General features: G+C 42.5%; 3 protein-coding genes and 1 pseudogene across 8 annotated transcripts; 1 reads left to right on the forward strand and 3 right to left on the reverse strand.

Moving 5' to 3' along the window:
• Positions 1-79,650: 79,650 nt before the first annotated feature.
• CASP3 (caspase 3) lies at positions 79,651-101,533 on the reverse strand. Of its 2 annotated transcripts, none has more exons than XM_043454364.1 (7): positions 101,403-101,533; positions 89,703-89,771; positions 88,147-88,268; positions 84,231-84,359; positions 83,745-83,920; positions 83,280-83,400; positions 79,651-81,987 (listed from the first exon to the last, which is right to left on the reverse strand). In XM_043454364.1, exons 2-7 carry the CDS (start codon positions 89,753-89,755, stop codon positions 81,764-81,766), a joined length of 825 nt encoding a protein of 274 aa, XP_043310299.1. In that variant the 5' UTR covers positions 89,756-89,771; positions 101,403-101,533; the 3' UTR covers positions 79,651-81,763. The 2 variants fall into 2 exon arrangements, with proteins under 2 accessions (XP_043310299.1, XP_043310298.1); XM_043454363.1 differs by having other exon boundaries at positions 88,147-88,271.
• Positions 101,534-101,700: 167 nt separating this feature from the next.
• PRIMPOL (primase and DNA directed polymerase) lies at positions 101,701-154,542 on the forward strand. Of its 5 annotated transcripts, none has more exons than XM_043454238.1 (13): positions 101,701-102,035; positions 107,704-107,942; positions 109,211-109,308; positions 110,502-110,631; positions 119,507-119,654; positions 125,922-126,209; positions 140,302-140,464; positions 142,819-142,904; positions 144,637-144,726; positions 144,804-144,912; positions 149,426-149,508; positions 149,589-149,635; positions 154,135-154,542. In XM_043454238.1, exons 2-13 carry the CDS (start codon positions 107,763-107,765, stop codon positions 154,378-154,380), a joined length of 1,668 nt encoding a protein of 555 aa, XP_043310173.1. In that variant the 5' UTR covers positions 101,701-102,035; positions 107,704-107,762; the 3' UTR covers positions 154,381-154,542. The 5 variants fall into 5 exon arrangements, with proteins under 5 accessions (XP_043310173.1, XP_043310175.1, XP_043310176.1 ...); XM_043454240.1 differs by having other exon boundaries at positions 144,640-144,726; XM_043454241.1 differs by having other exon boundaries at positions 110,505-110,631.
• LOC122432535 lies at positions 130,407-130,878 on the reverse strand (annotated as a pseudogene).
• Positions 153,203-197,342, reverse strand: CENPU (centromere protein U). The gene is made up of 13 exons (XM_043454243.1): positions 197,248-197,342; positions 194,085-194,133; positions 191,226-191,343; positions 173,003-173,108; positions 167,071-167,131; positions 166,365-166,598; positions 163,340-163,406; positions 162,134-162,242; positions 160,174-160,252; positions 159,929-159,976; positions 158,750-158,811; positions 156,606-156,762; positions 153,203-155,118 (listed from the first exon to the last, which is right to left on the reverse strand). Exons 1-13 carry the CDS (start codon positions 197,277-197,279, stop codon positions 155,005-155,007), a joined length of 1,236 nt encoding a protein of 411 aa, XP_043310178.1. The 5' UTR covers positions 197,280-197,342; the 3' UTR covers positions 153,203-155,004.
• Between the last annotated feature and the right edge of the window lie 12,019 nt (positions 197,343-209,361).

Here is a 209,361-nt window from a genome sequence, read left to right on the forward strand (position 1 = left end):
TTGGCCACCTGATGCAAAGAACTGACTCATTTGAAAAGACTCTGATGCTGGGAAAGATTGAAGGTGGGAGGTGAAGGGGACAACAGATGATGAGATGGTCGGATGGCATCACCAACTTGATGGCCATGAGTTTGAATAAACTCGGGAAGTTGGTGATGGACAGGGAAGACCGGCTTACTGCAGTTCATGGGGTCACAAAGAGTCGGACACAACTGAGTGACTGAACAGAACTGAATGATGACAATAGAAAATAGAGCAATGCAGACTTATTTGTTATGACAAAATCAGGAAGAACTTGAATGTCTGTTGGTAACTGAATGAGTAAACTAAGGTTGATCTATTCAGTGGGATAATAGGCACCAATAAAAAAAAGAAAAAATTAAGAATATCTGTTTTTATGGATGGGGGCCATGATGTATTTTAAAGAATGAAGATCATGATGCAATGAAATGTTCATAGTTTGATATCCTTTTTGCAAAGACAACAGTGCTAGTATTAGTTGCTCAGTTGTGTTTGACTCTGCCACCCCTTGAATTGTAGCCCACCCGGTTCCTCTGTCCATGTGATTTTCCAGGCAAGAATATTGGAATGGATTGCCTTTCCTTTCTCCAGGAGATCTTCCCAACCCAGGTATCGAACCCATGTCTCTTGCATTGTAGGAGGATTCTTTACTGTCTGAGTCACCAGGGAAGCCCAAATGACATCAGTGGACCCCTGCACAAAACAGTTTGAATTTAAAAGGATAAAGATGTAGATATAAAGCTGTTAATGTTGGTCACCTTAAGGACAAGTGGGCTATTCATTTTTTAAATTTATTTTTGTATTGAGGAAAAAGAAGATAATTTTAAAACAAAATGAAAATTTGGAAATTCATAGCAGATTAAAGAGAAAGAATAAAATCCCTTTGAGGGGCTTCCCTGGCAGTCCAAGGTTAAGATTCCACCTTCTAATGCAGCTGAAAACTACAATCCCACATGCTTTTTTATTATTACTATAAGGTAAAATAAAACGTAAAAATCTATTTTAAAAATTATATTGACTTCTGATTTCTGTTTCGTTTGGTATTATGTGTGTGTATGTGAGAGAGAGAGAGAGAGAAACTGCCCTTGATAATTAATTATAAATAGATGTCCACTAGTCTACGTCACTTCAGGGCCCTTCTGGCAAGAGTGCTTTGACCCAGAGCCACCCCACAGAACCACAAGGGAGAGACATAAGCAGGCTGACTTTTCCCTTCCCTAAGGCATCCTGCCCTCCCTGTGGGAAAGGCCTGAGGGCCTCAGATCCCTTCTGTGTATCTCCACAACCTAAAAGGAGAGCAGGAGTTTCCTAAAGTGTAAAACTATGGGACTAAAGGCTGTGGCTCTCATGCCAGCCTGACCCTGCTCTTGTTAAGGCTTCTCTGGTCACCCTGAGGGATTCTCCTACGTCATCGTACAGAACCAAGATGGCTTCCCCCGGGGCAGGCCGGATGCGCCCGCCAGAGGGACGCCCGCAGCTTCTGGAGTCTGGTCCACTGATTACCCTTTGACAAAGTGTGTGTTCCTGCTCCAGACAGTGCTTGTGCCTCCATGACATCAGTTCAGTGGCCTCAGGAAAAGTAGGGACCTTAGTCCTGTTTTCTCTGTACCTCCCTGAAAGGTGATTCGCCTAGTGATAGGCGTCCATTGCGTCAGAATGACGCGTTCGTCAGTCAAGCACAAAAGGAAACGGTTCCCCGTGGCAAACAAGGAAGCACAGCAAGAAAATCCAGAGGAAGAGCTCGGGCTTCCACTGATGGTGGAATCTGAGCTGTTCCTTAAAGAACAGGTTCACAATGAGTAATTAAAAATAAATTCATCTGTGAGTGTGTCATACTTAGTCCTCAGCCTTAAAATTTCTTGCCAGGAGCTTTCAGGTTTTAAAATGTCCCCTGATCCCACACAGAACACCTGTCTAGCAAACTCATCTGGTCCTACAGTCCCAGCCAATTCGGTGTTTAAGCCAGAGGGATTTTGTTGAACTATACATCAAATGTATTTCTAGGGTTAAAAAAACTAGTTTTTTTCAATTAAAAATTGGATATGGGAGTTGGGGGTGGGGGTGGGGGTAGAAACACTCCTACACCCAACATGTGGAAGAAATATGTGCATTTAATAAGATCTCTGAGGCAGCTCTTTGGCCTCTAAAACTATAGGCTGAGAACTATTTCCCTGCGATACTTTGATTCCATGGGAATGAAAGGGAAGACAGTCACCAGATCAGTGCCTGCAGACAAGAATTCCTTGAAAGCTCTGAGGTTCCGGCGGCATGTGTCACTGGGCGGGCAGATGGAATACTGTGGACCTGCCCTTGGCCATATTCAGGATGTATAGAAAAGTCTGTGCTCAGTCGCTTTAGTTGTATCTGACTCTTGGCGACCCCACGGACTGTAGCCCACCAGGCTCCTCCATCCCTGTGATTCTCCAGGCAAGTATAGTGGAGTGGGTTGCCAGGCCCTCCTTCAGGGGATCTTCCTGACCCAGGAATTGAACCTGCATCTCTTATGTTTCTTACATTGGCAGGTGAGTTCTTTGCGACTAGTGTCATCTGGGAAGCCCCGTATAGAGGAGTAGCCTCAAGTTGTTAAGTCAGCATCCCACTCACAAGTCACTTTAATTACATGGCTTTGATCATTCCATGATACCAGACAGCTGGTGAAAACTAAAGAAGGAAAAAAATCTAATGTCCAGATGTTTTTAGCTTGTGGTCATGTAGCAAAACACCTGTGCACCAAACTAGTATTTTATCCAGATGTTTGATGACCTTTAACTCTTTTCTGCATAGTTTATTTCTTTCTATTAGCCAGTAGATTAAAATTTAATTTATCTCCAAGTTTAGGCTTTAATGAAACAAAAATAAAGGAATTATAAGAATCTACCGCATGTGGCGAGTCCTGTTTTCTGCTACAAAAATATGGGAGACTCTGGTTTCACAAGGACAGAGTAAAGATATACCCACCTAATCGCTTTCTCTCAAAACTGACCAAGAAATATCAAGGAGAACAGGTAACAGAAATTCATACCCATCCTTCAGAAACTGGAGATGTCTGTGCTCTTGGTATATGGAGATAGGATTTTGAAAGAGGAACATCAAAGAGTCAGAGAGAAGGAAAGTCAAACCTCAGTGTCTGCAAAGGGTGTGGGAGGAATGTCTATGAGAAGTGAGCTAATTTTCCATACAGAACCCAGAAAAGCACAGGAATGGGAAAATCTGGGCAGGGGCCAGCAGAATTAAATTGAGCCTGCCCCCCACCCCACCCCAGTTCTCCACCCTCATCCAGTTCCCAAGCAGTTTATTGGCCTCTCTTCTCTTTCCAGACACTCAGGTAAACATAAAAAGAGAGAAAGTGAAAGTCGCTCAGTCGTGTCTGACTCTTTGCAACCCCATGGACTATACAGTCTATGGAATTCTCCAGGCCAGAATACTGGAGTGGGTAGTCTTCCTTCTCGAGGGGATCTTCCCAACCCAGGGACCGAACTCAGGTCTCCCACATTGCAGGTGGATTCCTTACCAGCTGAGCAACATAACTCTCATCCCTTAAGTGCAGGACGCATGAAATGAATTCCTTCCAAAGAGGACAGTATGGAAATAGAGGCAAAGGTAACTCTATAGCAGAGAAACCTGACGAACTACCTCACCCAACTGATCAAAGTTAACGTCATCAGTGATAAACCGTGTTGATAGCTTCAATGATATAATGACAATGACTCAGTGGCCTTTGTCTCAAAAACCCGTAACTCCAATGCGGTAGGCAGAATAATGGCCCCCCAAATGTCCACATTCTAAACCCTAGAATGTATTGTGGTGGTTTAGTTGCTAAGTTGTGTCTTACTCTTGCAACCCCATGGACTGTAGCCTGCTAGACTCTGTTCATGGGCTTCTCTAGGCAAGAACCCTTATGGGAAAAGAGACTTTGCAGATGAGATTAAGGATAGGGACCTTGAGATGCAGAGATTATCCTGGATTATCTGGGGGAACCCAATCTAATCCCAAGAGTTCTTAAAAGTGGAGACCTTTTACTGCTCTGTCGCCAGAGATGAGAAGTGACGATGGTAGCAGGGTCAGAGGCAGAAGTGTCGGAGAGAGTCGCTCGGTTGGTTGCTCCAGGAAGGGACCGCTGGCCAAGGGACTGTATTGATAGACGGCTTCTAGAGACTGGAAAAGGCAAGGACACAGTATCCCCCAGAATTTCCAGAAAGGAATACAGCCCAGGTGACACTTTGATTTTGTCCCAGTGAGACTCACGTCACACTTCTGACCTACAGAACTCTAAGTAAGAAATTTGTGTTGTGTGGTTTAAGCCACTAAGTTTGTAGTAATTTGTTACGGCAACAATAAAAAAAACTAATACATTCCATCTAACCCTGATGAAAACATCACCCCAACCCAAACTGAGGGACATTGTGCAAAGCTCAAAATTCTCAAAGTCATCCAAAACAAATAGTACAGAAATTGTCACAACCTAGGGACGCCTAAGGAGGCGGGATAACTACATGTAAGGTGGCATCCTAGATGAGAAAAAGGACATTGATAAAAACTAAGGAAATCTGAATAAAGTATCGACTTTAGTTAATAGTATCATAATGCTATTATGTTGGTTCACTAGCTCTAATAAATGTATCACGATAACATTAAATGTTAGCAATAGGGGAAATTGGGTAAGACTATATAGACACTCTGTGCTATCTTTGTAATTTTTCTGTAAATCAAGACTCTTCTCAAACAAAAGTTTATTTAAAAAAATTCGCTGGATAGGAATAGCAGTAGATTAGGCACAAAAGGCCAGGGAATAAGAAATGATTCCAATACAATCTATCCATAGTGAAGCACAGAGATTTTAAAAAAAAAAGATTAAAAGAAAATATAAACAAAGACAAACAGAAGTCTTGAAAACTGACTTGAAGCCACCAGAAACTGGAAGAGACAAGGAAGGATTCTCCCCAGCAGTTTTCCAGGCCAGAAGCTATGGTCACATGTATGCTTTGCTGCATATATAATATTAATAACTATGATCAACCACCTCTACCTTTATAAGTACATAAAGTCAAATGGGTTTAAAATCACTAACTCAACAACTATCTGCTTCACATGCAGACTCTGGATTGGTTAGAGTTTTATCATCCTTCATCTCAACCTCATGGTCTTATGTTGTCCCGTATGAAGTTCAGGGTGATTCATCTCCTTTCCTTTTTTTTTTTTTTTCATCTCCTTTTCTAAGTTGATAATTTTCCAATACCAGGCAAATTCCTGACTTTAGTGTTTTGTACTTTTCTATGCTAATACAATGCCAGGTGAGATCCAGAGATTGGGAGAACACAGAATGGCACATAAAGGTTAGTTGTTAATTCTAGCAAAATGATCAAGCAAGTTTTTTTTCTCTCTGCACCTAAGGATAATTTTTTAAAACCTTTTTGATATATTTTTTTCTAGTTTTATTGAGAAACAGTTGATATACATCACTGTGTAACTTTAAGGCCACCAGGATAATGGTTTGATTTACACGTTAATACTTTTAATGAGGACAATTAAATTGAAACTAAATGTGTTTTCAGAGCATCAGTAAGGCTGGTGATCTTCATAAACTTTAATCGGTAGAAAAATTTTACTGTTTCATGTGGCTCAACAAATATATGAACACACTTACACGTATATCAGAGTCATAAACAAAATTTGAGCGTGAGTCCACTCACTTTTTTTAGGTTTTTTTTTTCTTTTTTTTGTTTTTGATGTGGACCATTTTTCAAGTCTTTATTGAAGGTTTGTTGCAGTATTGCTTCTGTCTTATGTTTTGGTTTGTTGGTCGTGAAGTATATGCGATATTAGCTCTCCAACCAAGGATCAAGCTCACACCCCCTGCACTGGAAGGCGAAATTCTACCTGCTGGACTATCAGGGAAGTCCCATTCATCCACTTTTAATGATAATATCTGACCTGTTTTTAGTAGAATGAAAGTGATGAGAGAGTGATGGGAGATTTGGACCATTAACATTTATTATTTACATATAATAATATTAATATATTATAATATTAATTAATATTAATAATAATGTTATTAACATTTAACATTATTAAAACATACCACAGAAATATAGTCACACTCCTGCCTAACATGCCTCAGGCACTCCCCAGAACAATTAGAATAAAATCCACTCACTTCCATGGCCTACAAAATGCCTGCATGGGGTCTGGCCCACACCCACCTCTCTCTCTCACCCCATCTGGGATCACTCTCTCTCCCATTTGCTATGCTTTAGCTCAGGGGTCAGCAAACGATGGGCTCCCCCAATGATTCAGCAGGTAAAGAACTCACCTGTCAATGGAGGAGATGCAGGTTCGATTCCTGGATTGGGAAGATTCCCTGGAGAAGGAAATGGCAATCCACTGCAGTATTCTTGCCTGGGTAATCCCATAGACAAAGGAGCCTGGTGGGCTACAGTCCATGGGGTCACAAAGAGTTAGACACAACTGAGCAAACAACAGCCCACAGGCAAAAGCCAGGGAACCTGTTTTTGTACAGCCCCTGAGCTGAGAATGGCTTTTATTAGTACATTTTTTGTTATTCAGTTATTCAGTTGTGTCCGACTCTTTGCAACCCCATGGTCTGCAGCACGTCAGGCTTCCCTGTCCTTCACCTTCTCCCAGAGCTAGCTCAAACTCATGTCCTTTGAATCAGTGAGGCCATCCAACTGTCACATCCTGTGTTGTCCCCTCCTTCTCTTGCCTTCAATCTTTCCCAGCATCAGGGTCTTTTCCAGTGAGTCAGCTCTTCTCAGCAAGTGGCCAAAGTGTTGGAGCTTCAGTTTCAACATCAATCCTTCTAATGAATATTTAGGATTGATTTCCTATGGGACTGGTTTGATCTCCTTGCAGTCCAAGGGACTCTCAAGTGTCTTCTCCAAAACCACAGTTCAAAAGCACCCATTTTATTATCAAGTGTGAAACAGATCGCCAGTCCGGGTTGGATGCATGAGACAAGAGCTCAGGGCTGGTACACTGGGATGACCCAGAGGGATGGGATGGGGAGGGAGGTGGGAGGGGGGTTCAGGATGGGGAACGAATGTAAATCCATGACTGATTCATGTCAATGTATGGCAAAAACCACTACAATATTGTAATTAGCCTCCAACTAATAAAAAAAAAATGGAAAAAAAAAAGCATCCATTTTTTAGCATTCAACCTTCTTTATGGTCCAAGTCTCACATCCATACAGGACTACTGAAAAAATCATAGCTTTGACTAGACGGACCTTTGTTGGCAAAGTAATGTCTCAGCTTTTTAATATGCTGTCTAGGTTTTCATAGCTTTTCTTCCATGGACCAAGCATATTTTAATTTCGTGGCTGCAGATACCATCTGAGGTGATTTTGGAGCCCAAGAAAATAAAGTATGTCACTGTTTCCACTGTTTCCCCATCTATTTGCTGTGAAGTGATGGGACCGGATGCCATGATCTTAGTTTTCCGAAAGTTGAGTTATAAGCCAGCTTTTTTAAATGGTTGCAAAAAAAGTCAAAAGAAGAACACTATATTGCAACATATGAAAATGACAGGTAATTCAGTTCTCTGTGTCTATAAATGAGGCTTTATTGGAACACAGCCACCCTCATCTGTATGGGTTTCCCTGGTGGCTCAGATGGTAAAGAATCTGCCCACAATGTGGGAGACCTGGGTTCCATCCCTGCATCAGGAAGGTCCTCTGGAGGAGGAAATGGCTACCTACTCCAGTATTCTTGCCTGGGAAATCCCATGGACAGAGGAGTCTGGCAGACATCTCTTCCTATACGAGCATCCCTGGAGAGAGACTGGGTTGAAGGTTCCTTCTTTCCCATCTGGCAGCAGTGATTAATTGAAAAGTTTTCTGGAGACCAGGCTTGGTGCTCAAGGATGTGGCGATTCCTCCTGCAGTCAGTGTGAAGGATGCTCCCCACCTATACACCAAGAGCCTAGGGAGCAGGGGGAAGGGACTATGAGCTCCATCTCCCAGACTCCAGGCAACAGAGGCGGCTTCAGAGACCCTCCTTGGGGTCATTCATGCCATGGCTCCGTCAGATCACAGCCGGCGAAGCAGCAAGCACCGTCCAGAATTTCTGGCGTAGCTTGTGAACACAGGAAAGGGGGTGAGGTGTTCCTTCACTGCATCGCACTGGTCCGCGGGAGCAGTCCACCACTCTCTGGGTGAAAGGGATGGGAAGGAGGAGTCAAAGTGCACCACTCTGCAACCAGAAGGCCTGCACTCTCCACAACAGCTGCAGGACCACGGACAGTCACTCGCCCACTCAGAGCCAGGATCCGCTTCTAGGAACTGTTATTACCAACTTGTCTACCTTATCTACCTTGTAAACTATGACTTACAGGAATAGAAAGCCTTCAGTCATTGTCTCTTAAGGCCATGAAGCTGAGAACACCAAAGTCTACCTAATACACACTCCTGTGACAGCCCCACTTAGTTAAATTGGTACATCCTTTTTTTTTCTTTTTTAAATTGGATCATCCTTAGGTGTATTATTTTTGTTCTTAAAATATGAAAAGAGAAGATGCGTGTGAGACTTTAAGGGATGCTGGCTTAAAATGCAAATACATCGTGTGAGATGCAGGGGGAAGTCTGTCGGAGGCAGTGATGAGAAAGTTGGAGATTCTGAAAAAGAAGGAACAGATCACGGCCGGCCAGGGAGAGAAATGCCTCAATACTTGCGCTCATGTTTAAGTGGCAGTTTTCGTTTGGAAGCAAAATGTTTCTCAAGGCAATTCAGCAAGTGGGGCTTGGTTAGGAATGGTTTGGTGTAACTGAGAGCACTGAACTCCAAGGGGAGCATTCCGACCGAGGCTGTGGCGGGATTTTGAACCGAAATTTAGAGGGAAATGCAGTGAGTCCACCAAGAGTGAGGACAATGCTGGGCTCCGAGCTGTTTTAACATAAACCTGTGTCTGTTAAGACCCTGACGCCGGGAAAGATTGAAGGCAGGAGGAGAAGGGGACGACAGAGGATGAGATGGTTGGATGGCATCACCAACTCAATGGACATGAGCTTGAGTAAGCTCCAGGACTTGGTGAGGGACAGGGAGGCCTGGTGTGCTGCAGTCCATGGGGTTGCAAAGTGTTGGACGTGACTGAACGACTGAACTGAACTGAACTGAACTGATGTCTGTTAATGCTGGTTTTGAGAGCCCTGGCCCTGAAGTTGGGAGATGGGGGCGCAAGAGGATATTCTGACACTTTCCAGCTATGAGAAGCTACTCTCTGGGGGAGGGGGCGGTGTTTTCACTGTAAAATTGGGATTCTACCATTTAGGGCTATTGTGAGGAGCAGAAACCCTGCATGTAAAGCGACTTCTGTGGTGGCCTGTTCAGAGGGCATCTGTCAGTGCTGTGTTAACCCGCCAGGTCGGTCACTGTGTAGACTTCTAAAATCACATCATGATCTTCACTAGGCTGCGAAGCTACCCGCGTGAAAGCTTAGCTGATATGTTGTTCAGTCGCTCAGTCGTGTCTAACTCTCTGTGACCCCATGGACTGCAGCATGCCGGGCTTCCCTGTCCTTCACTGTCTCCTGCTCAAACTCATGTCTATTGAGTTGGTGATGCTATCCACTCTGTCGCCCCCTTCTCCTCCTGCCCTTGATCTTTCCCAGCATCAGGGTCTTTTCCAATGAGTTGGCTCTTCACATCAGGTGGTCAAAGTATTGGAGCTTCAGCTTCAGCATTAGTCCTTCCAATGAATATTCAGAGTTGATTTCCTTTAGGATTGACTGGTTTGATCTTACTGTCCAAGGGACTCTCAACAGTCTTCTCCAGCACCACAGTCAGAAAGCATCAATTCTTCAGTGCTCAGCCTTCTTTCTGGTCCAACTCTGATATGAAAATCTGACAGATTCTACCTGGGGTACCTGGAGCCACTTCACCCTGAGAGAACCACAAGAATAGAATCATCTGCTGCCACAGATGCCAAGGGAACAGGGATGGTCCTCGCTTGGCTGAGGACTGGAGTGAGTCTGGGGTCTGACTCAGATAATTCGTGCAAGGCCAGAGCCACAGGAATTGTTCAGAATGGGACACGGGGCCCAGGGAAAGAACTCTGGCTGAACGGAGAGATTAGGCTGGAAAGATAAGAGCGGGAAGCAGAAAGTGGGTATGTGCCAGGAAGGTCTGAGCAGGTGGTACACACAGCTAGCTGGCTGACACTCTGGCACTGGGGTGTGGCAGGGGCACTTTCCTCCGCTATCCTGCAGAACACGTTGACCTTGCACATGGGTAACCTTTCTCACCCATCCCCAACCCACTCAGACCAGCTGTCAGCTTCCTTGGATGGATGCTTGCCCAGCTGCCTGTCACACCCCAGTGGCATCCAGAGCTCTGCTCCTTTCCTCACCTGCAACAAACAAGAAGACAAAGAAGAGAGCAGAGGCGGGCCGGGGTGAAAGGCCACTCGCCCTGGCCGGCAGTTAGAGGTGAGCCACCAGGCTCCAGGCCCCCAGCATCTGGAGGATTCCTTGGGTACAGGTGGAAGAGGCAATTCCACGTAGCAAAGGCCAACCCTCTTGTCCACTTACAAAGCCATCTCTCAGCATCCATTTATAGCAATTCACCAAGCACCTTCAAATTTTAAGGCTTGGAGGTGGAGAGAGAGCAGGACAGGTGCTGATGAGAAACGGCCCCGAGTTCTAGTCTGTACTGCTTTCCTGCATCTCTCATGCATCTTCCTGGCCTGACCATTGGCACCAGTTGGCAGGTAGGATTGCTGTGCAATTGTTCAATATGACCAGCCAAGCTATATGAGACAAAAGACAGTTTAGGATTATTGATTTTAAAATGTATGAAACAAAAAAAAAAAATAAAATAAAATATATGAAACAATGGAGTGGGTGAAAGATGAATACTGAGTATTTTTCAAGACTGTATAATATTTTATATACAAATAGACTTTGTGGCTTTCCAAGAAGAAAATAGAGCATGTAGTATTTCTATTGTACTGCAGAAAACGCTACAGGCTGGATTGAGCGCCACTCTGAATTTACAGGTCCAAGTCCTAAACCTCAGTTGCTCGGAATGTGACTGAATTTGGAGACAGGACTTTTAAAGAGGTAATTAATTTAGAATAATCAGGGTGGGCCCTAATCTAATGACTGGCATCTTTATAAGAGGAGATTAGGACACAAGACACCAACAGGTGCACCCACTAAGAGATGATCATCTGAAGACATAGCAAGGAAGCAGCTGCCTGCAAGCCAGAGAAGCCTCAGAAGAAACCATCCCTGCCAAAAGGCTGATCTCAGACTTCCAGCCTCAGGAAATAGTCGTGGTAAATTAGAAGCAATGACAAATTAAGCAATACTGTAGAAGCCAAAAGAACAGAATGTGGCCTTCCTTTAAAGAAGGACACCAAACCAAAGAAGCACATTCTCTCCTATCTGCAGCCCTTGTACAATAAACCATCATTATATAAAGAGAGACAGAAGGAGGCTGTGACCTGTCTCTCTAGTTTGGGGTGAGATAGGTTCCAAGAAGAGAGGATAACTTAGTCTATTTCATTCATTGCTTTATTTAGTTTTATTCCTTGTAGCACCCTGGTTTGAGAGGGCTTGCAACACAGTGTTCCAGCCAGTGTATTTGGCCAAATAGGTGACAGGAGGGGCCGGAACAGGTGAATGCCTCATCCTTGGGGTGACCAAGTGCAGTATTTTCCCCAGCATGCAATACACAAACATGACTTTCCATCATTTTCATTCTCTATATGTTTCCAGTGAGATGGAGAAGGTTGGGAGGTTGGGTTGTAGCTGAAATGGTTCTTGATCTATGAGGCCTTCATGTAGATAACAAAAGTCTGTGTGTAATCTCACCTGATTCCAACTAGTTATGGAGAAGGGAAATCCTCTTTGATCTATCTCACTGTTCCCTTGGGATACTCCCTGTCCTCACCAACCTCTGTTCTGCTCCCAAATTTACACAGAAGAGAAGTCAAGTAGGAGAAGCGTTACTGGGTAAATGTTCAATCGTCACTGATCAGTTTAGTGACCTTGGACAAATTACAAAGATCATATACTGAACTCCCTTGAATGTATAGATGAGGAAACCTTCACTATGACTCAATAGTTTGAAATATCAAAGAAATGGTTGGTGGTAACACCAAGACAAGAACCCTTATTCTCTCTAGTTCAGGTATTCAGCTGCCATTGCCCCTGAACCAGAAAACTGTCGTCATGCTGCAAGGAAATTATTCACTGATACAAAACAAACAAAAAAATCACCATGTGCGCTGTCACCATGGCAGATCAGCAGAGCTGTGATCCAACAAGACTGGCTTCCTCCAAATGGGATGGTCAAAATGGACAAAGGGCCTTGATGCTCATTGTGTTCAAGGATCAGTGTTCTGTTTTGCTGATGCAGAAGTCCCAGAATTGGTTGTATCCAGGACAGACTCACATCAACTATCCCTGAAGACCTGAGATCTAAAGCAGAATGCTAGTTTATTACCTTATAAGGGAGGATAGATCTATCTACTTACCCCAATCTCTGCAGCTCCTTCTAATTTTCCAGGTCCCTTAGAGGCTGTGTGATGATCATGAAATTAGAGTGCGGGGATTCCCAGGCCCCAGAACACCTGATGAAGCAGCCTGTCAGTGACCAAGTGCAGGATTGTGACCAAGAGGATTTCAGTGCCTGCCAGATCATTCTTCCCTCTACATCCTGCCCGCCCCCCCACCCACTGCTGAATCCCTGCCATCCAACTCTTTGCTTGAGAGGGTGGTGTTCAGCCTTGCCCCTCCTGTTAGCAGTCATCCTTCCCTAGATAAAGCAAGCACAATTGATTCCTATTCCTCCAGGTTAATAACACCTATTATGTCCAGCCTCAGGTAAGTTGGTACAGATGTCCTGCTATAATGGCATTGATTAGCCTAGGGCATCTCTATCTCCTTAGTCAATAATTTACTGATTTCACTCATTATCTTTTGGTACTTCCTCATTTAGTCCTGAAGTTGTGAGTGTCTTATTGTTACTCCATGTACTGACCACAATATCTGCTAAAAGCAAAGCCTATTTGAAGGAGGAAACAGACACAACAGGCTCCATCTTGAAAGCAGGACTCCATCTTGGGCCAGATGTGGACTTTGAGCTCTATGCCCAGTATCTACAGAAACGACATACCAACTGGAAAACCAGATCCCCTGGATGAAAGAGCCCCAGGGCTCATACCTAGACTGTCCGTCACCTAAAAGAATACCCTAATTATCTGTGTAACCAAATAGAATCATAAATTCTATTATGCTTATTGGGGTATGACCACAGGCCTAATGATAATTGTCCACTGTTAACTACCTAGGCTTATGGCATACGAATCACTGGTTAACTTTGACTGTATCTTTCTTTTTCTTTGTTCAGACTAGTTTCAGAGAATTTGGGGAGGTGGGTTTGAGCACATACACTTAGGGTATATAAGGTTTTCACAAAAACTGGTCGGGGTCCTTGGCTAAGAGGAGACTGCCTTGGGCCCGCTGGTGTAATAAACTGCACTCCACTATCTGCATTGTCCTTCTGAGTTTGTTTGTTTCCCGGAACGCGTGGCTACAACATACTGTCCAGCTTAGGGCGCCAACCAAAGAATTCTCATGGACCATCTTTGGAGAAATCATGAAGCGAAGCACATTCTGTGGTTGTTTAGTTGCTCAGTCGTGTCCAACTCTTTTGCGACCCCACAAACTGTAGCCCGAGGGCTCCTCTGTCCATGGGATTCCCCAGGCAAGAATACTGGAGCGGGTCTCCATTTCCTTCTCCAGGAGGTCTTCCCCACCCAGGAATTGAACCCGAGCTTCCTGCAATGGCAGGCAGCTTCTTTACCGCTGAGCCGTCAGGGAGGCCTGTAGCACATATTACAGCCTCTTGTTTCCTATTTTCACCCTTCGGCACTTGGGGCTGATTTTGTTGCCCTGAACCACACTCTGGCATAACTTCTCTAGTAATTCTTAGCCCTCTTTTGTCCATATTCCCTTTCTCTTCTAACCTCCCAGCAACCTTTCATCCCCATACTTAATCCCAGGCACTCACACGCAAGTACTGGTTGTACTGTGCTAACACACACCCTCAGCGCCTTCTGGAAAGCAGCAGAGATTAAATCCTTATTTCTGGTGCAGAGTACCACTGCCAGTTCTCAGCCCTGAGACCTCTTGGAGCCTCAGTTTCCTCACCTGCAAAATGATGATGGTCACTTTGGTCACCTGCTTTCTGCACAAGATTGCTGAGAAATTCAGAGAAGATAATGCAGGCCAGAACAGTCTGTAAAAGGCTCGGCAAGCCACCCAAAGGTAGAGAAAACAGTGCGGATAATTTGCCAAAAAAAAAAAATAGGTATTCATTTAAATGTGGCTTTGTTCCTTTGTTGCATCTAATTAAATCAAAGGAAATGTCAGGTTTAATTCTTAAAGACCAAGATTATGTTTTTGCCCAGGCAAGAGAAATGTGCCTTGGGGATACACTTAATTTGGTTTTTCTATGCTTTAGGATTAAAACCCTATCTGGAATTCTCATGCCTTTTTATCCTTCTATGCATTTTGATGCTAATGTAGGAAAGTTCAGCAGAGATGAATATTCTAAATATTTATTACCTTATTTAATGAGTATCTTCATTAATACTTAGGGTTCATCATGTGACTGGGCTTTTCAAAAGCAAGAGTAGGCGGATGGGAAGCCAAGCCTTGTGCTTGCTTGCAGAAAAAAAAAAATGGAGACACAAATAAGTAAATTTAATTAGGGATTGCACATGACGCGATTGAGCGATGCAGGCAAATTTACCCTGCCTTCCAGCGGGAGGGTTTTGTCCTGCTGGGTAACATTTCAAAGGCCCTGGTTCATGGGAACCATGTCTCCTTTCTGCCTAGACGCTCTTGCAAGCTGCTGTCAGGTGTAGAGATTTCATTTCAAATACCGAATGTTCTCCAGCTCCTGTAATAACCTGCAGCTGTTTGACCACTCGGTGCAAGAGGCTGAACGTTGTACATTGCCCCGGAGCTGCCTCAGACCAAAGCACAATATTTTCCGCTTCCAAGAATCAGTGAAGGGCCACCTATTAGTGGAATTTAAAATATTTTTCCAATTAAGTTCCAGACCTACCGAGTCAGTTTTGAATGCGAGAAGAAAGGGCCAGCAAGTGAACGGAGTTGCTCTAAAAAAGCTGTTTCTTGAGATGACGGGAGTTCGATGTTTGCAGAGCCCTCCACCCTCTTTCTGAATAAGGAAACACCTGCATGAAGCGGGGGTGCAAAGCCCTCCCTCCCTCCAGGCACAATGAGAGAGAAAATGCTGTGGATTTTTCAGTGCTGTTATCCAACGGTCAAAAAGTGAGTGTCTAACTAATAAGCAGTGGAGATAGTGGGTAGATAAGCCATGTTTGTTGAATGAATGAATGAATGAGTGAACATACTTTTATGAATGAGTCAACATACTTGTTGAATGAATGAATGAATGAGTGAACACTGTACTTTTAAAAACATTTTAACTTTGCAAAACTCCATTAGTCTGAGTTCAAGTTGTTGTTTTTTTTCCCTTAAAATTCTAAAAATACACACTTGGGAGGTTGTCACACCCCTCCAGGAAGGGCACCCAGAGACGGGTGAAGGGAGATGGGGCATATCTGTGATGGGCCGGGTCAGCTGACCCAAACCTGGCTTGGCGCTTAATGGAATCAGAGACATTCCGGCAGCATCGCATGTCCTTCTCTATCTGTACGTTTTAGGAGCAGACAGTGGGCCCTGGTTTGCATGCGTGTGGGTGTGAACTGAGTCGCTTCAGTCGTGTCTGACTCTTTGTGACCCTGTGGACCATAGCCTCTTTCCATGGGATTCTCCAGGCAAGAATCCTGGAGTTGGGTTGCCACACCCTCCTCCAGGGGATCTTCCCCACCCAGGGATCAAACCCAAGTCTCTTACATCTCCTGCATCAGGAGGCAAGTCCTTTACCACTTATTGCTTGGCTATTACTTTTTTTCTTTCTATCTTCTTTTTTTTTCCTTTTTAGATTGTTCAGGATTGACCATACTAGACTTGGTCATATTCCAAATACTTGTGTGAAGTGTGTGTATAACACTAAATGCAAGACTAAATGGTATTTAAGTTGTGTTCCAGAAGGATATGTGGGTGATGATTATAGACTCTAGAATTAGGAAAAGAAATAATGGGTATGATTTTCATTGTCTTCTGTTATCTAGTCAACCCCTCTGCCTTGCTTTTCTTTCTGTCATAAAAATAGAATGGAAGCAAAATGTCAAGGTCTTGTTTTTGCCACTGAATTGTCATGTGTATCCATTTAAATTTTTTCCTCCCCAGAACCAAGAGGTCCTTGACTGAGGGGACCTTTGGGGCCTTGGATACAAGGTTACACAGGAGGGTTTGCACAGAGTTACTGCAGCTGACCCCTTCTCTCTCCTTGTCCCAAACCTGAGGACCTTACTCTGAAGATACCCTGAGATTGGTCGTGTTGCGATGTCCACAGGAAATGAGTTATGGGCCTGATAAAACCAACCTTGCTGAGACTTCTCATGTGAGAGCTGGGTAGTATTTATCTGTGCTCTCTTTGTGCTGAGCAGCTTAGGGACACAGTGGAATTGGAGTCTGCAGAGTTAGACACCAGGATCCCAAGAGCAAATGTCTTATGTCAGAGCTGTGGCTCAGAGGCGTCAGTAGTGTCTTTATCTTGTGCGTTTGCCCAAGAACTGAAGGGCCTTTCACAATATGTCTGTGTTCAGTCACTTAGTCGTGTCAGACTCTTTGCAACCCCATGACTGTAGCCCGCCAGGCTCCTCTGTCCATGGGACTTCCCAGGCAAGAATACTGGAGTGGCTTGCCATTTCCATCTTCAGGGGAATCTTCCCAACCCCGGGATGGAACCTGAATCTCCTGGGTTTCCTGCATTGCAGGTGTGTTGTTCACCCACTGAGCCATCGGGGAAGCCTCTGAGCCATTGGGCAACTGTGAAGGGAATGACAATTTGGGATCCTTGTGAGATATACTAGGAATATACAGGAATGGAAGAGGGCGATGGAGAGGCGAAAGGGAACATTCCCGCATTTACTCTTCTGCATTGAACCCAGTCTCACAGCCTCACCAGTCACGGGCCACGGCCTCCTGCATCAAAGCCGTGACACCCAGGAGTCTCCCAGGACCGCTCCTGATTAATGGTTATGCTGAATGGTTGACCCAGCCTGGAACTTTCGCCTTTCCTTCTCTCTACACCTCTGACATCCCTGAGCTTCTTTCCAATGAGATTACTAGCTTGAGGAACATGCCCATGAAACCAAACCACACTGCTATGCCTCTTTTTTTTTTCAGCATCTTTTTATTACAGACTTTTCCCTCCCAACACGTTGAAGGGTGCCGGTGCTGAATGTACATGCAAAGTTGTTGGGACTGAGAAACATGATAAACCGTTAATGGATGTCCTCGTTTTAAATCTACAGTATCAGTAGATCTTTCTACTTAATTATGCCAAGAAAAAAAAAAGAGTGAAATTCTGTGTATTCTAGCCTCTGTCACCCTGGCAGTGCCTCGCTTACGTCACTGCTGGGAGCTTGGATCGATGGCCAGTTCTCAAAGACTGTCCCTGAGCAGAACCAAGATGCTAAAGAATAGCTTTCACATGTGGAGTTTCCTCTGCAGGACCTCAGGCTCATTCGTGCTCCAGCCCACGGGGGGAGTCACTTGCGAAAAGGCTGAGTGCCCGCAGCTGGCGGGGCTGAGCTGTTTCTGAAACTCGGAGCAGCTATGACTCACCCCTCCCACAGTCCGTTAACTTCTCTCTCCTCTTACGAGACCAGCTACCCTTCTCGCTCTGACTCCTACTTATTTTCAAATTTGCTCAATAACCGTGACATTCAAACCCAACCTGCTCCATGTACAGGGTGCTGAGAAAACATACACAGGGAGCCGAGGGTCTACAGAAAAATACAGTGACCAGAAAGGCAGGGCTCTCCTCTGCAACTCTGGGTAGTGAGAAAGAGGTGCTAAGAGGAGACTCCAGCACATTTTAGGACATGTGCCATCCTGCCCAGTCGAGTTAAAGGAATGTAGTCATCCTGACTGGTGATTTCAGGAAGTCACACCAGATGCCGAATTGAATTCACCAGTTCCTGTGTGATTAGGAACATGATACTTCAGTGCCCAAACCGGACTGAACTGGTGACAATATAGCTAAAATGGTTTCCTACCATAAAGCAGTGATGCTCAAAGCTATTCTCCCCGTGCTGCTTTCAGGTTCTGTTGCCAAAGTCACAAAAGGAAAGTTTTTAAAACAGGAAAAAAAATTTTTCAGAGAAGGTTCAGGTCTTTCTTCTGTGGCTCCAACTGCCAATACAATTAAAAAAAAAAAAAAAAAAAGCAATGAACTGTAGCTGGATTTAAGAGAAACTTTGAAGAAAGGGTAAAAAAAAAAAAAAAAAACAACGCCATCAGTTTGGTGCAAAGCCACTGAAACCATGTAGCAAGTAGCACCAACCCCTCCCATCCTTCCATCAGGCACCATGAATTTAAAATGTTCTTCAGTTGTACAGCCATTTCTGAGTTTGCCTCCTAAGCTCATCTGTGTTCACAGTCCATGGAATCCGAAAGCCTCAGAAACTTGGCAAAGCGGAAATATTCAACAGATTCACTTAGCAAATATTTGTTGCGTGTTAACCATGTTTCAGCACTGAGACATAGGGAATTACCATAACAATAATTGGCTTGGATATCAGCCCAGTAAAATTAACCACCGGACTATCAATGGGGACCCCAGAGAAATGTATTCAGTGTATTCAAATGTATTAAAAATATAAGTGATTTTCTACATAGTAATATTTTTTTTTCATATTTCTTTGCTTTAAAAGTTAGATCAACATGGGCTGTAACCTTTTACTTTGAGTTCTGACAATCTGTACACAACTCTCAGTGGAAGGCTCATCAGGGTGTCTATCCGGGTCGCTCAGTGGTAAAGAACCCGTCTGCCAATGCAGGAGACACAAAAGACATGGGTTCGATCCCTGGTTGGGATCCCTGGAGGAGGAAACGGCAACCCACTCCAGTATTCTTGCCTGGAGAACCCCATGGACAAAGGAGCCTGGCAGGCTACAGTCCATGGGGTCACAAAGAGTTGGACACAACTGAGCATGCACACATGCCCTGGTTTAAACTTCATCCCTTCTGTCTCCTGTCTCCTGATTGGTTTCTCCACCTTCAACGTCTTTTTTTAGCCATAGCATGTGGCATTCAAGCTCTTAGTTCCCTGACCAGCGGTCCAATCTGAACACCCTGCATTGGGAGCATGGAATATTAGCCAAGGCACCACCGGGAAGTCCTTTTAATCTTTTTTTCCCTCATTTCTTTTTTTACCTTTATTATATTCTTAAAGTCAAGTTTATAAAGGTATAGTATATAAAAACAAAACTCACTCCCTTAAGTACAGTTTGATGAGTTTTGACAAATGTATATGGTTGTGTAACCACCACCATAATCAAAATACAATAGATTTCCATCACCCCAAAAAGTTCTCAACCTTTTATAGCCAATCCCCTTTCCAGGTTTGGCAATTACTAACAATTTTTCTCTCTATAGTTTTGCCTTTTAAAGAATACTATGAAAATAAGATAATATATAATCTTTGTATCTGGCCACTTTCACTTAACATAAACCTTTTGATTTCATCCGTGTTGTGGTTATCAATAGCTCAGTCCTTTTTAATGGCTGAGTGGTATTCCTCTGTGTGGATATATAGTGACACATTGTTTTATGCATTCATCAGTTGGAGGACATTTTAGTTGTTTCCATTTTGATGATGCTATGAATAAAGCTCTAGAAACATTCAGAGATGGGTCTCTGTGTGAATACTTCTTCCTTCCTCCTGTGTTAAATAAAAGCATAGGAATGAAGTTATGGGTCATATAGACAATGTATGTGGGTGTTTGGCTTTATAAAAATCTCTCAAACTGTATTTCAAAGTGGCTGTATAATTTTGTATATCAACCCGCAGGGAATAAAAGTTCCAATTGTTCTGCATCTTTATCCACACTTAGTGTTGCCAGTCTTATAAATTATCTAGGATATCTTTGCCTAAGCTAAGGTCATAAAAACTATGTATAAAATTGATACTATTCCTTTCTTAAATGGTTGGTAAAATCCAAATCATCTGGTCTGGAATTTCTTTGTGGAGAGGTTTTTAACTACAAATCCAATTTCTTTCATTCAGTTTCTTTAGTAGAAAGCTGTTCAGGTTATCTGTTTCTTCTTGAGTGGGCTTTAGTGGTTTGCGTTTTTCAAGAGATGTCTATATCGAAACTATCAAGCTTACTGGCATAAAGTTGACCATGATATATCCTCATTATCATTTTAATATTTGTAGTGATGGCCCTCTTTCATTTGAAAAATTGCTCATTTGTGACTTTGTTGTACTTTTTTTGCCAATCTGGCTAGAGGTTTATCAATTTTATGGATCTTTTCAAGAAACAGCTTCTTGTTTTTACTTTATTTTCACCTGTTTTCTAGTATATTAATTTCTGTTTTTATTTTTATTATTTCTTTCCTTCTGCTTGCTTTGGGTTTAATTTGTTCTTGTTTTTTTAACTTTTTTAAGGTGAAAGTCTAGGTTAACAGTTCGAAAGCTTTCTTCCTTTCTAATATAAGCATTTAATGCTATAAATTTCTATATAAGCCCTGCTTTAGCTGTAACCTAGAAATTTAATATGTGTGTCAATCAATTTTATTCAAATGATATTTTTAAATTTTCTTTGTAATTTCTTGTTTAACCATGGGTTATTTAGAAGGGTAATGATTAATATTCAATATTTGAAGGTTTTTTTCCTAGAAATATTTCTGTTATGACTTATGGTTTAATATCATGTGATCAGAAAACTTACTTTGCATGAACTACATTTCTCCTCAAAGCCACATTCTAAGTGAAAAACATCTCTATGTATTGCTATGGAGTGGTCTCCAGAATACAGTGTGAATAAAGCAAGGTGGTGATATATCTCACATATGCTTTTAAATAGAAGGAAAGACTACCCACTCCAGTATTCTGGCCTGGAGAATTCTATGGACTGTATAGTCCATGGGGTCGCAAAGAGTTGGACATGACTGAGTGACTTTCACTTTTAAACCACAAATAAATAAGCAAAATGATTCCCTATGGAATGGATTGAAGGAACCAGGTGGAGATGAAGGGTAGAAACTAGAGTTCCCTGAAAACACTTTGTCTTGTAGATTTTCTTGGGAAGCATGATTATAAAGCAAAATTGAATAAAAGAGAAAAAGAAAAATACTCTTAAAAACAAAAGGCTCCCAAAACTATACAGATGGGCAAAATTCCTAAGCAAATACAGTGCTTTGTATTTGCTTACAAAAGTAAGCAAATGCTTCATGTGGACCTTCTTAAAAGAAGTATTGTGGCTAAAGTTGGCAAACTAGTTTTTCTCTGGGAGCAAATCATTCCTCTGCTAAAACCTTCCAAGAACCCTACTGCTTACCCAAATGAGCACAATACACATTCACCCCCTCAGTGCTATCTGAGATGAATTTTTCTTTTTCTTTTCTTTTTTTTTTTTTGAGATGATTTTTAAGTGATCCATGGATAGATGTTTTCTAAAATTTTAATTGTAACTGATTCATTGTAAAGTGTATTATTAGAAAAATAAAACTAGTATAACAAAACTGGTTTGGGGGATATTATTGCTTAGGGCAAGATTAAGTAAAAAAGAGGTGATTTTAATATTTTTTTTAATAAATAATAAGACAGAGGGCATGGATATGGCAAAATGTTAAAAAAAAAAAAAGAGTGGGGAAAATACGTTTGGCAATGGTGGCTGACAAGATGGGGTTCAAGTTTTCCACATGGCACCCAGGGTACTTTCCTCTCCAACCTCATTTCTTGCCACTTCTTGCCCAGCATAGTATGCCTCAGCAACAAACACCAAATATCACTGATTTTCCACTCTCCAAAAGGTGTCTTGCCTTCCTAAGCCCACCTTTTTCTACTCACCTACTCTCTGAACTCCAAATTATCCTTTAAGGCAGCTCTCAGGCAGACCATACATCTTGATTTCCACCCTCACTGCGCTTATCTACAGTATCTGGGAACGGTCTCCGTGTGTTTGTAACCCACAGGACTTTGAGCTCTCAGGGCAAGGACTGTCTTATTTATCTTTGTATCCCCAGTGGCAACACAATGATTATTAGCTCACAAATGTCTTGCGTAAAACCTAGAGTGGGCATGGAATATGCTTAGTCATAAAACAGTAGTGCTTTTATTGAAATCTCTTCTCTGTGCAAGGCACAGCAATGGTCAATTGGAATCAAAGAACATGAATAAACTGTGCAGGGAGCTTACAGTGATCTCATTTAACCTTCAGAATGATTTTATGGGTTAGGAATTATTCTCTATCTTAACAGATGAGAAATCTGAAGCTAAGCAGCAGCAATATAGCATAATGGCTAGATGACTGATTTCCGCCATTCAAAAGCCTGCGTTCAAATCCATTTAATAGACCTGAGTGGATTACTCAACTTCTCTAAATCTTGATTTCCTCTCCTATGAAATAGAATACTGATAACAATACCTATCTCTTAGGGTTATTTTCAGGATTAAAGGAGATAAGGTTGATAAGGCCACTTCAACAGTGCCTGGCCCACAGTATCTATTAAACCTGTATATATATATATAAATCACATTTATGAAACAGTATGTCACAATAAGTATAATATAATAAACACAAAGTCTGCCTCGAAAATAGAAGACATAAGTAAATTTTACCCAAAAATAGTCAAAAAGCAACTTAAAACTTCACACATGTTTTGAAAGTACCATAGAAGATTTCCTTTATAATACACAATGAAATGTCTATGAATATCCTCCTTATCGAGCATATAACTTCCCAAAACACTACGGATCACAGCATTCAACCTCCTCCAATCTTTCTCTTTCCGTGTCTCAACCCCGTCCCCGCAAAGGAAAACAAAACTTTCTTTTCAAACACACCCCGTGCTGGTTCTTTCACTTTTTGCCCATCTCATTTCATCTGCCGAACCCGTTATCTCCTTTCCCCAAGTAACTTTTAACCTTTCCATTGTAAATCAGTTTTGTTGTGAACTTAAAACTGGCCTAAAAAAAATTAAAGCTCTATATTTTTAAGAAATCTTCAGAGCCTTCTCAGTGTATATGCTGCATCACAACTCTTTAGCATGGTCTGGGCAAAACCGACTAAATTATTCATTAGAGTAGTAACCTCCTGAAGGAGGAAATGGCAACCCACTCTGATTTTCTTAGGCTTTCCAGGTGGCTCAAATGGGGAAGTGTCTGCCTGCAATGTAGGAGACCCAGGTTCCATCCCTGGGTTGGGAAGATACCCTTGGAGAAGGAAATGTCAACCCACTCCAGTACTCTTGCCTGGAAAATTCCATGGACAGAAGAGCCTGATAGGCTCCAGTCCATGGGGTCGCAAAGAGTCGGACATGTCTGACGGATTTTTCTTTCACTTTCCAATTTTCTTGCCTCGAGAATCCCATGGACAGAGGAGCCTGGCGGGCTACAGTCAATGAGGTTGCAAAGAGTCAGACATAACCAAATCAACTGAGCAGGCACACCTAACCTCTGCCCCACCCCACCAGCCCTTAACTTTACTCCAATCTTTGGAGTAAGGTCAATACCAAGATGGCAAAGACAGACATCCTTGTTGGGCAGGACCTTATAAATACGTATCCTTTTCTTTCCCTGTCTCATTAAGTTAGCCTCCCCCAATCCCATACTTAGTAATGGTGGATGTAGCAGTTCTCTTTGACACAAAAACCCCACGGTCTTCGCAAACTCTGTGAGGATAAAAGATGAAATGATTCAAAGCAGAACTGTCTCAAACTATAGTGATGGGGAACAGATCAGTGGCTGTGGGAAGTGAGCATGACTACGCAGATACAGCCCCGGGAACATTCTATGGTGGTAGAATTGTTCTGTATTCTCCCTGTGCTGCTGGTTACATGAATCTACATGTGTTAAAATTCATACAAAGTCTATCTACCTGTATGATGACTTTTTTTTTTTAAACCAAAGCTGTTTCAACACTTACAAATTTTCTCCTATGCAATGTGGATACAATTGAAATAATAGCCAGGACATGGAAGCAACCTAGATGCCCATCAGCAGACGAATGGATAACGAAGCTGTGGTACATATACACCATGGAATATTACTCAGCCATTAAAAACAATTCATTTGAATCAGTTCTAATGAGATGGATGAAACTGGATCTCATTATACAGAGTGAAGTAAGCCAGAAAGATAAAGACCAATACAGTATACTAACGCATATATATGGAATTTTAAAAGATGGTAATGATAACCCTATATGCAAAACAGAAAAAGAAACACAGATGTACAGAACAGACTTTTAGACTCTGTGGGAGAAGGCAAGGGTGAGATGTTCTGAGAGAATAACATTGAAACAAGCATACTATCAAGGATGAAACAGATCACCAGCCCAGGTTGGATGCATGAGACGGGTGCTCAGGGCTGGTGCACTGGGAAGACCCAGAGGGATGGGATGGAGAGGGAGGCGGGAGTGGGGATCGGGAAGGGGAACACATGTAAATCCATGGCTGATTCATGTCAATGTACGGCAAAAACCACTACAATACTGTAAAGTTATTAGCCTCCAACTAATAAAAATAAATGGGGGGAAAAAAAAAAAGAAATTGAGTCCAAAATTAAACAATATAAAGTGTAAGCTGCCTTTCCTCCTCTAACAGGGCTGTACCCAAGGGTCAGCCCTTGGTAAAGCTGTCACTTTTCTTTGTAAAGAAAGCTGAGCACCAAAGAATTGATGCTTTTGAACTGTGTTGATGGAGAAGACTCTTGAGAGTCCCTTGGACTGCAAGGAGATCCAACCAGTCCATCCTAAAGGAGATCAGTCCTGGGTGTTCATTGGAAGGATTGATGTTGAAGCTGAAACTCCAATATTTTGGCCTCCTGATGCGAAGAGCTGACTCACTGGAAAAGACCCTGATGCTGGGAAAGATTGGGGGCAGGAGGAGTAGGGGATGACTGAGGATAAGATGGTTGGATGGCATCACTGACTCAATGGCCATGAGTTTGAGCAAGCTCCAGGAGATGGTGATGGACAGGGAGGCTTGGAGTGCTGCAGTCCACGGGGTCTCAAAGAGTTGGACACGACTTAGCGACTGAACAACAGCAACACATTTCCTTGACATAAGGTTTTGCTCTCAGCTGATGGCCAGAACAGAAAGGATCAAATAAACCCATCTCACCGCATGGAGGTGTTAATAACCAAGAATGATTGAATGGACTACAAATACCATTATTCATCTTGGGCAAAGAAGTTTTCACATCATTCAACTCATTTCTTGTAGTATGAGAGGCCTGCCCATTTCTGACTTTAAAACATACATGAACCATCTCAGAAAGAGGTCATTCCTTAAAAGTCTGCAGGATAGTGGGCTGTGTGCTGCGGGCACGGGAGCACAGGGACAGACTCTCTGTACTTTCTGCTCAGTTTGGCTGTGACCCTTCTAGGGTCAGTTGCTCAGTCGTGTCTGACTCTCTGTGACCCCATAGGCTGTAGCCCGCCAGGCTTCTCTGTCCACGGATTCTCCAGACGAGAATGCTGGAGCAGGTTGCCATTCCCTTCTCCAGCCTTTCTGCGACCCTATAACTGCTCGGAAAAAACAAAGCTGACTTTTTTTTTTTTTTTAAGTCCTCCAGGGGACTTCCCTGGTGGTCCACTGGTTGGGATTTCCTTCCAGTGCAGGGAGTATGGGTTCGATCCCTGGTCGAGGAGCTGAGATCCCATATGTCTTGTGGCCAAAAAACCAAAACATAAAATAAAAGTAATATTGTAAAAAATTCAATAAAGACTTTAAAAATGGTTCACATCAAAAAAAATCTTTAGCATAAAAAATAGAAAACATTTAAAAAGTCTTCCAAGCCTTCTCAGTATGTACTCTACAATTCTTCAAAACTGACTGTATTACTCATTAATAATGATAGTAACTAATACTGTATATATAATATTTATATATTATATTTAATAATTAATTAGTATTATAAACATGTTGAATAATACCTTTTATATTTTAAGTAGTATAATATTGAAGTTTAAGTTTTATAAATAATGATAGAATAATACACAAGAGTAGCAGCTAGTATTTTTCACCTCTTCTCATGTGACAAGCACTATTCATAGTGTTCCCTGTGTGCTGCTGTTGTTTGGTCACTAACTCGTGTCCAACTCTTTGCGACCCCAGGAACTGTAGCCCGCCAGGCTCCTCTGCCCTCGCAAGAATACAGGAGTGGGTTGCCATTTCCTCCTCCAGAGGATCTTCCTGACCCAGGGATTGAACCCACATCTACTGCATTGGCAAGCAGGTTCTTTATCACTGAACCACCCAGCAAGCAATGTGTTACCTTGTTTAATTCTCTAACAGTCCTAGCAGGTAGATATTATCTCAGTTTTACAGGTGAGGAAATGGAGGCAAATGAGATTAAAGCAACTTCCTGTGATAGACACGGAGATGTTGCACCCAGAGGCCCGGTCACGTTGCCCACCTTCAGGGAGCAGAGAGGTCAGCCTTCTGCCGTTAGCTCCTTCAGGGTCAGCCACAGGCGCGGAGCATGCCTGGCCCGAGAGCTTGCCCTTCCAAGACATCACGTACCAAACTTTAGCACAAGGTCGCTGTAAAAAGGCCTGGCCATTTCAGCCCAATGCCCAACATTGACAGTGGAGGTTGGTTGAGGCTATGTCAGACCTGCAGCTCACTTCCGTCCTTTCCTCCAGCCAGCCCTGCTTCTGCCCTGCCTTCATAAGTCCTGGTCCTTCATAAACATCCTACACCCCAATCTCCGTCTCCGCGTGGGCTTCCAGAGGACGCAACCTCCAGCACTCAGCCGGGGTCATGAAGCTGCTAAGTGGTGATGCCACTTGGCAGTCTGATGCTCCAAAGCACTATGAGATGCTGCTCCCAGATATAAAAACAAATGCAGAACACTCTGAGAGCAATTGAACAAGGGCTGAAACTATTACTTAGAAAATCTGAAACTCTGTCTTTAATTTTTTGCTAGGTCACTTGTGACCCTATATTGAGATAACATTTACATACCATAAAAATTCACCCTTCTCAAGTATACATGTGAATTGCTTTTACTTTATTTTCAAAGCCATGCGACCATCGCCACTATCTAATTCGAGAACATTTCATCACCCCAAAAAGAAACCCTGTACCCTTGAGCAGTCACTCCCCATTTGTCTTCAGTTCTGGTCTTCCTGAACAATAATTAAATTATTCATCTCTTCATGCCACTGATGAGAATTTTCTACCATCATGCAAGGTACAAACTTTCCTAATTTCACTCTCTTTCAAAGTACCAAATTCCTAAACATGTTCAAATTCTTGTTTGGTAATCTCACTCTTGGGAATTTATTATTTAAAAAAAATTACAAAAAGATGGGGGGAAATCAGTTTACATAGTTTATAAAACTGAAAAATTGGGAATAAGATGTGTTCATCATGGGATTTTGTTAATTAAATCATGGCTTATTAACAAAATGGAATATTATGCATCTGCTACAGACTAAATAGCAACAAGAAAAATGCCTGGTATAACATTAACCATAAAAGCAGAATATATATATATAAAATTGCATCTACAGCTATGTGAAATATGTACACATGGATACAGATCTAAAGGAAGTGGACAAAAATGAAAACAGTTGCTGAGACAGGATGTGAAATTATTTTCATTCTCCTGAGTTCCTTTATTGTTGTCCAAAGGTGGTGGTTGCAGTGAATAAGACTTGGAGGAAAATATGCATGTAATCTACTCTCACCAGTGAGACTTTGAATTCAGAAGGGGAGGTAAGCACTGCATACAATTCTTGTTAAGAGCAAAGGTTTTGGAGTCACGGGGACTTGGATTTTAATTCTGGCTCTGATGCTTCTGAGATGTGACTTTGGACAAGAACCTAACCTCTGTAAGACTCATTTTCCACGACTATTAACAGGGGCTCATGGCACATCGACCCAACAGGTCTGCTCTGAAGATGCAGTGAGACAGTCACTTCGTGTCTGTTCAGTCGCTACACTCCTGTCCAACTCTCTGTAGCCCGCCAGGCTCCTCTGCCCATGGGATTCTCCAGCCAAGAATACAGGAGAGAGTTGCCATGCCCTCCTCCAGGGGATCTTCCTGACCCAGGGATTGAACCCACATCTCCATGTCTCCTGCACTGCAGGCAGATCTTTTACTGCTGAGATGCTGGGTGCCACTTAACAAATGGTAGCTGCTGCTGCTTTTGCTGCATAGGTAATGGGGGCAAGAGCGATGGCCATGGTACTGACAAGAGACAGGAGTCAGAGAACAGAGATTTTTGCTTATGAAAATATTCCTAACACTGGGAAACTTGAATGGCAATGTCATTTTATACTGAACACACACGCAGAGGACTCCCCATTATTTCTATCAAACTCATTTCTCCAACTCAGACCGGGGGAGTGTTGCTTCAAAGGAGAGTTGGGGTTGCTGGCATCACCTTTTTTCAGCAGGAGACCCAGAAACCTGTACCAACAAGATGCTCAGTGGTGTCCTGGTTGAAAATTTTACCAAAGAAAATCAAGTTCTACTGAATTGGTATGACTCATTTTATTAATGAATACAGCGCCTGCTGACTATTCCCATTGTTGTGATTGGGGATATCGTCTCCATTACTAACAAAGAGCCAGTGTGGCGGATGAAGCAAGCCCCACCCTTGTCTTTGTCTTTCCTCCACGCTGTGGATGAGCTGTCCTCTTCTTCCAGGCCCAGGCCTCCCTCGCACACAGGATGCCAGCCCAGACTTTCCTGCCCACTTAAGGGCTCTGGCAGGTCCTCTTACTCTTGCATCTGTTTGTCCTCTCTGCTCATCTAAACATGCTGTGGCATATCCCAGCTTCATAAAAGACCAAAATCCTTGCTAGATCCCACATCCTCTTCTGAGTTCACTGGATCTCTCGCCTGCCCTTTACCCCACAACTCCCAGAAAGAGAACAGCAGGATGTTGCAAATTATTGAAGCGATAACCAGCACAGGCTTCCCAGGTGGCTCAGGAGTAAAGAATCTTCCCACCAACGCAGGAGACGCAGGTTCAATCCCTGGGCGGGGAAGATCCGTTGGAGTAGGAAATGGCAACCCACTCCAGGAATCTTGCCTGGAAATTCCATGGACAGAGGAGCTTGGTGGGCGGCAGTCTGTGGGGCTGCAGAGAGTTGGACACGACTGAGTGGCTGAGTACATACTGTAACTCACACACAGTAAACTCTACATATTTCATATGTACAATTTAATGATGTACAGTGGGCATATGATGTACCCACGAAACTCTCACTGCACTGAAAATAATAAACATATCACCCTCAAAATTTGCCACATGCCTCTTTAAGATCCCTTCCCTTCCACCCCTGACTCCCCAGGCAACCAGTGATTTGCTGTCACTCTGTGTTCATTGGCCACAATTTTTATAAATGAAATCATTCAATAGATACTCTTTTCTGTCTTTCTTCTTTCACATACAATATTTGTGAGATTCATCCATGTTGCAGCATGTATAAGGGTTTCTATCCTTTTTATTGCTGAATATCATTTATTTGTACCCCAGTTTGTTTATCCATTTACCTGTTGATGGACACTAGGATTATTTCCAATCTGGGGCTATTACAAGTAAAGCTGCCATAAAGAATGATGTACAAGTCTTTGTATAGAGATACGCTTTCATTTATCCTGGGTAAATACCTAGAATGGAATGTCTGGTTCAAAACAAATGCAAAATCGTTTCCAGGGTGTTTCTACAATTTCACATTCCCACCAGCAACAGAGCAGAGTCCCACATCCTAATCAACACTTGGGATGTAGTCAGATTTTATTTTATTTTTTTTACCATTCCAACAGTTGTGGTTTCTTACTGTGGTTTTAATTTGCATTTTCCTACTGACTAATGAAATTGAGCATCTTTTCATGTGCTTATTTGCCATCCAGAAACATTTTTTGGTGAAGCTCAGTTCAGTCGCTCAGTCGTGTCTGACTCTTTTTTTTTTTTTTTTTGTGAAGCATCTATTCAAATCTTTGCCCATGTTTTAAAATTGTTTCCTTATTGTTGAGTTTTGAGAGTTTGGGGTTTTTAAAAAAATATCCTGGTTGTATATTCTTTATTGGATGCAATTTACAAATATTTTAACCCAGTCTTTTCATTCTCTTGACAGCGTGGGTTTTTTTGGAAAGGATTTCTTAGAAAGTTTGTTTTAAAAAATACTTTTACCTTTTCTTTTTTTTTCATGTGGAAGGTGGTTCTGAGGTGCCTACACTTGGATTTTTTTTGTAAACTTTTAATTTTGTATTGGGGTATAGCCAATTAACAAACAATATTGTGACAGTTTCAGATGAACAGTGAATGGACCCAGCCATATCTACTCATGTATCCATTCTCCCCAAACTCCCTTCCCATCCAGGTGACCATACAACGCTGAACAGAGTTCTATGTGCTATACAGTAGTTCTTGTCAGCTATCCACTTAAAACACAGCAGGGTGTTCATGTCCATCCCAAACTCCCCAACTATCCCTTCTCCCTTAACAGTGTCTTTTAAAAAGCAGAAATTTTAATTTTGATAAGGACAACTTATCAATTTTTATGCATAGTTCTTTTGGTGTTGTAGCTAAGAAATCTGTGCCGAATTCAACGTCATAGATGTTTCATCCTATGTTTTCTTCTAGTAGATTCATAGTTTTAGGTTTCATATTTGTCTATAATCCATTGGAGTTGATTTTGTATATTGTGTGAGATATTTAGATTAGTGAAGGACAGGGAAGCTTGGCGTCCATGGGGTTACAAAGAGTCATATACAACTGAGCGACTGAACAATATTTAGATTGAAGTCCTTTTTCTTTCTTCATTTTTTTGTATCTAATCATTGTAGCACTATTGGCTAGATAGACCACCCTTTATTCACAGAATTCCCTTTGCACCTTTGTTGAAAATCAATTGTCCATATGTATTTAGAAATACTTCTGGTATCTTCATTCTGCTCTATTATCAATTTGTCTATGTCCATGACAGGGACTTCTCTGACTGTCCAGTGGTTAAGACCTTTGGACCATCGCCTTCCAATGCAGGGGTTACAGGTTCAGTCCCTGGTCAGGAACTTAGTAAGATCCCATGTGCCTTGTGGCCAAAAAACCAAAACATAAAACAGAAGCAGCATTGTATCAATCCTTCTTAATTTGACATTGAATTAAAGTGACATTTAATTACCCTTAACTTGAAAATAATAAATGTGAAAGCACTCTTTTGATTCTTTATTATAAACATGTCTAAAACAAAATACACAGGAACTCCATTTCAATCAATGTTTTTTCATTTGGGAAACAGCACAGAACAGTGATCCCTTTTTGTCCCACCCCTAACACTTAGACAAGAAATTATTTTATAATCTTGAAGGAAGGTCAAGGTGACCCCTGTTCCCCACCAAAGTCCAGCCATCCTAAACTGGATGATACTCAAAAATAAATGTTACTCCAAATTCCATAGTCTTCCCTATATGAAGAAATGACCTGGGGTTAAAAAAAGAACTGCTGAAAGAATCTATCATTCTTAAACACTCTCGTTTATTTCTAACAAGGGAGCAAAGCAGAAATCAAGAAACAAAACATAACTCAGAATGCTGCAGCCAACTGTCTATTTTTTCACAATCTGCCCACTCCTTAAACAAACATGAAACGTTATAACTAGCTGTAGTCAGATACTACGGGAAGCAAAAAGACCAGAAGAAAAACCTCAAACATCCGGCCTTCATCTGTCTTCTGCATGAAATCTACTTGGCTTCGTGACTATAAATGTTTCCCTCTTAAGAAGTGAAAATCAGACATGATGTCATAGAATGACCAGGTCCACACTATATTTTTCAAAATTAGTATTTTTCTGATGAACACACGACCCACATATTGGAAAAACTATTATGTTTTATCAGAGGGGACCAAAACCAGAAATTCTATTTGTTTTAATATCAATAGATAATCAACAAGATGTGTATTGGTTTAAATGTGTGTATTTCCTTGTATCTTTTTTAAAAAATGCCTGTTAGCTGTATGTGGTAATAGTTACAGTGGTGTTGGGTCAGGGTAGATATAAAGCTTTTTCGGAATCTAGCATTTCTTTTGTTGCCCAAAGCAACAACCTCAGGGGAAATAAAAGAACCCTGGTGAGAACACATCACAGTAAAAATGTACATTTTTCTCTCAAGTGTTGGTAGGAAGCAAATGAATGGGGCCTCTGACCTGGAACCAATTAGCCCTGAAGTTAAAATGGCAGCTTGGGGCAAAATGAAGGGTTTGGTGTCAATTAATCTGTTTTCTGGACTACATACACTGCAAAATGTTCATCCTGTTTTAAAAAATAATTAAAGGACCCTGAACTAAAATGTACTATGCCTCTAACTCTCTGCAGGACCCAAACTTGTGTATTAATGTCACTTCAGACTTTAGCATCCCAAGCTCACAGGCCCTTAAGTCTTAAACTTTTAGTCTACTTTAATGATTCTTACAAAGGTCCTCACTCTGATACTGAATGATAATGATGATATTAACAATGGCTGTCTCTTACATGCTCACTGTGGCAGGTCCTAAGCTAAACCTATGTTAAGTTCCTCATTATTGGAACAACCCTGTGTGTGTGCTCAGCATCTCATATATGTATATGCATTATACATATATGTATATGTACTATATATGTACAGTATACACCCATATATGCACATATGGTAGCATTCACACACACACACACACACACACACACGTAAGGTATACTAAGAGATTTCTTTTAAATAATTGACTTCTGTAATTGTGGGGGCTTGGCAAGTCTGAAATCTATAAGGTGGGTTGGAAACTTGGGTGGGAACTGATGTTTCAGTCTTGAGGCAGAACTTCTATTTCAGCAAAAACTCAGTTTTGCTTTTAAGGCCTTTCAAGTGATTGGATGAGTCTCCCCCTCCTACCCCCACCCATTATGGAGGGTTGTCTCCCACACAACTTGTAGATGTTAACCACAGCTCCAAAACAGCTTCCCAGCAACACCTAGATGAGTCTTGCTCATCTAAATAACTGGGTGCTATAGTTCAGCCAAGTTGACGCATAAAATTGACCATCATATCCTGGAAAATCTTTGCTCAATATTGTGTTTTCATAACGTTGAAAATCGCAGCCCTCCACACAGATAGCCTTAGGTTGCCTATCTTCCTTTTTTCTTATGTTTCCCTTAGCACCTATTATCTTTAACCCATCACCCTATATCTTCTTATGTTTACTGTCTTTCTGTCCCTTGTAGAATGTAAGCTCCACAGCGCAGGGACGTGTGTGTGTTTTTCACTGATGTATCCTCAGGATCCCCACGAGTACCTGAAACACAGTGGGCCCTTGAGAAATCTTTGTGAGTGACTAAAGCGAGTATGAAGGTGGGCACTCAGTAAATACTTGCGGAATAAATGGAGGGTCTCATCCTGAAGTATTCTTGAACAGATTTTTGAAGGGTGGAAGGACAGTGGATTGTAGGGGAGAAAAAGGAAGAACTTCAGAGTTCACATCCATGAGATGGAAGAAGTAGTGAAGAAGCAGCATACACAGATCCAGGTGTGCCTTCCCCTGTTACTTTACTGTGTGACTTTGGACAGATTATCTCATGCCTCTGGGCCTCAGAGTTTTCATCTGTAAACTGAGAATAACAATACTTAATACACAGGGTTGTTCTGATCTCCCCAGGCATCTCAGAGGTAAAGAATCCACCTGGCAATGCAGGAGAAGCAAGAGATGCAGGTTCGATCCCTAGGTCAGGAAGATCCCCTGGAGAAGGAAATGGCAACCCACTCCAGTATTCTTGCCTGGAGAAACCCATAGACAGAGGAGCCTAGAGGGCTACAGTCAATGGGGTCACAAAGCGTCAGACACAACTGAGTGCATGCACACCATAAACACACACACACACACACACACACACACACACACACACATCCACATGGGGTCACAAAGCGTCAGACACAACTGAGTGCATGCACACCATAAACACACACACACATACATACACACACATCCTACTGGCTGTTTCTCTGGAGAACCCTGACTGATATATGGGGTAAGAGTGTTCCAGGCAGAGGGAAGGCAAGAACAAAGGCCTCATATGTTGGACACCATGGCAGATAGCATGCAGACCACTGTGAACAACACAGATGTGGCTCCTACTTTCCCCAAGCTTAGCAACAAGTCATAGATACTGCCAACTGACCCATCTATCTTGTCCCGGATTCTCAGCTCTTCCCAGACTTATTTGCTTTACCCTTCAGCCTTGACCCCGTGGTCCCCAGTTTCAACTCTTAACTAGCATTCCTAGTTGCCCTGGCCTTTCATTACACTTGCCACATAACTATCATTACCAACTCACTTTGGGGTAATTATGGAGTTTAAGAACTATGTTCAAATACTTTAACTTGCCTTCACAGAAACTGTCATATGGAGAGAAAAGGAAAAATCATCTTTATTTCACAGATGAGGAGACTGAGATTCAAAGAGGTAAACTAACCTGGATGAAATTACAGTTAATAAATACCAGAGCTGGGAATCCAGCTTTCTCAAGAACACATTTTTAAAAAAAGCAATTTATGGTTACCTGTAATTGTTCACCTCCCACCCACCATTCATTCTTCAACCCATTTCTCTCTGATATTCCCCACTCTTGAACTGGAATGCTTCTGTTTCCAGCGGGGGGTTGGGAGGGGGGAGGCTGTAGTTTCCCACGCATTACATTTATGGTCATATTACATTTATTAATTATACATATTAAAACTGTTAACCAAGTGATTCCTTAAGAGACTTCCTATTCGCCTTTAAATACAGGCATTCCTCCACGCTTCTGTTTTCGGAGCACAGTAACAATCAGGAGTTGAAATATTACAAAAATAGAAATCCCAGGCCCAACCAAAACAAACTACAAAACTATAGGAAAAATCTTTCAAGAAGCGCGCGTGGATTACTAGGGTAAAAATATCTGACTTGAAGTCTCCTCTGGAGTCTAATTTCCCGCGAAAATATAAAGATTGAAAAAAACAATCCACCACTCCAATAAAACCCAGGATTGTCAGCCTCTCCCACGCCCTGGGAGAGATGTCGGACAGCTTCAAGGAAGAGCTGATGGCGAGGACCAGCGCAGGCCGCGACCACCTGTGCAGGTGCCTGAAAGACCCTTCTCCCAGTTGAGAAGAGTCAAGCCCGTGCACACCACAAACCTAGGCAGCCGCGCACCAGTACACTTTGCTGTAGATTAGCAAAGGTTTTGTGTGATCGAAAAAAATAAGCGGCGCCCAACAGCTTCCCACGCAACCCACAAACTCCACCCATCTTTAACTTTTCTTGGACTCGCGGAGCCACTGTTGCTGAGGACACGCCCCGGCAGGAAGTAGAGCGGCGAGAGCGGCAGCACGCTGCATCCTGGGAGTTGTAGTCCACGCTCAGACCGCGCAGGCGCACGAATAGAGGCGGGGGCGCCCAGGAGCAGAGCCCCACGGGAACTGTAGTTTCTCTTGTGTTAACACAGACCGAGAGTGTCAGAAGGTCAGACGCACGCAGTTCTGAGAGTTCTCGGTTCAGTTAGCGGTGATGTTTTCAACGAATGTCTGAAGGACAGGGCAACTTAGTTTGGGAACTGTGGGTGCCGTCTTCTGTTCGACAGTAGATCTGAGATGGGTTGAGATATCCCTCAAGTGGACTGTGTGAGGCGAAGGACAAACCACGAAATCTGCAAACGGGATTATGGAGCTGTGAGAAAACACTGTATAATTAAAGACTACAGTTATTTAGTCCCAAAGACTCAGAGAAAGAAGGGACTTCAATATCATTCACCTCATGAATCAGAAGAACATTTTTGAGAAATTCTGGCCGCTTTGAAAAGAATACCAAAGAATTTTATTTACGACATGCAGGTTAATGAAAGTATGGCCCTATCTTGCTAAGTCACTTCAGTCGTGTCCGACCCTGTGCGACCCCATAGACGGCAGCCTACCAGGCTCCCCCGTCCCTGGGATTCTCAAGGCAAGAATACTGGAGTGGGTTGCCATTTCCTTCTCCAGTGTGTGAAAGTGAAAGTGAAGTCTCTCAGTCATGTCCGACTCGTAGCGACCCGATGGACTGCAGCCTACCAGGCTCCTCCATCCATGGGTTTTTCCAGGCAAGAGTACTGGAGTGGGGTGCCATTGCCTTCTCTGATGGCCCTACCTGGAAGAATGTTAAGTTCATTTTTTTGGACGAGGGTTTTTTGTTTGTTTGTTTGTTTGTTCTTTTAAACTTCTGTATATTTTCTGAATTGTTTACAAGGGATCAATATTCCCTTTTGATATAAAATATGAAGAAAAATATATAGAGCAATTTTACCTCCTAGAATCTACCTTGGAGTTTTGTCTTTCTTACTTTAGGTTCTTCTTTCCTTCCTTCCTTTCTTCCTCTTTTGCTCCTACCCTCCCTCTTTCTTTTCTTCATTCTGAAAGAAAAAATTTACTGAGGATAGAGGGAGATTGTACAAATAGAGATGTCCTTTATGTAGTCCTCTATTCTCCAGGGAAATACACACACATTTTGAAGAGTTTTTATGTATATGTCTGTGTATATATCTACATACATGTGTGTGTATATTGTATGTTTTTCAGATAATGGTATCATACATAGTGTATGAATCATTATGTAATTTGCATTTCTCCCTACTCTGCATCCTATTTTTTTAGATTTATCATAAAATAATACATACAGTTCTAATTCATTTTTTTACTTCAATAAGAACATATACTCATATGCTTATTTTTGCTTAATAAAGCCATGCCACTTAAAGAAAGATTTTTTTGGCTGCCCCTCTCAGCATGCAGGTTCCTAGTTCCCTGACCAGAATTGAACCCATGTCACCTGCAGTGCAAGGGCAGAGTCTTAACCACTTTACCACCAGGGTAGTCCCTGAGCAATATCATATTTTCAAGTGTATGTTTAACTTTATAAGAAATTGACTATTAATATGGATCAATAAGCCAGCTCCCAAACGTACAAAACAATATCAATGAAAGTTATCAGCCTTTTTTAACCCTTTTGTGAACTTTCCATTAGTGTTGTTGTAGGACATTTGGGAGATGGCTTACTGATCCTTCTTAAAAGAGAAGTTTATTCCTTCTTTTGCCGTCCTACATGTGTTTGTGTTTCCTAGTATTTCCTCCTTGGGTTTCTTCTCTTGCTACTCTTTGTTCTCCTCTTGGACAGTCTCAACCACTCCCTTGGATTTTGCTAACCACTGATGAACCTTATTTAATAGCTCCAACCCTGATTTTCTTATATGTGTACCCACCTACTTACAAAATACCTATCTTCACATTTCTACAGCCTTGCCCAATTTATCCAACATACCTAGCTAACAATATGACCATCACCCCTGCATTCCTCTCTGTGACTGACCTCAGTCCTGAAAAGCAGTCATCCAAGCCAATCATCCAGGAAATGTCCTCAGCTTCTCTCCTTCACAATTCACATTAAGTTCTATAAATTCCACTGATTAAATAGGCCTTGCTCTTCTCCCTCCTTTTCATTTTTCCACTGTTATTACCTTCGCTCAGAACCTTGCCTATAATACTGCATGCATGCATGCATGCTAAGTCTCTTCAGTCGTGTCCAACTCTTTGTGATCCTATGGACTGTAGCCTATCAGGATCCTCTGTCCATGGGCTTCTCCAGGCAAGAATACTGGAATAGGTTGCCATGCCCTCCTTCAGGGGATCTTCCCAACCCAGCGACAGAATCTGCATCTCTTGTGTCTCCTGCACTGGCAGGCAGGTTCTTTATCATTAGCGCCACTAACCCATTTATTGACTTCTCTGATTTGTACTACCTCAAATCCTTACCCACGTGTGTCCCTGCCTCTCCACTTACCTCTTCCACTCATCCCTACAGCATTCACTTTGTCCCAGTTGCACTAAGCTATTAGCAGTTCTTCGGACAAATTATGTGGTACATCACATGACATTTCATGTCACAGTATGTGCTGGCTAAGGGATAAGATTTTAAATCATAGAATTTGGATCAGTTCAGTTCAGTCGCTCAGTCATGTCCAACTCTTTGGCTCCTCTGTCCATATGATTCTCCAGGCAAGAATACTGGAGTGGGTTGCCATTCCCTTCTCCAAGGGATCTTCCCAACCCAGAAATCGAACCCGGGTCTCCTGCATTGCTGGCAGATTCTTTATTGTCTGAGCCACCAGGGAAGTCCTTAATCCAATAGTACCGGTGTCCTTATAAGGAGAGGAGAAGAGGCACAGAGACAGAGACACCCAGGAAGAATGCCAGCGACCACAGAGTTTAAGGTTGGAGAGATGCCTCTACAAGCCAAAGAATGCCAAGGGTTGACAGCCACCACTGGAAGCTGTGAAGAGGCAGAGAAGAATTCTGCCCAGAATCTCAGGGCACAGAGCCCAAGATGACACCTTGATTTCAGACTTCTGGCCTCAGAGCTGTAAGAGAATACAGTATGCTTAAATCGCTGATAATATCTTTATTGTATTAATTAGTTGCATTTTTATACCAGTTAAGAAAATAATTCATACTAAATAGTAAATAACTAAGAAACACATAATAATAGTTAACTCTGAATTATGGTACTTTGTGTAACTTTTTTAAAGCAGCCCTAGGGACCAGATACACTTGCTATGAATACTTCTCTCATGGCCAGCTGATGTGACTTTGCTGAATTCAGAGTTGGAAGGGCTGTACACACCAGTTCTCATGAGCTAGTATAAGCTGTACCATTGAACTGCTGACTTTGGGCTCATCTAAGACAGACTTTATTTTCTTGGGCTGCAAAATCGCCTCAGATGGTGACTGCAGCCAAGAAATTAAAAGACGCTTGTTCCTTGGAAGAAAGGCTGTGACAAACCTAGACAGCTTATAAAAAAGCAGAGAAATTACTCTGTCAATAAAGGTCTGTCTAGTCAAAGCTATGGTTTTTCCTGTAGTCATGTCCGGATGTGAGATTTGGACCATAAAGAAGGTTGAACACTGAAGAATTGATGCTTTTGAACTGTGGTGTTGGAGAAGACTCTTGAGAGTCCCTTGGACTGCAAGGAGATCCAGTCAGTCCATCCTAAAGGAGATCAGTCCTGAATATTCATTGGAAGGACTGGTGCTGAAGCTGAAGCTACAATACTTTTGGCCACCTGATGCAAAGAGCTGACCCACTGGAAAAGACCCTGATGCTGGAAAAGATTGGGGGCAGGAGGAGAAAGGGATGACAGAGGATGAGATGGCTGGATGGCATCACCGACTCAATGGACATGAGTTTGAGCAAGCTCTGGGAGATAGGGAGCCCTGGCATGCTGCAGTCCATGGGATTGCAAAGAGTCAGACACGACTGAACAACAGCAACAATAGCCGTAAGAAAGTTCAAAGTGTGTTCAGGGAAGAATTTGACATGGGTTCAAGCAAGAACTTTCAGTATAGAAGTATCATCTCTGGACATTGTCTTGTGTTGTATGCACTTTATCTTTTAAAATCTCCATGTTGAGTTGAAGACGTTCATTAACCTATTTCACTTCCAGGCAAGCAAGCAAGGACGTGAATGTGAAAGTACCTGATAATCATTCAAATCTCAGTGACAACATGAGAAAATATATGTCAAGTTACTCGGTTGAATCTAATTCCTGTGTTCATTTTTTTTTCTTTTGGGGTTTTTTGGGGGTGGATGGGGGTGCATAATTAATTTTCTTTCATTTGTTATTCTGACTGTTTTGGTTAAGAGAGTTTTTAAATTGCTCAGCACTAATAGATCCTGGATCAAGAGACCAACACACCTACAGGAGTGTCAGAAATTTGTCACAAAAATGTACTCATCAACTTCTCAGTGAGTTTGATAGTCAAGAAGATGACATTCGCTCAGTGACAGCATGTGTGACAGAACTAAATGACTGAGAAGAAGATGAAAACCACTTTACAGTAATTTCTGACATTGCCATCAACATTAAAAATGCTGAGATTTACAGAAACTCCTCCCAAGGTGGAGGTCCAGAGGAGGAACTGTGTGAGCCTGAGCGGAAGAACCAATGATTAGCACTCAAGATGCAAAACAGAGCAACTTTGACTTCACAAAGGACCACATTCCTGGATGCCATTTCCTCGTGTGGATTCCTGGTTGCCGCAAGATGATAAGCAAATACCAGAGAAGCCTTCCACTTCGTGTGTGACTGAGCCCCTCCTTGTAGAACATATTAGATGTACTTTGATGTTTTCTAAGAAAATACCAATCTCCAACTAGCACAGGTTCCTGGGAAAGAAGGAAAAAGAGGCAGAGAGAAGGAAGGAAGAAGAGGTAGGAAGGAGGGGAGAGAAAGGAAGAAAGGAAGGAACAGAGGAAGGAAGAAAAAAAAGATGGCTTGGCTTATGGAAAAAGATTCCTCCAGAGAGCTTGAAATAGGAATTACCGAAGAAAGCAACTTTCTGGCATGACAGAGCCCATTGGTGGCCGTTGGAAAGAATATAAATTTGAAATCTATGTCCGTTGAGTCTTAGATATCCTCCTTTACCCACTGTATTTCAAATAACTTTCAGAATAAAATCTTCTTTTAGCATAAGAAAAAAGATCTCACTACCACCTTGCCATATTTGTCGTTCACGACTGACTCTTTGCAACCCCACGGACGGCAGCATGCCAGGATCCCCTGTCCCTCTCTGTCTCTTGGAGTTTGCCCAAGTTCGGGCGTATCTATATACCCTTGCCATGTACGGAATCATGCAAACCTTTATAATCAGGTGTTTTTACAGAACAGTCTGACGAGGGAACTAGAAGCCTGAGTATTTAGGACTCACTAGTTTTAAGGTTTTAACCATGTTGTACTTCAGTTTTCTCCTTTATAAAATGATAGGGTTGTACTATGTAAGTTAAGTCGCTTAGTCGTGTCCAACATTTTGTGACCCCGTGGACTGTAGCCCACCAGGTTCCTCCATCCATGGGATTCTCCAGGCAAGAATACTAGAGTGGGTTGCCATTTCCTTCTCCAGGTGCTATGTAAGTAATTCTCAATTATCTTATATAGAATTCCTTCCCAACCTGTCCTGGTACTTGATGCTCCCAGGTCAAAAGAAATACCTAAACACTTCTCTTTATCAAGTAGTGAGGTCTAAACAACTTAGTAGTAGTTTGTGTGGTATCCAACAGATGTCTCTGGCCCTCAGAAACTTAAAATAACCCACGGTGCCTCTGCAGGTTTGCTCGTCACCCCAAAGTGCTTCAGCACACAATTTAAGAATCATAGTTCTAATCAAAGAAACTTAGTTCTACTCTGATAGAAATTTAAAGGTCTTTTTTTTTTTTTTAGAGAAAAAATGCTTGTATCATAGTTACTTACACAAGTTTTATACACATGACCATTACAGTGGCAATTACTGAAGGTATATTTTAATGTCAAAGTTTTAAAACACAGATAATTTTGTTAGTAAGATGAAACATAAAATTGTTGCTGGGAGTATAGTTTACGGTCTCATCATAAAGCACAAGATAAATTCTGGTAATACTCTTAGAACTATAGATCTAATACATAAAAATTATTTCATTAGAAATGAAATGATTAGGACTTCTCTGGTTGTCCAGCAGCTAAGACTCCGTGCTCCCATTGCAGGGGGCCTGGGTTTGATCCCTGGTCGGGGTCTTAGTCCCGCATGCCGTAGCTAAGACCAAGTGCAGCCAAATAAATAAATATGTCTTTTCAAAAGAAATTAAATGATAGTAATACTATTGACAGTTACTTTTACAGCTACATTATAAATTCAAAGATAAAAATATGAATCCATCAGGGAACATATAACAATTATTGAACCTTATTGTTGAGAAACTGGTAGCTGCATTTTATTGAATAGCATCTCAGTTCTTGGGATAAAGTTTTAAACAGCAACTGGAAGAACAGCTTTATGTTTAAAAATGTTTTATTTTTAGAGTTGTCATGGTGTAAAAGTTATTCTCACAAATCGAAGTTGCTGGAAAGAGCCCAAGTTTTGTGAAAGTTTTTCATGAAGTGTTTCATGTTGTCCCTGCTTTAACCCCAAACAACTGCACACTCTTCATAAGCTGTTGAATATTGGTTCAGCTGATAAATTAAGAAAATCCCCCCTCTTTGAAATCCTAAGCCACAGAATATGTGTTATACTGCTAATAAGAAGGATTAGACAGATATGGGCCACCCAAAGTTTCTCCTATTCCTGGATCATCTGCAATGAGAAAATATCAATTTAATTGTGTTTCTTTCTTATCCAGGTCAAGAGTTAGCACCAATATGAAGATACCGAACTGCATAGAGACGAAATCTAGAGCAGCAGGAGACAGTACCTGAAAACACAGGTTCTGAGGAAACTAGGGAGGGGCAGAACTATAGTTTGGAGGAGGAAATGGCAACCCACTCCAGTGTTCTTGCCTGGAGAATCCCAGAGACAGAGGAGCCTGGTGGGCTGCTGTCTGTGCGGTTGCACAGAGTTGGACACGACTAGCAGCGACTTAGCAGCAGCAGCAGCAGCAGAACTACAGTTAATAGCTGTCAGGGGTGGTTTGCAGGACGTAGGATGTGACTAGGGGAAGAGGTGGCTAGAGGAAGAGAATTAGAAGAAATGATGCTCATCCAAGGTTATTTTGATTAACTAGCCAGAAGGCCACCAATGGATACTCAGTAAAATGATCGAAGGAGAAATAGCACACTTGGCACATAGATTTAGGAATTGAGGGAGAATTAATTTTAGCTTTATTTTTTAAATAGTTTTGATTAATTTTTATTTTATTTTAATTAATTAAAAAACAGTTTTATTTTAGAAGAGCTTTTAGTTTTTTAATTGTGGGTATATATATATATATATATATATATATATATATATAACTAAATATACCATTTTAAACATTCTGAGGCACATAAGTGATTTTTTTGCCAAAGTCACACTGTTAAAAACAAATTAGGCAGTTTGATATATTTTTAGAAGAACGTGGAGAATGAAGAAACCAACAGAGAAAGAAATTGTTTGTGGAAATTAGGTCTCCTGACTTTCAGATCAGATTCAGCTAAAAATACTCTTACTTCTATACATGCCTTGTCTTCACATCACAGGTTTGATACAGCTGGAGTTGCATACCCTAATTGCTGTTCCATGCTGTATGCAGGTGTATGATTGACTCATCTTTGAAAATCTTATTTACTTTTTGAAGTCAATTGGTTTCCCTGAAACATCGTGTTGCTGCCTAATAGTCAATAGTTCAGCATCATTTTTTTTTTTTGCTTCAAGAAATAGCAGAGAAAATGACATTAGCATTTTAAGGTGGGTTTTATTTCTCTATATGTAAATATATATATCGTTCAATCAAAAAATGTATTAGTATTCAGGTGAAGATTATAGAGATCTTGTGGAACATCTGCTTTGTCTTGATTAGTTTTAAAATCAGATGCAGCAATTCCATTGCAATTCAACTTGTTTCTATTTTATTATATCATACTAGGGTAATTTTTTAATATTTAATTTTAAATTTTACTTATTTGTTTTTTGGTTGCACTGGGTCTTTATTGCTGTTATTGCAGTCTCTCTGGTTGCGTCGAACAGGGGCTACTCTTTGTGGCAGTACTCGGATTTCTCTCTGCATTGGCTTCCCCAGTTGCAGCGTGCAGGCTCCAGGGTGCGCAGCTTCAGTAATTGCAGTATGTGGGCTTCCGTCGTTTCAGCTCACAGGCTTAGTTGCTCTGCAGCATGTGGAATCTTCCTAGCCCAGGGATCAAACTCATGTCCCCTGTATTGGCAGGTAGATTCCTATCCACTGCGCCACCAGGAAAGTCCCATACTAGGTTAATCTTGAAGACTCCTAATAGCTTTCATTGAGTTTACACCAGAATATCACACATCTCTAGATTGAGTAGCATAAAGTCCCCTATTCAAATCAATGCAAGCTCTTGTAATGTAATGACACCTCCAAATGCTAAAAGCGGACCTTAGGTATTAAGTTGAGGTAGAGAGACTATTACTCCTATTTATTATTTCAGGGCAGAATAATCCCAGTTTCACTGATCACAAAGTAAAATGGAGACTGTGGTGAAGAGGGACTTGAGGGTCACACAGACTGGCTTATAATTCCCACCTTTACACAAAGAAACTGCATGACATTGTGTGGATTGTGAACTCCCCCAGAGTTTGAATTTTCTCACCAGCAAAAGAGAGGTTAACGTCTACACATTATGATTGATGTGGGATAAAAGAGAACTAACATGAACGCCATGGGCAGTACCTGGTCCTTCGAGCTGGTGACATTCAACAAGGGTTAGTCCCCTTCCCAGCTTTTCTCTGCTTGCACTACGAATTTGAAAATATACAGCTATAAAAAGTTGTCTTGGAAGAGACTGAATTGGAAATTTTGTTTGGAATAATGAGATTGCAAGGGTGTCAGTTTTGTGGCATAAGGATTTGTTGGCAGACGTTTGGAGCTTTCTGCCTGCAAGGTGTTTGTAGAGCTCTTATAGCTTTAAGAGAACAGTCTGTTACTGTCAGTGAGGTTAAGCCTCTTTTCAAATGTTCAGAAGCCTTTTCCTTTCCTGCAAAGGATTCTGGAGAACCTTACTTTAGACCTAAATCAGACTGGCCAGGTTCCAGAAATTCTGATAACTGCTACGCCAGAGGGACAAGCCCTGTGGGGAGTTTGGGTCCCTGGGTCAGAACCACAGACCTGTGTTCCCCACCCCCGCACCCCGCCTAGCAGTCCCACTTTTGAACTTTGTCTGGTATGTGTTCTCATGTACCAGTGCAAGGATGTTTGTCACAGACCCATGGAGGCATTGCTTGTGATTGTAAACGGGTGGAAACAACCTAAATAGTAGCAATAGTGCATGGCGTGCTGGCTAAGTTGCTCAGTCCAACTCTTTGTGACCCCATGGATTGTAGCCTGGAAGGCTCTACCTGTTGATGGGATTGTCCAGGCAAGAAACAAGTGGGTTGCCATGCCCTCCTCCAGGGGATCTTCCCGACCTAGAGATCAAACCCTCATTTCTTACATCTCCTGTATTTGCAGGTGGGTTCTTTACCACAAGTGCCACCTGGGAAGCCGTGCTAGCAATAGTAATATTAATTAAATGTTGGCACATCCCTAGTATAAAAAAGAGAGAGAGAGAACAGTCTGGATGCCATCTTCTTCCTCTAGCACAGAACTTCCTTCCCTTTTGTGGACAGTATTTTGCACAGCCCTAAAATAATGCCATTCTTTTCCAATTGTCTGGACTCATCTAACAGTTACAAAACAGTATTTCACCAGCAGAGGCTACTACAGTTTATATAAAGGTTATAAACTGAAACTTCCTCTTAGATTATGCAATGGTTTCTTTTTGGTGGTGGGGGAAGGGAGGAAATATTTCAGTTTAAATTTTTATAAAATAAATGGAAGATGATGGCTACTTGATGCACATGTCTATCAAATTGTGTTACATTTACATGCATATCCGGGTCCTCTTTTAGAGTGTAAGTTACTTGAGGGCTGAGACTGTGTCATAAGTCTCCTATATCCTTTGTGCCTTGCTGAGTAGAGTACACAGTCAGTGCTCAACAAGCATTTTTTAAAAATGCACTAAGAATAAATCTTGGTAGACAGAAAAATATATGAGTATAATTTATTGACATGGCCAGGCCCACAAAATTCAATTTCCTGTGAAAATCTTCCCCATCTTTCAAGGCCCAACCCAGGAGCAAAGGATCTTCTTCCTAGACAATCCGCTAAACTTTCCAAAACTCCAAGAGGTCATTTTCCTCACATTTGCCTACTCATAGCATTTTATATTCTTATTTTTGAACATCTGCAATCTTCTGCCTCATGTTATAATCTATTTGATGACTTAGGTATAAATTATTATTAAGTCCTACCTGTCCATAATTGCATCATCCTCAAATTTCTCAGAGTCCTCATCAAATGTGTGTCGAATTCACCCCTTATTCAACAGTTAACCTCTGTTATAGCCTCTGAAATACTAAAGCTTCAAAAAAAGTTTTAAAGTAGCTTCAAAACCCTTTTGGAACTAGGTATGTTCATAGCAACATGAAAATAGGAAAATACTGAAAGCTTCATATAGTAGAAGGATACTACCTGGATTTATATCTGGGCTCCATCATTTATTTGCTGCTGGATGGTGGTCAAGTTTCTTAGCCTCTCTGTGCCTCAGTTCCTTCATCCGCAAAATGAGGAGGATAATAGTACCTAACGTGGTTGGAGACAGTATAGGCAGAGGTCTCTGAAGAGATCTTGTCACATAGTGAGCACTCGGTCACTATCATGTACTGTTTGATCGTCACCATCATCATCATTGACTCAGAGAGAGTCCTACTTTATATGCAGCTTCTCAAAAGAATACCAGGCTTTGGCAACATGAGAGGAAATGACACTGATGTGATTTGTTAAAAAAAAAAAAGTCTATTGTGGTAAGAACACTTAACATGAGATGTACCCTCTTAACAGATTTTTAGATTCACAGTACAGTACTGTCATCTGTAGCATAATAATGTGCAGCAGATTTCTAGAACTTACATCATCTTGTATAATTGAAAATATGCCTGTCAATTAGCCTTTCCTCATTTCCCCATTCCTGTAGCCCTTGGCAACATTCTAAAGAATCTTTGCTTCTCTGAGTCTGACTGTTCAACGTATCTCATATAAGTAAATCATGCACTATTTGTCCTTTTGTAACTAGCTTATTTCACTTAGCATAATGTCTTCACGTTTCTTCCATGTTGTCACACGTTGTGGTATTTCCTTCTTTTTAGAGGCAGAATACGGTAATAGTCCGTCATATGAATATTTTTCTTTATCCATTCATCTGTTGATAGGTATGGTAAGTATTGAGGTTGTTTCTGCATCTTGACCATTGGGAATGGTGCTGCAAGGAACATAGGACTGTCAGTGTTTGGTCAAGATCCTGTTTTCAGTGTTTTCGATACATACTCAGAAGTGGGACTGCTGACTCACACGGTGTTTCTATTTTTAATTTTTTGAGGAACTTCCATACTGTTTTCTGTAGTGGCTGCACATTTTGCATTCCCTCCAACTTTGAGCAAGGGTTCCAACTTCTCCACATCTTCACCAACATTTGCTGTCTCTTCTGTTTCGAACTGTAGCCATCTGAAGAAGTGTGAGGTGGTATCTCGTTGGGGTTTTGACTGGATTATCCTGATGATCAGTGTTGTTAAACAGCTTTTCCTATACCTGTTGGTTACATGTATCTCCTTTTTGGAGAAATGTCTTTTCTAGTCTTGCCCATTTTTTTAACCAGATTATTTGTTTGTTTATTTGTTTTTGCTACTGTGTTGTATGTGTTCCTTACCCAGTTTTGGAAATTAATCCCTTCTCTGATATATGGATTGCAAATATTTTCTCCCACTTCGTAGGTTGCCTTTTCATTCGGTTTTTATTTTCTGTGCTTGGCAGAACCTTTTAGTTTGATGTAGCCCATTTATTTCTTTTTGCTTTTCGCTTTTGTTAACTATGCTTCTGGAGTGATATCCAAGAAATCACCTCCAAGACCAACGTCCCGAAGATGTTCCCCTATGTTTTCTTCTAGGAGCTTGACAGTTTCAGGTCTTACATTTAATTAATCCACTTTGAGTTGATTTTTGAATATGGTGTAACATATGAATCTAGTTTCTGATATAAACTTTTTAACTTTAATTTCTTTAATTTTGTTTATTTATTTATGGCTGCACAGGGCCTCTGTTGCTGCGTGCTGGCTTTTCCTTAGTTGTAGCGAGTGAGGACTGCTCTCTAGTGGCAGTGCAAGGGCTCCTCATTGCGATGGCTTCTCTTGTGGAGCACGGGGTCCAGGCACGCGGGCTCAGAAGGTGTGGCTCACCAGCTTGGTAGCCTCACAGCATGTAGGATCTTTCTAGAGCAGGGACTGAACCTGTATCCCCTGCATTGGTAGGTGGATTCTTAACCACTAGACCACCAGGGAAGTCCTATTTCTGTTTTATTGTATCATACTCAGTTCAGTTCAGTTCAGTCACTCGGTCGTGTACGACTCTTTGCGACCCCATGGACTGCAGCACGCCAGGCCTCCCTGTCCATCACCAACTCCCAGAGCTCACTCAAACACATGTCCTTGAGTCGGTGATGCCATCCAATCATCTCACCTTCTGTTGTCCCCTTCTCCTCCCACCTTCAATTTTTCCCATCATCAGAGTCTTTTCAAGTGAGTCAGTTCTTTGTATCAGGTGGCCAAAGTATTGGAGTTTCAGCTTCAGCATCAGTCCTTCCAATGAATATTCAGGACTGATTTCCTTTAGGATGGACTGGTTGGATCTCCTTGCTGTCCAAGGGACTCCCAGGAGTCTTCTCCAACACCACAGTTCAAAAGCATCAATTCTACCGTACTCAGCTTTCTTTATAGTCCAACTCTCACATCCATACATTACTACTGGAAAAACCAAAGCTTTGACTAGATGGACCTTTGTTGGTGAGGTATTGTTTCTGCTTTTTAATATGCTGTCTAGGGTGGTCATAACTTTTCTTCCAAGGAGCAAGTGTCTTTTAATTTCATGGCTTTAGTCACCATCTGCAGTGATTTTGGAGCCCCCCCAAAAATAAAGTCTGTCACTGTTTCCATTGTTTCCCCATCTATTTGCCATGAAGTGATGAGACCAGAGACCATGATCTTAGTTTTCTGAATGTTGAATTTTAAGCCAACTTTTTCACTCTCCTCTTTCACTTTCATCAAGAGGCTCTTTAGTTCTTCTTCACTTTCTGCCATAAGAGTGGTGTCATCTGAATATCTGCTTATATCATACTAGGTTAATCTTAAAGATCTCTAATAACTTTCATTCAATTTAGACCAAAATATCACAAATCTCTAGACTGAGTAGTATAATGCCCCCGATTCAGATAAGAGCTTTCTAGTTACGGTGTGAGGGCTTCTCACTGAAGTGGCTTCTCTTGTTGCAGAGCGTGTGCCCTAGAGATCAGGCCCAGTAGTTGTGGGGCAGGGCCTTAGTTTCCCCATGACATGTGGAATCTTCCTGGAGCGGGGCTGGAACCCGTGTCCCCTGCATTGGCAGGTGGATTCCTAACCACGGACCACCAGGGAAGTCCTGAATTTTTACACTGATAAATCGGTTGTTTATTTCGCCATTCAGTTTCTGTTGTCCCCTCTTCAAACTCACAGTCCATCTCTTTTACTTCTTCTAAAATGTTTTCTCTTCTTGCAAGTTGCATCTTTGCCTGGGACAGGGCCCGTCTTTCTCTCTGCTTTGCTTCCCACATCCCTAACTGACCCAGATACGCATCACTCCTGGTGCTTCCCTGCCCCGCCTGCCGCCAGCACTGAATCAACAAGCACAGTCTCTCCTGTCATATTCTGAGATTCAACCCTCAGGTGATAATTCTCTCATGTTTAGTCATTCACATCCTTTGGTTCACAGAGATGTTCAGTCTAGTGCCTTCAAATTGCTAACCTAAATAATATCCCTAGATTTTTAAAGATAATATTAAGTTTATTTTAGTAACAACCATGAGTCATTACAGAAGCTAATGAACTTGGGAATTCTATATAAAGTCATCCAAGCATATAAAGCCTATTTTTTTCAAGGTTCCTGTTTCTTAGTTCAAGGCCACAAAAAATTGGAATGTGATGGAGCTTGACTCCCACATTTGCCATATGTCTAAATAACTGTGAGTTATAAATCAAGCCAACAAACTGTTAAATAAAACATGCTCTATTCTTCTACCTTGACAGATACTGCAGAAGGATGACCTCTAGAGGTCAAGGTTGAATTTCAAATTCTCAGACTCCTTGGTGTTCTGTATGTGGTGGCCAAGGGAAGGCTGGCCCCCCAGCCCTGGGCCACACCCCTCCCCTCTCCCCCAAGCCCTGTTCTCACATGAGGGGGTTTGCATCCCTGTGTGGATGCCCTAAGCCCCAGTCAAGCTCTATCCGCACATTCTTGCCTGCCTCAGACAGCAGCGCCTTGGATACTGTTTGGGTAAGCAGCCTGCCTTTGAAGATAGCAGAGGCCATGCAGACTCACAGCCGTTCAAGGAGGGTCCTCAGGACACAATGTGTGGTCTAGAACAGAGGGTGAAAGCTCTGGATGGGAAGGGGTGCAATTGGGGGATGGCCAGAGGAGTACCTTCTAAAGCACAAAGTCCAGGCAGGGGCCTCCTTGCCCGAGTCAAACAAAGGCTCAACCAACGGGGTCTCGTGAGCTCTCAGACCTTTCCTTTCAGTCCCAGCCCCAGGGGACTGTTTCATGGAAGCACAGACTTTCCTTGTACGCCAGCATCTTACCTCAAGCTCAAGTTCAAGCCAAACTTCCTGCCCCAAGGTCAACTCCAACACACACAAATGCAGCCCAGAAATACCAGGCACTTCACAGCCCAAGAGGAAACCTCAGTGAATCCAAGTCAGGAGCAGATGGGCAAACCTCAAGCTGCCCAGATTTTTTTTTTTTTTTTCAGGTGGACAGTTCTAAACAGGTTTCCATGAGCTTCTTTTGAGATCCCAGTGAAAACAAGCCCACCGCTCCCAGCAGCAACCTCAGCAGCCCACCCTGTTTACGCTTTTCTACCTCCCCTCCTCACTCTCCTGCCTCCTGGAATCACCACCCAAGTAAACCATCCACACTCCTCAGCCTCTGCCTTGAGGGGTACTTAAAGGAATTGTCAAAGCTATGGTTTTTCCAGTAGTCATGTGCGGATGTGAGAGCTGGACCATAAAGAAGGCTGAGCGCCAAAGAATTGATGCTTTCAAACTGTGATGCTGGAGAAGACTCTTGAGAGTCCCTTGGAAAGCAAGGGGATCAAACTAGTCAATCCTAAAGGAAATCAACCCTGAATATTCATCGGAGGGACTAATGATGAAGCTGAAGCTCCAATAATTTGGCCAACTGATGCAAAGAACTGACTCATTTGAAAAGACCCTGATGCTGGGAAAGATTGAAGGCAGGAGGAGAAAGGGATGACAGAGGATGAGATGGTTGGATGGCATCACCGACTCAGTGGACATGAGTTTGGGCCATCTCCAGGAGATAGGGAAGAACAGGGAGGCCTGGAGTGCTGCAGTCCATGGGGTCACAAAGAGTCAGACACGACTTAGCGACTGAACAACAACAACAAAGGAATAAAGAGACAAAGACAGGAAACAGAAGGACCAGCCCCTTCCAAGTACAACTGTAGCATCAGCACAGTCTCGCTGATGACCTTCATCAACAATCGTGTGAGAACATTTCCTAAGTGTACAGTGTTCTCGACAAATTTATGTTACAGCCTAAATACGTATTCAAGAGATCTTTTGTTTGGTTTTGTTTTTCTTGCAGGGGGCAATCCCTTTACTCTTTCCTGTATTTCAATGTCTAAATTCCTCATGCGATGCCTCACTTTCAAGCTTAAAATTTCCCCGAGTTGACTATGGCCCGTTGGGAGGCAGAATGGAGGGAATGGCATGTGGAAAATGAACAAGGAGGGAAGCAGACCCGAGGCCAAAAGCTGTGACTAATTTTGACATCAGAGATGATAATGAACATGACAAAGTGCAAACAGCCCTTTTCACAGCTGACCATCAAACCGAGGGTGGCCGACTCCAGATTTTCCTGGACAATTCCGTTTCAGATTTTTGACATGGGATTTATAAACACATTCCTCTTGTCAGGCCATTTGTCCAGATTTAAGCTTCAGAGAATACTGTCCCAGACCATTCACAGCGATGGCCAGGCCAAGGTCTGCTTTCTGTTGCCTGGGCACCTTGCCTGATTCTCAGGCTTGGCCTCCTCTGGGACACATAATACCCAGGTCCTGGGTACCCCTGGGATAAGGTTCCTTGACAAGGCCAATCAAGACCTCTTCTTACACAGCCTGGCCCTGGTAGGGGCGCCCCGCTGCAGAAAGCGCCCTGCGGCTGGGTGACTACCAGCCTCTATTATTGTTGTTTAGTCACTAAATCACGACAGATTCTTTGTGACCCCATGGACTGCAGTCCGCCAGGCTCCTCGCCTCTAGAACTACCTCTCCCTAGCACCAGCTCTTACTGGCAGCTCTGGTTGGAGAACCCTGTGCCCAGGCTTTGGCCCCTCTGGGAGGCAGCCTGGCTGCCTTCAAAGAGCTTGGCTCTTCGAGCTTCCTTTTTGTTGTTGTCTTGTTTTTTCTTTGAGGTTTCTCATGTTTAATTTCTAGGTAATTTTTTTTAATTGGATCAGAAAGAAGATTAAAACGGGAAAGGCAAATTAAAAAAAAAAATGCAAGAAGGGACTTCCCTGGTGGTCCAGTGGTTAAGATTCTACCTCCTAATGTAGGTGGCATGGGTTCCATTCCTGGTCAGGGAGCTAGGATGCAGCAAGCCAGGCTGCACAGCCAATAAAAGGAAAAATTTTTTTAAGAAAAAGAAAATAGGGTCACCATGCAATGAGAGGCCTAATTAGGGTCCTGGAGCTCTTCTTCCTCACAGCCTGATTCTGCCCTGAGGCTTCAGCCATTCTTGACCTAAAAGTGAACCTACTCATCTACTATTTACTCCCATATTTAAAAACCAAAAACAGGGTGGGCGGCAGAGAGATGATCAACTTGGGAAACCGATCATCTTAGGGCTGGAAGGGACCTTAGACTAATCCCTCACCTAAAACAGGAGATTCTGTCATTGGATTATAGTCTAAGGTAATATGTTGGAGATTTCTGTAGATATGGAAAAAAGAATCCTAAAACCTGAAGTGGTGGCACATTGCTATTTAATAATGTTTTCTGGGGATTCTCTGGTGGCTCAAAAGAATCTGCCTGCCAACGCAGACATGGGTTCGAATCATGATCTGGGAAGATCCCACATGCCACGGAGCAACCAGGCGCGTGTGCCACAATTATTGAGCCTGTGTTCTAAAGCCGGGAAACGCAATTCATGAGCCCATGTGCTGTAACGACTGAAGCCTGCGTACCCTAGAGCCCCCGCGTACCCTAGAACCCCTGCGTACCCTAGCTCTGCAACAAGAGAAGCCAGGGCCACGAAAAGCCCGTGCACTTCTAGAGGAAATGTGCGTGCAGCAAGGAAAACCCAGCATAGTCGAAAATAAAGAAATAAATTCGTATAAAAATTAATATATTCTACAAGCAAGGGGCTATTTTGTATTATAGATGGTGTGGACGGATCCTGCACGGTGCAAGGGGACAGAGGTGATTTCATTATCAATGCTGCCTCCAAGTGGTGGAGGCAAGAAAGCACACCCAGAATGCGGCACAGCCATTAGCGACTCCAGGGAGCAGACGTTTACATACATGAGGATAGACAATTCCCCATCGTTATAAACAGTGCTACAATAATCTAGGTTTTATCCTCCTCCTCAGAAATTAGAACAGCATCCATATAATTATGAGAAACACCTTTTATGTACAAGCCCTGGAAAAAATCACATTTTAACCTCCACCAAAAGGCCACGGAAAGACGTTTTAAATATTCTAAGTATTATTCAGCAAACATTTATTGAAATGAGCCATGGGCCAGGCACTGTTCTAGGCTCTTGGGATAGAAAGATGAATCATACAGAACTCTTGGCTAAAGGAACTCACAGTTTTTGCCCTGGAATGAACAATCAACAAACCACTGCCCAGTGTGATGTGGACTATAACAGACAGTATAATGATATTTTTCATATTTTCCTTCTAAGCAACAGCGATTCAACAAAATGGAAATGGAGGAGTATAAGGACTCTCTCTTCCCTCCTAATATTTAGAACAAACCTTCCACGGCTGCCTCTCCAGGCTCCTCTTCGAAAATGCAGACAGCTAAGAACAGTGTCCTTAAATCAGTTGCCTCTTGCTTGGGGTTAGCCTGAGGTCACAAGATGCAACTTTCAGCAGATAATTTCCCCCATCTTTCATAAACTTTTAAATGTAGTCTGTGAAAAACTTTGAGGACATAACAAACAACAACTGCCCCCCCCCCCCAAAAAAACCTACTTGCCTACTAGTCACATTTTTAAAAACACCTATTATGTTTCTCTGAATGCAGAGTTCCAAAGAATAGCAGGGAGAGATAAGCAAGCCTGCTTAAGTGAACAATGAAAAGCAATAGAGGGAAACCATAGAATGGGAAAGGCGAGAGATCTTTTCAAGAAAATTAGAGATACCAAGGGAACATTTCATGCAAAGATGGGCACAATAGAGGACAGAAACGGTATGGACCTAACAGAAGAGGATATTAAGAAGAGGTGGTAAGAACACACGGAAGAACTGTACAAAAAAGGTTTTAATGACCTGGATAACCACAATGCTGTGATTACTCACCTAGAGCCAGACATCCTGGAGTGTGAAGTCAAGTGGGCCTTAGGAAGCATTACTACAAATGAACAAAGATAGTAGAGGTGATGGAATTCCAACTGAGCTATTTCAAATCCTAAAAGATGATGCTGTGAAAGTGCTGCACTCAATGTGCCAGCAAATTTGGAAAACTCAGTAGTGGCCACAGGACTTGAAAAAGTCAGTTTTCATTCCAATCCTAAAGAAGGGTAATGCCAACAATTGTTCAAACTACCACACAATTGTACTCATTTCACATGCTAGCAAGGTAATGATCAAAATCCAAGCTAGGCTTCAACAGTATGTGAACCGAGAACTTCCAGATGTACAAGCTAGATTTAGAAAAGGCAGAGGAAGCAGAGATCAAATTGCTAACATCCATTGGATCATAGACAAAGCAAGAGAGTTCCAAAAAAACATCTATTTCTGCTTTATTGACGATTACGCTAAAGCCTTTGACTATGTGGATCATAACAAACTATGGAAAATTCTTCAAGAGATGGGAATACCAGATCACCTTACCTGCCTCCTGAGAAACCCATATGTAGGTCAAAAAGCAACAGTTAGAACCAGACATGGAACAACAGACTGGTTCCAAATTGGGAAAGGAGTATATCAAGGCTGTATACTGTCACTCTGCTTATATAACTTACATGCAGAGTACATCATGCGAAATGCCAGGCTGGATGAAGCATAAGCTGGAATGAAGATTTCCAGGAGAAATATCAATAACCTCGGATATGCAGATGACACCACCCTAATGGCAGAAAGTGAAGAAGAACTAAAGAGCCTCTTGATGAAAGTGAAAGAGGAGAGTGAAAAAGTTGGCTTAAAACTCAACATTCAAAACACTAAGATCATGGCATCCGATCCCATCACTTCATGGCAAATAGATGGAGAAACAATGGAAACAGTGACAGACTTTATTTTCTTGGGCTCCAAAATCACTGTGGACAGTGACTGCAGCCATGAAATTAAAAGACGCTTGCTCCTTGGAAGAAAAGCTATGACAAACCTAGACAGCATATTACAAAGCAGAGAGATTACTTTGCCAACAAAGGTCCGTCTAGTCAGAGCTATGGCTTTTCCAGTAGTCATGTATGGATGTGAGAGCTGGACCATAAAGAAGGCTGAGTGCTGAAGAATTGATGCCTTAAACTGTGGTGTTGGAGAAGACTCTTGAGAGTCCCTTGGACTGCAAGGAGCTCAAATGAGTCAACCCTAAAGGAAATCAACCCTGAATGTTCATTCTAAGGACTGATGCTAAAGCTGAGGCTCCAATATTTTGGCCATCTGATGCAAAGAACTGACTCACTGGAAAAGACCCTGATGCTGGGAAAGATTAAAGGGGGGAGGAGAAGGGGGTGGCAGAGGATGAGATGGTTGGATGGCATCATCAAGTCAATGGACATGAGTTTGAGCCAACTCTGGGAGATGGTGAAGGACGGGGAAGCCTGGCGTGCTACAGTCCATGGGGTCACAAAGAGTTGGATACAACTGAGTGACCGAACAACAACTTTACCTTTTTCTCTTTATTGTGTTTCCAATATCAGTGTAGAAGCAACAAATTGTCTCTTTACAGTAACAGTAGATTGACAGCATCAAACATCAGAGATATCAGAGAAGAGAAATTAACTTGCTAAATATAAGGTTGTCAGAACAAAACAGTGGAAACAGAAAAGTTAAAATAGGCCAGATTACAAATTGAATAGAGGACTTCCCTGGTGATCCAGTGCTTAAGACTCCATGCTTCCAACACAGGGGCGCAGGTTCAATCCCTGGTAGGGAAATTAGGATCCCACATGCTGCATGGTGTGAGCAAAAAATAAAAGAATAATAATTTTTAAAATAAATAAGATTAAAACATTTTTTTAAACATTGAGAAAAACCAAATTAAATAGAAAATAGCTGGAAATATGGTAACGAAGCAAACAGGAAAAACTTAGCAAGCAGTATTCAGCAAAGAAAAGAAAATACAGTGACCATGACTGGAGCTTTGGGTGTCTTTGTCATGCAAAATGGAATATGCAAAAGAGGCAATATGCATTGATCCAAATGTATTGACAAATTTCAGTAAAAAGCAAATTGAAATATATTTATCCTTAGTAGATGAAAGGAATAATGCTTCAGATTGGACCAGCTTTGGTTTAAAAAGTGGAAGCACTTTTGAGCCATTTAAGAAGAAAGAATCAGGCCAAAATTTAGGATTCATTTAATGTAATTAGCATTTAATGAATAATTTAGGGGGAAATCTAACCTAAACAAGTGATAGCCAGGGAAAAACAAACACATTCTAAAATATCAAAAGCTAACCATGTCTTGGTGTCGGTATTTCTGAGAAAGGACCAAAAATGACAGTTTATAGTCTTAAAGAAGATTGAATGAAGTTGGATCACAGAGTCTACCTCCCCTCAATACCTAATGAAATAAAGTATCCCAAAAGAAACAGCATAATTTTCTTGGCATAACCAACATGGAAAAGAATATAATTACTGCCAGGCTATAAACTTCAGAAGAGGATGATGATCGATGAAACAGAAAGAAAACTTTGACAAGGCTCTGCCAGGCATCAAACCGACTCTCACCCGCCGAATGAGTCCAGAGCCACTGGACAAAACAGGTGCACAGTCCAGGACCACGAGACCATAAGGACTTCTGAGACTGCTCACTGTTGTCTCAAAGTGAAAAATGAAAACTAACAAAAATTTCATTGCTGTATTATTAAAATTCCTTCAAATATTTTGTAGGAAAATTATATGTAAAGTGAAATATGTGATCATGTTACCATATTTAATGCAGTAAAGAACAAGAGTGTCACCAAAATTGAAGACCTGACATAATCTCTAAGAGACCCTCCCTATTAATATTTTCCATATTGAGGAGAAAGGGACTGAGGCAATAGCTTTATATTGTCGTGGAGTGAAAAAAAATAATTGCTCTAAAGGTCAGCTTTGAATTCACTTTTATTTCAGTTTTTTTTTCTGTTAAATTCAAGCAAAATATAACAACTCAAAAAGTTGTTTTTTAATCTTGCTGAATAGGCTCAATAGGAGAGTGGAAATGATAGAAGATAAACACTTAAGAACAGGGACTAGAAATTACTCAGTCTGAAAGACAGAGAAAATAGATTGAAAAAAAAAAATGAACAGAGCTTCAAAGACCTGTGGAACAACAACAAAAGTTACACTGCTTGAGTCATTGGAGTCCCAGAAGGAGAGAATGGGGAACTGAAAAAAAACATTTGAAGAAATAGTGACTGAAAGACGGAAACCTACCAATTCACGGAACTGGATGAAGCTCAAATCAAAGGAATCCACACCAAGACAATCTCATAATCAAACATTTGAAAGCTAAAAGCAAAGAAAAAAATCTAAAAGCAATCAGAGAAAAATCACACATTATCTACAGGGGAACACCAATTCAAATAACAGCAGATTACTCATCAGAAACCATGGAGCTTGGCAGGAAATGTCGCAACCTTTCTCAACGGCTAAAAGGAAGGAAGAGGCTATGTGAATTCTGTGTCCAGAGAAACTATCCTTGGGAAAGAAAAAGAAATAAAGATGTCCTCAAATGAAAGAAAACTAAAACAATGTGTCCCTAGCACACCGACCCTCAAAGAATGGTGAAAGGGAGTTGTCTAGGTGGAAAATGATAACAGAAGAAGGCTTGGGACTTCAGAAAGAAAAAAACAAACAATGGAATGGGAGAAAATAAAGGTAAATATAATAAGCTGTCCTCATGAGTTCCTGAAATCATATTTGACACTTGAAGCAAAAATTATAACAACATTTTTTAGTGCTCAATATATGTAGAAGAAATACTTGAAACAATTATATTTTAAAAGTAGGGGTAAAAAAAAGATATAAATGGAAGTAAGTTTTCAATACTGCACTTGTAGTTGAACATGGATATCAATAGATTGTGATGTCATGTTTGTATATTGTAATACCTAGAGCAACCATAAAGAAACCTATACAAAGGAATATACTCAAAAAAGGACAAGTTAAACAAGATAAACCTTAAAAAAAAGCAAAAAACTGCCCAACCACAAGAAAGCAAGAAAAGAGAAACAGGAAACAAACAAAAAATAAAGTTTTAAATGGCAGACTTCAGCCTAAGCATTTCAAGAATTGGCTTAAAAATAAGATCTATACACACTAATTAAAGGATAGAGATTAGCCGAATAGTTTTTTTTTTTTTTAAGAAAAGAAAGTGTGATCTAACCAGATGCTGTCCGCAAGAAACTCACTTCAAACCCAACCACATGGGTAGTTTGAAAGTAGAGAGATAAGTATATGTCATGTTAATAATAATTGTAAAAGCAAGAGTGATTCTATATTGTTAATAGAAAAAAATAAAAGAGATGAAGGACAATACATAATGATTTTTAAAAATCCACCAAGAAGACATAGACACTAAATGTGCATGTACCAAACAATGGAGTTTTAAAATTCAACTAAATGTAAAACTTTTAATCAAAATTAGCACTGGTGATACCACTTATTCAGAATTATTTTAGTCTATCCACTCTTCCATCATCTATTTTTCGATCTTCCTATTTATCTGTATATGGGCCCAGAGGGTGAACGGCATGGTATTTTCCTGTGTTAATGATGGTTAACATTGTGTTCTTCCACTGGCTTGGAAAGGGAAAGGACAAATGCTGTGAAGTGTTACCCATAACATTTGAGGGGGTCCGTTTTTTCACCGAGATAACCACAATGGTGTGGTCACTCACCTTTTGCTGCTCAACTGTCACGCAGCATCTCAGGTGAGAAGGGCCTCTTGTATGGGGATTTTCCCATAGTTCCTTGTGGTGCGTGAGTGCAGACCCTGAATTGAGAAGCATGTAAGTACTTTGTGTATCAACATGACAGTTAAAGGGACAGATTGTTGCCGTGTGTTTAGTTATTGGAGATAAGACGATAGTGACAGTAATGAGGTCAAGACACGTTATCTGGGAGAGTGAGACTTGGTCTTTGAGAGCGGATCCCCTCTACCTCTCTGCCATGACTCATTGACCAAAAAAGTTTAGGTGGAGCAATGCAGCAAGTAACAGACACCCTGATGTGTGATCACTATCGTGTGCTGCTGACACTCATGATGTCACTAGACCTGTCTTCCGGTTCACAACAGATGGACTGAAAAAAAGAAAAAAAAAAAAAAGTCTCTTTGAAGATTTTCTGGAGTCTCCCCATTGTATTAGGATGAAATTACTCAGAATTCAGGAAGCTTGGAACGTGGGTTGTATTTTACTCTTTGGCAGATGTAGATTGGAGTAAGGGTCTGTCCATTGTCCTTGTAGTCTCAGGTCACCCTTGGGAAAACATCATGGTGCCACTCCTGATTTTTTTTTTTTTTTTTGCCACTCCTGATTTTATACCTGATGGGCGGTGGGAGGCTCATCTGTGTCCAGGGAGGAAAGGCGACTTTAATAGCTAGAGTTATCAAATGAATGACACTGACATCTGCTTCTTGTGGGTGGGTTAAGATAGAGGAACTTAGGACTTGACAGCCATGTTCTTTAGTCGGGCTTAATAAAACCCCTTCCAGTGACCTTTAGGCAATGTGAAAACTGATGAACACAAAAGTGAAACCGGTGCTGTTTCACGATCATCCAGATCAAATGGCAGAGCTCACCTTCTTGTGAATGAAATATCACACCTCAGAGCTATTGTTATAATCCAAGACAATACCATTCACCTCGTCCATTCTGCCACCTGTTGTCTATTCTGTCTACGCTCGTGCCTAGAAAGGCCCAAAGTGCTACGGATTAATATGTCATATGGGGAGAGTGCCTGTCTTTTTTAAGCTATAGATTTTATGCTTATAAGAAATAAGGGCAGGGCCAGTTTTAACACAGATCATGGCAAGTTTAATTTTCAAAGTGTACTTTTGAGATTTTACTATTCCTGTTGGGTAATCGAGGCATTGTTGGTATTACAGGGCTTTACAAACTGTTTACACCATCCTGTAAAAAACCCACTCACTCTTTTTTTTAAAATTTATTTGTGGTCTTTTTTGTGGCACACAGGATCTTTAGTCTTCTGGCGTTGAACAGGGAATGAACCTGGGCCCCTTGCATTGGGAGCGCGGAGTCTTAGCCACTGACCCACCAGGAAAAGTCCCCCTGCTCACTCTTAATGGACAAGGTGTTTCAAATGTTGAAATAAAGTATTTTAAAATTTGCTGACAAATATTTGTATGTGAGCTGCTTCTCTCCACTTTGAAAAGATACCAGAGTGTATATCTATAAGGACAATACTTAATTTGAGTATATATTTATAAGGATAACATTTTGTTTGAGTGGACTGTCTGAATAATTACAAGTGTCCTTCCAGGAGAAGGATGAACTGCCTACTTTGTCTGTAAGGTTTTTTTATTACTGTGAGCTTAAAAAATTGGGCAGTTCTGACATTCCTGTAGAGCTCCATTGGCAAAACTGTGGAGCTTGTTACTCACCTCTCATTATTCACAGAATCCCTTCTTTGTTCCTTTGTGCCAAGCTGTGAGTTAAATTAGTGGGAAACGGGAGTACTTTTTTGGCAATACCACATGGCCATTGAGGGGGTGCCAAAGATATTTTGGGTGCATAGTCACCCTAACAGACTGCTAAGTATTACCGCACCGCGCCCCCCCCACCGCCCTGAATTTAGGGTTGTCAGAGAAAAGTGGTCATTTTTTAAAATTCAGGTCTAATCTGAGAACGGGGAATAGCAATGACTTGTGTTAGTGACCTAGCAATGCAATAGTCAATAGAAGGACCATTTGGACAACTTAGTACAAGGGAGGTGCCCTTATGGTTTCATAACCACCATTAGCTATGAATTACCCCAAAGCATAGCCAGTGCCATTGAAAATGTTAACAGGTTTGGGGGGCTTTTTTAAAAGAGGAAACTGTATTCACTTGAAGAGTTTCTGCTGCGTGGGTGCCTGCTGGGGGAGGTTTTTCCTGTAGTGTTGGCTTGAGTGGGCCGGTTATTTCTGTTTTCTGTCTTCCTAGGCTGCCCCTTTCTTTGGAAGCTCTTTTATCTGTTTTATTTTTTTCATTTGTACCATTGGCCTGGCTGTGTTGCCAGCTTCTCTGTTATTCAATCCAGGATGCATGAAACAATAAGAAAACTCACTGCCACATCATTCTCTGGGTTCTGAGGTTGCTCCCCCGTCTTCCTCCTTTTCTCCCCTTTCAGAGTTTTCTACATTTGCTTTATAATATCTAGACTTTCTAGCAGGAGGGGTAGGAGGAGTACATTGACTCTGCCTTAGTCTCTGCAGTATTTTTATATCAATCAAATAAGAATTCCATTGGAATTGAGACACAGAGCATACATTTCAGAGGTCTCTAGGGATGCACAGAGTGAACTTCATCAGAGCTTTCTCCAGTAGAAACCCTGTATCTGAGTCATTTTTTAAAAATCAACTTTTGGGAATTTCCTGGTGGTCCAGTGATTAGGAGTCTGCACTTTCACTGCCGAGGGCCTGGGTTCGATATCTGGTCAGGGAACTAAGATCCTATAAGCTGCATGGCATGGCAAAAAAAAAAAAAAAACTTGTTAGGTTTACTATTCATATAATAATGACTGTTTTACATAGACTTAAATGGACTCATTTTAAGACTGCACTTTGACGCATTTTGACAAATATATACACCTACTCAGCCATTACCACCATCAAGCTGGCAAATATTCTGTACTTTCTAAAACCTTCCTTCTGCCCCTTTGCAGGTTTTCTGTCCTAATCTCTGCCCCAGGGAGGTACAAAGATTTTCTCACTGAGGGCTTGGTTTTTGCCTGTTCTCGTCCTTGTTTAAATGGAATCTTATAGTACACGTTTTCTGGTCTGGTTTCTTGCATTCACGAAGATGCTTCTAAGACTCATCCACATTGTATGTACTGGGAGTCTTACTTTTTATTGGTGAAGAGTATTGCTCAATCTCTGTATCCATTCACCTCTTGATGCATATTTGTGTTGTTTCCATTTTAGGCCCTTATGAATAAAGGTGCTGTGAACACTCACGTACGTCTTTTGGTGGACGTGTGTTTCTATTTCTCTTGAATAAACACCTAGCAGTGGAATGAGTGGCTCATATAGTAAGAGTGTATTTAACATTATGAAAGTGCTAAACTGATTTCACAAGTGGCTGCTCAAGTTTGCATTACCAACAGTGGTGCATGAGAATCTGATTACTTCACATCCTTGGGCTCTGGCCCTGGTCCCTGCCACCTGCACTGATGAGGATCCCTCCAAAGCTAGTTTGGTTTCAGTGTGACGCTCAGCCTTTGGCACTGCTTACTAAAACTAGTCCATGCCCCCACCATCTCAGCTCTTTATACTCCCTTCACTGGAGCTAGGACAGACTCTGGGGTCTTCCCTTGCACAGATCCAGAACCACTCTTCCCATTTGACTTTGAAAGTCTGGAGTTTTTACTCCAAGAAGTCTTTCTCATACCCAAATCCACATGTTTTTCAGCACAAAGGAGTCCTTCTTTAAGGGAAAACTATTACTTCCAGGTGTCCTTAAGAAGTTTAGCCTGAAAGGGATGTAAAAATCATTTGGGGCTTCCCTGTTGGCTCAGGGATAAAGAATCTGCCTGCCAGTGCAGCAGATACGGGTTCAACCCCTGACCCAGGAAGATCCCACGTGCAGTGGAGCAGCTAAGCCCATGTGCCGTAACTATTGAGCCTGCGCTCTAGAGCCTGGGAGCTGCAACTACGGAGCGCATGGGCCGCAACTACTGAAGCCCGCGTGCCCTAGAGCCTGTCCTCTGCAGCAAGAGAAGCCACTGCAATGAGAAGCCCATGCTCCACAACCAGAGAAAGCCTGCATGCAGCAATGAAGACCCAGCGCAGCCGAAAATAATCAATGAATAACATTTAAAAAAAAATCATTTGGAGGTGTACTAGAGACCAGTAGACCAATCAAGTTTCAGTTATCTGGATAGGAGGTAATGAGCAGGATCAATTTGTGCTATTTCCATCCTAGTAGACCTTGAAAGGAGAAGGCAATGGAAACCCACTCCAGTACTCTTGCCTGGAAAATCTCATGGACAGAGGAGCCTGGTAGGCTGCGACCCATGGGGTCGCGAAGAGTCGGACATGACTGGGAGACTTCACTTTCACTTTTCACTTTCATGCATTGGAGATGGAAATGGCAACCCACTCCAGTGTTCTTGCCTGGAGAATGCCGGGGACGGCAGAGACTGGTGGGCTGCCGTCTATGGGGTCGCACAGAGTCGGACATGACTGAAGCAGCAGCAGCAGCAGACCTTTAAAGATCAACAAGCTACTTACTTTCAAAATGTGGCTTGCCCCATGGAGCCTATTAATATTAATACAAAATTGTTATTTCACTGCAAATTTGGGGGAAAAAAGGTTTTATGCAAAAGAAATAGTCCTCCATTAATTCCATTAATTCAATTTCAATCAATTTGAAAATAATTTTTATCATCTCTTGGACTCTTGGGGTGTCTAAGGTGGTTTCAATTCTTATTAGTGGGAGTCATCAGGACATTAAATTTTATTTGGAAAATGCCTTAACCTACCCTACACTGGCTGGTAGTTTTTCCATTTTCTGGTGTTCACCGGCAGGAATCTTATTCAATTGGTGGCTTAGATGATAAAGCACCTGCCCGCAATGTGGGAGACCCAGGTTCGATCCCTGGGTTGGGAAGATCCTCTGGAGAAGGAAATGACAACCCACTCCAGTACTCTTGCCTGGAAAATTCCATGGACAGAGGAGCCCGGTAGGCTCCAGTCCATGGGGTTGAAAAGAGTCAGACACAACTGAGCGACTTCACTTAAACGACTTCACTTCCTTTGACATCCAAGGCAACCAGTCTGTGGACATTTTGGTCAAACATCACTGCATGAGGCCCAGAGCAGGGGACCAGGTGAATTTAATCCTGTCTGAGCATTAGTTTCCCCATGTTTAGCTTGAGAGTATTTTAAAAAGTACATCTCATGACCTGAATTCCTGTGGATGTACATTACAACCTCAAGATGTCTGCAGAACAGAATGGAAGGTGTCTGAGATGGTACTAGATGTTTCCTCCAGGGCAAAATATTTCCCAAAAGGACAATATTATTACTGGGTGTGGTATCTGGAATTTTTTTGTTTTTTGCTGTGATTCTGTAGAATACAGCAATTTCACAAGAAGAGAAATCACCTGGTAAACTTCCAAGTGAATCAAAGCTGATTCACAAGGGGTCTATCAAGTGTTACTTACCTCTGGGCTCAGCCTCGGCCCTGACTTGGAGCTGGGCATGACCAAGCAGGCACAGAGGGTAGAAGTCCTGCCCCCTGGGGTCCATGCGCTGTATGATTCTCACCCTTTGAGTGTGGGCAAGACCTTGGAATGTGGTGGGATTTCACTCTTGTCAGGCTAGGTCACATGGCAGAAGGGAAGGGATCTCGCAGATGCATTAATAACTAAGGCCTCTAACTGGTTGCCTGTGCATTAATCAAAAAGGGAGATGATCCTGGCTGAGCCCCACCTGAGCAAGTGTGAACACCTCGAAAGGGGGCCTGGGCCTTCTCTGGAAGGAGGAGATACTTGAACTGAGATATCTTCCTCCTGGCCTGGAAGGAAACAGCATGTCATAAACTGCCTGTAAAGAGGCTCTCGTGGCAGGGACCGCAGGGTGGCTTGTAGTTGTCCGAGGGTGGTGTCCCGCTGACATTCAGCCAGAAAACAGACATAAGGAACTGAGTTCTGCCCATAACTTTCATGAGGCTAGCTTTGCCCACTAGCATCTTGATTTCGGCCTGGTTGGCCCCTGATCTGAGGACCTTGCGCCACTGTGCCTGTACTCCAGGCCACAGAAACAGTGTGAGAATAAACATGGGCTGTTTTAAGATGCTCTGGTGCTGGTTTAGTCACCAAGTCATGTCCAACTCTTGCGATCCTATGGACTGTAGCCCTCCAGGCTCTTCTGTCCATGGGATTTCCTAGGCAAGAATACTGGAATGCGTTACCATTTCCTTCTCCAGGGGATCTCCCTCACCTGGAGATCAAACATGTATCTCTCATGTCTCCTGAATTGCCAGGTGGGTTCTTTACCACCAGGGCCACCTGGGAAGTTGGCGTGCATAGGTAAGATGCCGGTGTGCATAGGTAAGATGCTGGTGTGCGTAGGTAAGATGTTGGTGTGTGGTAAGATGCTGGTATGTGATAAGAAGCTGAGTGTGTGGTAAGATGCTGAGTGTGTGGTAAGATGCTGAGTGTGTGGTAAGATGCTGAGTGTGTGGTAAATAGTTTCACATCAGTAGAAAATGACTTCAGCAAGTACCAGACATTATTCACATGCCCCTAGCTTTCTGCAAAGCTGCTTTCACCTTGAAGTCACAGTACTGGCACAGACCTTGCCTATATGCAGTAGGGCAGTGATCCAACCTATTGTGAGCTCTAGGAATCTGAGGGAAGCCATGGAGGGTCCCATAGGAAATAAATGAGCCTTGATTAAGACAGCACTGATTGCTTATGGAGTCCGAAGCTGTGTCCCGGAGAAGGCAATGGCACCCCACTCCAGTACTCTTGCCTGGAAAATCCCATGGATGCAGGAGCCTGGTAGGCTGTGGTCCACGGGGTCGCGAAGAGTCGGACACGACTGAGCAACTTCACTTTCACTTTTCACTTTCACTTTTCACTTTCACACACTGGAGAAGGAAATGGCAACCCACTCCAGTGTTCTTGCCTGGAGAATCCCAGGGACGGGGGAGCCTGGTGGGCTGCCGTCTATGGGGTCGCACAGAGTCGGACACGACTGAAGTGACTTAGCAGCAAGCTGTGTCCTTTCTTAAAAATTATTATTTATTTTGCTGCGTCGGGTCTTAGTTGCAGAACTCAGGATCTTTCCTTATGGGCTCTCTAGTGTGGTGGCAGACTCAGCCGTGAGAGTGCATGGGCTTAGTTGCTCTGCAGCATGTGAGATCCTAGTTCCTTGACCAGGAATTTAACCCTCTTCCCCTGCATTGCAAGGTGAATTCTCAACCACTGGACCATCGGGGAAGTCCCCTAAATTGTGTGCTTCATGTGTATACTCTCTAATCTTCCCAACCACACTGCAAGGATGCTGTGTGGTTATAATTATTTTCTGACTGAGAAAACTGAGGTTCGCAGAGGTGAACGAAGGTGCCCAAGGCCATGTAGTTAATGAGCAGAGATATCGAGCTCCGCGGCTGGACCTTGCCGACCCCAAAGCCGGTGACCTTTTGCTTTCCCAATGCTGCTTCCTGCTTCTCACCTCCACTTTGTCTCTGAGTCCCTAAGAGCCACAGCGTCACTCGGCTCCCCGAGTGCCCCACTCCGTGGCACGCTCACGCACTTACTCCTTGCTTGGAGCCCAGACTCCCCTTGTGGGTTTTCTTGCTCACATCTGTTTGCTGCCGCCCACATGCAACACCATGGCCTGATGCTCCTAACCTCAGTCCCTCAGCTCGGGCAGCTATCTGTGTCCTAAAGTAACAGAAAGAAGAATGCAGCTGGATAGAAACTCAAAAGGGAAAGTAAAAAATAGAAAATTACGGTGTTTTAAATGTATTGCCAAGAGACTTCGAAAAACCAGGGTACACAATCCCAGGGTAGGGATCTGCCCATTTTCAACCAAATTTGACTCTCCAACTCTGTAGGGATCCCCCTCTATTCTGAGACTTGTTAACCCTCCTTTAAGTTGGCTTCCTTTTAAAAAAAATTTTTTTTTAAATTTGTTTTTGACTGTGCTGGGTCTTTGTTGCTGTGTGGACTTTTCTCTAGTTGTGGTCAGCGGGGGCTACTCTCTAGTTGCCGTGTGCAGGCTTCTCATTTTAGTGGATTCTCGTTGCAGAGCACAGGCTGTAGGGCGCGTGGGTTTCAGGAGTAGCAGCATGAGGGTTCAGTAGTTGTGGCTCCAGACCTCTAGAGCACAAGCTCAATAGTTGAGGCACATAGGCTTAGTTGCTCCATGGTATGTGGGATCTTCCTGGATCAGGGACTGAACCTGTGTCTACTGCAGTGGCAGGCAGAATCTTTGCCCCTGAGTATGGTGGCTTCTTCAAGTGATGCGCTGAAGTATAGTTGTGGGTCCTTTGGAGGGCAGGTTCTGGAAAAGTGAGCCTCTGATATACTTGTTCAGATCATTCATAAGGATCTGAGATCTTGTATTCATCTGCTCTTTCCTCCAGCTAACTTCCCCCCCACTCAGCCAATAAGAGATTCTTTCCTATCTTCCACTCTTTGACCAAATCCACATACACGTGCTCATTTGGTATCTTGGGAGAAACGGAACATTTCCTGCCATATCAGTAAATAAAGGATGTCACAGTCATCAGCAATTTCAGCCACCATGGATGGTGGGCCGGTGAGCCCTGAGGAACTCAGGAAGGAAAGAATACCCACCATCTAACGGCTATCAGACTGCAGCCACTCCCTACGGTGAGCCCTGAAGAAACTCAGGTGTGAAAACACAGGATACCATCCCCAGGTACATACCAGAGGAATGATTTCAGTGAGCCCAGACTCCTATATCTTCTCATACATAGAAAACTACTAAACTCCTTAACTTGAGATATCTGGTTTTCTTTAATTAACAACAATCTTTTGATGTTCAGACTACCTGCCTTTTGTTACAAAACTCTGTAACCTGGCTCCCCTCCTTGCCTCCGTGGAACAGTTCTCTAAGGGTCACTTGAGGTGCTATCTCCCAGGCTTTGGAGTCTTAAAAATTCCCACTGAATAAAACGTAACTCTCAACGTCTAGGTTGTGAATATTTAAGTCCACACTCACAAGGGCAAAGCTCTAAGTGTCAGGTGCCAGGTGTTTCCTCAACCTGTTTTACAGATGCAGACTCTCTGCTAGACGTCAGTGCATGCTTTGACGTGTGTTTTTAACTTGGTGTCCTTTGGAGAAGTAAGTTGTTGGGGGGGACAGTAGAAAGAACAAAACTTGGGAGGCAGTAATCCAAAATTCATGTTCAGGCGCTACCAACCACAGGCTGTGTGACCTTAGGCCAGCTGTTTAACATCTTTCCATTACGAAATTTCAACCTCAGTTACAAAATTGAGATGATAATACTATTTTGTAAGATTTTCATGAGAATTGAGGGAGATAAAGTTCGAAAAGAGCTTGGCATAGAGATTCTGCCTAAGAGTAGCTACTAAGCACTTGTGACAAAACCCTCATCCTCACTTCCTTTAACCCTGTCACCACCTCCTACTCCCCCACGTTGAGGTTTTTAGACACAGGTCTTTGTGGCCCCAAGGAGACGTGTCACATTAAGTCCTTGTGTCTTGCTGCTTCACAGCTGAAGGCCAGGTGTAACACAGAAAGACAAGGTAATCTGCCTCTTCCCTCTCTGCCCTTCCCCACCACCGGGTCAGTGTCCTCCAAGCTGGGGAAGAGGGGAAAGAGTCGGGATGAGACACTGCTGAGGGCCTCTGGGAAGGAGCCCTGCTCTCCAGCCACTTGGATTTGGGGTTCGGCAAATTAGAACAGACTGGTGCCCCACTTTCTGGTTGGATCCCTGAAGGAGAAGTCACACCCCCCAGCACCCTACCCATCATGGTCGCTGTAGAAAAGGCTTAAGCAGGTGGGCTGGGGCAGCCTCCTGGATACTCTGCTTGCCCCCACAAGGCTCTGGAAACAGTGTGATAATCTTCCTCTGTGGTGTGAGATGCAATGGACTTTGAGGGGTGATGGGTAGAAGCAGAAAGGTGGTGGTGGTTTAGTTGCTAAGTCGTGTCCAACTCTTGCAACCCCATGGACTTTAGCCTGCCAGGTTCCTCTGTCTATGGGATTTCCCAAGCAAGAATACTGGAGTGGGTTGCCATCTCCTCCTCCAGGGGATCTTCACAACCCAGGGATCAAATCCATCTCTTGCAGGTGGTTCCTGCATGAGACAGGCAGATTTTTTTTACTGACTGAGCCACCAGGCAAGGCCAGCATTAGAATATGCCCCGCTAAAAACATACCTCTTTGGCACAGGATTATTTTGAGAAACTACAGACAGAGAAGAAGCTCTGAAAACAAAGGAGAAATTACTCTTTTGCAAGAGAAATGTACATTTGCCAAGGAAATTCCCACTTGTACCGTTGTCTCCCTCTCTGGACCAAGAAGAAAAGGATAAGCCTAGGTCACAAGGGACCCACCTTCCATGGAGGAGACAGCCTGAAATCCATAGAACAAAGCTTACCCTGTCTACCTCCCTCTTCCTGGTAACCGCCCCCATAACCAGCCTCCCCTCACTTGTCTTTAGCTGAAGAGGTTATTTAAGCCAGTCGTTTAGGCCACAACTGGGGAGTTACTCAGTTTTGCTGGGTGTCTCCCATGTACACGTATATTCATAAACTTCTCTGTTTTTTTTTTTTTCTCTTTTGAATCTGTCTTTTATTTACAGGGCCCTCAGCCAAGAACTCAAAAGGGTAGAGGGAAAAATGTTTTTCCTCCGTTTCAAGGATGGGTGTGACTGGAACGGGAGGAGGCAGAATGACCGCAGAGCAAATGATAAGAGGAGAAACCCCCGTGGGAATGCAGACACCATGATGGGTGCCCGAGAAGCGGAGGGGAGGGGAGGGGAGGGGGCCAGCCCAATGGGAATGACATGCATCTCAGCAGGACCCGCGGGGCACCTGTGACAAGGGAAGACCAAACATCCCCAGCCCCCTCCTCCCTCCATGACGGGGCGCTTCACGAACTCCCAGGCAGGGAGGGAGCCCCAAGTTGGCTGGGTTAACTCTGAATGGGTTGGGTTTGTCCCAAACACTAGCAAGCAGAATGGGGGTTCAAGTAACCTGACTGATGAACAGAGTGATAAAAATAGTTCATGTATTGGGACCCTTAAAAGGGAGGGCACCCCAGCGAGCCCACCCATGTCACAGATCTAAAGCTACATCAGCTGGTACCCACCACAAACACCCGTCCAGGAAAACTGACACACCACTCACGATCCTCCGGCTCAGCTTTAGCTAGTACACCTTACCCTGGAAAGCAGGACCTGCAAGTCTTAGAAGGAAATCCCCAGCCCCCTACCCAGTCACGCTCTGGTTCCACGTTGCCATTTCTAACTCTATAAAACTCCCTCTTGTCCAAAATCTCTCAGGAAGAGGGTTTCACAGATGGCAAGGTGCTGTGCTCCTTGAATAAGGGACAGCAAACTCATTACTAAATCATTTTTGTTTTGTTATCTAATGAGAAAGTTACGAAGGGGAACAGAATATGACACTCCAAAATATGCCACTCTGACGTGTGGGTTGTTTTGGCCTGAAGGCAATGAAGGCATCGCAGACCCTGAAAGCTCTATGAGTCTCCGTTAACTGCCTAAAAGAATTTAGATAAAGTACTTTTGCAGGAAGAGTTATTACCAGAGGTAACTTTTCTTTGAGATGGTAATCTAGGGTTCTACTGGGGTCATAGTCCAACGTGCGTTTCTTTTTAAAATTAATACATTTTCATTTTTGGCTATGCTGGGGCTTTGTCACTGCACACGAGCTTTCTCTAGCTGTAGTGAGAAGGGGCTACTCTCCAGCTGTGGTGCGCACAGGCTTGTCATTGTGGTGACGTCTCTTGTTGCGGGACACAGGCTTGGAGTGCTTGTGGCACATGGGCTCAGGAGTGTGGCTTCCAGGTTCCAAAGCATGAGCTCAGTAGTTGTGGCTGCAAACTTACTTGCGCTGTGGCATGTGGGATCCTTCTGGACCAGGGATCCAACCTGTGTCCTCCTCATTGGCAAGCAGATTCGCAACCATTGGGCCATCAGGGAAGCCCCCAAAGATAGCTTTTATATCAGAAAGACTTATCTGCAAAGCAAGGCAAACATTTGTTTACCAAACATTTTTTTTTTCTTCTCGTCTGCCTGTGATTTGTCCTCCTCCCTTGTGAAGCCCCAGACCCCCTACTCCCTTCTCCTTAGCTCAGGAAGGTAAATAAGTCTCACTGACAATAGAAGGGACACAAACTTGAGCACTGTAAGGAATGATAAGTCAAGAAAGTAGTCCTACTAACATTTCCAATGACAGCAACATGATGGATATGCGGAGTAACCTGCCATGGTTCTCTATAGCTTTAATCTGTCAGACAACTTTTCTGTCGTTATCTTTTTTAAAAAATGCATTGGATTTTAAAAAAATATTTAGTTTTATTTATTTATTTATATGGCTACATCATGTGTTAGTTGCGGCATGTGGATCCCGGAGCAGGGATTGAACCCGGGGCCCCTGCATTGGGAGCGCTGAGTCCCAGCCACTGGACCACCAGGGAAGTCTCCATCATTGTTAAATGTTCTCATGTCACTCCTACTGGAAGGAATATATTTTTGACCTCATTTTAGAGCAAGAGAAACTGGAGTTCAGACTGGGGAAGAGACAGCTAGTAAGCGGATTCCAGAGCTAGTGCAACCCAAACAGTATGAAACCAACCAACAGAGGAAGTGCACCCGTGGGAGGTGAAGTGGGGATGGGGGAATTCTGAGTTGAAATGAACTGTGACTGTATTTAGTGAAAAACATTTCTTAGTCTTGGTTTACCTGTAAGTTTCACACGCTGAAAAAATGAGTTGCCCAACAACCATAGGACCTTCAAAGACAGTGCAGATGTCAACTCAGTATTTCCCAGAATTTACTTGATGTGATTCGAAATTATGCTCCTCTCCAGCTAAGCAAGCTGATAGCAATGCAGTGGTTTGAAGGGACTTTTACATTGAGGGTTGAATACAGAGTAGATGCCCTTAAAACTCATAGATAAACTTTCACAGTAAGCTGCCGTCAGTGACTTGATGACTTTTGAGAAGAAATTTGTAAAGAGAATTTGTAACATTTTTAGCAGTTAACTTTAAGGATGTGAATGTATTACAGCAGCTCTAAGTCTAGCTTTTTAAAAATTATTTACTTATTTTCATCTTTTTTTGGCCCCACAGCATGGCATGTGGGATCTTAGTTAGCTGACCAGAGATCAAACCTGTGCTCCTTGCATTAACATAAGACTGCAAGACCAGTCTTAACCACTGGTCAGCCAGGGAAGTCCCTAGCTTATCTTTTTTATGTTCTCCTTGGATCAGCCAAAGCACTCTTTTGGTTAAACTATTTCAGTCTTTTAATTCTGCTCTATGCTTGAGGGCATGTGAGAGGATGGGAGAGAACAGGGATAAATCCACTTCTGATTTTGTATGGTTTTGTACTTGTATGAGAAATTCAAATGAAATATAAAGAACATGTGATTGCTTTGAACATCAGAGAGATATACCCAGAAGATTCATATTAAATCTCTCACATGAAAATTTTTGGGAAAAAAAAATTGTTTAGAAGGTACCAAATTGATCAATAGGGATAAAGTACTGAAACTAAAATACACAGATGGAATCTGTCCTCCATGGACAGGCTTAATATTTAAATAATTTAATTTTGTATCAGCCTGGGTTGGGTCAACAGATGATGATAAATCAGACCTAAAGTTGATACACACAAGCCAGACAAATCTGGTTTGCTTCTCACTGAGAGATCCCAACTGGTAGCTGGGACAGAGAGCCATGAAGGGTGGAAGGGGAGCAGGAGATGGAGAGGACAGGGTGGGGTGTGGATGCAGAAGATTTTGGTACCCAGACTGCCTCTATCACTCACCCCCCTAGGAATCCAACTCGTTCTCACAGATTTACAAATAATTGAAACTCTCAACAGACACCACTTGCAAATTTGATTGCTCAGTCTCTTCCCTCTGAATTTGCATCACCAACCGGAGCTCTGGAGGGAAAAATTCAAAACAGAGACCCAGCAGCATTGTCTAGAAAGAGGGAACTACTATTTCTGCCTGGTACTTTTGACAATATTATATTCCGATTAAAAAATGGAAGCAGAAATATGTATTTTAAAGTTTTGAGCAGAATTTTCAGCTATTTTTCTAAGCTGTAAAAATGAGCAGGCACCTTGAAAAATGTGAGAGTATGTCCCTTCTTATTTTGGGGGTCGAGGAGGAAATGGGAGTTAAAATGTTCTTTTATGCACAATGTTGATAACAGGTGGTCATTCTAAAAGTGTTATTTGGCAAAAACAAAAGATGGGTGTTTTAAAAATTCCCTAAAATGAAAGGTTTTGTAAACACAACTACATTTTATCACATTGTCTTATTACTGTACTCCAACACATGGAATGGGCTTCCCTGGAGGGAAAGATGGCAAAGAATCCGCCTGCAGTGCAGGAGACGTGGGTTCAATCCCTGGGTTGGGAAGATCCCCTGGAAAAGGGAATGGCTATCCCAGTATTCTTGCCTGGGGAATCCCATGGACAGAGGAGCCTGGTGGGCTACAGTCCACGGGGTCGGCAAAAAGTTGGACACGACTGATTGACTAACACACACACACACACACACACACACACACACACACACACACACACACACACACACGGAGTCTCGTTTCAGCACATCATTGCCCGCAGGGAGGAGGGCACATCCAACATTCTCAGCCCTTAGATCCACAACCTCATTTCCAAAATGGTCCTTCATTCTACTTCACTGTTCAACCCAACCAGTCACACCTTTTCCATGATCAAATTTGCCTCACCTCCCATCCATACTCTGACTACAATCAGCAGTCCTTTCTTTTTCCTAATATATCTATATTTTATTGAAGTATAGTTGACTTACAACGTTTTAGGTGCACAGCAAGGCGATTCGGTTACACATTTGTACATATATTATTTTTCAGATTATTTTCCATTATAGGTTATTACAAGATATTGACTGTAGTTCCCTGCGCTATACAGTAAACCTTTGTTGCTTGTTGCATATCTTAAAAAAAAAAAACTGTTGAAGGTAGCATTTGGCTTCTTTCTTTTTAAAAATGATTCGTTTTGGTTGCGCTAGGTCTTTGTTGCTGTGCACAGGCTTTCTCGAGTTGCAGCAAGCTGGGGTTACTCTCTAGTTGCAGTACCCCGGCCTCTCATTGCGGTGGCTTCTCTTGTCGAGGAGCGCAGGCTCTAGGGGCACAGGGGTCAGTAGTTGTAGCATGCAGGCTTAGCAGTCGTGGAGCACAGGCTTAGCTGGTCCACAGCACGGGGGATCTTCCCGGACCAGGGATCGAACATATGTACCCCGCACTGCCAGATGGATTCCACTGGACCACCAGGGAAGCCCTATTAGCCATCCTTTAGTCTTATTTTTTTTCACTATTGTATGATGAGGGTTCTTCAAATTCACCAAGACCACCAGGCCATGGACCACTTGGCTTACTCCCTAAAATTACCCCTTTCCTGTGTTCACTGTCCTGTCTATCCAGCCCAGCTTCCATGGTCCGTCAGCTGAGTAACTCATCTTGCAGTCTCTGAAATCTGTGACTTCTCTTTTTTCGCCAGGCCGCATGGCACGTGGGATCTTTGTTCCCTGACTAGGGATCAAACCCATGCCCCTTGCAGTTGAACCTTGGAGTCTTAACCACCATGGAAGTCCCACTCCTCTTTTTTAAAAATTTTGGGCCAATTTCCAAAGTTGGCTGAAGCCAGCTAATGCCAATACTAAAGCAGCTGAATGTTCCCAGATAAAACCCCACAATGGGGCAAGTTGGTACCACTGTGATTTCAACTGGGCCCTAAATGCTGCCCAGAAATCTCACTAAACTTCTCTGGTTTATCCATTCTCCAGCTCTTGACAATGATGGTTTCAAACCTTCCTTATTCTTCTAACCCTTTGAAGAGCTAATTTTGAGCAGAGTCCTTGCTTCTACTTCTTAAAAAATATAAGAGAACTTCCTGCCACAAAACTTACAAGCCTAGTTTTATTCACACCCAGCTTTTCATATTTCCTCCTGTTAAAAAAAAAAAAAAGGCTTCTCTGCATCCCCACAATTATGTTGATTTAAATTGTTGATTTAACCCTCTCTCATTTCTTAGGAATCCTACACTGTCAGTTACTTCTCCCTCCAGTATTTTCAATCTTTATCCTGACTTGATTCTTGCCATAAGCATTTAAATATGTTCAGTCTCTTGCACACATTTCAACTCACTTCCTATTCCCCACCCTGCCCTTCTTGCAAAGCCAATTTCTCAAGTTTTCTATACTTCTAATTTCCATTTCCTCACTTGGCACTTCCCTGTCGATCCTCTCCAAGCTGGCTTCTGCCTCAATATTTGCCCAGACTCCCCTTTGTCAGGGCTTCCCTGGTGGCTCAGATGGTAAAGAATCTGCCTGCAACGCTGGACACCCGGCTTTGATCCCTGGATCAGGAAGATCCCCTGGAGAAGAAAATGGCAACCCACTCCAGTACTCTTGCCTGGAGAATTCCATGGACAGAGGAGCCTGGCAGGCTATAGTCCATGGGGTCACAGAGTCAGACACGACTGAGCAACTAACACGCACACACCCTTTGTCAGGATCACTTATAACCCTGTCACAAATCCAATGCATATTTCAAATGCTCCTTTTCTTGCCATTTTCAGTGTCCCAGCTGGCCACTGCCAAGCAGCTTCTTCGCCTGGCCTTCTCACCCTCTACTCCCCTGTTTTCCCACCTTGAGCTCTGGCAGTCCTTTTCAGTGTCCTTTCCTAGGTCCCTGGATGTTGGAGTCTCTTACCTTTGCACGTGTACTCTCTCCCTAGGTGGGATCTGAGAAGTAACATCCTCAAGGTCGTGCACTGCGCCACCTCCCCGCACCAACCTCATCTGTTCTTCTGCTTATTCTCTGCATCCACAACAGGCTCCTCAATGCTCCTTAAACCTGCCAGGCAGAAGAGAGTCTGGGGACTTCCCTGGTGGTCCAGTGGTTAAGAATCTGCTTCCCAGTGTGGGGATTTCGATTCCTGGTCAGGGAACTAAGATCCCACTGAGGAACAAAGATTCCACATGCCACAGGGCAACTAAGACCTAACAACAGTCACATTAACTTTTAAAAAAAATGAGTCTTTGGAAATATTTCAGTAAAATCAGTGAATCAGCTTTCAATACTTTGGCCAAACGGTCTTCCCTCTTGGGGAACTGTATATGAGGGTGTTTAGGTCCCCAAGCTGACATTTAACTCACTTAAAACCAAAACATAAGAGGTAGATCAGACACTGGACTCTTTAGCTCAAACGTGCTACTTAAAGCTTTTGTACCAACTTTAAATTTGGAAAAACATTTTCTGGGGAGGGAGGTGCTTGCTTTTTCTGAACATCTCTAAACATATCAGTTCCTCAGTTCTTTTCATTAACAATGTGGCAGATGGTAGATGTTCTGGGCATAAAAATCCTTTGATAGATATTTGTTGGTCTGCCTCATCATGTGATAGTTTATTATAATCATATTGCAAAGGGTAAGGATGGAAGACCTAGAAAGTAAGTTAAAAAATACACAGGAATTGTCTAGATTCCTCTTGGAGCTATAAAAAACCGAGGCTGAGACTTCAGGCTCAAGTTCTAATATTGTGTGTTATGATTTCTCAATGCATATGTACAGACGCTGAGTCAAAGAAGAAAATAAACAAGTTGTACAAAATCCTGGAACATGGCTATTGCACAGTTATGATGCCCTCTCCGCCCCTACCCCCCGCACTGATTCACATTCTCATTCCTGAAATAGTTTTGTGCCATTCCCACCTCTTCTTGGTTTATTCCATTTTTTGAAGCCAGGAACTATATTGACATGTTGAAAACTTTAAGAATTGATACTTTTGAACTGTGATGCTGGAGTAGACTCTTGAGAGTCCCTTGGACAGCAAGGAGATCAAGCCAGTCAATCCTAAAGGAAATCAACCTTGAATATTCATTGGCAAGATTGATGCTGAAGCTGAAAGTCCGATATTTTTGGCCACCTGATGTGAAGAGCTGATTCAATGGAAAAGGCTCTGATGCTGAGAAAGATTGAAGGCAGGAGAAGGGGGTGACAGAGGATGAGATGGTTGGATGGCATCACTGACTCGATGGACATGAGTTTGGGCAAACTCTGGGAGATAGTGAAGGAGAGGGAAGCCTGGCGTGCTGCAGTCCATGGGGTAGCAAAGAGTCAGACATGACTTAATGACTGAACAATAAAAATGTCAAAATGATATAGAAAAGGAAACACATGAGAAACCTCACTTCCGCCCCTGCCCCCATCCACCATTTTCATTTGTATTAGTTTCCTTTATCCTTCTGGTGCTACTTTATGCATAGGCTTTTTAAGAACTTTTAAAATTTTATATTGGAGTATGACCAGTTAAAAATGTTGTGATAGTTTCAAGTGGACAGCAAAGGAACTCAGCCATTCATATACATGTATCCATATTCTCCTCCAAAATCCCCTTCCACCCAGGCGGCCACGTAACAGAGCGGATTCCCTGTGCTAGACAGTAGGTCCTTGTTGGCTATCCATTTTAAGTACAGCAGTGTGCACGTGTCTACCAGAAACTACCTCTCTCTTTCCCCCACCCTCCCCTTCAGGCAACTGTAAGTTGGTTCTCTAAGTCTGTTTTTATTTGTAAATATGTTCATTTGTATCATTTCTTTTTAGATTCTGCATATTCGGGATGTCATTCACTATTTCTGTTTCCCTTACTTCGCTCAGCATGATAATCTCTAGGTCCATCCATATTGCTGCAAATGGCATTTTCACTCTTTTTAATGGCCGAGTAATATTCCATTGTGTGTGTGTGTGTGTGTGTGTGTGTGTGTGTGTGTACATACATACATCTTCTTTATCCTTTCCTCAGTTTATGCATATTCTTATACCCTCCCACCCCTATTCCTTTTTTATACAAACTACATCTTACTGTCTATAGTGTTCTGTGTTTCATTCTTTCCCACCTCCTCATACATGCTGATCCTTGCCTATCCGTTTGAGGATTCTCCTCATTCTGTTTTACAGCAAATTGTGTTCCACTGTGTGGATTTATCTTTTTTACAGTTGGGTTGCTGCCATTTCGTACCATTAAAACAATGCTGCGATGAATTGTGTATATACGTTTACACGTGGACAGGTTAGTTTGAATTTCAAGACCTGCGCTTGCTACTTCAAGAGTAAGTGATTGGACAGCTATTGCTGGATTCTCCCCCACACATTTTGCACTCTTACTGGTGGGAGAATACATTTCCCCACAGCTCAGCCAACATAGTGTTATCAAACTTGAGGATTTTTGTCAGTCTCAAGGTGACGGATGATACCTTAGTTTAATTTGCATTTCTCTTATTAAGATGATTAATCTCTTCCTCTGAGGTGTAAAGGGTATTTGGTCTTTTTCTGTGAACTGTCTGTTCATGGCCCTTGGTTCATTTTTCTATCCGGTTCTTGGTCTTTTTTAGTCTTTTTTATTGAGCAGAGATTAGAATGGGCTCAGGGTTTCCCGGTGGCTCAGTGGTAAAGCTTCAGCCTGCCAATTCAGCAGATGTGGGTTTGATCCCTGGATCGGTGGGGAAGATTCCCTGGAGAAGGAAATGGCAATGCACTCCAGTATTCTTGCCTAGGAAATCCCATGGACCGAGGAGCCTGGAGGGCTACTGCCCATGGGGTTGCAAAACAGTTGGACGTGACTTAGTGACTAAACAACAACAAAGAATGGGCTCGACTGTCAATGGACTACAAAACTACAGATTTAAAAGAGTCTTTCTTAAAAAAGTAATTTGTGTCTATGCCCAGGTCTCAGTTGTAGCACACAGGACCTAGTTCCCCAACCAGGGACTGAACCTCCGTCTTCTGCACTCCTAGCACAGTCTTAGCCACTGGATCACCAAGGAAGTTCCTGCAACAGCCTTAAAGGAGTCATTCCTGCTGCCCTCCACTCCTTGGAAACAGGAATCCCTTAATTCCCAATTAGGAGAATTTTAGTTTTCTGACTTAAAAGTAATGTACCTTTACTACAGAAATATTAGAAGAAATGCAAACCACTCATGTTTGCACTTATATTCCTTTGTTAAGGATGTAAACTAAAAAGGGAAATTCTTCCCCTCTCATAACACCTCTCCCAGAGCTGACCATCGGGGAACATCAATGGTTTATTTTATACCCTCCTCCCCTATTAGCCCTGTTAACAATTTATGGGTGGAAAATGATTCATTTCAGCGATAGCCTTTATACTCTGCTACTCCCCATTCAAAGCAAGGAAACAAACAAAAACATGGTCATATTTAGGGGCTGTGGTTTGTGAGAACTTAGTATCCTTCCTGGCATCATGTAATTTTAGAAAACAGGGCTTTCTGAGAGGGGCCTAGAGGGAACAGGAAGGCTCCTTACCCTATTTGGTAAGTTACCACCATCTCAAAGTATTTGATTAAACAGTCCTGTTGCATCGTCATTGGTCCTCCCAAATCAAGCTCTTGGTTAAAAATATTTTAACTTCAATTAGCAGCACATCAGAAACAATAACAGAAACTTGAACACATTGGTCATTTTAAATTAAAATTTGTATTTGGAAATAGAAATGCATAATAACACACTTTTTAAAAAATTGTCACATAGGAACATATCTTCCAATCCCACAGCATGCTTCATTTACTCAGAAAAAGTTACAGACACAATCAAAACAAAGAGCTTTCATTTATAAATGTGAGTGCCTTTGTTTAGCACAAGAAGGCTCACGGGAAACGTCAGACTGAAAACCAGTGGGTTAGTGATGCAAAAGGTTCTGAGCAAGGAGGCTCAGAACCTCCCTGGTCTGCGTCCCATCTCGGGCCTTCAATTTCCCTGGGCGCCAAAGGAGAATAGACTGGATGACTGCTAAAGTCCTGGGTGCCCTGGTCCTTTCATTTCAGAGAAAAGTATACAATCACAACTGTACCATTCTCCCTTGATTGTAAACATCAACAGAATAAAAGTTAACATGCTCAGAAATTTTACTGCCAAGAGTGCTATGATTTTTTTTCCCATCTTCTGCAAAGGATGGATGAGGGTCCAGACCATCAGGCCACATTTACTGCTTATACTGGAAAATGAGGGAATGCTAATGAAATTGCTTTTACGGGCTGACATTCAGGGATGGCAGAAAAGGACGTTCTGGAATGAATTCAGGACTTGTTCTTCAGGAGTATGGTAGCTCCTGGACAAAGTTCAGTGGCCAGGTGCACACTTGGGCACATCCATGCCCACACACAGCAAAGGTGACTGAGACCTTGTTAACCATGAAGGGGAAAGAGAAATCTTAGAGTTCTCCCCAAACACTCAAAGCCTCTTGTAAACCATACTCAGGTACTTAAGCATTAATTTACACAATTCCTGATAAGCTGAAAACTGCAGATCTTCTCCCCGTCAGTGTCAAGTAAGAAGTGGACTGATATTCAGAGGTAGTGATGTCAAGTCTATTTTATAAAATGGGCTATCTGCAGAAAGGCAGATAAGAATTCGCTTTAACATCCAATTAAAAGCCATCATTTGAAATAAAAATTAGAGGGCTAGGATTTTTATGATGACCCTAACCATCTTTGGAAAATTTCCAGTTCAGAAGTTTAATCTGATTCACTTTCTTGGAGCTTCCACACACACCCACAGCTGTGAAGAATCTAGCTCGCATTCTTTTTCCTGAAGCTGTAATCTATGGCTCTGACCTCACCACACAGAAGCTGCGCAGTGTCCCTGGTCAGGCTCAAGCCATCTTCTAATTATGGAGTGCCCAACTGACTGGCTGACTCTTTCTTTCTTATACCTCACTGTTTATTCTTTAAGTTGTGTTTTAGTATGTATGTCCCTATAGAATTTCTTCAATTCACGCTCTTACCAGTGTGATCGAAGTCTGAGGTTTTGACAGAAGAGATTTTAGATATTCTGCAGGTATGTGAGGCCCAGCAGCTGGTCGAAGAGTTGCATTTCAGCACCTTATAGTCCTCAATCTGTCTCCCTTTATGATTCCTCCATTTACCCTCAAGGGTCAACTTAGTTTTCTCATACCTTCCCAAGTAAAACATTTAGTTCTTTTTCAATGCTAAAACATGATTTTTTTTTAAACAACAAAGACATGCTCAGCATAAACATCACAAAACCATGAGCTCAAATAGGTGATGTAAAAATACCATTGTCTTAAGATCAAGGTCTTCAAGGCTTAGACGACACGTATGTACCACCAAGTTCTAGTATACATCGTTCCACATCATCATTGCTGTTGTCTGACAAAAACCATCACATGTTCTCTGATACAGTGGCATACCCACATCACTGAAATACACTACTGCAGTGTTTAACTTTTTCCATCATTGCTTGAAAATGTGTAGCATAGCATCGGCGCTAAACCTTGCTAATTAAGAGAAGTGCTAATTTACAGTCATTTTCTTCTCATAATGATTTCCACGATCCATTTTTATTTCATCTTCATTAAACTCAGTCTCAACTACCCAATTGTGTTTGAGGTAGCTGCACAGTAGTTTTATTGCTAGGAAGTCAGCATGTTTCAAAGTTATCACCTGGGTCATTAGGTTAGATTTGGAAGTGAGAGGAAAATATAGTACCAGTTACACCGTTTGCTCACCTGGCATACAAATCAAAAACAAAAATCATCTGTGTCTTTAATGATTAGAAATACAGATCTTTTGTGAGCATAGACACAATACAAGGAATCTGTTTCTTTGCATGAAAAGCAGAATCAGTGGAGAAGGACTCATATTCTATCGCTACCTTTCGGTTAACCCGAGTAAGAATGTGCATGAGCTCGCGTTCGTGAGAGTACTTTTTCAGCATCTCACAAAGAGCCTGGATGAACCAGGATCCGTACTTTGAGTTTCGCCAGGAAAAGTAACCTATAGGGCAAAATAGAACAGATAGTTGATGTCAGCTGATTTAATCAATTGTGACATATTCATGAAGGTAAAAACAACATAAACATGCATAGGTATTATTAGCCATAAAAAGAAAAATATACCATAACTTTGGTTCCAGGGGAAAACAAAACAAAAACCAAGTAGGTGTTTTTTATATAGCTCTGCTTTTGACAAGGAAAACAATTGCAGGCTAACTGCACCACTGAGTGAGAATTCTACTTCCTGGGCTTCCCTTCCAATAGGGAAGAACTGGTTTATAGGCAGAAAATGCAAAAGCAAAGAAATAAAAAAGGATCATTATAAGTAGCATGGTGTTGCAGTGAGATGATTGGCTTATCCAAGAAACAACCTGCTTATGTATGCACACACATTTGAGGGTCTTAAATTTGTCTACAAGGGCATCAGAATGGTGTATAACAGACACAGTATAGCATATTCAGAAGTCCAAAAAGGGGAAAGAGTGTATTTATTGTTCTTTTCCCAGATAAACTAGTGGATTCATTGCTGTGTTTTTGGCTACGCTGAGTGGCTTGGGGGACCTAATTCCTGGACTGGGGAATGGAACCGGGGCCCACAGTAGTGAAAGCATCAAGTCTTAACCACTGGACTACCGAGAAGTCCCTGGATCCATTGCTTTTAATCTGAACTGGAAAGATGCCTGGAGGTTAAAATAAATCCTATCGACTATATTTAAAAATGTAATACTGTTTAAAAATACGTTGGCCCTGTATTTCCAAACTTTCCAAACACACCTGAGTTAGTTGTACGAGTAAACAAGTACATGATCACTATATATTAATTTTTATGATGACAAGTGCACACACGCATAACGCGTAATACAACCATAGACAAAGCGGAGATTGATAACCTAGTCATAAATCGTTTCTAACCTTCTTTTCTCTCATTCCACTTCTACCCACTCATATGCTATTCATGTTTATACTTTCAGTTTCCTACCTCCCAAAGAATTCCTGGAAAACACACCTCTCTCCTGTTTCAGGAAGTGGGCGGAGTTCTGACTTGGCCTGAATTATCATATGGTTTCCACATGTTGTCAAGTTCATGAATGACGCTGTGTAAGGGCGCTTTCTTACATGGGCGCACTTTCTAGTCAAACTGGGCTAAAGACAACTTTTGGAGACTTCTCTGTGGTTAGGGTACCCTAAAATCAGACACGGTGGCTTTTTACGGATACCAAAATCCCTACAGCCTTTGGAACACACTCTTCATTGTTTGAAATCTACATATTTCAGTATTTGTACGTTTCTTACCAGGTGCTGTAGAATATGCATACAAGAAGTCTGCCTCAACCGGGATTTTCTGACAGGCCATGTCATCCTCAGCACCACTGTCTGTCTCGATGCCGCAGTCCAGCTCTGTGCCTCGGCAGGCCTGGAGGTTAGAAAATAAACACCTATTTAAAAATCAGAAAAAAAGAAAAGAAACATTTATTGGGAAAAAAAAATGTGTGTACATGCATAAATGTGTAACTTATTCCTAAGAAATGCAAAGGCTCTGTAAAAACTGATGTTAATTATTCAGAATCATTTTGCTAGAAGTCTAAAAATTAAAGTTTATGTTATGTCTCCTAAGTGGTGGTTTAAATAAATAAAAAAGTATTAATAGTTTAGTAGCTTCAAGGAAAAAAAATTTTAAAAATCCTTTGGATAATCCACAATGGAGTAAATTAATCCCTAATGAAGCCTCAATAACCAAATCACTCAGTTATTTATTACCTGAATAATGAAAAGTTTGGGCTTTCCAGTCAGACTTCTGCAATAGTCCCCTCTGAAGAAACTTGCTAATTTTTTCAGAGTGACGGGTCCATTTGTTCCAAAAATGATTCCTTCTTCACCATGGCTTAGAAGTACGCAAATAAAACTGCTCCTTCTGCTATGGTCTTCTTTAGAAACTGGAAAAACATTTACAGACAAAAAAACCAATACAATTTTATTCAACAATTTCATATATACTGTATGGGAGTAAGATGAAGAAATTTGAGAACCGAACTAAGAGATTGTGCAAACCCAGCTTGGGGCAGAGCAACACACCTCAGACTACTCTAGGGAGTTGGTATGAATAACTTGTTTTACTTTCATAAAATGTATAGAGTAGGACTGTGTAGTTTAGTTTCACAATTCTCATGCTTTACTTTCATATAGGTTAGAGCTAGACTGTATATACATTGGACAATGAAGGTCATTCTTTTCATTATTTCTTACCGTTGCTCATTAATTCCAACATTTCTTTACTTGTAAGATCATTTTTAATCCTGACTTCATATTTCAAGTTCATGAAGGTTTCCATGATGTTTGCTGCATCCACGTCTGTACCAGATCGACATTCCATGCCTTGAACAGAAAGTTACTTTTAATTGCATGAAAAAAAAAAGATAAACTGCTTTGAAATAAACTATTCAGGAATCCACACAATCCACAAGAAACTCTTCCTTTCAAATGCTAAGCAAATTCAATATTCTGACAGAGGTGACACAAAGTTTCTTTTATTTCTTCGTATACAAGACACTTCACTATATAATCTGTTATCTGTGTTACAGTCACAAAGATGTTTTTCATAGCTGCTTAGATAGTGAAAAACAAATGACTTAAATGCCTAAAAAGAGAGGTTTGGTTCAATAAATTACAATTCAATTATAATATGAGATACTATGTTGCCACTGAAATTTTATAGACAAAATTTTGCCATAGGAAAATGGTCACTGTTATAAAAAAAAAAAGTAGAAAATAAAAGGATCCTACTTTTAAGAAAAAAATTATACACACACACATAAATATACACAAACACAGACACGTCACCATACATAGACATATATATCAACACATACCTCACACACTCAGAGGAACTATTTCTTTGATTCTTAAGTTTTCAACAATTCTAAGATAAATCAGTAGTTTCATCATATCTTTTCAGGGGAAACAAAAAAAAACCCCAACAAACCACTAGGCCACATTAACACTGTTCAAAAGCCTCTAAGCCTTCCGACCACCATGAAACCATGATCACGACCGGCTTCATTTGCAGAGATGTGGGACCCACAGCACAGAAGAGTCCAGGAGAACTCGAACAAGGCACTGTAGCTGCTGTGTGGCCTGTACCCCGTAGTCCTGGGCTTTCCTCACCCCTTTAGAGCGCCTTCCACATGCATGTATGGACAGACTGAACAATGCCCTCAGATTTAAAAATCTAAAGTGTTAGGCATAGCAGGGAGAAGGCACCCAGAATTGAGTAAACTTAACACATATGAATAAAAAAAAAAAACTAGATGTATCCAGCTCCAAATTATTGTTGATTGTCTCTGAGTGGTGTGATTATGAATGATTTAAATTTTTTTCTTTTGCTAATCTGTAATTTCTGAAACTTATCGCCATATATTATTTTTACAAAATTAGAAGTAAGTTCATCAAGGTTTTGACATTGGAAAAGGCAGGGAACACCATTCACTCGTGTGACAAAGCCATTAAATTCTGGCCCTGGTTTGTGAGCTACTTAGTAGTTGAACAGAAAACACCAGGCTGTCTCAGAGATGGTTTTGAGAACCCGACCTTCAAATTTCAAAGCAGAAAAGGAGCTCACTGTAAAGGTAAAGTCAGACTATGGGCCAAAGTAGTTCGGGGAGAGAGGAGAACAACATGCCCCACCCCCTTTAAAGATAAGTAAGTACTCCGGCTGTTGTTGTTTAGTTGCGTTGTGATCCCATGGACTGTGGCCGGCCAGGCTCCTTTGTCCATGGGCTTCTCCAGGCAAGAATACTGGAGTGGGTTGCCATTTCCGTCTCCAGGGCATCTTTCTGACACAGGGATCAAACCCATGTCTCCTGCATCTCAGGTGGGTTCACTACTACTGAGCTGCCTGGGAAACTTGGGCTGTAATGTACCCACGATAAACATAACTAACAATGCTGTGTGTTATACATGAAAACTGTTAAGAGAGTAAATCCTAAAAGATCTTATCACAAAGAAAAAAACTTTTTTCTATTTCTTTAATTTTATATCTATATGAGATGATGGCTGTTCACTGAGCTTATTATGGTCATCATTTCATGATGCATGGAAGTCCAGTCATGCCACACACCTTAAATTTATGCAGTGCTGTGTGTCAACTATATCTCAATAAAACTGGAAGAAAAAAACAAAACCCCAATAAGTTCAACAATGGAGAATTCTGTGGGAAGAGGCCATTATAATTAGCAACGTGAGGCAGAGTACCTAAGGTTGAAGGTGGTCTCTCAACTTAGAGCCAAAAGCAATAAAAACGGGCCGGTTTTAGACACTCATTTTCAACTACGCTTTCCTTATTCCTTATAATGAATCTAACACCCAATCCTGCTTACTTTTCCAGTGTAATTTCACTTCTTTCCCTTTTCACCAGCATTATGATAGATAGCCTCTTAAAGTGAATCAGGAGATTCTAATTTAATTAAAATTCTAATATGATTAATATGCCAATTCAGAGTTAATCACGGTACCAATTTAAAAGTGAAAAAATGAAGGAACAGCCAAAGTGTTGATTCATATGGCAAATTATGCAAGTCAAGTGAACACAATATTTCGGGAATGGGACATTGTATAATCATTACAATAGCAGATATGAAAATTATACAACAACACAAAAAATGCTTACATTACATTAAATGGAATATGCAGGAATATTGCTTACATGTTATGGGTAAATTTAACTTTGAAAGGAACTGTTAAGGAAAACTTACAAGTAATACGGTAGGATGTTAATTAGCATTTTTAGGATCATGAGGGATTTTATTTTTCATATACTCTTAAAAAAAAAGGAAAAACCTCTGAAATATACTATTAGATTCAAGCCAGACATGCACAGGGACGGAGACGTGGATCTGGGGATCAGGCTATTGTGACCCTAAGAGCAATTTCTATAGAGCGGTCGAGGTAGTGGAAACATGAGGCCAAGTTTAGAACACGCGTTTTCAAGACTTAGGGAAGGAGACAAAAATCAGATCAAAGCTTAAGGGGCAGCAGGCTTATAAAAAATAAGGTCTCTTTAAGGTGGGCAGTCTGTCTTCTTTCCAGGGGAAGAAGACAAAGCCAACAGAACACATGAAGGCCCAGGAGGTGAAGGGGTGCATTCCCAGCTCCGGCTGGAGGTCGGGCGCGCCAAGGCCGAGAGGTCCAGCTACTAAACCATCTGTGGGGCTCTGTGCAAGGACTCTTCACCTTTCGGTAACTAATGGCAGTTACTTTTCAGGGTTGCTAGAAGAATTAAAGAAGATTTCTGTGAGGTGCCTCACACAGTTCCTGGAGAGGAAAAATACTTCTCCTTACTATTTGGTGAGATCCTTCCGTTAACATGAAAGAAGGAGCAGGAAGATAAAGAAGCAAGGGTTCCACAGAAGTCAGGCCTGGGACTTCCCTGGTGGTCTGCTATTGCTACTGCTAGGTTGCTGAAGTTGTGTCCGACTCTGTGCAACCCCATAGCCGGCAGCCCACCAGGCTCCTCCGTCCCTGGGATTCTCCAGGCAAGAATCCTGGAGTGGGTTGCCATTTCCTTCTCCAATGAATGCATGCATGCTAAGCATGGACACGCTTCAGTCGTGTCCAACTCTATGTGACCCTATGGACAGCAGCCCTCCAGGCTCCTCTGTCCACGGAATTCTCTAGGCTAGAATACTGGAGTGGATTGCCATTTCCTTCACCTGCCCTGGTGGTCTAAGAATCTGCACGAGGGTTCAATCCCTGGTTGGAAAGATCCCACATATCATGGGGCAGCTAAGCCCTGTGGGCCATAACTACTGAAGCCCGCATGCTCTACAACTAGAGAGTAGCCCCTGCGAGTTGCAATTAGAGAAAGCCCTAACGTAGCAATGAAGACACAGTACAGCCAAAAAGAAAAATAAATTAAAAAAAAAGAGAGAAGTCAGGGCAGAAGAGGTTAACATACAGAAAGAAGAGGGAGAGATTTTGATCATACAAAGATTTAAGAGTTCATGTTGAATTGAAGGACTGGTAGGATCCTGGCTCTGTTTTTACTTCATGGCTATTCTATGTCATTAGTTTATTAATTAATAACATGAATTCTGCTTTTTTATACTATACCAAATGTAAATGGTACAAATACTTGTAAAGGCTTAAAAACTATCACGATACATACCAGTATTTTTGTGGAAGTTCTTATTATTAATTATTATACATACACCCCTTTCAGGATAATCCATTTTGTATCTCTCTTCCAAGGATATTCCAGAGTCCATCGATTTGCTTCCATGTAAGATTCTTCTGTTTGGAAATCAGACAACAGTTTACGAAGAGAGACGTGACCAATGCTGCTATTCACATGAACACAAACTTCTCTAACACATAAGAACAGTTAACATTTGTTGAATATAATTTGCCGGGTTGTGTGCAACAGGCTTCTCCTCCCTAAAATTTCATAAAACCCCACTTCACAGATAAGGAAGTGATTACTAAGAGGCTAACAGTTATGCAGACCCCGTGTAAGACAGAAGACTGAAAGCATCTGTTGAACTACAGGGTTCATGCTTTTAATTTCTACATTGTTTTCCTTTACATTTTATTAAAAATTCACTAAGTACATTTTATACTTAGCCACCTCATCCAGCTGCTGAAAGTGGCCCAGGACAGTATGTAAATTAAATGGGGGTGGCTAGTTTTCAATAAAACTTGATCGAAACAGTCTACAAGCCTGACCGCCTGACCTGGCCAGGAAACAATAACCAAACACTAATACCTATTGTTCATGTACCCATACACTCACCCTAGGAGTATTTCAATTTTTATGCAATTTTTATGCAATTTAAAAAAAAATTGTTGGAAAAAGACTAAAGTAGTAAATTACGCTCTGTATGATAGGAAAAGGTAAGGAAAATGTGTCAATAACTTTAAAAGGGTTTTTTAAAAAGGCAAAAGAAAAACACCAAAAAACCCTCTAAAATGAGATTGCATTTCAATAGTTTAATTTCTAGGCAAATTCCTTTGCTAAACAAATACTGCAAAAATCTTTATTAGTAATCTGGTAATAGCTCTGCTATAAACAGTAATGTTTAGTACTAAAATTAATTTATAATTCCCTAGGTGGTCCAGAACAATAATACTGTACCTCAGAAAGAAACTTTTAGAATTAAATGTACCACAAGAGATCCCAAAGGGATAATAACAGACATGGATTAAATTAAGAGTGTTTATCTTTTCCCTTTCTCCATCTATTGGTTATTGAAGTATTAATAAGCAAAATATTCCAAAAAGGAAGACTGGGAAGGAAACAAAAAAGGGAGAAAGATAATCTATAACCAGGCAATTATTCCCCAGACTGAGAACTCGCATTTTACCTTAGCCTTAAAACTCATAAACAGGAGGCCAAAAAACCCCCAAAACAAAACCTCTTATCCTGCGGAGATTCGAGAAGGTACAGCTGCCTCTCCAGGGTCGTCCTGCTACTAGGGCGGGGTCTCCAACCACAGGTCAGGCCCCCTCCAACCTCCCCATATTCTATCCAAGTGTTATTTTAAGGAGAATCAGAGAGGATAAGTTAACATGCGTAGAGTCACACAGCTGTCACATGAGGTAAGAAGTCATCTGGGCCTCTCTGGTTTGAAAGCCCCAATTCTTTCTGCTTCCTCAGAGTTTGCTGTATCATACTACACACACCCACCCTCCTCTGCTGGTATGAGATTCCTTCTAAATACTCACGTCTCTGAAGTTTTGGTGGATTTTGAATCCACTGAATTTTCAGTGTTCTCCATGGATATTTTTTATTTACTAGAATATAAAGAAAATAGATGTTAATCAAAATCAGTCATTCTAAGATCACGGCATTATATTAATTATGCCAATGATTATTTCTCTAAATAAATGTGCTCTATGGACATTTTCACATTAGCGGTACCATCACTGCCCCAGCTTTACCTCTGCTGTGCAAGGATTTTTTGAGTCAAACCTGAGAACAACAATCTTTTATAAAGGTGCACACAACGTAGCCCTTTTCTCTCTTTCCTTTTTAACTGAGTTATGAAATGCACGCAGAGCACAGATAAGTGTGCAGCCTGACACAGTTTTACATTTGGCTGCTCCCCTAGATCAAAATACAGATCGCAGCTTGTTTCCACTGCAACAGATCCCGTCATTAGTTAAGAACTGCCTTCCAGCTCAACAGAGTTAAAAGAAAACCTGAAAACTTCCCATTGCAATGGTATACCTCACATAACACAATTTTATGATGCTTAGATTCCCAAGAGATTCAGTGCCACAAGTTCCAAACCTCCACAAAACCTTTACTCTTCAACTAGACATGAGAACCCCACTTCGACTGGCTTGAGGAAACCTGGAAATAAAAACTACAGTTCCTACATCCATTCTTCCATCAGGTAATTCTGCTTACTTTCCACAGTGAATGAGTCCTTCTAGTCAAAGCAGCTACCACTTATTGACCATTTATTACACCGCAGGTGCTGTGCTAGGCATCTTATCTTTTATCTTCCCAACAACCCGAAAAGTCAGGAAACCCAGCCCCTAGTGATGCAATGACTTCGTCTGCAGCCACAGAGCTAATGATGGTGGTCTTCTTCCCTCTCCCGCATGCTGCCTTGGAAGAAGCCAGTCTCTCACTATTTATCTGGAGTTCTGCCAGGTCTCTGGTTTTCCAAAAGCAAAAGGTACTTCCTACGACCATCAATCTGCCTCCCTAAATAAAGCATATAGGAAAACAGGGACAATAACCTTTCTCCAGCCTCTAGAAGCCCTGCCTATCTCAAAATTCCAATCTAAACAGAACTTTTAACCTTACTCTTATGCTAAAATCAAATCTTAAAAGAATACATACCCCATCAACAAGACTCCCTCCTAGGGAGGGAGCTTAGGACTAGAGTTGAACAGTGCATATAGGTAATTAAGAGTCTGGAACTCAAGGAGAGAGCAGGGCTGGAGACATACTGGGGCACCCTGACAACGAAAGGGTTACTAGAGGAAGCAGGGCCAGCCAGAGACTCAAGAGTGGACAAGAGATGGGAGGACATCAGGTAACTGGGGTGTACCAAAGTATGTAGAAGTCTTTCAATGAGCATTTCATCATTACAAATCTTGCTAAAAGTTCAGTTCAGATGAGGGACAGAAGACCATTAGCTTAGGCAAGAAAGTTATGGGGACAGTAGAGATTGTCAAGAAAAATTGTCCGAGACTTAGAAATGGGCAAAAGAAATTATTGGATATTATTTTCGGGTTCAGTTCAATTCAGTTCAGCCACTCAGTCGTGTCTGACTCTTTGCAACCCCATGAACTGCAGCACGCCAGGCCTCCCTGTCCATCACCAACTCCCGGAATCTACCCAAACCCATGTCCATTGAGTTGGGGATGCCATCCAACCATCTCATCCTCTGTCGTCCCCTTCTCCTGCCCTCAATCCTTCCCAGCATCAGGGTGGTGCTGGGCATAATCGTCAGAGAAAGCTCAGGGATTATCTGATTTTATAGTTTTTTTTCCTTTAAGATTTTAAATTTTTTTTAATTTGAATATAAGTGATTTACAGTGTTGTGCTAGTTTCAGGTATAGAGCAAAGAGAATCAATTATACATATACACATATCCATTCTTTTTTAGATTCTTTTCCTATATAGGTTATCACAGAATATTGAATAGAGTTCCCTGTGCTATATAATAGGTCCTTATTAGTTATCTATTTTATATATAGTAGTGTGTATATATGGAGAAGGCAATGGCGGCCCACTCCAGTACTCTTGCCTGGAGAATTCCATGGACTGAGGAGCCTGGTAGGCTACAGTCCCATGGGGTCGCAAAGAGTTGGACACGACTCAGTGACTTCAACAATAGTGTGTATATGGGGTTTCCCCAATGGCTCAGCGGGTAAAGAAGCTGCCTGCAATGCAGCAGACACAAGAGATGTGGGTTTGATCCCTGGGTCAGGAATATCTCCTGGAGGAAGAGGAAATGGCAACCCAGTCCAGCATTCTGCCTGAAAAATCCCATGGACAAAGGAGCCTGGTGGGCTACCTTCCAAAGGGTTGCAAAGAGTCGGACATGACTGAGAGGCTAACCACAGAGTATGTCAATCCCTATCTCCTCATTTATCCTTCCCGCCCCCGCCCTTTACCCCTGGTAATCATAAGTTTCGTTTTCTATGTTTGTAACTCCGCCTCTGTTTTGTAGATAAGTTCATTTGTACAGGGTGTCCTCTTTTGACTGACCTCCTGACTAGGCTATTTTACAACTTGTAGGAAGTTAAGCCACAAGAAAGGGAAGCCATGCAAATGACTCTTACTGACAGCAGTGAAAATAAATTTTGTCTTGAAATGATGTAATTAATTTTCAACTTGCAGAAAAGATGACCCTCTCAAATAAGACTTTATTGTCCTATAGGATATTAACCAGTTTCCCTTCTACTAGCAAATGCATTTCATTATATCCAACCATTTACATTTATGTTTGTTGTTCAAAGTCTCCTTTGAACTGGTCTTATCCTACTAGTTCTATTATCAGTTAATTGAACAAGATATTTGACATGTATTTTATATTTACACAGCATCCAAGTTTTATACCTTTTGAAAATTACACTTTAAAAGGATCAATGTTGCTGCAGTGGGTTGAGGAGACAATGGGAAAAGAAAAAATGAATAAACACAACATGAGTAAGTCAACATAGTTTTACTATGAAGGGGCAAGAGACGGGGGAATGATAGCTGAAGTGGGACCAGGAGTAGAGGACACTTCTTGTTTGGCTTGGTTTTAAAGACGAGCCATCTAAGGCATGATTTTATGCTGATGAGAATCATCCATAGAAAGTGAGAAATTAATAAGGCACGAGGAGAAAAAGATCAAAGTTCTTGAAGGAATGAGAGTCTGTGAATCTAGTTCACATATGGAGAGAGAAGTATTGGCCTCAGGTAAGAACAAGAACACCTGTGACAAACCTAGACAGCATATTAAAAATCAGAGACATCACTTTGCCCACAAACGTCCGTCTAGTCAAAGCTATTTCCAGTAGTCATGTACGGGTGTGAGAGTTGGACCATAACGAACGCTGAGCGCCAAAGAATTGATGCTTTTGAACTCCGGTGCTGGAGAAGACTTTTGAGAGTCCCTTGGACTGCAAGGAGATCCAACCAGTCCATCCTAAAGGAAATCAGTCCGGAATATTCATTGGAAGGACTGATGTTGAAGCTGAAGCTCCAATCCTTTAGCCACCTGATACAAAGAGCTGACTCATTGGAAAAGGCCCTGATGCTGGGAAAGATTGAGGGCAGGAGGAGAAGCAGATGACAAAGGATGAGATGGTTGGATGGCATCACCAACTCAACGGACTTGAGTTTGGGCAAACTCTGGGAGAGAGTGAAGGACAGGGATGCCTGGTGTACTGCAGTCCATGGGGTCACAAAGAACTGGACATGACGTGGCGACTAAACAATAAGAACAAGTGAGGGCTCATCCACTGTCATGCAAGGAAGACAAACTATGTGGCACAAAGTATGAAGGTTGGTAAACTGAATGCAAGGAGGATGAGGCACTTCTCGTGCGATCACATCCATTTGCTCTTTATTTAGAAAACTTTGCGACAAAAACCCCCAAATTTGTCTATCTATCCCTTCATGTGTACTTATCCATGCATTTTACCAAGTAATACAAAAACTAACCATGCATACATCTAGCACAGGTGTATGAGACAGGTGTTCCCAGACTCGAGTGGAAGGGACACAAATTGGTATTACCTCCTAAGGACATGTTGGCAACATGTCCCCCCATGTCTCAACAGAAGCCTTAAAGTCTGCTCTAGGAAACTTACACTGCTAAGAATGCAGCCTAAGGATGCAAAGATTTCCAGCTCAACACAGTTTAAAACAAAACCTCTCGCTGGCCCTACTTCCTCTAGTAACCCTAATCTAGAGACTAGGGAGAAGAGAGAAGGGGAAGGATATGCACTACTCATCAAAATATTGAGAATTTGGACAGAGAAATAGTGAAGCCACGATGTAGCCAATACACTGATTATATAGCATCTTTACCTTTTAACCTGTTTATTAACAGTAACTATCTCTGGGTGATGGGATTACTGGCAACTTAATTACCCTTCAATATTTTTGTATTTTTTCTACATCTGCATTTTTAAAAAGTTAGGAAATAGTAACAAAGATTATTTTATAAAATAATATCTTTCAACAGTGGTGGACTGTACCAACCAGTACTGTGCTAGCCAATTTCAACTTTCAGCCCTGTTTCAAAAGCAATAATAGGGGTAGGTTACTAGTATGAAAATCCCATGGACAGAGAAGCCTGGGAGGCTACAGTCCAAAAGGGTCACAAAGGGTTGAACACGCCTGAGTAGCTGAACATGCACAAACATGCACTCTTCTGAAAGCAACAACATTTCCTTGACTGCTGTAGACCACGTCCCAGCCTGTCTTTCTCTTTTTCTTCCATATGTACAATAAATGTGTATTATTAGGTACAGAGAAATCTCAGACTTCCTCGAACCAGAAATATGGAGGCCAACTTGCCTCAGTGCACCTCAAAATAATTATCTACTCATGGTTGAAAAATAAAGTTTTGGTTAATCTGATTAATTGAGAGAACAGTACAGGGTAGTTAACAATTGTGGAAATGTAGGCAGATACATAACAAATAGTTTATTGATATTATATTGTAATCCATGAGAAAACAGTATCATCTATATTTCAAGACTTTCCAGCCAGTCTGTGGAAAATCCAGAGTGAAAACACAGTGGAATGGGAAAACAAGACTTAATAAAGATCATTTTCTGAAGGGGAACCCAGAGCTCCTGCCAGTGTCTTTCTGGCTCCAGAGTTTTGCCTCAAACTGGCCGTTTGAGTAAGTTCGCCAAATGTGGGGAATACTGTATTTCAGGAACCCCTAAATGCTGCTACGTTCCATCAATGATCAAGGCCTTAAGTTCTTTTTACCAAATACTTCTGCAAAAAGCGCAGTGATTATTGGACTGAAACACTAACTTCTAACAGTTTTTTATTTCTTGCCATCAACAGAGCTCTGGGATAAAGCAATTCTATCCTTGTGACTGATAATAGGAGGTTTAGATTTACATAGCAGCCAGCTTTCCAGAGTTTTAAAATACAGTTGTCTCTTGAACAACTGGGGTTTGAACGGGACAGGTCCACTTACATGTGGATTTTTTAAAATAGCAAATCTACAGCATTACACCATCCAAGGTTGGCTGAAATTCACGGACATGGAACTGTGGATATGAAGTGCCTGCTATAAATTATACATTCAGATTTTCAACTGTGGGGAGGGTCCCCTCTGTTGTTCAACAGTCAACTGTGTTTGGCTTCTTGGTTCACACCATGGTTAAGATTTCATCTAAATATAAGGTGACTTTCAAGTAATAACTTCCTTTTCATACATTTAATCAACTTTCTTTAACCAAATCATTCTTAAAAGTTAAAAAAGTTTCAGCTAGATTAGCCTTAATATAAGTAACTGAAGTTAATAATTTCCAAAATTAGACGTCAGAGACAATTTTGTTTCAATAAGGTATTTGATGGCTGAAAGAAAAAAAAAAGCACCTGAATTCTTTTAGAATAGGATTTTTCTATTTGATAAGGATTTCTCAGGAACAAATACTATAAGGTATTATTTTGTTCCTTTATTATTCATAGACGATTGAAAATTTATATAATGGTAAGTAAAATCCTCACTGCATCAGACATTTGCTTTCTGCCTGTCACCATCTGCTTTTCCCACATGAAAACATCTAATCCACACTCTTGGGAGCAGAGCTTTGGTTTCTGCGGAAACAAAAGGGTTAAACTCAGCATGACCTCATCTCCATTAGCGAATGCCTGGCTGAATATAAGTTATTCTAGGTGTGGTGATCTCATCTCAGAAGGATAAAAAACATTGTCCCCCAAGGGGGGAAAATGGCCTGTATGATGACAAGGAGTTTCAGTTCTTAGAACACTGTCATTTGACAAAACATAAATAGGAAAAATATAGAATAGGGGCTTAAAAATACATTGTAGCACAGCAATGGACTTGACACTAATTGCCTCTTACTGTACTGAGTATATAAATCTTCCCATCAATTCAGGGTGCTCATGATAAATTTCTGAACACATTTTAGGTCCCAGGGAAGTTCTAAGATAGACCAGTTGCTATCAGGTGGCAGCCTGGGACCTGACTCTTTTTTTTTTTGGACCTGACTCTTATAATCAAGTCTCTGAATTCCTAGATCCATTTAACACTTGCCAACGAAGCTATAAGAGCCAGATGATTCAAAAAGTTAAAGGTACTTCCAACGATGCTTTGAGGCATAGTGATTTCCGTTTTTTATAGTTCAGCTGACTGAGGCTTACAACAGATAAGTAACTTAGGACTCTGTCCTAACTAGGATCTGTCAGCTTCCCTCACTTCTACATGACTGAGTACCACCTAGGAGGAGTAATGCTATCACTAATTTCAAGGAAGGAAACAAATGCATAACCTAGAAATACTGAGACAGAAAGCATAAATAACATGATAGAAACTGACTACAGGGACAATGAAATGCTATAAAGTATACTTTCTCTAATTCATGAAGAAAACAGAAATGCTGGTTATGGTGTTTTGGGGGCCACTGGGTAATTTACTTCTAAAAGTAAAATTACAAAATATGAATAACTTTCATGTTAAGCATCGAGCAGTTTTTTCTATATCTCTGCTTGTCTCTAAAGGAAAGGTGAAGCCTTTTCGCTATGATTTCTGGGGAGATTATTCAGTCCTTCTTCAGTATCTGTGGAGGATTCACTCCAGGATACCCACCTTCCCTTCATTCCCCACCCCACCCTTGCCGCCCCATACCAAAATCTACATATGCTCACGTCCCTTCAAGTACAATGGTGCAGGAGAGCTGCCGCTCCATATATGGTTACAGATCCTGCAGACAAGACAGGTGGCTGGTACTTTGGCCAAGGAACTTGAAAAACATCGGGATTACATTTATTAGCAATTAGAGAGGGCAAATGCTGAAGGACTGATGCTGAAGCTCCAATGCTTTGGCCACCTGATGCGAAGAGCTGACTCACTGGAAAGACCCTGATGCTGGGAAAGACTGAAGGCAGGAGGAGAGGGGACAACAGAGGATGAGATGGCTGGATGGCATCACAAACTCAATGGACATGAGTTTGACTAAACTCCGGGAGTTGGTGATGGACTGGGAGGCCTAGCGTGCTGCAGTCCATGAGGCCGCAAAGAGTCGGACAGGACTGAGCGACTGAATCGAACTGAGAGAGGACAAAAATCTCAAAAGCACTTATGTTTCTAGATTTGGTAAGTGAAAGAGAAACCAGATTTTCTTTTTTTCACAATAGTTTGGATAAGTGGAGATTTCCGCTGTGACATCCTAGAGCTTTTACAGAAATAATTTCCTAACTGGTCCCTGCATTTCTTTGGGAAGAATCACCAAACTGGATATTTTCCTTTGGGCTGGTGAAGAGCTTTTACTGAAATAATTTCCTAACTGGTCCCTGCATTTCTTTGGGAAGAATCACCAAACTGGATACTGTCCTTTGGCCTGGTGAAGTCAGATTGTTAATATTTATTTTGTGATAAAGGAGGAAAGTCACACATGGCAAGTAAAGTTAAATAGAGAAGAAACGAAGTTCCGTGGTACCACACAAACACAGCCATCCCTTCCTTTTCTCTGGAAAGGCCCATACCACCAGGAAGACAGACAGGAGGGCTCCCCACTGCTCGAAGCCACAAGCCAGAACGGACACATGCTTACTGAGTGCCAAGGGCCTGCATCCCCTCACCTGATGCCCCATCCTAAGATGGTATCCCTGAAAGGGCAGAAGAAGAAATGGGAAGTCCTTGCCGACCTGAGTATTATGAAATAAACCTAGAATGAAGGCTCTGGGATGCCTTCTATAAAAATTACAGATAAACTTTAAGACCTCCTCCCTCCCACTGAGAATCACTCCTCTGTAGAAACAATTCAGTTTTACAACCACCTGCCAGAGAAGGTCTGAAACTGCGAAAGCCAGGGTCAGTGTGTTGATTCACTTGTGCCAGGACAACTGACTGAACACCAACTGTGTGGAGGGGTCATAAACCCTGAGTGTTTGAAGCAATGGAGAATAAGATCTATCCCTGTGTGTGACCTGCCCCAAAGCTCACTATATTCAAAAGTGGCTCAACAAGACAGGTGCCGATGTACAGCACAAAAGAGAGAACTTTATCGTGTGTGCGTGCTCAGCTGTGTCTGACGCTCTGCGCCTCCATGGACTGTAGCCAGTCAGGCTCCTCTGTCCATGGGATTGTCCAGGCAAGAATACTGCAGTGGGCTGCCATTTCCTCCTCCAGGGGATCTTCCCGACTCAGGGAACTAACCTGTATCTCCCGCATTGGGAGGTGGATCCTTTACCACTGAGCCACCAGGGGAACTATATCTTACTCTACTCTAATGCAGATACTCTGAAAGCAATTTGAAGAACAAAATAGGTGGAGAATTAATAACATTACATAGAGATTTACAAAGCATTGTCACAGACATTATCTCATTTTATCCTCATAATAACCCTGCAAGGTATGTATATTAACTGCTGCCTGATTTATGGATGAACTAGGAAAGTGTTGCCTTTGGGAAGTGGCCTCAGGTTCTATGACAGCCAAGTACCTATCCCCCTCCCTTTTATTTGGATTTGTTACAAGTGTACACAACAGTATCTAACAGTCTAAGTACTCTACAGCTTTCAGATCCAAACACCAGTGCTTCCATCTCGGAGGCAGAGCCTAAAGAACTCACACTAGACACCAGAACTGACCTAATGCCATTCACAGAAAGACCGGTTTTTAGCATCAGAAGGGGCTGAAGCAGTAGGAAGTTGTGTTAAATTAGGTGTGAAAGCAAAACAGTGAAGAAGCATTGTAATTACCTCTATCAGATGTCAATCTCTTAAAATCAATTATAATTGCCTCTATCAGATTAGTCTCTTAAAATACAAGGAGGCTAGGCTTCTGTTCTCAGGATTGCGAAAGCAAATCTAGATGTTTCTTTTCTTTCTTACTGGGAATAGGTTTTATTGCTACACTCCAACTAACTGTTCATTCCTTCATTCATTAAAACACATTCTAACTTTCAAAAGCCTTCATTGCAAAAGAGCAAAGCAAAATCAAAGCTCAAACAGCAGGTTGGGGTAGGGATGGTTTAAGCTTTTACATTTCATTCTTAGAGATCACGTAACTCTAACATATTCAAAGTGGCAGAGTGCATTTTGACACAGGCAGGTCTATGCAGCTTGCTTGGCACTATCCTGCATACACACACAGTTAGAGAAACTCCTGTATTTCACCTCTACCATTCCTTTCTAGTATGCATCATTTAATTATAATTTGCTAAGTAACCTTAGAATACATTTATTTTTTTTTTCTAGATAGGGCGTAATTATATATATATATATAAAAAAAGCATAATATTGTAGTATTGGCATTCATTTGTACCAGGCCCTGAATATCAAGAAAGACAAGGAACAAGATAACAAGCCAGAGTTCCGCGTGGAATTTGCTCAGGAGCTAATAGAGGAGAATGTAAAAAGCAACTGCAAAGGATATGACTTTTTCCTCTTAGGACCAGGCAGATGCAAAAGGAATACAGAATACTTAACCTTGAAATGTTGAATCAGAACATAAGCATCAATAGGAGTTTCTCAAGAAAAGGTGTGGTGATGGGAAGACAGAGGGAATGCAAGACAGTTCGAGGAAGAAAATAGTTGCTGTTGAGATCAGCATGGCTGTGCAGAATGTGAGTGGACCAAGGAGCTAACCTGTGCTTGACTTTGTTAACTGTTAAGGGACTGGATTTATCCTTCGGGCAAAGGAACAGCTTTCTGGATTTTTATTTTGTAAGATTCCTCAGCGACTGGAGAGGGGCAGAGGACATGGACATAATGGAGGCCAATGAGGAGGCTCCTATAGCCAGGTGAGCACTTAGGGTGGCTTGCATCTGAGATGGAGAGAAAAGGCCAGATCCAGTGGATTTTAGGAGGTCTAAGAGGTTTGGCCGCTAACTGGAGAAGCCAGGAGAGTTAGCTGAGAAGGTTGGTTCCTAGTTTTTTGGCGTGGGAGTCACATAGTGAGAACTGGGCAAGAGGCTGCTGCCTTGGGAAGTAAGGTTTGACAGCAGACCCACTGGAAACAAGAGTGACTAAGGAACTCTTTTTCAACTTTGGCTAAGGGGATTTCACATGGGCTTCCTTCCTTAAGTGATTCAGACGTTTAAAGAGCCTGCGATGCAGGAGACCTGGGAATTTCACAGCCTAAGGGATTTGGGCCAGGAAAAATAGTCATCAGCATGAGCTAGAAGGATTCATGTAAGCCTTCAGGTCTGAAAATGAAGAGGAGTTTAATACTTGAAACTGGGACTTCCCAGGTGGCTAAGTGGTAGAGAATCCGCCTGCCAATGCAGGAGAGGCAGGTTCCATCCCTGGGTCGGGAAGATCTCTTGGAGGAGGAAATGGCAACCCACTCCAGTGTTCTTGCCTGGAGAATCCCCTAGATCAAGGAGCTTGGAGGGCTATACAGTCCATGGGGTCGCAAAGAGTCGGACGCACTTGAAATCACCTCTTTGAAAAGCAGAGTCAACCATCTCAACCTGAAAAAAAAATCTAGACAAAGGCAGCAGAGACCAAACCCTCACCTGAAACCTAACTTATCCTAACCTGAGGATAAGTCCCGAGGGCCAAAGACTCGGAAACAGCGCCAGCCAGGCTCCTGCCCTCAGGTCATCTCGTCTCCGCTCTCATCTTCCTCACCCCCTTTCCTATTCAAATTTCAGCCTGCGATTTCCTCTGCCTCCCGCTCCCGGGTCCCACCTCCTACCACTCGGCCTCGGCGCTCCCGCCTGGCCTCCCCGCGCCTCTCCTCCCCCAGCTCATCCACCCGGGTCAAGCCTCCTGCTACCAGGCTTCAGCGTCCCGACCGGGTCTCCCGACCCTCCCCCCACCTCCCATTCTCGGCAAGGCCACCAGTCCCCCGGGCTCGGCGTCTGCGGCCAGGTCTCCGCTCCCCAGCCTCCCGCTGTCCGGCCGGTCTCCCGCCATCCCCCGACCCAGCCTCTAGATCCTCGGCTCAATCCTCTCGGTCCCCCGGGGCTCGGCTCCTGCATCCGGATCACTGTCCCCCGGCCCGGCCTCCAGTCCCCCGCCCCGGCCCGGAGTCTCTGCATCTGCGGGCTTCAGCGCTAGTTCCCGCCCTCGCCGTCGTGGCAAAACAAAGGATCCGTCGCCGGATCGTGCCCGTATCCTCTGTCTCTTCCTCGGGGTAGCTGCAGGCCGGTGCAGATCCCCAGGGCAGGCGCTGGGCTTGGGGGCGGGGGGTGGTGGTGGAGGGAACCAGCCCAGGACTGACGGCGCGACACCTGGAGGATATCACTCACCGTTCAACCACCTCGCTACAGCTCTGCTGGACTCCACTCCTGGTCTGCTTCCGCCGCAGCCGCGCTCAGAAACGAGCCTCAGAGTAGACCCCGCCCTCGGCCCCGCCCGTCGCCCGCCCCTTGCCCGCCCCTCTGTTTTGAGGGCTCCGTTTAGCGTCGACACGTCCATCAGACCCCGACTCGCCCCTCCCCGCGCCCCGCCCGCCCGCGAACCCCGCTCCCCTACAGGCCCTGCCCCGCCCACCCTAGAACCCCGCCCTTCAAGGGCCCGCCCCGCACTGGAACCCCGCCCCTCACAGGCCCCCGCCCCGCCCGAAAACTCCGCCCCCTCACGGGTCGGGCGAGACCCCAGTCCCCGGACGCTGCGTAAGCGGTTCTCGACCGCCCCTCGGCTGTGGTTGCGGTTCTGCTCTAGAACGCCTCCTCCTTAGAGGCCCGCGCGCTCCCCCACTTCCTGCTCCGGCCCAGTTCCCGCGCTCGGTTCGAAGATTCCGTCCCGCCCCGGAGGCAGAGCTGGTGTCCAGCCAGCCGCCGAGGAGCCACGGGTGCCGCCCCCCGCGAGGGTTTTGGAGGTAAACGGAGGCCGGACCCGGGGCCGGAGAGCAAGACGTTCCCAGCGGGCCTTCCGGGACGGTAAACCGCCTCTTCCCGCCGATTCTCACTGCCCCTTCCCCCACTAGCCCGCCAGGCTCTTCTGTCCACTGGATTATCCAGGCAGGAATACTGGAGCGGGTTGCCATGCCTTCCTCGAGGGGATCTTACCCCCCAGGGATGGAACCCAGGTTTGAGAGAAGACCAGTGTTTGGCAGTCCCTTTGTTGCTGCATAAAACTGAGGACTAGGACCTCCTCCCAACCTGAACAGTGGTTCGCATGCAGTTATTTGTAAGAAATAACTAGTGGAGTAGGTTTTTTAAACCAGTCCCATCACCCCATAGTGAGGCTCAGACCCCTTCCTGTGCTAAACTCTCTTACCAAAATGATGCTCCAGTTAAAGCAGTAGCGGGTTTTCTGTCTTTTGTGTAAATTACACTAATTTACTTTAGAGAAACTTTAGAGGAAAACAGTTGGCAGTGTCATCTCAGTTTTGAAATTTCTTTTTATAAAGGTGTCTCCCAGGTGTCAGAACTTGATCTGGGCCTCCAAGGGGAAGACTTTGGGGGAAGGTGGGCGGCACTCCAGGTGAGGGAAATGAGCAGGAGTGGGCCAGATCTTGCAGGCAGTGGTCATTATGGTTCATTTGGTGAGAAGGCTGAACAATAAGAAATCAAATGGGCAGTGGTTTAGGGCCAGATTTTGAAGAGTTTGGACTTACTGAGGTAAACTTGAGTATGCGTTAAGTGAAGCTCTGAATCATTGAGTGTCTCTAGGAAGAGTTATGTAAATTAAAAAATTTTTTTTATTGGAGTACAGTTGAGTTACAGTGATAATTTGTTTCAGGTGTACAACAAGAGTGATTCAGTTACGCGTATATTCATTCTTTTCCAGATTTTTTTTTCTCATGTAAGTTGTCACAGAGTATTGAATAGAGTTCCCTATGCTTCTCAGTAGGTCTTTGTTGGTCATCCGTCATCTATATAGTAATGTGTATGTGTGTTAATCCCAAGCTCCTGATTTATTCCTCCTATTCCCGTCACATTTCCCCTTTGTAACCGTAAGCTTGTTTGCAATATCTGTTTTCTAAATAAGTTCATTTGTATCATATTTTTAAAAACTTAGATTCCACATATGAGTGATATGGTAGGATATTTGTCTTTGTATGACTTCATTTAGTTTGATAATCTCTAGATCCATCCCTGTTGCTGTAAATGGCATTATTTCATTCTTTTTTATGGCTGAATGATATTTCATTGTATATGTGTACCGCATGTCTTTATCCATTCCTCTGTTGATGGACATTTAGGTTACTTCCATGTCTTCGCTACTGAAAATGGTTTTAAGGGTGATTCAGTTCAGTTCAGTTGCTCAGTCGTGTCCGACTCTTTGCGACCCCATGAACCACAGTACACCAGGCCTCCCTGTCCATCACCAACTCCCGGAATTTACTCAGGCTCATGTCCATTGAGTTGGTGATGCCATCCAGCCATCTCATCCTCTGTTGTCCCCTCTCCTCCTGCCTTCAGTCTTTCCCAGCATCAGGGTCTTTTCAAATGAGTCAGCTCTTCGAATCAGGTGGCCAAAGTATTGGAGTAAGGGTGATTAGTCTGGCAGAATTAGGCTGTTTGGTTGGGAAATCCTGTGAGCAGCGTAGAAAGGTGAAAAGAATCAGAAAAAAGCAGTGTACCACGGAATGTTTTCTTCTTTTACAGGAGACTTTTGGGAAATTTAAATTTGAGTTACTTTGTTCAAGCATAGGCAAAGTGATTGAAGTCGGGGGCGGGGGTAGGAAAAACTCAGTATATTTAATTACGTAAAGAGTGTATTCACCTGGGAAATAAACTGAATTACTGTAAATGAAGTTTTAGTCACATACTTCATTATGAATACTTTAGCAGTGGGAGAATTAGTATAAATGTATTACAAGAGGCCCTGAAAGGAATGATATTAAGAAAACATTGCCAAATACTAGAACATTACTAAATATTAGAAGTGCAACATACATGTCAGAAAACACAAAATACTGTTGAAACTATTCTCAGAACAGAGGGAGAAGTTGGAGTTGGGGAATAAAAATTGACTTGTGATTAGACAAAAAGGAAGCTAGGAGAACTGGGCTGGAGAGAACCTTGGGAGGCAGGCTTCAGTGTGTGTGTGTGTGAGTGTGTGTGTGTCTGTCTGTCTGTGCGTGCTCAGTCAAGTCTGACTCTTTGAGGTCACATGGGCTAGCCCACCAGGCTCCTCTGTCCATGGATTTTCCAGGCAAGAATACTGGAATGCGTTGTCATGCCCTTATCCAGTGTATCTTTCCAGCCCAGAGATCCAACCCTCATCTCCTGCAATGCAGGCAGATTCTTTACCACTAGCATGGAAGCCAGGAATCATGAAGCATGTGCCGACTGTCCAGCTGCCCCAGGGACTGGGTGGTAAAGTGTCAGTAGATGAGCAAGTCTAGCCGTAAACCCAGGGAAACCAAGGCTGCTTAGGTTGGCTTTCTGGGTCATCTCTGCAGCCCCGTTCTCACTGCCTTCTCTCACTAGAGTTACTCTCAAACACTCAGCCAGCCTTTTTTCTAGCCTGACCACCTTTAGTTATAAAATCGGTATAAAAAATGGTTAAACAATCTTTCCTGTGCAAATCTAGGAAATAAAAGCGCTCTTAAGCCTGCTATTTTAAAATGCAACAAATATTTTTCTCTGGGGCTTGGGAATTGTTACAAAAATAGTTATGGTCCCTGTGTGAAAAGGGGTTTTCATGTTTAACTATATACATACAATAATAATAGCTTCCCCACCAGGAGTTGAAAGCACTTCTAACGTGGTGATATGTTCTCCCAGGATGTAGGGATAAGGAATATGACAGCCCAAAACCAGAATGCCAGATGCTTTCCTGTTCACTTCCTCCGCTTTTGTCGTTCACCCCTGCTGCTTGAATAGTCTAAGCTCCAGCTGTCTTTCGACCCAGCTGTTAAAATTTTAAAACCGTGCAAAGAACATAACGTATTTTGAACTTCTCTCTCTCTTTCGCTTTTTTTTCTGTTGACATGCATGGTTTCCTCAGTCTAGTAAGTGTTAAATTGGTTTTATATTGTGACTGTGACTTTTATATATACTTCTGTGGTCACACTAATATTTTTACAAAACCAGAAAAAATTTTTCCTGATACTGTAAGTGTGAACCTCCACATGGTTATTTCTAGCCAGTTATTTGTTTTATATTAGTCAATTCACATCTGATTGGATTCTGTAGTTTATTTTCTTCATTAAGTAATTGGTGGACTTTATTAAAGGTTAGTTTCATAAAGTCAGGGCTTCCCTGGTGGCTCAGAGGTTAAAGCATCTGCCTCCAGTGCAGGCAACCTGGGTTCGATCCCTGGGTCGGGAAGATCCCCTGGAGAAGGAAATGGCAACTCACTCCAGTATTCTTGCCTGGAGAATCCCATGGACGGAGGAGCTTGGTAGGCTACAGTCCATGGGGTCGTAAAGAGTCGGACACGGCTGAGCCACTTCACTTCACTTCACTTCACTTCACTTCACTTCACTTCATAAAGTCAGTTCTCATCTAGGAGACTAGTTGTCTCCTAACTGTCTAAATGGAGGAGACTTATCCATGTGTGAAGCAGATTAAATTAATACTCAGAATCTATCTAGCAATAAGGAGCAGTAGCACTTATATTGAAAACACAGTTGTATTAAAAGTTGCCCCATCTCTTCAGTGAAATTGTATTCTTTTCCTAGGCATATCTGTTATAAAATTTATGTTGATAGAATTTTATTTCTGTTTCTTGGTTTATAATTTTCATGTGGATTGAATCTAACTCTGAGAGAATGAAATTTCTTAGTCTGTTATGAGTCAAATTTGAAGTCTATGGATAATATGCCTTTTTTTCCCCTGACAGTGTCATAATATTCCTACCCTCTCTTAATCTTCTAGGGTGATTCTGTTTTTCCTTCCAGAAAATATGTCATTTGCTCATGAATTTATGTCATTGTAAAGTTTTCTGCTAGCATTCAAGAGTATGTTTATCAACATAAAGTTCTAGATATGCGTTGCTAAAGGAACATGGGGATTTTGCCTTCAAATGCTTTAGTATATGTTACTCTGTCACTTAAGAGAAACTAATGTGTCTGTTTTCTGCATACATAAATTACAACATAGTTGAAACTAGTGAAGAAGGAAACTACTAGTTATTTCTATTTCTTTGTAAAAACTAGGCCAAAGCTTGCTGGCTTTAAAAACAATTTTTTGGGCAGTTCTTTGGATCTCTCACCTAAACTCACTCAGGCTTACTCGAGCATTGAGTTCAGGTGATGATTTAAGATGGCTTAACTCCCATATCTGATAGTGGTGCTGGCTAATGACTGGGGTACCTTGGTCCCAGGGTCCCAGGGAGAAACTGTGAGGCTTGAGCTATAGCGTGAGGTTCTCAGAGCAGGACTCCAGGCTCGCCAAATCCCATGCGTAAGCACTTACTAAACTTCTACTTGCTTCACATTTGTCGGTGTGACCTTGGCCAAAATCAGTCACGTGGCCAAGGCCAGCGTCTATACGGGCGTGGGCTTAGGTAGCAGCTCTTGATAGGAGGGATGCCAGAGAATGTGTCCCTGTTTTTTCTCTACGCTGGCAGCGTTTCCCCTCTTCTAAAATCCTGTCCTTTTTCCTTTGTGAGTAAACCATAATCCATCCCAAATTGGGAAAGTATTGCCTGACCCCCTTACCTTGGTATGGCTAACATGGAAGCCTTGAATTCAAAGAAAAACATATGTCATTAATAAATGGGTTACAATGCAATCATTTCGATTTACTAATCACAAAAATAGAGTTATTAAATTAACAGAGATGAAGATTGATTTGGGGCTTCCCTGGTGGCTCAGATGCTAAAGAATCTGCCTGCAATGCAGGAGACTGGGGTTCGAGCCCTGGGTCAGGAATATCCCCTGGAGAAGGAGCCTACCAACCTCAGTATTCTTGCCTGGAGAATTCCATGAACAGAGGAGCCTGGTGGGCTAAAGTCCATGGGGTCTTTTTAAAAATCATGCTTATGATTACCATACATCCCAAACCAAAACTAACCAATATTGTAATTTCTTATTCATACACTGGGTTATCCTCCCAGCTATAGGTGTTTGAGGAGAAAAGCAGTGGGCACAAAAGGAAAAGGGAGCTAAGAATTGTACAGTGGTGCCTTAGAAATGAATTCTGCACTCGGAAATAATAGCACAGGAATGCCACCCACCATGTGGGCCAGGTAGATAGCACTTGATGTAACAAAATGGTTATAGTAAAAACCATACTGATGCAAAACAAACAAACAAACACATATTTACATGATGTAATTTGCAAAACATTTTCATGTTGCATGTGTCCTCAACATAACCACCTAAAGATCATGTTGCGTCCCCTTTTTGCAGCTGATTACAATTTAGAGAACTTCAGGTCTCCTGCATTGCAGGCGGATTCTTTACCATCTGAGCCAGCAGGGAAGCTGGCGAACTTCATTAACGGTTCAAAACTGTAGCACTGTCAGATGAAAGAGCCAGGATCTAAAGATTTCTGATACCCACTCCTGTCCTTGTTTTACATTAAAACTTCATGTAAAACACGCTGTGGAAGCAGATAGAGAAATAAGCAGAAATGAATTTTGAAGTTTTACAAGACAAAATATATTCTAAACGCGGAAATTGACGTCCTTGTTTGTTTGTTTTAGTTGTAATTGATAGAAGTCGTACATGGGACAGGATTTAGTCTTCCCACACTCCTGATCCAATGAAGAGAAAATGGGAAGCAACGCTGAAGCAGATTGAAGAACGAGCGTCCCAATATGAGAGGAGACCGTTGACCTCAGCGTACAGACCGAGGTTGTCCAAGCCGGAAGAACCACCTTCCATTTGGAAACTGTTTCATCGGCAGACTCAGGCTTTTAATTTTGTTAAAAGCTGTAAAGAGGTAATTTTACTCATCTTTTTCTTTAGGGCTACTATAACTTAAGATTTCCAAAAAGACTCTGTTGGCTGTCTTCATTTCAGGCCACATATTTTACCAGAAGAATTTAATTGCAGTCTTTTTATACTATTTAGGAAAAATATCCCTATGAGTCATTAACCATTTACTTTATATTAATAATGAAAAAGGGTGACATATCCGGTGCCAAATAGTTTAAAAAATTTGTAATGACATAGAAATGAAGCTATGCTTAGAGGAAAAATGACTATTCGTGGACTGAAAAATAATAGTATGAGTTTAAGAGTAAAACTAAAATAATACCCACAGAAATATCAGCAAGGAGAGTGAGTGGTGTGTGGGGTTTTAAGGATGAAATTAGGGATCAGAGATTTGAATTTGAACAATGGCAAATGAAAATGTCTCAAATGTCATAGCTTAGCATTGATAAGCCCTAGAACTTAAATCATCCTACCAAAGCACCCATGTTTTTTTTTCTTTCTTCTGTCCCCTTTGTGTTTTGGAGTAGTAGAGTGGATTTGTCATAATTTCCAACACATTAGGAAAGGGGGAGGAAGAAATGCTTGCTACATGCTGGCCTTACAAAGGGAGTGGTACTCAGAAATAAACAAGCAGCTGTGTATTGCACATCGATTGTTTGTTTGTTGGGCCCTGTTGGGAATATAAAGAAGTATAATGAAAAGATGAATGTATCCAGCATAAATGAAATATATTGTGATTCCACTCATTAATGATATATAAAAATATGCTAAAAGTTTTTAAGGAGGAGGACCTTCTTTCCCTAGTAACTTGTTAAAGTTAAGCATTTTAAAACTTCCTTAAGCTTTTGAGATTAACATATAAATATATTTTTTAAGTGGTTCCCTTATGTTTTTGTATGTTCTAGGGAATTTATTAATTTTAGCCCAAATTATAATAGTGTTCAGGTAGTTTTAAAAATTACATAAATTAGTAAGTAAAATTACAATAGGAAGTCAAACAAATGATTACGAAATATTTATTTTTTTTCTTTTTAGTCTGGATGTTCTGTTTGCGCCTTAAACATGTATTACCTGAGTGACTAAATATAAGTAAAAACAAATAATTAGATTTTGACTGGCATTGATTTAGTGATTCATTTTCTTGTTTTTAATAATAGAAATGTTCCAGTTTTTGAAAATTTGAATGGTAAAATTCTATATGAACACTTAATAGCTATAGTTGATTTTGAATTTGCATTTTTACTAACATTTGATATTTTTGATTTTATAAAGGAAGTTCATGTGTTTGCTTTGGAATGCAGAGTGGGTGATGGACAGCGTATTTACCTCGTAACAACCTATGCTCAACTTTGGTTTTACTATAAATCCCGGTAAGTAGCTTTTAAAAGAGAGCACGTTGAAGTTACATTTCCTTCATCTGGAAATGCTTGTGAAGTTAAATCAGGCTGCCTGGCCTCTCATAGTTCTCAATCACCAGTTAATTACCCCTTTACTATTGGAATTAATTCTGAAGTTTCCTTGTGATAAGGAACACTGAATCTCACCAGGTGCTAGGAGAGAGAATTTGTGTGTGTGTGGAAATGCCTGTACTACGTGATGACACAACTCCCCCATCACTTTTTTTGTTCAAATTAGTATAAATGTTTTATTTGCATACAATGTCACCAAGTAGTTTATCAATCAATTCAGCATCTGTTCTTAGTAACCCATATTAAAGGCATACATCTTTTTTCAGATTACTCAAATGACACCTTTATTTTTAGCTAATTTTCATTTATGGATGCCTTTCAATTTTCTATCACCTGGACAGAGCCATGATTTCTGTCAGTTTTTTCCATTTCTGGCATCTGTTGTAGAGATCTCTGCAAATAGATAAATCTGTATATATGTCTTCCCCTGGCTAACTTCACACCTTTTTCTCCCCTGAGCATTCTTAACATTTAAGGCCAGAGGCAGGGCCAGACTCTGAGAGGAGAGTGGGCCCGTTATTTTTATTGCTGCTTCTGTTTTACCTTTCCCTTCTTAAAGTCATACCCCTCTTGGTACCACTGAGAATGAAATTGCAAATGTGAGCATTGAAAGCTCCTTGAAGCCAGATGATTCAGAATGTGTGTAAGCAGTTTTTAAAATATTCTTAATGAAAATATGAAAGTTAAAAATTTTCATTAAAAATTTCATGGACTCCCAAGTATATGTGATTCCAGGATCCCAGTTTGAGAAAGTTCTGTTCTCCAACAAAATTTGCTTCATGGTAATATCAAAAGCAAATATAAAAGTGATGTCTGATATCAAAATCATCTGTGAATAAATAACAGTATGAAGTTAAACTGTATTTTTGTTAAGTAATGTTACAGAATGTGATTATTATATCTTGTTTGATGGAGACTCTTGATACTGTGATCCATAAACTTGGGGTCAGCAGTTCATTTTATCTTGTCTTCACTATGTCATAGTTATATGTCATTAAATCACAGTTAATATGCTATCTTGAGATACAAGAGCAGCTTCTATGCTTTAAAAAGAATGAGATATAAGCCTAACCATCTTGAATTATTCAATTCAGAAGAAATCTCTTACACTGCTATGAAGTCATTCCTGAAAATGCTGTGTGCAAGCTTTATTTTGATTTGGAATTTAACAAACTTGCCAATCCAGGAGCTGATGGGAAAAAGATGGTTGCATTACTCATTGAGGTAAATTTCAGACTCAGGTTTTTCTCCGTATATCTACTTGTATATCTTTCCCTCATTCAGTCATTAAAAGAATTAAACGAATCCAGACCATGTAACATATAGGTTCAATGTTTCTCCTCCTTTTTCTTGTTACTCGTACTTTTGACTTTCATTTCTTAATAGCACTCCTCAAAGTAAACGTCTGAAAAGGAGGAAGTTTCAGTTTATGTCTGTATATTTCATAATATTACTGTATCCAATTAAAAACAACTGAGAGAAGTGGCAGTTTGGGAATTTTCTGTTTCTTATATATTCTTTTACATTACAGTTGATTCTGAGTATTAAGTAATTTTTACAGTAAAAATTGAGTTCTGAAATAAACTTCAAGAAAATTCAGATGAAAATAGTATGAGAATTTTTGAGCTGACAGAAATTTTGGAAACTCTTCTTACATCATCATAAGTGAAGAAGCCAAAGGCTAGAGAGACTTAATTCCAGTTCCAGGTCCAACAACTAGTTACTGGCAAAACCTAGTCTCAGTTCAGTTCAGTTCAGTCGCTCAGTCGTGTCTGACTCTGCGACCCCATGAATCGCAGCACGCCAGGCCTCCCTGTCCATCACCAACTCCTGGAGTTTACTCAAACCCATGTCTCTCAAGTTGGTGATGCCATCCAGCCATCTCATCTTCATCTGTCGTCCCCTTCTTCTCCTGCCCCCAATCCCTCCCAGCATCAGGGTCTTTTCCAATGACTCAACTCTTCGCATGAGGTGGCCAAAGTACTGGAGTTTCAGCTTCAGCATCAGTCCTTCCAATGAACACCCAGGACTGATCTCCTTTAGGATGGACTGGTTGGATCTCCAAGGGACTCTCAAGAGTCTCCTCCAACACCACAGTTCAAAAGCATCAATTTTTCGGCTCTCAGCTTTCTTCACAGTCCAACTCTCATATCCATGCATGACCACTGGAAAAACCATAGCCTTGACCAGATGGACCTTTGTTGGCAAAGTAATGTCTCTGCTTTTTAATATGCTATCTAGGTTGGTCATAACTTTCCTTCCAAGGAGTAAGTGTCTTTTAATTTCATGGCTGCAATCACCATCTGCAGTGATTTTGGAGCCCAAAAATAAAAGTCTGACACTGTTTCCACTGTCTCCCCCATCTATTTCCCATGAAGTGATGGGACCAGATGCCATGATCTTAGTTTTCTGAATGTTGAGCTTTAAGCCAGCTTTTTCACTGTCCTTTCACTTTCATCAAGAGGCTTTTTAGTTCCTCTTCACTTTCTGCCATAAGGGTGGTGTCATCTGTATATCTGAGGTTATTGATATTTCTCTGGAAATCTTGATTCCAGCTTGTGCTTCTTCCAGCCCAGCGTTTCTCATGATGTACTCTGCATATAAGTTAAATAAGCAGGGTGACAATATACAGCCTTGACGTACTCCTTTTCCTATTTGGAACCAGCCTGTTGTTCCATGTCCAGTTCTAACTGTTGCTTCCTGACCTGCATACAGGTTTCTCAAGAGGCAGGTCAGGTGGTCTGGTGTTCTCATCTCTTTCAGAATTTTCCAGTTTATTGTGATCCACACAGTCAAAGGCTTTGGCATAGTCAGTAAAGCAGAAATAGATGTTTTTCTGGAACTCTCTTGTTTTTCAATGATCCAGCAGATGTTGGCAATTTGATCTCTGGTTCCTCTGCCTTTTCTAAAACCAGCTTGAACATCTGGAATTTCATGGTTCATGTATTGCTCAAGCCTGGCTTGGAGAATTTTGAGCATTACTTTACTAGCGTGTGAGATGAGTGCAATTGTGCGGTAGTTTGAGCATTCTTTGGGATTGCCTTTCTTAGGGATTGGAATGAAAACTGACCTTTTCCAGTCCTGTGGCCACTGCTGAGTTTTCTAAATTTGCTGGCATATTGAGCGCAGCACTTTCACTGCATCATCTTTTAGGATTTGAAATAGCTCAACTGGAATTCCATCACCTCCACTAGTTTTGTTCATAGTGATGCTTCCGAAGGCCCATTTGACATCACATTCTAGGATGTCTGCCTCTAGGTGAGTGATCATACCATTGTGATTATCTGGGTTGTGAAGATCTTTTTTGTACAGTTCCTCTGTGTATTCTTGCCACCTCTTCTTAATATCTTCTGCTTCTGTTAGGTCCATACCATTTCTTTCCTTTATCAAACCCATCTTTGCATGAAATGTTCCTTTGGTATCTCTAATTTTCTTGAAGAGATCTCTAGTCTTTCCCATTCTGTTGTTTTCCTCTATTTCTTTGCATTGATCACTGAGGAAGGCTTTCTTATCTCTCCTTGCTATTCTTTGGAACTCTGCGTTCAAATGGGAATATCTTTCCTTTTCTCCTTTGCTTTCACTTCTCTTCACAGCTATTTGTAAGGCCTCCTCAGATGACCATTTTTGCCTTTTTGCATTTCTTTTCCATAGGGATGGTCTTGATCCCTGTCTCCTGTACAGTGTCACAAATCTCCATCCATAGTTCATCAGGCACTGTATCAGATCTAGTCCCTTAAATCTATTTCTCACTTCCACTATATAGACATAAGGGATTTGATTTAGGTCATACCTGAATGGTCTAGTGGTTTTCCCTACTTTCTTCGATTTAAGTCAATTTGGTAGTAAGGAGTTCATGATGGCCATGAAAAGATACCCCTTATCCAAGGTAAGGAGCAGCGGCTACACTTTGCTGGAGCAGCCGTGAAGAGATACCCCATGTCCAAGGTAAGAGAAACCCAAGTAAGATGGTAGGTGTTGCGAGAGGGCATCAGAGGGCAGACACACTAAAACCATAATCACAGAAAACTAGCCAATCTGATCACACGCACCACAGCCTTGTCTAACTCAATGAAACTAAGCCATGCCATGTGGGGCCACCTAAGACGGTTGGGTCATGGTGGAGAGGTCTGACAGAATGTGGTCCTCTGGAGAAGGGAATGGCAAACCACTTCAGTATTCTTGCCTTGAGAACCCCATGAACAGTATGAGAAGGCAAAATGATAGGATACTGAAAGAGGAACTTCCCAGGTTGGTAGGTGCCCAATATGCTACTGGAGATCAGTGGAGAAATAATTCCAGAAAGAAGGAAGGGTTGGAGCCAAAGCAAAAAAACTTGGTCTAGAAACATAATTATCATTTATTTTTAACAAAGAAAAAGTATAGTTCTAGTGTTTATTTTTGATTTAGCAATGTCAACTAGGAAGTTAGTAATAAGAAGAATGTGGGCTTGTGCAACTAAGCCCTATTAGGTTCATTTATAAAATCTTTTAAGATTGTACTGGTTAAGGTGTACTGTATTAACTGTTATTTGGCCTCAGAGTAGGTATTAACATTAACTATTTTTTGTTTTAGATGTTAACTGTAGATGACTCATCATGTTAGAAATACATCCAAATTAAAATGTTTTTGATTAAGAATATCTGCTGATTATGATCGATGTCTACATGTTTTATTATGTTTATTTGAAAAAGATATGAAAATCCTGTTAAAAAAAAATCATGTTAGCTTTCTCCTGGCTTTGAAGCAAAAAAAGTACACATAAGTTCCCCTAGCCCTCCCAACAAACAGCAAAAAAGTTATGTTTTTCTTGAGGTAGCTATTGGACTCTTAAAAATAAATTTAAATGTTTTATTTCATTATAATTGTTATGTTTAATTTTTAACCTTAATTACATTTTAAATAATTGATAAACACTGACTCTCTTCTGATGTATGATACACACTTCTACTACCTAAGGAAGGATTTATTAAATCGTCTCTGGCGAACAAGGAATTAAGATACAAAAGAAATACTTCATTGTATTAGAAACTAGAAACATATCCTTAAAGGAATCAATACTAGTGCAAATCCTATTTTTAATAATGATTAATAAATATTGGTATGGCAAAGATCATGTAGGTATTTAACTTTTTTTCCTTCTCATTCTTTATAATCTTACACAAATTAGTCTTAAACCACTAATCTTTTACATTAGCAAAAGTTGGAAAAAGTAGAGATCTGAATTTAAAATTATACAGCATTTTTATATAACACATTTATCATGTTGGTAGAAAAATTATTAGGATTATTTTACTTATATGATCTTTTAAATGATTATATTGAAATTAATTTCATTTATTGGTTACTTTGTAACAAGCTTACAATCCAATAAGTACTTTTCCTTTAGAGTCTCTGTGAGGAGGTATAAGTTAGATTAACTGTTACAATAGATTGTTAATAAATAACTGGCTAGTCATAACTAGTGATAATATGTAATGCCCTTTGATTCAGTAACTTAACTGACAGTTTCAGTAAGCAATTTCTGCCAAAGGGAGTGAATTCTGGTGCTTAAAGTGTTTTATAAAACTGTTGATAGGTAACATCGCTCAAATAATCATTTATTTTTAACGTCTGGATTTTACAATTTAAATGTTGAAATAAAAACTTTTAAAGTTGAGTTATAGTTAAGTTACAGCATTATGTTAGTTTCAGGTGTACAATATAGTGATTTAAAACTTTTATAGATTATAAATTTTATTTAAAATTTAACTTGGAAAAGAGAACTTAAGGGAATTATGAGTATTTTTATTACCTCAGAATTATTTTCTGTAGAGCTCGACTTTATTAATTTATCTAAATCCTTTCAGTGTTTACTGTTGTCAATGTGGCTCGGCATTGAGAATACAATGGTTAGCCCAAAGAGGTGTGATTTCCGCTTTCGTAGAGTTCATCGTGTAATGGAGGATAATAAGTTAGGATAGATGTACTGCCATAATAAAGACCTAAAACTAAAATGGCATAAACGAGATAGAAAGTTATTTCCCTCTCATGTAACTCCTGGATGTGACTCCCTTGTATTAGAGATGAGGCTTGTTGCTTTGCTGTTCCTAAGATGCCTTTATTTATATTGTCCAAGAGGGCTCACCACCCCTTTGTCTGCATTTTAGTCCATAGAACAGGGGAAAGGGTGAGCATGCCCCTCAGCTTTCAGATTGTAATGTAGAAGCGGAATATTTTCCTTCAGCTCACATCCTGTTGGCCAGAACTTGGTCATGTGGCCCCCACATTACTGCAAGGGAGTCTGGGAAACGTGGTCCTTTTTCTGGATGATATTGTATCTATCCATAATCAGGGTTCTGTGACTACAGAAGCAGGAGAGAACGGATAGTGAGAAATATTCTCTGTAATATAGAGGAAACTTATCAAAAATTTCACACAAATTAACATAAAATAGCAGCTGCGTAAGTGCTACAACTCGAGGTAGAGTATATGGGGGAATCTGATGTAGATAAGGAAATTGAGGCGGCCTTCTCAAAAAATTTACTGAAGGAGAGTAGGACCAGAGAGCCTGGTGGGAGATGGCATGCTGTAATAATAGCAAAATAACATTAATAAACACAGTTTATTGCTTAACTATTAGGTATCTAGGGCTTCCCTCAGAGCTCACTTGGTAAAGAATCTGCCTGCAGTGCGGGAGACCTGGGTTCCATTCCTGGGTCGGGAAGATCCCCTGGAGAAGGAAATGGCAACCCACTCCAGTATTGCCTGGAGAATCCCATGGACGGAAGAGCCTGGCCGGCTCTGGTGACCACAGGGTCTCAAAAGTCAGACACGACTTAGCAACTAAAGCACCACCACCCTTAGGTGTCTGATCCCAAGATAACCCTGCATGGTGGTTCTTAGCATGTCCGTTTTGCAGAAGAGAAGACAGGCTTCATAAGCGACCCATCCTATGACCGCACAGCCACGCTTTTACGCAGTTATATGTACCAAGCGCTGGGCCAACGCTTTACTCTCATTCTTCTCTTTGCTTCTTACAGCAACCCGAAAAGTTGGGTTCTGTCATTATCCCATTTTGCAGCTGAGGAATGTTAGGTTTGGACTTGACTAAAGTGACAGATCTGTTAAGTGGCAAAGCTAGAACTCAAACAGGTCTTTCTGATTTCTTATTTATTTATTTATTGAAGGATAATTGCTTTACAGAATTTTGTTGTTTTCTGTCAAACCTCAACATGAATCAGCCACAGGTATCCATATATCCCTCCCTTCTGAACCTCCCTCCCCCTCCCTCCCCACCCCACCCCTCTGGGTTGACACAGAGCCCCTGTGTGAGTTTCCTGAGCCATAGAGCAAATTCCCGTTGGCTGTCTATTTTACACATGGTAATGTAAGTTTCCATGTTACTCTTTCCATACATCTCACCCTCTCCTCCCCTCTCCCCATGTCCATAAGTCTATTCTCTATGTCTGTTTCTCCATTGCTGCCCTGTAAATAAATTCTTCAGTACCATTTTTCTAGATTCTGTATGTGTGCATTAGAATATGATATTTATCTTTCTCTTTCTGACTTACTTCACTCTGTAGAATAGGTTCTAGGTTCATCCACCTCATTAGAACTGACTCAAAGGCATTCCTACTTATGGCTGAGTAATATTCCATTGTGTATATGTACCACCACTTCTTTATCCATTCATCTGTCAATGGACATCTACGTTGCTTCCATGTTCTAGCTATTATAAATAGTGCTTTAATGAACAATGGGATACATGTGTCTCTTTCAGTTTTGGTTTTCCTCAGGGTATAAGCCTAGGAGTGGGGTTGCTGGGTCATATGGTGGTTTTATTCCTAGTTTTTTAAGGAATCTCCCTACCGTCTTTCGTAGTGTATGTATTAATTTCCATTCCCACCAATAGTGCAAGACCTTTCCCTTTTCTCCACACCCTCTCCAGCATTTATTGTTTGTAGACTCTTTGATGAGGGCCATTCTGACTGGTGTGAGGCAATATCCCGTAGTTTTGAGTTGCATTTCTCTAATAATGAGTGATGTTGAGCATCTTTTCATGTGTTTGTCAGTCATCTGTATGTCTTCTTCTTTTTTTTTTTTTTTGTATGTCTTTTTTTTTTGACAAAGGTCTGTTTAGGTCTTTCCCCCACTTTTTGATTGGGTTGTTCGTTTTTCTGGCATTGAGTTATATGAGCTGCTTATGTATTTTGGAAATTAATCCTTTGTCAGTTGTTTCATTTGCTATTATTTTCTCCCATTCTGAGGGTTGTCTTTTCACTTTGCTTATAGTTTCCTATGCTGTGCAAAAGCTTTTCAGTTTAATCAGGTCCCATTTGTTTACTTCTGTTTTTATTTCCATTTACTCTAAGAGGTGGGTCATAGAGGATCTTGCTTTGATTTGTGTCATCAAGTGTTCTGCCTATGTTTTCCTCTAAGAGTTTTTATAGTTTCTGGTCTTACATTTAAGTCTTTAATAGAGTTTATCTTTGTGTATGGTGTTACGAAGTGTTCTAATTTCATTCTTTTACATGTAGTTGTCCAGTTTTCCCAACACCATTTATTGAAGAGGCTGTCTTTGCCCCATTGTATTTTCTTGCCTCCTTTGTCAAAAATAAGGTAAAAAATAAGGTACCCATAGGGTTTTAAACCCATGGGTTTATTTCTGGGCTTTCTATCTTGTTCCGTTGGTCTGTATTTCTGTTTTTGTGCCAGTGCCATACTGTCTTGATGACTGTAGCTTTGTAGTGTAATCTGAACTCAGGAAGGTTGATTCTTCCAACTCCATTCTTCTTTCTCAAGACTGCTTTGGCTATTAGGGGTCTTTTGTGTTTCCGTATGAATTGTGAAATTTTTTGTTCTAGATCTGTGAAAAATGTCATTGGTAATTTGATGGGGATCACATTGAATCTGTAGACTGTGTTTGGTAATATAGTCATTTTCACAATATTGATTCTTCCTACCCAGGAACATGGAATATCTCTCCATCTGTTAATGTCATCTTTGATTTCTTTCATTAGTGTTTTATAATGTTCTGTGTACAGTTCTTTTGTCTCCTTAGTTAAGTTTATTCCTATTTAATTCTTTTTGTTGCAATGGTGAACAACCATTGCAAGCTTCCTATAGGGTGAGATTTGTGCTGAGTTTGTTTGTTTTTCCTCTGATGGGCAAGGCTGAGTGAGGCGGTAATCCTGTCTGCTGATGATTGGGTTTGTATTTTTGTTGTTTGTTGTTTAGATGAGATGTCCCGCACAGGGTGGTACTGGGGGTTGGGTCTTGTATTCGAGGGGCTTCCTTTGTGCGGTCTCACTGTTTGATACTCCCTGGGGTTAGTGCTCTGGTAGTCTAGGGTCTTGGAGTCAGTGCTCCCCACTCCAAAGGCTCAGGGCCTGATCTCTGCCTCAGGAGGATCCCCCGCTGCCCTCTGCTCCCATGGCCAGGGTGGGTGCTCCCGCAGTCCTTCCCCCTGCTGACCTGTTCTCCACGGCTCTTCGGCCGTTTCTTCGGGACCGCTCCTGGGCTCTGGGCCTCGCCTCCCTCACCTCATTCCCGGGGTCGCTGGGCTTCCTTCCCAGCATCACATGGAAACGCTACGTGTTCAGCTCATTTGCTGTTTCCTGTTTCCTGACATTGTTTCTGGTCTTTCTGATTGCTAGTCGTGTCCTCCTGACCCCGTGCTTACTTTCCTGTGATGCATAACTGTCTTTATCATCATTATCTAGCCCCAGAGGCCTTATTCTTGAGGTAGGTTTGGGCTCAGTGTACACGAGGAACTTTCTGAAAACTAAAATTATAAACAACAGAATTAGTGACTTTTTAACTCATAGATAATATTTAAAGAGCTGCTTAAAAGTATTTTTATTGTGAGTTTAGAGATTAACATATAAGGTAAATTATTTGAATCTTGAGAGGCCTTCAATCCTGAGAGCCTATGAATTTTTTAACATAAATGTGTAGTAATTTAAATATACATATTTCAATAAAGTAATTCAACAAATTGTTATGTAATCTGATATCAAAATAGGTTAGACTTATTTGTACTAAGATTTGAATTTTACTTATGAAAAAATTTTAAAACAAATTAAAAATAATGTTTAATTAATTTTCCTTGCATTCTCAGCATGTTTGTAAAGCACTTCAAGAGTTTTATAGGGTTAACTGTTCAGCTGAAGATGTTCTCAACTTGGATTCTAGCACCGAGGAAAAGTTTAGCCACCATTTAATATTTCAACTCCGTGATGTGGCATTTAAAGATAATATTCATGTTGGTAAGTGAGCTGTTTTTTTTTTTTAAGTTGCAGTTATATTGAAAGCTTATATTTTCCTTTCTTCTTAAAGTTTTATATTTGTCACATTTAATGGTCATAAATCATGATTTTTCATGTTTTCAGGATTTGCCTCTAGTTCTAGACTGACTTCTGTGCCCGACACAGTTTCGATGCATTCGTGTACTCAGGATATCCTTGGCAGTGATGCCTCTTGCTTTGGATACTGGGATGGTCATGCATGCCATGGGCCTGGTTTCTATTCCAAGAAGAGTCATTTCAGAAGTTTTCTGGGTAATGCAGGAGAGACCCAGTTCAGGTCTTACCTGTGATGCCTCAGAGTGGGATTTCTGACCTTTGCTTTAGCGTTTTAGCATTGCTTTATCCTTTAATACATGAGGATTGGGCTTGAGTTCCAGGCCACACTCATGAAGCCTTGTTTGTTGTTCCAGGTCAGATGGTAGGGTGGGGAGAAGTCTAGATGTGTAACCCTGAAAATATAACATGAGGATTAATTCCAGGACTAGACATTTAGCGGGGTACAGGCCCAGATATAAGTGAAATCATTGCAAAGGAGAACAAATAGGCAGAAAGGAAACACTGAAAACCAAGGTCTGAATAAAGGTCAAACTCCTGAGTGTATGTCTTAGCAGAGGTAGGGCAAGCAGGTGATTGACTGAAGTTCAGGTAACAGGTAATCCATTCAGAACAAGTATCTGACAATTTCAAGGGTACCATGGGCAAAAGCGTGAACAGAGCTATTAATGGACTGGCATGAAGTCAAGGTCTAATTGCTGGAGTAGCGTAACACAAGGTCAAGTGGCCTAGTGTGCTGTGAACCAAGGACTCATTATCTTCCCATTTTCTGTTTGCTTAGTTGGTTATTTCTTCTCTCTTTAATCCCTAGTTGTTGTTCAGTTGATCAGTCATGTCTGATTCTTTGAGATCATATGGACTCCAGCACACCAGGCTTCCCTGTCCCCCACTATCTCCTGGAGTTTGCTCAAACTCATATTCATTGAGCCAATGCGGCCATCCAACCATCTCATCTGCTGTTGCCCCCTTCTCTGCTGCCTTCAATCTTTCCCAGCATCAGGGTCTTTTCCAGTGAGTTAGCTCTTCACATCAGGTGGCCGGAACATTGGAGCTTCAGCATCAGTCCTTCCAGTGAATATTCAGGGTTGATTTCCTTTACGACAGACTAGTTTGATCTTGTTGTCCAAGGAACTCTTAAGAGTCTTTTCCAGCACCACAGTTTGAAAGCATCAGTTCTTTGGCACTCAGCCTTCTTTATGGTCCGACTCTCACATCTGTATATGACCACTGGAAAAACGGTAGCTTTGACTGTATGGACCTTTGTCACCACAGTGAGGCCTCTGCTTTTTAATACACTGTCTAGATGTGTCAGAGCTTTTCTTCCAAGGTGTCGGAGCTTTTGTCCCAAGGAGCAAGTGTCTCTTAATTTCATGGCTGCAGTCACCGTCTGCAGTGATTTTGGAGCCCAAGAAAATAAAGTCTGTCACTGTTTCCACTTTTTCCTCTTCTGTTTGCCATGAAGTGATGGGACTGGATGCCATGATCTTAGTTTTCTGAATGCTGAGTTTTAAGCCAGCTTTTTCACTCTCCTCTTTCACTTTCATCAAGAGGCTCTTTAGTTCCTCTTTGCTTTCTGCCATAAGGGTGGTGTCATCTGCATATCTGAGGTTATTGATATTTCTCCTGGCAATCATGATTCCAGCTTGACCTTCATCCAGTTCAGCATTTTGCGTAACGTACTTTGCATGTAGGTTAAATAAGCAGGGTGACAGTATACAGCCTTGATATACTCCTTTTCCAGTTTTGAATCAGTTCATTGTTCCATGCCTGGTTCTAACTGTTGCTTCTTTTCCTGCATACAGGTTTCTCAGGAGGCAGGTAAGGTGGTCTGGCATTCCCATCTCTTTAAGAGTTTTCCACAGTCTGCTGTGATCCACATAGTCAAAGGCTTTGGCACAGTCTGAAGCAGAAATAGATATTTTGCGGGAATTCTCTTGCTTTTTCGATGATCCAGTGGATGTTGGCAGTTTGTTCTCTGGTTCCTCTGCCTTTTCTAAATCCAGCTTGATCATCTGGAAGTTCTCAGTTCACATACTGTTGAAGCCTAGTTTGAAGGATTTAGAGCATTACCTTGCATGTGACGAGTGCAGTTGTGCGGTAGTTTGAACATTCTTTGACATTGCACTTCTTTGGGATTGGAATGAAAACTGACCTTTTCAAGTCCTGTGACCACTGCTGAATTTTCCACAATTGCTGGCATATTGAGTGAAGCACTTTCACAGCATTATATTTTAGGATTTGAAATATCTCAGCTGAAATTCCATCACCTCCACTAGCTTTGTTTGTAGTGATGCTTCCTAAGGCCCACTTGACTTTACATTCCAGGATGTCTGGCTCTAGGTGAGTGATCTGGGTCATGAAGACCTTTTTGTACAGTTCTTCTGTGTATTCTTGCCACCTCTTCTTAGTCTTCTGCTTCTGTCAGGTCCATACTATTTCTGTCCTTTATTGTGCCCATCTTTGCATGAAATATTCCCTTAGTATCTCTGATTTTCTTTAAGAGATCTCTAGTCTTTCCCATTGTATTGTTTTCATCTTTTATCACTGAGGAAGGCTTTCTTATCTGTCCTTGCTGTTCTTTGGAACTCTGCATTCAGATGGGTATATCTTTCATTTTCTCCTTTGCCTTTCACTTCTCTTCTTTTCTCAGCTATTTGTAAGGCCTCCTCAGATAATCATTTTGCCTTTTTGCATTTCTTTTTCTTTGGGATGGTTTTGGTCACCACCTCTTGTGCAGTGTTAGGTACCTCCGTCCATAGTTCTTCAGGCACTCTGTCTGTCTGATCTAATCCCTTGAATCTATTTGTCACTTCCATTGTACAATCATAAGGGATTTGATTTAGGTCATACCTGAATGGTCTAATGGTTTTTTCCTACTTTCTTCAATTTAAGTCTGAATTTGGCAATAAGGAGTTCATGATCTGAGCCACAGTCAGCTCCCAGTCTTGTTTTTTCTGACTATATAGAGCTTCTCTATCTTTGGCTGCAAAGAATATAATCAGTCTGATTTTGGTGTTGACCATCTGGTGATGTCCATGTGTAGAGTCTTCTCTTGTGTTGTTGGAAGAGGGTGTTTGCTATGGCCAGTGCGTTCTCTTGGCATAACTCTATTAGCCTTTGCCCTGCTTCAGTTTGTACTCTAGATTCAATACTTATTAATATCCAAGCTTTCATCCCTTGGATATTAGTAATTATCCAATCTGTCCTTGTCCTTCTTTTCATTCTGTCTGTAACCTTCATGATCATCCGGTATCGTGGCCTCAGTTCCCACCTGTGTGTTGATGACTCTCAAATCTTTATCTGCTGCCAAGATTGGTCTCACATTAGACATCCCCACACACACTTCAAACTCAGCATGTCTTTAACCACACTCCTCGTCTTTTCCTCCAGACTTGCTCCTTCTCCTGTGACACGTGTATCTGGGCGGTGTGAGCGTCCACCCGGTTACCTCGGTAGAAATGCTGTCACTCACTCACTCTAGTCAGATAGCGAGAGTGATCTGATGATACCACCTGTGTGCCTCGGACTGTTCCAGGATCATTCCTTGCCTTCCGGGAAAAGTGCAGAGGTCCTAGTTCACGCGATGAGGCCCACGGGGTGCTGGCCTCGCCTCTGACGCTTGGCGGCTCTTGCTCCTTCCTTCAGTCGGCTTCCCCCAGGCCACATTTTCCCTGGTCCTTTGCACTTTTTGTCGCCGCTCTCTGGCCAGTTCGCTTGGTCTGCTGAGATTCAGTGTAGGTCTTGTCATCTGAGATGCCGGGTCTGTTCTCTCTCAAACCCGAAGACTTTGGTTTGTGTGTCGTCTGGGTTGCAGAGCGCACGCAGTACCTGTTAGGTCAGAGCATCCACCGCCTTTCAGGGCAGTTTCTTGTTTTTGTTTTGTTTTCTCTGTTCTAGTTAATGTTTCTTTAGGGCGTGGATTGATTCTTATTCACTCATGTATTTCCAGATCTTATCAGGTAATAATGGCTTTGTCCATAACATTAATAAGATAACAATCGCAGCAGCAGTCATAAACAGAAGCAGTGATTTAACATTTGCTGAATGAATGGCTGCATGTTAGGTGGGCTCTAGTCAGGGTGTGGAGACAGAGCCCTCAGCGGGATATTTCTTTGGTTCCTATTAACTCCTCACAATCTGGTCTGTGATTCCTAGCCCCAAAGCTAAAGATTGAGATTTGTTGCTGGGAAAGAAGGGGAGAAGGGAACTTGGACAGGTAATTAGCAGTCTCTGCTACAGCGATTTTTCTCAAGACAGCTGACGAGCAAGCTGGGCTTGAAATCTGATTCCATCATGCCGACTAAAATAAGAAAGGCTTTACTGTCAGAGCAACATAAGCAAACGTACAGAGAGACGAGTCTGTGGCTCACGTGGGGAGCAGTGGGGTCTAGAGTTGCGAGAGTGGGAGACAGCCCCCGGTGATTGAGTGGGGTGCCATGGGGGGCTCTGGTGCCCAGCATCGTGAGCGGTCAGAGCCAGAGGTGCCGCGACTGTGAAATAACCCAGTTCTCCCCTGTGGTTCCTCTCTCTTGCTGTGTCTCGGTGACGTTGCTATTCCTGTTGTCAGCCTTTCAGAAAGAGGAATCAGGCTAGGTGTACGCACACAGACCGTGAGCAGGATGCCCAGATTTGCTCTGCTTGAAGCCCACCGCTGCCAGCCTGCCACGGAACCTGACACTCTATGACTGATACGTTCTTCTGGGTCATTCCCAGCCGGCGGTCACTGTGTGAATGATGAGGGGAGGGAGATGCGCCGGGGAAGGGCAGCAGAGGGCAGAGCTGTTTCTGGTGGGCGTTAAGGTGGCCCCTCCGCGGTCCCAGCCTGGCCCCGTTGGCTCCCTGCCGCAGGTCAGAGGCCGCCCGACCTGCTCAGCACGACCTTCACAGCCAGTCTGCAGCCACGCCTTCCGAGTGTCAAGTGATACCCAGGAAAATTGACTTTATCACTTTATTGCTTTACTGTCCTTTGATATATCACGATTATAGCTGCTTCAGTAACCACGCGTTCTTTGTGTCAAGTAGGTGTAATTTTTTGTACATTTCCAGGAAAATTGACTTTACCAATTTTTTGCTTTATTGCCCTCTGATATATCATGATTTTTTTTTTTAACTCAGTATCTGTTTCCCTCATCCCAGAGATAATCTTGTCTGATATGATTGCAAACATCAAATGGTTTTGCTTTCATTTGGATGCTTAGTGTTATACAAGATAGTGAATTTGTTCCTTTGATTAAGGAAGTAATTGAGTCTAATTTGGAGGAAGAATTTTGAACTTAGAGCATGTGTATCTTGTAATTTTAGAGTTCAAGCTGTCTGGTAAATAAGTAACAAACCCAGACTGTACTAGCTTTAAAGATTGAAATTTAGTTTTTCATATAGTAGTGCATCTGTCCACTGTTGTTACAGCCTAACCAAATTATTTACTTGATTTTTGCGGTATAAACAATACATGAAAGTTTAAAGAGGCTCTGAACTGTCATATCATCTTTTCTAGGTACAGATATCACTACTGATACTTAGAGCTCTTAGAATAAACCTTGACATACAGTAAATGTATTTACTTGCTTTAGTTCTGGATTTTAGTTATTGGGCCACAGCCCAGCTCATGGCCACATAGAAGGGAGGAAGATCATGAACCTTAAACTGATGGCTGTGAATGTCAGGGTTCTTGGGGATGTCAGGGCAGGTAAAGGAGAGAATCAAGTTCTGAGAAATTTGCTGACATCCTGACTTCAGGAGACTATGGCAGAGCTTGGTAGAACACTGTTCACATATATAAGCCTTGCTTTATTTTATTTTATTAATAAATAAAATTCTTTAGTCATTGATTTGAATGTAAACTCAATTCAGTTTGTATTCATCCAAGTGCGTTTTGGTGACAGAGCATTAGACCCAGGCCCACACTAGCAACAGTGACAGATCTCATGTTAACCTTCCCTTCTGAGGTTTGATCATAAGTTACACAAGCTCCCTTGTGAAAGGGAAGTTAACGATTACACAAGAGGAAGGGCACGTAGGAGAGGTGTGTTACAATTTGTAATAACTACTCAGCCTTAAAACCAGAAATCAAAAATTGAAGCCCTACTGCGTAAAATTGCCACATGTGGCTCTGGGCCTAGATCTTGTTACGGTTTGCACAAAAGAATTTGATTAACCTTTTTATTTTTCCTTTAGGTAATTTTGTGCGAAAAATCTTGCAGCCTGCTTTTCACTTAATTGCCAGTGAAGATGATGATATGACCCCAGAGACGACGGGCCGTGAATTTACCCGTTTTTCTGAAACACCAAGTGAACAAGGAACTTGCTTTAGTGAAATGTCCACAGATCACAATGTAGGGGAGGGCTGGACATCGAATTCAGAGAAACTGGGGAGGCTGGGGTCGGCTCAGCAAAGCAGCCCTGCTCTTTCGTTTTTAATAGTGAAGAATGACATGGGAGAAAAGCGTCTTTTCGTGGATCTAGGTAGGTGGAACTGACCGCTTTCTGTTCCTGGAGCTGCGTGCTTCTGTGAGGCACCACGCCGTGCCCGCTTGTCACTCACCTAGGATGCTCACCCCAGCACTGCCCCTCGGTGAGAGCGGGGTCACGAGCAGAGTGGGATCTGTGAGCCCAGGTGCTGGAAATCTCGGAGGTTTCTGGGCTGAGATCTCAGAGAGGGCCTGGGGGGCCCACAGACAGGCTGGCCGGGGCTCTGGAGGAGGGTGGTTGTGGCCAGTTCCTGCTCTGAAGTGCTCACAGGGTCCAGGACAGCACACAGTTGGGTCAGCAGTCCCCAGCACTGCTGACAGGCTTAATTAGATGAAATAACCTATAAACAGATACAATGTAACAGTGACACTGGTGGGCAGAGTGAGGCTGGCATGTTCTCACTGAAGAGCTTTGCGGGGGGCTGCGATCACCAGGCTTCTTCAGCTGTGCTCCGATCTGCCCTGCCGGCTTCTGCTTGCTGAATCCGAGGGTGTGTGTAAGAAACACTGGCCTGAGACCTCAGCCTCGTTAGGTAGCACGCAGGCCAGTCAGCACCCCTAATTCAGCTGAGCTCCCATTTGGCAACCTAAACCCGACTTGGTATTGAGCTCTAGCTTGTGATTTGAAAAGCTGTTAAGAGCAGCATTTTTTCATTGATGGTTAGAGCAATTCACAGAGCTTCTGTGTCTACAGCTTGAAGAAAAGAGAGTTTAAACTATAAGCAAGGTTACCAGGCCAGCCAGGCTGAGAGTAGGGAAGTGTATGGCCTGTCTTCCCAGCACCCCTGAAGACCTAAGAGTTTGGAAGTATAATAGCCATACCTCGTTTTATTACACTTCGCAGATACTGCATTTTTTTTTTTACAAATTAATTTTTACAAATTAACTAATATCACAGTTTTTCCAGCAGCATTTGCTCGCTTTGTGTCTTTGTTTCACATTTGGTAATTCTTGCAATATTTCAGACTTTTTCATTGTTATTATATTTGTTTTGATGACCTATGATTACTGGTCTTTGATGTTAACTACTATGACTTGAAGGCTCAGATGATAGTTAGAATTTTTTAGTAATAACGTATTTCATAATTAAGGTATTTATATTTTTGAAGACAGTACTGTTTGTACCTTTAGTGAACTGCAATGTAATGTAAACATAACTTTAATATGCACTGGGAAATGAAAAATTTCGTGTGACTCTGTTCTGGTATCTGCTTTTATTGTGGTGGTCTGGAACTGATCCCCCTGTAGCTCTGAAGTGTGTGTGTGGTTTTCAGAGCCCAGGTCTTTCGCCTCCATGGTTAGATTTATTCTTAGATATTTTATTCTTTTTGATGCAATTGTAAATGGGATTGTTTTCAATTTCTCTTTTGACGTTTGTTATTAGTGTATAGAAACACCACAGATTTCTGAACATCAATTTTATTTTCTGCAGCTTTATTGTATTCATTTATTCTAACAGATTTTTTCTGGAGTCTTTAGAGTTTTCAGACGGTCCCCGACTTATTGATGGCTTCACTTAGGTTTTTTTCTCTACTTCCTGATTTCACGATGATGTAAAAGTGGTACATTCAGTGGTAACCATACTTTGAATTTTGAGTTTTGACCATTTCCTGGCCTGGTGATATGGGGTGTGTATCACGCTCACTAGTACGATGCTGGGTGATGACCGTGAGCTGCGGCTCTGCAAGGACGGGAAACTGACGCACTTAGACCCGGTCTGCATCCGGACAGCACGTCTGCGTTTCGCTGTCAGTATGCTAGTCAGCAAATTACCTGGGATATTCAACACTTCATTGCAAAATAGGCTTTGTGTTAGATGGCTTTACCCAGCGGTAGGCTAATGTAAGCGTTCTGAGCACGTTTAATGTAGGCTAAGCTAAGCTGGGATGTTTAGTAGGTTATTTAAACGGGGTGAGGACATTTACCTTCAGCAGTTGACTTCCTGGAAGTCAGCTGTGTTTGGCATTTACTTCTCCAGTACCTGCCCCAGGATGCTTCCTGAGGGCAGCTGTCATTAACCCAAACCCAGGTCCTGTGAAATGAGGTCCTTTGAGCACCATGTAGTAGTTACAGAAAATGGAAACAGTGATAGACATTAATTTTTCTTGGGCTCCAAAATCACTGCAGATGGTGACTGCAGCCATGAAATGATGCTTGCTCCTTGGAAGAAAAGCTATGAAAAACCTAGACAGTGTATTAAAAAGCAGAGACATTATTTTGCCAAAAAGGTCCATATAGTCAAAGCTACAGTTTTTCCAGTGGTCATGTATGGATATGAGAGTTGGACTATAAAGAAAGCTGAGCACTGCAGAATTGATGCTTTTGAACTGTGGTTTTGGAGGACTCTTGAGAGTCCCTTGGACTGCAAGGAGATCCAAGCAGTCCATCCTAAAGGAGATCAGTCCTGGGTGTTCATTGGAAGGACTGATGCTGAGGCTGAAACTCCAATACTTTGGCCACCTGATGCGAAGAGCTGACTCATTAGAAAAGACCCTGATGCTGGGAAAAATTGAAGGCAGGAGGAGAAGGGGATGACAAAGGATGAGATGGTTGGATGGCATCACCGACTCAATGGATCTGAGTTTGAGCAAGCTCTGGGAGTTGGTGATGGACAGGGAGGCCTGCCATGCTGCAGTCCACGGGGTCGCAAAGAGTTGGACACGACTGAGCGACTGAACAGCAACAACACACAAAATGTGCAGAGGCTGCAGCACTTTTTCTTGGCCACCTTTGTTTCCTGCAGCAACCAGAGCTGTAGAGAGAGTTGGCTTCCTGGGTGCTGAATTAGAATGGACTGTGCCTGAGCAAACACGAAAGGGTTTGAGTCTGCCCCCTCTTCCCCCCTAAAGCGTCACACAGACACCCCATCCAGACCAGTCTGTCCGGGCTCCACAGTACACTGCTGCGGGTGCTGAGATGCCGGGAGGCGCCACTCTCAGGAAGGAGGCTTGAGCTGGGATCCCCAGCACAGGAGAGGTGCAGGCCAGCTGAATTTTGCCTTGAAATTCCTTGAGGCCTTGATGCCGCACCGGCCTCTTGTCCCAGCCAGACCTGGCAGGCCGTCGACCTTCCCAAGCGGTTCAACCCGGGGGACGGAGCCCGGCTGTGTTGACCCCACCTTCGCTGAGCAGTGGGACCCAAGCCTGCTCAGTCTCCAGGGCTGGGACAGCACCCCTAGTCTGGGAGGTCGGAGAGGATCAAGCAGGCTCTGCTCCTCTTTCCCATCTTGCTGATGCTGTCTTGTAGTTGATTTGCTCTGCTGTGATGGCTGTCAGCGTCTGGCCCCTGATTCAGGTATCATGTTATCTGTGGTCTAGCTCTAATGTTTTCTCAAACTTCTTGCCCTAGAAATTCGAGCAGAGTGGTGAGCATAGGTCCTTATGAATTACTTATCTCAGAGACACTTTTCTGTGAATACCGAGCAGGAAGAGAGGAGATAAGTTTTGTGGATTATCTTGTGGAGATACAGAATCCCTGTGTATGTCCAGGGAAGGAACGAAGAGGGTAATCGTGTGGATTATTTGCTACACATACGGACTTCTTATCGATTTACATACTGGCCTCCTCATTGGCTCCAGCCCTTCACTTTGGTTTCTTTGTTTTTCGGCACTGTTTGACTTTGCTTTTTCAGACTTTGTTGAAATTGTCAGTTTGCTGACTTGTATGTCTGTTTTTTCTTTACCTGGAGAATTCCTCACACACCACGTTCTGCCTCTGCGTGACTGGCTGTCCTTACTGTGTGATCCCATCCCTGCGGCCACCAGCGTCAGAACTCTGTAACTTCAGTGGCAGTTTTACAGGAATGAGAAATAGCCTGCCGTGTCTCAGTAGGCACGTCCTGTTTAAGCTCTGGTCTCCTGTTGGAGGTTGCTGGTTCTGTGTCCCGTTGATGGGAATTTCTGCTGCAGTGTCCTTGGGATGCACGCGCCTTTTGCTCTGTGGTTTTCTCAGGATACGGGCCCTGGTGTGGGAAAGTCCGATTCGAGGCTTAGCCTGTCTTATCAGTTTTATTTCAGTCATTTGAGGCCTCTCCATTATACTGGCTACTGCCAGTGTGTATTTCCACCAACAGCTTAGGGGCATTCTTTTCTTCTCCAGGCAGCTTTCTCTGGCAATACTGATTGTTTTTAGAGTTGGAAAGGTGGCCATTGTGATGAGTGGGATGTGAATTCCCGTTGACTTTTTTTTTTTTTTAACAGTTTTTAATGAGAGCTATAGACAAGATGATTTCATTCCTCATCTTTTCAATTGTTTCTTCCCTATATTTGCCCTTTTCCTTTCCTACTGGGCGAGATTTGGCTTTGTGTTCAAGGATCTTTTTGCAGTCTTTGTCCAGTTGTAGTCTGGTGATAACCACCTTGCTGGGGTGGATGCCCACGTGGACAGTCGTGCCATTAGCCTCCTCCCGCTGCACTCGTTCAACAGAAATGACGTATTTCTCCCTGCAAACCTGGGCTACTTTGCCAATTTGTTGTCTTTTGTAGTGCCCTTGTACAACCTCAGCTTCATCATCCTTTCGGATGGGCGTGGATGGAACCTTGTACTTCTGTCTTAGCTCTTTAGAAAGAGGAGAAGACATAATTTTCCTGTGAATATGGGAAGGTGCAATGAAACGCCTTTTTTGGTTCTTGCTTCGGTGAGAAGTCAAAGGGATTGAACTTCATTTTGGCCGATAGCGCTTCAGCGATGGCCACGGAAGGGATCTGCGGGCTGCCATTGGCCTTTTGATTGACATTCCTGCAGCAGTGAGAGATGCCTAGCCTCTTACCTGAGGCGGAAGTTTCTGGTTGTTTTTCCTTTTTGTTTTTTTTTAAAAGAGGGTGAGGACAATTTACTGTTGTCAGCTGGCTTCCTGGATGTCGGCTGTGTTTGAAATTTACTTCTCCAAAGGCAGAGCAACCAGAGATCAAATTTCCAACATCCTTAGGATCATCAAAAAAGCAAGTGAGTTCCAGAAAAACATCGGCTTCTTTATTGACTACACCATAGCCTTTGACTGTGTGGGTCACAACAAACTGTGGAAAATTCTGAAAGAGATGGGAATACCAGACCACCTGACCTGCCTCCTGAGAAACCTGTATGCAGGTCAGGAAGCAACAGTTAGAACTGGACATGGAACAACAGACTGGTTCCAAATAGGAAAAGGAGTACGTCAAGGCTGTATATTGTCACCCTGCTTATTTAAGTTATATGCAGAGTACATGATGAGAAACGCTGGGCTGGAGGAAGCACAGGCTGGAATCAAGATTGCCAGGAGAAATACCAATAACCTCAGATATGCAGATGACACCACCCTTATGGCAGAAAGTGAAGAAGAACTAAAGAGCTTCTTGATGGAAGTGAAAGAGAGTGAAAAAGTTGGCTTAAAGCTCAACATTCAGAAAACTAAGATCATGGCATCCAGTCCCATCACTTCATGGCAAATAGATGGGAAAATGATGGAAACAGTGGCTGACTTTATTTTTTTAGGCTTCAAAATCACAGCAGATGGTGATTGCAGCCATGAAATTAATAGATGCTTACTTCTTGGAAGGAAATTTATGACCAACCTAGACAGCATATTTAAAAACAGAGACATTACTTTGCTGACAAAGGTCTGTCTAGTCAAGGCTATGGTTTTTCCACTGGTCATGTATGGATGTGAGAGTTGGACTATAAGAAAGCTGAGCACCGAAGAATTGATGCTTTTGAACTATGGTGTTGGAGAAGACTCTCGAGAGTCTCTTGGACAGCAAGGAGATCCAACCAGTCCATCCTAAAGGAGATCAGTCCTGGGTGTTCATTGGAAGGACTGATGTTGAAGCTGAAACTCCAATACTTTGGCCACCTCATGCGAAGAGCTGACTCATTGGAAAAGACCCTGATGCTTGGAAAGATTGAAGGCAGGAGGAGAAGGGGACTGCAGAGGATGAGATGGTTGGATGGCATCACCGACTCAATGGACCTGACCTGCTCTGGGAGTTGGTGATGGACAGGGAGGCCTGGAGTGCTGCAGTCCATGGGGTCACAAAGAGTCAGACATGAATGAGTGACTGAACTGAACTGAGTACCTGCCCCAGGACATTTCCTGAGGTCAGCTGTCATTAAACCAAACCCATGTTTTTATGAATTGAGGTCCTGTGAGCATTCGGTAATTAAGTTGTAGTTACAGTAAATGTCCACAAAGCGGCAGCACTTTTCCCCACCCACCTTTTTATCCTGAGGCCACACTCAGTCGTGTCCAACTCTTTGCGACCTCATGGGCTGCAGCACACCAGGCTTCCTTGTCCATCACCAGCTCCCAGAGCTTGCTCAAATTCAGGTCCATCGAACCAGTGATGCCATTCAGCCATCTCAAATCCTCTGATGTCCCCTTCTCCTGCCTTCAATCTTCCCCAGCATCAGGATCTTTTACAATGAGTCAGTTCTTCGCATCAGGTGGCCAAAGTATTGGAGTTTCAGCATCAGTCCTTCCAATGAACATTCAGGACTGATCTCTTTTAAGACTGACTGGTTGGATCTCCTTGCTGTCCAAGGGACTCTTAGGAGTCTTCTCCAACACCACAGTTCAAAAGCATCAATTCTTCAACAGTCAGCTTTCTTTATGGATCAACTCTTACATCGATACATGACTATTAGCTTTGACTAGACCGACCTTTGTTGGCAAAATAATGTCTCTGCTGTCTGGGTTTAATATGCTGTCTAGGTTGGTCATAGCTTTTCTTCCAAGGAGCAAACATCTTTTACGTTCATGGCTGCAGTACCATCTGCAGTAATTTTGGAGCCCAAGAACATAAAGTCTCTCACTGTTTCCATTGTTTCCCCATCTGTTCACCATGATGTGATGGGCAACCAGAGCCGTAGGGGGAGTTGGCTTCCTGGGCGCTGAATTAGAATGGACTGTGCCTGAGCGAACACGGAAGGGTTTGAGTCTGCCCCCTCTTTCCCCCTAAAGCGTCACACAGACACCCCATCCAGACCAGTCTGTCCGGGCTCCACAGTACACTGCTGCGGGTGCTGAGATGCTGGGAGGCGCCACTCTCAGGAAGGAGGCTTGAGCTGGGATCCCCAGCACAGGAGAGGTGCAGGCCAGCTGAATTTTGCCTTGAAATTCCTTGAGGCCTTGATGCCACGCTGGCCTCTTGTCCCAGCCAGACCTGGCACACCCTAGACCTTCCCAAGGGGCTCAACCCAGGGGACGGTGCCCAGCTGTGTTGACCCCACCTTCGCTGAGCAGTGGGACCTAAGCCTGCTCAGTCTCCAGGGCCGGGACAGCACCCCTAGTCTGGAGGTCAGAGAGGATCAAGTAGGCTCTACTGTATTTTTGGACTTTTGCCTCAGAACATCTAGCAGATGGTGTGCATCAGGTCGTTGTGTATTATTAATCTCAGAGACACTTTCCTGTGAATACCAAGCTGGAACATAGGACTTAAGTTTTGTGGATTATCTCTTAGAGATACAGAATCCCTGTATATGTCCAAGAAAGGAGATAAGGAAGGGGATAATCCTTGTGGATTATTTGTTACAGATACTGATTTTTTTGTCACTTTACCTTCAGACCTCTTGATTTGTTCCATTCTTTCACTTTGATTTCTTTTTTTTACTGAAACCATTTGTTTGATTTCTTAGAGTCTCTTTCTGCATTATAAATTTGCTGCCTTGTATGTCTGGTTTTTGTTTACCTGGAGAATTCCTCATACTCCATGTTCTGTCTCTGCGTGACTGACTGCCCTTCGTGTGTGATCCCATCCTTGAGGCCACCAGCGTCAGAACTCTGTAACTTCAGTGGCGATTTTACAGGAATGAGAAATAGCCTGCCGTGTCTGAGTGGCACGTCCTGTTTAAGCTCTCACCTGTTGCAGATTGCTGGCTGTGTCTTGGCGATCGGAAGGGGTGCTGCAGTGTTCATTGCTGCGTGGTTTTCTCAGGATACAGGCCCTGGTGTGGGAATGTCCGATTCTAGGCTTAGCCCATCGTGACAGTTTTTTTTTTTCAGTCATTCGAGGCCTCTCCATTATACTGGCTGCTGCCGGTGTGTATTCCTACCAATTTAGGGGGATTCCATTCTTCTCTAGGCGGCCTCTTCGGCAGCGTTTATTGTTCTCAGAGTTGGGAAGATGGCCATTGTGCCGGGTGGGGTGTGAATTCCTACTGGCCTTTTGACTGACATTCCTGTGGCGCTTAGGGATGCTTACCATCTTACCCGTGATGGAGGTTTCAGTTTGTTTTTCCTTTTCTTTTTAAAGTGGTCGAGGACAATTTATCTTTGGCAGTTGGCTTCCTGGAAATCGGCTGTTTCGAATTTACTTCTCCAATACCTGCCCCAGGACGTTTCCTGAGAGCAGCTGGCTTTAATCGAAACCCAGGTGTGAATTGAGGTCCTGTTAGCACAGGGATTAAGCTGTAGTTCCGAAAATGTCCACAAGGCGGCAGCACTTTCTGTTCACCCACCTTTGTTTCACGGCCACCACACCGTGAGGGAAAGTTGGCTTCTTGGTTGGTGAATTAGAGTGGATTGTGCCTGAGAAGACACTAAAGGGCTTACGTCCTAAAGCATCACACAGACACCCCGTCCATACTGATCTCTTAGGGGTTCCCAGTACATTCTTGTGAATGCTTAGAACCTAGGCGGCTGCGCGCTTAGGGAGAGGGCTTGAGGTGGGCCTGGAAAAGTGCTGCCGCCTTGTGGACATCTTCGGGAATTACAGCTTAATCCCTGGCGATCACAGGACTTGAATTCATAGGACCTGGGTCTGGGTTAAGGACAGCTGCCCTCGCGAAATGTCGGGGCGCAGGCATTGGAGAAGTTAATTCCAAACACAGCCGACTTACGTTAGTGTTGTTGTTATTCAGTCGCTCAGTCCTGTCGACTCTTTGTGACCCCATGGACTGCAGCACGCCAGGCTTCCCTGTCCTTCACCAACTCCTGGAGTTTACTCAAAGTCATGTCCATCAAGTCAGTGAAGCCATCCAACCATCTCATCCTCTGTCGTCCCCTTCTCCTCCTGCCCTCAATCTTTCCCAGCATCAGGATCTTTTCTAGTGAGTTGGCTCTTCTCATTAGGTGGCCAGATATTGGAACTTCAGTTTCAGCATCAGTCCTTCCAATGAACACCCAGGACTGATCTCCTTTAGGATGGACTGGTTGGATCTCCTTGCAGTTCAAGGGACTCTCATGAGTCTTCTCCAGCACAACAGTTCAAAAGCATCAATTCTTCTGCGCTCAGCTTTCTTTATAGTCCAACTCTCACATCCATACATGACTACTGGAAAGACCATAGCTTTGACTAGACGGACTTTTGTTGGCAAAGTAATATTTCTGCTTTTTAATATGCTGTCTAGATTTGTCATAGCTTTTCTTCCAAGGAGCAAGCATCTTTTATTTTCATGGCTGCAGTCACCATCTGCAGTGATTTTGGAGCCCAAGAAGACAAAGTCTGTCTCTGTTTCCATTGTTTCCCCATCTATTTGCTGTGAAGTGATGGGACAGAATGCCTTGATCTTCGTCTTTTGAATGCTGAGTTTTAAGCCAGCTTTTTCACTCTCCTCTTTCATTTCTTTAGTGAAAGAGGCTGTTTAGTTCATGTTCAATTTTTGCCATTAGGGTGATATCATCTGCATATCTAGGTTCTTGATGTTTCTCCCGGCAATCTTGATTCCAGCTTGTGCTTCATTCAGTCCAGCATTTGCATGATGTACTCGGCATATAAGTTATATAAGCAGGGTGACAGTAGACAGCCGTGACGCACTCCTTTCCCAATTTGGAACCAGTCTGTTGTTCCATGTCTGGTTGTAACTGTTGCTTGTTGACCTGCATATGGATTTCTCAGGAGGCAGGTCAGGTGGTCTGGTATTCCCATCTCTTTTAGATTTTTCCACAGTTTGTTGTGATCCACATAGTCCAAGGCTTTGGCGTAGTCAATAAAGCAGAAGTAGATGTTTTTCTGGAATTTTGTTCCTTTTTCTGTGATCCAGCGGTTATTGGCAATTTGATCTCTGGTTCCTCTGCCTTTTCTAAATCCAGCTTGAATATCTGAATGTTCTACAGTCATGTACTGTTGAAGCCTGACTTGGAAAATTTTGAGCATTACTCTGCTAATATGTGAAAATGCATGCAGTTGTGCAGTTGTTTGAGAATTCTTTGGCATTGCCTTTCTTTGGGATTGGAATGAAAACTGACCTTTTCCAGTCCTCTGGCCACTCCTGAGTTTTCCAAATTTGATGACATGTTGAGTGCAGCACTTTAACAGCATCTTTTAGGACTTGAAATAGCTCTGATGGAATTCCATCACCTCCACCAGCTTTGTTTGTAGTGATGCTTCCTAAGGCCCACTTGACTTTACATTCCAGGATGTTTGTCTCTAGGTGAGTGTCCACACCATTGTGGTTATCGGGTCATTAAGATCTTTTTTGTATAGTTTTTCTGTGTATTCTCTCCATGTCATCTTAAGCTCTTCTGCTTGTTAGGTCCTTGCCATGTCTCTCCTTTATTGTGCCCATCGTATGAAATGCTTCCTTGGCATCTCTAATTTTCTTGAAGAGATCTCTAGTCATTCCATTCTGTTTCTTTTTTCTTTATTTCTTTGCATCATTCATTGAAAAAGACTTTCTCTCTCCTTGCCATTCTCTGGAGCTCTGCATTCAGTTGGGTATGTTTCTCTTTCTCCTTTGTGTTTCCTTTCTCTTCTTTTATCAGCTGTTTGTAAGGCCTTCTCAGACAACCACTTCTCCTTCTTGCATTTCTTTTTCTTTGGGACTGTTTTGCTCGCCGCCTCCTGTAGTGTTAGGAACCTCTGTCCATAGTTCTTCAGGCATTCTGTCTGCAAGGTCTGACCCCTTGCATCTGTTCGTCACCTCCACTGTGTAATAAGGGTTTGATTTAGGTCATACCTGAATGGTCTAGTGGTTTTCCCTACTTTCTTCTATTTCAGCCTGAAATTTGTGATAAGGAGTTCATGATTTGAGCCACAGTCAGCTCCCGGTCTTGTTTTTGCTGACTGTATAGAGCTTCTCCGTCTTCGGCTGCAAAGAATATAATCAGCCTGATTTCGGGAGTGGCCATCTGGTGATGTCCATGTGTAGCGTCATCTTTTGTTTTCTTGGAAGAGGGTGTTTGCTATGACCAGTGCATTCTCTTGGCAAAACTCTGTTAGCCTTTGCCCCGCTTCCTTCCGTACTCCAAGGCCAAACTCGCTGGTTAATCCAGGTATCTCTCGACTTCCCACTTTTGCATTCCAGTCCCCTATGACGAAAAGGACATGTTTTTTTGGTGTTAGTTCTAGAAGATCTTATAGGTTCTTATATAATGGTTCAATTTCAGCTTCTTTGGCATTAGTGGTTGGGGCATAAACTTGGATTACCGTGACATTGAATGGTTTGCCTTGGAGATGAACAGAGATCATTCTGTCGTTTTTGAGATTGCACCCAAGTACTGCATTTCAGATTATTTTGTAGACTATGAGGGCTGTTCCATTTCTTCTAAGGGATTCTTGCCCACAGTACTAGATATAGTGGTCATCTGAATAAATTTACCCATTTCCATCCATTTTAGTTTACTGATTCCTAAAATGTCTATGTTCACTCTTGCCATCTCCTGTTTGACCACTTGCAATTTACCTTGATTCATGGACCTAACGTTTCCAGAGTCCTAGGCAGCATTGTTCTTTACAGATTCAGACTTTCCTTTCAGCACCAGACACGTCCACAACTCGGCATCCTTTCTGCTTTGGCTCAGCCTCTTCATTCCCTTTGGAGCTGTTTATCTGCTCTTCTCCAGTAGCATGTTCGACACCTACTGACCTGAGGGGCTCATCTTTCAGGGTCATGTTGTTTTTGCCTTTTCATGGTGTAAATGGGGCTCTCAAGGCAAGAATGCTGAAGTGGTTTGCTATTCCCTTCCCCAGTGGATCCCGTTTTGTCAGAACTCTCCACCGTGACCTGTCTCTCTAGGTGGCCCTGCACGGCATGGCTCATAGTTTCATTAATTACATGAAGCTGTGATCCCTGCGATCATTTGGTTAGTTTTCTGTGATTGTGCTTTTCATTCTGTTTGCTCTCTGATGTACTTATTGCCTTACTGTTCATAGTCTTCTGCTGAGTGTTTTGTAGTTGCTCTCTCCCTTTGCGGTTTGATGCCTGTCTCGTGGGCATCCCAGTGGCCCAGCTGGCAAAGGATCTGCCTGCAATGCAGGAGTGTGCGTTTCCTTTCGTGACGCTGTGTGTGTACTGCAGGTGTTTACTGGGTGGTTACCATGAAGCTGACATATAACACATTCTAATTTCTAACTTTTAACCCCACCCGTTTCTGATGTTACATTTTAACACCTGTGTACCCCTTAACTAAGTATAGTGTTTGTACTACTTTCGTCTTTTAACCTTCACACTAATTTTATGTCTTCGTCCACTACCTTTACTATGTATTTGCCTTTCCCAGTGATTCACACCTTCGTATGTTTTCTTGGGGCTCGCCAGGTGGCTCGACGATAAAGTGTCCACCTGCAGTACGAGGGACCCGGGTCCATCCCTGGGTCGGGAAGATCCCCTGGAGGAGGGAATGGCAGCCCACTCCAGTGTTCCTGTCTGGAGAATTCCATGGACAGAGAAGCCATTAACACATCTTTTATTTTTCAGCATAAGGAAGTCCCTTCAATATTTTTTACAAGGCTGGTTTGGTGCTGCTGAACTCCTTTAGCCTTTACTTGTCTGGAAAACTCTTTACGCTTCAATTATACATGGTAACTCTGCCAGTAGCGTATTCTTGGTTGTTTTTGTTTGTGAGCTGGATTCAATATATCATGCCCCTCCCTTCTGGTCTGGAACATCTCTTAAAAATCTGGTGATTGTCTTACGGGGGTCCCTTGGATGTAACGTTTTTTGTATTGCTAGTTTAAGATTCTCTCCTTGGCTTTAACTTTTGACATTTTATTTATGTGTCTTGGCGTGGGTCTCTTTGGTTTGATCTTATTTAGAGCTCTCTGGACTCCCTCTATCTGTATGTCTGTTTTCTACCCCAGGTTAGGAAAAGTTTTCAGCTGTTAATCCTTCAGATAAGTTTTCTGTTCCTCTCCCTCTTTTCCGAGGGCTCATGCAATGTGAATGTTAGTCTGCTTGATGTCCCATAAATCCCCTAATATATAGTTTTTTTCTAGTTTTTTTTTGTTGTTGCTACTTTGATTGGGTAAGTTCATCTGCCCTGGTTTTGAGATCATTGATCCTAAAAGCTCCCATCTGGGATTACTGGCACTCTGGAGCAAGGTAGAGGGGTGAAGATGATACCGCTGATACAAGATAAAAGAAAGGTGATTCCCTCCAGCTTTAGCAAGGCAAAAGGCGAGAGGGGAGGTGGTGCCCAGCAGCCTCCCTCCTTCGGTTACCACCAAGACCTTGCCCCTCAGGCCAGTGCTTTAAAATTAGCAAACGAACCTCTCACATGAAGAATGGGTGCTTTTCAAGGGGCTGCTACTGAAGTTGACTCCCAGGCAGGTGAGTCTCACACTGCTTCCCCTGTGAGCTCTTCAAGAACCCCCATAAGTTTTCACAGCGCCGTGGGTCTCTTGCCTTTTCATTGTGTTCATGGGGTTCTTGGGGCAAGAAGCCTGGCGTGCTGGAGTTCACGGGGTCACAGAGTCAGACGCAGTTGGTGACTGAGCAATCTGGGCTCTCTTGGGCGTGAGCCCAGCCGGCCTCAAATCCGGGTGTCTGCGGGGCTCCCCTCTCAGACGCTGTCTTGAAAGCTGAGGAACCTGAATGGCAGAACTTCGCTCCTCGGGGAGGAGTTCCCGGGTTGAGTTCCCTGCAGGCTGGGAGCTGCTCTGTCTGGGCTGGGGTTTATGGCCAGAGTGCCTCAGCCTTTCTGAGCTGCTTCGGTGTGATTCCCCTCTCATCGCCTGATGTGAAGGGGTCTTCCACCAGGTAGATTTTGTCCACATGAAATCGTTTCATATATTGTTGTAGAGTGTGTCCATGGGAGAAGGTGAATTCAGGATCTGTGTCACTGTTGTGAACCAGAACCATGTGTTTTTTCTAATAATGCTGAACAGTTAATATTTGCTGACTACAGAAATAAACCACTGAAGCCATGTATTGATACTATTTTATTAACTATATAGGAGTTTACACAAGGAATAGAAACTTCCGACTGTATAAATCATCAAAAATAGGAAAGTATGTGGCTTTGGAAGTTGCTGAAGATAACAGATTCTGTCCTACACAATCGAAGAATATTTCCAAAGAAAATCAGTACTTCCTGTCGTCTTTGGTCAGCAATGTTAGGTACGCAGGACCATGAATATTTATTATTCAGTGAATAGCATTTTTAATTACTAAAATGTGAACTGTATAAACTCTTTATATTTTGTGTAAAAGAAAGTTTTAAAAATTCTAGGTTAACTGTTCTTTTTTGTCTGTTAACTAGAATAGTAAAAGTTATTTTTAACTACTTTTCTCTTTATATCCTTTTATATTTGATATATTTTCCAGGTTTTCTAAAATGATTATTCTATTAAAAAGAAAATAAAAACTACTTACTGCATTTGGAAATGTAATTAGTTAAAATTTAATTTTTTAATATATGTACATAAATATAATATACATAGATCCTTCATTTGAAACATATTTCATGGGGTCATTATTTATATGATTATGTCACCTGTCTTGTCTACTCAACATTATTTGTCAAATTAATAATTGACCAATAAATTATCAATAATTTTTCTATATAATTTTCTATTATACTGATACACTCTAATTTACTGTCAAGTCTTACTGAAGTTTTAAATTCTCATGTTTTGGTCATTTTAAGAAGTGTGAAAGACATCTTTCAATAGAAATATGTGGCCTTCATTTCTCTTCACTCGTGGCTGGCAATTTTTGTTAATTTAAGACGTGGTTAAAGATCAGAATAAATTGTCTTGCTAAAGTAACTTGTTCTGATCCCTCTCCTTTTTGCTGCTCTTAGATATAATTTTAAAGAGAAATTCCATAGAAGTAAATTATAATAAAAATATTTAAGACACTGCACAGGGAAAGTTGTGTCCAAGTGTCCACTTGATACGCTAACTCGGGAGGGTGGGAAGATGTGTTGTCTTTCTCTACATATGTATGGACTGTTTGAGTTTTCTTAACAAATCTTAGAAGTAACCTCACTGTCTGTTTCCTTACCTTTAAAATGGAAGTAACATTAACACCTACTTCGTGGGGCTGTGAGGACTAAGTAAGTGAGAACTGTATGTGTATGCTTCCCGCAGCGCCTGGCACGCGGTAGGTGCCACGGCACGTAAGGTTGCCCGCAGGCGTTGGTTGTCACATCTGAGCTTCTGGCAGTAGTACCGTCCTAAAAATTACATGATCGTTGCTCCCTCACTGTTGTTGGCTCCAGAATAAGGTCACATTCTATCCTGTATGGGAGAAGCAACACAGGCGGCCTCTAAGAACAGCCTGAAGTGCAGGCAGTCTCTTGATTCCCAAACCCCATTTCTTTTGTAGTTGTCAGTATTCTGCAGAAGTGCAGAGGGTTACCCTACGGAGCGAGGTAGCTTTTGTTGTCATCGCGTACCTGACTAAATACCAGGTCTTGTTCTTCATGAAATAAAGGCTAAATTCTTTATGGTTTTGAATGTGTTTTTCCTTTCAGTTAATTTTTAAGCTGTTTTCCCTTTGCTTTTGTTCCTCTTTCTTTTTTTCTATTATCCAGACTTTTTTTTTTTAAGATTTTGCAGAAAACATAACTTTATTAATGACTTCACTAACAACAACACTGCTTAAGCTAAAAAGATATCTGAAAATGCTTTACTAAATAATCACATAATTTTCCTTCTCAATTGGTTGTGAGTACAATCTTATAACTAACATTAAAACACAAACCACCATTGCTAGTTTGTCTTGTTTGACAATTTTATGCTCATTTGTATACTGATACAATACAAATAACAAAATACAGTAAGCATTATGATAAGATTATACTAGATTCTGAAATAGAAGAAATCCTCATATTATGAAATATCTTAGGTATCATCAGGCTACCCCAGTGGCTCGGTGGTAAGGAACCTGCCTCCCAATGCAGATGTGGGTTCAATCCCTGGGATGGGAAGAGTCCCTGGAGAAGGAAATGGCAACCCACTCAAGTGTACTTATCTGGGAAATCCCATGGACAGAGAAGCCTGGTGGGCTACAGCTGATAGGGTCTCAAAGAGTTGGACACAAATGAAGTGACTGAGCATGCATGCATCATTACTGAGTTTTTAAAAACAAGAAAATATTGCTTTAAACCTTTAAAATCATGTTTCTTTACTTATTTTTAAAATATATAAATTCTAAAAATATATCAAGAGTATCTGATAAGGACTTTTAAAATTAACAAAAATTTAAAAGGCTTCTGTAGCTTCAGCATTTCTCAGGTCTTCTGATTGACTCTACCGTTGAGGAAAATACTATAAATGGTCACCAAACTAATCATTTTTTGTAGGGGTTGGATTGGTGTTTTTTAGGCAAATGTGGCATAAATATCTTGAACAGTTAGCTGTTGAACAAAGGATTTTATTATGAGACTATCTGAAATTGTGTCCTTTCAGTAGTTAAATCTCTTTAATTCTAATATTACTTTCTGTTGTACACATTTTCTTCTTCAGATTTTCAGATGCTTTACGAATTCTGACATGTGACATACCTCAAAGTAAACAGCGAATTCAGTGTTTGAATCGTACCAGTACTTCAGGTAAGTTTAAGAAAACAATTTGCTATGAAAATTTAAGGATGCAAAATCTATTTTTCTTCAAAATCTTAAATCTTATGTATTTATATGTACTGTTCTTTCAGAACAACTGTGTTTCTCTCCAAAGTAAAAGTGTAAAAAAATTTTAAAGCTTACTGACTTAATTTTCATCTTAGGGTGTTTTAGAGGGAAAATATGAGAATAATGTAGGTTGTCTAAAATAAGCACATATTAAAATGAAAAAACTTAAAAACTTAAAAGATCTCTTCACCCTTCTGTCCACGATCAGATGGGTCACCACTGTTAATAGTTTCCTATTTAACCCAGAAGACCTTTCCTGCATTTCCAGTACATGGAGAGCCCCTGCATTCTTTTAATGGCCATAAAGTTTTTCATGAAATCTATATGTTCTTAATTGCTTTACTGCAGAAAACATCTTTTTCTAAGATATACTTAAACTCTCCAGTAAACTGTATTTTTATACACACACTTTAGGCTATCATTCTTTATAAGTGGGAGACTGAAAATTTAAATATACAACAAAATTGGATTGGTTACATACTGTAAAATACTCTGTAGCCATTTGATTTAGACTTATAAAGCCTATATAGTATGAAAAATACCCATTTACAATGTTGAGATAAGGTTATAACATTTTATGAGGTGTGATCACAAGTGTATTTTAAAAATATGGATAACGTTTTCTTGTCTGTTTACTGTCTCCTCTGTTTCTAGACACTGAGGTTTATTTCTCTCATTTCTGCTTTAATATATTTTCCAAAATTTCTTTAACTAGGTATACTATTTTTGTAAGTGAAATTGGGCTATAAGAAAAGTAGATTACTCTGTCTTTAAATGAGACTTTAAACAATTTTCCTTAGAGTTGTGGGTAGAAAATATAAGATGTTAGTGCTCTGCAGCTCCAGGACTGGAGAACACACCTGTGATGAGTGAGTTCATCGCGGGTTACCTCGGTGGAGACCGCACAGCATAGGAAACGGGCATCAGAAAAAGGGCGTTAGAAAGGACTTCTTATAGGATCCAGGCTTGAGTTAGATGCTTCTGAGGAGTCTCCAAGGAAGAGTGGGCTTGTTTTTTGAGTTGGGCGCTGCCAGTGACAGTTTTATGATTTAAATATCTTGATAAATCTTATCTAGAAAGAAGGCTGACTACAGGGAGACTAAAGCCACAGCTGGTAAAGGATCAGCAGCTACTGAGACAAAATAGGCTGGCGTTTGGTCCTTTTTGTGGTTTGGAAAATGTTTATGTTTTGTCTGTGTTCACACATGATTAGAGTGGTCTTCATTCTTGTCCTGAATTATCATGGCCACCGAGTGACCTTATATGACGCTGAGGTTCTGGGAAGCAGTTTGTGATTAATGGGAGAACACCAGGGCTGAGCTCCGAGGCCTCAGCCAGCTCGTGGCCACACCATGATCTCAGTGACAGTGTTAATCCAAGGCCAGCTCCCAGGTGTGAGGGGCTGTTCTTCTCTATCAGAATGAAGCAAGCAACTGAAGTGGTTCTAAACGCTTTTCATGAAAACTAGCTACAATTTTGCATTTTACCTGCTTCCTTGTGAGAATACACGACTGATTAAAAGACAAACCGCAGAGAAGCAAAAAACTCAACACTGGCGGGAGCGGGCTGTAAAGCACGGGTGTGCTGGACAGCTTAAAGTTTAACTCCTCCACCTTTTAGCTGTTATGATTTATGAATAATTTTTCTGTTGCAGTAGAAACCATTGAAGGTTTCCAGTGTTCACCTTACCCTGAAATTGATCAATTTGTTCTCTCACTGGTGAACAAAAATGGCATTAAAGGAGGTAAAGATAATTTTATTCTTTATTAACTGTTATACAATAGAGTAATAGTACCTTTAGAAACATTATTTGTGGTTCAGGAATTCGGCGGTGGAACTACTTTTTCCCAGAAGAACTGTTGGTTTATGATATTTGTAAATACCGCTGGTGTGAAAACATTGGAAGAGCCCATAGGAGCAATAACATCATGTAAGTAATACTGCTTGTTAATGACCAGTATTATATTTTAAATGTTTATAATTTAAGATGAAAATATAAAAATGATTTTGTTATAATAGATATAGTTGTAACTCATACAACTTAAATATTAAAAAGCAGAAGCCAAATAAAATATAATTTTGAATATCTTAATTATTACCTTGCCTCGGCACATATCTTTATTTGTACTTTATTTGGTAAAATAACCCCTTAAATAGTGAAATCTTGAGGAAACTACAGCAGAATTGAGTGGGGCTAGAAAGAAATGAGAGCCAGTAGCCATTGGCCCTTGACACCTACGGAGTCTAAATCAAAAGTGAGCAAATTTGGGCAAGAAGAAAACTACTCTGTTAGGGTTTAAGAACTGGAGTTAGTTATGTTAACATGTTCAAGACAAAGAATAGTCCAGAAGAGAACCAGTATTTATTGAATGCTTGCTTGCATATGCAAAGCCCCGTTTTTGGAGTTGTCTTTTAAATGCCCCTGGCAAAAGAAGAGGAAATAAAGGATGAAGTAAGACCAGAAGTAGAATTTTACATCATATAAGGAAACATTCAGAATAGGGATAAAATAGAAACCCAGTCATTATCATTTATGATGTTAGCATGTTTTAATATCTAACACCTGGAGGAAATGGCAACCCACTCCAGTATTCTTACCTGGGCAGTCGCATGGACAGAGGAGCCTGGTGGGTTACAGTCCCTGGGGTCCCAAGAGTTAAGACACAACTTAGCAACTAAACCACGACCAGCCAATACCTCATATCAGAGCTCAGACTTCAATATATAAAGCTGTTACAGCACATGGACCAGGCGTGAAAAAGTGATCAGGAAACTTTTGTTAAAAAGCTGGAAAACATCTTAGATATTATGATTCAGTGCTATAATATATACATAGATTAATTCAGTTAAAAAAAAAAAACTTCAAAAACTCAGTGCACAAAAATATAACAGAAAAGCACACAAAAAAGACCACCTGTAGTCCCAGAACTATGGTTATGATTTTGCTGTATCTTCCTAGTCTTTTTTTCTGTTCATGAATGTTTACCAGAAAGTCATTTCATATAATGATTATTTAACTTTGAGATCCTCAGGTTGCTATGTATTTCTTTCTGAAGAATTACAGGTTGTATTATTATCCACAGTGTATTCCTTTTAAGTGTGAAACACATCATGTATATATATGTGCATATACTTGCCATATCTACCACTTAACCTCAGAAGTACCTTGTGGGCCCAAGTACAGTTTCTTTAGAGATTTCAGCTGTTCAGTTCAGTTCAGTCCCTCAGTCAGGTCTGACTCTTTGCGACCCCATGAACTGCAGCACGCCAGGCCTCCCTGTCCATCACCAACTCCCGGAGTCCACCCAAACACATGTCCATCGAGTTGGTGATGCCACCCAACCATCTCATCCTCTGTCGTCCCCTTCTACTGCCCTCAGTCTTTCCCAGCATCAGGGTATTTTCAGATGAGTCAGCTCTTCTTATAGCTGTCATCATGAATTTTGTGGTAATCTTTACCTCTTTATGGTTTTTCCATGTTTACTTGCATATCCAAACAACATAATATTTCATTTTACATTTTTTAATCTTATGGTAAATTGATCCTTTGACTTGCTTTTGGGTCAGCATTATACTCATGAGGTTTATGCATACTGCAGCATGTAGCTGTTGCTTGTTTTCATCATTGTATATATATAAGTAGACCAGTTCATCTGCTGTCCTGCTGTGGACATTTGGCTTGCTGCTATATATAAACAATGAAGCTACAAATATTGTATATATCACTTAGTGCACATATGCAAGAGTTTTTCAAAGTGTATTTCTAAAACTAGAATTGCTGTGTCATAGAATATGCTTGTATTTAATTTTTTTAGATAAATTATTCTCCCAAATGGTCATGCTACTTGATACTCCCACTAGCAGTGTTTTTAGATTTTGTCCTGCCCCATATTCTTACCAAAATTTTACTGTCATTAGGCTTTTAAAATTTGTTTTTCTAATCTGGTGAGTTTAAATGGTATTGTGGTTTTCATCTGAATTTCCCTGATTACTAATAAATTGGAGGATTGGATTATCAAACCTCCCTCATCCAAATCAGAGATCTTACCCAGTGATAAGCTTTACTAGTAGTTTTAAAGGTCTAAGGACGCAGAGTCAGGCCTGGGGCAGCAGGCACGGCTCCCCACGCCCTCCCGCACGGGTCGCTTTCTCTAACTCCAGCTGAGAGCCGAGGCGGGCGCTAGCTGTCCCCGTACACAGCAGGGACACTGAGGTTATGAGCCCTCTGTTATATTCACGGTGACACAGCATGTGTGACGTGTGCAGGGAACCGTGTCTTATAAGCCCACAGACTCTGGGCTTGTTCACCATATACAGAAATCAGAGCCTCCTGCCAAGAGCATTCTTTATAGACAGGGACTCTCAGCTTGGCAAACTGCCACTGGCCCAGAGGTTCCCAGACTTTTCTGAGTTCATGCTGCCCTTAGTATCTTAACTTTTTCACATTGCTCCAAGGACGAAAGAAATACCTATTAATTAACTTATTAATCAGTTTCAAGCAACTTACTAAATATTTGCTCTGATAATTTATTGGCACTTTGAAAAAACAATATTCATCAATTGAAAGAAAGTATTCTTAGTTCATTTTTTTTTTTTAGTTCATTTTTAAATTGAGATATAATTGACATTTAACATTATACTAGCTAGCTTTAGGTGTAAAACATTTGATATCTGTGGACAATTACAAAATGATGTCCACAGTAAGTCTAGTTAATATCTATCACCGTGCATAGATACATTTTTGTTTTCTTGTGATGAGAACTTTTAAGATTTACCAATTTACAAATATGCAATATAGTATTAACTATAGTCACTATGTATATATTATATCACATTGACTTAACTTATACCTGGAAGTTTGGACCTGTTGACTCTTGAGCATACTTATTAATGGGCTGTGTGTCCTTTTACACTGCATGCATAAACTCAGACTCTGGAATCAGGCTGGACACCGCCACCCTCACGGTCATGTCTCATTCCACACTTATGCTCCTTTTTATCTCCACCACCAGTACCAGACACCCAGCTCTACAAAGACAGGACATCACTGAAAGGAACGGAGAAGGGTGATGCCATGCTGAGCCTGTGAATTACAAGCAGGCAGTCTGCAGGAGCTTGACAGGTGTCAGGTGTCACCCTAGCCCCTGACAGACAGACTGCCCTGCATCGCCTGGCGCACTTTGGAAACTGTAGCATTTGTCTGCTTATTACAAAGTCTGTTATGGGAATGTTCACAGGGCTCTTAGACTGAGTTGCCAGCCCATTTTTCTCTCCTTGGTAAATGTCCCAAACACATTGATTGTTAACCATTTTGTGTTTCTTTTCTATGAAATGTGGGAAGATTTTAAATTACTTTAAAAAAAACTTAGTGGTTATAGGATTCTTTGGGTTTTCTGTAAGTTTGTTTGGTTTGGTATATTTTTATCTAGTATTGTGTCTTCTCTATCAAAATTTTCAGCATTACTAGAAAAAGTAATGTATATTTTTAATATATTTTATATTTGTAGTTATATCTCGATTTCTAATACCACTTGTGTCTTTATACCTTTTTTGATTAATCTTGAATTTTATTAGTCTTCATTTTGTCCTCAATGACTTTTTAAAATTTTTGTTTATTACTTTCTGCCTTTTAAGATTTATTCTGTTGTTCATTTTCTAAATTGTGTTACTGCTAAAGATTCTAAATTTCTTTCTAAAGATCACTTTAGCTCAGTTTCACATTTTATTATTTACTTTCGGCATCACTGTGAGGCTTGTGGGATCGTAGTTCCCCGACCAGGGATTGAACTTGGGCTCTTGGCAGTGAGAGCATGGAATCCTAACCACTGTATTGCCAGGGAATTCCCCTCACCTATTTCAATATGTAATTTCAATTCCATTCAATTCTAAGCATGTTCTAATTTCCATCATGAATTTTCCTTGAGTCACTTGGTTATTAAGAAAAATGTTTTAAATTTCTAAGTTTCGAGTTTCAGTTCTTTTCATTGCTTATTTATAAATAACCTGTTTTGTGGTCAGAGAATGTGTGAATAAGTACTTTTAAATTCCCATTCAAATTTTCGATATCCTGAGTTTTGGAGAGGTTGTTTGGTATCAGTTATCAAAAGAATGTTTGTAAAAAAAAAAATCTTAAATTATGGTTGAATATTTGTTTACCCTTGAAGTTCTGTCAGTTTTGCTCACATATTTTGAAGATCTCTTATTTGGTGGGAACAAGTTGGGAATTATATCTTCCTGGGAGAAACTTTGGTCAGTATGTAATTTTTGCCCTAAAATTCATTTTGTGTGATATTTTTGGCAACCACCGTTTGCCAGATATGTTTTCATCCTATCTTTTCTCCATCTTTAAGTCTTAGGCATCTCTCTTGTAAATGGTATGTAACTGAATTTTGCTTTCTATCCTGTCTGGAAAGTAATTTTTACTTTTTGTTTTAAATGTAAAGGATTTTGGTTGACCTGAAAAATGAAGTTTGGTATCAAAAATGTCACGACCCTGTCTGCAAAGCAGAAAACTTCAAATCTGACTGTGAGTTACTGATTTTTACATTTACCACAAAGTAAAAATTAGATATTATATAAAATAGTTCTGCTGTCTTTCTGATTCAGGCTATCCACTGCCTGCTGAAGTGTGTCTTCTGTTTCTTCTCAAAGAGGTGAGTACAGTTTTTAGTTTCCTTCTCGTTTTTAACTAGTTCTTGGTACAATGGTTAAACGAGCTAATGGTGTCTAGGTATTGTCTAAACACGGTTTGGTCCTTTGTTTCCACTTAGGAACATGTTGTGTTGATTGTTTCATCTCAGCACACATCTCATAGGAACCTCATTTTTTCCCACTGCTGCATAAGAAATTGTGTAGATAGCTATTAACCAGTTTCAGACATTTTGCTTTCTCATTTTTTGCTTTACAAAATATATTTTCTTTATATCTAGGAAGAATTTCTAGAAATATTTCTGGGATTTCTAGAATTGTGTCAAAGGGTATATGTATATACACTTTAAACTTCGGTAGATTGCCAAACCAATATTTTTCTTTAAAAAAACTCTTATATCACTTATCCAAGTAATTCACATTCATTGTAGAAAAACATTACAAAATACATAAAGTGCAAAAGGAAAAAGTCATCCTAAGAATTTTACCACTCAGATAACTGATGTAAGTGTTTTGGTCTGTAGCTTCCAAAATGTGTATGTGCTTGTGTTTTGTTTTTTTTTAAGTCATAGTGTATATGCTATATTGTAGGGTTTTTTCCTACTTAAACTGTCATATTTTCTGTGTTACCAAATTGTTCTCCATAAAAGTGATAGGAAATTAGATGTCCAGTTTAAGGACGTACCTGTTACCCTCCACTTGCCATTTCTTATTTTTACCTTTTAATCTTTACCACTGAGCATCTCGACCATTCAGGTATGACCTAAATCAAATCCCTAATGATTATACAGTGGAAGTGAGAAATGGATTTAAGGGACTAGATCTGATAGGAGTGCCTGATTAACTATGGGCGGAGGTTCATGACATTGTACAGGAGACAGGGATCAAGACCATCCCCCAGAAAAAGAAATGCAAAAAAGCAAAATGGCTGTCTGAGGAGGCCTTACAAATAGCTGTGAAAAGAAGAGAAGCAAAAAGCAAAGGAGAAAAGGAAAGATATATGCATTTGAATGCAGAGTTCCAAAGAATAGCAAGGAGAGATAAGAAAGCCTTCCTCAGTGATCAAAGCAAAGAAATAGAGGAAAACAACAGAATGGGAAAGACTGGAGATCTCTTCAAGAAAATTAGAGATACCAAGGGAACTTTACATGCAACGATGGGTTGGATACAGGACAGAAATGGTATGGACCCAACAGAAGCAGAAGAGACTAAGAAGAGGTGGCAGGAATACACAGAAGAACTGTACAAAAAATATCTTCACAACCCAGATAATAATAATGGTGTGATCACTCACCTAGAGGCAGACATCCTAGAATGTGAAGTCAAGAGGGCCTTTGGAAGCATCACTATGAACAAAGCTAGTGGAGGTGATGGAATTCCAGTTGAGCTATTTCAAATCCTAAAATACGATGCTGTAAAAGTGCGGCACTCAACATGTCAACAAATTTGGAAAACTCAGCAGTGGCCACAGGACTGGAAAGGTCAGTTTTCATTTCAATCCCAAAGGCAATGCCAAAGAATGCTCAAACTACCGCACAACTGCACTCACCTCACATGCTAGTAAAGTAATGCTCAAAATTCTCTAAGCCAGGCTTCAAAAATATGTGAACCGTGAACTTCCAGATGTTCAAGCTGGGTTTAGAAAAAGGCAGAGGAACCAAAGATCAAATTGCCAACATCCGATGGATCATTGAAAAAGCAAGAGAGTTCCCGAAGAACATTTATTTCTACTTTATTGACTATGCCAAAGCCTTTGACTGTATGGATCACAATAAACTGTGGAAAATTCTGAAAGAGATGGGAATACCAGACTGCCTGACCTGCCTCCTGAGAAATCTGTATGCAGGTCAGGAAGCAACAGTTAGAACTGGATATGGAACAATGGACTGGTTCCAAATCGGGAAAGGAGTACGTCAAGGCTGTATATTGTCACCCTGCTTATTTAACTTATATGCAGAGTACATCATGAGAAACGCTGGGCTGGATGAAGCACAAGCTGGGAGAAATATCAATAACCTCAGCTATGCAGATGACATCACACTTATGGCAGAAAGTGAAGAATTAAAGAGCCTCTTGATGAAAGTGAAAGAGGAGAGTGAGAAAGTTGGCTTAAAGCTCAACATTCAGAAAACAAAGATCATAGCATCCAGTCCCATCCCATGACTTCATGGCAAATAGATGGGGAAACAGTGGCTGACTTTATTTTTTGGGGCTCCAAAATCACTGCAGATGGTGACTGCAGCCATGAAATTAAAAGACGCTTACTCCTCGGAAGGAAAGTTATGATCAACCTAGACAGCACATTAAACAGCAGACATTACTTTGCCAATAAACGTCCGTCTAGTCAAGGCTATGGTTTTTCCAGTAGTCATGTATGGATGTGAGAGTTGGACTATAAAGAAATCTGAGTGCCGAATAATTGATGCTTTTGAACTGTGGTGCTGGAGAAGACTCTTGAGAGTCCTTTGGACTGCAAGGAGATCCAACCAGACCATTCACTGGGAGGACTGATGTTGAAGCTGAAACTCCAATACTTTGGCCACCTGATGCAAAGAAGTGACGCACTTGAAAAGATCCTGGTGCTGGGAAAGATTGAAGGCAGGAGGAGAAGGGGATGAGAGAGGATGAGATGGTTGGACATCATCGACTCGATGGACATGAGTTTGGGTGGACTCCAGGAGTTGGTGATGGACAGGGAGGCCTGGTGTGCTGCAGTCCATGGGGTCGCAAAGAGTCTGACATCACTGAGCGACTGAATCTTTAGCAAGCTGGTAGACATAAAGTGGTATTTCAGGTGTTTTAATTTCCACTTTAACATTCAGATTTACTATGTTTCTATTATGGATTGCCTATAACTGCCCTCTGTTTACTTTTATATGACGTCTTACTAATATTTTACAAGAACTTTGTATTAAGTACTCTTGTCATGTTATTTTCTAGACTTTTCCCCCCACATCTATCAGCCTTTTGTTTATGGTGTTATGGTTAAAACGAAAAGTTACCTGCTATAGCTGAATGAGTGCTTGAGTTTATAATCTAGGTAACAGTCTGGTACGTAATTCAGTTCAATTTTAAAAACATCTCTCCTGGTAAAATTTATACTGACATGGTAGAAATCTGCTTGATCTGTAGGAGCTGGATATAAAATACCTGATTGCCAGAGTCTCTAGTAAACTTCTACGTTAAAAAGTGTTTTGAAAGAACCAAACTTTGTCTCTAAGAATATTTCATCCTTGTTTATTCGAAGTGTTATTTTGATAAATGGCTGTGGTTTTAGTGGGTTTCTGGATTTTTTTTATTCCTGCTAATCCAGTAACACCTTGAAAACACCAAGTTGTAAGTACCTTTGGTGTACAGTATTACCACTGCTTGGATTTAACTTATTTTGGCTTTTTATTTAAAGTTAAAAAAACAGTATAATAAACCCACCACTTAGTTTTTTAACAGTTAACATTTTCTTTAGCATTTTAAACTAAACTACATTTGCCTGTTTTTCTATTGCAATGAAAGGAAGTTTTCACCTGCAGAAATGCTGCAGGAGGAGGAGCCCTCCTGTGTGCCTTTTCTCTGGATTTGCTGCTTGTTATCAAACACTGGGCCACACTTGTTTTCTCCCACTACTGTCCACAGGACACGTTTTTTTTGTTTTTTTTTTAGGACACGTTGTTTTTGACGAGTCTTGTCTTGGGCATTTCAGGCTGCTGTAACAGAGTACCTCAGACTGAGTGACTTAAAAACAACAAATCTCTCAGAGTTCTGGAGGTTGGACAGTCCAAGATCACGGTGCTGTGGACTCAGCTTCCGGGGTCACAGAGCTAGCGCCAGCCCCTTCTGGTCGCAGCACCTGCCTCCTGCAGACCTCACCTCCTGCTATCGCCACACTGGGCGTCAGGATCCCAACCAGTGAATCTGGGGGAGGGGGTGCAAACTTTCAGTCCATAACAAGTCTCTTTAGAGTAAGTGCAGATATCAAAACCCTTCATCTCTTTAATATTCAAGCATGTAGCTGGAGAATAAGAGCATCTTATACATCTATAGTGAAATTATTCAGGAAATTTCATGTTGATGCAATACTGTTTAATACTCAAAATCCAGTCATACTTTGACAGTTATCTCAAAACTTTTCAATCCATGTTAATTTTAAAACTATCGAGAAATTAGTGTGTTAAGATAGCAGATACCAGTTTGCCTTCAGGTAGACTATAGACTATCCACTTTTAAAGAGTATCAGTCTGCCTTTGCTGTAGCCCCACCAGTGTACTCTGGAAAGAACGTACCACAGGAGCTGCAGGCATCTCCAGTCTGGAGCTCTGTGAGCGCGCCACAGAGGCGGCAGTGACGAGCCCATGGCGCTGCATTGGAGACAGTACCGTCCAGTGTTCATTTTAGTATCTGTTGAACTGAATCCCTTAATTCAGTATAGATCAACTATCTGGTGAAATTATCACACATTCTGTCTGATTAATTTCCTTCCTACTCTGCGCTCCCTCCTCTCTGGAACCAGGAAGAGGAGTTTGCAACAGATACAACGGCAAACGCTGAAACCAAGGGTCCTCACGAACCATCAGCTAGCGTGTCGTCAAAAGGTGCGTGTCCCGATGCTGACTGGGATAACGGCCTTGACGATACTTACATTTTGGAGGCTACAGAAGATGCTGAATTAGCAGAAGCTGCAGAGAACAGTCTTCTTGCTTACAATGGGATGGATGAAATTCCTGATGAACTACTAATAGAAGTATTACAAGAGTAGCTAATTATGGACACTGATATAACTAGGCTATAATCTGCATGAAGGCAGATTTAGTACCATTAAATTATAGTAACTTATTAAATAAGCCTGTTATACCAACTGTTTTATTTATCACTTTACTTCCAAATCTTATTTACTGAAATAAACCAGTTTTACTGAAAATCAGCTCCAGTGTGCTTATTAAATTCAGTAGAATTCTCCTTATGTGATTAACTATGTTCACATCAGCTTAATTTTGGATGTTTATTTTTAGGGTAAAGCTTCTGTATGTTTAAGGGCTGATGAGGTGTCAACGTTCTAAAACATTTTAAAACTTTGTACTTGGTGTTAACTAGAAAAGTTAATTATGGCCTCTAAAACTATTATACCTAGCCATTTAATTTTAATGACAAAGCAATATTAAATTCTGGGGACAAGATCATACAGTCTGAACAGTAAGACAGTTTCCTGCTTTTAAACTTATCTGAGAATGTTGTTATAACAATAAAAAATATTCAATTCAAATTAATAGTAATAAAGTTCAGGTTTTCTTCCCATCTTTGTGCAAAAATATATACTGCCTGTTACCTTCTAAAACTGTATCACGAGACTAATCTTAAATGTGCACATCTTAGTAGACTGGTCTCATTTCTGGTCAAGGAGCTTCTCTAATTGACAGTTGATATTTTGCAGATGATTTTCAGCTCCTAAAAGGGGTCTTGCTTTGAACAGCAAAGCTGGAAGGCTGGATGAATCATACTGTTGAAGAAAAATATTTAGATGAATAAAAAAACTTACATAACCCAATGTAACTTATAAAAACCTTTTAAAATCCTATCTATTTTATGTTATTCAATGTTATGACCAACTGCCAATAATAGTGTTTTCCATGAATCACTCATTTTTACGAAATTGGTTTTAATCCATTACCTTAGAAAACTGATAAACAGGTTGCAAGGGAACTGCTCTGCAAAGCTTGAGCTACTCATCCAGAAGACCAGCTGGCTCAAGAACAGTGGCATCTCAATTATTTAAACCAAAATCTCCCTGGACAGGTCAAGACATGGTCTGGGCAAGTTAGCTAGACCTCTGTGGGGTCAGCTTGATCTCATGCTGTTTTAAACCCAGTCAACTGTATGGCAGGTTTACTGTAAGAACTGATGGAATGAGACCACCAGGCCCATACAATTCATCTAGAAAAATTACTTTTTGAGAAGATTAATGATGTGGTTCTCAGTTGCCAATCCAAATGTCCTTAATGATTAAAGACAAAATTAAATACAAACCCAGCATAAAAATAGGAAACAAAACTCAACTCATAAGTTTGAAACTAAAGCCAAATATCATGGTACAATTTATATCTAAGGGCGAATGACTAAAATCCTGACAGCTATATCATACTTAGAATATTTTGTTGCTTATGTTTTCAAGGTGGTTTTCTTAGAAATGAAATTAAGCACAAACCTATCAGAGTGACTATGACCCAGATAATTTTGTCTATTATCACCTACCCTTAGGCAATTGAGTTTAACAAATATTTGAGGGCCTGCTGTGTTCAAGCTGTTGTGCCAGGCGGCACCTGCTCTTAGAGGAGGGGTTGTGGGGGGAGGAAGCACTAACATTAGGTCCTGGATTTTTAGTTTAAGAAAAGAGGTGAGGCATATACCCTCGTGTCTACACTCTGAAAGCATCACACAGACACACTACTATATATAAAACAGATAAACAACAAGGACAGGGTCAACTACATTCAGTATCTTGTAACATAGAAAAGAATCTACACCAACCACCCCTTTCCCTCCTGCATGCCCTCTTAAAACATTTTCAACTTCTAAAATCACACCTACTATTGATAGGGGATAATGGCTAGTTTTTCAGACACAAAAGATAGTAAAAATACTGGCTGAACAAAGACAAGAGGTTGGTCTTTAAAACTTGTATAGGTTTTAGTGGTCTTAGTCTTAGGTTGACGACAGTTGAGTTTTGTCCAGAGGATACACTTCCCTTCAAGAAATTCAGTTCTCTGAAGCTTCAATACCTTAGTAAAATCCGTGTTTCTGGATTTTCCTTTACCCCTCTGGCCTTAATTAATTAGCTAAGAAGCAGTGAGAACAAATTTTCACCAATTTACAGGGATGCTTTTTGGGTAGACCTGACATCGCCATTGTTCTCTCCTCGAAGCTCTGGTTCTCCAACAGACTGCCCTGTGTCTTCTGAACAGAGTAAAAATTAAACACTGAACTTACTGTTTCCTTTGCACTTGGTTCTTCCTCTTGAACAGCTGCGTAATCCTGATGAAGCTGTTTGAGATTAGACAGGAAATATGCTGCCTTCCTAAGGGAAGCTTTTCTCTCCTGAAGTTCCTCATACTTTATGTGTAGTTGTTTCAGCTCAGGTTCTACCCTAAAACAAAAAGATATTTTTCCCAAAAAGAAATGACAAAGTGGAACTACAGCCTAAGGTATATGAGGTGCAGCGTGTAAGGATTCTGAGTGAAGTAAACAGGCCAGGTGGGCTAGGTGGCTTAAGATGTCATTCGCTTTGAAATGATCAATATGAGTGATTCTGCAATCAATTTAAATGTAGCAAAACCTCCGAAATATGATGCCTAAAAAGTACTTAGCAGTGAAGCCCAAAGAAAAATATGCCTTATGTATCTTAAAATTTATTAAGTCATTTTTAGAGTCTTAGGAACTACTGAATTAAAACATATACTTGGGTATCAAGATTTTAGGGCCCCAGACAGATGTAGACTGACATTGCAGTTTAGCAGTCAAAGCGTGGACAGAAAGCCTTCCCTCTGCCCCTCTGCCTCACTAAAACTGTGTCCAGGTCTAATAAAAGCAGTGGAGAAACCATCTCTGCCTGGGTGAGAGGTGCGACCTTGGGCAACCTGCTTTCTGTCTCAGTAGCTCATGAGTCTCTAAACATATAAAATAAAAGGATAATTTGGATTTTGTGGACCAATTTATAAAAGAATGGGGAATGGTTACCATCTTTTATTCTCACAAAGATGTATTTTAAAAACCTGGTCTAATACATTTTATAGACGTCCCTGTAACAGCCCTGTGCACTGAACCAGTGCCATGTTCTGGGAGACCTGAGCCAGCAAGGCCGTGGGCGGGAGCGCTGGGTCCGGAGCCAGTGGGCAGACACCGGGCCCTGGCTCCCCCGTTCCTGGGTGGGGGCTGTCGGATCATTACTGCCCTGTGCCTTGGGTTTTCCACATGTAAAACAATACACATTGTGTTTCTTTCTATGCCTTTTCAAAATACTGTACCTCTCACCTTCTACAGTTCTGTCTAGAAAAAAGATCAAAAGCTCTGAGACAGATCCAAGTCTTACATAGTTGTCTTGTGGCCAAACAACCTGCCTCCCAGGGTTATGGTGATGGTTTAATGAGTTGGTATAATAAAGCACTTAGGACGACGCCCAGCGACACACAGCTAACACCTGAAAAAGCTTCCCATCATGATCTTTACTTTTCTGACTTTGGCCTGGGCCCATGAAGGCTGCAGCGCCGGCCAGCAGCACCTGTCCAGAGGCTGGATCTGGAAACCAAAGGCCTAGACAACCCATTTCTCCCTCTTCTAGACTTCTGGGACAGGTCTCATCTTTCAAACTTGGTATTCACTTACAGGTTGCCTTCTAAGACCACTTTCCAAGCTATTTTAAGGCTCCTGAAGGGCAGAGAGCGTATCTGACACTGCTTATTCTGCTGCTGCTTTGCTGCCAGCCCCCCGGCTCACCCAGCCATCCCGTCTGTAAGGAAGACCACCGCAAACCCAGCAGGCGGCCTGCGCTCCCATCTTCCTGGGCACACATGGGAGACAGACCTGGAAATTCTGGCCTGACACCTGGGATCACGCACGTCATACCAAGCGATACGTCTCAACGACACTCATGCAAACCGGTAACGCCTCACACGACACTTACTGTATGCTATGCCAGTCACCGTGTGGCACTTTCTGTGTATTTATTCACTTAGGTCTCACAACACCCTGTGAGGTATAGTTACCGTTATGCTCATTTGCAAATGCGGGAACTGAGGCACCGAGAGGTTAAGTACCTGCCCAAGGCTGCACAGCCAGAAAGTGGTAGAGCCAGGACTTAAACCCAGGCCACCCAGTTCTCAAGTCTATGTGTTACGTGTCCAATCAGAACACCTCTCAGGTGGGAGCTGAGAGATCTAGTGTGGATAGATGAGGGCTGATTTGCTAAAAGCTTCTCCACTCAGTGGCATAACCTCCCTTGACTGAGCTTCCAAGCTCAGAGAAGACCTGGTGTTTAAATGCAACACAGCAGCAAGTTTTACAACAAAGCCTCACATGAAACGCTGTGATTAAAATCTTGTTCTAAGTTCTCAAAGAGGATTTCGATATTATCTTACCGAAGCAATTCATCCTGGGCTTCAATCAAATGCTGCCTTTTCTTTTCGATATCGGAGATCATCTAATAACAAAAATTTGTACGTTAGTTTTGTAAATATTTCAGCACTGCCTTGTACACTGTGCCAGGTATTGGAGCGCAGTGGGAAACACGGCAAACCCCATTCTTACCAACGTTGGTCACACAGGGAAGACAGACATGACATACAAACAGGGTGTAGTCACAGCTTGTGACGTGTGCTATGACGGGAAAGAAGAGGGAACTGGAGAAGTCCAGGGGGATCCGCTTGCGGAGAGCCCTGAAGAGGAGGGCCATGTTTTACTACCCTGTGAGCTATCAAGTAAGGCACTGTGATGCTCTCTAGGTACACTAGGAAAATACTGAAGCACAGGAGTGCCATGACACAATTTGTATTTTACAGAGAACATTTCAACAGAATTCAGTGCATCATCTCAACTATCACTTTTAGCGACTACCTCATATTCCACTGCTGGACATTCAGACGACTCCTGCTTGCCTATGAGAGATGCAGGAATGACCAACAAGAGATTAAAACTGAAAAACAACAAAGGCTGTTATTTTTCACCAGAAGGAAAACCATCCATTTCAAACCCATTTCTGTTACAAATGTAGAGGGGGGCTGTGCTTCCACACGTGGGTTCATGCAACTTTAGAGCTAGAACAAGGAATGCTTTTTGGCCCAACTGTAAACAGGTGGGCTGGAAGGGCCTCGTGTTTCCTTGCAGACCTACTGGCAACAGGACATTGAGGCAGCGGCACCGTCACAAGAAAGGAGATCTCCTGACCCTTAACCCAGTATTCTTCCTAGCCTGCCCTTTCTCCTGAGACACGAGACAGTTCTTCAGTCTGAAAGACTTCTGACATACACAGTAGTGATAAACACATAATACATAATACTCAACCACGTAAGTGGTCACTTTGGGCTTGAGAGCCATTTTCAGGTCAACTGGGACCCCCATTCCTTAGCCTCCGTCTCAACATTACTGACTTGATCAGTACTCACCTGAACGGGCACCAGATCGACCAAACAAAAGTGTGACTAAAAAGATAAAAGGCCTTACACAAACTCTGTAGGTCACAAAACCCAGAGTCGGGTCTTTACTTGCTACGTATGTGCACGTTCTACAGGACTGTGCCTTTAACCACGTGAATGATTTACCTTAGCATTCTTCCTTTTCAGAGTCTTCAACATCTGGACTTCTTGAAGCTACACAAAACAAGAAATAAATATTTGCATGCATTTTCCAAAGTCAAGTGTTTATTAGTTTACAACATATCATATCCAGTTTCTAAGGAGCTCTTTACCACACTGGCAGCAAATGCAAGCTTTACCAAGACAACAGTGAGCTGTTAAGGATTAGTTTAAAAAAAATTAGATCAACCAATTTATGTCACTGAACTTACCATTTTGATGAGTTCTTCTTTCAAATCAGAATGAAATTTGTTGATGGCTGCCTTACAAACTCGAGAGTCTATTTTTTGTCTGTAGCAGAATTAAAAAAAAGTCAAACTTAGGTAGTCTCTGAAGGATTTGGAAAGGTGTGTTTCATTTGTTTAGCATTCCCATGGACACACACAGTTTGGTATGTGCCATTCTGAATATCTAAGATGGCATGGTCAGCTTGCAGCCCTTTCTCAGATTTAAAAAAATACTGGAAGCATCTCAAGAAAAGAAAAAGAACTGGAACTCTCTCTGCTAAGTCCTCACGCTTGTGGCCAGCACTTCCCGGCACTGGCCACCCCCACAGGTGACACTAAACCATATGGAAAGTGATGCTCCCAGACAATCCCAGTCTTCCCTGCCGCCTGACCCAGTGAGCAGCAGACTTCAGCCCTTCCTCCCTCCCTGCTACAACTGGAGAAGGGACTGGGTCACATATTTGGACTAACCGATAAGTAGCCAGAAGCCAGCTATTCAGTTCTGCAAAAACTATAAAGCTGACCCAAACAAAGAAACTGGTTTGGGTCCCTGTCGTCAGGGACAGAAGAGCCCAGTCTCCCTCCCTCACAGCTGGACACAGACCTATGATAACCCACACCCTGCCAGGGGGGAGCTACCCCCCTCCTCTGCCTCGTCACAGAACGACACTAGAATTTAAAGTCTGAATTGAAAATAAACCTCTTGTGTGAGTGACAGCTTGTCACGTAGCTATTTTTTTCTTGGGGGAAATACATGAGGAAAAGTCGCCCAGGAGAAGGGACCAGGCCCATGGCCTAATTCTTCAAGATGCTAAGCAGGAGAGATGGCCTGCACTTTTGAATACACTTTTTGTAAAACTTTAAATCAAAAAAAAAAAAAAAAAAAAAAGGATGTTAAAAAGTATTTCTAGTGACATCAGAAGACGGTGGAATAAGAGACCCAAGACCTCATTCCTCCACAGGGAAACCAACAAACACACAGCCCCAAAAGCCCTGTGAGGACGACTCCAGGAACCATTAAGAAGCTGCAGTTCTTAACTGGCTCTGGCAAGTTCAAGTCTAGATCCTGAGTTGAAACAGGTAACAGAAGCCATTTTGTACCAACTCTGATCACCCTTTTCCCAGAATTAAACAGTTTCCAGGTATTATAAACATGATGTGCTTTGGGGTGGGGGCAGGGAGAGAAGACCAAGACATCACAGATTGCCAGAGTTCTAATCTTACTGGTGGGGAGTTATACATTTAAACAGGATCAATACATTCTTCTAAAGATAGGGATAATTAAGTGTAACTGACTAAAGTGAAATTCAAAGATGGACACTGGATTTAAAAAGGAGTTTGTAATAAATAACAGCTTAATGTGAGACAAAGGTAGGAAGTAAAAGTTCAAAGAACATAAAATTTGGCAAACACTAGCTAAAGAAATAGAGTGACATATGAGATAAAGGATTTTAAAACCAAAAAAAGCATTTTTAGGAATGAAAAGAGTCACTTCATAAAGATAAAATGTTCAATCTAAAAGAGTATTTTAAACATGATATCCTAGTAAAATAACCTCTACAGAGATAGCATAAATTGATAGAAATACCAGGAAAAACTGAGTAATACTGATTCTACACAGATCCAATAATTAGAGCTTCCCAAGAGATTATGTGCTAGGCCATAAAGGAAGCCTCAGTATTTCAAAAATAGGTATTACCAGTCCATGAAATTGGACTGTAACTAGTTAAGACAGAAGATTAATAAATAGAAATTTAAAAGTCACACACATGGACATATAAAAACATAATACTAAATCAGAGACTTAAAGAAAAAAGTATAATAGAAATTTAAAAGTATGTAAAAATGATAATGAAAATTCTACATATCAAGCTGTGGGGTGAGCAGAAGTGCTATTTCAAGGGAAATTTATTAGGTACGTAAATGACAACATCAAAAGACTCACTCATACTCTAGAAGAATGTTCTCGAATGCAGACAAAAACACATCTAATTCCATGATGTCACTGGCTTTCTTTTCTTTTAAACACCAAATAGGTGCACAGTCGGAAGTATCTAGAACATCAGGACAGGTTAATATATTATCAGCCATTTAGCCCTAGGTCCAGGGACCTGAAAGCCTACAACAAAAGTACTCCACCAAATTGTTAAACACAGCACCACGTTTTGCAGAAACACCCGGGAGAAGACAGGCTCAAACCCTGTCTGCAGGGCGCCCTCTAGCGCTGCTCCTTGGGGGCCCACTTCTGAAGCAGCAAATGCACAGCGGTCCCTCAGCTGCCTCGCTGCGCCTTTACTTAACAGCCGGCTGTTACCAACGCTACTGGAGATGGATGTCTTTGTTAGCCGTGTTCTGTTAGTTTTAATCTACCTGATGGACCACTACTAGGACACATGGAGGTTACCGCGTGCATTGATTCAGGCAGCTGATATAAGAGATTAACTAAACTATGCACATTTGTGGATGAATATTACATATTCATTAAAATGGTATGTAGAATACTGAATGACATGGATATGAGCCCACTTAGGGTGAGAAAAGCTCAGTAAAAGGATTGAAGAGTATAGACCAAAAAACACGGCAGTTACTTTGGGGTGATGGAATTGTAGGTGATGTTATCATCCTTTCTTATACCTTTGAAATTTTCTAAAATAAACATTTTTATAATAAGAAAACTATAAAACTTATCTTTTAAAAAACTGAAGGAAAAAATGCTTTATTTTCCTATTTTTCAATAAACTTTGTGCCAATAAAAATGATGCAGAATAATATGCATGACTCTCAAAGCTACGTTGAATGAAAGAAGGCTTCTAAGAGTACATAGTATGATGTCTGAAAAGAGTGTATAACGTGATGAAAAATTAAAATAGATTAATGAATAGGTGCTAGAGCAAGTAGAAATAAATTCTGATGGTAAAATCTAGGTAGTAGGTATATGAATATATATTGTTAAATTCTTTATCCTTTGTTGTATATTGAAAATTTTCATGATAGATTGCTGGAAAACTCAGTTACTCCAAAGTCACATATTTTTTAACTTTTTAAAGTGGAAATTTTATATACTTAAATGTACTACTTTATCAAATAAAAAAATACATTTTTAAAAAAGAACTTCTTGAATGATTGACTACATATAAAACACTATCTATACCTGAGTCTGTGGCACCACTTCTTGGCTTCTTCCTTTTGTCAGGAAACATCTTATTCTTCTGAGTTTTCTTAAAAAAAAAAGAAAAAAAAAAATCACAGCAAAGATTTTCATGTAAGAGAAGGTTCTCTTAAAACAAGAATTAAGACAGCATTATCAGACACTGTCAATACTTTTGCTACAGTTCGATCCCTGTGTCAGGATCCCTGTGTCGGGAAGATACCCTGGAGAAGGAAACAGCAACCCACTCTTGCCTGGAAAATCCCTTGGACAGAGGAGTCTGGTGGGCTATAGTCCATGGGGGTCTCAAAGAGTCAGACACCACTGAGTGACTTTCACGTCCTCATTTTATTATAAGTTAATATATTAATCATATAAATTATCTAACTTAATATAAGGAAATACTGAGCAAATTAAACTACCTCAAAATAAAAAGTAATTAAAACTTTCAGCTGGCTTATGACAATAGGTGCCTTGGAGGAAATTGAGCTTTTATTATTTAGGATGATAATATGTGGAATCAGCTCAATTTCTGCTCCAAGCTATGAGGAAATGACAGCTTCTGAACTAGCTCTATTGCCATGCACAACCATAAAGCGGGGAGGGGGGTGGCATCGGACAACAGGCAGGACAAGCCTGAGACGCTCAGAACGCAAACCTACTGCTGCCGCGGCCCCCCAGGCCCGGGACACCTTCCTCCAGAGGGCAGCACAGCAGCTGCGTGCCCAGAGAGCAGCGTCCGGCCCCACTGCGGAGGCAGAAAGCAGGGCACAGTGGCCGAAGCCCCTGCAACAGGCTGTCGGAAGAGGACACGAGAGGCCTGGGTGGGGTCCCTGAGGGTCCCTGAGGCCTACTCCAGGCTCACAGGGAGGCTACACGGGGCGCTGCATGTGCTATCGTGGGATCAAGGACCTAACAGGTGATAAAGGACAAGGAATACTGGGGGAAATCAGATGGAGAAAACGTAGAGGCCTCACGAACTAGTTAAAAGCTACTGGTCCAGCTGAGCAGGGGGAAGAGCCCAGCTCGGGGGTAAGAATGTGCTGAGATCGTGCCATCTCCACCTGTCCCCGGGGCGGGGGCCAGACAGCCTTAGAGATTACAGTACAACAGTTTATGACCCTCCAAAGTGCCGGGTATATGAATAGATACACAGTGTACTTATGATGTTAAAATTCAGCTGGGGGAATGGTTAGGAGGAAAAATGTCTAAAAAGGCTTCTTAGGGAGGAGAACTATGAGAAAGGCTTAAGAAACACTGCTCGAGAGTTAGGGCTGCCCTAGACCCACCCTAACTAAGCCTAAAGCCAGTCTCTGACCGGATTCAACAGAGACTGGGGGTGTGGTAAGCACCCTACGGTCCCCTGCTCCTGAGAGTGAGTGGCTCCTGTGACTCTGGTGGGATGGTCACCCCCTTGATGAGTCACATCACATAGGAGGCCACCACTGCAGACTGACAGGCTCTGGCTGGCTCTGAAGATATCGCCAGCTGCCACGTTGTGAGAGGGCCCTGTGGCGAGGACCTAGGGCAGCCTCTGGTTGCCGAGTGTGACTCCCGGCTTCAACCAAGAGGAAACAAGAACCTCAGGCCTGCGATGGCAAGGATCAGAATTCTACCAACAGCTTGCGTGATCCCAGATGAGGACTCCGAGTCTCAGGTGAGAGTTCCGTCCTGGCTGACACCTCAACTCCAGCCTGTGAGACCCTGACCCTCACCAGCTAAGGCGAGCCTGGACTTCTGACCTACAGAAACTGTGTGAGGCATAAACATGCATTGTTTGAAGTCACAAAGGCTGTGGTATTGTTTTGCAGCAACTGAAGACTATTAATACAGAGGTTGAGTCCCACTGACTTAGAGAGGCTTGGGAGACACACTGAGGCTTTCCACACACTGACCCCAACAAGGGATAAATCACACCCACAGAAGTTCAAGCTGATCAGCTAATAATCAAGCTACCTATTAGAATGAAAGTCAACGTTGAGAAGAAAACACAACTCAAAATCTCAACCACCTATCAACAACGTGTAACACACAATTTAAAACTACTAGATTAAAAATGTTACACAAAAAATGTGACCTGTAGTCAAGATAGAAAAGAAGTACTCAAAAGAAGCTGACCCACCATAGTCCAGGTAAAGTCACCCCTTAATATCCAAGGGAGGTGGGTCCAGGATCGCCCAGGGACCCCCAGATCCGCTGACGTTCAAGCCTTGTATAACATGGTAGCATGTGCATATAACCTACTTCTCCCCATTGTATTTAAATCATCTCTAGATTACCTATAATACCTAACACAGATACTATATAAATACTATGACTACTACGAAATACATACAAGTACTGTGAAAATAGTGGCTGCTGTGTGGCAAATTCGACTTTTGCTTTTGGGGAACTTTATGTAATTTTTGTCCCCGAATATTTCCTATCAAGTAGTTGGTTGAATCTATGAATGTGGAGCCTGCAGATACAGAGGGCTGACTGTACCTGACTTAGAAAGCAGAGACCTCAAAGCCACTCTCATAAATATTAATATGTCCCAAGAAGGAAACGATGGACTTAATGATTAAGCAGATAAGGAATCTCAGCCAAGAAACAAACTATGAAGGAAAAAAATAAAGGAAGTTCTAGAACCCAAGAGCATGATACTAAAAAGCTAGTTATTGGGTGATGTTTTATTTCCTATGACCACTATAATAAATTACCAAAACTTGGCTTAACAAAGAAATTTCGATAGATCTGGAGTTCAGAAGCCTGAAATCTTCACGTAGGATAAGAAAAGCTCAATGAAAGGCTGAAGAGTGTAGACCAAAAAATGCGGCGGTTATTTTATTCTGGGGTGATGGAATTAAAGGACTTTATCTTCCTTTCTACACCTTCTAAATTTTCTAAAGTAAATATACTTTTATAATAAGAAAAATAAAAAAAAACTTATCTTTCAAAAGAAGCGAAGGAAAAAGAAAATGCTTTCCCTCCCCGCTGGACATTTTCAGCTTCTCCTCCTCTCCAAGGGGACGGCAGACACTCTTACCAGCTGACCTTCTGTGGCTAGTGTCGCTTTCTCAGCAGAGGACTCAGCACTCTGGGGTCCTGTCTTCTGAGGAGTGACCACTTCAGCTGGTTTCTCCGAAAGTTCTGGAAGTACTGTAGCTGAAACAGCTTCATGCCGTGTATTTATGTTCTCTGTGGGTTTAACTTTTCTCCTTACATCACTTTCTTCAGGGCTTTCAGATTCGTCACTGATGGGCTTGAGTTTTCTTCTTGGCTAGATCAAGAAAACAGCCTTATTGTTTAGAAAATACAAATGCTTACCATTCCTGTTAGTAGATAACCATAAGGTCCACATTTCTTAACTCCAAACTTCAAAACTGAATATAACAGAAAGATGGCAACCTCACTAGTGGACAGGACCGGAAACCTGGATTAAACGGTTCCCAGCAAACACTCCCAACAGAGTGTTTAGCCACCATCTACACACGTTACATGGACCCTATGAAAACTGACACGGTACACAGAGATTTGAGATCTCTGTGATGAAAAACACTTCAGATACAAAACTCTATCATTATTATTTTAAAAAAGTACCTTCTGAAACATAATATACTCTTTATGAAAAATAATGCTACAGAACATTGTCTCTATTTGCATCCAAACAGTAAATGAAATACTTCACAGAACATTTCTTCTACTTGCATCCAATCTAAATAGGATAAATTAAGATGGGAGAACAGGCATACCTTTTTGGCACTAATCTTTATAGACTCGTTTTCACTTGCTTCAATTTCAGAAGTGTCCGAACTGTACCAAAGAACAAACCATCAGTATCTTGCACACATTTCATTTTTATTCACGTGTCTTCTAAAAGCTGCTCCTCTGACACAAAAACAAGCTGAGTTTAATGAGATTTCCCACTTGTCAAGGGTGAGTCTGCCACCTCCCCAGACTTACCGTCACCTCCCACACATTTGCACACCCAGGCCGCATCACTTGAGCTCGAGCAGGCAGGTAAGAGCCCGTAACTGCCCCTGTGGTCCCGTCAGAAGTGCCCCTTCCTCCCTGCCACCACTCCCAGGTACACGGGCACCCCCGGTCCTAATCCGCAGATACAGGCCCATGTTTAGGGGACAGAAAAGGGAAAACCTTCTTTCATCCTTTGAAAAGGAAAAAATAACCCTAAATTTCTAATGAGAGTCCTTTAACTTTTTTCATCTGACATTTAACACCAACTTCAAAGTGCAACAGTCTTTCAACAACAAGAGACAATACCACACATGGACATCACCAGATGGTCAACACTGAAAACAGACTGATTATATTCTTTGCAGCCAAAGATGGAGAAGCTCTATACAGTCAGCAAAAACAAGACTGGGGGCTGACTGTGGCTCAGATCATGAACGCCTTATTGCAAAATTCAGACTTAAATTGAAGAAAGTAGGGAAAAGCACTTGGCCTCTCAGGTATGACCTAAATCAAAACCCTTATGATTATACAGTGGAGGTGACAAATATATTCAAGGGATTAGACCTGGTAGACAGAATGACTGAAGAACAATGGACGGACATTTGTAACATCATACAGGAGGTGGTGATCAAAACCGTCCCCAAGAAAAACAAATGTAAAAAGGCAAAATGGTTGTCTGAGGAGGCCTTACAAATAGCTGAGAAAAGAAGAGAAGTGAAAGACAAAGGAGAAAGGGAAAGACGAAAGCAGAGTTCCAAAGAATAGCAAGGAGAGATGAGAATGCCTTTTTAAGTGAACAATGCAAAGCAAGAGAGAAAAACAACAGAATGGCAAAGACTTGAGATCTCTTCAAGAAAATCGGAGATACCAAGGGAACATTTCATGCAAAGATGGGCACAATAAAGAACAGAAACAGTATGGACTTAACAGAAGCAGAGATATTAAGAAAAGGTGGCAAGAATACACAGAAGAACTACACAAAAAAGACCTTAATGACCCAGATAACCACAAAGGTGTGATCACTCACCTAGAGCCAGACATCCTGGACTGTCAACTCAAGTGGGCCTTAGGAAGCATCACTACGAGGTGACAGAATTCAGCTGAGCTACTTCAAATCCTAAATGATGATGCTATGAAAGTGCTGCACTCAATATGCCAGCAAATTTGGAAAACTCAGCAGTGGCCACAGGACTTGAAAAGGTCAGTTTTCACTCCAATCCCAAAGAAAGGGTAATGTTCAAACTACTGCACAATTGTGCTCATTTTACATGCTAGCAAGGTAATGCTCAAAATCCTTCAAGCCAGGCTTCAACAGAATGTGAACCAAGAAATTCCATATGTACAAGATGGATTTAGAAAAGGCAGAGGAACCAGAGATCAAATTGCCAACATCTGTTGAATCATAGAAAAAGCAAGGGAATTCCAGAAAAACATCTATTTCTCCTCCATTGACTACATTAAAGCCTTTGACTGTGTGGATCACAACAAACTGTGGAAAATTCTGAAAGAGATTCGAATACCAGACCACCTTATCTGCCTCCTGAGAAACTTGTATCTAGGTCAAGAAGCAACAGTTAGAACCAGACATGGAACAACGGACTGGTTCCAAATTGGGAAAGGAGTACGTCAAGGCTGTATATTGTCACCTTGCTTATTTAACTTCAATGCAGAGTACATCATGCAAAATGCCAGGCTGGATGAAGCTCAAGCTGGAATCAAGACTGCCGGGAGAAACAACAATAACCTCAGATATGGAGATGACACCACCCTAATGGAGAAGGAAATGGCAACCCACTCCAGTGTTCTTGCCTGGAGAATCCCAGGTATGGGGGAGCGTGGTGGGCTGCCGTCTATGGGGTTGCACAGAGTCGGACACGACTGAAGTGACTTAGCAGCAATGGCAGAAAGCGAAGAGGAACTAGAGAGCCTCTTGATGAAGGTGAAAGACGAGAGTGAAAAAGCTGGCTTAAAACTCAACATTCAAAAAACTAAGTTCTTTTTGCATATGCAGTTAGGGAAAGCTAAGCTTGATAAAACACTTTTTTTCAGACCCTGAGAAAACAAAAATGTGCCTACGAGAAAATCTGAAGTTATGGCTTATCGTGTCGTTGAAATACAACCACAGTCCACAGTGCCTGGAACTGCAGCCCTGGGTTAATTATAAAACTTCAAGCTAAGAGGAAAAAAAAAGGAGGAAAGCCTTTTGAGTATGTAAATTTGGCTATTCTAACTATTATCCATAAACTGCTAAGTTTAATTGCAATGCCTAATTCACGAAATATGAAAAGAAAACAATGAGATCTCTGTTGGTCTGGACATTTGTATGTCTCAATCTGTGTTTTTGTCTTTGGATGATATAGCTGAGGTTAATTTGTAAAGGAGCTCTATTTAATTTGCCTTAAAAAAAATATGAACACTTACAAATCAAACAAATCTAAATTTACCTACTTTTGTCTTCTTGTAAGACTAAGGGGGAAACTAAAGATGTTTTGGTTTATTAAACATGCATGTTGTACCACTGGAGAAAAGCTATGCTGTGAAAAAATGTATGTTTTTAGAGGTTGTGGAATATGTTCTTAAGTTTGCCAATCAGAAAATGCTGGTGTACCATTTCAATCACTTGGTTTTCTTAAAGTTTCAAGGGTTAAAAACTGTGATATGTAAAAATGATAACATTTCTATGCATAAAACAAATAGGATATGAGTTGTTGGTGAAGAAAAGGTATAAACAAATGGAAATATTTTTGTTAAAAAAAATGATAATACTATCCTTCAATTGTCTGTTTCTGGATAAGGAAATACAGAACAAATTTGTCTGGATCCAAAAAATGATAAAAGGTTTATAAAAAAGGAACTTTGAGAACAAAACTTTGTATGTTGTCAGGATTAAGATTAGACTAAATTTAATTAGGTATATAAATTCTGTTATTAACAGTAAACTGATGCAAGACAAAATTTGTTTTTTTTCTCTTTGTTGGAAAAACAAAATTCTCCTGGAATAATGATCTAATTCTGATAACAGAGACTTCTAATGGAAAGCAATTGTTTTGTTCTAATCATACTTTTGACCCTAATATTCAGGATGGAAAAAACTGTCCAGTAAAGTTGTCACAGCATATAACTACTCATGATGTATAGCACTGCTTTAATTTTATGGCTTAAAGCACATGTACAATGTTTGTGTGAAAATTGGGTACAGATGATAAAATGTGTGGCCTATAACACATTTCCCTATGAACATACCCAGAGCCTGTTCATGGGATCTGAGCAGTTATCCCCCAACATGGACAACTAGTAAAGTATATAAATAAAAAGGAGCCCTAGCACTGAGGGACATGGATGAACCCAGAGCAGGCAAATGAACCACTCTGGCAACGCTGGAAAAATATACTGATTATCAACACTCTCTATGGAAAGAGTTGCAACTTAAAAGGGGAAAGTGATGGAAGAAGTGCTCACCTACTGAGATTTAGGGAAGTCATTCTGACCTATATATGATTAAGTTTGAACTTCAGGCTAAGTAAAACAGCCTGTTTGTGGCCTATTAAACAGACATTGTACATCGGCTTTAATCATTAAGACAGAGAACAGTGCAAAGGCGTATTTTGATTATCATCCTCATTGTAATATGTCTAGTAATTTTCAAATGTTTGTCCAGGTACTACAGAAGTTTATTGCCTTTCCTGTTCTGCACCTGTCCCTCCTCGAGGCTGATAAAGAAAAGGGGGCACTGAAGCGGGGCAGGACCCTGTGGTCCTTGCCCCCTGGCCATGTCCTCTGCCTGCCTTTCATCTGTGGGAAACTTTAGTCAAAGAATAAGTCTAATCAGAGCAGTGAGAAATGTGGAAACAAAGAGAAACAGTCAAAGGAGACTAATAATAATGTGGTCATTAAGCACAGCCAAGGACCTTTAGTTCTTTCTCAAGAGCTGTAAGGTAATATTCTGAGCCATATCCTGCAGCTGTCTTATAGACACTAAAACCCCAGGTGGAGACGTTCACTAGCAGACTGTTTCCAGGACATGAGCTGCCACAACTGGCCTCAAAGAAATGGCAACAAACAAATCCTGGAACTGAAGATTAACTGGACCAAAAACAACCAAGATGATGTTGGTCAGACCACTGATGGCCATTCTGAAGACGACTGTTCGAGATGACTGTGCTGTTTCTGCATGTAGTCCGACCCCCTGGCCCTGTCTATGAAAGCTCTCACCTGCTTACGAAGGCGTGGGGGGAGTCAGCCTTTGGACAGATGTCCACCCCTCTTCCCCCACAGTTGCTGACACCTGAAATAAAGCAAACTTTCCTTTCCACCAACCTGGCCTGTTTATTGCCTTTTGACAGTAAGCAGCGGGACCGACATACTTCTTTTGGTAACACAAAGAAATTGTGAAAAGACATAAGAAACAAATATTGGGATTGGGGGGGGGATGGGGTTCCTTTCCTGGTCGTGCCGTGGATAAGAATCCGCCTGCAAATGCAGGGGATACAGGTTCGATCCCTGTTCTGGGAAGATGCCACATATGACAGAGCAACTAGGCCTGGGCACCACAACCATCGGGCCGTGCTCCAGAGCCGGGAGCCATAGCCATCGAGTCCCGGCGCCCTGGAGCGCGTGCTCCTCCACAAGAGGAGCCACCGCGATGAGCAGCCTGCCCACTGCAACTAGAGAGCAGCCCCGGCTCACCGCAACCAGGAAAGCCCATGCAGCAACCAAGACCCGGACAGCGAAAAAAAAAAAAAAGAGAATAAAACCAGTGGTAGGGAAGGGAGGAAGTAGGGGCAGGAGCTGTGATGACAGAGAGGAGATGAAGGCTCTTATTAACCTTTCTGTATGTTTAAACCATGTGAATGTCTCACCCATTTAAAAATTCTTCTGAAAAAATTATATTCACCACTATTTAAAACCAAGTGTGCAGTTTTCCAAATATTTGGCTTTCGTTACTGATTTCCAGTAACATCTGGTAGAAAACCTGCAGTCTCCTAAGCAAGGACCATAAGGCATCCCCAGATGGAGAAACTCGGACAGACGTCCCATCTAGGCTCCTGCCCAAGTAGGGTATTTGTTTTAAAAATGCAGTTTTGTTAACTCTCAAAATATAGTCAGTGACTAGAACTGACTTATTACCTAACAGAGGTCCTTTAGTCAGGGTTTGCACTAGCGAAGAGTTTATAATTCATACCACGGCCACTGAAGAGTTCTTCACCATGTGGGTCCTCAAGTTGGCTATGTTGAGTCATTTGTGCAGATTTTCCTGACCCAGCACCCCACAGAAATCTATACAACTCAAACCTATGCACCCAAGGGACAACACAGCTGAAATTTACAACAGACTTTGGGTTTCCTCTGGGATTATCAGCTTCTTTCTCCTATTCCCACCCTGCCCCAGAAAACATCCCATTTGTGACAGGTAAGAGAATTTGTAAAATCACCTGAACTTCTACACTCTTAAAACCTTTCCTCTCCTCGTTTTATCTCAAAGCTAAACAACCTCCACTGGGATGTTTTCTAGGATAATCAGGTGTTAGTTATAGTTATTATAAGTAACATCAATTACTGAAAAATTAAGTTTTTCTGTCCCAGTTCTCTTGAGGAAAAACATAAAATGGCTTGAAGGATCTTTAAAAAGCTTTGGTCTTGTAAGCATCTCTCTTAAAGAACATCTCAGAAACACCATTAACCATGAGTAAACAACTGCTTGCGATCCACCTTCTCTCTGCTTCTTTTTCTTGAGGAATTGAGGGGAGATGTGACCCGCAGTGCTTGGAGAATTCTTCCTCATCAGCATATATAGCCGTGCTGTGTAGAGGAGGGTCTACAAGAGATTAAAAAAAAAAAATATTTAGAAGTTTGGTCATCTGGGAAGTAAGCAAGTTTGTCCCTCTACACTGGCATACAAAGCAACCTCTTTACGTGGCTAATAAAATCAAAACCAATTACACGGGCTATTTCTGATCCCACACCTTAGGAAGAACAAACGTGAACCATTTCACCAGTACACACATGGATAGTTACCCTATATCCTTACTGTCCTTAGAGATGATACAGAAACTTTTAAATGAGCTAAAAGATAAGCATAAACAGGAGGTCTGACATTGCTCCCTCACCCTGTGGAGCATCACAGAGCGGCCTGGGAGACACTGCACGAACTCATGAACTCCAAACCCAAGGGCCCGGGGTGCCTGGCCACCCCCCTGACTCTCCCACCCCACAAAGTGCCTGGCAAGGGCGGGCTCACACCCGTGGACGAATGGCCCTTTGGGGAGGATCCCGGTCCTCCTGCATACCCCTTCCCCTCTCCTCCCCTCTGCACTGCCAGAGCGTGGAGCGAAGCAGGAAAAGTTCACTTGAATCAAGATACAGGAGAGGAGACCAAACAGCCTTGGTGGGAAGACACAGAAGAGGTGCTGAAGAGGATGCTCCTACCTGCCGAGGAAACTGGGGTCACAGGAAAGGCCTCGGCCCCGGGGCTGGGCCTGTGAGAGGGAGGGAGGAGGAACCGCTGCAGGGGGGCCTGGAGAGAGCCAAGCACCCAATTCACGCTCAGGCTTCACCATGGACGCACCATAAACAGCTGTTCAGATAATGAACAGAGCAACTGCACAATCTTAAAGTCAGTAATATACTCGGTACTGACCTCAACCAGGCACTGGAAGGACAGATGCTGAAGCTCCAATTTGGCCCCCTGATGTGAAGAGCTGACTCATTGGAAAAGACCCTGATGCTGGGAAAGATTGAAGGCAGGAGGAGAAGAGAGCGGCAGATGAGATGGTTGGATGGCATCACCAACTCAATGAACATGAGTCTGAACAAACTCCAGGAGATAGTTAAGGACAGGGAAGCCTGGCGTGCTGCAGTCTAGGGGGCTCAAAGAGTCAGACACGACTGAGCAATTGACAACAAGCAAGCAAAGGGATTTATTTCCTTTAAAGCTACTGGGAATAACAAGGGGAAAAAAGAAAACCACACCAACTTTTGGACCTCTGTGTGTAACCAGTCACACGAGCTGGACTCTTAACCTGTCAACAATAAAAAGATAAATAACCTGATTTCAAAATGAGCAAAGGATGTGAATAGATACTGCTTCAAAGGAGACACAGGAGTACCTCGTGTTACTGCACTTTGCTTTGTGGCACTTGGCAGATGCTGCACTATTTACAAACTGAAGGTTTGGGCAACCCTGCACTATCAGGTGAGGATTAGGTTAATCTGGATTGCCACAAACCTTGCCAGAAGCCCCCTGATAAACCCAACAAGCTTCCCGACTCCCAATTAAGCAAAGACGTCTGCTCCAGTGAACACAATCAATAACTAGAGTGCCCCAATCAATAACTTAACGCCCCCTTCCAGCAAGAATTGTGTCTTGAGGCTATAAAAATTGGCTATTAACTCATGAAAATGGTTGACTTTCCCTGGTCTGTCAGGAGGTCAGTCCACTGCGCTCGCAATGCCCACATGATCTCTGCTCTTTGTTCTTAATAAACCCACTCCCTTCTGAAATGCTCTGTATCCGAAAATTCTTTTCAAACACGCGCTCATATTGCCTCAACATTGACTACGCTAAAGTCTTTGACTGTGTGATCACAACAAACTGTGGAAAATTCTGAAAGAGATTCGAATACCAGACCATCTTACCTGCCTCCTGAGAAACTTGCATCCAGGTCAAGAAGCAACAGTTAGAACCAGACATGGAACAACAGACTGGTTCCTAATAGGGAAAGGAGTATGTCAAGGCTGTACACTGTCACCCTGATTATTTAACTTCTATGCAGAGTACATCATGTGAAATGCCAGGCTGGATGAAGCTCAAGCTGGAATCAAGACTGATGGGAGAAATATCAATAACCTCAGATATGGAGATGACACCACGCTAGTGGAAGAAAGCAGAGAAACTAAAGAGCCTCTTGATGAAGGTGAAAGAGGAGAATGAAAAAGCTGGCTTAAAACTTAACATTCAAAAAACGAAGATCATGACATTCAGTCCCATCACTTCATGGAAAATAGATGGGGAAACAATGGAAACAGTGACAGACTGTATTTTCTTGGGCTCCAAAATCACTGCAGATGGTGACTACAGCCATGAATTTAAAAGACGCTTGCTCCTTGGAAGAAAAGCTAGGACAAACTTAGATAGCATTTTAAAAAAGAGAGACATTACTTGACTGACAAGGTCAAAGCTATGGTTTTTCCAGTGGTCATGTATGGATATGACAGTTGGGCCATAAAGAAAGCTGAGTGTCGAAGAATTGATGCTTTTGAACTGTATTGTTGGAGAAGACTCTTGAGAGTCCTTTGGACTGCAAGGAGATCAAACCAATCAATCCTAAAGGAAATCAACTCTGAATATTCATTAGAAGGACTGATGATGAAGCTGAAGCTCCAATTCTTTGGCCACCTGATGCGAAGAGCTGACTCCTTAGAAAAGACCCTGATGTTGGGAAAGACTGAAGGCAGGAAAATAAGGGGACAATGAAGGATGAGATGGTTGGATGACATCACTGACTCAATGGACATGAGTTTGAGAGCTCTGGGAGATGGTGACAGACAGGGAAGCCTGGCGTGAGGCAATGGGGTTGCAAAGAGTTGGACACAACTAAGCGACTGAACACCACCACCACTAAGGGAAGTCAGTCAGGCAGAGGTAGAACATGGTATATGAGGAATTATCCAGGTGAACAAAAAAATAGACATACAAGTCAGCAAATTTATGATTCAGAAAGAGACCTTGAGACATTAATGTCAAATAAATGGTTCTAAAAAAAAAAAAAAGAAATCAAAGTGAAAGCATGGAACGAATTAGGAGGTCCATATGGAAATCGACAAGAAATCAGTATCTGTAACAAATAATCCACAAAGATTCTCCTCTTCCTTCCTTCCATGGACATTTACATGGAAATCTCTAAGAGATAATACACAAAACTTATCTCCTATCTTCCTGCTTGGTATTCACAGAAAAGTGTATTCACAGAAAAGAGATTAATAACTCACAAGGACCTGATGCTCACCACTCTGCTTGAACTTCTAACGCAAAAAGTTGGAAGAAACAGTAGAGATAGCCATAGATAACATAATACCCAAATCCGGGGCAATCACAACACTGCAAATCCACTATACTTCAAGGTAGCTTCGGCAACATGGTAAAGAAAAGGAAAGAAAAGCAGTGCCTACTTTATTATCTCCGACCTCCCTGACTAGGGTTGCTGTCCCATCCCTGGAGGCTGGGCACGCTTGGGTCCCACTGCTGAACTGGGGTGCGGTGGACACAGCCTGGCTCGGTGCACTTGGTGGAAGCCTTTTCAAAGGTCTACTGTGTGCTATGTTTGGCTGAGACAAGAGTCCGGCGTCACATCAAGGCCTCGAGCAACTGATGCTTTTGAACTGTGGTGTTGGAGAAGATTCCTTAGAGTCCCTTGGACTACAAAGAGATTCAACCAGTTCATCCTAAAGATCAGTCCTGAATATTCATTGGAAGGACTGATGCTGAAGCTCCAATACTTTGGCCACCTGATGCGAAGAAATGACTCACTGGGAAAGACCCTGATGATGGGAAAGATTGAGGGCAGGAAGAGAAGGGGATGACAGAGGACAAGATGGTTGGATGGCTCACTAACTCAATGTACATGTGTTTTAGAAAGCTCTGGAGATGATGAAAGACAGGGAGGGCTGGCATGCTGCAGTGTACAGGGTCGCAAAGAGTTGGACACAACTGAGCGACCGCACAACTACAACGACTGACTATCCCAAGGCACTTCAGGGCTCCCTTGGGACGTTAAACAATTAGGACACCCTGAGCAGCTTGGTATTTTGACTCTGATTTCATCAGACCAACCAAGACCAAGGTCCTATTCCCAGCCATATTCTACAAGGGGAGAGCCCGCATTTGGGACTAAAGAGTACCCTGGATGGCCATCAATGCCCAACCTGAAAGAAATAGCCTTAGGCCAGAAGCCACTTACCCTAACAAGAGACAATATCCCATAAAGTTGGAAGCAAAGGAGGAGTTACAATCCCTCGTAGACAAATTTTTAAAACACTGCCTCTTGGTGACCTGCCAATCTCCATGTGACACTCCCATTTTTCCGGCTATTAAGTCAGCTGAGGAATATTGAGTGATACAAGACCTCAGAGCAGTAAATGATGCTGTGGTCCCTAACCACCTGCTTTGGTCAATCCTTATGAAATATTAGCCCAAATCCCTAATGATGCTAATGCTTAAGTGTTCTTGTCCTCAAGGACGCCTTCCTTTGCATCCTAGTCTATCCCTCCTCACAATATTTGTTTGCTTTTGAGTGGATTAACCGCCACTCAGGACAAATCCAATAATACACCTAGACAGTATGGCCTCAGGACAGCCTACATAGCGGCTCTTATGTCCAAGGAAAACAACTATGGGAGATGCATCAAAAGAACGGGCTATTCTACAGTATGTTCATGAAAGTCTCAGATCAAAATACCACTAAGTCCTTAATTCCTTGGGTTAGAAAGCCTCTCAAAGTCACAACAAATCTCAAAGCAATGAGTTAAATATCTGAGATATAGTATATATCTCAGAAAACCCAGAAATAGACAGTTACCTCCATACAGAAAACAAGCTGTATTTAGGTTTAAGCACTCCAAAGAGCTGCCTGCAATTACAGAGACGTGGGTTCAGTCCCTGGGTTGGGAAGATCCCCTGGAGAAGGAAATGGCAACACATTCCAGTATTGTTGCCTGGGAAATCTCATTGACCCAGGAAAGTTGTGGGCTGCAGTCCATGTGGTCACAAAGAATTGGAGACAACGGAGCAACTGAACCACCACCAGCCTTGAGTTACTTGCTGGGATTTTAGAGAACAAAGTCAGGTTCGTGTGTTTTTATCTCCTCTGCTTCCGCAATGTAGATCCTCTGCCTGAGCTCCAGGAGCTTCACTCACTCTCCTCTGTGACTATCCTGTCCAGGCTCTCAGGAACTACTTGACTCATCTGTCGTCCCCCAGACTGAAGGGGGAGCTGGGCCACTTTATATTCAAGTGAGACAACTATGAGATCTCTGGGTCTGTCTTTAGAGAAAATTAACTTCTAAATGAGCTCTATTTAATTGGCTTAAAGGAATTTGAGTGCTTATATACATTCTCAGAAAGATAAAAGAGGCTCACTAGGATACATTTGGGTTCATGTGATCTGGGAAATATTCAATATTTAATTAACCTCTGGCATTAGAGCTAGCTTAAGCTTGTGGGTTTAATTAATTCAGACTTGACTTTAGAGTGATCAATATTAAGTATACTTTTATCGTACCTAGGGTTATTGAGTGTTAGTAAGTACATACTGTTTGTTATGAAATTTGTCAACAGGGAAAATAAGCTGATATGAAATTTTTAAGTAAATATAACCAGGATAAGAACTTTTTAGTAAACTCTACAGCAATAATTATGCTTTGGAAACATCCGTCTAAAACACTCTGCAAATTTTGGTAAATTGAAACTAAATTAAGTTCAACAATGGGAATTCATTGAAAATCCAGGCCTTTTCAAATAAGATAAAATATTGAGAATATTAATTTATACACAGGGCCAAATTACCAACTCTTGTCTTCTTGTGAGAGAAAAACTAAAGATGTTTTGTGCCACCTTGCGATGTCCTTCACCAACGTATAGAATGCTAATGTAGAAGACAGTTCATGGTTGTTAAGGAAAGTAGGATGTGTGTTCTCAGAAAAGAGGGTATGAAGAATAGAAATGTATTTTGTTGAAAGGAAAAAAGGTGATTTTGCCTTGGAACTGGCTATTTCTGAATGGGGAAAGAATAAGGGACAAAATATGGCTACAGAAAGTAGTGAATGCTTGTAAATGAGGAACAATGACAAAGGAATTTTGTATGTGGTCAGAATTTTCTAAAGTTGGATTAAATGAGGTAAACACATTTTATTAAGAATAGGTTGATGTGAGACTGAATTTGGTTTTTCTCTCGTAAGGGAACAAGGTTTTCCTGGAATACACCTTTTTGATAGCAGACCATGTGAGTTCCTATCCCCTGAAGGGATCTGTATTTACTTCTGAAAATTATTTTCACCTCAGCTTAACAAGCCATTGTTTGGCTCTATGATTCCCTCTGACTGGGAGTTTTAAAACTTTCTGAAAGGTTCCCCTGGGGGCTCAGTGGAAAAGACACAGCCTGTAACGCAGGGGATGCCAGTTCCACCCCTGACCCCGGGTTTGGGAGGATCCCACCTGCCATGGAGCAACTAGCCCATGTGCCACAGTACTGAGCCTGCGCTCCAGAGCCCAGGAGCCACAACTACTGAGCCACGCTCTCAGAGCCCGTGCGCTGAAACAAGGCAAGGCACCACAATGAGAAGCCTGCACACGGCAGTGAGAGAGGAGCCCCTGCCCGCTGCAAGCAGAGAAAGCCTGCCGCAGCAACAAAGACCCAGCACCGCCAAAAATAAAAATAAATACATTAAAAAAAAAAACTTTTCGAGATTTTTGAGACTCCCCAAATATCAAATTTGAACTAAAGGTCTTTTGACCTCAAGATACTTTGGGGGTGCTTCAAAGGGTCCCTGGAGCACCCCAAAGAAAGATCCTAAACTAACTGGGTTCATTTGGTATGTTAAATTATGTGGGAAACATTGTCCAAACTCGCTGCTGCCTGTGTCAGATACAATCATTACCCTCTCCCCGATTTTATCGAAGCCATCAGACAGAGGAAAGGGTTTGGGTTCTTCTGCTGTCTAGTCTCTCACCTTACCCCATGTCCAAACAATCCCCTGAGGGAATACTCCCACCTCCAGGCCCTCCTTGTCTAACACCCATGGCCTTTTGTACTGTACCCAACTTCAGTCTCCCATCGGAGAGGCCCTGCACATCCCCCAGGAGTTCACTTTGCACCTCCAGGACTTCCTTCACTGCTCCACTTGGCAGCACTCACACAGGGAGAGACCAACTACTGGGCTGGCCACTTGCACGCAGCCCATATCCTAGGTTTTATAGGTGCTCCCCATCAAGGAATACACCCCAACACAGGGAAAACTTTATAGGACATGAGCTTCATGGCCAACAAGTGGAGTCCTGCCAACACACTGGCACTGCTTCAAATGTCCCCTATTGGGTGCCCCTCACTGGAGAGATTGGGCTGACCTGAGATGTCAGGTTATGAATTAAAGGGAGCAGAGACTCTCAAAATCCCATCAGATAAGAAAGGAATTCAGAGGACGACCCAACTCCCCTCCGACAAAAACCTCCCAAGGACTGTCTCCAGGACTGTCTCCAGGACTCTGGACTTCAATTCTAGAAGCGCTCTTGGTTGCAGGTTACTCAGTATGGCAGGATCCTCTTCTAAGCCACAAGAAACACATCTGGAATGTATACTTAGTAGTAGCAGTAGTGTTAGTAGCTCAGTCATATCCAACTCTACAAAATACCATGGACTGTAGCCCACCAGGCTCCTCTGTCCATGGGATTCTCCCGGCAAGCATACTGGAGTGGGTTGCCATTCCCTTCTCCAGGGGATCTTCCCAACCCAGGGATCGAACTTGAGTCTCCTGCATTGTGGGCAGATTCTTTACTGTCTGAGCCACCAGTAAGATACCAAACTGTGAATTTTAAAAAATAGAAGGACTGAAAAGAAAAAACTTAAACTTTACTGTAACACTGCCATGCCTTTATGTACGTTAGGTAGATGGAGAAAAATGCCCTGAAAATCAGTCTCTAAATTACAATAACATCTTGCAACTGGATCTTTACTGTCACAAGATGGGAAAATAGACTGAGATTCCCTATGTTCAAGCCTTCATGGTTCTTTACCAAAACCCTGTTCTACTGGGCTCCTGTAATCAAAAGCCAGGGGAATCAGAAAGCATTCCCAACATTTTAGATGATCCCCTTTAACCTTCTCCAATTCTCAGAGGTGAAACAAAGGCTCCTCTGCTTCCCCAGAGCCACCGAGTTTCCCAGATCCCTATGACCAATCCCAAACTCCACATTCCTATGTCCCATACACCCTTCATCACCCCTGAAGGGAGACTGACTGCCCCCAGGGTAAACTCATAGTGGAACTTCCTATCAACCAGGATCAGAGAAAATATGCCCTTGAAGGGAAGTGACAAACAGTGAAGGAACAGTCAGGGTACACGTGCCTTTCTCTTGAACTGATTTTGTCCAATGCAAACAAAGACGGGGCCGGTATACTGAAAACAATGGTAAGTTTGTTGCAGGGTTTCAGGCCCTAACTCTGGCCTTTGACTGGGAGGATGTCCAAATAGTTCTACTATAATACTTGCTTTGGACCTGAGGAAAAGCAGAGAATGTGGGCAGCAGTCCAGTGGCATAGTACCAGCCTGACCAACCCAAACATTTTGTGATGGATGGAGACACAGTCCAAAGTCAGGAGCCCCACTGGTATTGTGAATCCAGGGATGGGACAGAAGCCATGAAACACGTGATCCATTGTGTTATTTGAAGGGATGAAAAAAACCTATCAAAAATGCAATTAACTATGAAAGGGTTCAAGGAGTGACCCAAGAAGAATAAGAAAACCCAGCCTTCTTTCAGGGGCCACTAGTGGAGGCTTTTGGAAAACTCACTAGCACTGAACCCTCCAATCCCAGGGCAAATCCCAGCTATGACAACATCTGATCAGTCAGTCTGTCCTTGATACTCCGCAGAAACTCCAGAAGGCACAATTAGGCAACAAACCCTGATGACCCAACTCCTAGAGGTGGCCTTGGGTATTTAATAATGAGCAGAAGAGAGCCCAACATGAGAAAGACAGGCCAGGGCTCAAGCTAAACTGACGGGGATCCTGGAGGCTCCCTCTGAGAGGTCTATCTCCATCGAGGGGGCTTTGGGTAGTTCCTGACGTGACAGGTAATAAGATGGATTTTTTAATTGATACCTGAGCCACTTACTTCTTCCTGATTTTTCAAGCAGGGCCTCTTTTCTCCAAAAGCTGCACAGTGACTGCTGTCGATGGAAAGTCTCTCATCCGTTATTTCACTGGGCTTCTCCCGTGTCAATCTGAAGTGTCTGATGTCACCTGCCTTTCTGGTTGTCCCTCGGTGTACTAATAGAGAGGGGACCTTCTGGGCTCCCCTAGGACCAGTAAACAATTAGGATACCTCGAACAGCCCCGTATTTTGACTCTGACTACAGAAGACCAATGAAAAGAGCGAGGTCCTATTCCCAGCCATATTCTACAAGGAGTGAACCCACATTTTGGAAACAATGCGTACCCAGGAGGGCCATCAATGCCCAACCTGAAAGAATCAGCTTTAGGCCAGAAGCCACTTACCCTAACAAGAGACAATATCCCATGAAGCTGGAAACAAAGAAGGGCTTACAACTCCTCATCCCTAAACCCTTACAACATGGCCTCTCGGCGCCATGCCAGTCTCCATGCAATACTCCTATTTTCCAGTTATTAAACCAACTGGGGAAAGTAGAGTGATACAAGACCTCAGAGCAGGAGATGGCACTGTGGCCCCTATTTACCCTCTTGTGGCCAATACTTATAAAACATTAGCCCAACCCCTGAGGATGCTAAATGGTTTACTGTGCTCAACCTCAAGATTGCTTTTCTTGTATCCAAGCCTATCCCCCCTCACAATTGTTTGACTTCCACTCAGGCCAAATGCAACAATACACTTGGACAGTATTGTCTCAGGGGTTTCAGGACAGCCCACACTTGGTCTCCCAGGCCCTAAGAAAACAACTATGGGAGACACACCTAAAAGAATGGGCTATTTTATAGTATGTACATGACATATTAATATGTACCTCACCATGGTGGTCTCAGATCAAAACACCACTTAAGTCCTTAATTTCCTTGAGGCTACAGAGCCTCTCAAAAGTACAACAAATCTCCGAGCAATGAATTAAATATCTGGTATACACTATAAACCCCAGGAATAGACAATTATCTCCATACAGAAAACAAGCTATATTTGGACCTAAGCACTGCAAAGATCTGCCTGCAATGCAGCAGACATGAGTTTAATTGATTAGTCAGGAAGATCCCATGGAGAGGGAAATGGTAACCCACTCTGAAATTTTTGCCTGGGAACTTTCAAGGGCAGAGGAGCCTGGCGAGCTGCAGCCTACCAGGTCTCAAAAGAGCTGAATACGACTTAGCAACTAAACAATGACAGTAACTCCAAAACAAACAAACATCTCTGTTACCTGAGGAAACCAAAGCTGAAAAAGACACATGCACCCCAATGTTCACTGCAGCACTATTTACAATAGCTAGAACATGGAAGCAACCTAGATGTCCATTGACAGATGAACGGATAAAAAGCTATAGCTGCTGGCTCAGCAGTAAAGAACCAGCCTACAATGCAGGAGACGCAGGTTTGATTCCTTAGTCAGAAGATCCCCTGGAGGAGGGCATGGCAACCCACTCTAGCGTTCTTGCCTAGAGAATCCCATGGACAGAGGAGCCTGGCAGGTTGCAGTCCATAGAGTTGGACATGACTGAAGAGACTAACCAGCAGCTGCAGCAGTATACACAACGGAATATTCAGTTCTGTCGCTCATTCGTGTCCGACTCTGCAACTCCATGGACTGCAGCACACCAGGCTTCCCTGTCCTTCACCAACTCCCAGAGCTTGCTCAAACTCATGTCCATTGAGTCGGTGAAGCCATCCAACCATCTCATCCTCTGCCGTCCCCTTCTCCTCCCGCCCCCAACCCCTCCTGGCATCAGGGTCTTTTCAAATGAGTCAGCTCTTCGCATCCAGTGGCCAAAGTATTGGAGTTTCAGCTTCAGCATCAGTCCTTCCAATGAATATTCGGGACTGATTTCCTTTAGGATGGACTGGTTGGATCTCCTTGCAGTCCAAGGGACTCTCAAGAGTCTTCTCCAACACCACAGTTCAAAAGCATCAATTCTTCGGCGCTCAGCTTTCTGTATAGTCGAACTCTCACATCCATACATGACTACTGGAAAAACCATAGCTTTGACTAGACAGACTTTTGTCGGAAAAGTAATGTCTCTGCTTTTTAATGTCTCTGCTTTTTAATGTCTCTGCTGTCTAGGTTTGTCATAGCTTTTATTCCAAGGAACAAGCGTCTTTTAATTTCATGGCTGCACTCACCATCTGCAGTGATTCTGGAGCCCCAGAAAATAAAGTCTGTCACTGTTTCCATTGTTTCCCCATCTATTTGCCATGATGTGATGGGACTGGATGCCATGATCTGAGTTTTTTGAATGTTGAGTTTTAAGCCAGCCTTTTCACTTTCCTTTCACAATGGAAAGGGGAAATTTGGAAAGTAATATTTCACAATGGAATATTACTCAGCCATAAAAAGGAACACATTTGAGTCAGTTCTAATGAGGTAGATGAACCTAAAGCCTATTATACAAAGTGAAGTAAGTCAGAAAGAGAAAAACAAATACTCTACACTAACATGTATATATGGAATCTAGAAAGATGATACTGATGAAATTATTTGCAGGGTAGCAATGGAGAAACAGACATAGAGAACAGACTTATGGACGTGGGGTGGAGGGGGGGAAGGAGAGGGTGAGATATATGGAGAGAGCAACATGGAAACTTACATTACCATTTGTAAAATAGCCAACGGGAATTTGCTACATGACTCAGGGAACTCACACAGGGGCTCTGTACCAACCTAGAGGGGTGGGATGGGGAGGGAGATGGGAAGGAGGTTCAAGAGGGAGGGGATACATGTGTACTTATGGCTGATTGATGATGTTTGGCAGAAACCAACACAATTCTGTAAAGCAATTATCCTTCAATTAAAAATAAACTAAAAAAAAAAAGACATCTCTACCTTTTTCCACATGGTAGGATTTTGTAGAGTTTGGATTCCAAAATTTGGGCCAATGGCTAAGCCTCTGTATCAAGTCACTAATGCTCAGATATAGAACCGTTACTTTAGAATGAGGAACAGGAAAAGGCTTCACATGATTATCAACCAGACCTTTATCAGAGCGCCTGCTCTCAGTCACCCCGATCTGAAAATGCCATTCATCCTGTGTGTGGCTGAAAAGCAAGGCAAGGCTCTGTGGTTCTTATACAGAAGCCGGAGAAGATTCTGAGCCTGTTGGGCATTTTTCCAAATAACTAGATTTCACGGCCCAAGGTTGGCCTGGTTGTCTCCACGCAGTAGCTGCCACCACTTTATAACTGGAAGAAACTAACAAGCTTACTTTTGGACAGCAGCAGAAGTCCAGTCCCGTCATCAAGTACAAGGAATTCTGGAGATTATAGGTCACTACTGGCTAACTGGAGGCCGTCCTACTAATACCACGCAGTGATCCTTGAATCATGAGAACTAACCTACAAAACTTTACATACCCTCAACTTGGCTATGCTTAAGCCTGGTGAGAGCCCACAGCCAACAGAATCTTGCCTCAGAACCCTTGACCAGGTTTATGCCCGTAAATCTAATCTAAGAGACTAAGCTACAGAAAACCGAGGACGAATGGTTTACTGTCAGCAGTAGCTTTATTAAGGATGGAGTCAGGAGGGCAGGGGATACTATCGTGAGTGCTCAGAGTGTCCGAGAAGCAAAACCTTTCCCGGCCTACACTTCAGCCCAGAAGACTGAACTGACAGCTCTAACCTGAGCCTTAACCCTAGAGAAAAGATAAATTATAAATACATACACAGACTCAAAATATGCCTTCCATGCTTTACATGCTAGTGGAGCTATCGGAAAAAAAAGAGAACTTTTAAGTACAAGAAATTCCTCTGTAAAGTATGAGGCTGAGATTTTGCATTTCATAGAAGCAGCTCAAAAACCAAAATACATAGCAGTCATTCACTGCCACAAGCATCAAAAGGGAATTTCTCAAATTATCCAAGGAAACAACTGGGCAGATTGGGATGCAAAGAAAGCAGCTCTGATGCCCATAACAGAAATGGCATCGTTCCCACCCCTTACCCCTTCTACCATTATACCCAGATACTCAATTTCCAGAGACCTGGGAACAAGACCAAGGGGGAGCAAAGGGTACAGTTGAGCGCAATTGTGGGATAGTTTGAGCATTCTTTGGCATTTCCTTCTTTGGGACTGGAATGAAACCTGAACCTTTCCAGTATTGTGGCCACTGCTGAGTTTTCCAAAATTGCTGGCATATTGAGTGCAGCACTTTCACAGCATCATCTTTTAGGATTTGAAATAGCTCAGCTGGAATTCCATCACCTCTACTAGCTTTGTTCATAGTAATGCTTCCTAAGGCCCACTTGACTTCACACTCCAGGATGTCTGGCTCTAGATGAGTGATCACACCATTGTGGTTTCCAAGTCATTAAGACCTTTTCTGTACAGTTCCTCTGTGTATTCTTGCCACCTATTCTTAGTATCTTCTGCTTCTGGTAGGTCCATACCATTTCTGTCCTTTATCGTGCCCATCTTTCCAAGAAATGTTCCCCTGGTGTCTCCAATTTACCTGAAGAGATCATTAGTCTTACCCATTCTATTGTTTTCCTCTATTTCTTTGCATTGCTCACTTAAGACGGCTTTCTTATATCTCCCTGCTATTCTTTGGAACTCTGCATTCAGATGGGTATATCTTTCCTTTTATCCTTTGCCTTTTGCTTCTCTTTTCTCAGCTATTTGTAAAGACTTCTCAGACAACCATTTGCCTTGCTGTGTTTCTTTTTCTTGGGGAGGTTTTGGTCGCTGCCTCCTGTACAGTGTTGTGAACCTTTGTCCACAGTTCTTCAGGCACTCTGTCTATCAGATCTAATCCCTTGACTCTATTTGCCACTTCCACTGTATAATCATAAGGGATTTGATTTAGGTCATCCCTGAATGGCCTAGTGGTTTTCCTTACTTTAAGTTTGAATTTGGCAATAAGGAGTACATAATCTGAGCCCAAAGAAGGGCAATGCCAAAGAATGTTCAAACCGCAGCACAACTGCACTCATCTCACACACTAGCAAGGTCATGCTCAACATCCTTCAAGCTAAGCTTCAACAACACATGAACAGAGAACTTCCATATATACAAGCTGGATTTAGAAAAGGCAGAAGAACCAGAGACCAAATTGCCAATGTTTGTTGGATCACAGAAAAAGCAAGGGAATTCCAGAAAAACATCTACTTCTGCTTCATAGACTATGCTAATGCTTTTGAAAGTGTGGATCACAACAAACTGTGGAAAAAATCTTAAAGAGATGGGAATACCAGACTACCTTATCTGTTTCCTGGGAAACCTGTACACAGATCAAGAAGCAACAGTCAGAACCGGACATGGAACAATGAACTGATCCAAAATTGGGAAAGGAGTCCGTCAAGGCTGTATATAATCACCCTGCTTATTTAACTTCCATGCAGAGCACATCATGCAAAGTGACAGGCTGGATGAAGCTCAAGCTGAAATCAAGATTGCTGGGAGAAATATCAATAATCTCAGATATGCAGATGACACTACCCTAATGGCAGAAAGCAAAGAGGAACTAAAGAGCCACTTGATGAAGGTGAAAGAGGAGAGTGAAAAAGCTGGCTTAAAACTCAGCATTTGAAAACTAAGATCATGGCATCTGGTCCCATCACTTCATGGCAAATAGATGGGGAAACAATGAAAACAGGGACAGACTTTCTTTTCTTGGGCTCCAAAGTCACTGCAGATGGTGACTGCAGCCATGAAATTAAAAGACGCTTGCTCCTTGGAAGAAAGGCTATGACCAACCTACAAAGTATATTAAAAAGCAGAGAAATCATTTTACTGATAAAGTTCCACAAAGTTATGGTTTTTCCAGAAATTATGTATGGATGTGAGAGTTGGACCATAAAGAAGGCTGAGCACTGGATAATTGATGCTTTTGAACTATGCTGTTGGAGAAGAGTCTTGAGAGTCCCTTGGACAGCAAGGAGATCAAGCCAGTCAATCCTAAAGGAAATCAACCCAGAATATTCATTGGAAGGAAGCTAAAGAAGCTCTAATACTTTGGCCACCTGATGTGAAGAGCTGACTCATTGGAAAAGACCCTGATGCTGGGAAAGATTGAGGGCAGGAGGAGAAGGGGCGAACAGAGGACAAGATGGTTGGATGGCACCACCGACCCAATGGACATGAGTCTGAGCACGCTCTGGGAGATGGTGAAGGACAGGGTAGCCTGGCGTGCTGCAGTCCATGGGGTCGCAAAGAGTCAGACAGGACTGAGTGACTGAACAACATCACTTCACGTTGGTCAGAATGTCCATCATCAAAAAATCTGCAAAGAATATATGCTGGATAAGATGTGGAGAAAAGGAAACAATCCTACACTGCTGGTGGGAATGTAAATTAATACAGGCACTAAGGAGAATGGTATGGACATTCCTTAAAAAACTAGGAAAAAACTACCATATGACCCAGTAATCCTACTTCTGGGCATATACCCCGAGAAAACCCCAATTCAAAAGGACACATGTACACCAATGTTCACTGCAGCACTATTTACAATAGACAGGACACGAAAGAAACCTAAATATCCATCAACAGATGAGTGGATAAAGAAGGTGTAGTACATATATACAACAGAGTATTATTCAATCATCAAAAGGAACAAATTTGAGTCAGTTAAAAGTGAGGTGGATGAACCTAGACCCTGTGAAGTAAGTCAGAAAAACAAACATCATATATTACAGCAGAAACTAACACAACATTGTAAAGCAATTATCCTCCAATTAAAAATAAATTAAAAAAAATAAAGAAACATACAGGAATGATCATCTCAGTATTGTTCCAAATAACCAAAAAAACACAATTATTCTTTCAAGATTAGTTAGCATGACTAATATGTGGTATCATCATACAATATAGCAACTCACACCAATGAAAATGAACAACAACCACTACCTATAGCTGTTTAGGGGCTTTCCCGGTAGGTAGTTGGCAAAGAATCCGCCTGCAATGCAGGAGACCCTGGTTCGATTCCTGGGTCAGGAAGATCTGCTGGAGAAGGGATAGGCTACCCACTCCAGTATTCTTGGGCTTCCCTTGTAGCTCAGCTGGTAAAGAATCTGCCTGCAGTGTGGGAGACCTGGGTTTGATCCCTGGGTTGGGAAGATCCCCTGGAGAAGGGAAAGGCTACCCACTCCAGTATTCTGGCCTGGAGAATTCCATGGACTGTATAGCCCATGGGGTTGCAAAGAGTCGGACAGAACTGAGCGACTTTCACTTTTACTTTTCATAGCTGTTTAGATGATTTCACAAAAGGAAATAAGTGAGCAAGAGAGCCAGAAAAGAACACATAACGTATGATAAGAGAGAATACATAATGTGTGAGAGCATTTACATAAAGCTCAAAAGCAGGCAAAACTAAAACAAAATGTTAGAAAGATGACAGGGATCACTTTACATCCAGAAGGAGGGAACAGCAATGACTACCAGGACACACAAGAGGCTTCCATCACAGTGGCAACATTCTGCTTCTGAATCTGGGTGGTGATACCTAGGTGAGTGTTTTCTAGGAACTTCCTGGGCAGTATGCTAAGAGCAGTCAGTCAGACAGAGAAAGACAGATACTGTATGACATCACTTATATGCGAAACGCAAAAACACAACAAACTAGTGAATGTAACATCAAAGAAGCAGACTCCCAGATACAGAGGAAAAACCAGTGGCTTGCCAGTGGGGAGAGGAGCGGGGTGGTAAAGAGGAGGGGGATGAGAGGTGCAAATCTGGGTGGACCAGGCTCAGGTGTACTATACAACACCGAGAATACAGCCAAGATTTCGTAGTAACTGTAAATGGAAAGTAAGCCTTAAAATTGTGTAAGACAATTTTTAATTAAAAATAGATTTTGAAAAAAAGAAAATGAGGCCTATCCAAACAATGGACTATTGAACTGTAAGAATTTTTAGGAATGAAGAACTGATACTTACTACCATGTAGATGAACCTTGAAAATACTACCCTAAATGAAAGAAGCCAGTCACAGATGACCACATACATTGTGTATGAATCTATTTAAATATTCAGAACAGACAGACTCATGGAGACAAGAAATAGGTTCATGGTTGCCAAAGGGCTCCAGAGAAATTACTAATGGGAGTGGAGTTTCTTTCTGGGATGATTAAAACATCTTGGAATAGAAAACAGTGATGGTTGTACCATCTTGTGACTACACTAAAACTGAACTGAACCATACACTTTAAAACGGTGAATTGTATGGCATGTGAATTATATCTCAATTTTTAAAATTATGATTTTAGATTCAGATCTTTTACATTTAGATTTCTTTTAGCTAAGAAATTAGAACATTTTATCAGGTCATTATAACATGTTCTGATAATGATTACTTTTCATCATGCCAAAAGTACAGTATTTTCTTTTATTAACAAAAATTAGACTCAAAATACTAGATACCAAATAAAAAGTATGTGAGAAGGTTTATGTTGTCAAAATTCCCTTGAAACTTACTCCTACAAAAAATATCTGATCACTGCTGTTCTAGATGTGGAACTAGCACTTTCTATACCATTTCTGGCCTCTAGAGCGGCCAGTGACAACAGAGAGCAGGCCCATCTGGACAGGTCACACCCCCCTCCCTGGTCCGCCAGGTGGCAGCCCTGTCTCCCAAACACTCCTGGGCCCATAGGCGAAGCTCTCCCACAGCATCCTCTGCCTTCTGGTGTCTAAGAGAAGAAAAATATCCCTCTGGTCCTCCCTAAGGTAAAGCCCCTTTCCATGTGACTACTGGAGGTAAGAAGTGAGAAGTATTAGTCTACATCCCTCTTGTTACAAAGCCCTGTAACAGGAACCCTAACCTGGCCGGCTCGCTGACCAGTGCTACCAGCAGAGCCCCACTTTTTCTTAGCTTCAGGGTACCTAGAAGTGAGAAAAATTAACTCAAATTATCAAATACTCCCCAGAACACTGTAGACCACCTTGCTTTTATATATAAAGGCATTTCTACATTTTTATCAGTAACTAGCCTAAATGCTATTGCTCGAAGTACTTTAAAGTTTTCAGAATATAGATTGAAAATACTAACCAAAGCTTTCATAGGATTCTTCATCTTTCTCATTTTCGCCCAGCCTGCTGAGGCTTGAGAACCGAGAATCATCAGGAAACTCAAATACATCCAGAGGCTTGTGCGTCTGGCCAGCTTTCTGAAAGTGAACAAAGTTCAAGTCACCGAACCAGCCATACCGAGCAAGAACATCACAAAGCCGACCTACGTGGCAAGGACACTGCTGCTCCCGCCGGTGCCCAAGGAGCGAGCCTTCGCACTCCCTTGGGGGCAGAGGCTCTTCTGGTGATCTAAGGCGGGGTGGGGGAACTTTTCTAGAAAGGACCAGGGGGTAAACACAGTTGACCACTGAACAACGCAGGGGTTGGGGCGCCCAGCCTCCGCACAGTGGAAAATCCCCGTACGACCCTAGCAGCTGGTCTCATCCGAGGTTCCACTTGCGGGGGTTTCAACCAACTGTGGATAGTGTAGAACCTACTACTGAGAACAATCCGGGTAGAGTCATCCCTCCCAGCTCAAACCTGTGTTGTTCGAGGGTCCCTTGTACCCAAGACCGCGGACCGTGAGGCTCTGCGGCCGCTCAGCTCAGCCATCGCGGTGTGGAAGCAGACAGGTCGGTGCAGAAAGAGCAGCACAAATGTGCTGCAATACAGCCTCATGGAGCCTGAAACCTGAGCTCCATGCTTTCACATGCCATGAGATAGTCTTCTTTGATTTTACTTCACTCATTTAAAAATATAAAAACCATCTTTAGCTCACAGGGCCACGGGTCACAGCCAGCCACTCCTAAACCACCAAGGGGTTGCTCTCCAGAAACAGCCACTTACCCCAAAGCTCCCAAACCAAGGTCCGTGAACCAAGGTAAAGTGGAAGTGGTCAAACAGGAGATAGCAAGAGTGAACAACCACATTTTAGGAATCAGTGAACTAAAATGGACTGGAATGGGTGAATTTAATTCAGATGACCATTATATCTACTACTGTGGGCAAGAATCCCTTAGAAGAAATGGAGTAGTCAACAAAAGTCAACAACATCATAGTCAACAAGAGTCTGAAATGCAGTACTTGGGTGCAGTCTTAAAAACGACAGAATGATCTCTGTTCATTTCCAAGGCAAACCATTCACTATCATAGTAATCCAAGCCTATGCCCCGAACAGTAATGCTGAAAATGAAGTTGAATGCTTCTATGAAGACCTACAAGGCCTTCTAGAACTAACACTAAAAAAAAAATGTCCTTTTCATCACAGGGGACTGGAATGCAAAAGTAGGAAGTCAAGAGATACCTCGAGTAACAGGCAAGTTTTGCCTTGGAGTACAGAATGAAGCAGGGCAAAGGCTAACAGAGTTTTGCCCGCACTGGTCATAGCAAACACCCTCTTCCAACAACACAAGAAATGACTCTACACATGGACATCACCAGATAGTGAAATCAGATTGATTGAACTCCTTGTCCCAAAATTCAGACTTAAATTGAAGAAAGTGGGGAAAACCACTAGACATTCAGGTATGACCTAAATCAAATCCCTTATGATTATACAATGGAAGTGGCAAATAGATTCAAGGGAATTAGATCTGATAAGAGTGCCTGAAGGACTATGGATGGAGGTTTGAGACACTGTACAGGAGTCGGTGATCAAGAGCATCCCCAGGAAAAAGAAAGGCAAAAAGGCAAAATGGTTGTCTGAGGAGGCCTTACAAATAGTGAGAAGAGAAGAGAAGTTAAAGGCAAAGGAGAAAAGGAAAGATATACCCATCTGAATGCAGAGTTCCAAAGAACAGCAAGGAGAGATTAAGAGAGTCTTCCTCAGTTTTGAGGATATACAGGGGTAAAAAGTCCTGAGTGAAGGAAAGAGACTGGACTTACAGGGCAATATACTAATAAGCTCCATGAAGACTGCCCCTCACATCCTCATGAAAGACCACAAGACACAGAAAATTAGAAAAAACATTCAGTAGCTCTGGACAAAGTGAAAGGAGCCATTCACAGACAAGAAAATGTGAGGAAATTCTGGAGAAGAAATACAGGAGACGGAATAAGACTGAGAGACAAACATAGACTCGCACTCACAGACCCTCCGTGAGAAACCACTCGAGGGGTGTGTGGGGCTGGAAGGGGCGCTGAAGGGGGGCTGACGGGTCCTCTGGCCTCCTTGAGCAGAGGCGCCCCCAACCCTGGATGGCAGCTGCCTTCCCGAGAAAAGGACAGGAAGCTGGAGAAAGCCATCCAGAGAACGAGCGGGCTGGGGTGGGGGCGCAGAGGGATCCCAGGGCTTTCCAGGGGAGAAGAGGGCCCCCTCCAAAGCCAGGGGCCCAGGGGAGCAGCGGGAGACACCCTCCAAGAGAGAGAACCAGGGGTGGGGCACAGAGCAGGGAGAACCCCAAGCAGACACATTGCCTGAGGTGTTTCATGTGAGTCTCTAAGGCCAGCTTGACAAGTCACTGGAAAATAATATGCAGTGAGCTGGGAGTATTAAAGAAATGCACCTGCCTTCACACACATTTATTTCTAAGACTCGCCACACCCTAAAGTAAAAATACCATGTGAGTAAAACTACATGGAATATGATGAGATCATAATTGCGGAAAAGTGTAACATGGAGAAATGGCTACAAGTGAAAAAAGCAAAATACAGAACACTATACAATTTTTAAATAATGTCAATTATCAAAATGAAAATGAAACCAACCTAGGCCCAGAAAGAGATTCAAAATGTTAATGCTTTCTCCCTTGTACTGGAAAGAACAGGAGGAAAATGAATATACTTTTCCACTACAGGAAAACAGAGCTTACTGAGTCTACGGAATACTGAGTCTCCCACACAATGTTATTTTGCATTTTCAATTACGAGCATTATATTAAAATATAAAACGATAACTTACATCTTTCACGGAATGTGTTCTTCCTGCATGGTTCTTCGAAAATCTCGCACTAGGAAACAGCAAACACACATACGAGTTAGGAAATACTTAAAAATAACTGGGGAACTAGAACTGGCAACGCAGTCCAAGTATTTTCTTTCCAAGTTACTCTCCTTGTTAGTTGCACTAACAATGTGCAGGGGATGAAATTCAGCTAATGGCAAATCCCCTTAGAAAGCAGAACCCATATCTCACACACATAAATAATGTATAGGCCAAATCATACTACCCACATATAATTAGCATAGCTCTGCCCTCAGGACACAGAGAACTCCTAAGCCTGCAGTCACCCGTGTCCCTGAAGTTGCATCAACAGCCAAGGCTGGCGTCCTGCAGAAATGTGCTAGAGAGGTGCCTCTTCCTTAAGACCTGGACCCCGCTGCATCCCGTGCCTGGCTCTCTCACACACGTGTTCTCATTTAGCTCCTTAACAGTCCTCCAGGTGGAAGTGAATCCCTCCACCCAGAGGCATATTTGCCCAAAGCCGCAGGTGGCTGGGAAGGAGGGAAGCCTGTGATAAAATCTGCTATCAGTCCACACCCAGAGCTGCCCTCCTCCCTCCCCTTCAGGATCCTTCCAGAGGGCATCAGGATGAAAGGATAAAGTTGCATCTTTAATCAGCTTAAGTAAACCAGATGTCACAACAGAGACCTGAACAAAAAGTGAAAATAAGAGACACAGGAAATACTCCTGCCGGTGACTGTGCGCTGAGTACCCTGTGTGCTTCAGCGTGGTGCCAGGAAACAGGGCACCCGGCACCACCTTGCACAGACCCCCCCCTTTCAAATGCACCCTGCACACACCCGTTAGCAGAGAGCAAAGTCCATTTAGTGTCTGAACGAGCAATTTTTTACCTACCTCTTTATGTGATATAACTTCAAACTTCAGAGAAAAATTGTGAGAAGAGTCTGAGAACCTTCTGTACACCCTTTACCCCACTTCACCAACTGTTCACATTTTGTCTCACTGGCTTCTTGTGTGTTTGTGGATGGTAACCTGGGGACACACGTGTGTCTTTTCTAAGAGGGCATTATTCTGTGCAGTCACAGCACAATTTCCAAAGCAAGAAATTTAACACTGACATAATTGTCTAATTTACAGTCCCTATCCAAATGTTATCAATTGCCCTGTCATGTCCTCTAAGGTTTCCCCCAGCATTTTTTCCCCCTAGCATTTTTTAAAATTTGTTTTGCTATTTTTTCCTTAAAAATTTTTTTTCTTGTTCTAGCATTTTTTAAAAGGAAATACAAGAGGATGTAAAATTAAGATTTCTTAAAACTTGTGTTGCATCATATGTGCACATTTGCGTACCCATTGTGATGTAAAACATTATTACTGTGAATTACAGTGAAAAGATAAAGTTGGAAAACTCAAGAGTGGTTCCCAAACATCAGGAATCAGAATCACCTGGAAGGCTATTAAGACCGCTTGGCTCCACCTTCAGAGTGGCTGATTCAATAAACCTGGGATGGCCCCTGAGAGAACCTGCATTGCTAACAAGCTCCCAGGGCTGCTGATGCTGGTCAAGACACCACAATCTGAAAAACCAATCCTTTATTTGATTCTCAGACCCAAAAAAGAAGATGGAGCAGATATTCGTTTTACAGCCTCTATGATTCTGGGGTTCAGAAAAGTTAACTGACATCAGTGGTCACACAGCCAAGTAACAGGACTAGAAGCCAGATCATATAAGGTCGTATAACCCACTCTTTCCTGCCTTGTCTGTGCTCAACAATGTGGTCACATTTTCTCCTCACCTTAGGCTAGGAGGGAGGTGAGGCTACCAAAAGATAGAAACCTCTGTGATAACACATGGAAAAGATTTTGGTGTAGGCATACTAGTGCGTTTCAGGGGGAGGGATGAACAAATTTCCTGAGTCTCAATCAAAGGCAAAAATGCTATATGTGTGTGTACCGCAGGTGGAGGGGCAGGAGAGGGAGAGAGAAACCCCCTACTGGAGTAGCTGATGAAGTTCACCTCTCATAGATCACTTGGTCAAGAATCTGCCTGCAATGCAGGAGATCTGGGTTCAATTCCTGGGTTGGGAAGATCCCCTGGAGAAGGAAATGTCAACCCACTCCACGATTCTTGTCTGTAGAATCCCATGGACAGAGGAGCCTAGCAGGCTACAGTCCATGGAGTTCCAAGAGTCGGATGTGACTTAGCGACCAAACCACCAACACCACTTGTCAGCTGAGTCTCAAGCATCTTATTCCTTCCCAATCCTCCTCTCTGCTAGGGGAGTCTGGTCCTACCCGCTGGCCACAGGAGCCTAGTCTGTTTACCCCACCACCCTGCTTTGTCCTGCTCCAGCGTGTCCCCTACACTGTTTGGCTCTCCTGCACCCTCACGCTGCATCTTACAAACTGCACCTTCTTCAGCAGCTCTCCCACCGCCCAGGTGGGGCTCCTCTGGCCTTGAGAACCAGCCAAGGCCCCTCCAAGCCAGGCCCAGGCAGGGCCTTGGATGTGCTTCAAACACCTCCAGAGACACTTTCCAATGAACCCGAGAAAAATAACGTTTTAGAGAGCAGACAGGCAACGTATTTTAACCTGCATGTCCTTTCAGCTTAATAAAAAAAAAAGTTTGAACCATCCTGGCTGGAGTCCACCCCTTTAAAAATAACAAGCGGCAGCTTGGGCTCTCCCCGCCAACGTAGTTCAGCTTTAGAGTCTGTGGTTTGTGTTACAAAAACAAGCAGGGTCTCGAAAATAAGAATACTGACTCCAGTTCGAGTGTCAATGCTAGTGTTCTTGCTAGAAGGTGAAATCTGGCAAGTAGTAGGTACTCCTTAAATTACTATTCGTGGGACAGTTTGTTTCAGAACACCTGGCGTCTACTTTAGAGCACGTTTATCCGCACAAAGTAAGGGTACGCTAGCCGACGCCTCTCCCCGCAGCCAGACACGGATGGAAGCGGACGCCTTTCAACCTCCCCGCAATCCTGTCACGGTGGGGACATTATTATTCCCACTTTACAGAAAGGCCCCGGGGGCCAGTCGCTCGGACACGGTGCCCAGAGGCAGAGCCAGGAAACTCGAGCAGCTCCGAGAGGCCCAAGCCCAGAGGAAGAGGAAAACAAAGGGGGGACCCCGGCGGCTCTCCAACGGCCCTCAGAACTTACTGCGACAGCCGCGCGGGCCGCGGCCGATCCATTCCAGCCCGCCGCGCTTGCCGCCGACGCAAAAACTCCCGCCAAGCCTCGCGCTACTCCCCGGCGGCCAATCCGGGACGAGCATGCCGGCACGCCGCGCCCCGCCCCTCGACTCCGGCCCCGCCCCTATCCCCAGCCCGGCCCCGGCCCCGCCCACCCTAGCCCCGCCTCCAGGCCCCCGGCCCCGGCCCCCAGGCCTTAGAAGTCTGCGGGCCAGGGCTCCTCCCCATCCTAAAGCGCTAGAGAAAATGCAGCCTGGAATGTGCGAGAACAGAGCTGGAGTCCACGTCTTACAACCAGTTGCTGACGGCCCCCGCCCCTCCGAGACGCTACATTCTTACCTGGTTTTCCTGCCTATCCGTCCGCCGCGCAAGTTTTCCGCCAGGGCCCGCCCCCGGGTTGGGGAAGGGAGGAGCCAGTGCTTGAAAGCTACCTAAGAGCGAGCGCGCCGCCGAGGGGCGGATCCGAACTCGGGGTTCGCGCGCCGGGTGCTTCGCCGCCTGCGCAGTTATCTGGTGCACTGAAAATAGGGTTAGGCTTTCGGTCAGCTGGTACTGAATCAGATGTGTGGGCTTGGCTTATCATTTTATTTCTACCCGTGTTTTCATTCGTAAATGGGGAAGGACCCCTTCTAATATGCTCTGATTCTCTGCTTTCTCTTTAAAAACGTACAATCCTGCAAAAGAATGATGTTGGACTCTTATCATACCATAAATAAAAATGAACTTAAAATGGATTAAAGACCTAACTGTAAGAGCTGAAACTCGTAGAAGAAAACACAGGGTTAAGGCTTCATGATATTGGATCTGGCCACGATTTCTTGGATGTGACGCCAAAAGTACAGTTTGGGATGATGAAAAAGTTCTGGAAATGGATAATAGTGGATGGCTGCATAACAGTGTGAATCACTTAAATAGTGCCACTATATTGTACAGCTAAAAATGGTTAAAATGCTAAGCTTTATGTCACGTACATTTAACCACCATAAAAAATTATTTTTCATGCACACACAAGAATATAGCACATATAATATAAAAATAAAAATGACCACCTGGGAGTTCCTTGGTGTCTTACTGGTTAGAACTCAGCACTTTCAATGCAGAGGTCCAGGTTCCATCCCTGGTTGAAGAACCATCCAGCATGCCTCACAGTACAGCCAAAATACTAAAATAAATAAATACAAATTAAGAAAGAAATAAAATGGTTGAAACTTTTAAAAGCTTTAACAACAACAAAAAAAGAGCACCCATGTGCTCATCAGTGGATTAGGAAATTAATAACAGTCATTCCTTCCAAGGATAACCACTCTTCTGATTTTGTGTTTCTCATTTCCATGTTTTTTTCTACCTTGATATATCCCTAAATGATGTATTAATTATTGCATGTCTTAAACTTTATATAAATGATATTTAGTAAGTATTTTGGAAGTGCTCTTTCTTACTCAAAGCTGTGATTTTGGGGTTTATCCACATTGATGCAGGCAGCTGTCATTCATTCGTTTTCATTATCTTTAGAATATATTAAGTAAATTTACCACGTTTTATTAATCCATTCTCCCGGGTATGGAAACATCAGTTGTTTTCAGTCTTTTTGCTGTTGCCGACAATGCCACACTAAACATTCCTGCAAGACACTTATTCCAAACCTAAGTGTCTTGCAGTCACATACCTAAGAGACAAGGATAGATTCAGTAGTATTATTATTGCCTCATGGGATAAAGACATTTTCAGCTTTACATAAGAATGCCAATTTTTACACATTGTTTTGTTGACTATGTAATTTACACCCCCATCAGCAATATATAAAAGTGCCCTTGACTCCACATACTTGTCAATATTTAGAATTTTCAGGATTTAAACATTTTTCCTTGACTAGCAAGTTGAAATGGTATCCTATTGTGTTCTTGATTTGCATTTCCCTTAAGTTGGTCTCTTTTCTTTGTTTACAGGTCCTTCCTGATTCCTCTTCAGTGAAACACCTGTTCACCCCACTTAGGAATTGTTTGGGCAATTGCCACAGAAGAATAAATCATCTTTGTGGTTTTGAAGGTAGTTCCCCGCTGATGCATAGAAATAGGGTTCCTGGAATCACTGGAAGCTGTTAACCCATAAGAGTGTGGAAAGCTAGCTCAATTTCCCAGGAAAGGGGTTACAGTCAAAGCTTTTGCACTTATGGAGCTGAAAAAAAGAAACCACCCAAGTGTTAAGACAAGAAGAGGTTCAGTGCTCTGTGTGGAGATAAAAACTCAACCCAAGTAGGTTTAAATGCTAAAAGAATTTATGAGCTCGTGTCACTGAAAAGTCCAGTGGCAAGATGGCTGCGAGATGGCTCGCTTTGACCTACAGGGTGGAGAAGCCCCCAGGGCTCTGAATCTATTTCCTTGCCCTTCTGGAGCCTGAGCTTTTCCCCCAGCCTGGGTGCTGTCACCATCATCATCACCCGGATTTAGTGAGCATTTACTATGATCCAGGCATCGTTCTAAGTGTTCAGCATCTATGAACACATTTCATCTTCCCAATAACCCGCTGTGATAGGCACCAGAACCTCACCCTGAATCTTAGTGAGGAGACTAAGCAGCAGCCCCCAGGGAGGAAGTGGCTGTGGTTGTGCTAGATCTGAGGACTCTGTCCGGGAGCCTGCACCCAGCAGCTCGTCCATGTTTCACATCGGAATTCCATCCTTCAGAGAAAGCCAGCTATGTCCCAGCAATCTCAGAAAAAGATGTACTCTAATTTTACCAGCTTGCATCACGTACCTACCTGTATTAGTCAGAGTTCCAGAGAGAAAGAACCAATAGGATGTGCACTGGGGTTGTGAAGAAGTAACAAGAGGGTGGGGTGGGGCGGTGTGTTGGACAGGACTGGAAACAGAAGCCAGCAGGTCTAGAGCCCCAGGGAGGAACCTGGAGCCACGTGAGGAAGCTCAGAGGTGCTGCAGAGCACCTACAGGCCCGATCATTGAGCTATGTAATATACTTTGATGTTTGGAGAATTAAAGAAAAATAAAAACTGTTGCTTTTCTGATATAAATACAGAAAATAAAGAACTACAAAACATTCTGGATCCTTGGGATAAACGGAGTGGTTAGGTATGGACGCTTCTCTGCAGAAATATATCTTCCTTGTGGAGTAGGTTGATCTATATATTAGTCCTATCAGTTCAGTTCAGTTGCTCAGTTGTGTCCGACTCTTTGCGACCCCATGGACTGCACGCCAGGCCTCCCTGTCCATCACCAATTCCCGGAGTTTACTTAAACTCATGTCCATTGAGTTGGTGATGCCATCCAATCATCTCATCCTTCGTCATACCCTTTTCCTCCCACCTTCAATCTTTCCCAGCATCAGGGTCTTTTCAAATGAGTCAGCTCTTCGCATCAGGTGGCCAAAGTATTGGAGTTTAAGCTGCAGCATCAGTCCTTCCAATGAATATTCAGGACTGATTTCCTTTAGGATGGACTGATTGGATCTCCTTGCAGTCCAAGGGACTCTCAAGAGTCTTCTCCAACACCACAGTTCAAAAGCATCAATTCTTTGGCTCTCAGCTTTCTGTATAGTCCAGCTCTCACATCCATACATGGCTACTGGAAAAACCATAGCTTTGACTAGACGGGCCTTTGTCGGCAAAGTAATGTCTCTGCTTTTTAATATGTGTCTAGGTTGGTCATAGCTTTTCTTCCATGGAGCAAGTGTCTTTTAATTTCATGGCTGCACTCACCATCTGCAGTGATTTGGGAGCCCCCCAAAATAAAGTCTGTCACCATTTCCACTGTTTCCCCATCTGTTTGCCATGAAGTGATGGGACTGGATGCCACGATCTTAGTTTTCTGAATGCTGAGTTTTATATCCTGGAATTATTAGCTTGGTGTTTAAGTAAAGTATAAATGAGAATATTATTATTTATCTTATAGGATTATCATAAAGATAAGAGATAAAGAATTTGGAGGTCCCTAGACAGATAGAGCCTGGCAGGCTACAGTCCATGGGGTCGCAAAAGAATCGGACACGACTTAGTGACAAAACAAGGCGGGAGGGTTTACCACTTCTCACTGAGCCTCCACTCTTCTTTGCTGGTAGCGCCTTCCGACGAATGTGCTGTTCTGCGCTATGTCCACGAGAGGGCAACAGAGGAACGGTACTGGAGACTGGTAAATACAACCGGGCATCAGAGCTACTTCCTTATGTTCACTGTCAATAATGTTTACAGTTGATTAAAAGTCAGTTCAAGATTGATAAGGCTAGACATCTTAACTGCCACTGCTCAACTCATTTTCCCTTTCATGTGCATGATGCTTTTTCCATAATTTATCAAATCCATTCCAGTACGGTTCCCTTAAGGCAAAGAGTATGATATTCTGTTGTGGAAAAGAAAATCAGTTACTTCTGAAACTTTCCAACTTTCTTTTTTTTTTCCCCTTTATTTTTATTACTTGGAGGCTAATTACTTTACAATATTGTAGTGGTTTTTGCCATACATTGACATGAATCAGCCATGGATTTACATGTGTTCCCCATCCTGATCCCCCCTCCCACCTCCCTCTCCATCCCATCCCTCTGGGTCTTCCCAGTGGACCAGCCCTGAGCACTTGTCTCATGCATCCAACCTGGGCTGGTGATCTGTTTCACACTTGATAATATACATGTTTCAATGCTATTCTCTCAGATCATCCCACCCTTGCCTTCTCCCACAGAGTGCAAAAATCTGTTCTATACATCTGTGTCTCTTTTTCTGTCTTGCATATAGGGTTATCGTTACCATCTTTTTAAATTCCATATATATGCATTAGTATACTGTTTTGGTGTTTATCTTTCTGGCTTACTTCACTCTGTATAATGGGCTCCAGTTTCATCCATCTCATTAGAACTGATTCAAATGTATTCTTTTTAATGGCTGAGTAATATTCCATGGTGTATATGTACCACAGCTTCCTTATCCATTCGTCTGCTGATGGGCATCTAGGTTGCTTCCATGTCCTGGCTATTATAAACAGTGCTGCGATGAACACTGGGGTACACATGTCTCTTTCAGATCTGGTTTCCTCAGTGTGTATGCCCAGAAGTGGGATTGCTGGGTCATATGGCAGTTCTATTTCCAGTTTTTTAAGGAATCTCCACACCGTTCTCCATAGTGGCTGTACTAGTTTGCATTCCCACCAACAGTGTAAGAGGGTTCCCTTTTCTCCACACCCTCTCCAGCATTTATTGCTTGTAGACTTTTGGACAGCAGCCATCCTGACGGGCGTGTAATGGTACCTCATTGTGGTTTTTTAACTTCTTACAGCACCTGTGAGTTATTGGGTATGCACGAGAATAACCCACTGAACCTGGTAATTCTCAACAGGAAGAAACTCAAGTAGTTACCTATTTCAAACAGACCAACTGCAGAAGGAAGTGGAAACATCCCAGGGGGGTGAGAGGCGGGGCCAGGAGGAAGGAGACCTCCCCTTAGATGCCCCCTCTTTCAGAAAAAGGGGAAATCAAAATTCAGAAAGGTAGGACTATTCAGTGTCGTTTACTAGTCAGAGGGCAGAAAGATTTTTCCATCGGAGCAAACAGCAGTGACATTGGTTCCTGCCCTCCCAGGTCACGTGCTTTCCGACACCATCCTGGCTCGGATACCCAGCTACTAAACTTGTTTATTCTGTAACTAATGTTCTACTTTTTCCAGACCTAACTGCACTTCTCCTGCCCAAGCTGAGGTCACATGGCTAAATAGGTCGGGTCACTACCTCCAGACGATGCTTTGTCACATGTCTCAGATTCCGTTCCCAGCTCCCTGCAGGACTCAACGAGTGTGGTGCAGGAGCCCAGGCAGGAAAATTCTAGCAAAATCCAGGATTTCACTCTCCCTGAGGAAAACCAACTTCCAACCTGCGGAGGGAATAACTGCATAACTCAGACTTGTACAAGGACCAGAGGAGCTCATACAGCTGAGAAAGAGGAAAGGAAATGGAAGGACACCCCAAAGGAAAAGATTTTCTTAAGGAAAGAAGGAACATAAAATTTCTACATGAGAAATTTGTCTCCATGATTCACTCTCAAGCTCTGGTCAGAAAAGAACTTTCTGGAAAAAGTTTTCATCCTTGTAATGAGCTTGCTTATTTCCCAGAAGGGATCAAGCTCTCCCTTATCCCTGGGCCTTTGCACATGCACCCTCCCTAGAGCACTGTTACCCTGCCTGGCTCCTGTGCCTTATTGCAGAGAGACCATAGAGGTTGCTTCCTCTAGGACGCCTTCTCTGATTCTCCAAGTCAGGACAAGCAAGGTCTCCTCCTCAGGGACCCTTTCTTCTTAGCTGAGAAGGGAGAAGTGGATGAGCCAGGGACCTTCAGACAAGCTCAGGTCACCTGCCTCTAACCCCAGGTGACACAGAGATCATCTTCCTGGAAACTTCTGTAGCAAGAAACAGCTCCCCCAGCCCACCCTCGGCTGCTGCCATGTCCAGCTCACTCACCCCTTTGACTTTAACAGAAAAAGATTATTACCTTACCCCTCCACCTCACACCACTGCCAGACCACAAATATGCTTAATAATCTGTCTCCTGGACTTGGGAGAATCAGAGAAGGCTTCCTAGAGGAAGCGACTTCTATGGTCTCAACTGCAACAGCACAGGAGCCAGCCAGGGAGGGTAAGAGAGTGCTGTAGGGAGGGCGCACATGCAAAGGCCCAGGGGTAAGTGAGGGCTTGGTTTCTTCTGGGGGCTAGAATAAGCCCCATGTGGCCGGAGGAGAGTTGCGGAGGTGGCAAGGGGTGAGGCTGGGGAGATAGGCAGGAGCCCCGCATTTCCTTGCTCCTCAAAGTATATGCACAGACCTGCAACACTGGCTTCAGCTGGAAGTTTATTAGAAATGAAGAATTTCAGGCCTGATTCCAGATTTATTGAATCAGAATCCGCATTTTAAGATCCCCTGGGGATCTGCTGCACAATCAGGTTTGTGAAGCCTTCCTCCAAGTACATTCAGCAGTTCCGACTTGTGAGCAGTAGGAAACCTGGGCATGAGTAAGCAGGGGAATCACGTGATTAAGACTTGGGATTTGGAGAAGTCATTCCTGCTGCAAAGTAGAGGGAAAGGGGGTGAGTTGGTAGAGATCAATGTGGGAGATAAGGGTGTCAAGTAAGAGGATGGCACGTGGTCAGGGCAAGAGAGGCGCTGCCCTGCTTGGGCGGTGGGACTAAGGGAATGCGGGAAGGGGACGGATTTGATGGAAGCGTCTGCCTGCAATGTGGGAGACCTGGGTTTGATCCCTGGGTCAGGAAGATCCCCTGGAGAGGGAAATGGCAAGCCACTCCAGTACTCTTGCCTGGAAAATTCCATGGATGGAGGAGCCTGGTGGGCTACAGTCCATGGGGTCGCAGAGTCGGACACGACTGAGTGACTTCACTTCACTTCAGGGTTAGCAGCAGCAAGCCTGGCGGCTGAGCCACCCAGGGCTGCCCTGGAGTTTCTCCCAGATGGCAGAGCCTAGAGACAGCTCTGCCTGGGTGGGGCAGGGAGCTGGCAGGAGCCAGCAGGGTGGGGGCAGCAGTATCAGTGGGTGTGGGAAAGTAAGAGACTCAAGAATAAGAGTCCCTCTGGACCCGCGCTCGCTGCCCAAAGCGGAGCCGACTGGTTCCCCACGCCCTCCGGGTGGAGCAGGGACCTTGTAGCTGGCAAGGACGGTTTCTGCTAGAGAGATGTGACAGCCACAACCACCCCATCCCTAAAAGATCGCCACAAAAGAGAGTGGCTAGGAACTTACATGCAAAATACATTTGTGAAAAGAATGCTGCTTTTGGGCAAAGAACGGAATCCCTCTGCACCTGAAGAACGGTGGAAGCAGAACTCACCCGGCGAGACCGCCACCATCCGAGGAATCAACGGCGAAGGAGTGAGACGTCAAAATGAAAATGCTAGACTTCTTTTTATGCCAAATGTATGGATGAATAAGTCAGGTTGGTGAGTTTTCCAGTTCCTCACGCTGGGTGAAGGGGTGAGATCGAGATGAACACAGAATCGAGCATCACTCAGGGTTACAGGGATGAGAGGGCAGCTGGCGGCGGGGGTTGGGGGGTGATTATGCAGCTAAGAGAGGACACAGAGGAGCCGTCTCTGTGCTGTGGGCCACAGGAGAGTCCCCCTAGCCACACTCACAGCCACGCCCACCGCCGTAATACCTGCGGAGAGGGCGGAGACTGTGGGAGCGAGAGGGATGCTCTGAGCCTGAGCATCCAACAGACCCACGGCCTCCCTTCTCACGGTGCTGCCAGGGCCGTCTGTCCTCTGTCCACTGCTCCGCCCGGGGCTGGGGGCAGGCTGGCAGCTTCTCGTCCGCTGTGAAAAGCAACCATCCCTGGGAATAAGGATGAAGTACAACAAGTAAAGTCGAGAGTCCCTGGCATGCCGATTCTTCCTGGTGGCCTGACTCAAACTGCAGTGGAGACCGTAGCTGGCCCTGGCTGCCTAATTTAAAAAAAAAACAAAAGCTCATCCAACACAGCAGTGGGGCCCTTGGGATGCTCAGGACACTCACCAGGCATCATGCAGGGGGAGGGACAGAAGGGAGGTGGCCCAGACACGGAGCGGCTCTGGAGTCAGAAAATCCAGCTCAGTCACTTACTAGGACAAGTTGGCCGATCTCTCCAAGCCTCGTGTTTCTCATCCATAACAAGGAGGTAATACTTCAATGAAAGAAAAAAAAAGAGAGAACTATTCAAATAGGAGCTCCCTAATTTTTCTAGGTCAATCACCATGGATCTACCTATATCTACCCCACAATCTCTAGTCCCCTTCCTATTACAATGGAAGCCACATCCTAACGAAATACCCCATTGATGGGCGATCTCTGCAGTTGACTATGGGCTCTAACCTGCTGCCTCTCAGGACAGCTGTCTTCCCTTGTTCCGGGCTTCATCACTTTCTGGGTTGATGGGTCATTGTCACCATTGTATCTCTCATCTTCAAAACCACCACCACTAGCAACAACAACAACAAAAAACAAGACTCTCTACTTCCCCCCTGTTCTCCAGTTACCATCCATCCACTCATGGGACAAAACTTCAAGACAGAGCCGGCCACCTTTTGTCCTGACTCCCTAGGACTCAAGAACTAGCTCCAGCAGGCTTCTGGCCTCCCTGCTCTGCCAGACGCTCACTGCCAAGTTTGCCGCTATTGCCAAACCCAGCTCCTCCATCCCCGCCCTGTTCCCTGTTGCAACAGCAGGCTGTCACACCGACCGCCTCCCTCCCCTCCTGACACTCTTTCTCTGGGCTTCAGGGACACCATGCTCTTCCTCCCAGCAGGGGACTCTCCATCCCCGTGGCTGGCCCTTTCCTCAGGCCCCCCACCGTGGAGGTCCCCAGGGGCTCCGCTTGGGGCCTGCTCTACTTCCTTCCAGGTCTCCCATTTCCCGCTTCCCCAGGCTGCCTGATAAAGCCCCTCAGCCTGCATTTTCTGTGTTGTTGACTTTGCAATCTGTCATCTCCCGAGCGGTCTTCTGAGCGGCAGATGATATCTATCTTTTGAGTTGTCCAGCAGGAACTTGAGATGGCCTCTTGATTGCTTTCTGCAGGGTCTTCCCATCCCAGTAAGTACAACTCCACCATCCACTGCAGCGCTCACCCCCGAGCCCACCCTCTTCTCCATTCCCCACGCACAGGGGATCGGCCGCCAACTGCTTTTAAATTGACTGTCTTCTGTCTCTACTGCCACCAACGTGGTTCAGGCAGCCTTGCTTACACAGGTGAGCCTGTCCTCACCCTCACTCGGCCTCTCCTCTGACCCTTCTGCACCTGGCTGGAGGGGTCATTCAGGGAACGTCACTCCTTGCCTCAAAAGCCTTTACTGGTTTAAAAAACCCGGATTCCTTTCTGGGCTGCGGGGCCTGGTAACCGGTCCTCCGACTTCTCTAACTGACTCTTCCCCGCCCTATGATGCTGCGGCCGTGCCAGCTTCCTTTCAGAGCCTGGACTAAAGCCAGCTGGTTCCCACCTCAGGGCCTTTGCACACGCTGCTTCTATTTGAAAACTCTTTCTCCAAAGCTTTGCAGGTTTCCTCCTCCGTCTTCAGGTTAACACTCCAAGTGTCACGTCCTCAAAGAGAGCTTCTCTGACCACAACACTGAAGACAGGCCCTTGTGGTCCCCTTACTGAGACTCCATCTGTTGTCTGCAAAGCCCCCATCGCCATCTGACGTTGTTCACTCACTTGTCTGCTTGCTGTCCGTCTTTTTCGGCAGAGATTTACAGGGCAAGGATCCCGTGTGCTGTACTCACTGCCGAGTTCCCCCAGCTCAGAACTGTGCCTGGCACTTAGCCCATGCTAGACAGAGAGCTGCGGATCTGTAACCTGCAGTTTTGTGGGGGTTTTGTGAGGATTGAATGAGAACGTAAGTTGAGCACAGCCTAACACATTGCTCATAGCAAGTCCACAACACCTGTGGCTGTCATCACCTCCACAGCTGATGATTCCTGGGATGTTCAAGGGACCTCACGAACCTACCACATGACTGTGACCCAGCTTTACATCTACTTTCCTCCTGAAATAGAGTGGCTGGTTCTACCTGACTTTTGATCCTTGATGGACTTGGGGTTTCCAGCATCACAGAGAGCAACTATATCTCATTTATGATGAGCTATAAACCAGAATGACACTGGCAAGTGGCTCTGGCCTGTGCTGTGGCAAAGAAAAACCATTAGATAGGAATCAAAACCATCTGGACCAAAGCTCAGAGGCATAACTACTAGCACCAAGAAACAATCCAATGACACGTCTCTGTCGGGAGGTTCCTGGCACAGGCGGACATGAAGCAGCCTCCACAGTGTGAGGTGGAAAGCTCAGTGTCCAGAGCCAGACTGCCCAGCAGATACACAAGTGACCGATAAGCACACAAAAGGATGCTCAACTTTATCATCATTAGAGAAATGCAAATCAAAGCCACAGTGGGGTACCACTTCACACCCACGAGGGTGGGTATTATCAAAAGAAGAGAAAGAAACCAGCAAGTAATAGCAAGGAGGTGGAGAAGGTGGAACCCTTGTGCACTGCCCCTGAGAATCTAAAATGATGCGAAAAACAGTGTGGCAGCTCCCCAGAAAATGAAGTGACACAGAATGACCCGGTGACCCAGCAATTCCACTTCTGGGTGTTTATCCAGAAGAACTGAAAGCAGGGGCTCAGAAAGATATTTGTACAGTGACATTCACAGTGGATATTCTCAAAAGCTAGAAGGTAGGAACAAATGTCCATCAACAAACGATTGGATAAACACAATGTGATGTAATCGTACAAATATTAATTCAACTATAAAAGTGAGAGAATCTTGACATTTGTGACGACACAGACGGACCCAGAGGACATAATGCTAAGTGAAATAAGCGAAACCCAGGGCACGCACTGTATGACTCATCATATATGGCACCTAGAGCAGTCAAGTCCAGAGACAGCAGAACGGTGGTGGCCAGGGACTGGGTGAGGAGGAGACGAGGGTTATCGCTTAATGGGCAGAGCTGCGGTTTTGGAACGTGACAAAGTTCTGGAGATGGACGGTGGTGATGGCCACACAAGTGTGAATGCACTAAATGCCACTGAACTATGCTTTTAAATGATGAAGATGGGAAATCTTAGGTGTGTCTTACCAGAATTAAAAAAAAAAAGACAATGTTTTTATCAACCTCATTATAGAAGCTTGGTTCAAAGTTTCAAGTATTTGTTCAAATGAGAGTTATCTAACAAACACTCACCAGTTCCTAAGTCCTAAGCTCAAGAAGGAGACGGGAAGGTCACAGGGTTTCCCAATGATGGGAGAGAGCAAGAGGAAGGCAGGGAAGGAAGAAGGTAAAGAATTTGAAAAGCAAGATAAAAGGGCAGCCCGGATGAGGAGTCTTAGCAGAGAACTGTGCAAAGGGCTTAAGCTCTAAAGAGGAAGAAAGCGGACCTCAGCACCCCAAACCCGACACCGAAGCAGGGGATGAAGGCGTATTTAAACACAACAGGCTACAGAAGAGACCAGGGGGTGATTAATCACACTTCTGGAAAAGACGAGTCTTTTTTTTTTTTTCAAGACGAGTCTTTTAAGATGACAGCGTAGGGTAGCGACAGGGGAAAAGAAAC

The sequence above is a fragment of the Cervus canadensis genome, chromosome 31 (assembly GCF_019320065.1).
Source record: "Cervus canadensis isolate Bull #8, Minnesota chromosome 31, ASM1932006v1, whole genome shotgun sequence".
In the NCBI taxonomy this organism is placed as follows: Eukaryota; Metazoa; Chordata; class Mammalia; order Artiodactyla; family Cervidae; genus Cervus; species Cervus canadensis.

Excerpts from the sequence above, each read along its gene's own strand:
- CASP3 (XM_043454363.1), bottom strand. The coding sequence starts at position 89,755 with ATGGAGAACACTGAAAATTCAGTGGATTCAAAATCCACCAAAACTTCA. Across the intron at positions 83,921-84,230 it reads GTTGGAATTAATGAGCAACG|TTTCTAAAGAAGACCATAGC; the intron begins GTAAGAAATAAT and ends ATGTTTTTCCAG. Across the intron at positions 81,988-83,279 it reads TGCATATTCTACAGCACCTG|GTTACTTTTCCTGGCGAAAC; the intron begins GTAAGAAACGTA and ends TTTGCCCTATAG.
- PRIMPOL (XM_043454238.1), top strand. The coding sequence starts at position 107,763 with ATGAAGAGAAAATGGGAAGCAACGCTGAAGCAGATTGAAGAACGAGCG. Across the intron at positions 149,509-149,588 it reads AGAAAACTTCAAATCTGACT|GCTATCCACTGCCTGCTGAA; the intron begins GTGAGTTACTGA and ends TTTCTGATTCAG. Across the intron at positions 149,636-154,134 it reads TTCTGTTTCTTCTCAAAGAG|GAAGAGGAGTTTGCAACAGA; the intron begins GTGAGTACAGTT and ends CTCTGGAACCAG.
- CENPU (XM_043454243.1), bottom strand. The coding sequence starts at position 197,279 with ATGGATCGGCCGCGGCCCGCGCGGCTGTCGCA. Across the intron at positions 167,132-173,002 it reads GAAAAAGAAGCAGAGAGAAG|TTCGGACACTTCTGAAATTG; the intron begins GTGGATCGCAAG and ends TCTTTGGTACAG. Across the intron at positions 156,763-158,749 it reads GCCCAGGATGAATTGCTTCG|GGTAGAACCTGAGCTGAAAC; the intron begins GTAAGATAATAT and ends TTTTTGTTTTAG.